Source organism: Phlebotomus papatasi, chromosome 1 (genome assembly GCF_024763615.1).
Source record: "Phlebotomus papatasi isolate M1 chromosome 1, Ppap_2.1, whole genome shotgun sequence".
Taxonomy (NCBI): Eukaryota; Metazoa; Arthropoda; class Insecta; order Diptera; family Psychodidae; genus Phlebotomus; species Phlebotomus papatasi.
The window spans coordinates 57,844,754-58,133,111 of NC_077222.1; the positions used below are offsets into that span (position 1 = coordinate 57,844,754).

The 288,358-nt window shown below is 33.0% G+C and overlaps 17 protein-coding genes across 28 annotated transcripts in view; 8 read left to right on the plus strand and 9 right to left on the minus strand.

The window, feature by feature from the left end:
* Nucleotides 1-4,480, minus strand: part of LOC129807949 (dentin sialophosphoprotein) — a 29,380-nt gene extending 24,900 nt beyond the window's left edge. The window contains exon 1 of the mRNA XM_055857572.1: nucleotides 3,978-4,480. The gene's annotated coding sequence lies outside the window, so the exon portion shown is untranslated. The remainder of the gene's footprint in view (nucleotides 1-3,977) is intronic.
* Nucleotides 4,481-9,083: 4,603 nt separating this feature from the next.
* LOC129807941 (elongator complex protein 1) lies at nucleotides 9,084-20,958 on the minus strand. The gene is made up of 5 exons (XM_055857561.1): nucleotides 19,902-20,958; nucleotides 19,608-19,837; nucleotides 14,211-16,713; nucleotides 9,430-9,514; nucleotides 9,084-9,253 (listed from the first exon to the last, which is right to left on the minus strand). The coding sequence occupies exons 1-5, from the start codon at nucleotides 20,730-20,732 to the stop codon at nucleotides 9,189-9,191; spliced, it is 3,714 nt and encodes a 1,237-aa protein (XP_055713536.1). The 5' UTR covers nucleotides 20,733-20,958; the 3' UTR covers nucleotides 9,084-9,188.
* Nucleotides 20,959-28,793: 7,835 nt separating this feature from the next.
* LOC129808088 (poly(A) polymerase type 3) lies at nucleotides 28,794-40,405 on the minus strand. 2 transcript variants are annotated; one of them, XR_008752345.1, is made up of 4 exons: nucleotides 38,851-40,405; nucleotides 30,235-30,480; nucleotides 29,623-29,894; nucleotides 28,794-29,523 (listed from the first exon to the last, which is right to left on the minus strand). XR_008752345.1 is itself a non-coding variant. In XM_055857794.1 (3 exons), the coding sequence occupies exons 1-3, from the start codon at nucleotides 40,261-40,263 to the stop codon at nucleotides 29,676-29,678; spliced, it is 1,878 nt and encodes a 625-aa protein (XP_055713769.1). In that variant the 5' UTR covers nucleotides 40,264-40,405; the 3' UTR covers nucleotides 28,794-29,675. The 2 variants fall into 2 exon arrangements, 1 of the variants encoding a protein (XP_055713769.1); XM_055857794.1 differs by having other exon boundaries at nucleotides 28,794-29,894.
* Nucleotides 40,406-44,240: 3,835 nt separating this feature from the next.
* On the plus strand, nucleotides 44,241-51,075 carry LOC129808829 (uncharacterized). 2 transcript variants are annotated; one of them, XM_055858747.1, is made up of 5 exons: nucleotides 44,241-44,650; nucleotides 44,722-44,792; nucleotides 44,858-46,297; nucleotides 50,605-50,770; nucleotides 50,839-51,075. In XM_055858747.1, exons 1-5 carry the CDS (start codon nucleotides 44,575-44,577, stop codon nucleotides 50,895-50,897), a joined length of 1,812 nt encoding a protein of 603 aa, XP_055714722.1. In that variant the 5' UTR covers nucleotides 44,241-44,574; the 3' UTR covers nucleotides 50,898-51,075. The 2 variants fall into 2 exon arrangements, with proteins under 2 accessions (XP_055714722.1, XP_055714719.1); XM_055858744.1 differs by having other exon boundaries at nucleotides 44,450-44,650; nucleotides 50,815-51,075.
* Nucleotides 51,076-61,773, minus strand: LOC129808842 (heterogeneous nuclear ribonucleoprotein M). Its single transcript, XM_055858754.1, has 5 exons — nucleotides 61,262-61,773; nucleotides 59,119-59,245; nucleotides 54,929-55,783; nucleotides 54,726-54,861; nucleotides 51,076-51,501 (listed from the first exon to the last, which is right to left on the minus strand). Exons 1-5 carry the CDS (start codon nucleotides 61,771-61,773, stop codon nucleotides 51,446-51,448), a joined length of 1,686 nt encoding a protein of 561 aa, XP_055714729.1. The 3' UTR covers nucleotides 51,076-51,445.
* Nucleotides 61,774-61,789: 16 nt separating this feature from the next.
* LOC129808898 (calcineurin B homologous protein 1-like) lies at nucleotides 61,790-63,242 on the plus strand. Its single transcript, XM_055858806.1, has 3 exons — nucleotides 61,790-62,314; nucleotides 62,466-62,543; nucleotides 62,649-63,242. Exons 1-3 carry the CDS (start codon nucleotides 62,248-62,250, stop codon nucleotides 63,068-63,070), a joined length of 567 nt encoding a protein of 188 aa, XP_055714781.1. The 5' UTR covers nucleotides 61,790-62,247; the 3' UTR covers nucleotides 63,071-63,242.
* Nucleotides 63,243-63,374: 132 nt separating this feature from the next.
* LOC129808862 (elongation of very long chain fatty acids protein AAEL008004-like) lies at nucleotides 63,375-70,096 on the plus strand. The gene is made up of 4 exons (XM_055858771.1): nucleotides 63,375-63,397; nucleotides 68,856-68,936; nucleotides 68,996-69,567; nucleotides 69,624-70,096. Exons 2-4 carry the CDS (start codon nucleotides 68,876-68,878, stop codon nucleotides 69,918-69,920), a joined length of 930 nt encoding a protein of 309 aa, XP_055714746.1. The 5' UTR covers nucleotides 63,375-63,397; nucleotides 68,856-68,875; the 3' UTR covers nucleotides 69,921-70,096.
* LOC129808881 (elongation of very long chain fatty acids protein 7-like) lies at nucleotides 70,080-71,291 on the plus strand. Of its 2 annotated transcripts, none has more exons than XM_055858795.1 (3): nucleotides 70,080-70,228; nucleotides 70,302-70,630; nucleotides 70,801-71,291. In XM_055858795.1, exons 1-3 carry the CDS (start codon nucleotides 70,168-70,170, stop codon nucleotides 71,269-71,271), a joined length of 861 nt encoding a protein of 286 aa, XP_055714770.1. In that variant the 5' UTR covers nucleotides 70,080-70,167; the 3' UTR covers nucleotides 71,272-71,291. The 2 variants fall into 2 exon arrangements, with proteins under 2 accessions (XP_055714770.1, XP_055714764.1); XM_055858789.1 differs by having other exon boundaries at nucleotides 70,105-70,228; nucleotides 70,278-70,630.
* Nucleotides 71,292-73,900: 2,609 nt separating this feature from the next.
* On the plus strand, nucleotides 73,901-77,352 carry LOC129808852 (elongation of very long chain fatty acids protein 7-like). Its single transcript, XM_055858762.1, has 5 exons — nucleotides 73,901-74,117; nucleotides 74,656-74,909; nucleotides 74,986-75,072; nucleotides 75,716-75,858; nucleotides 75,954-77,352. The coding sequence occupies exons 2-5, from the start codon at nucleotides 74,661-74,663 to the stop codon at nucleotides 76,402-76,404; spliced, it is 930 nt and encodes a 309-aa protein (XP_055714737.1). The 5' UTR covers nucleotides 73,901-74,117; nucleotides 74,656-74,660; the 3' UTR covers nucleotides 76,405-77,352.
* Nucleotides 76,334-89,966, minus strand: LOC129808873 (elongation of very long chain fatty acids protein 7). Its single transcript, XM_055858781.1, has 5 exons — nucleotides 89,447-89,966; nucleotides 79,761-79,948; nucleotides 79,118-79,586; nucleotides 78,934-79,036; nucleotides 76,334-77,621 (listed from the first exon to the last, which is right to left on the minus strand). Exons 2-5 carry the CDS (start codon nucleotides 79,819-79,821, stop codon nucleotides 77,328-77,330), a joined length of 927 nt encoding a protein of 308 aa, XP_055714756.1. The 5' UTR covers nucleotides 79,822-79,948; nucleotides 89,447-89,966; the 3' UTR covers nucleotides 76,334-77,327.
* Nucleotides 89,967-97,971: 8,005 nt separating this feature from the next.
* On the plus strand, nucleotides 97,972-119,053 carry LOC129808909 (elongation of very long chain fatty acids protein AAEL008004). 3 transcript variants are annotated; one of them, XM_055858825.1, is made up of 7 exons: nucleotides 97,972-99,438; nucleotides 108,660-109,109; nucleotides 109,485-109,675; nucleotides 111,929-112,009; nucleotides 112,865-113,027; nucleotides 113,108-113,244; nucleotides 118,624-119,053. In XM_055858825.1, the coding sequence occupies exons 2-7, from the start codon at nucleotides 108,998-109,000 to the stop codon at nucleotides 118,798-118,800; spliced, it is 861 nt and encodes a 286-aa protein (XP_055714800.1). In that variant the 5' UTR covers nucleotides 97,972-99,438; nucleotides 108,660-108,997; the 3' UTR covers nucleotides 118,801-119,053. The 3 variants fall into 3 exon arrangements, with proteins under 3 accessions (XP_055714800.1, XP_055714792.1, XP_055714806.1); XM_055858817.1 differs by lacking the exon at nucleotides 97,972-99,438 and having other exon boundaries at nucleotides 108,328-108,779; nucleotides 108,901-109,109; XM_055858831.1 differs by lacking the exon at nucleotides 97,972-99,438 and adding an exon at nucleotides 108,328-108,575.
* A 4,416-nt stretch (nucleotides 119,054-123,469) lies between these two features.
* Nucleotides 123,470-130,081, plus strand: LOC129808942 (serine/threonine-protein kinase STK11). Its single transcript, XM_055858852.1, has 4 exons — nucleotides 123,470-123,966; nucleotides 124,044-124,738; nucleotides 129,541-129,704; nucleotides 129,787-130,081. The coding sequence occupies exons 1-4, from the start codon at nucleotides 123,697-123,699 to the stop codon at nucleotides 129,936-129,938; spliced, it is 1,281 nt and encodes a 426-aa protein (XP_055714827.1). The 5' UTR covers nucleotides 123,470-123,696; the 3' UTR covers nucleotides 129,939-130,081.
* On the minus strand, nucleotides 130,025-144,241 carry LOC129808931 (integrator complex subunit 5). Its single transcript, XM_055858841.1, has 4 exons — nucleotides 143,818-144,241; nucleotides 143,552-143,759; nucleotides 135,474-137,484; nucleotides 130,025-130,357 (listed from the first exon to the last, which is right to left on the minus strand). Exons 1-4 carry the CDS (start codon nucleotides 144,209-144,211, stop codon nucleotides 130,088-130,090), a joined length of 2,883 nt encoding a protein of 960 aa, XP_055714816.1. The 5' UTR covers nucleotides 144,212-144,241; the 3' UTR covers nucleotides 130,025-130,087.
* A 12,532-nt stretch (nucleotides 144,242-156,773) lies between these two features.
* On the plus strand, nucleotides 156,774-183,087 carry LOC129808949 (elongation of very long chain fatty acids protein 7). 2 transcript variants are annotated; one of them, XM_055858857.1, is made up of 6 exons: nucleotides 156,774-157,463; nucleotides 174,375-174,515; nucleotides 178,496-178,847; nucleotides 181,993-182,129; nucleotides 182,202-182,357; nucleotides 182,422-183,087. In XM_055858857.1, exons 2-6 carry the CDS (start codon nucleotides 174,375-174,377, stop codon nucleotides 182,611-182,613), a joined length of 978 nt encoding a protein of 325 aa, XP_055714832.1. In that variant the 5' UTR covers nucleotides 156,774-157,463; the 3' UTR covers nucleotides 182,614-183,087. The 2 variants fall into 2 exon arrangements, with proteins under 2 accessions (XP_055714832.1, XP_055714839.1); XM_055858864.1 differs by having other exon boundaries at nucleotides 156,787-157,463; nucleotides 182,425-183,087.
* A 20,899-nt stretch (nucleotides 183,088-203,986) lies between these two features.
* LOC129808964 (serine/threonine-protein phosphatase 2A 56 kDa regulatory subunit epsilon isoform) lies at nucleotides 203,987-235,582 on the minus strand. Of its 6 annotated transcripts, none has more exons than XM_055858877.1 (9): nucleotides 235,363-235,582; nucleotides 224,268-224,425; nucleotides 223,107-223,331; nucleotides 222,795-222,994; nucleotides 216,820-217,014; nucleotides 212,308-212,498; nucleotides 211,868-212,201; nucleotides 205,911-206,140; nucleotides 203,987-205,695 (listed from the first exon to the last, which is right to left on the minus strand). In XM_055858877.1, the coding sequence occupies exons 3-9, from the start codon at nucleotides 223,243-223,245 to the stop codon at nucleotides 205,395-205,397; spliced, it is 1,590 nt and encodes a 529-aa protein (XP_055714852.1). In that variant the 5' UTR covers nucleotides 223,246-223,331; nucleotides 224,268-224,425; nucleotides 235,363-235,582; the 3' UTR covers nucleotides 203,987-205,394. The 6 variants fall into 6 exon arrangements, with proteins under 6 accessions (XP_055714852.1, XP_055714849.1, XP_055714848.1 ...); XM_055858874.1 differs by having other exon boundaries at nucleotides 223,107-223,616; XM_055858873.1 differs by having other exon boundaries at nucleotides 223,107-223,616; nucleotides 223,797-224,425.
* A 458-nt stretch (nucleotides 235,583-236,040) lies between these two features.
* On the minus strand, nucleotides 236,041-281,597 carry LOC129809027 (uncharacterized). The gene is made up of 10 exons (XM_055858887.1): nucleotides 278,675-281,597; nucleotides 253,703-253,848; nucleotides 244,283-245,053; nucleotides 240,447-240,671; nucleotides 240,302-240,384; nucleotides 239,795-240,233; nucleotides 238,543-239,733; nucleotides 238,001-238,351; nucleotides 237,194-237,718; nucleotides 236,041-237,114 (listed from the first exon to the last, which is right to left on the minus strand). The coding sequence occupies exons 2-10, from the start codon at nucleotides 253,800-253,802 to the stop codon at nucleotides 236,204-236,206; spliced, it is 4,596 nt and encodes a 1,531-aa protein (XP_055714862.1). The 5' UTR covers nucleotides 253,803-253,848; nucleotides 278,675-281,597; the 3' UTR covers nucleotides 236,041-236,203.
* A 4,062-nt stretch (nucleotides 281,598-285,659) lies between these two features.
* The window catches only part of LOC129809038 (attractin), a 25,350-nt gene continuing 22,651 nt past the window's right edge, over nucleotides 285,660-288,358 (minus strand). The window contains exon 7 of the mRNA XM_055858898.1: nucleotides 285,660-288,358. This exon is cut by the window's right edge and continues 1,979 nt beyond it. The gene's annotated coding sequence lies outside the window, so the exon portion shown is untranslated.

Consider the following 288,358-nt stretch of genomic DNA (forward strand, 5'->3'; position numbering starts at 1 on the left):
ACCGTGAAAAAAAAGCCCGTATAGACATAAAAGATATGAGTGACTCATTTCGTCGTTTCACAATGCTCTAACTTTTGGGTAAATTGTAAAAAAAAGTGTCGAAAAATCCATGAAGTTTCACCTCTCACAGAACATTCACACTTTCGCGACATTCACACTCTTTCTCCCAATGAGATCACAATATATAAAGTACGTGCTCTCGTTGATAAGACAACAAATTGATAACTTCAAGAGTTGAATAAATTATTCCTAATGTTTGCATTTTTTTCCAACTCACGTCACTTAGAACTTTCATCCATATGAATAAATATTGGGTCAAGTATTTAAGTCTTCAATCAAGTATTTAATTTTTAGTTTTTTTTGCTGCTCACCCTCATCAATTTTGGGTCACATGTTTCACCTCCCGCTGATCCACATATTGTATCAAAAATGTTATTCGGAATTTCTCTAACTGTTCTCTCAAGCACTATCGAGGCGAAAATATTATTAGCAGCAAGAAATATATCCCCAATTCGAGCCCACAAGACTGGTAAAACAGCTCTATAAGATTTTTCTCTGCCACTGCTCTAAACATCATTGAACATAACAGGTGCTATTAATAAGTCAAATCATACAAAATATGAAACATTGCCTGTTTTATTCTCTATTTTCAAGATAGCGCACTTTACTAAAAGATCGTTTATCACTTTTCAGCTTTCATTGCTTTCATGTTACAAACATTTTATCGAAGGTTCTTGTACACAGTAAAAAAGAGGGAAATTGGAATTGTAAAGTTTAGTTTAATTTTTTTTAATTAAAAAAAAGGGCTTTGTAAATTTTTCAATCGTTTAGTTTAACCCTTTATTCATAAGTTACACGATGGGTTGATGGTAGGGCGCTCACTATATTGCAAATGTTTCGCGTTCCAATCAACTTTCCACATTTTAAGATGTTCTAATTCTTATCGTTTTCAATTGAATTATACGGGCTTCAAACCTAAGGCTTAGCCATATGGCTTAACTGCTCTAATTCCTTATCTCAAAAAGCTATCAAATTGATCGCTATTTAGGAATTAGAGACCTTCGGGAACTGCGCTAAACCTGTAGTCTGAAGACCGCTTTACTAATTACACTGTTACTAATTCCAGAGGTACAGGACATCCTTCTATACTTAGCAAATATAGCAAAAATTTCGCTGTAACGGAGGGTGGGGCAGTTTCACACATGCATTACTTTCGAAAATACACATGCATTTTTTGGGTAATAAATGATTATCTATGAATTGCGCTATATAATTTTAGATAGCCAATATCCAAAAGAAACTAGCGCGGTTTACTTTATTTGAATATGGCTAATATTCGTTTAGCAAATTACTCTTGAAAAAAGTTTATTTGCATGAAACTGCCCCATCCTCCACTATTACGGGCTTTCGTATTAGAAATTAATATCCAATTGTGATTAAGATATTTTGAAAATATCTGAATAATTCAACTTTTTTCCATATTCCTTGTTTAAATCCCATAAAACTTTAAATATTTAACCCTTTAACGACGAGACACTTTTTACGAACTCAAAATCAACAATAAAAATTAAACTGAGAACATAGTCTATCATAAGTCTTATGCCCTAGACACACTTACGACTTAAGCCGAGAGACGACTTAGTAGAAAATGATGTAAATGTAGTTTAACCATTATTTCAAATATAATTACGCTAAGCCGTCTCTCGGCTAATCCTCATGTCTGTCAAGGCCCTTACATTTAACCTTGGAAAGTCCAACAGAGTCTGATTCGGTGTATTTTGTGCATCTATGAACGATAGGGACAAAAATAGCCCAAAAATTTAAGTAATTTTTTTGACAATACCAATGAATAATATTTTTCGCTTTAATGAAAAATATTACGTATGAGTATTGTAGTTTTTTATTGCCAAAAGGGTTTTGCTTATAAAGAAAACTGGAAGTATAAAAAATATATAAAATCAATTATGAATTTGAGAATTTAAAAATTCGCCATTTTTGAGCTTAAATATTTACTACATAGCAAATAGTTAGAGACTTGCAAAAAATATTCTAGATTCGTTCAACCTTCTACTTTACAATTATGTACAGGCATAGGAAAAAAATAATTTTAGGTGGTCAGGAAAAATTATTTTCTTTTTGGGACACCGGTGTTCCAATCGTCCTTAAAGGGTTAAGCGTGTTCATGAAGGCTGTGGTTAGAATTTGATGCTTCAGGCTCTCATATCTGGGAATATTAAATTTTAAAATTTCCGGCTTGTTACAGTGTTCCCCAAGCTCCCCTATGTACTAAAAAATCCTTAAAGATATTTTCAATTTCTGCCTGAATATCTAGGAAATTGAAAAAAACAAAAAAATATTAAATATTCCAAGTTAGAAGCATCAGAGAGAGAACACAAGACTTTTAACGTTTAATAAATGTCTAATCTAATTCATGCCTGTACTAAATTTACTTTAATATGGCAGTTGTTAAGTCCGATATGAAAATGACAGATAAAATGATGTGAATGCGGATTTTTTTTAAATTGACGAGTATTTGACAGCTGTTATTCTAATATCGGAGAAATTATTGCACCACGTTTGAAGTTCGAAATTAGGATCTGCATATTTAATCTCGGCATGTACTAAAATGATTCCAAAGAGAAACTCTAATTTTTTACAAAAACTAATCGAAATTGGAAAGCTAAAATTTATAAAAATTACGTTTTGTGAATACCAAAAACTTAAGAGTGATCTTTTAGAGATCCGTAAAAATTGTTTTTTTTTAGAACAAGTCAAATATTAAGCAAAATTAATTGATAGAATAAAACATTTATAATCCATTTGATTTTCTGATTGGTTAAAATTTTGAATTCTTTCAAGCTCTATGTAATTAGAAAACATTTTTTGGCAAATTTTAATAAACTCTTTAACACATCTTTAATTAATTGAAATTATAATGCTTTCTAATTAAATTAAACTAAGGCGATTTAATCATGGAGGTGATATATGATTACTGTGCTATAAGTTTATCGATAAAATAAAAAGTAGGAGTTTTATTTGGTCAATGAACTCTTATGGAGGCTAATCTTGTGAGATGCCGTCAGATATTCCTAAAAAAAATTATGACTAAATCGAAAATGATTGTGAAGATGACGAAAACTGATTTTAAATTCAACTTTGAGACACTTGTCCGGAAATTTTTCTAAAATTCACCAAATCGATACAAACTAATGTTCTTTTACAAGATCTGACCCCCTTTTCGACAACCTTTTTCTTCCAGTGTTTTCGCCTATCGAGTATAAAGTAACTTTATGACGACAATTAGTGTGAACTTCATAAATGTACTTTATCGGCTTTCTTGCGACTTTTTAAATGCAAATCAATCAAAACTTTATTGCAAGAAGTGATAAACTTGAAACAAGTTTTTGAAGGTCTTTCGGTTAACATGCTAATCATCGTTTTTTGGCTCTCCCTCGAATATTTTTGGACATGAGTCCTCGTTTTTTCCAGTGAATCCATTTGTAAGTGGCATTCTTTTGCCCAAAAAGCGTTAAATGGGATTGTGGTTTTTTTTTACATGCAATTGTCTTTGCTTTGTTTAGATTTAAAATATTTGTTGGGGCTATTGCTCAACAATTTAAGAGAGGGGAAATAGTGTGCAAAAATTTTGCAATATTGTTTGATGCTCTTATAGAGTAACATTTAATAAATAATTCTGATTTTGTGCGATTCAGGAAGTTTCAGTATACACCTCGAAGGTGCTTACATAAAATGTCTGATTCACATATACACAGATGGAGTATTTGTTGGTCAATTCATCTACCTTTTTCTATACCTTGGCGTGTGTGTTGAATTTGAGAAATACCTGTGCACACACAACCTCAAGAGCACGGAGATGTGTGGATGGATTGAACTGTTTTTTACGTAAAACACTTGGTGCGTTATGTACGGAAAAATCAGGCTATTTAGTTAGAGAGTCACTATGTCAGATAAACTACCTTCAATTGATGTTGGTGCTCCAACGGATGGTTGTTTCAAAATGCAGGATCGGCTGCAACTCCCGGATCCTAGAAATCTAGCTTCATCGTAATAATTGAGTTTGTGGCTAAAATGTTGAGTATCCAAAAGTGAACGTGATGACGTGCTGTGTTAATTTTCACAGAAAGATCCCCCCAATTAATATAAATTTTTAGCACAATACACTTTACTTCGTTATCACACTAATTCACTGTCCAATTCGGGGATCTGTTGGGGGCACAATTTATGGGGTAAATTGGAGTCTATTGTCACTTCGAGAGGGATTTATTCACGGAGAACACACAACCGAATACCTTGCCAGTTACTGTCCAATTGAGCCACTCACTGGAAAATGAACTGTTGAACACTATTGGGCTCTCTCTCTGTTCACCTTCTCCCCACACACTGGAGTCTCACTACAAATGGAGCTCATATGAGAGTACTATTCATTCAAACTCACTACCCAAGTTCCTATCTCTCACTCTCCCAGTATTCACCAGCTTCGATGGTTTCTCTCCCAAAAACTCCCACTCCGAAAACTTGAGGAGCAATCATGCTCCCCAGAGAATGCTTAAGAGCAAAAGAGATCGCTCTATTTGGCACTAGCTTTTTTATAGCAAAGAAAAAGGCAATTTCTCCAACTGAAATTTAAAAAAAAACTTGCAAAAAGCTGCAGCGGAAACAAGAAATCCTGGACACAATTGCAACTTCGCATCTTCCTAATTTCACGGCAAACTTCCTCCCAATTGCGACTCCCAAGGGGATGTAATAAAATTAAAATTGCTTCTTACCAGACCAAAACGAAAGAGAAAATATATTGAGCGGCAAATGCTGGAATATAAGGCAATTTTCTTGGAGCTTATAATAAAAATTGTGAGAAATACTATAAAAAGTCTGCGGTATCAATTAAAGGAGCAAAGCGTAACTATAAATGAGGAATAATTAGTGAAATTTAACGTATGACTCGATGAAAGAGGATGCTCAATTTGATGTCCGGTATAATGGTCTTGTGCTTTTGGTGTTTCTGGGTGACACCAAACAATCAACCACTATTAAATTGCAATGTCTCTTTTTGACTCTTGAATTTTCCTCTCCATTTCTTGGCAATTTAAGCACAAATTGCCACAGTTTTTCCAACAAAAGATCTTACCCATCTATCAATTTAATTAACGGTCCACCTTTGTGATTACCAACATCTAAGCCACGCTATGTCATAAATCATAAAGTGATGGTAGAGGAATGGTGTTGAGTCTTTTGTATACATTTTCCAAATTGTAATACTTTTCTGCAGTTAAATTGATGTCTTATCAATTGAAAATGCCATATGCCCACTCTGCAAAATCTCACTGGTAAAATCATGCCTCGATGGAATTTAGAGAGGCGTTTTTTGTGATAAAGAAGAGGTTTTGATAAGACAATAGAGTGACTAGTGCTGTGACTCACTGACCATTCAAATTTACACCAATTACTGACAATAATTTACAGAACAGATGGAAAATCAATATCAATTTCATGGAAAGTTTTAATTGGTTAGAAGTATATTCTTAAAATTTTCAATTTCATTAATGAATGTAACTTACAAAACCCTTAAATGCCTCGTAGAATAATTTTTTTGACATGGTAACTACAAGAAAATTCATTTTACAAGAAAATTAGGATTTTAAAAATTTAGGGTATATTAAGCTAATCCAAAACCTGCTCCAAATGGAAATTTTCCCCTACTCCAAATGGAAACGTCATTTTTTTCATGATAAATACAGTACTAAATTATTATATTTATATATTAGGTGAGATTCTTAACAATCTCACCTACTATAATCCTAACAAAATTTCATGTCGTCCGATCGCGCTCAAACTTGGCCAAAATGTGTTTCGCCACTTCCTGATCACGAATATATGGGGGGCTAAGTTACGTTCCCGGCCGGCCGGCCGGCCGCTCTTTGGAGCTTAATAGCTCCTAAACTAAAAAAGATATCGACTTGCGGTTTTCGGCAAAGGTTAAATATCGTATGAAAATTGCAACTTGGTGCATTGACCCCCCACCCCACACCCCTCCTTCCGCCATTTTGAAGACCACCCTTTTTTTGTTTTCTCAATAGCTCCGCCCCTATGGCATCGAGCGGGCTCAAATTTTAGTATGTTATAGCTGGGCCTTAGAGCTTTCCATCAGTACCAAACTTAAGGTCCCCCGACCCCCCTGACCCGAGCTATAAGGGTCCAAAAAAATTTTCTTAAAATGGCCATAACTCCGGTTCTAATTGTCAGAATTTAAAAAATGAGGGCTTTTTGGAAAGCTCTCGTGAAATGCCACTTCCCCTTCTAACATCGCAAGTTCATAAAACCACCGCTAGGGGCGCTTTTTTTAAAAAGAAAATTTTTAAATCTTAAAAGTTAAATAACTCAAAAATTCCTTATGCAATCGGGCTGAAATTTTAGTATGTTGTAGCCGTTGATTATACCTATCAAACAAAAAAAACCTTAAGTCGATCCATAACCCCTGACCCGAGCTATAAGGGGTCAAAGTTCGAGCATTGACCGGCCTCTATCTCCGGTTCTAATTAACATAGCGACCTAAATTTTACCTTTTTGGTTTCGTCTCGATGAGCACTTTCAGATGGAAGTTCAAAAAGTCACCACAGGTGGCGCTGTGATAGCATCAAAATTCATCGAAATTCAAAGTCACTTTTCTCAAAAACGGCATTGTGCAAGTTAATGAAATTTTAGTATGTTGTAGTCCAGTCTAGGACGTTTCCAAAATGGTGCGTATGCGCGCTGTGGTTTCAATAGAACCGGAGATATGAGGGGTCAAAGTTCACGAAATTCAAAAAATCATATCTCCGGTTCTATGTGACCGATTTTGATGAATGAGGGCTTAAACGAAAGATCTCACCAAATGCTACAACTTTCTAGAATATTTGAACTTCGTGGGACCAACATCAGGGGCGCCACAGTCGAAAAACCAATTTCAATATCACATAACCTCAATTATCTCGACTGTCGCTGAACCGATTTTGATGATTACTTCAACATAATTGTAGAGCACATTTGTCTCTACATTTCGTCCATACATCATTTTCCACTCAGACTACGCTATCACTCCGATTTTGCCGTTTAAGTGTGAAAAAATTGATTTTTCCAATAATAACGCTTTGAAATCACTCAGATGCCAATTTGACTGCCTCTACTCCACAAAGACACTTAAAATAGGGTTTTAAATGGAAAGTCCCGCAAAATACAACAATTCTTTGATATAGTTGAAGTTCAACAAATGACTACTTGGGGAACTCTGGATGAAAAAACGAGTTAAGAAACAAAAAACCTCGCTTATCTTGGCTTCTGAGTAATCGATGAGTTCAAGTTCTACGGCAAAATTATAGAGTACATTCTGGTCTACATTTCACCCATATAACACTTTTCTGCCAGTTCATCCAAATCCTTGATATTTTGGTTTAAATACAGAATTTGCATAATTTCACGAATTTGATTCAAGATAACTGAATGGCGTCTCCCAACTTCAGCTCCAAATCGAATTTGCATGCACTCCGAGTTAGCTCACGTTAAGAATCTCACCTACATAAGCCGGTTAGGATTATCTGTCCCTTTTCTAAATTATTTGGATTCTTTGAATACGAATCCGCTATCTATTTTAGAATTTGACAAAGGTTCTTTTCTCCAGAAATCCTTTTATTAAAAATGGCCACTTAAACTATTATAGTAGAGCAATTAAAGAAGACCACAATTATTATAAAAAAAAAGAATCAAGGATTGAAAAAAAGTTTTAATTACCTATTTTGAAGTTGAAATAAAATGAAACCTCTAATAATATAATTTCTCAATTAGGTAAAATTTTCATGAGATTTTTCGAATTCTTAATTGTTTATATGCAGAATATAGAGCAATCCCCCTCAATGTGGAAATTCTTGAAGAAGAAAAAATAAATATAAAGAGCAGAAATGCATGTTATGCACGTGAACTACCAGAACATAAAATTTGTATGTCTCAATTAAATGGAAATTACTTTGAGAAAATGAGTAGAAGAATTAAATCTGCAAGAGTGTAACAAATTGCTTTTCCAATTTAAATGATGTGCATTATTAAATTTATATAAAAAGGCGAAGGATATATCACTTTAATGTCTTCTTTGGCAATTTAAATTGAAGTTATTTTACTGAAAGTGTCTGAAGGAATGGGCGTGTAAAAGATAGAAATTTCACAGAACATGCCCTCAGATGCTATTTCAACAGTGATAAATACATGAAATGTGCAGTTTTGCATGGGTTAATCGAATTGAATAGAAATATATTTCTCTATAAATGTTACTCTCTTCGATAGACACCAATAGGCACGATTATTGATCAATATCATATTTTTTACGCCAAATTAAGTAACTTTTCGTTTATGAAAAGACTCCCATTTGCACGATTACATTTCACACGTCAAGACTTCCTCGATATTCATGCCATTCTGTGCACCTCGATATTGGATCAATATTGTACGAAATTTAATTGCATTTGCAGCTCCATTGAGGTACATGTTTCACGGTCTAATCACCACCTAAAATGCTTATTTTTTCGTAATCTATCTTTCGATTCTGTGGATCAGTAGGTATTAGAAAATTGAAATTCGAGGTATTTTATTGAAGAAGTACACAAGACTTGGTAAGATGATTTTTCCTTATATGCACACTTCACTAGCAACTTTCTTTCCAGCTTCCGAGTCTATACAGTGATCTTGGTGTGCATTGTGTGTTAAAGCAGAGTATAATTATGAATTGCGGAACAATCACTTAACAGATAGTACATAAAAAAACATTAACATGCGTGAAAAAATCAATTTGCATTTGTTTTATATGGGCTCCCTTTGGGAATGAAACTCAGAGCGATCATTGACGAGTTTGTGCGGAAAAATTAAATTCCTCATCACTTACAATTGATTGTTGCATTGAAGGTATCACTTACAATTGTGCCCCTCTTACCGTCAATTTAAACACCGTGGAAATGCACTTAAAAAATCTACAATATTATTTGCATTCTTTCTTTGCATAAAACCCCTCACCAACTTATTATATGGAATAATAATTCCTAGAATCCTTGAAATTTGCATATATTATTGTATTACAATTTCATCAAATAGAATATTTTACAATTCAACGTATCATTATAAAAAAACCAGAACTAAAAGTGCAATAAAACTCACTTAAAAATTTCATACTCCCAGTTCATTGAATTGAAATGTGGCTTAATTCTCTTGTGGGGTTCTGAAATGAGGAAAAATAAGAAAAGAAAGATATATATTATGCAATTGACTGTGGAGAAAAATAGAGCGGTAACTTTTTCAAATAATGTGCACACTTTCGATTTGCATCAATTGGCAGAACAAAAAAAAATGAGTTCAGAAGGCATTTTTAAGAGTGAAAATTATTCAATTACATACCCACTATTTCAAAACGTGTATCATTGGGAATCCAAATTTCGTCCAGTGATAGTTGAATGGTGTGCAGCAAGTTCTTGTAGCAGTGCTGCAACATAAAAAGGCAAAAAGTACTTGTTAACCCTTTCTTGCGTACTAGTTAGATCGCAATCAGTTGATGTATTTCACAAACAAAGCACGATTAATGTGTTTAATTGCGAATGATTTCTCAATTACACAAAAGCTTAAGACACTTGATAACCAATCTCGATGATAAATGGAAAACACAAAAGCAAATGCTTCTTTTCAGGGAATATTGTAACTTTATGGTAGTTTATAGGTTTTTAAGTATTTTGGGAAAATTAAAAATTGAGAACTATTTTTAAAATTATTATATAAAGAAAGCATTAATATTGGGGATAACTCGTCGATTGGATCAGTAATTGTCGTAACTTAACTCGTCACCTAAATCAAAAATTCTGCAATACTCTATATAATTTACATATTATTACAAGAATTAAAGATATACTTGATGAGGAGAAGGTACAACAAATGCCGATATACAACATTTAAAATTTTAAATTCTAATATTGAAGGTCAATGAGTAATGACGCTTCATACAATTTTATCTAAGAATTTTCATAATTTAAACGTTTTTTTAAATTCCTCACAATTAGCTTTATAATTTACAATCAAAAGTATCTTTTAGAGAAATGCGGCATTTTCATTGTAGATATGTTATAAAGATCTTTATCGAAGAATACAAATCAGTTTTTATAGGCTTATTTAAAAATATAAAGCTTGAAATTTATGATATAGTTGAGGGGTCTGTGAAAAACAATAAGAATTATAATTTATTATTAGCTTACATATTAAGTTGAATTATTTCATTTGCCTTTTAAATTTAATTACTCTTGAAAATTATTGAAATATTATATAATTAACCCTTCATTGCCTCTCATTTTTTCTTTAAACGTAAACTATACAGGGTGAGTCAATTGAACGGCAACTAAATTTAGATCGCTATAACTTTGAACTCGTTCGGGACCAGGAACTCAAATGTGATGGCGCCATTTGGTCTATATTTGTTCGGAAAGGTTAAAATTCAAATGGTTATCATTAGAACCTAGTTCCCGACGAGTGGCCTTCAAAGTTGAAGCCAATTTCCTACTTTCACATACAAATGCGTATGGGAATTTTTCCGCACTCGTGATCGTTATGCTAAATATTTAAAAAGTGATAAGTTTTTCCGTATTATAAGATACCTTTCCGTATGAAGGGGTAAATATACTAAATTTTTGTTGAAATACATTTTTTCCTTGGAGCACTGTGAGCTGAGTCCGAGATCAATTTAGGAATTGGCTTCAAATAGCTCCATATAAAAAGGCCAACTTGCCAGGCGCTTGATTAGAACCATTTAGGGCCCTTGAAAACCTGAATGTGATTAAATCTCTTGAGTTTTGAATTATAACTCAATTAAAGAAACTGCCAGCATTATAAAAATATGTTACAAAAAATTGCATCATCACCAACCATCGTCCTTATAGTGAAGAAGCGAATTGAACTAAATCTACGTCATAGACTGAAGACTAATGGTCTTTCAGACGCATATATCGCAAATAATCATGAAATAAAATCCGTAAAGGACCTCTATATGAAAACTAAAAAATCCCAAAAAGACAAGTTTTAATCGATGTTTAGTTATTTTCGATAGGGTAAGCTTCGCTTGGCTTTAGAAGCCAGTTGACGAATATTAGCTTTCTCTGATGGGAAAAATATTCAATCAGTGAACAGGTAAAATGCTTATGTCTGCCTGATGGAAATATCATATGATAATTTGGACCTTTGAATGACCACCGGAAGTCAAAGACCATAATTTTTATGGTATGGACTTCCATGATGACAAATTATCGTTTTCCTTTGCGATTTTTGGACTATGGGGTCAAAATATTGGTTATTGGGAAATTGTCCTGGAAGAAGCTCTAAAGCCGTTAGTACATAAAAAATCGGTTAGAAAGAGTGAATGATCCAACACGCATCAGAACCATCACAGAAATTGCTCATAAAACAAGATTGGCTAAAAAACAAAACGTTTCGTTATTGATTGCAAGTTTGCAAGCATTCCAAGCGCACGTTTTCTTCTACGGTATCAAATGCAAATTTTCTCGACTTCTCCAAAAGGCACATTTTGTCAGTCAATGTCATAGCAAGAAAATACCAGAGTGACGATCCTCTGAAGGCAGCCCTTCGTCTTGAATGAGCTGACATTCCGGAGACTCATCTTTGTGCAGTGTACAATGCATTCATTGATCAATAACAGGGCTATTATTTATTTCAAAGCTGATTTTATTGAACATTTTAAATAAGACTGTAAAATTTCGACTATTTTCTAACTTTTGCTCGTTTACGTAAATAAATTTCTTTTCAAATAAAAAATATGCAGCACTTACAAATATTGCAGTTCAATTGACTCACTCCGTAGGGTAAAATGAGGTAATTTGGAACCATTTACAATTTGGGACATTTGAGATTTTCTCACTGTTTTAGAGATTCAAAAGGGAAAAATATATTCCTTTTTTCTTAATCGTCTTGTTCTTCTAATTTTACGGTCTTTGTTTTCTTTTTGCTCAACTGAGACAATGAGAAAATCTCAAGTGTCCCAAATTGTAAATGGTTCCAAATTACCTCATTTTACCCTAATCCCCGTAAAATTCAAAGCTTTTAGTAAAACAATTAACTTATACCTATTTATGTCAAGTAGTAAATTAAGATAAAATTTAAAAATGTAGACACTTAAGAAACAGCTCATAGTCCGAAACCGACTTTCAGTATTGTCCGACTTTTGGCAAATTACACTAAATATCAAATTGGTGTATTAGGCCCTTCAGTATTCTTCAGTAATCGAACATGGAGCAAAAGTGGGCTATTTTAATAGAGAAATGCATATACGAAAAATATATTGTGCTTTATAAGTTGGACGAGTACACCTAGCATTGACTGTTGAGGAGTTACACTCATAAGAATCAGTAAGCTGTAATACCATTGTAGTACGCAATAGCTCCAAATCAGAAAAAAGATATTCCAATATTTTTTAAAACATTATAACTTTCTTTTAATTTTGCTCTAGTGTAGAGACCAGTAGTTTTAGATCGATAATTTTTTTGTAATAAAATTGAACTGTAGGAGTATTACACAGTATTTTCACAGGTTTTTGATAATTTATAATTACCTTGAAATCGGTAAATATTAAAAAAGAAAACATAGGGGAAGTGGATCACCTTTAAATTGGGGTACCTTTGAAATAGGGCTTTTTTCTTTTATTATTGAACGGAAGTGAGCCACAGTAAGGGGAAGGTGGGGCTATTTTGAACTGTGGGGCTACATTGATATATATTTTTTCGAATATTTCTAAATAAAGCTGGTCCTTACAATTATTTTATTTAATAATAATAATAATAATAATAATGCTGGCACAACATTCCATGAAAGAACAAGGCCTTCCCGCAAGGGGATTTCTAGACATGCATTATTACTTTTTCATTGAGTGCCCTATTTTATTTAGATCCACAATTATTTTGTCTATCCAAATTTTATCATGTTAAAATCCAGTTCCCCTTAGAAATATGCGAAAAAATCGCATGACAATTTAACCCCATACCTCAAAGTAGCCCCATCTCCCCCTAATTTAGTTTACTACTTTGTGAAGTTACTAAATTATATCTTGATAAGGTCTCGTTCCAATTCAAAGCAGAAGAAAAAAAAGAGAGAAAAACCATATTTCAAAGTGCCCGACTTCCCCCTATATGAGTACAAAATATTCAAATTCACTATTGCAATTCCTTTTGCAAGAGTTGGACTAATAAAATGTATCTCGCGCAAAGTTTTATTCACTTTTTCACATTTTTTAATCTTTTCTAGAAGGTTTAGTCGCGTCAATTAAACCTTATAGCATTTAACTCTTTCGTCTCTTTTGGGACTCTGAGTACCCAAAGCAGCATATGAATATTCAGTGAAAAACAGTGTTTTTTAATTATTTAGAACTGAGAAAAATTCAATTCTTTTGGATGATTACAAACTATAAGGATGTCCAAATGTAAAATATTTTTTGTAGGACCTCAATTAATTCCTGAGCTTAGATATTTTTGATTGAAAAATTGTGAAATTGGCTTGCAGCATATGCTGTGGTCCGGAAAGAGTTAAATGAAAATTATATGAAGCATATGCATCTCATCAGAAGAGGTTCAAACAGCAATTCAGGGTTAATTTCTTCGGAAATTATTTTAAAAAGCGAAAATATTACAAAATAAGCGATCTCTAAAAATCAACTGAATGTATTACATGAGGAATTTGAATTTCGACTGGAAAGTTTATTGTTTATTTATTTATATAAACATGTTTAAAAGCACTTCTCATGTTTCTTTTTTTAAACATCTTGGAAATGGCAAGTACAATGTCAAAGCGAAACCATTAAGTTCATTATGTTAACCATTTAGCAGCATTTAACGACATTAGAAGCCTTCAATTACAGAATATTTTTAAAAGTCTTAGTAGAAATGAATAAAAGCTGGCAAGTGTATTTTGAATCAATGAAATTTAAAAGGCATTATTTAACTCTCTCATGTTCTTTCCATAAAGATCACAGATAAGAATGTTTCTGAAGCATTTGCTAATATTTTTTTTAATATATTCAAATCTGTAATAGTTTAATGTAATTTTTTACAAGGAAAGTATAACCATAAACTTTTGTGCATTTATTGTAAAGTTAATAGTCTTGAACTTGAATGCTCTAAATCGAGTTTAATTACCTGCAAATCTTTTCCCATCACGTCAACATTCAACAGAATACTGGCTTTGCAGATCTCCTTCACATGTTGCTGCTGATTGAAGCACTTGCTGATCAAATTGTACAGAGCATCAATTAGAGCGACATCCTCAAAAGGATTCCCCTCCTTTAAACTAAACAGCTTCCTTTTGTGCTTTCGTTTACTTTTGCTGGACTTGAATGTCTTGGAGCTTCCCCTTGAGCTTCCGGTGATCCTCGAGCTATTTAAACTCGTTGTGTCTGAGTACAAATCACAATCGTCAAAATGACTAGGATCCACATCATCGGCGGATTGTTCCAAGCGCTTCTGACGAACAATTGCAAGACGCATTTTGTAACTTACAAATTGACTTTTATCGTTTTTCATGCAATCCATTAGCACCTCTGCATACTTTTGCCAATGATTTCGCATGCAATCCAACGTATAATCAGTCGATTTAGCCTCGTACCATTCGTAAACGGCTGCCATGTACAATTTCCCCTCGAGAAGCGTCTCAATGACTTGAGTCGAATTTTTCATGTACTGCTTTATGAGATCAGCAGCTTCTTTGAACATGCAATTCTCCTTCATGGAAGGTATCAGAGAATTAACCAATTTCACGAGATCTTCTTCCGTAGCTTGGGATTTCTTTTTGAGGGACAAGCACCTATTGAAATCTAGAATGTTTTTCGCTGTCTGAATAGCTTCTTCCAAATTTCCTGCACGCTCATACATTAAGCTAGCTTCCTCGAGGAGTCCTTTGGAACGCAAATTGTCAGCGTAAGCTTGGGAGATTTCTCTAAATTCTGCCGATTCCAGTGGGAAAAGTAACAAAGCTTTTGGATAGAGATGTTGCTCTTTGATCAATTTCATGCATTCTGTAAAATGTTCCTGACATTTTGAGATGTTCTCCAGAGCCTTGCTGTATCTCTTGAGATGCAAGTCAATCTTGTAGCGTTTGTAGAACTCCTCAAGTTGATTTAACTCATTCAAATAGGCAATGTATTCTTTTGGATCTTTCTGGGATTTCTCAGCAACAAACAGCACTAACTTAAAATCATACATTCCCAGAGCAATATCGTACAATTTGTTAACATCCACAAGATAGAGTAGATAATTCAGAGCGTCCTCAGATTCGGAAAAATCACTCGATTCTAAGCACTTTTCCTTATTTCTGATCTCCCAAATAACCCTTAATGCAGATTCTACGTCATTTCTCTTCACAAAGCTCGTGATTATCGGAAGAATGAAACGTTTTTCATCCCTGACCTCCATTTTCCTACACATTTCTTCACAAATCCTTTCAACTTTCTCCTCTATCGAGTAATTTTCAGGATATTCTCTGGTCTTCATCCTATAGGACCCCTCATAGATCGTTACAGTCACATCTTCTGGCTGAAGATCGGTTAGGAAAAGATTGAGCCAAGATGGATTTGTAATTTCATTGAGAAAAACCTCAATTTTCTCAAAGAACTCCTTTGGATTGTGATCTACAATCAGATTGAGATTAATACGCTGCTTTCGGAGAATTTCATAAGCCTTCCTGTACTCATTTTTATCCAATAATTCTCCAATTATCAGCAGGGTAAGGGCCCTGGGTTGAATGGTCTCTAAATTTCCTCGAGGCATTTGCAGAACCGTCCTATCATGCTTTGGCACAATTGAGACAATTTTAGCTCCTCTCTCTGTTTTCCGGACAGTATCTACATTCATATTGGTCAAATTGACAATCCTCAGTTCGTCTACTGTTGTGTAGACCAGAAATGGATGGGCAATAAAGAAAGAAGTCACATCTTGCTGATATTTATCACCATTTAAATAGAGCATTTGGCGACTTCTCAAGGAAAAAACTTTTTCATCATTCCCAATTTTTACTGCGACTGTTTTTTCGCAAAATTCCGGAAGTGATACGTATTCCTTGCATTCTACAAACTTCCCATCTGCAATCTTGACTTTTAGCACAGTTTGATCCAGCAAACAAATTACTAAAGAATTTTTATCACTTGAAGTAATGCTTACTGCGTGAGTTTTGATGTCAAGTTCATCTGAAGTAACCCCAACAAATCCATCATCAAACTTTATGAGGCTCAAAGAGGACCCAGACCTATCATTCTTATGAGGACTCTCAATGATTAAGGATCCTTCAGTTTGCCAGTGTACAATATTGTAACTTGAGCATAACTTCTTCAATTCTAACTGTCCAATTTTTTTGCATCCCACAATATGACGTACATATTTGTTCTCTGAGAAATCACATTCATAGAATGTCAGCAAATTCTGATTTGAGATTGTGAAGAATTTGTTACTTTCAATTGGATTCTCAGGATGTTGAATAAATCCCACAGAATTTATAAAAGTCTCTCCGGTGAGAGTAAAGGCGGACATTGGAGGAGGAACAACTACTCCCCGGAAGTTTGTCAGTAAAATTCGTTGACCATCTATAACAGCCACGACAGATTCATCTTGTTCTGTTTGTCCTGCAGAACAGTTTACATCGAAATCAAATCTAAAAAAAGAAATACCGGCGAAAAAAAACGTCAAAGAGTTTGCGGAATACTCGTAATCTGTATAGAGAGGATGGTTTTGAAGATTCACATAACGTAATTTCGTATCACTCGATTTTTTCCTATGTTTCCTAATGAATTTAACATAATGATAATAATAATAATGCTGACACAACATTCCATGGAGGAACTATTTCCTGCCAGAAAGAAAATAATACAGAAATACCCTGTATTATTTTTTATACGGGATGAGGTTGTCAGTCCCATGCCCGTGGAATCAAGTGCAGTGAAGCTCACTGGATGCAATTCGAACACCTTTAACGCCAGAAAAATTCCTGGTGACCTAAAGGGGATTCGAACCCGGGACACTTGCATCAGAGAGCGAGTGCTCTACCACTTGGCCCATTGAGTGCCGTAAGGCCTTGGAAAAAAATATTTTGTAAAGTGGTTCGTAAACGTTTGTGAATTCTTACTAAAGAGTTACGAAATTCTCCTAAACCTATGACCCACAAAAAAGTTCGTAAAAGTTTGTTCTTTTACAAACATTTGTTCATACATTGTTGATTGTCTGACAAAACTTTTCGAACAAATGACAAAATTTTGCCAACATTTTTTGTGTATTTACGAACAAATGTTTGTTAAAGAAAAACAAAAGAATTCGTTAAAAATCATGTTACGAACAATGTTTGTGAAAAGATTACAAACATTTATGAACTTTACTTATGAATCCCCAGTAGGAATTTACAAACATTTACGAACAATTTTACGAATTTTTTTTTCTGTGTTAGATAAATTGCATTTCAATCGGGTTTTCTCTATTTTTTTTTTTACTCTTCTACACAAAATATATATTATATTTTTGTATATAGGGGTAACAATAAAATTATCCACTCATTGGCTATTTAGAAACATTTTTACTGCTCTAAATCCACAGAGAGAGCAGTATATATGTGTATTACCTCGATTGACTCCCTAAAATTTACACTTTCCACCCCTCGGGACCATTTTTCTCAACATTTTTTCGCGTTTCACATAACAGAGTGCTGTTTGTCCGTCCCATCATTAACCAGCTTTAGGGCCCAAAAGGTTAGAAATAAAGCAGGACCCCCCATAAGTCAACCCTGGGATCAGGGGCATGACATTTCCTATGTTTCCTATAGGTTTCTAGCGAGCCGAAAAAACTTTTGAGTTTCTTAGCTATTTTCTGTCACTGCAGAAAGAATTAGCAAAAAATATAAATGCAAAATAAAAGCCAATTTAATATAGAATAGGCAACCGAAAACCCTAAATTGGCAATCTATGTAGTTTTGGAGATATCTCGTGAAATGTGTACGAAAACAGAGAAAAAATTACACTAAAACCGGTCGCATTTTTCAGAGCTAATGTCATCCCCCTACCTGGGATCATTAAAATGCCCCTCATTTTCCCCAACTCCTCCCTTTCCCAACAAAAACTATGTATTTCCAGGATTACTGGAAACCGCGTCGTGCGATTTTTTTTTATTTTGGGTTATGTCTTAGAGATTCTAGAGGGTAACATTTCGTCCTTTTACGAAAACACTTCGAATCATTCCCAATAACGGTTTTTCAAGGTCAAAGGTTAAAATCGCTCTAGAGAGCGTTTTTCTCAACCGAATCGTATCATGTTTGGGCTCGTTGGAAAGGTCTTGGAATTCCTGGTTCAAATTGGTTGAAAAGCGGTAAACGGTAAATGATGCGGAAGTACTTTTGACAGTTCATATTGGGAAAAGCATTCTAGTTCTGAAATTAGTCCTAACATTAAAGAAATACGACTACTATGCACCTAGAGGACCTAGAGTAATTTTAAAGGATTTGTTTAGCGAAAAACTTTTTAAAATTGTGAGCCTTTATAGAAAAATGGAGATAACAAATTAAAAATGACACTTAAATAAAACTCCTTCGGGAATGCTTGGAATGCAGCGGAATTAAACTAGTTCCTACAAAAAATATCCTAGATTTTGACTTCCTTATTATAATTTTTAAGCATCCACAAGAAGTGTGAAATATCGGTCCAAGATAATTCATAAAAAATTGTTTTTCCCAGAACATCCATATTTTTTTTGGCTAATCAGAGAGCCAAAAGATGTAAAAGAGTTTGGGACAAACTGAAATTTTTATACAAAAGAAATTGAGTTAATTTTATGACTAAAATATAAATTTTAATCTCCTGGCAAAAAAATAGAATATAGCCAGAAATGTGTATCCACCCTTCCAACCAGGGGGGTGACATTAGCTTTGAAAAATGCGAGCGTTTTTATTGTAATTTTTTCCCTGTTTTCGTACCAATTTCACGAGATATCTCCAAAACTACGTAGGTTGTCAATTTAGGGTTTTCGGCTACCTCTTCGTTATTAAATTGGCTTTTATTTTGTATTAGTATTTTTTGCTAATTCATTCTACAATGACAAAAAACAGCTAACAAACTCAAAAGCTTTTACGGCTCGCTAGAAACTTATGGGAAACATAGGAAATGTCATGCCCCTGCTTCCAACCGTAATTTTTGGAAATTTTTAATTTTGAAAAATATTATGTTGCAGAATTTGTCTAGTTTTGGCTCTGTCCGGCGTAGAAGGCAAATTATTAGAGTGATGCAATTCGGATATTCGACGAGCCCCCCTCCCCTATGAGCTTAAAAATGACTATTTTTTATATTAAATTTAGCTTTGATAAATATTTTGCTACAAGGCAACGAATATTTCCATAACTTTTTATTTGCCTTTTTTAAACATTTATCTTGTTATTTATCTAATTTAGAAGGTATTTCTTTTGAAATATTTTTTTTAGTTTTTTATATTTATCGGGATGTTATAAGTTTAAAATCTCTCTAACGAAAAACCAATAATACGTTATGGAATCGAAAAAATAATACAACTTACTTGTAGACGAAATAAGATCCATCAGCTAAAAGAACATGCAGGGATTTCCATTCGTAGAGTGATGGATCCCAGTCGAAATGCTGTACAATTTGTTGAAACTGCAAAGACTGCTTTAGGTACCAATGATAGTTCCCCAAAGTGTATAAATAAATAAAAGACTGATTCCCCTTGACGGTTTGAATAGCCAGAACCACGGAATCACTGCTCCATTTAAGTGACTTTACTATTTCCTGAAATATGATTTTTTTTTGTAATTAATTAATATTCTCGAGAAGCTTTGAAAATATTCCTTACATCATCTCTCTTGAAGGGAAGACACAGCTCCCGATGGCGGAGCCCATTCTTCTCGAAGAGACCTATTACATATTTATCCGAAACTTTTTGGGGTACAGCTATCCATAATCCAGATGGCTTCCATGCTATGGCACTCTCCAGTCCCACACATTTTTCCGACGTATACTGGAGTTTTCCTTCCCGATTGAACACCTTGAAGAGGCGCAGATTGTCCTTCAAAAAGTTCACTGCAAAGTATTCCCCATCTCCACGCCAAACAACATTGACTTTTGTATTTTCAATTTCGTCAGGAGCTAATAATTCAGTAATGTCAGTTACTTCCTTTCTCTGGGCTGCTTTTTTCCCAGCAGAACCATGAAATTGTGTCTCTTTCTTTCCCCAACCCAGAACAACAAATTCCTTATCTCCAAAAGTATTTTCCAGCAGATTGACTTCTTCAACTATGTCAAAGAGTGAATTTATCAAAATAATTTTGCTGGACTCTGTGGCAAAGACAACAAGTTCCTGATCAGGACTCCAAGACATTGAAGTTATGGTGTCTCCACAAAAGCCTACTTCATCGAATGAGTTTCTCTCAAAATTCCAAAGCAGGATTTCGCCGGATTTCTTGGCCACACAAAGCTCAGTGCTTAACATTAAGTATTCCACATCGAGGAGATCTGGGCAGGTAAAGAGAGACTCCATCTTCTGTTCTCGCCATCGTATCCGGAAAACTTCATCTTCACATGTGGCATAAGATACTCCACTATTCTGTGTATCCACCTTCACGGATTTCAGTTTATTGCATCCCGTATTGAAGTTTTCTTTGCACAATAATAAAAGATTTCTCATTTTTGCAATCACAATCTTTTTAAATACCTTATAAACACGATAAAAACAGTTTTTTTATGTGTACATAACCTAATCTCGCAGAAGTGCCAATTGAAGTTTTTTACTTTAATTCAAAATTGCCGTTATTACACAGGTACCAAGAATGAAAAAGAAAACTTAACGAAAGAAATAAAAACAAAACAAAGATCGAAAACATAATTTTCTTATAAAAATATAAATAAAATAGAAACAGTTAACTAGAGGAAAAACATAAAGTACATAAAATGTGCAATTTTTAAAGCAAAAAATAGATATAAAAATCTGCACATAACCTAACATTTTTTAGAAAGTTGACTAAAATGTACGAACACCGGAAGTATTAATAAAAAGACCAAGAAATTTGAAATATCTCTGTGATGCAGGTAAGAGTAGGTCCGAGGATCTTGAGTATTAACCATGAGAAGTTTTACAATAGCACTTGAATAAGCCCATTACACTTGGTCCTGCTGAGCTAAAATCTTTCAATCATCGAACACCAATAGATTAAGTACCGGAAGTGATCCAGGAACACTAACAGCTGTTCGGGACTATTGAAAATAATTCTTGGAGTTTTCTAAAATTGTATCCAGGTGCAAAATTTCCTTTGAGCCTTTAAAATACCGTCTTAGCAAAACCTTTCAATCATAAGCTAAGAATATTAAACGTGACACCAATATTAATGTCTTGATCAACCCTAGAGTCTTCCAGCTTCAGTTTTTATTGATCAACCTAAACATTCAATTCAATTTTATTCAATGATCAAAAAACATTCAATTCAATTTATTTAAAAATACTTACGTCAAACTGTCCTCTGAACAACAATTGGCCATATGCTGTCACAAGTTCAAGTCTAAAAGAACCAGAATGATAAACGTGGCTCACAATAAAAAAAAATCTATCACACTGAAGGATAAGAATGCAGGATGCAAACTACAAGCTAAACTCGAGAAAGTTTGGTCCTTTGAGTGATAAAAGGGATTATACGAAAATTTAGGTGGCTGTTCACGAGAAACTAAAGGTCAAAGTGCAACATCTCTCAGAATCTATAGATCACAAGGGTCTTACTTTGAATGGTATAGTTACATTCAACCCTTGGAATAGGGTTGATTAAGGTTTGGTTTGCACAATTAGATTGTACTCAATTCTGAGATGAATTTTAAGGTCCTTGAGTACTTGAGAAAAACTTAAAACAAAGCCCAATATACAAATAGGAATGTAATTTAATTAACATTTTGTTAACTCTTTCGTCTCTTTTGGGACTCTGAGTACCCAAAGCAGCATATGAATGTTCTGTGAAAAACAATGTTTTTTAATTATTCAGAACTGATAAAAATCCGATTCTTGTGGATGATTACATACTATAAGGATGTCCAAATATAAGACATTTTTTGTAGGACCTCAATTAATTCCTGAGCTTAGATATTTTTGATTAAAAAATGGTGAAATTGGCTTGCAGCATATGCTGCGGTCCGGAAAGAGTTAAATTATACAAGGGGCTAGGGAATCTTCCAGCTAGATGTTACAGCTCAAATATTTATGCACCTAAGATAAATATCATAAAAAAACAGATATTTTCACATCATAAACATTACAAAAAAAACTGCAGACATTTCAAGGTCCAGCAATATTTTCAGTTTTTTTTTTTAATATTTCATTATAAAAATATATAATTCATGCTTGTAGTCTTCATCTCTGTTAAGCTTTAAAAAATAACAGGAGAGGAACTGGAAATGAACGCATAAAAAGATTTTTTGTTTTGACTTTGTTTATCTAGTAAAACATTGAGAGAATTATTTTTAACTATAAAAAATAATTTTGCAACAGCGCGTTTCTCATCTTTTCCTCTTAATAGTTTTTTTTTACTAATATTCATTTAAGTGCAATTTATACCTTATATTCCTTGAGAGTGCGAGCAAATACAGTTTCTAGAAAAATAAATGAACTATCAAGCGATTCGTATCGATTATATCTGGAGATGATTTAATTAAAAATATTCCAAATCAATATATTGCATCAATCCTCATCAGAGAACTTCTCAGTCTACAGATTACTGCACTAGTGAAGATATTATCTTAATAACTAATCTAGTGGAAGTGTGAAATGAAGAGACATATTTGCATGTTCTATTTTGGATTTCTAATATTTCTTTTGAATTCTGAGACTCTAACGACATTTATAATTCAAAAGGGCTATGTAATTTTTGATGGGGATATGCTAATGACGCCTTCTAGAGCTAGTGAAATGTATTTCCGGAGTGGACGTGCAGAAAGCAAATTTCTTTGGCCTAATAAGACTGTGAATTATATTTTGGATAAGAGTCTCAATGCGTATCAGAAAGATGAAATTTTGGATGTAATGAAGAATATCGAGCAAAGAACATGTGTGAAATTCTACAGAGTTCCTAAGCCAAAAATTAATCAAACGAATCATATAAAGATTAAGGTGATGGGTCAGCTTAAAAAAGAACAATTTGAATGTATATTATCACCGTAGTACTTCTTTTGTATCTCCGCAGACAGGTGAGCGTGGTTGCTGGTCTTTCGTTGGCTATCAGAATATCCCTGAGCAAACAGCTAATTTTGGTTCTAAATGCTTTATAAAAAAAGGCGTAATTTATCACGAGATCTTCCACTCACTTGGACTATTTCATATGCAAAATAGCTACGACAGAGATAAGTTCATTAAAATTCTCTGGGATAACATCAAAGACGATATGAAGCAGAATTTTGGCAAGTACGACTCCTCAATGTCTTCAAACTTTGCTGTTCCATACGATTATGAAAGTGTAATGCATTATTCTAAGCGTGCTTTCAGTAAGAATAATCGAGACACCATTAAGCCACTTAAGAAAATTTCAGTTGAAATAGGTCAAAGAGTTCGTCCAACTCCACAGGATTATCAAAGGATTAATAACATGTACCTGTGCAAGGAACAACGTAAGGGACATGCCTAAACTTTTAAAATTTTTATTGTCTTTAGAAAGTAGTTTCATATTTTCATACCACGATTATTTTTTATATATCTTTTAGAGAAGATGCAAACTAAAAGTACTGATGTAGAAGATACATTGGAAATTGCTGAATTTAAAAGTTTAGATAATCCTAAAATAGTTACTCCGGGGAAAGAATCTGAAGAAAATAACTCGAAACTGACACTTCCAAGTAGCAGTCTTTCACCAAAGTTAACAGCAGAAACAACTAATGATGTTAATTTAGTTGTGGAAGACACTACAGCAGCTGCTACGAAAACAACAACTATAATACTAACCGAAAAAGGCAACGAAACCACTACAACAAAATCAGATCAAAAATCTACAGAAAATGAAACAGAACTTGTAATAGAAACTACAGAAAGGTTTGAAACTTTAGGTATAAAAAATACTACAAGAATAGAAACGACAACAACAATAGAACCAATTAAAAATATACAAAGCACTACAGCAATTGCTGTAGAAGAACCCAATCCTACAAATCGAATTTCGCAGCATTCTCTGCACACTACCAGTACCTCTCCAAAATCTCCACCAGAAAAGTCTGATTCTGAAAACTTGAACACAGAAGTTGCAACAATGACCACAACTGGAATATCAACTGGAACAAATTTGAAAAGTTCCACAACAATCGCTGAAGTAGGATCTACAGAAATACTGCTGACAACTGTCGAAACTAATGGCAACACTTCTCTTAAATCTTCAACAAAAAGCTCTGAATCTTATGCATCAAATTTAGCAATAGACACAACTACAACCGCAATACCAACAGTTGAAAGTTTACAAGATCATACAGCAGCTTCAGTAGAAAAACCTGGTCATACAGAACTTACTAGCATTATTTATTCAAGTTCAGCTCCAGAAAACACTAGTCCTTATAATTTATTTTTCATGGATACAACGGTAGGTATAACAACTACAACAAAATCATCAACCGTTGTGACAGAATCTATGGAAATTAATGAAGTAATTGAACCACCGCTAAAATCCTTACGGGGTGAAAGTACCTCTCCAAGTCTAATAACACAATTTCTAGAATCTAAGGGATCAAAGGACACAGAAACAGTTGCAACAACAGTACCATCAACAATTTATTTTACTAAAAAGCCTGAAGCTGTTGATGAGCAGATAGAAATGGTTTCGCAAACTTCTGAATTTAAAACATTTTCAACAGATATTGTTGAAACTTCGAATTTAAACAACATTTTTCTTACAACTGAGAGTTCCCAAAGCTTATCTGAAAATTCTCAGAACCATTACAACAATCATGAGAAAAATCAAAACACAAATAGTAGTAATAATGAAAGGGAAAAATATTCTTGCAAAGTTAGCATTATTCCAAGAACATGTCGTTTTGTTAAGAAAATTATTGGGGGTACGGCTAAAATATTTGGAATAATAGGGAATAGAAGATGGTCATAAAATTATGTTTGGGAGCAACACAAAATACCGTAGATGAGGGTGACTTTATCCCCATACTGTTCGTAATTTTTTTTTAAAATTCTAATGTGTAAGAATGGTCCTCACCGATGGTAGATTGGATCGGTAAAGACCATTCTTAAGTGCTAGAATTAAAGTAAAGCATACGGACAGGAGGAGGGCAAAATCACCCGCATCTACGGTAATTAAGTTTTATCAACACTAATTTTTTGTTAAGTAAAGAATTTTTAAATTAATTTTAGCATAAAATTTGCAGATTGAATCAGAATAAGAATAAGATAAGTGATCAGAAAAGAAAAATAATATCTTTTATAAAATTTTTACTATTAGCCAAGACACGCATCATAAAACTAATAATTTGTTCAGCGGTCAACTATCTTTTTTATAGTTTTTTTTAAGTTTTTCTTTTCTACAAAATGTTACAAAAAAAGTCCAATAAATATCTTATAAGAAAAAAGCTGAAAAGGGTTAGAAAGTAATACCAAGACTTAACTAAGCCATTGTCTTTGGACCAAAGACCAATGACTAAGCTTACCATGAGTTTGTATAGCCCACTGGTATATATCTCGGCTAACTATTTTATAGTTTTAATGGCCAATGTGTTTTATCCCTTGCCGTTTTCTAAAAATTTAGAAGGATTTAGACTAGACTTAAACTACCCAAATGTTGAAGAACTTATAAAACAACAATTAATGACGCCGTAGAATCTTTATTGAAAACTAAATCATCCATACATCGAATTTTACAAAGTGAAAAAGATTTCTTATTTCAACTGCACTTATTTTGACAGTCAATGGAAAGTTCAACATTACGTCAACTGCAAAGAAAACTCTACCAGATTTTCAAATAGATAAAGAAATATCTAATTTTATATTTCTCTAGAAAAACAAATCTTCAGTTCGATAATCTTATAACTGTTTGTTTTCTTCTCTGGCGCAACATCTTGTTGTATATTTACAATCGGGCGTACGATAAGAGTGTGATAAAATAAATAAATATTTCAATATAACCAATCAATTTCCCAGTAAATAATTCTTTTTCTTTCATTTTGCTGTGTATACTAATTCTAATTGCGACGCTTTCAAGTAATTTTGGATGGATCTGCTTTTAAAGAAATTAGTCCATTTACATCCCTTCAAACGCAAAAAAAAACTTACTTTAAGATTCTTTATTCGATTACTTCGATTTTATGATTGCCCTTTTTTATCTTTATATTCATTGTGTTATTTTGACATAGGTGGTCTATTTACAGAATAAAAATCTAAGAGTTAGGACACAATCACATTGAATGCGAAATCGTTATGGGCTTCGTAAAAATCTTATTGTTTTTTTTTCTCAAAATTTATTATAATTCTTTATTGTAATTCTTAAAGAAATTTACAATGATTAATTTTGATAATCACATATTCTCAGACATTCAGCTTAATTAGCTAATTTTACTAATAATTTAAAGTGTGTTTAGGTTAGAATCCGATATTTTTGAAATACATAGACTTTAAAAATAAAAATATTATTCACTTGTAATTAAATATTACATCCCACAAAATATATTAGTCCCAAAGCATTAATTGATTGGCCAGACCTTGAAAGCATTCAAAGCTTTAGCAGCCAATCAAAACTGAAATATTTTGTGGACTTAAATATTTCATTAAATCTGGACAATATTTAAACGAACTTAAATTAACCTGAATTTTATTTTAAAATTGTTCAATTTATCTCCCAAATAACAATTTTCTAAAAATTTGCTTATATTTGGATGATTTTTTTTTAATATTTGTTTTATTCAAAGTGTTTTTTAAATAGATTTTATAGGTTATGGTCAGCATAACCTTACTATTCCACATAACCTTTTAGCTGTAGATATGAGAATTTCGCTCAATATAAATATAGAAAAGTCGACAATGCTAAAAAGTATTATTGAAAAAAAACTGTGCTAAATAATAACCGAGATTACATTACTCAGACTAAATTATACAGTAAGGTAATTCAGTTAGGCTTAAAGGGCAATAGGGACACCGGTGTCTCAAAAAAAAAATTCCTACGGCCTTCTAAAGTTATGTTGTGCTCTAAGAAGTCAGAAAAAGTGATTTTTCTAACCTCTAATTATTGACCCTCTCGTCCTTAAAAGGTTAAAAGGAATATTGAGCAAACCCCTAGTCTAAAATATTTAATAAGCCCAATTCTCGCTTTCTCTCCGGAAATTTTAGTAAAGAAAAATGAAGAATCTCAGCTAATTTATTTCTTAACCAATTTTTTTCGGTTTACCGTGTAATTTAACTGAGATATAAATCTCGTAATTCGTTAATCTCACTTGCGTTTTATTTATTAAATATTTTTACGTATCATTTGCATTAAAAAAAACTCGTATGTGTAATGCCCAACGCACAATAACTTTTGTTTTGTAAACCTCTTTTCGAAAATACCTATGAGAGTGGGCGAGATGACTAGATCTCAATCTCACTCCCTCTCACTGGAAGCTCTGAAAACATGTTTACAAACAAAAGTTATTGTGCGTTGGGCATAATGCTCAATGCATAATAACTTTTGTTTGTAAACATGTTTTCAAAATTTCATATGAGAGTGAGCAAGATGACTAGATCTAGATCTCACTCAATCTCATTGAAATGTCAAAAACATGTTTACTAAACAAAAGTTATTGTGCGTTGGGCATAATGCTCAACGCACAATAACCTTTGTTTTGTAAATATGTTTTTGAAATTTCAATGAGAGTGAGTGAGATCTAGATCTAGTCATCTTGTTCACACTTATAGAAAAGTTTGTAAACATAGTTTTATAACTTCTTATGAGAGAGAGCGAGATGACTAGATCTACATTTCATTCACTCTCACTGAAATATCAAAAACATGTTCACAAAACAAAAGTTATTGTACGTCGGACATAATGCTCAGCGCACAATAATTTTTGTTTGTAAACATGTTTTCAAAATTTTCTATGAAAGTAAGCGAGATGACTAGATTTAGTTCTCTTTCACTCTCACTGAAATGTCAAAAACATATTTACAAAACAAAAGTTATTGTGCGTTGGGCATAATGGCCAACAACACACAATATCATTTGTTTTGTAAATATGTTTTTAACATTACAATAAGAGTGACTGAAATTCAATCTAGTCATCTCGCTCACTCTCACAGGAAATTTTGAAAACATATTTACAAACAAAAGTTATTGTGTATCCGACATAATAACTAGCATTAAATTTGTAAACATGTTTTTGAAATTCAGTGAGTATCAAAGAGATCTGAATTTAGTCATCTTGCTCACTGTTTTAAGCAGTTTCGAAAACATGTTTACAAAACAAAAGTTATTGTGCGTTGAGCATAATGCTCAAGCTTAATTATTTATAAATTTATTAGAGAATTTCGATAAAAATAAATAAATTTGAGAAAAAAAAACGGTACAGGGTTTTCACGGCTCCGATAACGATTTGACGGTCAATGTGACACTGTCCTTAAAGAAAATCTATTTAATAATTCTTTCATATATATATATATATATATTTCCCACTAGAGAACACGTTACACAAAGGATCATCCAACACTTTTCATCAAACGAAAAGTTATTTCCACTGAAGGATATTATATTATTCCTCTCAAATACGCTACAGTCTAGAAAATATTTATTTTAATGCTAATATTCTAAATTACTACATTTCTTTTTTCGTCTACTAATAAATTGTGAAAAATAACTCATAAAATTTTTCTTATAATATTTGATGTTTTAAAGGTCTTTCATCAGACTAACACCAATTTTTTTTATTTAATCTTCTTTAAAAAAAAGATGATAACGTATAGTTCTGTGTGAATGTTGTTTTTTAGTCTCGTGACTTTTGAGGATTGTTTTTTTCGCTCCTTTTTCCCTTTCTTTTATTTTGTCAATTATACCCCTTTTTCATCTACATAAGTGAAGTCCGGTGGTTGAAAACTTAAGAAACCCTAAAGTTTATCGTCTATTTTATGTATAGGTGAAGGTGGGGCAGTTTCACAAACGCTTGACTTTAGGAAAATGTTATTTTTAGGATAATTAATTTTTAGAAAACGTTTTATAATATTTCAAGTTATCCAATATCCAAAAGAACGAATAGGACATAAAGTTGAATTTTAGTTAAGCTGTGTGAAATATGAATCTGCCCCACCCTCCCCTCTAAACGGTATTCGTTTACTTTAACTTTAGTGTAATTCATTTTACACTGTAAAACCTTCCAATTGGTCAACTTTTTTTTTAAATTAAAAGTCAAATATTTATGCTGTCTGTCCTTGGACAATGATGGAGTTGTGGAGCAGTCGGATGAAATAAGCGCAGAATTTTCACTTTACAGGGGTGTCATCTAAAAACCGAATTCCCCACGAAGGAAAGTCCATTGAATGAGTTCAGAAAAAACAATCCCTACACATTAATCTTTTTTTTTCTGTCTATAGCAACTTACATGGAATCTCACGTGACCACAGTAACTCCGCCAGGATCAGCTTGATGCTCCAATCATCCCTGTAATGTGCTGATTACTTCAGTTTTTGTCTGTGTAGTCGCTGCATCACCCTTTTGCTGCTCCACAGCCTCCACTTCAACTTCCTTCTGGGATGTGTTCATATGCGTAACACTCGTATTGCACCCCTCCACCGATTCCTGCCCATCCCCCATGTCACCATCAACAATCACATTTACCGAAGTATTGGGTGTCGTCCGTGGACTGTCGTCAAACTACAACGTTTGGATGAAGTGTAGATTTGGTATGAAATTGCACAGAAAAGAAGAAGAGGGAACAAACCTTTGATCAATAAAATCTCATAAACAGCCAGGCTCTCTCTCTCTCTCTCTCTCTCTGGCTGTATTCATCAATCACAATTTTTAGCACATTCTGTCCAAAATTCACCCATTCACACAAGGAAAACTTCTGAATTCTTTGAATGGCAATTTTGCCATTGAACACAAGAAAAAAAATCATAGTCAAAAACTTTGCTGAAGAATGGCAAAAGTTTCAATGACCACAAATATTATATAAAAGAGAAGGAGAAAGATATTATTAGATATTAGGACTCACGGTTTCTGACAACCTCTTCTTCTTTTTACTCGCATCCTGCTGTGGAGTTCCTGGCTGAGAGGAGGTTGTTTCGTCGTTACTGTTGTTTGATCGCTTCCTCGATAGTGTTGGCGTTGAATTCTCCAGCATTTCTGTATGCTTACGCTCCCTACGCAGAAATTCCGGATCCAAATACTGATTCAATTGTTTCTTTCTCACATGCCGCGCTTCAATCTTCATTCCCTCCTTCAGCATCTTGATATTCATCTATGAGAAAGACAAAATATACATTATTCTTTATTATTATCCCAGAAGATCTGGGATTTCCTGGAGGAAGCTCCAGGAATCCTCTGACAACAAAAAGTATCTGAAGTGTTTTGGGCATAATATACAAGAGAATCCCAGAAGATCTGGGATTTCCTGGAGGAAGCTCCAGGAATCCTCTGACCACAGAAGGTATCTGAAGTGTTTTGGGCATAATATTCAAGAAAATCCCAGATGTTCTGAGATTTTCTAGAGGAAGTAGGTGATTAGTGCTGATCAAGTTGGGTTCTTGAGGAGATTGAACAAAATATATAACCAAATTCCAAGAATCTGGGATTTTCTGGAGGAAGCAGAAGAGATGTGTCTTGACTTGGATTTTGATCTTCGATGTGTTTTCATTCATGAACAAGGAAAATCCAGCAGTTCTGTGATGTTCTGAAGGACGAAGATTCCTAACCATTAAAAAATATTGAAGGAAATATGAAATCAATTTGATATTTAGAATTTCTTTGAAATTTTTTATTGACATAATTTGGCCTAGTTTGTAGCCATTCGAAATAATGAAATAAAATATTGAATAAAATGTTCCATATTGAAACAAATATTTCAATATTTGCCTACACACTGAACAAGTTTCTTCAATATTGAAACATTTATGTCAATAAATCTTTGCAATGTGGAGGGCAATCCTTGTCAATATTTCACATTGAAAAGAAATATTTCAATCAATTATGTCTAATCTAATGTATAGCCAGCTTAAGTTTATCAAACTGAAATTCAGCTCAAAGTCGACGTACTAAAACTTTTGACAAAAAAGGTGTGAATTTAGATTTAATAAAATTTTTCAAATACAAAAGTTGTGCTGGAGTCACTGCTGCACGATTTATACAGTGCCTTATTAGGTGAGATTCTTAACAATCTCACCTACTATAATCCTAACAAAATTTCATGTCCTCCGATCGCGCTCAAACTTGGCCAAAATGTGTTTCGCCACTTCCTGATCACGAATATATGGGGGGCTAAGTTACGTTCCCGGCCGGCCGGCCGGCCGTCCGGCCGTCCGGCCGCTCTTTGGAGCTTAATAGCTCCTAAACTAAAAAAGATATCGACTTGCGGTTTTCGGCAAAGGTTAAATATCGTATGAAAATTGCAACATGGTGCATTGACCCCCCACCCCCCACCCCTCCTTCCGCCATTTTGAAGACCCCCCTTTTTTTGTTTTCTCAATAGCTCCGGCCCTATGGCATCGAGCGGGCTCAAATTTTAGTATGTTATAGCTGGGCCTTAGAGCTTTCCATCAATACCAAACTTAAGGTCCCCCGACCCCCCTGACCCGATCTATAAGGGTCCAAAAAAATTTTCTTAAAATGGCCATAACTCCGGTTCTAATTGTCAGAATTTAAAAAAATGAGGGCTTTTTGGAAAGCTCTCGTGAAATGCCACTTCCTCTTCTAACATCACAAGTTCATAAAACCACCGCTAGGGGCGCTATTATTAAAAAGAAAATTTTTAAATCTTAAAAGTTAAATAACTCAAAAATTCCTTATGCGATCGGGCTGAAATTTTAGTATGTTGTAGCCGTTGATTATACCTATCAAACAAAAAAAACCTTAAGTCGATCCATAACCCCTGACCCGAGCTATAAGGGGTCAAAGTTCGAACATTGACCGGCCTCTATCTCCGGTTCTAATTAACATATCGACATAAATTTTACCTTTTTGGTTTCGTCTCGATGAGCACTTTCAGATGGAAGTTCAAAAAGTCACCACAGGTGGCGCTGTGATAGCGTCAAAATTCATCGAAATTCAAAGTCACTTTTCTCAAAAACGGCATTGTGCAAGTTAATGAAATTTTAGTATGTTGTAGTCCAGTCTAGGACGTTTCCAAAATGGTGCGTATGTGCGCTGTGGTTTCAATAGAACCGGAGATATGAGGGGTCAAAGTTCACAAAATTTAAAAAATCATATCTCCGGTTCTATGTGACCGATTTTGATGAATGAGGGCTTAAACGAAAGATCTCACCAAATACTACAACTTTCTAGAACATTTGAACTTCGTGGGACCAACACCAGGGGCGCCACAGTCAAAAAACGAATTTCAATATCACATAACCTCAATTATCTCGACTGTCGCTGAACCGATTTTGATGATTGCTTCGACATAATTGTAGAGGACATTTGTCTCTACATTTCGTCCATACATCATTTTCCGCTCAGACTACGCTATCACTCCGATTTTGCCGTTTAAGTGTGAAAAAATTGATTTTTCCCATAATAACGCTTTGAAATCACTCAGATGCCAATTTGACTGCCTCTACTCCACCAAGACACTTAAAATAGGGTTTTAAATGGAAAATCCCACAGAATACAACAATTCTTTGATATAGTTGAAGTTCAACAAATGACTACTTGGGGCACTCTGATGGATGAAAAAACGAGTTAAGAAACAAAAAACCTCGATTATCTTGGCTTCTGAGTAATCGATGAGATCATGTTCTATGGAAAAATTATAGAGAACATTCTGGTCTACATTTCACCCATATAACACTTTTCTGTCAGTTCATCCAAATCCTTGATATTTTGGTTTAAATACAAAATTTGTATAATTTCACGAATTTTATTCAAGATAACTGAATGGCGTCTCCCTACTTCAGTATCAAATCGAATTTGCATGCACTCCGAGTTAGCTCACGTTAAGAATCTCACCTACATAAGCCGGTTAGGATTATCTGTCCCTTTTATGAACATTCATGGTACTAGTTAGTTATCAGGTCCAAATTTTGGATTTACACGTTTTGAGACTCATAGTTAATGTAGTGAAGTAGGTAATGTCAGATCAACACCCCCCCCCCCTTCCGCCAGTTTGAAATACAGTAGACTCTCACTCAATTGGCTCTTTTTCAATCGGGCGTAAAATTTTGTTGACGATTTTCACGTTTGATTTTTAGCAAATTTGTTCAAATTTGCTGTATTTCCCTTGTTTTATCGTGATTCTTTAAATTTCAACACTTTTTGTGGAATTTATAATGATTTTGATAACTAAATCTCTCGATAATTTGGATGACATTTTGCCCCATATGCCCGATTGAGAGAGAGTGTACTGTACCCCAAAATTTTATTTTCTCAATAACTCAGCCCCTATGACATCGATCGATTTGAAATTTTAGTATGTTATACCTGGGCCTAAAAGCTTTCGACCAGTACCAAAGTTAAGGTCCTCCGACCCCCCTGACCCGAGCTAGAAGGTATCAAAAATTGAATTTTCAAATGGTCATATCTCCGGTTCTACTTATCAGAATTCGAAAAAATGGTGTTTTGGAACGTTCTCGTAGAGTACTACAACTTTACTGACACGGTAACTTCATCCGATTTAATCAATGGTCCGATTAATAAAAAAAACGATTTTCGATTAATCGATCTCGAATATTTCGAAAACTAGACGAAACTTTTTCTTTAAATTTTAGTATGTTGTAGCTGAGGTTGAGACCTTTCCAACGGTGGGTGGCACTCCTCCCTCGATATTTCCTGACCTGAGCTTTAATCGAAAATGCCTTGACCGGACCATATTTTCGGTGTTTATGAAGCGATTTTGATGAAATTTTAGTATATCGTCGATTGCGTCTACCTCTGTCGTATCTGTATTTGTTTTGTATCTGCATTCGGTGCAAGCTACAATAGGGGAATGTAGGCATGGTTCGCACATAATCAAACTTCAAACAATGCCCATTTTCTCTTGGTTTTCAAGGAGTTAATTCGTCACTTTTTGAACCATGAGATAGATAATCATGAACCTCATGAGCTGGGATGAGAAATGGCGAGTCAGATCTTTACAAATAAAGAGAAAATGGCCATCGCTTGAAGTTTCACTGCGTGCGAACCATGCCAACATTCCCCTACAGATGTCCCCTCTTGCGTGAAATGCTGACACAAAAGAAATGCAGATACGACAGAGGTAGACGCAACCGACGATATATCGACCACTCAGAATATAAGTCGAACAACTCGATTTTTTACAAAAATCTTTTATTCGTTATTGGATACTTCTTTATACCCTCTACCACCCTTGTGAATATTATACTTGAAAGATAATTATTTTCAAAGTTATAGAGATTTTAAATCTGAAAAATCCTAGAGGAAACGGGGACACCATCAAACACGGGGTAGCACCAAACACTAATTTTTATTTCTAAACTACTTGGACTATCTCGACCATTTCTTCAGTGGACATGCATCCCTCTATAGTGCTTATAAATTTCTATAAGTCTTGTCCTCTGAAGTTGAATATCTGATTAAAAAATTGCAGTGTTTGGTGCTACCCCGTGTTTGGTGGTGCCCCAGTCTCCCCTATACTCTGCATGTAAAATCTCAGCTTCAAATCGCTCTCCTGTAAAATTTGCCTACTGCGAGTTGTTCGTTTCTTATTCTGAGCGTTCTGAGTGGTCGATATTATATCTGAGATCGAGATCTTTCTAACGATGGGTCCCATCCGTCTCTACACCAATCCACATTTTACCCCAACCCTTACTATACTCAACCGATTTCAATGAACTTTTTTTTTATCTTTTGTTGGCCTTCTGCACTCAGACTAGGGGAGACTGGGGCAAAATTTGTCAAAACGAAAATTTCGATATTCACTATTTTCTAAAATAAAAGAGACTGAGGCTTGAAATTTTTATTATAGATAGCCTTCATGAACCTTCTTAAACTTACAAAGTTTCAAGGGATTCGAGGAAGGATTATGTAAAATAAAAAAAATAATAATAAAATTTTGAGCCCTATTTTTGGAATATTTGGCTTATAGAAAATGTCAATACTGATTAGCTCAATTTAAGCACATTTCTCGTTAAGATAGAGAAAAATTATCTTCGACAAAGTTGTAAAGGACCTATAAAAATATGTCTATTTGATATTTTTCACGTTTGCGAGAGTAAAACGAATTATCCGAAGACTGACAAAATTTGCCCCAGCAATTTTGAGAATCACCACAAAATCGACTTTTAGAAAATGATTCGAAAATCACATTTCTTTCGAGATAGAGGAAAATAGTCTTTTGCAATGTTTTAGAGCAGTGAATTTCCTATAAGAATATGCTCATTATAAAATGTTTAAGTTTTCTCAGAGCTCGTGAAAGAATTAAATATGCGTTTTGACAAGTTTTGCCCCAGTTTCCCCTATTTAAAATAGAAAATGGCCAGTGATAAGCCCAGATAAGCTTATGGTAGCTGAGATTCTTTACAGGCGACCTCGAAATGCGTGCAACTCGGAATATGTGAAAATTCGATTGTGAGTTGATTTTTGGGGGTAAAGAATCGCGTCGAGCCAATTTTATCCATTTCGACCGACAAGGACAGTTTACTCGACGCGATTCTTTACCCCAAAAATGCAACTCACAATCGAATTTTCACGCATTTCGAGTTGCAAGCACTGGGATTATCACTGATTTGGGGATGTACAGAAATATGGAAGTCTGGGAGGTTCAATTGTGATAACTAGAGCTGGCCAAAATATGCAAAAAAATCTTCGAAATATGCGACATAAAAATGCACGAAAAATCATAAAATATGCAAGAAAAATATGCATTTATTTAATTTATTTTTTTAGCCAAATAAGAGTGTTTTGTAGAACTTTGATATAAAAACCTTTATCTATTGGAAATTTACTTTTTATTAGGATCTGACTCCAGTAATCATTTCACATATTTAATTTTTTAGAAAGAATTTTCGAGTTGCTTAATAGTACCACCCTTTAAAAATGCACTATTTTATTGCTTAAAGCAATATTTTTGAAAAATATACAAAATGACAGCTGTAATAAACCGAACTCGCAGTATGGCAAGATAGCTTCAAGAAAGCTTCAAATGCGTTTATCTCACAACTTGCTTTCTAGATTAAGATTTTGGATTTACTTAAAATAAATTTAGTATGGTTTTATTTTGAACCAATAATAGATAAAGATAAAACCAGTTGACGGATTGAATCCGATTTAAAAAGAAATTAAACAATGTATGCCAATTTTGAAGTACTTGAATACAACATTTAATAACAACCAATCTTATTTCAGTATTTGAAATTTAAAAATATGCTTTTTTAATTTTTCACTTCCTTTGTGAAATGTGACAAATGATATTTTACATTTTATGACATTTTTATTATCTAAATCTTTCCCTGATATAAGGAAGTAATACTTAAAGCTATCTATAAAAGTGCTGCCTGAGTTCAAGTACATTTGGGATTGATTTTAGAAATTGTACGATTGTTTATAAAAATTTTACAGAATCAAATCAAGAAACCTTCTGGATTGATTTTAGAAGCTAGAGACTTAATTTTAGAAGGTTTACAGGATTAATTATATAAACTTTTTCGGTTAGTTTTAGACACAGAACCTTTAAGCTTATATTTTCACAGATCGATAACAGCATGAACGACCTTAGTTGTGTGTAAAATAACACACACAGACCAATCACAAAACGGTTTAGATTGCGCTTAAAAACACGAACAGCCTAAACATAAAACGGTTCAGATTACGCTTAAAATTACGCAAAGTTCAATCATTAAACGGTTAATTCGCTTAAAATCACGCACAGCTCAATGATAAAACGGTTAAAATTGCGCTTAAAATAACACAAGAGTGATTTTAAGCGAATTGATCGTTTTATGATTGATCTGTGCGTGATTTTAAGCGTATTAACCGTTTAATGATTGAACTGTGCGTGATTTTAAGCATATTAATATGAACCGTTTTAAGTGTGTGCTGTGCGTGGTTTTAAGCACAATCTGAACTGTTTAACGTATGTGCTGTACGTGTTTTTAAGCGTAATTTTGAGCGTTTTATGTTTAGGCTGTGCATGTTTTTATGCGCAATCTTAACCGTTTTACGTGTGTGTTGTGCGTGTTTTTAAGCACATTCTTAACCGTTTTATGATTGAGCTGTGCATATTTTCAAGGTCAATTTGAACCGTCTTATGTTTAATTCATTCCTTCTATCAATTTTTTCGACGTCAAATTTAAAAAATAAAACATCTATAATTATTATACAGATAATATGTTTAAAACTAATTGCAATTAAAAAATCTTTAGTAAAATTAGCGATGAGTTCTATCTAGTAAGATCAAATATTAAGCAACACTAGTACGCTTTTCTAACTCCTTTAGCAGGTTTTCAAATAATAGGAGGGGTTAATGATACTGTCCTCTCTGTGGGGTTCGAGCAGAAATAATTAAAACAGTAGGGGAAAGTGGTCTGCCTTTGAATGCTACAGCCTTTGAACATGTATTTTTCTCCCTTATTTCCCAAACCAAAAATTCTATTTTATTAATCGAAGTTAATAGAAAATAGTTAGTTGTATTTTGTATTGATTATAGTTTACAGTATAAGGTTCTTGTTTTGGAAAATAAGAGAAAAATTGAAATATTCAAAGACTGCCGCACTCAAAGACAGGCCACTTTCCCCTAAAGAAGTATACTTTTCAGTTGTTGAATATCAAAATTTTCTACAGATACAGAAATTACGCTTTAGAAATAATGTGCGTAAAACATTAGTTTTACATATGCATTTTGCAGATGAACTAATACATTCTTAAGAAATATTTAAAGGAAAAAAATAAGATTTTCGACCAAGAGTGTTGGCTTCGAATTTGTCAATGTGGGTGATGTTAGCATCAAGTAGTGTAAAGGAATATTTTTATATAACTGGATTCCAAACTTTAAATGTTTTTTTACAGCTATAGAAATTATATTGGTTTTCATTTTACAAGAAAAAACTTTTTTTTAAACAAAATTCGCAAATATGCAAAAAAATATGCAAAAATGCAAATATGCAAATAAACATGAAATATGTCAATATATGCATTTTTAAATAGGGTTTATTAGAACCACAAGAGCCTAATTCGTGAAGGTAAAGGGTCGAATAGGGCCTGAGAACGCTTAATAAAAACATGCAAATACATATTTTGGCCAGCTCTAGTGATAACTTTTAAGTCGATATTTTGTATTTACTTGCTATAAACCAACAAGTCAGTTTTATGGCTTCTTCAGTCCAACGGGGCTGAACGACAAGGTTTATTCTTACAGGATAATAATATTTAAATGTGCAGATAATTTAGGAATAGAGTTAAACGAAATTTAAAGGTCAAATAAAAGCTTTCCAATTATTAAGCCTATTATTAGTCACTGAGACGACCGAACGTACTTAGAAATACCTAAGTAGATAATAATTTCTTTTTGTAATCAAAAACTCATTGAATAAGTTTGAGAACGATAGGAGAACATTAAAATTTCAAGACTACAATGGGATTATTAAAAGTTTGCCATATAATGCAATTCTATGAAATATTAATAATCCCACTGATAGAAACAATGATAGAATTTTAAACTCACCGCGTGCTTGTGGATGTGATCTGTAAAAGTCTGTATGCTCTCGGTGAGATCAACATTGAGATTTTCCGTGCGCTGAAACTCCAGGCCGATGAACCACATTGAACAGAATGGGGACGTGGTCTTGGACGGTACCTGGTCGAAGCATTTGGGATTGACCTGGGCATGGGAGATGTACATATTGCGCTCGAGGTTCAGGATGAGTACTCTGACCTTCGATTCCACGAGACCACACCACTCCAGGTGATCCTCAGCACTCTGAGAACTCACGAGGAGCACAATAAAGTGGCGGTACTGAAAGAAGAAGCTTGGCGCTTCAAAAAGGGACTTCCATGTCAGTTTCCCCTGAACAATTTCATCCATTATCTTCATGCCACGTTCAAATTCATTGCAGATAATCTTCTTCGTTGATATTGAGACATTGTACGTAGAATTCTGCTGGGGATATGCTGGTGTTATGATGGGCATCAGGTGGTATCGATCTGAAGAGTTAACACGCGGATCCCAGACGAGGAAGCCCAAATTGACATTGTCCGGTTGCTTGAGGAGAATGGGATGTGGCCACTTCCATCGCGAAAATACCATGAAGAATTTGTGAACAAGTGTCGAGGCAATTGCATTGGGATACAGCTGACATGTTCTGGCTACCAGCATTGCCCATGAGACACCACCAAAGAATCCCAGGGAGTTTGAATAGATCCCATGACGCTTTGCCCAGAGTTTTATTGTTCGCAGTGCCAAACGGAAGTTCTCAATATTGGGTACAAGTCTCAGAATCTCATCTGTCACTCGGCATCCATTGAGGCTTCTCACACATTTTGGATTGAGATTCTTAAGCAGCATATCATCGCGCAAGTCAAAGTTGTCCGGAATCTCCTTGAGTGTGAGTCGGGCGAAGAGCAAGTCAATCTCAATCCCATCGAAATTCATCTTTATCACCGGTACATAGGCCTCCTCCACGGCCCGACACTCCGTCACTTCTGGCTGCTTCTTTAGCACCTCCAGGAACGATGTGAAGTAGTCATTGCGATCAATATTTCTCGGGGCAACGCAGAGAGCATCAATATCAGCCCCTTTGTGATGCACCCCTAATCGATAGGATCCAAATGTGTAAATCTTCCCACCCAGCTTCTCGGCCATCTGCTCGGGCATATTCTTGGCAATGGATACATCTCGTACCCATTGTTTTACGAGAGTATTGAGCTTGGCCAGGATTTCCATGCGATGATTGAGTTCAGCCTCGGACTCGAACACATTGAATGGCTGCAGCGTCTTCTCCAGTTCCTTAGTCAACTCAAAGTCTTCCGGCTTTGGCCCAGCCATACTTATTGCCGACGTCATCCCGAACGTCTTTACCGGTGGACTTCCACTCTCCTGACCCTTCTCTGACACGGACTTTGTCTGGGAGTTCCACATTTTGGCCACGCACTCCCAAATTAGCACTGTTTTCGCCACCAAGCCCAAATAATCACTCACTTTTCTGCGAATTGTTTATTCGTCAAGTTTTCCTATTTTTCTTATTGCATACTGAACGAAGGAACTGTCAAAATAAAAGAACGGTAAATCCTTTCGTGGTAAATTTCAGCTTGGTCATCGTTAATTTCCGGGCAAAACAATGTGTTTTTGACAAATGCTCCGAATACACACCCAGCTGGCAAGCTGTTGAGTGGTGAATTTGTTTAAAAATATGATTTACTTCTTACAGTACGGGAAAAATTGTTGAAAAATTTATTGCTTACAGAGCATATCTATTACATTTTAAATTATACGGGCTTCAGACCTAGGCTTAGTCATATGGCTTAACTCCTCTAATTCCTTATCAATCACAATTTTTTTAGAAAAATTTCACTTAGGATTGGAAAAGATAATTAACCTATTATGCTCTCAAAATTCATAAAAGCTACAGTGCCCACTCTCTAATCCGGATCGGCGTAATCCGGATGAGTTCTCGACGGTCACATTTAAAATTTTGAGGTTATGTTGCATGTCTGTTCACCAATGAAAATGAATTATCTTGTGAAGTTTTTTGTTTAATAAATGAAGTATAATAGCACAGAATTCTCTTATTATGCCTTTTTAATATTTTTTAAAACTTTTATACTAATTCTACAAAAAAATCTTGTATTATATTTTCAAGACGTTTAACAAATTCAAAGATCCATCCAGATTACGAAGCGGACATCTGTCATATTTTCTCCCAATCATGCGAATTACAGAGCGGGCACTGTATTTAAGAACTACGCTGAACCTCTGTTCTGAAGACCGCTTTACATTGATGAATAATTTAAAACTTCTTAGAAGTTTTGTAAACCCGAGCCAAAAATAATATAAAAAACCAAATTGTCTTAAAATTCCAAGTATAAATATCTTTATCGAAAACAGTTTTTTGTATTGTTTTCATTTCGCAATACTTCTACCACTGTTTTAGCTAAGACTCATAAATTATTTTTCCAATAAAGATTTTCACATTTTTTGCGGTTATTTAGAAACAAGTTTCAAGTGAACACAATAAATGTTAACAGTTTTTTGGTTTGTCGTGTCGCATTCGTATGTAAAAACCACTCAAATATTCATTTCTTATACCAAACTGTGTATAAAAAAGGTCGAATTTTACGCCGATTTGATATTTTCTATACCAATTTTTGAATTTGTTCTTATTTTGTCTAATTTATAGAAAAGTTATTAAATATTGTTAATTTGAACAAAAAATCTAATTCAGTTCACTACACCTACACGTTCGTGTTATTACTTTAGCATTAATATTTAATAGAACTCTTGCTATGAAGCTCTAAATTTAAAATTGGAGTAAAATTCGACTTTGTTTTTCAAAGTATTAAACGATTTTCAAATCACATTTTTCAACACTACACGGTATATGTAATGTACTGAATAAATCCATGAGATATTATGTATATATTTTAGATAAAGTTTTAATTTAATACATATTTTATATATTCTAGTTTCCGAAAATACTGAAAGATGTCACTAATGAGATTTTCCATGACCATTTTTATGACACTGCCACTACTTTCGTGATACTTATAAAAAATAATGCTTGGTAAAACCGACGATTTCAGTTGATTTAGAAAGAGGTTTTGGGTTCCGAGGACACGATAATAATAAAGAATCCCTTATTTTTCATTTCAACTGCCCCAGGGTCTCAATAAAAAATTTTCGTGGATGGGTGAAATAATTTAATGATTCATGAGGATTTCACTGAGAAGAGGAATAACATTGAAGAACACTGAAGTCGTAGAGACAAAAAGAATCAAATTTTATTTTGACTCATTGTTTTCATGGAACAACTCAGTAGAAATCGCGCTATTATTCCGAGCAAATTGAGCACTAACAAAAAATAGTACTTTGCTGTCCTTTTCTGTCTAATAGTAAGTCATGCGAATAATTGTCACTGGCTTCCATTCCAACTCAAGCATATAAAATCAGAAAATATGAAGTGATAACTCAGTAGTAGAACTATTTTCGTGATTGCCAGAAAAAAAGTCAGAGTTTTTGCCTTCTTACTTGTCCTTTCCACTACTGCATCACTCTTGTGAGGCTTGTGAGCTTCTATGCATAAACCGTAGCTAGATTCCGTGGAAAGACGCGACTGATTTATTTTCCACCAAATCAATTAATTTATATTACAATACTTCTTAAATCTAAAGTGGTGGGAGAAAGTACAATTTGTTACACGCCTACTGCAATTTGGGGGAAATGTGACAAAATATTTTCTTCTCTTACTTTGCAAATACACTGTACGTTCTTCCACAATTGCCCTATATTCTTCCAAATGAAAAACAATGAGAAGTTAGTATGATTTATCAACTTTTAGAAAGGAATAATAAAAAGCAAAGGATTAAATATATTATAAAAATTATTCATGTTCACAGTCGTGAACACATGGATAATCAGTTTGTAATTGTTAACGAATAATTTAAAAAAATAAATGTAATTATAAAACACCCGACTGACACAGGGTAAGGGGGACCCAGCCTTGAGCCATTAATTAACACCCAGCTTTAGGCACTATTTTAAACCCTCATCGGCAAGATCCGAGTGGTAGGCACAAATTAAGGACTGAATCTTGCCACGTATATCAATTGCGGTGGAATGAAACTGTCAATTTCACATCCTGATTTCACCTTCAAATTTTATATAAATTATAGAAGCTACAAAGATAGGGATATGTTTTATTTAACCAGGATGACCGATTTAACACTTTAGAAAAGCAAAAACTATTGTGAAAAAAATTGTCTCCTAAAAAATACCCCAGAAAGGAAATAAAAACACGTATTTCAACATTGGAAATTTGTTTATAGTTACCACGACACTTTTCTCTAGACGAAACGCACCCACTCACATTTATTATTACAGTAGACTCTTCGATATCCAGCACTTCGATATCCGGGTGACAGCTGCCAAACACTGGCGGTTGATGTATTCAAAATTATTTTCACTAAACATGAAGTTTGTCCAGAGTGAATTAAAGTACAGTAGACTCTCGCAAATTCGGCTCTTTTAAGATCGGGCTACTTTTTAATTCGGGCAGCGGTTACATTTGAATAAAGTTTGTTGTCATTTTTCAAGTTTGATTATGATTATCAAATGAATCAAATATGCTCAAATTTGACATGGTTTTGTTTTAGTTTTGATGTGGTTTTGCATTATTGAGGGATTTTCATGCAATTTACGTTATATATGAGTGTGTAAACTCAATATCTATATGCACATGAATAAAAAATCGTTGCATTTCAAAAACTTTGTCGCCCGAATTTCTGTGGAATTCGGCTGACATTTCGGTCCCATATGCCCGAATTTGAGAGAGTCTACTGTATTATTAACATTGTATCGAAGTTTTTAATACATAATTGTGATAAAAAAATGAAACATAAGCACACCATGAAGAAAATTCTCTTTTTCTTTGTCAGACAGAAAATAAATTCACACAGCACAAAATAGAAAAACCGTTGATCATTCAAAAAACCTAAATGTCATTTTGTCCCCCAGTCAGCCGGATATCGAAGAGTCTTGTATTAAAAAAAAATACACTAAAATCACTGAGAATCTTTGGGAGAATTTTAAAAACAAATAAAATGATTGGAAAATATTCCATCTTGTCACTGACACCTGAGCGACAAGGCCGGCAACATAATTTTCGTAGTTCCGCTGCTCACCACCATGAACGCAAAACAGTGTCCTTCACGTATATTTGGTGAGGGGTATTTTGTATGGGAGCTTCTTAAAAGTAAGGTATGAAAGATAGGGGTTAATTGAGGCTATAATCCACGCTCAAGGGGGTGACATTAGCTCTGCAAAATGCGACCAGTTTTAGTGTAAATTTTTCCCTGTTTTCGTACACCTTTCATGAGATATCTCCGAAACTACGGTGGTTGCCAATTTGGGGTTTTCGGTTGCCCATTCCATATTAAATTGGGTTTTATTTTGTATTTGTATTTTTGGATAATTCATTCTACAACGACAGAAAACACCGAATAAACTCCAAAGTTTTTTTTGGCACGCTAGAAACATATGGGAAACATAGGAAACGACAAACCCCTGTCCACGCTTACTTGGTCAGACGGGCATGTACGAGTATCAAATTATTTAAGAAGTCACTGGTTCAGTCGGGTCTACATCGGTGTCTTGTCAAAATTTTCCACCAATTTCTCTGCGAGAAAACGGAGGAACACGCGAAATTTTCTTTTTGTGCTCGTATAAAACAAAACCATGATAAAATCGGACTACAAGATGAGAAAACGCCTCCACAAGCCTAAGCCCCAAGTGGAGGAAATTAGCGAAGAAGGTAGGTTGGGAGTTAAATGAGGTGTTTCAATTAAAAAGGACGCCTATGCTGAAGGTCTCGTGCTTTTGCAGATATTGCCCAATTCAAAACTGAAGACGGCTTTCCGGTGCAGACTCTCTATGTGAGTGGATTTGGTAGTTCTGTGAGTATCAGAGAGTTATCGGAGAGGTTTGAGGGAGAATTTTGATAGGTTTTATTTTGTCGCAGTCCCCAAATGTTCAGACACTAATGTCATCCTTTGCCAATGATGGCCCTATTAAAAAAGTATCTATCAATGATACAGGCAAGATAGCGTATGCCTTCGTGACATTTTCTGATGTCAAGAGTGCTCTGAAGGCCCAAAAGACTCCACACTATTTCAACAGACGGAGGTTAATCCTCAGGCCAGCAGACAGTTGGCATCAGCCTCAAGACTGGCGAGAACCTTCGGACAATGATGAAGAGATTGACATGGAGCAGTCAATTCTAAAGCTCAACGATGATTGCTTATTCTGCATCTTTTCCTACCTGAATTTGCGGGATTTGGCTGTGATGGAGAAGGTATGTACGAGATTTCAGACTGTTGCCGAGAGTATCTACAAGTCTCAGCATGTTCTGGACTTTGATCAACTTGCCGAGAGCAACCTCATCACGTTGATGGAGGTGAAGAATATCTCAACAAAGCTGGGTTGCTATGTGCATACCCTCAAGGCCTCATCCACGTCATTCCGCACCATCAACATTCGCGTCCTCAATACCATCCTCAAGCACTGCACCAATCTGCAGACCATGTACCTCGAAGGCTTTCATATCAACACACCATTCTGCCTAACACTGCTGGCCAAGGCCTTTGGGAAGCTCAAGATAGCCGCCTTGGAGAATTGCAGTATCACAGATGAGCTGGCTGGATGTCTTCGGGATGCACGAGAGTTGGAAGTGCTCAATCTAACCCAAAACTCTGAGATTCGGGGTGAATGTCTTGTAGGTCTACGGAAAATCAAAGAGATCAACCTGAGTTACTGCCAAAATCTCCAGCCGTACTACTTTGTGCAGTTCTGCGAGCGAAATCCCGAACTGCGAGAACTCAATATTATTCGCTGTGATAAGATTAATCACCTCTGTCTCGAGGCCATGTCGAAGCATCTAAAAAATCTTGAGAGTCTAATGATATGCAACTCATACGCAACCGTTAGTCCAGGAGACTACGTCATCCTCGGCGATATGCCCAATCTAACCCATCTGCAGGTCAACTACAATAATTTCCTCAATGTTGACACCTTCCTGGCGCGTTTAGCTGACCGAGATCGTTTGGAGTACCTCGATATTTCATCCGGACATCTCACACGTAACACCCTGAGAGCTTTGGTGAACTTCAGCAAGCTCAAAGTGCTGAAGCTCAATTACAAGATTGAATGTGTGGATGACACTCTCATGCTGATTTCGTCGACTGAAACTCTTCAGGAGCTCCACATAATGGGCTGCACGAGTATCACGAATGAGGGTCTCGTAGCGTTCATCACTAAATGCAGAGCACTGAGGTACATCAACATGTCCGGATGCTATGGCATCACCAATGATCTCGTCATCAACATCCTGCCGCTTCTTGATGAGCGGACTCAACCACTGGAACTCATTGTAGGCGGCACGCAGATTTCTCCCGCTGTAGAAGTAAGTTTTCATTTTACCTTTTTTTTATTGAACTTTACTGTGTTATCACACTTGCACATTAAAATTTTAATATGATTCACATTAATTGTCGCTGGTGAGAGTCCAAATGTGTAATTTGTGTGTTTGAATCGTTTTATATTCAAAATTTAATCTATTTGTTGATAAAAAGGTAGACTTGACCCGCAAAATTTGATATAAATTGATTTATAGCATTAATGTGAAAAATTAATGTGATTTTCTCTTTAATTTTTTAATGTGAAAAATATTTATGCTTTAGGTAAATTTAAACTTATTTTTGCTGGCCAAGTCCACTTCTTTATCAATAAATAGAAAAACCCCAAATATTTTAAGTGACTCAAAGACACAAAATAACATATTTGGACGCTCACAAGCGACAATTAATGTAAATCACATTAAAATTTTAATGTGCAAGTGTGATAACGGCGTTAGAATGCTTTTGGACTCTGATTACACACAGAAATACCACCACTTTTATGGATATTTTGAATCGATAAAAATCCAATTCCTGTGGATGATTCCAATCCAAACTCTAAGGATGTCCAAAGCTGGATATTTTTTGTAGAAGCTTGATTAACTCTTTCGTCTCTTTTGGGACTGTAGTACCCAAAGAAGCATATGCATTTTCTATGAAAAACAATTTTTTTTAATTATTCAGAACTGATAAAAATCCTATTCTTGTGGATGATTACAAACTATAAGGATGTCCAAATGTAAGATATTTTTTGTAGGACCTCAATTAATTCTTGAGCTTAGATATTTTTGATTAAAAATTGTGAAAATAGCTTGCTGCATATGCTGCGGTCCCGAAAGAGGTAAAGCCGGTAAAGCGAATGAGATAAAAATTGCAATCTTTTATTTTTTGGAAAGAAAGCGAAAGCATAAAATAAAATTTTTGCTTAGAAAGAACCTTTGCTTCATCATGAAGCATATGCTTCATGTAAATGTAAGGCATGATATTTTTAAATAACTCTTTCCGGACCGCAGCATATGCTGCAAGCCAATTTCACAATTTTTAATCAAAAATATCTAAGCTCAAGAATTAATTGAGGTCCTACAAAAAATATCTTACATTTGGACATCCTTATAGTTTGTAATCATCCACAAGAATCGGATTTTTATTAGTTCAGAATAATTAAAAAAAACACTGTTTTTCACTGAATATTCATATGCTGCTTTGGGTACTCAGAGTCCCAAAAGAGACGAAAGAGTTAAATTTGTATCTAATGGACTCGCAGTCGGTTACGAGGTTTTAGGGGACTTTGAACAATCTTTTATGCCTTCAGGTCGGAGCTTCAGGTGGAAGCTTATCCTTAATCCTCAGCTCCTTGAGGAATGGTAAAGTTCCTCAGACAACTTTTACAAGTAATTCCTTTGACCACTCGGAAGAACTAGATCTCAGTATCTTGAATTTGCAATCTTATTCCTTCATTCCTTCGGGCATTACCCAAGTGTCATATAACCATAATAGAGTAGGATAATAATGAATCCATCCTTGAAAACCGTTAAAGATTTTCGAATTAAAGAAAGGAATTTAAAGATTTCAGAAGAGTCTTAAGATATTTAAACACAATGAGGTAACTTGGAATTTTATTTTAACTGCTCGAACTCCAAGAGAGAGCAGTTTTAACAAAATCGTGTTTTTTTTCGATTTCTCTCCATCCTGGCTGCCAAACGGTAAGAGATATTGACTTCCTGTCTTCGGTGACCCCCCCCCCACAAGTTAACATTCTCTATCGAACTAACTTAAATTACCCCCCACCCCTTTCATCCCTTCAAAAACATATTTTTTTGACTTTGCAAAAAATTTGCCCTGGCGATTTCATTCATTTTTGGATATGTTTTGGAGGCAATCCAGCTGAACATTTCGTCCTTCGACACCTCACCGGAAAAATCGCCATCTTGAATTATTCAAGGTCAAAGTTCAACCACCCTGGAGGGCCTAATTTTCAACGGATTTGATTAAATTTGGACTTTTTGAAAGGTCTTTTAATTCTGAATCCGACTGCATCGGTCACAATCGGCTATGGATCGGGAAAGTAACGGTAATAGCTCTATTTTAAAAATACTGTTTTTCGCACTTTTTCAGTCTTTTGACCCATACAAAATTTAAACGGTAAGAGATATCAACTTCCGGTCTTCGATGACCCCTCGAAGGGTTTTCTAATTTTGCAAAAAATTGTCCCTGACGATTTCGTTCATTTTTGGAAATGTTTTGGAGGTAGTCCAGATGAATATTTCGTCCTTTGACACCTATCATCGGAAAAATCGCCATCTTGATTTATTCAAGTTCAAAAGCATAATTTCCACCCCATTTGGTCAATTTATTAATGAAAAGGTTAATGACTTTTTGAAACCCTCTTCTTGCACACTTTTTAACTTCAAGCTGGCTTTGAGGTGATTTATAGATAAATTTAATTCGAAAATAATTTTATATGCACCAGAAAAATTTGCGAAAAGGAATATAGCAGCTCGCAAAGCCTCGGACGCTTTGCCACCCCTTTTAATTTGGAATATTGATATTTCAGAGATTTCTCTATTGTTTTAAATTGGCAGAGAGGAAAAGATGACCACGTAAAAGTACGAGCCCTATACACTTTCCTCCCTTAGGCCGTTAAGAACGAATAGGACACCGGGGTGTTCTAAAAATAAAAAGAAACCTACTTTTTGGACTATTTAAGAGGACAAAATAAGTTTCTATCCTTTCTGTGGTAAAAAAAAAATGTTTTTGCTATTGGGACACCGGTGTCCCACTCGTTCTTAAAGAGTTAACTCTTTCGTCTCTTTTGGGACTGTAGTACCCAAAGAAGCATATGCATCTTCTATCAAAAACAATGTTTTTTAATTATTCAGAACTGATAAAAATCCGATTCTTGTGGATGATTACAAGCTATAAGGATGTCCAAATGTAAGATATTTTTTGTAGGACTTCAATTAATTCCTGAGCTTAGATATTTTTGATTAAAAATTGTGAAATTGACTTGCAGCATATGCTGCGGTCCGGAAAGAGTTAAGGGCGTTAAAGGGGAAGCCTGAATTGGGAGGCCAAAGTATAACTGTTTTTCGCGATTCGCCTTGAAGGAGAAGGAAAAGACCAAGCTTCATAAAATTTTCGGTAGGGTAAATGTCCTAATTCAAAACTATTTCCAGACGCTTTAAGTTTGACAGAAGATTCATCACATTAAGTTCATATTTTTTCTGAAGAGAATTACATAAATTTGCTCCTTTACTCTTCTAGAATGTTACTGTTTATTGAAAATTCTTTAGATATAATTTGAAAACTTCTTAAATAAAAGAAAAATACGCGAGCATAAAATGCTTCTATTGGAAACAAATTAATCCAAATGGAGACAAGAGAAAGTTTCTAATTGGAGACAAACAGTGTATAAGTGAAACCGCGATGAAAGGTTTCCAAAACTTTGTTGAGTTGCTCTTGAGTGCAGGATTTGTTCCTATTCCTGGTCTTTTCTCCTTTCCCATCTAAAACAATAAGAAAATCTCTCCAAAAAATAATATTTCAGTAAATATTCAATAACTTCAGAAAAACCCTTTTTGTTCACGAAATAGGCAATTATTTCATTTGAAAACTTCACGTACCGTTAACAATAACGTACCCTTAACAATACCAGGCCTAGAGCCTAAGCGGTTAGAGATAGAGGCTTTGGGACTTTCGGGCGACCCACCCCCATAAGTCGACAATGGGAACATTAACATGCCCCTAATTTTCCAGTGTTTTTTAGGATTGCTCGAAAACACGTCGTGGATTTTTTCTTCGTTTTTTTGTATATGATTTAGACTTTTAGAGATTACCCAGGCGAACATTTCGTCCATATGAAAAAAAAATATCGTTGAATTATTCACAATAACGGGTTTTTAAGGTCAAAGGTCATAAAGGTTCTAAAGAGCATATTTCGCAACCGAATGGGTCATGTTTGGGCTCGTTGGAAAGGTCTTGGAATTTCTGATAAGTTTGACCGGTTCTAATCGTTTATAAACCGGTTTCTAACTGATAACAAATTTTTATTCGAAAATCAATTTCGCTACTTTTGAAGTATATTGGGCGATCTTTTGAGGATTCAATTGGTTCAATAATTCGGTTGTGAACCGATTAACTGTAAATAATGCTAAAGAACTTTTGAGGTATAGCGTCTAAGGGCCTTGACAGACATGAGGATTAGCCGAGAGACGGCTATTTTGTAGAAAACAAATTTTTACGATACATTAATTCATTGTTTTTTTTTTGTTCAGTGGCAAAGCTTAGATTGAATTATAAATGTTCTTTTTTTCAGGAACAAATAAGTTTGGCTGAAAACATCAAAATCAAATTGAATTACTCGAACACGGCAAATTCATTCTGTTCAATTGATGAATGGGAAGATATGTTATATGGTGATGATGATCCCGATTTGGATGATATCGATGACCTAGATGATGACGATATCCACCCATTTGCATGTGAGTATAGCGTAAGAATTGAAATTTGTTACTTTCCTTTACAGTTCCTTTCCTTTTTCATCTTTCAGTCTTTGACAATGGCTACGATGACTCTGATTTTGATGATGAATTGCTGTTCGAGATCTAGAAACAAATGTATTTTTGGCTAGAAAACCCATACACTTGAAAATTCTTAATTCCCTTCCTTTTCTTTTTCTTTGATTTGTCAATTTCCATACCCTCCCATGAAGTTTACATGGAGAATCTCCTAATGTAAAATTAATTTAGTAAAAAGTGAAAATTCGAATAAATTAAATTCTGTGAAATTATGTTGTCATATTTATTGATTTATTATATTTCATACATTAAAAATAGCAAGATGCTATTTTACACTTATTTCAATTAATCCTTTTCTCTATTCTGTAATCGCGTCACATCTTCCCCTAATCCAATCTAAAATGGAGCATCAAAATCCAATAATTTATGTTGACAGGAAATAGTTCAACGAGAGCTAATTAGGAATCGACAGACGAGATTACAACCATCGGAAATTACGATGAAAAACTTAAGAACGAATGCAGAGACACAAATTCTCTCTCCTCAAAAACAAAAATCTCTCTAAAAAAAAAAGTAATGGACAAATCTCTGAAATCGCTAAATCCTAAATTTGTGTGAAATATACACACACGAAAAAATCTAAAAGAACGACACATAGACCAATTGATTGTCGAAACGTGCCCCATCCATCAATTCTGCAAAGAAAGAAATAAAGAAATTATTATATAAAAAAAAACTTTCTAGTCAAAATTTATGAAAAGGTCATGATGACAACTACGTCTTATTTTGCACATTTAGAGGACACCTCCATTGATTTTGCTGTTTTTATTTAATCGCTATTTTCTTTATTGAATATTGTCATGCAACTAGAATTTGTAGCTTCTTCGTGTTAAGAAAACCACAATTATTTTTATTTGATTGTCCAAGAATATTTTGCGGTACGGGAGACTGAGTAATAAATTTATTTTTTACTCAAAGGTATCGCTCTACTTTGTAAAAAATTTAGAAAACTGAAAAAAAAAATTAAAATGTGATTTTTTCGCATTTTGCGCCTAAAATAAAAGAGATAATGAAGAATGAATGGGATTTTTGAATTTATTGGACCATAATTAGTCAAAACAAAATTATATCACTACTTTTTGCATATTTGAGATACTCAGAGCAGAAGTGGTCTCCTTTGTATGCATTTCCTTATTAAAAGAGTGCACTTCTGCTCTGAGCGTCTCATTTAAAAAAGTTGGACATTAGAGGTTTAATGAACTTTCTTTTTATTTCCTGGCCGTCTGTACTCTTAAAATAGAAAATGACCAGTGATAAGCCCAGATAAGTTTATGGTAACTAAGATTCTTTACAGGCGACCTCGAAATGCGTGTAACTTTCTATTCGGAATGCATGAAAACTCAATTTTGCGTTGAATTTTAGGGGTAAAAAATTGCGTGGAGCAAAAACTGTAATAAAATGCCCCGCCTCTGCCTAATAAACTTCAAGGCACATTATAATATCAAATAAAGTGTCTCGATAGGATTAATAATCGTTTAAAATTTATAACTGACATTTAAGATATATCTGGTGTTGGCTTGATCAACTTCATATATATTTTAAAAAATTGCCATCCATTCATGTCTTTAACTTCTCCGTCATGGAGAATTAAACCGGTTTATTAGGAGTAGAACTATGGTTATCTAGGTACAAAAAAAACTGAAAATGGTTTTGTCCATATAGATAACGGATGCGAAGTAAATTGATAAGTATTTTTTATAAGTCATTAGATCTAAGAACTCGAAAACAAAATCATTGTAGTATGAACCATTCATTCTCTACTTTCTTGCTATGAGACCGGGGAGGTTTGGGACAGGGGTACTGTGGGACATGGCGATTTTTTCATTATTTTTTTTTAAATATATGGGATTTGACCACTACTCAATCGTAGGCAATATTAAGATGTATCTTGACTAAAATAATGGATAGCCTCAGTTTTATTGTTTTAATTCTATAAACACTTTCTTAAAAATTGATAAAAATTGTATTTTTTAATTTCTCAGTTTTACTCTTTGTATTTTAAATCAGTGATATATAATAAAAACTTTTTTATCTCATTAGGTAGCAGTATAATCTGGAATAATAATCTCTGAAAACTTTTTATAAAAGTTTCAGAGATTATACCCTCTTGTTTTTTACTTAAAGGTTTTAAATAGCAAAACTACCCGCGGGGATATTTGGGACACCTGAAAGGGGATGAATGGGACGTTGATTTTCGACAAGATTGTCAATGGTGTGCAATTGTTTATTGTCAAAATGAAGTGTAATGCCCAGTTTCTACTGAAAATCTCGCTCTTGTTCAAAGTTTACCAGTTGAGCAGTTGTCTCCAACTACAGAGACAATTAAACCATCAATGTCTTGGGAACTAATAAATTCTTCTCCTGAGGATATTCGCCTTTGCCCAATTCTGTTAAAAATTATTTTCTGGAAAATTTCTCGAGCAATATCCTCTACAAATCTCACAAGTTTTCTACAAAAGGCAAGGTGAGAGCTTATTCAGAGAAATAAGGAAAAATAACTACCACGCTGTTGTCGTAAAATCAAACAGGAATCTGTCAATGAGTTCAAAACTAAGAGTGTCCTAGAGAATCTACTCGCCTGAGGAATTTGAATGATGATAATTCTAATATTAAGAATAAAAAAAGTAAAGAAAGCTAGGATGGTCAATAACTGATTGATAAAAAATGACTCTACTGTACAAATAAGATTGATATTGATTTTTAAGTATGAAATAAAAGATTAAATATAAATATTTCTGTTAGAAATATTTTTAATATAGCATTTAAAATTAATTAATATGCTCCAATAATGCAAATTATTCGAGAAAAAATGCGTCCCAAACATCCCCTTTTGTGTCCCATACTGCCCCAAATCGGGGAGGTTTGGGACAAAGTGTCAAGTTAAATGTTTTATCTTGTCCAAGAAAATTCAGTTGATTTCCAAGTTCTATTGCATACTTTTTATATAGTCAATACCCATAAGTATCCTATAGACCGCATAAAATTGTAATATAAGGTAAGAGAAGTACATATCGGCCATGTACCTTGTATCGGCCAGCTTGCAGAAGATATCGGCCACCAAGATAAAAATGAATATTTAAAAATTACTAACTACATTTTACCAATTATCTAATACAAAATATATTACGTTTGTTCATATATGATCTTCTGAATTAAGTTTTTCGTCGACTTTTTAACAAAATATAATTATTCATCTAATTAATTGAATCACTGTGTCAGAGTCTTAATCAAAAAGTAGCCATTTCTCAAATTCTTATAATTTTATACTAGAATTTCAGTGACATAAAATAAGGAATTATACCTTATTTAAATTATTTACGAAAATGTCTGAATAAAAAAAATACTACTCAATTATTCTACTTTTAGAAAAATATTCAAATTTATGATATTTTTTTTGGGTTTTATTTTCCGGCCGATGCCTGCTACACTCCTGGCCGATATCTTCCTCATCTGCTTTTATATGGCCGATGCAATATGCGCAGTGCATGATTGCAATTTTACCATTTTTTTTAACTAATTTCTCTAAATAGTAAGAAATCAAATGTTGATATATAGATAAATGTAATACTGGAGTTCCAATTGGCATATTTTAGAATGTCAAAAACTGGTTTAGATCATTTATTTTAAGCGAATTATGGAGTATTTTTCTTAACTGGCCGATACATACTTCCCTTACCTTAAATATTATCGTGATTTTTTGGAATACTGCCTTAAAGTCAAAACATGAAAAAGTGTCCCAACCTCCCCGGTCTCCCCTAATAAATATTTACATAATGTTTAGTAATTAATTATAAGTTCATGATCTTTCCAATTATTTATCAACAATAGCTGCAATTAAAAAAAAAATAATACTACTTACTGATGGCTAATTCTGCATCACGTTCCTTGGAGAAACGCACAACTCCGGTATCCTGCCCACGAATTTCGGCAAATTTCACCTCTCCAATATCACGGAATTTATCCCGAAGAGTTTGCCATGTGCACGATGGTGGAAGCTGTAAAAGTGAAAAAAAAACATTTGGATAATTTTCTTTATTAGCAAAATAATCTCATATCACTTACATTCTTGATAACGATTGTATCAGATTTCCTCACATTGCTGGAACTCAAGCTGTTTTGTGCGCTGAAACTGTTAGACAGCGACAATGATCCGCGATTGGGAAAGTCATCCTGTGGTGCTGAGCTGTAACTGCGTACAGCACCGGATCCGGACAAATCAAAGTCACGACCACTAGGGTTTGAGCCAGAGCCGGCGTTGCCAGAGTTACCGAATGAATTGGAATTGGCAAAGGTGTTGGTATTGAATGTGGACTGATTATTGAAAGCACTATTTGCATTGTCAGCAGAGGACAACAGACTACCAAGGCCGACACTCTGCAAATTGGCCGCAGCCGAAGTTAGAAGTGGATTCGATAGGGCCCCCGACAAATTACTCAAATTGACAACATTGCTGAGTGCCGCCAAATTCGAACTCAATCCACTGAGGGCATTATTATTGGGCACCGGACCCAGCAGACTCGATGAACTGAGATTATTTGGCGGTGCCACAGGCACCGGAGTATTATTTTGCTGTGTTGGATTCTGCTGCTGCTGCGAATTGGGCAAATTGCGTGCAACATCACGCAATGGCTCACCATTGGGACCCAAACCAATTCCAATCCCCTTAAGACCTTCTGGCAACTTTACGCCCTCATTCTTATCCGGCACACGATCCAAACGAACCGTCATCCTACGCTCAAACAACATCTGGCGATCCAACATTGAAATAGCCTGAACCGCCTCAACCGGATGATCATACTCGACAACAGCAAAACCACGACTATTGCCATCTTTATCTGTTGATAAATCAACACTCACAACGCGACCAGCTAGCTTGAATACTTGCTTCAATTTCTTCGCGTCAACCTTGTAGTCCAACTGCAAATGCAAAAGAGAAGGAAAGAAGAACAAAAAAATCCCAAATGATTAAGAAAGAAAATTTCTTTATAAAAGCTTCTGATCAATGAATAATTTACTTCTGTACCAAATTTTCTTTTTCTTTTTTCTTTGACTAAAAGAAGTTGTTTTGCAAAAAAACAGAAATGCGATCACATTAATTGGAACACAGAAAAAAATATGAATGAATGCCAAAATTACAACAAAAAAAGACACTATCCAATTCCGACACCCAAACCAATTTCTGATTGCTGCTATTTTGAGAAAGCCAACTCACACCAAGAATCAAATAGCTAAAACTAATATTGCTCCAAAATATTCACATATTTTAAATGTTTCCAACTATTTTGTAGAGTCATTTACGTAAGTAGAGATTATTTGGTTGATATTTCAATATGTTGTCAGAGAGACAAAACACTTTTCGTCGAGGTAGAGAGTTGAAAGACCTCAAGACTGACGTTTTAGTAAAACAAAACTACACGAAACCAAAATTCTATTTCAACGAAAACTTTCTAAAGAGAAATACTTTTGGTTCGCAGGATTATAAACAAATGGTTTTGCTCTTATATCTAATTCAGAAGCAATTAAATTTCGTTTTTCCAAGTGCAATAGAAAAGCCACTTTAAATATTTGCATTTAATATTTGAATTAATATCGGTTGTTTCGCTACAAGCATTAGGAGAAAGGCTCATAATTTTGTCCAGTTTCTTATTTTGGACACTTTGAAGATAAAATTGGACACTATAAATAAATTGATTAAAATGATGGATTTTTATTCCAATATTTGATGAATAATGAATTCTATCTAAATATTTGTGCTTTTTGGAAAATTTTAACACTAAATCCGTTAAATTTTGAATATGATTAGAGTTGAAATTGCTTTATTGAAAATTTAGTGTGAGCAATTGCTTACGAGAAATATGACAGAATTTCATGTTTACTTCAGTCTTATTTAGCTGTGGTGAAGTACTAATAATGTTTCTTCGCTTTTTTGAGTGATATTATTGAATATTCATTGGATACTGTGTTGATTCACGTTAGTAGTGATTTGTATATTTGACTTGAAGTGGGATTTGCCTTGTGAATTAGATTTTTTGTGTGAAAAATGGGAAATTTTTTAAGACGTTTATCAGTGAGGTGATGGTTCTTATTTTGGACAGGTATTTTTCTCACGAAATTTCGTGAAGTTTTAGCTTTTGTGATGACTAGGTTGGACAAATGCCTGGAGAAACAAAGGAGCATCATCTCCACGAAAGAGATGTAGCGAGAAATGCCTTGAAAGGCTCCCGGAAAGGCCAGGGAATGAGCGAATCCGCACGTACTTGGAGTACCGAAGTCAACTCACTTTAATGAATGATATGGAGAGTTTCTGAGCTTCTTGTGACATATACGTTTCCCTTACATGAACAGGAAAAGGACTTAGTATGATTGGTTCATGAAATGAAGAACAATGATCATCCTGTTGAGGCGGATTAGCTGTCCATATTTACAGCCAAGTTGTCCAAATTAATAACCAAGTTGTCCAAAATAAGAGTCAATTTCACCTCTACATATCAATTCATTTTTAAACGTATTAAAACTAATTTTAGTAAAAATAAGACGATAAATAGCTTGCCAAGTTTCTAAACAACCCTTCTGAAAAGAGAGTAACAAAAAAAGTCAATTAGTATTGAAAATATCGCACTCCAATCTTGGAACATCGATGCTTATAAGCAGACTGGACAAAATTATGAGCCTTTACCCTATATGAGATCGATTTAACACTATCTACTTCAAAGAACTCAACTTATAGAGCAACTAACTGTGGCAGATTTCGGCCAGCTTGCAATATCGGACAATTCTTGTTTTCAATGTTTCTTTTTTTTTAAAGAAACAGAAGAGTGCCATCTCTACGAACAATACGCTGTAGAAAAATCCTTCGAAAAATGTTGGAAAGACAAGAGTCTTAGCACACAAAGAAATTTATTTATTTTTAATAAATTTTAAATGTATTACGAATAATTTTAAAGAAAATAAATACGAAATAATGTTTTTTTTTAAGATTTCAAATAATACTTGCGAAAAAAAGTTACAAAATAATCAAGTTGTTTTTAAAAATATTTGTGATAACTGCCGCCCATGTTTCATACGATCCCAAGCTTCGTAATTACTAAATTTTTCCTATCTTATTAAATAAATGTGACTCAAATATTATTGCGGAGTCGCATTTATTCAGAAGCATACGAAAATTCAGTCATTACGAAGCTTAGAACTGTATGAATCATGGGCACTTTCTGTTACAGTTTAAACTTAGAACTTTGAGACTTGAAGGCAACATGTCAAAAATTTGACAGCCCCTATAGAAAGTTTCCGGTTCAATTTAGGAAATCTCCTTATGTAATTTTGAAGCTATAAAAGTTTTATTCTAAAATATGATTATGATTTTTGATAAAATGTGTGATTTTAAAGAATAAAATACCTTAAAAATCATTTATGTTTAAATGGTTTAAATTCAATAAAGTTTCCTCCTTTTATTTTCATACTAAAAAATAATGTGATACACTTGATGTATTGTTAAGTCCAATTAAGCATAAATCCTTTAACTCAAAATCGAATTCATCAATTTTGAACTCTAAATTAAAATTCTGACTCTAGCTTTATGAAGCATCCATTATTTTGGAATTGCTAGTCTTGAAATTTCTCTACAAAACCAAATTCAAGTATAATACCCTCAAATTATTTTCAATGCAAGCCCACAACTTCGTCATAAAAATTAGGTTTATTGTAAATGAGTGATAATGGGTCTTTTAATCATCATTATTATTCTGTTAGAATTAATCCTAAATCTTTCTAAGTTTTAAGGAAAACAACGTCTGGAAAGGAGTTTTCAAAGTTGACTCAATGGAAATCCTACAGCTTCAATTCTGACTGAATGAGTCACAAAAGGGAGAGTAGACCTCTTATAGTGAAGACCGGATAAACTAAAGGAACTTAAGCGAATAATAGCATAGGGTCTCAAAAATATCTAAAGCCCAAATTTGATTACTGATAAAACTTCTTTGGTATAAGGATTAGGCCCCTAAAAGTACATTATCGTAAAGGAATTACAAAAGACATCGCAGGTAGTAAAATATTTTGGAATTGAGAATAGCAGCAAGAGTATAGGAATTATAGGCAATCGTCCTTTTTTTTTACGTAGACAGACGAAAACAATTCCAGCGGACAAGACATTGCAAATCCACCAAAATATTGCAATCAATTTTTGCTCCAACTAATTAATGTACTTCTTTTTTTTTACACAGAAAGAGAGGAGAGATTTGAGGAATAGAAATACTCACATTAGCAACAAACACTTTAGTATGAAGTGGTCCGAATATACCCAAACCCTCCAAGAACGACGTACTCAAACCATAGGTGTTGTAGGGTCCGTCATAATCGTTGGCGTGACTGCTACTGTGACGTGGCCTAGATCAGGAACAAGAACCATTCAACGTTGAGAAATTGTCAGTATTATGATGAATGTGATTCTTTAATTTTTTTTTTACGTGAATGGATTGATTTGTGCCTCAAGAGAGATTCATAAGATTGGACATATTCCTCTGTTTAATTAGAAAAGACAAAAAATTCTTCCGGGCCAGATCTTACGGATTGTCAAATATTAGATGTAACTCAAGGGATACCTTTAGATGAATTTAAAGAACCATCTGAATTTCCCAAAGGTCCCTCATTAATTCAGTAAAATATGCATCAGGAATAATAAAGAACTTCAAAAGTATTAAGCAGAAGCCAAAAAACCTAAAACTGATAGTTACAATCGGCAATGGGGTAATTATCTTCAGAGACCTATTCTTAACTTCATTTGATTTATTGAAAATGTATAGAGCAATTTTAATAGGAACATGCTAATACACTCAGATCTGAGAATTGTTTTAACCCAAAATTGGATAAATCGCAATCAAAAGACCATTGCATAAAGACATCGTTCGGTTTATGATCTCAGGTCCATAAAGAGTGCCTATAAGATTATTAAATCGATCCCTCAGAATATAAACCGAACAACTCGCGAATGGCCAACTTTTCAGGAGAGCATGCTTTACATGCTGATCATAGGATTTTTAAGATTTGGAACCCATAGAACTTTTGGAATAATTAACTTTTCGGTATAATATTCACGGGGAAGGTAAAGGGTGTCAAGGAGTACCCGAAAAGCGAAAAAAAAAACGAATTTTGCAAAAAATCGAGTTGTTCGGATTATATTCTGAGGGATCGAAATTATCTACGAAATTTTTTTGTAAGTGATTTGGACTAAAGATTGTTGCACTATGGAATTTATAAAAACTAATTTTTTAATACAAATTCCAAAATTCTCAAAGGTCTTATAGGTCTTGGAAACAAAAAAAAAATGTAATTTTAATTTAGAATTGCTCACCAAATACTTAACGATCTGTTTTTTTGTGACATCTTCAATCCACAAATTCTGGTAACCTCTATCTTCGGCTTTTATGGTAATCCTTTGGTCTACCACTTTCCTGAACAATTGAACTTTGCAGAACCCAAAGTAGTGGCGCCAATTTGTGAGAATACACATGAAGAATATCACTTACTCCAAATTAAAGGGGCACAAGTCTAGTTACAGTTCACTATGAGTGAAAGTTTGGTTTTTATTTTAGAGAATTAAATACTCAAAGTTAACATTAGTGACCAGAATTATGCTCTTGTCAGAATTGTATCTTAAACTGACGTTGCAAATTCCAAGATGAACGCAGGACACCAGTGTCCTTTCCGGAAGCGTCAATGAGAAGGTATCAATTCAGAGTCAAACTCCTCAATTTTCCAAAGCTTTCGGCGTACTGGACGCTTTCATCATTGGCTACAGAGATAAGTAATTTAGTTCTTTGTCTTCCATACATTTACTGACAGAATATAATTTTTATCTCTGAAAATCGTCAAATTGAAAAAACGCACAAACTTAATTGGGAAGGCGGAGATCTAACACACTACAAAAGAATTTAAGAAAAGGTGAACAATAATTTAAAAAGATGATGTAGGCGTGCAGTACGCCGAAAGCTTTGGAAAATCAGGAGTTTGACTCTAAATTGATACCTTCTCACTGACGCTTCCCGAGAGGACATTGGTGTCCTGCGTTCATTTTGTGCTCTTGTCCCTGTAACTGAGAATGAGTAATATATTTTTTTATTTTTATGGGTCACGAGACTTAAGAAAATTGTGGCCGATTTTATTGCATAGGTGGAAAATAGAGGATATAGTCAGGGGTTATTCTGGCTCAAAACATTGAAGTAGGGGATTGTCCAGCAAATGGGTAACCAAGAATTGTTCAAAAGACTAAAATATGAGCTCCCAAAACACCAGATAAATCATCTTCGAGACAACTTCAATGCTAGGCAATGCAAAATCTGTGATCACTGATTGAGGAATCACAGCTAAAACTAGCAAAATGTGTCTAAAATCACATGAAACCACCTGTCATCGTCACGATCCCTCCTGTAGTCTCCTCCTCCGCCCCGGTTTGGTCCAGCTGGATCCCGGTTAGCGCCTCCTCCACCACCACCTCCGCGGATTACACGACCATATTCATCACGTTCATCACCGTAGTCCTCCTTTACTACCAAGTGCCTACCATTGATCTCGTATCGATTGAGTTTTTCCATGGCTTTGCCCACGCAATCATTGGTCTTGAATTCGACAATGCCACATCCACGTGGCTTGTTATGCTCATCATTGAAGAGCTCCACGAAATTCACATCCCCAACGATGTCACGACACAAATCCTTGAGATCCTGCCATCGATACTCGTATGGAATGTTAGACACATAAATGCGATTTCCGGGACCTCGGCGCTCACGGCTCCGGTCGCGTCCATTTGAATCATTGCCACTGCCTCCGGCATCAGAAAACCTAGTGGGACGTCGACTCCGATCGCGCTCCCTTTCGCGATCACGAGGAGACATCTGGGAATCCTTTCGGTCACTCATATTGCCACACTATTTGTTAGAAATTCTTTGCAAAAAAACACCAGAGAGAAAATCGATACACCGCAAAAAACAATATGGCCGAAGGGGAATAATGCACAAGAGAATAAAAACCTTTTTGAGCAGAAAATACCAAACCCCCAATTGTTTTCTCAAGCAGAAACCACGCTAGGGACACTAGAGAATGTCGTGAGATAAATTTTCTAAATTAAAACACACTTTTTCTCACTGTTTTTGCACAAAAGCTGCGGCGTCACTTGTCGACTAAATTTTTTTTGCAAAACTCTACGACTTTGACAGTTGATGACACGGAGTCGTCCAAAAATCGTTAAAGAATCGATGATGATAGAGGCAATCGATTCATCGATATTTCGATGTGTGACTTTCAAAAAAAGCGGGATTTTCACTTCATTCTCCATGTGAAAGTGCCATTGAAAAGACGCGGTTTTTGCAGGTGATTCGTGCTTTTCCACTGCAATGGGCAATAAATCATCTTTAATTCTTCGTCCAGAGGATATTCAACAGATTCAGGAAGAAACAGGATGTGAGTAAAAATTAAATTTAATAAAAGTACATTTACCAGTATTTTTTTTTGGCAAGTGAGACATAAAATAAATACACCTTATCAATTTTGTGATATTCTCAATGGAGGAATAATTTATTATTTGCTCTACTTTATAATCTCACCTTCGCAGTTACACCTAATCAAATAGAACGGCTGTTTTCGCGATTCACCTCACTTGATCGAGGAGACTGTGGCACACTCTCAAAAGGTATTATATTCAAGCTTAAAAAATTATAGAGAATAATTGAAAAATTAATAAAAACCTGTGGTTATAATAATGTCTGAAATTTAATTGTTTTTCTCCCACTTCTAGATGACTTCTTGAGGATTCCGGAACTGGCTATAAATCCCCTCTGTGATCGTATTGTACACGCTTTCTTTATCGACAGCAATGATGATCGAGTCAACTTTAGGCAATTTATGAACGTTTTAGCCCGCTTCAGGCCTCCGAAGCCCAATAAAATCAAGCTCAACAGTCGAGAAGATAAACTAAAATTTGCTTTCAAGATGTACGACCTGGATAACGATGATCTAATTTCGCGGGAGGAGCTCCTCAATATCTTGCAAATGATGGTGGGGGAAAATATTGACCAGGAACACCTGATATCGATAGTGGAAAGGACAATTGTAGAAGCAGATCGCTCAGGTACTGGGAAGATTACCTTTGATGACTTCTGCAATGCTTTATCACGCACAGATGTTGAGAGGAAACTATCCATAATATTCCTCAGTTAAATGGACAAAGTCTTTTGCGGACTTGTACTCCACAATCACCAAAATTGGTCTCATTTACCTCCTCAATCATATCTTATCACATCAACAACAGATTTTAAAGTCATAAAGATTTGAGGTGTTTTCAAGCTTAAAGTTGTTGTGCAATAAATACAGCTATTTGATAATCTTGAAAGTTATAAGAGTGTGTTTCTGGTGTTTCTCTAATACAAAGTCATACAAGCGAGGAAAGTGATTTTTTCACCTGTACGTCTTCAATCTTCAAGCACCTGATGGCGGTTTCTCTTTGGCGTTGGAGTTGAATTGGAACGCCAGAGAAATCGCCTAAAGGTAGGCAAAAAGTGTAAATATGAAAAAAACTGCAACGATTTTATTTAAAAGCCTGTGTATTTCGAAAGAAGAAAAAAGCAATAAAATAGGACTTTATCTCTAGATCGAGAAACAGAGAATAATTTTTTTCAGGCAGTTTCCAAATTAAATATTCATTCACTGAGGAAAAAAATAGATTTTATTGACACAGATTAAGTATAGTGTGAAAAATAGAGCAATGAAATTCAGTATTTGTGAAATACGGAGAAGAAAAATGTGATGTTTGTCAGAGAAAAGAATTAAAATATAATTTCTTATTGGCATTTTAATTCAAGATCGCGATCAACTTTGCAAATCTATTTAATGATATGTGAAATAAAAAAAAATTAAATGCTTGTTTTTAATATTTCTTTAAAAGGACACGTAGTATGTGGTTCATGATATGATGATTTTTTTTCTTACAAATTCTTTATAACACTTTTTTTGTACTACACACACAAAGATAATATTGGATGGATGGATACGTAAAAAACATATTCTCCTAATTCTTCGCCAACATTAAACATTACCATACGTCATATTCAAAGTCTATAAAAATCTAATAATAATAATGATATAAAATAGAATATTTTGGTGGGAAACTTACATAAAGTGTCCAAAGAACACCAAAAACTAAAAGAACTCCATTATTTTAGCTAAATACAAGCAAAATTTTGGTAATTTTTAAAATTTTGGTGCTCGCTGGATTTTTTTTTTTCATTTCTTGGAGCGTTAACCCCATTCGGAACAATATATAATATTACAAACACAATTCTTCTTAATTTTTCTCTACACTTGTAAAAATTTATACTTTTCTACTATGTAAATACTAAGAATTGAACAAATTTATGAAAAATTAATAAGAGAAGATTATTTAAAAATTTTGCAACGCTAAAATTCAAAAATTGTTACATTTTTTATGGTTTTAGAACAAATAAAGATTGCATACCATATTTTAAGAATTTTACAATATATTAATCTAGTCATTGCGGTTTTTGGTGCTATCCAGAAGTTATCAAGCTAAATTATGAATAAAGGGGTGGCAAAGCGTTCCAGGCTTTACGAAATGCTCGAACTCGTGACTTAGATGCTATACCGCAAAAGTACTTTCGCATCATTTACCGCTGACCGGTTCTCAACCGATTTAAACCGATTCATAAGTCTCTCAAAAGATCCCCAAAATAGTTTTAAAAGTAATAGGATTGATTTTCAGATAAAAATTTTTGATCCGGTTATGAACCGATTCAAAACCGATTGGAACCGGTTTAGTTTTGTCGGAAATTCTAAGACCTTTCCAATGACCCTAAACATAACCCCATTCGCTTGATAAATGCGCTCTATAGGGACTTTTTAACCTTTGACCTTGAAAAACCGTTATTAGGAATGATTCAACGGTATTTTCGTATATGGACGAAATGTTCGCCTGGATAATCTATATAAAGTCTAAAACATCCAAAAATGAAAAAAATCGCACAACGCGTTTTCGAGAAATCCTAAAAAAAACATAGTTTTGGAGGGGAAGGGGAAGGGTGCGGGAAACAAGCGGCATGTTAACGATCCTTGGGTCGACTTATGGGGGGGGTCCCCCGAAGGTCCAAAGTCTCTATCTCTAACCGTTTGGCTTTTAGAGCTGATGACAGCCGGACGGACAGACGGACAGACAGCGTGACGACATTTCTCAGAAATCGTCTGAAACGTGAAGATTTGTTAAGAAAAGTGGTCTCCGGGGGGTGGAAGGTGGAAATTTGGGGGGGGGGGGGAGGGGGTGAAAAAATCGAGGGATTATATATACTGCTCTCTCCGTAGAGTTCGAGCAGTAAAAATATACTGAACTGTTGTATTCAACTGAACAATAGTTTAGTAAAAATATAAGTAATATTCTATGTACCTAAAGCAAATTATTTTCTCAAAGCAAAATCAAAAATTTTGCCTATTAACTCACAAAATGTTATCATTTTTTTGTTGAATATATAACAATTTAAGTACTGCCCTCTGTGATCTCGGACAATTCTTTAAAAAAAATAGCAGTAAAAATTAGCAGTTTGATGAAAAATATATTTGTAGGTACAAAAGAAATCCAACTGATGAAAAATTAATTGAAATGATTAAGAAGTAACTTCAAACCGAGCATATGCCAAGATGATTAATAACTTCTCAATTTTCTTTATTTTTATTAACTAAAAAAATGATTTTGTTTTAATTAAACACTTATCAATTCACTATTTTTTTTACTGATTAATTTTATTAACATGCAGATTGCAGATTAATTGCTGCTAAGTCCGAAAATTAAACCAGAAGAAATTCACCTTTTTGACCATATGAAGAATGCATGTTTAAAATGTCCGCTAGGATAGTTTGTAAAAAAAGCATCAATGGTTAAGTTCTTCAGATATTCCCAAAAGAATGGTTTCTGGAGGGAAGGAAATTGTAGTGTAATTTGGATTCCTGATATCAATCTGGGTACTCAGAACACTTCAAGTTGATATCGTCATCCGTTTGTTCAGAAAATAAGTTTTTTTTTGGCAAAAATTTGCTAGATTTCGTGTTTTTGGAAAATGTCAAAAATCAAAAAATAAAGCATTTAGCGGAATCGGAACAGAATGTCTTCTATGAACAAAAATGTTGTCCTAACTGGTATCTATTGAGTACTGAAAAAAGTACATTAATATTTAGTTTTGTTTAGTTTTTATGATTTTTCAGAAGTTACTCCTCTGTAAGGTCATTTTTGAAAATTTTTCGTTACATTTTGTATTTGTGCCCCCAAGGATTTTTTTTTACAAATATCACACCATTGTCAAGTTGAAGCACAACTACTTACCTTTCCAACGGATGCCCATTTATTACGCTCTGTACACTAGAACCGGAGGAATAATTGATAAAATGAAACAAAACAGCAAAAACAAAAAATAATCATTAAAAATAATTGTGACATATAGGAGCAAAGCCAAGAACAGGGGTGGAATGATAACTTTTCGATACTATCGAATCGATAGTATCGATAAATCTATATCTGTTAGATTAAGTGAATGTAAACTTTTTACGCATTATTGGGCCATCCATTGTGACATTATTAAAAGAATGTGACTGTTGATAAATATCTATATTAGATACAAGAAGTGCAGCTACCATTTGAAGTTTTCAAAATCGACAGTCGATAGTATTGAAAATAAGTTATCATGTCACCTCAGATTCTTGATCAGGAGTCTCTACTCTACCAAACGTACCATGTGAGATCCGTGTGTCAAAAATCGTGTTGCATAGTGTAATAGACAATGAAAACATTATTAAGAGTGAAAAGAATGTGTACAAATTTTTATTTTTTTTTATTTTTTAGGGCTCATTCACATTATGGAAAAATCATAAACATTTTGCATAGAAATTTTCTTATGAAGAATTGCATATGCAAATGCATGTAGGGGGAGATGGGGCGACTTTAAGCTATGGGACTACATTGATATACGATTTTTCGCATATTTCTAAAAAAAGTTGAATCTTACTATAATTTAAGTCAGATCCACAATTGTTTTGTCTATCTGAATTACATTATATTGAATTTAGTTTTCCTACATATTTTCAATAGTTCATTCTTTAAAGAGACAATTTTACTCAAATTGATCGTAGTTCAGATTTAAAAATAGGCAATATCAATATTTAACGCTAATATACAAATATTAGAAAAATACTTTAAGATTTTCACAATGGAAAACAAAAACAATTGTTTTTCAAATCTTAATCAATTTTTATAAGAAAATTTCTATGCAATAAATTTACGAATATTTAGGGGAAACTGGGGCACCACCAAACACGGGATAGCACCAAACACTGAGATTTTTTAACAGGATATTCGACTTCAGAGGACAAGACTTATAGAAATTTTTAGGTATTATAGGAATGCTTGTCCACTGAAGAAATGGTCGAGATAGTCCAAATAGTTTAGAAATAAAAATTAGTATTTGGTACTACCCCGTGTTTAGTGGTGACCCAGTTTCCCCTGCTATAAAATAAGATAATATGCACTCTCTTTAAGATATATTGGTATTTTAACAAATGTGGATACTTGTCGAGACTTAGTTCTGCGTGGATTAAAGCAGAAAAGCCATGTCAAGTACATTTCTTTCACTTCTGAATAAGACACAAAGTGACTAATCAAAATTGCTAAAAGAACATACTTTACCTTATTAAATGCCATCTTCAGTAATGAATAATAACTTCTTATATTTACATAAAGTCTGCATCATCTCTACACAAGATCATCAAGTGCGAATCGTGCGAATGATAAATTTGCAATTCAATATTTATTTTTTCGTAAATATGAGTTATTGAGTGTTTGTCGAGAGACTTTTCCATACAATTTTGTATATTTATCCAAATATATGTGTGATACATCATAAAGAATTTTTCCGTCCTATGATTGATTGATTAATTAAATTCCCATGCATATGTTTCTTTGGTGTAAAGAACTGATGACACTAATTCAGATGCGAAATTTATATGCACGTCATGTACGAGGATCATTAAATTTAAGAGATGCTTATATATGTGCGGAGGGCATGGTGTTGAAGGAAGAAAAAAAACTGTGACTTCAGCAGCCCCAAGAAATTCAGAAAGTGAAAATCGCAATTCAGCGAAAAATGCAAGAAGAAATAATACAAATTTTCACTAAATTATACACTCTGATTGGTGATGACCCAAAAATTATCCAATACCAATTGGTGGTCCACGAGATCAACGATTGGACATCATGAATTCCATCTCAGAATTTACTGTTCAATTCCGCCAAATATTTCACCCATAACGATCTTTTATGTTTGATTTATGTTTAAATTCATGATTACTTCTTTCGCACCAGGAAACGCGACATTCAATGTAAGACCAATTTCAAGTGTTAAGCAAGGTTCCAGTATATAATTTACCAATTCAAATAAATAGACAATTATTTGCATTTATTTGGGAACTATTTTATAGAAACTATTTGAATTTTAGATAATGCTGAATTAGTCTTTTTTCGGAGCTCAAACTGAACACTTCTAAAGGAAGTGGAGGATCGTACGTTTTCTTGTGGATACCAGTGGTAAAGATAGAAAAAATTCAAATTAAAAGAAAAATCTCTTTAGAGCAATTTAATTTAATTAATTTCTGTTGTGCCTGGTAAGAAAAGAGTAAAAAATTATCCTGATGTGGTTCTATGCATTTTTAAAGCATGTTTCAACTAAGATTTTATTGAGATTGGGAAAGAAGTTTATTTTCAATATTCTTTGGAATCGAATGAGTGATCTTACATTTTTTGCTAAACTATTTGGTTAATTGTAATTCTCAAAGATTTACTTTTTGTTGAGTGAGTGAAAATAGTTTTTCTGTTAGACATAAAATGTGATTTATGATATGAACTTTGATTTCTCATACTTTTTTTTTACTTTTACTATCTTACAATATCTTCTAGAAGTGTTCAAATTCAAAATCATGGCTCTTGTTATTGGGAAGATGGCTGGATTGTATCACTATTTAAATGATGAGTTAGGCGGTATGTGATTTATGGAATAAGTGAAAAAGACGGATGTTACAGTGATCATGCATTTTCAGATCCTCGAGTTGTGGATTACCCGATGATGAAAAATCCACTAATGCTATTGATATTGGTTGCAGTGTACTTGTATTTTGTGCTTAAGTGGGGCCCAAAATTTATGGAGAAGCGAAAGCCCTTTAATCTTGAGCGAATACTTATTGTATTCAACGTGATACAAATTGTGGTTTGCTCTTACATTTTCATCTCAGGCTTTTGTGCTGTTAATTCAATTGAGCACAATTGGCTTTGTCAACCAGTGGATTACACCAGATCACCATCTGCATTGCGTATATTGATTCTTACTTACTACTATTTCCTGACAAAGATTCTTGATCTTTTGGACACGGTGTTCTTCGTTCTACGCAAAAAGGATTCACAAGTGACTTTCCTGCATGTCTATCATCATGCAGGGATGCTTGTTTGTGCCTGGGTGGCTGTGAAATATGTCGGAGGAGGACACAATGTTACACTTGGATTGGTCAATACGTTTGTTCATATCGCCATGTACTCATATTACTTGCTGGCTGCTCTCAACTCCAAGTACAAGAACAATATTTGGTGGAAGAAGCACATCACTCAATTGCAATTGGTATGAAAGGAATTTGATAATTGCTTTATTTTGACTGATTTCTCTTTCTTTAACAGATCCAGTTTTTCATTCTCTTCGTGCATTACTTACTACTCTTCCTTATTGACTGTGGATTTCCAAAGTTCATTGGGTACTTTATTACACCTCAGAATGCTTTTATGTTGGCCATGTTTGGTGACTTCTACTACAAGGCATATATCAGCCCACTAAAATCGACCTCAAAGGTCATGATCACGCCAAAAAGGAAACAACCAGTCAATGGGCATTTGGATACGTATCTCGATAACATGACTGCGACTTTTGGCGCCGAAGATACCAGTGAAATCGCAGAAGATCGTAGAAAGAATCAATGAAATATCATCATGTGAAAGTACAATAAATTGGGAAATATTTGACCTCCCAATTCGGCACTCTCTATTCCATTAATACACATTATATTGCGATCAATTACCAATTCTAATTATCCCCTTGTGTACAACTCTTTAACTATGCGAGTCAGTATGGAATAAATAAGTGGTGAACAAAGTATAGGTACACTCTATCGATCACGCTTGTTAGCCCAGTCAATTGTGGTCCCTTAGTGAAAATTGTTCAGTGATAATGGCTTACGTGTTGAGAAAAATTGTTGAGCTCTACATATATTTCAATGAAGAAGTCAGCGGTGAGTTTAAATCAAATTGTGCTATGTGGGCTATGTGCAATATATTTAGTGACATGTGAATTTGCAATTTTAGATCCAAGGGTCTATCCCTGGCCCATGATGAAGAATCCCTTCACCACGATCGGTGTTCTTCTACTGTACCTTCAGTTGGTGCTGAAGTGGGGACCACGCTTCATGGAGAAGCGACAACCATTCAATCTTAGATACATTATGATAGCATATAATGCTGCCCAAATAGTGCTATGCTTTAACTTACTCCTGGATAGTCTCCGGCTGTGTTACTTCCAGGGATATAGTTTGCTCTGTGAGCCAGTAGATTACTCAACATCTGATAGAGCTATTGCTATTGCTAAGGGATTTTACACATACTATCTACTCAAGAATTTGGATCTCTTCGACACTGTAAGTTTATTATCCATTTTCTAATTTTAAACAAAAATTTTGGATTAAATTCACTCAAGTTTTCAACAAAAAACATCAACTTTACCAAAATTATTTCAAAAAATTAAATAACCAATCCCATTTGATAAAATTCTTGCGATTTTAAAACTTTATTTTTTTCAACAAAACAGATCTTCTTTGTGCTGCGTAAGAAGCAAAATCAAGTGACCTTCTTGCATGTCTATCACCACACGGGAATGCAACTATTGGCCTGGCACTCAGTCAAGTATCTTCCGGGTGGACATGGTGCTTTCATGGGCAGTATCAATTGCCTTGTTCACATCATTATGTATTTCTACTACCTACTCACAGCGATCAGTCCACGATATAAAGGCAGTGTATGGTGGAAGAAGTATTTGACCCAGCTCCAAATCATCCAATTCTTTGCCATCCTCGTTCACTGGCTCGTACTCATTCCCAGCGACTGTGGCTACCCACGATTTCCCATAATCATCATGGTGCCACAGAATCTCTTCATGTTCTGCCTCTTTGCTGACTTCTACTACCGCGAGTACATTCGAAAGAAGCCCTCACCACCAGCGAAGCAGAAGCCCCTGAGGATTGCAAAACAGTCTGACCTAATGAAAGAAAAGGAAATATAAAACATTAGAATTTATTCCAATTTGCATCTTTCCTAATTGATCGTGTACTCGTACTGCCTAGGAGTGTTGCGACAGAAGTAATTCGTCTTCACTAATACATCAGCATTTTGCATTCAATGCACTTCCGCTGATTTAATATAAATACCTCTTGTTCGATGCGTGGATGACCCTAAAAAAAAGCGCGAAATCAGGCCCAAACGCGATAGCATCGCTATGAGAAGCCATAAAAAGTGAAAAATTGCAATTTCGCCAATATATATCATCTGGCTGCTGGTGAAGATTCGCTGGGATGCAACAAATTCTCTCAAGATCAAGAGTTTGCGCGCCCTTCATTGGTCTCCATCATCATATATTTTTCGTCTGGTGCAGAAAAATCGCATTTTAATTGTAGTGAAAGTTGACTGCCTCTGATCACGCCAAAGTATCCAGTCTGACATATTTATTCAGGTGTCTCCAAGAGGATTCTCTCTTGACTTTATTTTCTCCCTCAATCGTGTAGGACATTGGAAATTGAGCTCGATGACAAAGTACCTCATTGCCAACACGCAAATTTACACCATCAGATTTGTTTCTTCCTGGACCACCGCACTAAAACATATCAATAAGGTGTGCCATACATTTGGTGAAAAGAGAGTAATGAAATATGCTCATAATTTTTTTTTTATGAATTATTCCCTCGTAATTTTCACTCAATTTCCTCCGGAGCTAAAGCAACAATTTAAGCCAAAAATCGTGTTGAAACAGTTTTGAATAAATGCTCATGTTCCTTTTGATATTGTTTTACGAACAGGTTCCTCAAACCTATAATTCATATCGTTAATATTTATTTTCATTTGGTATTATTAAATGGAAATCGTTTATTTAAATTGAGCATTGTTGAAAAATTACTTCAAGTATATAATGCTCTTAGTCTGATAGAGGGGTGTTGAGCTCTTTGAGACGCGTATTAATTTTGTAAAATTATTTTCTATAAAAGCATTAGCGTATATACAGATGCTTATTGATTTTATAAAAAAAAAATATTTTAAAAGATATTTAAAATTATGTAATAATTTGGAGTATAAAGAGGAGTTATTGTATCAACTTTTAAGACATTTATTTGGTTGAAACGATTTTTCTTTGACTTTTAAATAGATTTGATTAATTTTCTTAATGAGAATTTAGCAATTATTATTATTAATCGTATCGAAATATTTTGTATTACAAGGTAACCATTTTACAATGTCATATGTCATATCCCGTGTTGGAAGAAAAGAAAGAAATTTAGTAATGAAAATGCAGAGAAAACTGAGGTATTTTAAAAAAAATCTTGTAGCTAGCATGAAATGCAAAGATTTAAAAGAAATACCTTTTCTCTAGTAATCTCAAGAGTTATTTTTAGAAGAAGAGTAATTTAGAAGAATTTGTCGTATAAATAATCAGAATTAATCAGTAATTATGCACTGACGTCAGTTGAATAATAAGTTTTAAGACTTTCTTTCTTAGTCGTTTTTAGACTTTTTAGGAGTGTTTGTAGTGAGAAGAATGCTTATTTCACACACAAAACGCTGAAAAAAAAATTATAAATAAATATAATTCACAGATTTGCATATAGTAATACAAAATTCCAAGCTGTAGATTTTTATTTAGGGATATTCAATTTGGTTAGTACTTTATCAATTTGGTCACTAAAAAATGAATTGAACAGTATAATAATTTATTTTCGATAGTAAATAATGCAAAATGGATCACATACTATTTTAAAAAATACATGATTCAAGATGGTTCAAACCTTTTAATTTTTAGTTTTACTAAACATACTTCACTGTTTATACCTATGCATTAAGGATTTATGATTTCCTTTTCAATTATCTGCTTACATTTGATTGTATAAAATGATAATATTTTGCTAAAATACTGTCCAAATTGTTGCAGACTTCGGAATCCAAAAAATAATAAATTCCCCAACAAAAGCAAAGTTACAATAAGAGATACTGCACGTGCATGAGAAATAAAGAACTTTTGATTTCATGAAGCCCTGCCGCTGATCGTAAAATACCTAATATGACATGGAAGGAAAGTTGGAGGCCTCATAAATGGAGGGAATTTTATAAAAATTCATGTAAATGACACGTAAAACTGATTAATGAGAAGTGACGCTGATAATCACCTCAATGGCGAAAAATTCAAGAAATGTGAACATTATTGGAGTGTGTGAAAACCACTACAGGTATCAAAGAGGTGCTTACCTGGCTGCGTGAAATAGAAACGTAACGGAACTATTAATTTGAAACTTACCTATGACAAATGATGTAGAGTCTCAAAGTGTTGATGGTGTTGATGGACTTCATATTCATTTATATACCACTCATTATGTGAATCCCAATATAGAAATATTGTGCACTGCTGCGCCCCATTGAAGGGGAATTATGCGCTACAAGTGAGTTCTTTATTCATGGTGCGATCGAAATGATCGTGTCAACACTTTCTCAAGCAACTAGTTGCATGCGACTAGGACAGATCTCCCACCCTTATGCACACCTCCAAGACACCAGGAGGACAAAAAATCACACTTGACACACGAAGAAAGTGCATTTCTGCAAGAAGGGAGCAAAGTATGTCAATTGCTCTTCGAACCAACACTCCATTAATTTTGCATTACATGAGAAAACCAAAAACGGAGTCTCTTGTGGGTACTTCAGACCACAGACAATTCTTATCAGTTACTGCTGGATCGTTGACGAATCAACATCATCGCAAGAAGGATATTGGAAGTGATCGTGACCGTGAGTGATCGCGTTTCTTCCCCTTAAGATTTATAGACTAAAAAAAAATTAAAAGTATAGTGGAATCTTCACCGATCGAAGGTAAAATTCTTGTGAAAATTGAGTGTACAACTAAAAGAATTAAAAACTCCCCTTGCCAGGGGAAGTAGTGGGGAAACTAATTATATCTCCGCTACCATAATATTGAAAGATCTCTTTTGTTCTGTTCGACTTTCACCTTTCAGGCATAAAATTAGACAAATATGCACCTCATAATAGAGAGAAAGATATATGAAAAAAGTCCTAACAATAAATTGCGAGTATATTTGTCTCTGATCATTATTGTTCTCAATATGTACACAGAGTGGAGAAATTTCGCATTGGACAGAAAAGGAACAAAATAAGGGCGAAATTCAAAGAAATTTGCCATCATTCATCGGTTGCGCTTGAATGTTTATTTAGCAAGTGATTGGTGTGATTTATTTACCATATTTCTCTTTGGATTTAGCAGTTTTTACGACAAGAGGTGCATGTGAAAAGTCTTGAGGTCAAAATTAGTTTATTTTGTTTGGTATACTTATGCTAAGATTTGAAATCTACAGACATGAATGTAATCTATGCTGAAAAACCCCCTTCCCAGGCACCATGACGACAATAATTGGAGATATCAAATCTAAATACGATGAGATGATTGTTGGCATAGATCCTGAAATTGATAATTGGCTCTTCATGAAATCACCTCTGCCCGTATTGGGAATTATCCTGATCTACCTATACTTCGTCCTAAAGCTCGGGCCGCAGATTATGGCATCGAGGAAGGCTTTTCACATGAAAAAACTTCTAGTCTTTTACAACTTCTATCAAGTGATCTTTTCTACATGGCTCTGCTTTCAGGTTTAACTCATCATTATAATCGAATTACATTGCACTTTTTTACTATATCAAGTGATCTTTTCTCGCAACATTGCAGGCAGTTCAAGTGGATAACACAGCCATGGAGATCTTCAAATTTGTCGTGGGAATTGCTATTCCTAATGATCGTGGCCTTGTTCATGCGGTAAGTAAAGATCGGCTTCAATAACAATTGTAAAAAGCTAATATTATTTTTTAATATTTCTTTTTGCAATAATTCTATAAGTAAAAGTTCAAGTTTGCAGAGGATGAGAAAAAATTCTCAAGAAAATCAAAATTGTGCTTTTATATGTTTTTATTAATCAGAAAACGAGAAGTGCATAATGTGCGATAGAAATAGATAAAAAATGTTCCAAGACAATTCACAATTACAGTGATATTATATTTTTGTAAATGTATATAATTTATTTTCAAAAGCATTTCTCGATCGCTTGAAAGTGCAAAAAGGTGTATAAAGCTAGTGCAATGTCATCTTGTGGAATGAAGACATCATAGTTTCAAGTGAATCTTTGAGTAATTTTCTTTAGTGTTTACTTACTTAGTAGCAGAAGGATAAACAGTCAACCACATCAAGTGTTTATTGAATTCCGAAATTTCTCTCAGTGTAGTTAATTGTTATTTTTTTTTAATTTTTGGGCACACTATAAAAGTTTTAATCGTTAACACGATCATTGCCATTTTTTCTGGCTTTTGTATTATATCTCACGATTTTTATTTGATTGTTCATTCATATATAATATTGGAGAAAGCATAGAATTTATTAAATGACGAAGACATGTGTCTTTCAGGCCTGGCGCGCATCTTGGTGGTACTTCTTTTCGAAGCTCGTTGAACTTTTGGACACAGTGTTTTTCGTGTTGCGCAAGAAGCAGAATCAAATCTCCTTTCTTCACGTTTATCATCATTCATTGACGGCATTAGGGTCTTGGTGGTACGATCAATTGGTGTACTTTTGATTTTGATTGATATCTTTCTAGTATAGTTTTTGTGCTCATGCTTCATTTTCTAAACTTTCACCCATGACAGGCACCTCAAATATCTGCCTGGGCCTCAATTTCTCGTCATTGGCTTCCTGAACTCATTTGTCCACATTGTGATGTACTTCTACTACATGATAGCTGCAATGGGACCCAAGTACCAGAGGTTCCTGTGGTGGAAAAAATACCTTACAACTCTTCAGTTAGCCCAATTCTGTGTAATGCTGTGTTATCTTACGATGATTGCACTGATGGATAGCAAGTTACCACGTTCTCACACATTTTTCTTCATTACAAATGTCATCATTTTTCTATATCTCTTTGGGGATTTCTATAGGAAGGAGTATAATAAGAAGCATCACAAAAAATTGGTAGATAAAGATACAAATGCCAATTCAATAGCACAACTAACAGAACTCAAAGATATGATTGATCGTAATGAAAAGAAAGTTTATTTTCAAAACAAAACTGATAAGAATGATAACCAAAAAATGTTTTAAATTAATTGTTACTTATATTAATCATTTAGGTTATTATTATTCTGTAAAAGTGATGTGTAATTAGAGTTCTTCTCCAGTGAAATAAATTATTATTCTCGTTTTGGTTTTTCATTCTCCCTGCCTGCATATTGCAATATCAGTTTTTTGTTATAACTGTTGAAGAATTTATTTAAACTCTGCCTAAGATTAATTGACATTATATCACACTAGAAACACAACCTGATTATAAATATTCTATTATCCATCATCGTCTTATCTCCTTTTTTCACATCTCCCAAAATAATGTATCCCCACAACATTTTGTCAATCCCAAAATTATTATTTGTAACAATAAATCTGAGAATTGAATCTCAATTGAGATATATGGTAAATTTATGATAAATGTAAATCCTTAGAGTGGTATAGATGGTAGGAAATAAAAAAGGGCCCACTTTGGGGCAATCAAGGTGAGTGAGTTTGAATTTCTTTGACCTCACCGAAAATTTTCACATTGCAAACATATCATTGAACTCTAATGTTTTGTAGCTATTTTGGTTGAAAGAGAAAGGTCTCGAGGGTAAAACAAAAACATCTCAAATTGGTTAGGAAGTTTTAGGCGTGTATAAATGAAAGGCCACTCTTTAAGTTCACGTACAAAAAAAAAAACTTATAACATTAATTATACATAAATCATTTGCTTAATAACTATGCATTAAAAATAATATAAAAATCTGCATAAAATTGACCAAGTGGGTGTCAATTTTAAAACAACTATAAAATTGTAGATTTTTTATGATTGTACAATTTATCATAATTATATAAAATTAAGGTTTAAAAATTCCTGAATACCCTACGACTTGTTGTATTCAATGAATTTATCTCTGGCGACGAATAAGGATAAAAAGAAATGGTCATTTATTTGTATATAAGGAGTGTCAATAAAATTAGTTTTTCTTCTCTTTATCTTCAGCACCGCTACAGTCATTTGTCTCGCAACTACCATTGCGTTGAACACACTTCAATGTATCACCATTAGCACAGAGACTACCATTGGCATTTCCGTTCTGATCACGTGTTAGGCCATCTCGTGGTTTCTTGTATGTCTTTTGGGCGAAATCGTTGAACAGCATGTAGAAGAAAATTGCATTTGGAAGCGTGAAGCAGACTGACCACCGTGGATAGCCACAGTCTGTGTACAGAAGTTGGGCAGAGTGGAGGAAGGCCATACAGAACTGAATCTGGGAGAGAAACATAAAAAAGTTTAATTGCTTAACATAGAGAGATTCTGGAGGCTGCTCACTGTAGCATTTCATATTGAGATATTAAAGTTAACAAAGTATTTACAACATTGACAACTGCTTTGAATAGCTACAGTAGTGAGTAATTGAAGATCATATTAATTTTTATCAACGTGTTATTTTTTTATAATTTTGTCTAACAATTCTCTTTTTTACTAACTGAATTCAGTGTAAATTTATTTATTATTATTATTTATTATAATGCTTTTGAGCTTGCGCTTTTGGAAGCATATAAAAAAAGTAAGAAAACCGTTAACAAAGCAAAACGTAACGTCAGGAAATATTTAATATTTCTGCAATTGCAAATTGTAATGTGTATAGCCGTATAATGAAAAAATAAATAAACTTAGAAGTATGTTAGATCACTTAAGACGATTAGACAAAATTAATTATTCATTATATAGTTTGGATTAAGTGCGAATTATCAAGGTAATCATTTAATGATTAAAATATTTTTTTTCACCAAATGGTACAATTTGAACCCTACCCATCCGTCATGGATCGAATTGGTGTATGGGATGCTATTATTTATTTATAATAAATCATCGTTAACTAAAGACAGACAAAAAACGAAAAGAGAGACGAAAGATAAAAAATTTCTTGCCGGATGCTCATTCAGATTCTTGATTTCGATTATAAAGCCTAAAACTTGATCTGAGCACTTTGCTTAAGTGATTAGGAACACAGAAAAATTCGCATAGTAGAGATCATCGTAGGGGGAGGTGGGGCTATTTTGAGCTGTGGCGGTATACATAGTTATACGATTTTTTGCATATTTCTAAAGGAAACTGGGATTTAATATAACGTAATACGTATATTTAGACAAAACAATTGTGGATCTAAATAAGATAATAGGATTGACCATCTTCTTTTAGAAATAGGCGAAAGAATCATTGTAGCCCCACAGTTCAAAGTACCCCACCTTCCCCTACTTATAATTTTGAGCAGTTTAGATATGTTGAGGAAATATTAATACACGAATTCACTGTTTACAGTTTAAGTGCTTAACTATTTAAATGACAAATAATATTGACACTCTTAATTTCTATTCCTCACCGTTTGGCTTCTAAATGAAATAACAAAGATACACAAATAAATGCTAAACATATTGCTCTTTCTCTTTAAATTTGAAAAATAATAAATACATCTCTATAAGACATACAAATTGGTAAAATCTCTTTTACAGTGGACTCATAAATTGTTGTAGAATATGCCACAAACATAATTAAGGGGTTAATTAGTTGATACTTACCATCTGTAGTTTAGTGATGTACTTCTTCCACCAAAGGTATTTCTGGAATTGAGGTCCCATGGCAGCGAATAAATAGTACGAATACATGACTATGTGCACGAATCTTTTGGGAGAAGAAGCAAAAAATAAGATGAAAGTCAGTAAAAGTATACCATTATAGATTGAAAATAGAAAATTAACTCACGAGTTTATCACACCAATGAAAGTTCCATGACCACCGGGATAGTATTTGGTGGCACCCCAGGAAATCATTGGCATCACAGTATGATGGTACATGTGAAGGAAGGATATTTGGCGTTCCTTCTTTCTCAGCACAAAGAACACGGTATCGAGGAGTTCAGATATCTTGGCCAGGAAGTATACGTAGCAGCCCCGGGCCACCCTCATGGCTTCATCGGTCTCCGAGAAATCAACTGGTTCACATCGCCAGTTGTACTTCCTCAACCAAGCTCCATCGAGTCCTTCTACAAACAAATATGTACTAACTATGACTTGGAGGAAATTGTAGACTACGAGGGTTCGTTCAAGCTTGAAGGGTTTTCTATTGGCCATGTATTTGGGACCCCATGATCCCACAAAGTAGAGGTACAACCCTATAATTGTAAGTCCAGGCACAGGTGATGATATGAGTGGCCAGTGATTTGTTCGATGATCTGTTGAAGGTAATGTTAACCCAAAATTAAGAACATATTTACACAAATAAGTATAATTTGATGTGATTTGGCTAAATACACAAATTTTCTCAAAATCAGTTAAAGCACTTATTTGAACATAATTTCTTCAATATGGAAAGTGTGCTCATAAATTACGTAACGCTTTAAACTTACCGGCCAATTCAGTGAAGAGAAAATCCCAGTATTTGGTAAATCTGTTGTCGTATAGAGACATTTTTCTATTGTGACTTCTTTTGATTTACGCACCAATTTATATATATATCTAAATTTAAAATTTTGATTGTACACAGTGCTGTGCGGAAGAAACGTTTGAATTGACTTTAGATGTTCATTCAGCAAACCTGGAATGAGATACAAAAAAACCAGCTAAATTATATATCTATACTCCATCTACTAATATACTTTATGATAATTATTTCATATTAGAATGGTGTTTACGCTAAGATCAACATTTAGAAATATATGTATGTAAGCGTGTTTCGTGTGTCAATAGCTTATGACGAGATGTCATGAACCATGGCAAAATTTTAGAGTTTGAACCCGGATATCAAACAATCAGCTATATGGCACTTCTGTATCATCAATTAGAATATTTCTCAAAATCAGATAATAAAATCTTACCATAATTACTATTTAGCAATTTTAAATATATAGTGTCTGCTATATTGTCTATGAACTTAGAATACGGAAGCTTTTCATATGAAATTTGTCAATGAGCCTCATCAAGTGTTTTTTGAGTTGATGTGAGTATACAGTAAAAAAAAACAATCATCTTTTCACTTTTTCCCTAGTAAAATTTATGATCACACGAATTGTAATAAAACTTTCAATTTAAAATTATACAATGTTTTGTCAAGACATATAAGTTTGATGTTTTAAGAAATTAATGGAGGGGACATATTTTGTATTCGATTTGATATCTCATTTTATTTATGGATAAGATTATTTTGTTAAAATTGTGAATGACTCTAAAAAAATTAGTTGTTAAGTTTGCAAAGTACGTCAGCTAACTTCCATATTTATGTTTGCTTATTCTAAATGAGGGGAATTCCTAATTATTTAGCTTGTTATTTTTAAAACAGAAGAAGTGGTTGAAGTCATTAAATTATTCTTAGATTATCATATGATTATATGTGTTATGGAGCCAAATTTAAAATTATATCGCGTCTTCAAAATGTGTGACTACATTTTTCACGCAATGAGCCTTTGAAAGATGTTAAAAAAGTACTTGTAATTTGACGTATATATATGGTGAGGCCACCCACTGTGGCCAATATCCAATTTAACGCCACTTTCACAACATAATTACTGCGTCGAATACTTTTTAAATCAGTAAGCAATAGTTCTTATTATACTAAAATAAAGTAAAAGTGTTAAAATCGTAAGCTTGTTTAGCAATTGTCCTTACGATTTTGTTTTTTTTTTTCAATTGTAGTACATAATTTGAAACCTTAAAAATCGCTTTAGTTTTAAAAATGATAATTTAGAAATAATTGTAAGTACTTTTTCTCATATTGAGTTAATGTTTGAACTTAACTTTAAAATATATTAATAAATTTATAAGGAATATAGAACATTAAAATAATAAAATTATAAGCTAAATTAAATTATTTTTAGAAAAAGATTTTGCTCGCATATATTATATCATAAAATGTAAATAGCGCGTAATCTATGACTTCTGCTAGTTAAATACATAGAAGAAACATTAAGTTAAGTGACAAATTTTTAATATTTTTTTATACACTTGTATCGTTTATGACAATTATAAAGGTTATTTGATAAAACTGACAACATTTCGCCCAAAAATTACACGATAATTCATTCGATTTAGTAGGGGAAAGCGCACTACCTTCGGACGATTTATGCTTCGCACAAATCATTATTTTCAATGTGTTATAAATGAACTGGTCCCATTATAATATTATATTTCAATAGCTAGTCCAATGCCTCATATTTTCAGAAAAGAGCTATGGTTAAAATCCATAAGGAACATATAGAAAAAATGAGTTTTCCGAAGTTTGAGTCGTTCGTATTTAGCATATAAGGAGAATATTTATTGTTAAATGCGCGTAAAAATGTCTTTGGTTCCAAAACATTATCTTTTATAAGCAATAATATTTTGTGAAATTTACAAACTGGCCATAAGGGGATCCTCTACTTAGTGGGAAATTTATGTTTTTGAGACATGTAGAGACATTTGTGAGAAATTGTCGTGTAATTACAAAGAAGGATATAAATTATTTCTACATCAATAATCTATTAAGTTGTTCTGTAATATTGATTTGTAATGTTCAATTAACATTTTACCCGGTGAACGCGTGCCTCATACACGCCAATACCGTTGCACTTGAATTGTAAAATATTGATTGCATCATTTGGACACAAAAACGATGTTTAAAATTCTCGCAATTGCAAGAATTGTGTATACTTCTGCAAATTGAAGCATTGTTTTATGTTATGGATAAACTCCATCAATTTCAAGAATTGATTTCAATGTGAATTACTTATTTAACGCATAAGAAGGTTATTGTTATAATTTTGCTAACTAATTAGCTCATGTCTGCACATATCCTAAAGTAATAAAGTTGTGTCTGCAACTTCTGGTCTTGTTGTTTACTGATATTTCATTGTTCCCTCAGACACTCTGGGGAATCGTGACCGTGTTGTGTGATTCCATTGAGGCGAGTAATTGAACTAAAATTACCACTAATTTTCTTTTGTCACAAGAAAACTTCTTTCGCTAAATTGGATATAAATAATGAAACATATTGGACCCATAACAGCATTGTTTTCATTTCTTTCTGCCCACAATATGTGGTTATTATTTAATTTTAAGTAATATAGGAGTTGCTGAAATGTTTGAGATTGATAACTTGTTCTTCAAATTTTGAGATCAATGTCCAATTCAATCTACTGGGACATCATCCTATTAATTACCTTATGAAAGGTGTTTAAGAGGTGAGCATATATACTATTATCTTGTGTTTTTTAGCATATTAACATACATTTATAACACCTGTCTAAACTTTTGCAATATATGCACCAGTAAGTGCTAATTATCTTGGATGAGAAACGTATTAAGAGATTCATCATGAATAAGATGAGATGGCTTAATAGCCAGTGGCAGTGTTTTATGAAATTTTCTGCTAATATTTGCAAATTTACGGATCTATGGGTGATTTTGTACATAAATACAAACAACCACGATTGAAAAACTTGCATAATCTGACAATCAAAGTACTTCATCTGCTGGATTACCACATTCTATATATATACAGTTTTCCATGTGCAAGAAGTAGTCAATTTTCTGTGTGCTCATCGTATTTTATTGTATTAACTATTAAGTCAAGGTTACATCTAATGAAGCAACATTAGCTCTAAGTTGAACTTCAATAATATGGTAAATGATTTTTTGTGGTTAAATAAATTGGACAGAAAAGTTTATATACTTTCAAGCACGGGTATTTAAATAATTTCAAAACCTCTCAAACGCCCAAAGAGTCTTGGGTTCTCTGGGGAAAAAAAGTTTTTATTTTAAATACGTGAAAGAGGATTTATCCAAAATTTGCTATAATGCAATTATCAAATGGAAATTTCTTGAATTGCGTAATTTTAGCATTTAGTTACAAAAACAAACAAGGTAAAAAAGAACAAGAAATTATTTATTAGATACCTTTCTGAACAATAGACAGAAAAACCTTCCTCGAAATCTATACGATAAGTTTGGTTCACGGTTCTTACTTCCATACTTCATTGTCGAAAAAATCATTTAATTCATATTTAAAGTTTGTCTTGTGATTCATAACAGGATCATTGCGAAAGATACAACTATTATAATTTTAAATTGTATTAATAAGCTTCTTGTGAAAACGACTGATTAGAAATATATATATACATATTATGCAGAAGGTTAGTGGTATTAATATTTCAATTTCACTTTTGTGTCATTGTAAATGTTATCATTAATCTGCATATTTAAGTTTCTTAGGTTCAAACTCTTCCAATACATTTTAAACTCTTGTAAATTTACATTAGAATACTCACAAAATTCTAAATAAGTGTTTGAATTATTAATAATAATGTGTTTTCCTCTTCTTGGTTCGCTAATTGACAAAATTGTTTTACAACCCGGCAATTTTTTTTTTCAATTATAGAAATAAACTCAGCAATGACAGTCAATTTATTCAATATGAATTTAAATTACAATTGGTTTGTACACATAATTATAATGAAAATTCTTATTACCATTGCTAAAGAATATTTGGCACTTGTACAGCTGATTTGCTTTTTTGCATGATTGAGCACGTTTCAATAAGGAATAAAATATAATCCAAAAGAGATTTATACTTTTTCACTGTGGTGACAAAACAAAATTAGCATTAAATAAATTGCAAATTTTTGTATAACTATTGATATATTTTAATAAATTAAATATGTCAATATATTTTTTTCAATTTTTTTCTACGTATTGTTTGCAACGAATTTTTTTCCATTCAATTTTCCAATGTTTATTTATCAATTTTTTCATGAAGCTCACCAAGATCAAACAGTTCATTATAAATTTTATACTTGAGTTGAATTTTCCACACAAAAAACAAACAAGTTGATGACATTGAAAATTGTTTATGCAATTAATTTAAATTTAAAAATGCTGTATAAGCTTAAATTTTAAAAGACTTCGTGTCATTTACTTTGCCAGAAATGTAAATTTCTGCATTTATTACCAAGAGTCTTGACATTGCGTCATTTACAAAATTGTACCGAAAAATTGTGCCTGTTGCCAAGATGTTATTAAATAAGAAACTCTTATACTAAATTATTTTAATTATCTAAGTGAAACTTCTCATTCACACTTTGTTTAGATGTATTAAAATGAAAATACACAATATTTATTATTATTATGGTTGAAGGATTAATCCACATAACAACTTCTTTTTTTCTCTCTTCAGCTATTACAACATAACATTTACAATGGTCACATTGCGAAAGAAAATTTATTCATTCAGTATAAAATATTTATGGAATCACTGCAAAAGTCTGAGGTTAAAAGAAGAGGAAAACCCCAAGCTACTGGTGACAGCAAATTAATAATTCCAAATGCTCTTTTGGATAAAATAATTTGACGGAAAAAAGCTCTTTCATTGAATCTTCACCAATGTCGCGACATTGGACGTCGAATTTGTGTGAGATACCGGAAAATTTGTGGAATGAAATATGGACAAGATTATGTGATCCTCCGTATTTTTTTTGCGTGGGTTTCGATGGCAAAGATCAACAGCATTTTTATATCCCAATTTTCATTAATTTTAAAAACAACAAGATTCCATCAATGTGTTTCAGACGAAAACAGTTTAATTTTTTGCCAAGAATAAGAAAACTTATTGGTTACTATTTTGAAAGGAATTCCCTACATAAATATTGCAATATTGAATCATTTTCTATAAATTCAGATATAAGAATTTCCTGATATTTATGTAAAAAGAAGTTTAAGTTTTTTATTGTATAGGGGAAAGGCTCATAAGTTTGTCCAGTTTCTTATTTTGGACACTTTGAGGATAAAATTGGACACTAAAAATAAATTGATTAAAATGATGGATTTTTATTCCCATATTTCATGAATAATGAATTCTATCTAAATATTTGTTCTTTTTGGAAGATTTCAACACTAAATATGTTAAATTTTGAATATGATTTGAGTTGAAATTGCTTTGTTGAAAATTCCGTGTGAGCAATTGCTTACGAGAAATATGACAGAACTTCATGTTTACTTCAGTCTTATTTAGATGTGGTGAAGTACTAACAATGTTTCTTCGGTTTTTTTGAGTGATATTATTGAATATTCATTGAATACTGTGTTGATTCAAGTTAGTGGTGATTTGTACATTTGACCTGAAGTGAGATTTGCCTTGTGAATTAGATTTTTCGTGTGAAAAAAGGGAAATTTTTTAAGACATTTACCAGTGAGGTGATGGTTCTTATTTTGGACAGGTGTTTTTCTCACGAAATTTCGTGAAGTTTTAGCTTTTGTGATGACTAGGTTGGACAAATGCCTGGAGAAACAAAGGAGCATCATCTCTACGAAAGAGATGTAACGAGAAATGTCTTGAAAGGCTCCCGGAAAGGTCAAGGAATGAGCGAATCCGCACGTACTTGGAGTACCGAAATCAACTCACTTTAATGAATGATATGGAAAGTTTCCGGGCTTCTTGTGACATTCTACGTTTCCCTTACATGAACAGGAAGAGGACTTAGTAAGATTGGTTCATGAAATGAAGAACAATGGGCATCCTGTTGAGTCGGATTAGCTGTCCAAATTTACAGCCAAGTTGTCCAAATTAATAACCAAGTTGTCCAAAATAAGAGTCAAATTCACCTCTACATATCAATTCATTTTTAAACGTATTAAAACTAATTTTAGTGAAGATAAGACGATAAATAGCTAGCCAAGTTTCTAAACAACCCTTCTGAAAAGAGAGCAACAAAAAAAGTCAATTAGTATCGAATATATCGCAGTTCAAACTTGGAACACAGATGCTTATAAGCAGACTGTCCCAAATTATGAGCCTTTACCTTAAATCTATATATAAATTAGCTGAAGTCAAAGTATGAAAGTCGGTCTAATTCTTCAATTTGACTTTATTTCGCCAACATTTCGATCCTGGATGGGATCTCTTCAGCGCCTATTACATACAAATTCAATTTTACTAAAATAGTTTTTACAATTTTTAAAGTCCCAAAAAATTGTTAAAATTTATTAAAGAGTATTTAGTTAAATTGAATTTGTATGTTATGGGCCCTGAAGAAGATCCCATCCAAGATTGAAACGTGGACAAAATAAATTCAAATTAAAGAACAAAAGATTAGGCCGAATTTCCCACTTTGACTTCAGCTAATATTACATATACGGTTGAAATACAGCACTGAATTAATCTATAGATAATCTAACTAAGAATATAAATACCATAAAAATATCAGAAGCCAAATTCGAACTATTTTCGAAGATATAGGGACGAAAGCCAAGAGAAAGCATTGAGCACATTTCCAAGCGTTTGGGCGAACATCCAAAACTTTGAAGCGCGTTTTCCCCACTTCACATTTTATATAATTTCTTCGAATTTCGGGAAAGATTAAGAAAAAAACTTATGAACCGAATGAAATAAATAAAGTCTTGTAAGGGACAAACCAACAATCCGTTCTACTATCTATAATAATTGGGAATGACCTGCTTATGCATCGACTGATGTGGGCTCCAGACTGTTGCGAGCTTCTGCACTACGTCCTAACACTTTCACGACTCAATAAGCACTGACATCCGTACTCACTGAGATCGTACGATCGACTATCTAACACAGTCGTCTTCTCCACCACCAGAGGCGCTGTCCTAGAAAGGAGACATTGCGTCTCGAATATTCGGGTTGCTTCAGCAGAACATTTATTGCTATAAAGGCGTCTACACATTGGGAGCAATTTTCGTCAAAAATTGCGTTTTTGACAGAAATTTGACATTTCCCTCTACAACCCTGCAGGGAATTTCCTTCAAAAAAGCAATTTTTGACAAAAATTGCTCCCAATGTGTAGAGGCCATAAGGCGGGAAATTTGACTACTACAGTCTTATTCTCTTCAGCACAAAATTCTCTTCTAGCTTAACTAAAAGAATTGATGAAACCCTATTTTTCTATTTATACAGCATATTAAAATCAAATTTTGTCCTAAGGGCAGAATCACATTGACAGTAAAATGCTCGCCGTAACCTCACCGTATTTCGTTAATTTACGCATTTTCATTGCAATTCTTACGCAAATTTTCCATTACTGTATTATCTTATCTCATACTCGGTGGCACTAGGTGAAAATAATATAAGAAAATTGAAGAAATAAAACGATAATTCGATAAACAGTGAGCAAAAAATAAACTATGAGAAATTGATCATACAGTTTTTTACTCACCGTTTATAGCATTTTCATTTTATTTCTTCAATTTTTTTATATTATTTTTACCTAGTGCTACTGAGTATGAGATAAGGTAATTTAGTAATCGAGAATTTCCGTAAGAATTGCAATGAAAATTCGTAAATTAACGAAATATGGTGAGCATTTTACTGTCATTGTGATTCTGCCCTAAAACTGCATCATTTTTCGAAAACCTTGAAAAAAAATTTCATAATTTACATCGTAGTTTACACTGATAAAAATTAATTTATTTTAACATTTTTTTTCTTAGGCAAGAATTACGACCTGTAGATTTTCCGCAAATCAGGGATTTCTGCAACGACGATGTCCACAGGACTACTTATTAGTTCTTCATTTTGTAAGATTTTTCCTTGATGAAAATTATTTAAGTACTTTAATTATATATAAACAAATACCGAAAATTTCAAAAAACTTTTTCGTGTCCTTCTTCTCTAAAAAAAAACCTAAGTTTTGGTCTTCTAATTGACACTCCCCCTAAAGAAAGGCGTAAATTGGAATAAGAATTTTTAGTATAATGAGGATACACAGTTCAATAAAACATTATATAAAAATCAAGTTTCTCAACATGCGTTCATGTTGGCTTTTGTAGATATTCGATACTATATGCGCAAATTTTTTTTTCGCCTCGGAAGACCAAATACTCAAGATCATTCTTTGGCAAAAAAAAGAGTTATAATTCTTACCAGTTGAAATAGTCTTATTTGAAAATACACTTGTTTGTGTCTTAAAACTTTAGCAAAACACTTTGTGTAATATTCCAAAATGGTCTTCATGCCAAACAGGTTCACAGTAAATCTTTATGATGGATCGACTCGGAGACGAGTTGATACGTATTTATTTTATTATTGGAGTTTATAGATATGTTTAACATTTTGAGACTGAGACAGATCTTGTAGATTTGATTTATGGTTCTCAGAATTCTTAATGAAAATTCATTAACTTAAGAAGATAACTTTTATATTCTTTTGGGGATAATGAGGAAATATGTTAACAAAAATAAAAAAAAGGAACCGAGGTTAAACTACAGAGGCTGAAATAGGCAAGAGGGATAAAATGAAGAATTTGCTATTAGAACATATATTGAGAAATCAATCCCCTTAATAAAAGTAGTAAGAAAACATTATAATATTCCCTATTTTCTAATCCATTTGCTTCACAAATTTTATGGAAAGAAGAAGTTCACTTTTTTTCTCAATTTAGCTCCGGTCCCCCTACCTTTATAAGCTTAATTAACTATTAAATTAATTTTACACGTTAATTCTCAAATGCCTATGGAAATTATTACTGTATTAAAAATATAAGTGCTACATTTAGAGAAACAAAATTCTTGTGAAAGAGCTTAATAAAACATCAATCAGATATTTACTAGGCATTAAGATTTTATGGCTAGATTTCCTGTTCTTTTTTTCTTTAGATTTTACTATTGATAAATTGATATATCATTCCAAAAAAAAATATTGTTAAAGGTCATGCTGACATTTTTTGGCTAGAATTCAATTCCTAGTAAACATTTTTTCACCGATTTTGCGTGTCATTCAGTGCATGATACTAATTGGTAAATTTTGTTGCAATCATTGTAAATCAATAAATAGTAAATGGATCATAAAAAACGATTTTCATTCTTGATACCATATTTGTAATTTTATTTCATAATTAAATTACACAATTACAAAAAAATTAATTGTAAGTATTTAATTCAATGGTAAAGTTCGAGTATCGTGGGAAATGTTAGAATGAGACATGACCGCATGAGCATAAATCAATAGATGTGAGAATTTTCTCTCCCAATCACATGCAATTCTGCACTTAATGATTGATGACTATCTCGAGATTGTATGTACTAACTGAATGAAAGGGTTGCAACTTACTGAATGACTCTCTGATGATTTTTATTCCAATTTCTTCGAGTGAAATACTCTCTTCTTGTTTTTTTTTTTGAAACTTATCACAATTACATAAGCAAAAAAAAAGGTGAAATTGTTCTTCACTTTCCACACTAATTTGCGAGCTTACTTCCACTGTGGTGTGTCGAAAAACTACACAGATTCATTTATATCCGAAATTGATGGAATAGCCTGTTTCAAAAATTGATTTCTATAGATGAAGTGCTGTGATATAAGGCCTTTTCTTTTTTTTACCCCCCGAAATCCAACACATCAATCAGCCAGCTCTTTTGCTCTAACCGAGTGCTTTTGCTCGAGTGTAGTCAAATGGTAACAGATCCATAAAGGTATGTGAAGAAAAAAGATTGTGGTATGGAGAGGCTATCTAATAGAAATCACGTCTGAATTTTCCCGAATCTCGCGAGGAACTGAGCGAGCTAGTGCGTCTGGCCGGCGTGTATATCGCAAAATGTATAAGCTGGGAGGTATTAGATTGGGAGAATGTGCAGTGGATGAGACGAAAAGCTCGAAGCTCCGACCGAAGAGCTTTCGAGACAACCAACTGGTGGGGTGGCGACGTCGCACATTGTCTCACCTCTTGCCTGAAATCGATAAAATTTTCATATATATGTGGTGAATGGGTTTTGCATTTTCAGTTTCGAGGGTTGTCTCACATTTTCGACACTCTCTCTCTGCCTTGTCAATGGTAGGAAAATTTTGTCCATTGCAAATGCTAATTTCAAGAGCAAAACATTTTATTGCAAGATTGATGCGTTTGCAAAATCACATGAGAATTTCGGTGCCATTGGCAATTTATTGCAAATTTTTCATGAATATGTGTAGCACCATGAAAATTTCACCCTAGACCCCCAAAAAAATAATCAACCAGCTGCAGTTTTGGAACACCCACAAAAAGGACTTTGCGCAATTTCATCAATGAATTTTCAATGCCAAGTTGCAAGTTAAACTTTCGCCATCCAACAATCATACACAAGAGTACCCAAAAAGATCAATAGATATTGTGAAAATATGCTGAAAAAAAAGCCATCGTCGTCGATCAACATTATAATACAACACCAAACGGCAAAGTGAAAGAGGTTAATGTTCACATTACGTAAAAGTACACAGCGTCATGATGAACTTAACACCATTTTTTGGATGATTTAACTTGTATGAGACACTGTGTGTACTCAATATGACCTTAAGCTATTGGCAGAAGACTTTGTCCATCTGGGCGTGATTGCAAGAGCTTTATTCAAAAGATTTGATCCAATTCATATATTGCACAATTCTATAATTGTTTACTCCATTAATCCACACATGCGAATATAAGTAATAAATATCCAATCAACATGTTCTTCAATTACTAATATAGATGTTAAAAGCAATTTGCATACTCATTAGTAAGTTGTGACCTATTACTTTTGCAGTGACAATTCAAAATTTTGATTAATTTGCACCGTAGCTTTGCTGGACAAAAAAAAATCCAAGAATTTTCAATCAATCTCAATCCAAGAGCTCTACTTCAATTCCCATTAAGATACCCTATTCTTTGTGATGATCGCAAATTGCGTATGTTATGTGGTATTTATTTGGCTTAAAGAAAAAAAAGCCGATTGCTAGAGGTTTTGGCTTTCCCAGTGAGAGAAGCAATCACGGTGTGATGTGATAAAATCATATTTTTTTTTATTTGTTCTGGCATCTTGTAAAACAATATTAAATGATGGTTTTTGGACCTCTTGTGGAGTGAATTTCCAAAAAATCTGCCCGTCTGTGTTTTTTTTAGCATTTTCTGGGAGCCAAAGTTCTCTTGATGGCAGCCAAATAAGATTGTTGAGCTAGAAAATACTCATACTTACTAACGTCATTTAAAAGCTTACGTTAAAAGAACGAGTGAAAAAAATGAGAAGCATATAAGATATCTTGAAAGCTATGTGAATTCGCAGTATTCTTGCTATTGGAGTCAATGACATCTTCTATGCTGGCGATAAAGCTCTTTCTGTAAAACGATATGTAGACTGGTACTGGAACCTGTTTCTGAATATCCTTCTTTTATAAGACTACTACATTTTTGAAGCATAAATGGTTGATTTTCGTTCTACCATTTTTATACAGAATTACTTTATGATGTCTAACGCACAATAGGATGGCGGCTTTTTTTTTGTGCTGACTCTATTTACTTATGGCTCCTCGTAAAAAACTTTACAATATTACAAAATGATTTCGAAAAACCTCAAAATTAAAAATATTTGATGTGCTTTAATAGCACATCACATTTTTTATTGGAAATAACACCATAATCCTTGTTTTGTGGCTATTTTTTTACATTTCAGTGAGAATGAATGAGATTTAGATATAGTAATCTCTCTCACTCTCATAGGAAATTTTGATAACGTGTTTACGCTTGTAATCATGTTTTCAAAATTTCTATTAGACTGAGCGAGATGACTAGATCTAGATTTCATTCACTCGTACTGAGAAGCCAAAAAATATTTACAAAATAAAAGTTATTGTGCGTTTGGCATAATGCCCTACGCACACTAACTTTTGCTTTGTAAACATGTTTTTGAAACTGCCTATGAGAGTGAGCGAAATGACTAGATCTACCTGTCAATCTAAACATTTTTACAAAACTAAGTAAATTAATCTGTTTTTTTTTTAGCATTTCTGTGATGTTAATATTTTCCCACACCGTAGGTTTCTGGTCATAAATGCCTTACTCAATGCAAACGGGGTGAAAGGGGGGAAAAGACTAATATAAACCCATTCCTAGTTGAAATTTCTGCATGGCTATTGTGAAAGTATAAAATTTAAGCCAATTTGCAAAATTTGAAAAATAACATTTTGTAAATTTTTTTCTCTTGTCTGGCAACTTAAAAAAAAAAAACAAAAAATACCATATGTAGGAGTTAGAATCTAAAATTTTGTATTGGACTGCTTGTTCCGAGAATTTACTACTATAGTAAGGTGGAGTAACTGGATCGTTTTCCATAGACCAAAAAATAATATATTATCAATGTAGCCCCAGTTCAATATAACCCCTCTTTCCCCTAAATTGATTTAAATTATACAGCAGAGTTCCTCAAGTTTGCACATTTGGAGAGTATAGAACACATTTCTCACTCCTCAAATATCAACAATCTTTTCAAAACCGTAACGGAATTCATATAAAATTCACTTTCCCTAGATTGGGGAAAATAACTTTAGAAAATTTATCAATATAATTTGTTGTTAAATAGATGGAATTTGTTGTAGAAATTAATATAATACGACAATATTGAGGAAACACCAGAGAAAAATAGTTCTAATTCAGACTCCACGCAAAATTTTTTTTTTACATAACCTCGTATTTCATATTTTGTATTCAACCGTCGTTGAAATTCGAGGAACCTTACTGTAAATTAAATTTACAAAAAAAATCATTTTTAATAAAATAGGTTTTTCCTAAAACAGACAAGAGCTGGTCCTAACAAAATGTTACGCATTATTGTAAATTATAATCTCATCTTACTTTTAGATTGGAAATTCTCCAACAATTTTCCATTAGACTATATAGGTAGGTATACAATTAGCCTTATAGTGCTTCCCCGCCCAACACATGTCAGTGGAGATATAAAACAATAAAAGACAACAAAGTTTCAGGAGGTAATTGTTTTGAAATGATGAATGATGAGTTCAGAGAGCTTAATTTGAAGTAGAAAAACCAACAGACAGGTTGAATATCGCGAAATAAAGGTATGATATCGATGAGATTTATTTTAGTTTTGTCACCTTGAGATGTACAATTATTAAAATTTTAATAGTTCACACCTCGTTATGTTAAGCATGTTTTCTTCAAAAAATAATAATGAACCCTGTGCAATTAACTTCGTATTATTATTGCGTGATACAGTGACACAAAATAAGGAAATTTTTCCCGCTAACAATATATGTTTGAATTGCTGTGTAGTAAAAATTTACTCATGCTCCGGGTGTTATAACCAAATGTTCGGACTGCATTCTTCAGATGAGTGCGACTGTTTTTTTTATAAGATTAAATTAACACCTTCATAAAGATGATTCATTTGGACAATTAGCATGTTTTGTAAAAAAAAAAGGTAAGCATACAAAATGCCATAGAGAATTGAACTTTTTCGGTGGCAAATTATTCACTTATGATACTCTCTAATCGACAATATTAGACAGAGAGAAAAATTAGCAATTTTACAGGTAATTGCCTGTGCCTGTCGTGTGAAATAGAAGTTAGTTTATTCATAAAATGAATCGGAAATATTAAATGATTGGAGCATTATAATTGAGTATTTTACTATGTTGCATTCACATAATGCTATCTGAATTACTCGATGCTTAGTAACTTTATATACTAACTTAAAGTACACTACAAAAGCTACTTGCAACATACGCCATCAGCAATGCGTAGTGAAGGTCGTGTCCCATAAATATGTGGTGTATTGTGCCATCACTGTTTGACACTCGAAGATGTGAAAAGAGTCGCCTAGTGGATGAACTTAATAGATTTTTCAATATCCATGCTCTAAAATTCATCACACCGAATGGTGTTGAAAAAGTTAAGATTTTTTCTGTTTCTTTTTTGACCGTTGTTAATTGAACTTTCTTCATAGCCAGCGAACCGACAATTATTAATTGAATCTTGAAACTGAAAATCGCCGGAACGTATGCAAAACAGAAGGGATATTAAAAATGTAGTCCAGATGAAATGGATTGTTTTTCAATTAAAGCACAAGAGATTGATTTCATCACAACATTAATTTTATGCTCAATATACGCATGATAATACATGTAATAATCCCTTCTTAACCTTTATGAAAAATAGAATATGAAGGACGATGCTATCGGCTTTTTCTAATTTCTTATTCTACCACCTAGAGTTTCCGTTTCTCAATGTCGATGCGTAAAAATTTAATTCAATTAATTCTTGGAGGCCTCCGCTATTTGTCCGCTTCTTACAAAATATGCGAATTGAAAAATTATTGGAAATTAATTCATGAATTTACAACTCAAGTGCATGTACAACACGCTGTAAGTTCTTCAAAAGTTCACTTTGTGCAACCTGTCAATTAAACTGAGCTTAAGTGAAGCAAATCGTAAGTTTTCTTCTACATTGTGCGTAAAAACACATATTATTTATTGGAAAACTTGTGTTTTCTATAAAAAAGAATATAGTAATACCTATAGAAATCGAATAAACGGCTGTAACTCGATATTGTAATATAGTTTGACAGAAGCGACAATTTGAATAGATACTTAAAACAGTACTTTAAAAATTTAATATCTAAAAAAATAATTTTTCATGATATACCATTTTGTGGTATTAATATTCACTTCCTTAAATTATTTAAACAAAAGTACAAAGCTTAATGTATTGGAAAATCGTCATTTGTGACGTTATACATTGCTTAAGAAAATAAGTTTAGAGGCTTTCAAAAATAATAAATGACTCAGACAAAACAAAGTCCAATCAAAATTTCAACTGAACTTGAATAATGCCCATTCATCAGGTTTGAGAATTAGGTTTCTATATATCCATGAAATTTAATAATTCAATTTTGAAACTTAAAAGTAACCATACGAGCAACACAATTAATTTTGATATTTCCAAAAATTTCATTATAACTCAATAAGATCAGTAGAATATTATTTATTTTGATTTGCAGAACTCTTTTTGCTGTTCTTTAGGGTGAAAGTAACACCTATTGATGAAATTGTAACAACTGATATTGTAACATAAAACATACAACCAGTGAAGGGATTTTCCATCGTTTTATCCCAGAGGTTGGAATCAACGCTAAGACGGCGATGGCCGCATGGGAAGGGGGCAAAAAGATGAAAATGAGATGAATAAATTGAATTGAATTGAAAAAATATATTGACACTTTACGAACTCGTGTAATGAAAACTATAGTACCTAAAGTTTTTAACAATGTCAAAAGTAATTATGCTTTGATCATATGTCCTAAAGTCCGTTTCATTTTAATAAAAATTTTAATATTTTACTTCCAGCACTGAAGATTTGCAACTGTACATCAATAATTACATTAAAGGCGGTCATTGAAACCTACAATTAAATTTTCAACAAGTCAAAATTTCTCAAAATTATCTTGCTTTGTAGACATTGAGTGGAAAAACAGGCAGTCAAAAATGCTCTCAATTGTTCTTGATGTAGTTTCAATAATAAAGATTTCTTTAATTCCCAAAAAATATATAATAAATTAGAAATCCAATATATTTCACATCAGTAAAATTTATGTTTTGCTAATGTTTATATTTTGCTTTGGGGTAGGAAGAAATCCGATTGAAAAAATGAGTTCTGCAACTGTTGATCCCCGTCATCCTGACAAAGTAAACCGGTACAAACCACCATCGGGTAATGGTCAGCAAGACAATGAGGACTTAATGTCTGATTACATAGATATTCTGGGGATGGCCTTTTCCATGTGCGGAGTGATTATGGGCAGCTCTTCCCATATTTCTCCTCATTCATCTCATTTGCCATATAATCGAGTATTGGATGATTTAAAACAGATCCTATCATCATTGATGCTAAATGTGAGTGCTGTGGTGATGTCCTCTCTGCAGAATCCAACACTTCTGACACCTTCATGTGCAGATCTATTGAGATTTCCAACCCATCAAAATTCCAAGGGGTTCATAAACCCCAAAATATTTATCGGAAACTGAGAAATTCAATTTCTTCTTCTTTATAATTTTTTACAGTTAATAAATGCTTAATAAATGAAGAAATAGAAAAGTAATTTTTATTAAATAGTATGAATGGTATGAATACAGTCCTTTAAAAAGCGTACTCATATGACGGATAAATTTATTTGCTGAAGACTAGGCTGAAAAGTTATGTAGTAAGTTGATACAGGAGAGAGCTAGACCATCTTCATAGGTGGAGAATCTCCGAGAAATTTTCAGCAAACATGACATCCATTCAACCCAACAACCTCAGGAGATAAATAGACTAATGCTGTTCCTTGAGAATAGTTGGCCTGTAAACCCTTAACTCTTTCGCGTCTTTAGGGTCATATATGACCCGGGGAAAAAAGTTTCTTTTTGGCTATTCACATTAATTGAAATCTAACTGGAGTCTTGAGAAAATGAGCCAAGAATCTTACATCCTTCTATTATGATGTCGTGCACGAACAGATAGATTTCAATTAATGTAAATACCCAAAAAAAAAACTTTTTCCCCGAGTCATGACATTACCCTAAAGACGCGAAAGAGTTAAAGGACGATTGAAACATCGCTGTCCTATACAGAAAACAATTTTTTCTGGCTTATCTAAAGATATTTTTTCCTAATATTTTTATGTAATTGTAAAGTAGAAGGCTGTATCAATCTTGTATATTTTTTTGCAAATCTTTACAGCAAATTTTCAAGCTTAAAAGTAACGAATTTTCAATTTAGCGCATTGATGAATAATTTTTATTATTTTTTTTTATTTAAATTTTTTTTAGGCAAAAAGCTTGTGGTATTAGAAAGTACAATAACTATACATAATATTTTTTATTAGAGTAAAAATTATCATTCATTGGTATTGTTAGAAAAATTTCTTACAAAAGATATAACGCAAAAGATATACCGAATCAGACTTTGCGGATTTTATAATGTTAGATGTAAGTTACTGATTTTGTTTATCGCTTATATTGTTGATTTACGGTTTGTGAAAAGTGTTTCATCCTTAAAGAGCTAAATTTTGCAGACGGCTAGGTAAAGGAAATTTATAAAAAGAGCGTCTAACAGATGATCCTAAAACCTTAAATTGGGATAAATCTTTAAGGGTCTTATATAGCTCTAACGCCAGACAAAGATGTTCAGCTTTACATGTAAGCTGTTAAGAGACACAAAACTGAAACCCGATAAACCATTGATTTAGCCACTTTCTTGGGCGTGAATCTCACACCGTGACATTAGCAAAATTGTTCAGGATCTGGCCCACGTACAGGCACACTAAAACACGTTTAATCAATGAAAATAATAAAAATAAAATTTGTGTATGAAAAGTTTCATTTATTTTGACAATTAACATCGCAAAACAAACAAATGTTAACGGAATATTTAAACCTGATACAAAAATATGCTCTTAAAAATTGAGAAATTCAAATGTTGAAACTTTTGTCTTCTCATGCAAATAGATCATTAAATTCAATATTGATCTCAGTGATCATTTATGTTTTAGCTCTTTTACCAGATGAACGCAAATTAATAGCCCAATTGCAAAATTTCATACTTTTCAATAAGCATTGACGATCAAAACCCAAAAAGGTGTTTTTAATTGAATTACTCAATACGTTATATGTATGTGTATGCGTAATGAGATTCTTGTGCGATTTTTACAATAATTTATTGTACATTGACTTTAGTAGAAAAAAAGACGAATAGTGCGGTAATACGATTTTTTCATGCAACCTTGTCTTATAGAAACATTTTGATAATTGCAGATTTTTTTTGGTATATTCAACTTTTGTATACTTCTCATTTTTTTTCTAAATCAATCGTTTTGTGTATGCTCAATACTCACCTTATGTTGAACTACAAGAAATTTCAATTTCAATATTGACTCTTTAATGATTCCCATTATTTAATGATATGTTATTGAGAATTCCCAAATGTAGTCACGAGATATCCTCAAAAATTGAGAGATAGTATTTTACAAGGAAAAAGTATTACTATTTTTGCGGGGTTAATGACACAAGACGATGAACCATGAAGTGTCCAGTAGAAATATATCCACTGTCCACAACAATTAAGGCAAAATGATTCGATCTAGTGGTTATATGTAGGTGATATGTATATAATTTTGCATATAACATGACAATAAATCAATGCCACTTGGTAAAAAAAGAAGTATGATTAATTTGAAATAGTTGTAAATCTGAAAATAAATAATCAACATGAGATGGTCATCGGCTTTTGATTGGAATTTTCAAGTTTCACATGATGCAATTTCTTACTAAAATTCAGTGTCATAGCAAATGACTGGAAATTTGAATAATTTTTGGAATATTATTGAGAAATTTTGACTCGATATCTGCCCGTGGAGACACTATCAAGGTAATCTCTCTGAGACTGGGAAACCTTCGAAGGTGGTAATTTGAATAAATTAATTTATTATTTTAATTATTAGTTCACAACAAATTTAACGATGTCCATTTTACAGCCAATTTTATCTAATCTCTATCCGACTGACACCACTCACGAAAATGGAACAGATTTTCAGTTTCTTTCATTGCACGCCACACGAATTTGGCAATGAAAATACAAAAAATTTCCATAAAACACTAAATATATAACGAAATGGACACAGCACACATTTCACCCAAAAACTGAACTTGAGGTATGAAGTTCAACAGCATTTTGGGAGAATTATGCAATCACCCTGATGCGACATATTCGATTGCATTTGGCTCAATTGACCACCACAGTTATCCTTCAGAAAAAATGAGAATGTGAGAAATTATTTCGGGTGAAAAACTCTGATAATCCCACTTCCAAGGGGCATTTTTCGGCCAAGCATTCACTTACTTTCTCAAAACCCCTAAAATCCAAATAAAACTGCAAAATGTTAAAATGATAATGTGGCGTTCAGTATTACGATATTGGGGATTTTGGACGAAGAGTTGGTTTTTCTAATACTTGTCATGGTAAAAGTGTGCAAATATTTAGAAATGCTGCATACTTTCAATACACCACAAGTACTCAGTGGAATGCTATGTAAAATTACTTTTATTGCATAGCAAGGACGACGAGTTTCCATGCCGTAATCTTCTACAATCGCTAAAACATTGTGTATTACTACAGGTCCGAAAATCTCCACTACTCTAAAGTTTACTTGATGGAGCCCATTGAGGAGCCATTCTCAATTCCAGAGATTCAGTTTTTGACTGTGTCGCATGGTGCTAGCATCAAGTGTTGTGCAAAAATCAGCAAATATCGCAACATTTTGGCCCAAGTATGAAAATGTAGCTTTTCATATTTATACACCTTTTTTTCTTACTAAATCTTTAAAACGGAAAAAGTTTGAGGAAAGTGAAATTTCTTTCGGGTGGTGTAGATTTGAAATGCTTTTGACGATCGTTCATTTTGAAATTACCACCTATTCATGAACTATTTCTTCGGAAATTGTGTGTCATTTTGCTGGACATAAGTAACAGGGAGGGAGATTATGTGGATGTCTGAAAAAAGACCACTCTTTCGTGCAAGTTTCCACGCAGGAAAATTGTGCAATAGCATCACGCGGTGGCGTCTTATGGCTTCATTGCCCCATTCACATACTTCCACTCTGAATCAACGTACGAATGCTTTTATTGAGTGTCTCAGCCAAAAGACGATGATGCTGTGACAAGTTGCAATAATCCAAAAGTTGAGATAGGTCCGAAACGTAAACAGTAAAAGATGTTTCTCCGCGCCAATCACTGAGAGAAATTTTTCACTAAAACTAACATATTTTATAGGTACATTTAAAAAAAAATAGTACTATTTGAAATATATATCGAAATTTTGAAATACAAATATATATCGTCATTACATCCCTTATACGACCTCCTTTTGTTCTGAGGCTTTGAAAACTTTGGCCTTTCATTGTTCCTTTATTAATCTATAAAGTGCTGTACGGTATATCTGGTATACCAATCTAAGAAAAACTAAAATTGAAGTTATAGATAGATGGATAGAATTGAAATTGAAATAGATTAAGGTAGATCGAATTGAAATTGAAATTTAAATATTTTAAAAAGATTACGGTCATGTAAAAAATTCCCAAAATTTTTTACTGGACAAAAATCTTAATTTTTAAGTTGTTGATTACTGTTCTTTAGGATCAAAAGTTGCTAAATTTTCTATGATATTATATACACGATAGCTGAAAAAATACAACAATTTTCAGAGGGCATATTTCAAACAAACCAACCGCTGGTGATAGCGGGTTATTGCATATTGATGGCTCATTCTATTGATTAAAAGCTCACAAAAGCGTTTTCGAAAATATTTTGTGAAATATTTTTTAATCTACAATGGAATTCAAACGTGCCAATTTGATCTCACTTTTTTGCTGGCAAAATGGAAGCACCTATCGTTAGAGCTCTTTAAAACCTAAATGTAATTAAACTTTTGGTTTTTTAAAACATATCAGTACAGGGATACTTATAGCATTTTAAAATGCTTATGAAGTCTGAAGTCTTCATCGCTAGTCATAAAAAAATATTTTTGTATTATTTTGTGAGCAACGCTTATGCCCAGCACACAATAACTTTTGTTTGTAAATATGTTTTCAAAATTTCTTATAAGAGTGAGTGAGATCACTAGATCTAGGTTTCATTCACTCTCACTGAAATATTAAAAACATGTTTACAAAACAAAAGTTATTGTGCGCTAGGCATTATGCGTTATATTTTGAAAACATGTTTTTGATATTTCACTTCTAAAGGAAATTACGAAACATTTAATTTTTATACAAATTAAAAAAAATACAAAAAATATTTAAATCTATATTAAAGATTTAAGAGATACGACATCATTTTAAATCTTGAAGAAACCCAAACTTCTTACAAAAATTGAATGTAAACAAACCGTTTTTTAAATAAATTGTTATAAGTTTTAATCATTCAATTTTTATTTCGATTTAGGAATTTGTTTTCATTTTTTTCTGTAATTTTTGTTGTTACTACCTTTTCAATTTTTTTTAAATTTCAAATTCAATAAAATTTGTAACTCAGTTCTTGATTTAAAATATTTTAAAATTTTATTTTTCCTGTAACTAAAGGATTCATAAGTGAACAAGTAAAAAACAGAATTTATCTTGAATTTATATCTTTTTCAAAACATAATAAATTTTAAAGTTTGATAAAAGATATATAGAATTTTTTATAGACCTTTATTTAATATCATATTCAATTTCAATTTAGATTTGATGAAAAGACACGAATAAACTTACGCAAAAGAGCAAGCAAACTTTAAGAGCATTATAAGTTTGGAAATGTCTGTTTTTTTAAGGTTTTTAAGAATTATATCAGTTTTGTAGCAATATTTAATTCCACCGGTTTTTTTAATAGAATTACCAGATGTTAATGAGAAATTAAATATTGTGCTACCGGATACTAGTATAACAATAGTATTAAAATTAGTCGAAAGAGCGTGTTTTGTAAAAAAAAAGTTGGGGATGGGCCTTCTTTTAAAATGATCGTATACATATATCTGAATGTTGATATATTTATATTGCTTTTTTTGTTAATCTCAGGCATCTCAGGTAACAATAGACTATTACGTTTTTTTTTATCAAAAAAAATCAAAATTGCATGCTCGTGTAGATATTTTATTCACGTTAGAAGACCACAGAAAAGTCATGCTGTTCGCATTGATTTCAGATTTTTTTCAGTGCCAGTGTAAAAATAAATAAAGTATAATATCGATCCAGAAGACTTTCAAAAATATTTTTGCCTCAGTGAATGTGTATATACAAGTATTTTTTTAATGTTGTGAAATACGATGCAGTTTTCAGATCAAGAGCAACCAAAATGACCATGAATTTGGGCAATTCTGTAATTAAAATATCGATTAAAGTGTAATTGACTTTGCAAATATATGGTCATTAGCAATAATATTTTTGGATCCGGAATAACAAAATGCCTCATTCAACTTAGCAGTGACGTTCACAACGGTGATTATTCAGTTTAATAAATGAGATAAAAAAATAAGCGTGTATAGAATCAAAATAAAGTGGCAAACAAATAATTTGAGTAGAAATTACACATTAATTAATAATTGATGTGTACATTAAAAAGACGACGAGATACAAAGTCAGATATATGGGTATTTTGTAATTTCCTCCTTCGCGTCGTCATCACATCTCCCATGTCAGAATATTACGTGTGGTTCGTCATTTTTGTTTACGTGTCTTATGATAAAGATCGCGATCTTCGCAATATTTGAAACATCACAATCGAAGAATTTCAGTGGACAAAAGTCATGATGCATTTTGTGTATCTCATGTTCATCATATAATGGCTATATGCTATCAAAAACAAAGTAAGAAAAACGCATCATGCACAATAATGAAAACATTGCACAGCATTGCGTCCTTCGGTGGAATTTCTCCAGTAATCTTTGTGGTATCTCCCAATTGCCACGTCTTATCATCAGTCTTAGTACACGTGGTAGTTCAAGTGACTTTAAACGACAAAACTATAAATCTGTATCAATCAATTGTCATAGATATATAAAAAAAGTTCCATAAAATCGGAAAAAAGAGACAAAAGTCTGATTTATTGCCAATCTCACGTTATGATCGGTAGCAATTCCAATATATCAGCCCTGACCCACTTTCCTCATCATCATCAACATCATCGTACCACCGAGACAATTATGATACACGATACTCCAAGTGAATGAATATGGTGCAGAAAGTGATCTTGTTCACTTACACACCTTTTACGACTCTGCCGTAATGATAAGCACTGTGTAATTTCCTCTTCTCAGCCAAGAATGTCTCAAACTCAACACTGTAATCCATTGAGTAATACCCTAATGATCTAGCGCAGCTTAATGAACTTACTGCAGAAAAAAGCTTCAATAGATGAACATCTTCACTTAATTTTGCGCGCTTCTTCTCTTCATGGTCAAAACAACACGCCTTCGTGGCAAATATCCTTGTACATGGAACGCCTCTCGAATCATATAAATAATCCGGCAAAGTTCTTATAAACTACCCATTACCCATTGAACTCAAAAACTGAAAGCAAGAGTTGTCACCACAGCTAGAGAGAGAATGTGAGGCAAAGCTTTAGTGTTTGCTTTTTAGTCCGACAAGCAGGTCATTTACTCTATTTATGCTATTTACTGTTTTGTCATTCAACGAATTTCGTGCATTATACGAAAGATTTCAATGCTTACAAAGAAAGGAAACCTTGTGAGGTATTTAAGTGAGGAAATATGTTCACTAATTCGCGGAAATTTGTAAGATCAAAATAATCTTATGATCACATTTGAAGTTGAATATTGATATAACATATAATTAATACATTTTATATGGTGGAGTCACTTATGAACGTTATATATGTATTTAAAAAATCTTAATTTTTTACGTAAAACACACTGCATACTTAATTTATGATGTTTTTAAAAATTTGTGGTTTCTGAGAAATATGTTTTAGATAAGAATTTAAGTTTTTTGCAAGCTGTATTTTTAAGTTAATGTAAAAATTTCTAAATAATTCTAACCTTTAGTATTGTATTTGATAAGAGTAATAAAACTTATTACTTTTATCACTTTTTTACCTTCTTATGTTTTTTCTGCATTTACTTAAAGTTTATTTTTTCTCAAATATTTATATCTCTGCACAGTTTATAAATCCAATTTTAACTATCTCAAACTTTAAACTTTACAACTCTTCTGAATTTGTTAAGGACCTGCAATAAAATAAAATTAAAGATTAAATAATAAAATAAAAGTAAGGATTTTTTTAAAAGATTTTTTGAAAAAGTGAATCCTATTTGCAGTATTCATTGTTTTTCCGTGTCTTATAAATCTCGTATCCTCTATATTTAAGCAATAGAATTAAAATTACGTGACTTTAAACTTTAATTAATAAACACTAAACCTACCGAGCGTTTTTGGTGGTTTTCCTAGCTCGCTCGGTCAAATGACATACCATGGTAATTGTGTAGGATACTCATCAATATATTTTGGAAAAGAATAAAAATTATAATTGAAAAGTGGAAGTTAAAATATTTTTTTTAATTTTAAAAAGTTTATTATTCTGTCAATTTGATCAGTCTTGGTAGGTTTAATGTTAATAATATAAAAAAAATACTATATTTTCTTTAGATTTTTGATTATATCAATAAACCATTAAAATGCTAGTTTTGCTAAAGTTCTTCTTGATATTGTTAAGTTTATTCAATTTTTTTTATATATCTGGTTAAACCTTCATTGTTAGAGCTTTCACACAGACATATTTTTTGGATTATATTGTAAAATTTAATGATTTGTAATGAATAAATTTTTCTATCTTTCTATCTAAACAATTTTCAACAAACACTACCTTTAACATTATTTCTTTATCCGTTTTCAGTAAAAACAAGATGTAATTTAAAGAAATAAAACTTAAACATTTAAAGTTAATATAGGTGATTTATTAACCCATACGAAAAATGGAGCGATTTTAATTAACGGAAAATGTTATTATCGAGTATTACTTCTAGCAGGCACAGTTTGCCATATAATACGATTTCAAATTAGGAGAAAAGACGAAAAAAAGATCATTAAAAACAACAAAGGAAGAAAAGTAAATTAAAAAAAAACCAAAATGAAAAATAAAACAGAATGCAAAATATCAATGAATAAGAAAGAAAATGAAAATAAAAGTTATATAAAAATGAGTAAAATCATATTTTATGCTGAGATATTCATGTGGCGATTGTATAGGATTTTCATAAGAATAATATTTAGAAAACTTTAATTCTGTGAATCACCATAGACAATTCGAACCCAAGGTAGGGATTTTTCAGTTTTTCGGAAATATTGAAAAAAAAATCTTCTATTTTTGTAGAATTCTTCCCTTAGATTTCCCTTAGAAATCTGGACAACTTCCTTTCTCTAGACAACGATAACTGTAAGGTTTCATGAGGATTTTTTTTGGAAATATAACCCAGTTTTTCAAAGTTTCTCTTTGGATTTCTTATAGATATATCAATAAAAAAAAATCTGACAGAGTCGAGAAAATTTCCTGGGAGGTACCGTGACGCTTTATAATAATTTTATATAAATTAAATTAAATTCTATGTGAGGAAGCTCAAAAAATTGCATGGGATTTCCTCATGGAACAGCGAGGATTTTTTAAAATGTATGTTTGGTTTAAGAATCAAAATTTACAAATTATTTTTTCTTCTTACACTGTACGAAAAGCCATGCAATTTCGATCGAAAGCAAATAACACTTTTAAAATTTTTTTGGTTGTAAAATAAAAATGTTTAGCTTTTTCAACCTTTGGGAAATTACATTAACTCTTAGAAGTAGTATTTAGTATAAAAATTAGCATCATGTGTTTTACGCTGATATATTGTTCACTGTTTTCAGACTTAATTAATTATAACATTTTTTACCGTTGAGAATTAGTTTATCCCTGATATGTTAATCTTTACACTTGCTTTAGAAAAAAAATAAAATAAAATAATTAAAGTGTTAGTGTCTTTAAGAAACTAGCAGTACGATTATAGTATTTTTATATAATTTAACGTGTCGCAAAAGCTTGCTTTAGAATATTTCGATAAGAAAATCTTGCTTTTTTTTAAAGCTGACATTTTAGTTTTGAATAACATCTGTCCCCTCGGTGTTTGCTTATGACATTTTAACTTAGTTTTCTGAATTAAAATGTTCTCACCCTGGGTTATTACAGAAAGTCAGGTTATTTAAGATTTGGGCTACATGGCAAACCCCTCAGGCAGTAACTAAATCTCGGTGGAATTTGGTCTTTTGTTGATAGATTGGTGTTTGGCCGACAATTGTTGCAACAGTCAATGGTCAAACTTTTTGAGAAGTAGCGATTATAGTTGGAAATTCCGACAGGAAAGGAAAATTACATTAGAGTAGAATATAATATATATGGTGAAGCTTATTGTTCTATTTCACTGCAGTATCGCGTGATGGCTTTAAATGTTCAGTAATGTAAGGAAAATACAGCAATTAATCGATCAATTTTGATTAGAAATTATTGATTAAAGTAATGCGATTTTTTTTCTAAACTTTGTGGTAATTTATGTTAAATGTCTAGACATGAATTGGTCAACACACCAAGACAATATTTCATTTGTGCAAATACAGGGCATTTTGTACTTACCACTATGTACACAAAAAGAAATTCAAGGTAATAGAAAATCGGCAAAACCGTTTGCATACACGGTGGAGTGAGATTGGCAATTGGCAATGATAGAGTCGTATAGTGAGTTGGGGAATTAGTTTTAAAAGTAGTAATAATTGTGTGTTAAAGTGTTAGAGATGGCAAATCTGTTTGCAAAAATTGTTACAAATACTAAATAATAACAATAATAATATTGTGTGCTCATTCACTTCACCTTGCTATAATTAAACTCTATGTCATATTTTAGTACCTTCAATTTCTTTTATTTACTATTTTTATATACATCTTATTTATGTTTAAGATGTCGAAATTCATCATACGTGATATATAGTGTATTTATTGTCTACGAATCCTCACCAACTGTGGATCTTAATTTACGTGAACTTTACATTAAAAGATGTTATTGTGCAATTTATAAACTTGCCACTCTTTTCAACACGTCAACTTCTACCAAAATTTTTTCTCCTCTTACCTAACAATAGATTTGGAGGCAAAAGTGTTGATATTTAAGATGAATTGTTAAGAATTCACTTATTCGTGTGTTATTTACACAATTCTTTAGCTTTCTGGATGAAGATTTGCACGATTTTATTGTATACTGTGCATAATTTTCCATTAACCATAATTGGAGTGTGCATTCACAAAAGAATTGTTATTTTTCCCTGCTATTTCATCAACATTATTTATTATGATTTTGCGAAAAAGAAATCTCTATATCGCACGCTCAACAGGTGCCAATCTAGGAAGTTTAATTCAAACCTCATGATCTTTTGCATAAATTATTCAATGTCAGATGTATTGGATAATCGTGAGATGAGATTGACCATCATAGAAATTGTCTTTAAGAAAGAAAGGTCAAATGAGATTTTCATACAATCTCATTGAAATTCTTCCTTGAGTCACATGTCTGAATTATGGACAGTTGATTTTTTTTAAGATGAAAAAGACCAGTAATTGAATCATTAAAATGTGCCTCTAAATTAATTAAAATTAACTTGCAGTGATTTGCTCAACTTTTTAAGAGCTTTTAAGTTTTTACCGAATTCTTTCACCATGCAATAAAAAATTAGCGACCTCCAATAAAATCTAGAGTAGGATGTTTTTGATGCTCTACTATTTCTTGTACAATACAGTAAAACTGAAAGGTTGTTGTTTGGATTTCTTTGCTCAAGAGGTTCACTTTCAAAATTGAAGTAAAATTTCAAGATTAGAATTAGAATTGCTCAAGCCCTACTCCAAGTTAAATTACCATATGTTTGAGCTGTTGAACTTTCAACTCTATCTTTTCATATATATCTTGCGGTTAAACCGATACTTTGGCAACTGCTATCTTTTAAATCTCTCACAAAATCTCTTGACCCAATTTTAATATATATATATTAGTGCTATCCTAAGAATAAGCATTGCCTCATATTCCGCTACTATCGACAATTAAATGCTTAATCAAAGATCGGCTATATCATAAAATCAACTATGTTGCGACAATTTCCATCTTATTTTATTGTAGTAACATTGAACAGGGAGGTTTATGGCCTGTAAATTTTTTTCTATAGTAATTGGGGGTAAAAAGTGGTTAATATGTTGAGAAAAGTATGAATAAAAATTTGAGTGGAAGGAATAAAGTCTATGGGTGAAAATTACACAAATTGGATGTAAAAGTTCGCCAAGGACGTCGATTAAGCACTTGGACAACGTGTGCACATTTTCTTTTTCGATACATAATGCTGTACAGTGTTATTCGTATGGCAAATCCAATATGAGGCAATCAAACAAGTCATGTTGGGAGACAAGAAGTGATTTTCATTTAGTAGTTGTACAGTCGCCATCGACGGAAACGGTTTACCTCTCTGAGGAGATTTTTCAGATTAGAAGAGAAAAACTAGCAAAGTTTGCACACCACTGATCGCGCAGCTTTTCAAATTGTGGTTTTACTTATGGGAGCTTTTGCCTCTCTTTTCATATTGATATATACTTAGCTTTTCCATCGTGTGTGTATTGCGAATGATAAAGCTTCGTGAAGTGAACGTTTAGGCAAGACAGTGGGAGTTTGCTGGCTCTATTTTTCACATAAAGTTTCCGATCTGTGGGGAGATTCACTTTAGGAGAGACTCAACACTACACCTCCCTAGGCAACTTGCATCAGTTTCGTTTTAGATCTCCCGGTGACAATATCACTTGTTATTTACAGTGCTTGGGCTTTTTGGGATTCTTTACATATTTCCCACTATATATATTTGTTGGTCTACATTCCTTCAACAAGACTAGATTCAATTAAATTTGCATAAAATACAACAATATTTTCATTTCCATTTTTCTTCAGCATTCCACTTAGAATAAATCTGCATCTTCAGCCAGGATAAGCAGCATGTATTCGTGACAGAGTGATATTTTTTTTAACACAATTCTACGCATATTTTACCTAAAGTGATCATTGAAAAAGGTGAGCCTAGTGGAGTGATTTTTTCGAGTGAAAATTTGGGAGCTTTTGCTGTTCAAAAATTGCCCAGTGAATTTTTCATATTATATATAATTGTGATTTTTGTGGATGGACAAAATTTCAGGAGGAAATTCAACGTTCCTCGCTAGCAAATTTAATTGTGATTGTGACTTGTGTGTATCGAAAAAGCCGCCAAAATTGATAACCTCACGGAATACGCCATGGCGTCTGGCTTTGTCAAGATCGCCATGGATGAATTTAATTCCCATACGACGAACAATTGGACTGGACTCCTGATGCGCTATTGGACGATAGTTGAGGAGGAATTTGCAGGTAGATTCTACGATTTTTTTTCTTAATTAATTTTCAATTAATTGCACATTCTTTTACTCAAATCTAATAGCTTAATTAGCACATTAGTGGTAAATTCGTGTCAGTATTTTGATGCTATTTTGAAGAAATTAAGAAGTCATGAATATTTATGAGAATTTATACGTAGTTTTGATTAAAAAAAAACTATAAAAAATTGTTAATGAACTTGACTGCAATTTGTGCAGAAAGAGATTCATTTATGAGAAGACTGTATATGGAATATTTTTCTGCTTACAAAACACATCAATTGCATAACGATGCAGCGAAGAAGATATGAGAATTATGTTACTCACAGCAGAGTACAATATTTTTTTTGCCTTTCCATTTCTGTGGTAGATGATAGAGCCAAGGTGTATCCGCTGATGGACAATCCACTGCCAACCCTTGTTCTTGTTGGTGCCTACCTAGCCTATGTTCTCGTCATTGGACCCCTCCACATGCGAGATAGGAAACCATTTCAGCTTAAAAACACACTCATTTACTATAATGCCTGCCAAGTTCTTCTCAGTGGATATATGTTCTATGAGGTAATGTACACCCAAATATTTTTGCAATTAACCATTCGTGTTGATTAATTTCGCACTATTATTTATCAATAACATGGAATTTCCTGAAAGAAAAAAAAAGAAGCATAACACTGCCGAGAGTAAGAAAATCGCGTGTCTTGAACTAATCTGTAAATGGCTTTTTTGTGCAAGAGGAATCAAAAGTTTCATGAAATTACGAATTTAAGAAATAGTTTCAAACGTCACATATCATCTCTTCTTAAAACAAAAAAAAAAAGATTGTAAAGAATCTTAGCTAACTAGAAAATTAAGGAAATCAATGAAATTGTTTGTTTTTCAACTACCCTTTCTTTTTGCTGGTCTTCTCATTAAAGTTGAACTACGTTTAATTAATTAGCATTGAGGTAATCAACTCTTTTGCGACCTATTCAAGCTTAAATTGATTGTTTACTCGAAAAGCTTTTTTTTATGAGTTTATATGAATGTATAAATTAGTTAAGGTTTTGTAAAAAAAAATCTTCAAAATATACGTCAAAGATACTTTTTCTTTAAGGTTTCTTTGAAGTATCATTAAATTAGAATATGTCTTAATTATCATTAGTACACTTAATTATAAATATTTCACGGTATTTATTTATATTAACTTGATAAATTTTTCGACTCAAACAGAAACAGTTTTACTTAAGCTTCAGAAGAATAATGCAGCTATAGCAATAAACTAGTTTCAATGGCAAATGTTAATAAAACTTCTACTAGTGTAATTTTATTTTTGCATTATGCAAAAATAAATTACCAGGAACAAGAATCTCTTGACTTGAAATTATACTTGTTTTGAAGATGCTAGAAAATATAAGCAAAATGCGCGTTTTTTTGAACAGTCAAAAATTCGGGAAATGCTCAAAATCAAAAGAATTTGATCACTTTGCTAACGGTCGTTCATTTCTATTGATTTAAGGTGTGTATACCAATCTTTATGAAATAACAAATCACAAAGAAAGTTCCTATGAATTTATACCCAATTATAAATGTTCCATGTATGACCTTAAAATCAATCCAAAATATCACATTTACAATTGATCTTTCAATTGAAACAGCAATTAACAATTCGGTGGCAATTTAGTTGTCGGATCCAGTTTAGAATTATTGGTATAATTTGGTTTACAATAGTGCAAGACCTTTCAAATTAATCGAATTTTAACCAAAATTGATCGTAAAATGCACATTATATAGAACATTTTGACCTTAGATTTTTAATAACTGGTAGAAATTTTGAGTACGGACAAGATATCTTCCTGAACTTCCTGTACTCATTAAAAGCTAATAAACAATGAAAAAAGTTCCATCGTAATTTTGAGGAAGAACACAAACTTATTTTGAGAAGGGAGTGAGAGGAGTGAGAGAGTTGATAGGAAAAACCAGAATTTCCAGTGCGAAGTTCAACATTTTGAAGATCACGGAAATTCGGAAGTTTTGTTATCTCTAATCTTTTGGCCTCTAAGCCGGTTACTCTTAGATGGATAAGCGATAAAACAGAAAAAAAACGTTCAAAGACAAGGACGTCATCTTGCTCCAATCTTTATATTTGCAAAATTGTGGGATTAGTTTCTTCCATCACCTCAGGGTAAAACATTTTGCCGTGCTTCTCAAGAGTAAATGTTTTCATTCATAGTTCTTTTTGCTCAAATTTACAAAAAAAAAAACATTTTATTTACAAATTCTTAAATCATAAAAGAAAACGACAATCAAGTTTTGTTACGATATTAAATTTGTAATTTTTTTCTACAGTGCATACAATGAAACAGTTTAGGTTGGGATTTTTTTTTGAAGTGGTGTAACAAATTTTTCCAAATTTAATAACAATAATTTTATTTAAAAAAAAAATGATAATATATTTTGATGTTTTTATTTTATTTTTAGTAATAATTTTATTAAATTTGTTATATAGTTGAAATAATTTTAAATATTCTCGTAAGAACTTTAGATTTTTTAGTGGAAATATATAAGCATAAAAATTATATTATTAAATAAAATTAATAATATTTAACTAAAAAAATTAAATTAGACTTATTAATATTCATTAAAAAAAATTAATTTCATAATATTATAATAACATATAAAATTACGCATTTGTACCAAATCATTTAAATTGTCTAAAAGTTTCAGCGAAAGTTTCAAACATATCAACCCTGTTTTTCTTTTGGTTTGTTTGTTCAAGAGTAACTAATTCTTTTATTAAAATTGCGATAGATTGATCTTTTTCGTATTCTTTTACAGCATCTAATGTCGGGGTGGCTCTTTGACTACAATCTACGATGCCAGCCTGTTGATTATTCGGATGGTTACCAGTCGAGACGGGTAATTATATACCAAAATCTTATACCCTACCAACATGATTTAATTCTCAGTAATGGTGATTCTTTTCAAATCTCCTGTGTTGACACTTCACCCCAGAGGAATATTGATTGCAAAATGTAATGAAATATGCAATTAACACCAACATTAAGATGATTTTATAGAATAACAAACCCATTTATAATCGCCTTAAATTACAATAATAGTTAGTTAGAGAGGGTATTAAAAATCGCTAAATCGTCTTCAAATAAATGATGTTCATTGTATTTTATGAGCTTTTTTTTGCGTACATGTATACTCAATAAATTTTCATATGCACTTGTATGCTAAAACTCCTCACTTAGTACCACCGCGTAGTGGAAGTCATGAAACGGTTGGCTTCGTATTGAGTTCACGGCAAAGTCAAATTTGTCGAGGAATAGTCGAAGTATTATATTTTGACGATTGTGCAATAGATCTTCACCTACCAAAATAGTCTACTAATATGAAATATCACCAAAAGTCACTAGCAAATTTGGAGTATAAAATGTTGACATTGATCCTATTGAAAAGCGATCATTCGGTGTCTTTTACAATTCGGTTATTAAACACTTGTAAAGCTTTGAAGGGTAACACTGGTGAATATTTTGCAATGTTATTTTCACAATTAATAGACACGGAGGTGCAATAGATCCGTTGGTTAAACTCATGGGTAAAACATTTTGAAATTTTATATACGACAGCACATCACTCATAAATTTGTACATTAAACTGATTTTAACTATTGATATAATTTCATTGGGTTTTGTCACTATATAGCTTAATCCGTTTTCTTTTTATTTTTTCTTTGGATTTCTTAAACACCAACTCACCTTGCAGATGCTCAATCTGTGCTACATCTACTACCTGTCGAAATTATCCGAATTTGCAGACACGATCTTTTTCGTGTTACGAAAGAAGAAGTCCCAAGTATCCTGGCTACATCTCTACCATCATTCCCTAACGCCAATTGAAGCGTTTATCTTAGTCAAATTCCTAGCAGGTATGTCTATCTCGGTCAGAGCACGTGATATGTCGCAAATATAGTACAACATGAAATGCGTAATTCCTTTTTTTTTGCAGGTGGAAATGCCACATTCCCCAACATTCTCAACAATTTTGTTCATGTCTGTATGTACTTTTACTACATGGTAGCCGCCATGGGGCCACAATACCAAAAATATCTGTGGTGGAAAAAATATATGACAGAATTACAGATTGTAAGTATTTATAGTTATTTCCTAATAATGCAAAGAAAGTCTAGTCCATATAAGAATGTTTTTGTTTAGATTTTCTGTGCAAGATTGATATAATTAATTTTATTCACTTGAAGTATTTTAAATCGTATTGGTCATATAATTGTTTTTCCCCCTTGTATTTTCCTCTTCATTGAACATTTAGAAGCATTACCACATTACTTCAAAATCACTTTATCCTATGACATGCAAAATACCTAATTGGTGTTTTATGGAGTAATTTTTATCACCGTATAATATCCCATTAGCAACCACCATCTAGTCAACAAACAACACATTCCAAAACAGAATTATTAGAATAAAAGCTCAATCTTATTGCCTTGCCAAAGTTCATGTGGAAGTCATTTGTTCTCTGGGCCAATGCGTAAGATACTGTCTGGCCATCTAAACTAAATACTTAGTCGCAAATTAGAAAAGGAATATTATGAACAAATGTACCACAGACGCGATTGTGCAAAGTGTAAAAACTTGATTTTTCAACCCAAACGATGTTCATCCAACCAGTTTCCCCTCTTCGTCAAATGTTCCATACTGCAAATATGTACAAAAGTTAGTGTTTGCGAAATAAGATATCATACACTAGTGTTTTGTATATCAAACATTTGTAGAATTGTGTCTGATACATTGAGTATAGTTTTAGAAGGAAGTCACAACCACCAAGAAGCTTTTGTATTACCTGTTGAGACGCCAGTCTTGCTTATAAGATTTACTCTCCGGCAACTGACCCCATTTTTGCTTCCATGCAGCTAGATTTCGTTTTCATCGCTATATAGAGAGCTTAATGAATATCTTATGCAGGTATTCCGTAAATAAGATGTTTTTTTCCTCAAAATTTTTTTATTGCTTGGAGTTCCCAGAATTGGGAATAAGCTTAAGAATTTTATAGTTTAGTTTTTAGTGTCAGGAATATTCGGTTACAAAAAAATGGTTGTTTTTTGAAACATCTCCTATTCATATTTTGACTGTAAAACTTGATGAGCAAAAATTCTTCCGAAATCATATAGTGCCAATTTAGACTGAAATTATTTTTCAAGGCAATAAATCTTACTCAAAATATAGAACCTGTTTGAACTGGTATTTATGATAGGAACCCTTTACGATGAATTTATTGAATCGGACTTATACATGATAAGGTCAAAAAACTTAAAAAGATTTCAATGTCGGTCGCACTGGTTTTCAATAGCATTTTTATAAATAATTTATAATAATTGAGGTTTATGTAACAGATATAAATATTGAGGTAAAATATCACTCACGTAAAATTCTTCAAAAAGATAATAAATTTTAGGACTTAACGCGATAGAACTGATACAAAAACTCAATTCTAGGAATTTATACTGATTTTTCCCCTTTGATTATTTAATTTTGATTCTTATGTTGTTTAAAGGCACCCTAAAGCATTATTATTCACATATAATTAGATATTTAATCCTTATAAAATATTTCAGTTTTGCCATGTTCTCTAATTGGCCCAGAACTCTAATTCTCTGTTGCTCTGTTCCCTCTGTTACTCTGTTCTCTAATTGGCCCAGAATGGAAAGCTTTGGTCAATCAAGAAATGCAATATGAGTGAAAAATATTTAAGTCAATGTTTAATCTCATCAATTTTTTTTCCTTTCCGTTACTCTGATTGGGTAAGATTTTGAATGCTTTAAGCTTGGCTTTGAGTGCTTTTAAGCCAACCCAAAAATAGAGTAGGGCTAAAAATGTTATTGTGAAGAAGTCATAAAATTTTTCCCAAGAAAAATATTTCAAAAACAACTACAGAATATCTAAAATAAGCAAAATAATTTTTGAAACTTTACTTGTAGATTACTTAGATACTGTTTATATTCAAGTTTTTAATCAGCAAAATTTCACAATTTTTTATTGATTCCTCTCATCAAGGCTTTATCAAGATCATCACCTCGGTCTTTGATCTTCATTTTTTTTAAGTCTTCAATATTCTGGATAGGTTTGGCCTTCTTCTTTGTGTCCTTTTTGATAATAGTCCAATATCTCTCAATAGAACGAATATTATGGGTATTTTGGGTATTCATCTCCTTAATTACGTAACGGATATCATTTGCTTTAGTAATGATCTGGACAAAAAATCAGGGGTATGTCAAGGCTTTTGCACAGAGGCAATAGGCGCATTTTGGAGGCAATCCGTGATGGCCTGCATGCCTTACCTAGCTTTGACGACCACATGTGCAGATCGTTATCCAACTACGATTTTTTTTAAACTCGTCATAGTTTTTGAATCTGTACTTTTTGTCACATATAGTCAGAGACTTTGTGGTGTAATATTTATTGCTATCCTGGTAATTTTCTTTGAAGAATTTTAAGAAAAAGTGGAATACATTGTTTAGATCTCGCGGTGATGTGTGAAAGCTTTGATAGGATGAATCAGGAAGAAGCAGTGAAATTTTGCGAATCATTTGAATAAAAAATAGTGTATTTAAGTAATTTGCAATGAAGTAAACTTTCAAAAAATATTTTTCTTTTTTTTACACTCAACTCTTCGTTATCCAGCACTTCGATATCCGGGTGACAGCTGCCAAACACTGGCGGTTGATATATTCAAAATTATTTTCACTAAACATGAAGTTCGTCCAGAGTGAATTAAAGTATTATTAACATTGTATCGAAGTTTTTAATACATAATTGTGATAAAAAATGAAACATAAGCACACCATGAAGAAAATTCTCTTTTTCTTGTCAGACAGAAAATAAATTCACACTGCACAAAATAGAAAAACCGTTTATCATTCATAAAACCTAAATGTCATTTTGTCCCCCAGTCAGCCGGATATCGAAGAGTCTACTGTATTGTAATTTTTGTTTTAGAAACATTTTTGTTGGGAACAATTTTATCGTGGACATGCCTTACTGCCTATTACTTAGAATTATCAATTTGAATCGAATGACTTTATAGGTATTCTCATAAGTGCACATATTGCACTCTTTTTAATTCAAATATAACTGTAAGCACTCATGATTTCCAGTTCAAAAGTAATTCTTCTTACATATTTTCAATAGTAAATAGTTTATTTTATAAGAATGACATAGAGTTTTGTCAACCTTTTATCATTTTCATATAATATTAATCTGTTAAACAAACTTAAGAAAAAATAATTTTTTGTTTACTATTTGGGTACTTCCCTATTTTTGCCAGTTGAACAGTCACTCCCACAGATTAAACCCAATAATAATGGTGGCAAAACGTTCCATAGAGGAACTTAGGCCTTGCCGTAAGGAGAGTTCGGAACATCCATTATTATTTTTCCTATACAGGGATGGGGTTGTTAGTCCCATGCCCATTGGATTCAAGTGCAGTGTAGCTCACTGGATGCAATCATAGAGCTTGCATCATAGAGCGAGTGCTTTACCATTTTGACCCATTGAATGCGCTTTTGATTTTTTTGGAAGAAGATAATCCAATTCATTAATTTATGCTAAAATATCTAGCGAATCAAAATAAAACATTAAATAAACCTAGCCCAAAGAGAAAACTAAATAGAAGAATGCACAAAGTAATTTTTTTTCATATTTCAATCAATATATTGAGCATTATATTTCAAATATTCATTGAAAAAACAGTCTATCTAATTATTTGTATTCTATTTATACTCATACGATCTCTAGTGTTGATTACAGACTTGCCCAGTTCTAGAAAGTTATTGGCTGCTTAAAGATCATTCATTTCCTCTTTAAATCGGTTTAATAAAATCAAAGCTATGATCACTTAAGTAATAAAAACTGAGGATGGTGCAAAAATCACAAACACAAAAGTGAATTATGTGCTAATTGGTGAACATATTCGCATATGATTGGATCTATCCAACAATAAAGCTTTAAAATAAAACATATTGCAATAAACAGTGCAATTTATATTGCATACCAGCCCACGGTCGAAAAAAATATTTAAAAAAACAACTCGGTTTGGAAAATTTTTATCTAACCATTGACAAATAAATCAGTAACTTTTCAAAAATTTAGGAAATGATTGCTTTTACATATTAGTTCAGATACAAACTCAGATACTGACTTCTTGCATGAAGTGTACGGTATGCAAGCTTTTTGCGTTCACCTTTCGTCTACTAGCTTATCGGCAGTATTTTAATTTGATTGGAAACCGGTTTCCGGAAAATTCTTTGTGTCACTAGAAGATCCAAGTCTTGCATTTGGATTGCACATTTCCACTGCACCCATCGAATAAGGCATGCGGAGTTGAATATCTGCCTGATGGAGGAAAAGGTCACAAGAAGATTCTCCCGCGCTTTTATTGCATCATTCGCACCAGCTAAAATTATTCGATTTATTGAAGTTCTCTTATTTTTGGTGAAAGGTGGCAATGAACTGATAAATCATCAACTCTTTACCCATTGCATAAGCCCAACACTGTAGGATTTTATTCAAAGTCAAGAGACAACGGGAAGTTCAGGAATTATATAATCCACGGTGCATTGAATGAAATAATCATATAACGAGAAAATAAGCGTATATGTTGTGTACAAGAACACTTTTACCGCATGTGTCTCGTGGACTAGACATTCAAGCCAAGAGTTGCAAAGCATCTGATTATATCATCGAAAGTTCACGTCTCTGATGTTTATGTTTGCACTTGTATTAGAAAGTGCATGGTGGTGAAGAGCTGCAAACTTGGGAATTGCTGAAGTAAACACTATATTTTTTTATCTTTGGATTGCTATTTGCTATTGGTGTTCATACAGACGATAAATGGGGCACTGGCGAAATTGATCGCACCATTCTAATATCTTACCTATATAATTTGGAGGGGCTGGCTGGTTATAAATGGCAAAGGTGCGAAGGAACGGGCGGTGTACGTTTCGCAAAAAAAAGTGCGAAATTGTCTTCCACATAGCGATGTACAATTTAGCTAAATTTTCTTAAAGTATGATTGAGAGGGAAAAAAATGAATGAAGTTTTGCATTTGAAATCAATTAAATTATTGCCTATTTTCTGCACTATACATCGACATGAGGTAGTTACGAAATTTGCACAAGAAAACCGTACAAGAGGCACACCAAATGCGATATTTCTCACATCTCAAAACAGGCATTTACCTTTTGCAATTATCTTATACTTTTCGCGGTAAAAACACTTTGACTTTCATTTGAAACCAGTCAGGTTCTCTCGCTCTTTGGGTTCAATTGCATGTCGCCGTAGTTGGTTTACGGATAGGAAAAGTGTGCATAGCACAGAATTGTGACCTACATCATTTACATATATGAAATTCTACAACTTGTGCCGTACCCTAGCGAAAGTGGGAGAAATAATAATTATTTCCGTATTTTTTTTCTCATAGTAATATAATTCTTTTTTTTTTCTTTCTTTCAGGCTCAATTTATACTCTGCATAGCTCATACAATTCGTGCCTTGGTGTCTGACTGCCAATTCCCGCCCGTAATCTCAGCCCTGCTCCTTCTCAATGCATCCATTTTCTTTGTCCTCTTCATGAATTTCTACATCCAGAACTACAACAGACAGAAAGCTCTTGCCAAGAAGTTAGAATAATTCAAAGACTTTACCATTTTAAGAGAATTTTGTAAATAAAATAGTTTGTAGTGTAAAGTATCTAATTTTATCATATATTTTTTTTAATAAATATCATCACATCACTCTATCATTGTTGCGTATGTGAGTATGTTACGAACGAGAAATTAATTTTTAGAAAAGAATTTTTGCAAGACTTTGAGGTCCATGCCTAGTCTAAAATCATTTTATTATCTCCAGGTGCAATTTTTGACGAAATAAATATTTTATTGTATCTTATGGAATTTTTCTTAAGGCAAATTTTATCATTTTAGCCTTCTTAAACGAAAAAGTATTTAAAATTAATTAAGTAATGTTTGAACCAAGATTTTGGACAAACAAGGATTTTTTTAAAATCAAATTGTACCTTCAAACAATCATACAGTGCTATATACATTTCCATCCGTCAGACAATGTCGTAACCATATTTGGCAATTATTTTATATTTATTTTATTGTTTATTGCATTTCTATTTTTTCAATCCATCAAGGTCTTCAAATGATTCGTTTATTAGCAAAATTTGGAAATTTATCCAAAAAGCCAAAAAACATTCCATCAATTCTTAAAATTATTACTTTACTATAAATTAAATAATTTAGCATGATATCTATTAAAATTTCTTTTTATTGAATATTGAAAGTAAAAGTTTCACAATTTCAATAAATTTTTGAGGACGTAAAAACAGAATAGAAAAGTAATTTGACGGGTTAATTTACTAAAAAGAAATGGCAATTTTCCTTTTATTCGTTATCGAAAGCGATTACAATAGATTTAAAGATTAGTTTCACACTATATTATTTTATATTTAACTGCAGGATATTTCCTTTATTTTTATTTTTAGGAAACTCTCTATTCAACATTTTCCTTTTCTCTTTAAAGTGTTTTTAATATTTAACTTTTCAAACCTATCTTTTAAACAGAGAATAATTAGAAATTTCCCGTTCTTTGCTAAAATGGATAAAATATTTGCGACAAAGTATTCAAAGCTTTCAAACTGACCGCCAGATATGGAATTATCCAAAATTAGTTGAATAATTGTTTCATGAGTTGTCCATATTCTTATTATAAATGTGTAGATAAGAATACTTAAGGGGTAGTCTGTATTAGGAGGCCAAACTTAAGCTACTTTTCGCAATTTAACTTTGAAGGAGAAGAAAAAACCAAGTTTTATTAAATTTTCGATATATGTTTGTACATTTAAGTGCTTTAATTAATTTAATTAATTTAAGCGCCTCGTCGGAACACTCCCTAATTGGCGGGAAGTCTGCAACTTGTAAGTCTTGTGTGAATTTTTTTTTTAATTTTCAAATGCGTATTTCATGGTTAAACAAAAACAAATGGAAAAAATTTGAAAATTGTGAAACAGGACTTTTTAAAGCTTTTAGAAATACTGAGAATTTCATTCTGTAGACAATTAGCTTTTATTAATTTCATTTGGTCAATAATTTTCTTTTCTTTCCCGCCATTTTGAAGAAATTGTTAAAATAAGGAATAGAGATATCGCGCTTCAAATTTTTGAATATACTCCTGACTGCTTGAAAATCATGCTTTTGTCTCTGTATCTTCGGAAATATTTCGAATTGGATTCTGAAATCTTATGGTAGGGGAAGGTGAGGCAGTTTCACCCCTAAATTGCAAATATGATTTTGAGGTCATTTAAAAAAAATGGTAAGCCGGAGTAAAATTTAGTTTAATTGCAGTTAGAATTAGAGTTAATAAAAATATAAACAATTAGTCTTTTGGTAATAATAATTACTCTCTTTGGTAATACAATACAATACAATACAATTTTCTTGATCTGTTGTGGGTACAGTGATTTTACTTGTTTGGCAGGATGTGTGAAAGTCTCCCAAAGCGCACCATTTTACTCCAAAATGGATCAGTAAGAACTAAAAATTTGCATTTATTTAAAACTTAATTAGAATGGATTTAAATTAGTATATTATAACTTCTAAGGCTTTAAAAACACAAAAATATATTAGAAAAAGGAATTTCATTCATTTCATTACAGGATTTTATTAATATTTTTTTTTATAAATATGAAAACTTAAGATTGTTCATTATTATGTTTTCAATTTTGATCATGTAATCTGTAAATACAAGGTCTTAGGCAGTTCTATTTGTGAACATTAGAAGATCGCTATAACGCTTTAGAACTTCTCTTCTTTAGTATATAAAGCAATCTTTAGACTAGAGCTTCAGCTCAGTTCCCGAAGGTCTCAAAATCCTAAACAGCGAGCAGTTTGATATTTGTTTTTCAGAGTCTAATATGTATGCAATTTAATAATCCAATTCAAAGTTAATTCTTTCCCAAAATCGTGATTGATAAGAAATTAGAGGAGTTGTGCTATATGGCTAAGCCTTAGGTCTGAAGACCGTATAACAGTCTTTTTAATAATGTTTTATAATCATGAATCCTTATAATACTACTAAAAATACACAATATTTATCAGGAAATATTCTAAAAATTATTATTATGTCCAGCGCACAATAACTTTTGTTTTGTAAACATGTTTTCATAATTTCTATGAGAGTGAGCGAGATGACTAGACCTAGATCTCACTCACTCTCCTTGAAACATCAAAAACATGTTTACTAAACAATAGTTATTGTGCGTTGGGCATTATAATGAAATTTACAATTTAAAAACATTTATAAAATAATAAAAGACTGCTTTTGTTTCTTTTTTTTTTAATTTTGTATTAAATAATGCAATTTAGGGAAAAAATATTTTTGAAATTACAAACTAGATAAAGTGGTTTGTAAAACATTTACATTGAACATTTGAAGTTGTTTTTAATTAAAATAGTTAATTATTGGCTACAGAAAAGTTTTCCATAAGCCTGTATGAAACTGCCCCTATCGTATCTTCAGAACTTATAGTAAAATTGTCAGAACCATCTAAGAATTTTCCCAATGGTAAATATCTCTTACTCATAAAACTACTAGTAAATTATTAGAATTATATTAATTCGATAGATAACTACAATAGTTCAGAAATTGATGAAAATAAGAAATCCTAAAAAGATATATTTTAATTCACTTTTACAAAATCAACTGTAGAACTCAAACAAGAAGCGTTGCGAAATTAATAATTTTTGTGAATAGCCTAGCCTAGCCATTGACTGCTTCAGAAACATAAAGAAACATAAACCATTCTTTTAATAGGATAAGAAAAATATGCAAAAATTGAGACTGCCTCTTCGTTAAATTCCCCTACTCCCTATATTCTTACGGCGTTATCACACTTGCACATTAAAATTTTAATGTGATTCACATTAATTGTCGCTTGTGAGCCTCCAAATATGTTATTTGTGTCTTTGAGTCACTTAATATTTAGGGTTTTTCTATTTATTGATAGAGAAGTGGACTTGGCCTGCAAAAATAAGTCTAAATTTACCTAAATCATAAATATTTTTCACATTAAAAAAATTAAAGAGAAAATCGCATTAATTTTTCGCATTAATGCTATAAATCAAATTATATCAAATTTTGCGGGCCAAGTCTACCTTTTTATAAACAAATAGATCAAATTTTGAATATAAAATTATTCAAACACATAAATTACACATTTGGACTCTCACCAGCGACAGTTAATGTGAATCATACTAAAATTTTAATGTGCAAGTGTGATAACACAGTTAGACAGGATATCTATTTATTTAAGCTTATTTAAATTATGCAATAAAAATATAGACATCTTTTGACCATGGTAATTCAGAATACCCCTTTAAGTGCGTATATGTGCATATAAGAAAACAGCTAAAAAGTTTTCTTATGGCTCTTGTGAAGCTTTTTGTATTGAAAAGGTTAAGTATTCTCAACATGAGCCACTTTATCGTTACCTCTACTATCTTTATAATCGGGGCATGATATTACGAAAATTTTATATAGAGCATTTTTAAAGTTGCACGTAATTTACTAAAATAATAATTTTATTTAAACCTTGCAACTTGTGCTTTGGGTTAATATGCTAAAATATTTCTACCAAATACGTTCACGGATTTTAATGGAAAAATAAGCGTAAGAATTTCTTGGACGTTGGATGATTAATTTATTGAATTGCATGATAAAATGGAAAACATCTAATACGGAAATTCTTGTTATCTTTATTTTCCTTTACAAATTAAAGGAATATTAATTCATTCATTTTCAACCGCTTATCTCTATTGGGGTCGCGGGCCCATGACATCCAAATTAGCAGCCCACGCTTGTCGATCCTCCGCCACCTCAGAAAGATGTTCGGGTTCGATCCTAAGGCGTTCCAATATTATACAGGAATATTAATGTATTTTTTAATCCTTTGTCGCATATACTCAGTAGTTATTATGTATATATTTGGCACTTTGTGCATAAAGTTTTTTTTTCCTAAAATGTTGTCAAAAAGGTTACGACACATAACTGAATGAGGAGAATAAATTTTAAAATGTTTCAAGAATGTAGTAGATATACGTATGGACATATAAATGTAACATTAAACATAATAATTTTTACTTTTAATAAAATTTAAATAAACATTTTTATTTAAGAACAAATAAGAGATTATGTTATTTAGTTTTCCCGCCAAAACTTAAGTTTAGCATTTTGCCGATTTTGCCTATTTCTAGGCGTTAACGAAAAGCATGTATTGCAAACTTCATGCGAAGGAACCTAGAGAAACTCGAAACAGAAGAAGAAGAAGAACAAAGTGTAAAATTCAGTGACAAGTGCGTTTAAAGCTGGGAAATCTCATTTCCTGGCCAAATCCGGTAACTTGGTGTCTCTGAAGGTGCACAATACAGTGGTGGTGAACGTTTTAGGGCCTCCTTCCGCCAGGCCCACAGTGGAGAAAAGGAAGAAAATTCGACTTTTCCTGCTCCGCGGGCTTTGTGCAAAACAATGGTGGATTGTGGCGAGAAATCGCAGGAAGTTATACCAGTCACCTGGCTGGATGACGATGATATCGATAAATTGGACCTGTCCCTCAACATTGATGCCGCCAACATGTTCTTCAATCGGGTGGACAGTGCTGAGATTATTTACCAGGCCAGGAAGAAGACCTGTAAGATGGTGGGAAAATATGTGATGGGAGATGTCTTAGGTGAGGGATCATACGGGAAGGTGAAGGAAGTGCTGGATTCCGAGACACTCAGCCGCCGAGCTGTAAAGGTACGATTTTGTTTAATTGTGTCCTTCCTGAGAGTTATTTCGATCCTGGATTTGGGGCCTTTGTTTCATTTTTGCAGATCCTGACAAAGCGAAAACTGAGACGAATCCCCAATGGGGAACAAAATGTGAGGCGAGAGATTCAGTTGTTGCGCAATCTCAAACACAAGAATGTGATCGAACTCCTGGATGTACTGTACAATGAGGAGAAGCAGAAAATGTACCTCATCATGGAGTACTGCGTGGGGGGACTGCAGGAAATGCTGGATTCGGCGCCGGAAAAACGCTTGCCGCTGTTTCAGGCGCACAGGTACTTTGTGCAACTCCTAAATGGGCTGGAATACCTGCATGGCTGTGGAGTCATTCACAAGGACATCAAGCCAGGGAATCTTCTGCTAACACTAGATCACACTCTCAAGATCTCGGACTTTGGTGTGGCAGAGGCTCTGGAGCCCTTTGCTCTGGATGACACGTGTACAACGGGTCAGGGATCACCGGCATTTCAGCCACCAGAAATTGCCAATGGGCAGGAGTCCTTTGCCGGCTTCAAAGTAGACATCTGGAGCAGTGGTGTGACTCTCTATAATATCACCACTGGCCAGTATCCATTTGAGGGAGACAATATCTATAGGTTGCTGGAGAACATCGGCAAGTCTCAGTGGGAGCCGCCAGAGTCACTGTATAAACTCGATAGGCACCTCACAACACTGATCCTGGGGATGCTCCAGGCTGATCCCGACCATCGATTCACATTGCCACAAATTCGTAACCATCCGTAAGTATCAATTAATTTTAAAAACTTAAAAATTTATCTAAGAAAAAAAAGACAACTTAAAATTTAAATTTAAACCGTAATTTAGAAAAAAAAATAATATGCTTAGCAACTTCCTGAATATATTCGTCAAGCCATCAGTTAACGAGATCAAAAAATTGCCTTCATTTACTAATTTTATTGATAAATTCATAAATTTAAATAATCGTGTATCATGCATATGCTGCTCCATGGTAAAAAGCTGAGTTGATAAATTGAAAGTCAATAGAAATTTTGGGTTTTAGGGTAAGTGTGCCAAATTTCGACATAGTTGCATGCAAGCGTCAAAGTCTCAAGTTTGAAATGTAATATTTTAAATACAAATTGACTTTTTTTTATTTTTTCTTCTGAAAGAGTGTTGCATGGAACCTTGTAAAAAGTTTGCCGTCTTTATTTACTCTAAAATCATTCTTAATACATTTTAAAATGAATAAAAATATAGACATAGCTTTCGTACCCTATTTCGGCCACCTTCATTCTCATAGTTCCTTGCCCTTCGGGAATTCTTCCAATATCTTTTTCACGTCATCTCGTTTGTCTTAGCTACTTTTTTTGTTATTTTTTGCATTGTATAATCTCTAGAGTACGTAAAATCTAGAAGTTCATGGAAATTCGAGGAACAAAAGAGGTGGCCGAAATTGCAAGCTGGCCGGAATTAGGCACACTTACCCTAAGTAGAAAATGCCATTAAATAGTTTCTGGCTGTTACTACCGATAAAAGAATTTTATATTAAACAGATTTGATGATTAAGAAAGAATTAGGACGAAATAATTGAGTACAATATTCAGATGCTATTCGATCGCTGTCACGGTAAAAACTTTTGGACACTGACCAAAATATTGAAACAAGTTTTCCTTGGAACAAATTTTTTTGGAATCGATTTGCACCTAGAAAAGATATTTTTTTTGTTCCAAAAAGTTTTCTTTATAGTTTTGTTATGAAATGCAGTTACAATTTTGTTAGGGTTTTCTTTTGGAACCGTTTTGATACAGTGGAATGTCTACAAATTTAAGTTGATTTCGTTTTATACAAATTTGTTCCTGAAAATTGGAATAGAATTTGTTGCACTCGGCTGTTTTGTTCCCACTATCAGGAGCAAATTGGTACATATTTTTTATAACAATATTATTCCTACATCTGTAACATATTTGTTCCAAAAATTTTCGGTGTCCGTGGAGGAGGTAATTTTTGGAACGAAATTGTTACTCATATGGGGAATCTTTTTGTTCTCATTGTCGGGAACAAATCCGTGTAAGTGATTTCGTCTAACAGTTAAGGCCAAGGCCTATACTTCAGTCAAGATGGATTTCGGTGGCGAAAGTTCATAAGGAACATCAAATAAAAATCAACTTAAGAGTGTATTATACAGACGCGTGCATGACGAAATCATATGCGAGTACTGGCAGCAAGAGGGGAAGGGAATCTCGAATTAAAAAAGTGAAACGAAAATTGCTACAGATTTGGTGTCCTCTTCGCTTCGGTGACGGGTGACTGAGTGTGAGAGGAGGGGGGATACGGTGATACTAGATACGGTGGGATACGATTTTATACTAGACGAGCTATTTATTGGAACAAATTTGTTACTAATATTGGGTATCTTTTTGTTTCTCCTAGAAGGTACAAATTTGTTCCAAACATTTTCGGTCTCCGTGGACGAGCTACATTTTGGAACAAATTCATTACTAATATTGGGTATCTTTTTGAGTCTCGTAAAATGAACAAGATTATGCCAAAAATTATGGTGTCCGTGGACGAGCTAATTTTTGGAACAAATATGTGCCGAAATTTTTTACCGTGAGGGTAAATATTCTAATTCAAAACCATTTCCAGACGCTTTAACTTTGACAGAAGATTCAACACATTAAGTTCATATTTTTTCTGAAGAGAATTACATAAATTTGCTCCTTTACTCTTCTAGAATCTTACTGTTTAGTGAAAATTCTTTAGATATAATTTGAAAACATCTTAAATAAAAGAAAAATACGCGAGCGTAAAATGCTTCTATTGGAAACATATTAATCCAAATGGAAACAAGGGAAAGTTTCTAATTAGAGACAAACAGTGTATAAGTGAAACCGCGACGAAAGGCTTCCATAACTTTGTTGAATTGCTCCTGAGTGCAGGATTTCTTCTTATTCCTGGTCTTTTCTCCTTTCCCATCTAAAACAATAAGAAAATCTCTCCAAAAAAAATCATATTTCCAGGGTTTCCTATTGAAGCATTTGCAGACACTTCAGAAAAACCCTTACTGTTCACGAAATAAGTAATTATTTCATTTGAAAACTTCACGTACCGTTAACAATATATATTAGCATTTAATTTAACTAAAATTAGCCAGAAATGTGATATTAAATGTTAAACAAAACGAATAAACAACAGTCACCTCATTATGTTTTTCATTGAAAAACATGGTCGATCGATGAAAAATTCGATGGTGAAAAGGTACACTTTTAATTTTTCTGAGAAATTAGCAAATTAAAATTTGTGAATATGAATGGATTTTCACGTTATTTGGAGCAAAATTTACTAAATAATGAAACTGTGGTATAGAAAATATATAAATATAATAATTTAGTACTGTATTTATCGTGAAAACAATGACGTTTCCATTTGGAGTAGCGAAGAGTTTCCATTTGGAGCAGGTTTTGAATTAGCTTAATTTACCTTATGTTCGAGCAATCCCAAAAAACATGGTTTTGGACGGGAATGTGAGGGATGGTAGGAAAATAAAGGGCATGTTAATGATTCCAAGGTATTTTACCAGTTCATAATTGATCAAAACGTTTTAATCTACTCAGAAATTCCGAGACATTTCCAATGATTCCAAACTTACTCCATTTGATGGAGAAATACGGTATATAGAGCTTTTTTTTTAACTTTCGATCTTAAAAACCATTATTACCCAGCGAGCACAGTTAGCTAAAAACATACCCCAGAGCGAAGTGTTTTTTTTTATATGGAGCTATTTGAAGTCAACTCACAAATTGATCAGAAACTCAGCTAACATTTCTCAGAACAGGAACGCATTAGGCAGAAATACTGTTTATATATCCCTCTTTACAAGGACCAGAGTCTTGTACACAAGGAACACCTCAAATTTTACATATCGTGTAATTTGGAAGGCAACTCGCCGGGAACTAAGCTAAAAAAGGCACCGTTTTCAATATATTTTTGCTGAAAACGCTGTCTATTTTAGCTACCTGTACTCGCTGGGTAGGAATAATTCAACGGTATTTCCGTATATGGACAAAATGTTCGGATGTGATCTGGATACACTTATGACTTAAGCCGAGAGACGGCTTAAAGTCTGTGGCAGCCAAAATCCCGAAAGCCAAAATCCCGAATGCGAAAAGCCCGAATGTTCGAAATCCTGAAAGGGATGAAATTATATGGAGGAAAATGTTTAGAATAATTTCCCAATACACAGAAGATTTTCCTTTGCCTCCAGCAAGCGCGGGCACAATCGTGGGAGCAGCTATGACACTTTTAAGAATTCGGGATTTTGGCTTTCGGGATTTTGGCTTTCGGAATTTTGGCCCTTTCGGGATTTTGGCTTTCGGGATTTTAACCGGGACCCCTTAACCCTTTAAGGACGAGAGGGTTAAAAATTGAGGGTCAGAAAAAATCACTTTTTCTTACTTTTTAGAGCAAAACATACCTTTAGAAGGCCGTAGTAAAAATTTCATTTTTGGGTCACCGGTGACCCAATCGTCCTTAAAGGGTTACAGTAATTATAATCAGAATAATCATCAGATTACATTTCCATTAGTTCCTGACTAATCTGTCTCTCGGCTTAAGCCGCTTAGGCTGAGAAACGATTTAGATAGTGGGCAACTGATGGGAATTTAGTCAAATCATTATTTTGAATATAATTAAGACGGCTCTCGCTCGGCTTAAGTCATAAGTGTGTCTAGGGAATTACGGTGGGATTTTTGGAGGAAAGCTGCGTTCGGACGCGGCAATACAATTTGCTGAACTTTTAACTCAATAAATGAGTAGATCTTGAGTAAGATCAAATTGTTATACTGTTAAAAAATTTTATATTGTAATCATTGTAATGATTTCTGAATAAACATGAAAAAATTGATAATCATGTTAAAAATGATTAAAAACATTCAAATGATTTCTAATCAATTCCAAAATTTCAAATCGGTTATGAGCCAGTACTAAACCGATTGACTGATTCAGTCTATTCTATAACCCTTTAAGGATAAGATGGTTAAAAAATTGGTGTTTAGGAAAATCACTTATTCTGCTTTTTAATAGCCAAAACATTGTCTGAAACAATCCCAAAGACAGTGAGCTAAACATAACTTTAGAATTCCGTGGGAAAAATTCACTTTTGGGTCACCGGTGACCCAATCGTCCTTAAAGGGATAAATCGGTTGACAATAAAACCGCTAAACGACAAATGATGCGAAAGTACTTTTAAGGTATAGCATCTAATCTAATGGGCTCTACACACTAGAGAAACTTATGTCCATATTGAAGCATATTCCCTATGCTTGAGTAGACTCCATAAGTCACGACTTCGAATACTTCCCAAAGCCTACCATACATTCAGTTCCTTGCATCGGGCAGTACTCGAATTCATAACTGTGTGAGTTGAGTCAGGGATATTGACTGCTAAAGAACTGGCTAGTGCTCTTACCCACTGCTCCACGAGATCTCATTTTTTTATTAACTTAAAAAAGGAGTGGCTTGATCTGTTTTGTGTCTTAAAATGATAATTATAATAAAGACGTTGCAAAAAATTAATTTTCAGATGGTTCATCGGAGCACCGGAGAAGACTGGGCCCCCAATCCCATTCCCACCACTCAAAGGGGATGAATTACGACGTTCCACAGTACTGCCTTATCTAGAAGCTTATCATTATGCCACCGATCGTGACAATGAAGATGTCTACTTCACCGAGCACGATTTAAACCGTAAGTTAAATCAGAGAATCACCATTTTTTTTTCCTCAATTATATTGCCTATAATAAAACCTGACTAAATACATTCTCCCAGAGCAACTTGCAAAACAAGCTGCAGCCCATAGAAGTGCAGCAAAGTCAAAGCACGGAAGTGTTAGCGGTGGCAGTAGCAACACAAAGAAACGACAACGTAAGCCCGTTTCTTGTATTTCCGTACGAAAATTGACCAGCTGTCGTCCATCGTGAGAATTAATCCTTAGCAATTTTGTGACCTTTTGCTCCTTTTGTTTATATCCGTATTATTTTCGTCATTGTAAAATATTCTCGTGAGATGATTTTAGTGAATTATAATGGATAAAAAAATTATACAAATACAATTAAATGAAAAAGATGAATTAAATTAAATTGGAAGAATCTGCCTCGCGATTTGTCTCACTGCCATTGTTGACCAGTTCGGGAAGGACAAACATCTGGTGATACAAACTGCCCAACAGTGGGAGGCGTTTCAGCATGATAAATCGTAGAGGATCAATAAATTGAGCTGGTGGTTTAGCCGTTTCTGGATTTCGCCAATGAAATCCAGTGCTATCAAATTTGAAGAGGCATGGCGATGGAACGTGATCTTTCATGTAATTCCAAACGCAATCTTTCAGCAGCAATACAACCTACAGCATAAAAAGACAATAACAGATATTAAGAATAATATCAAGTACCACTCGACAATAATAGAATGAGGAAAAAAAACAACAATAACACTTGGCTACGACTTGAGGTCGAGTATAATGAATGTGCATTACACTGGTGGTTTTTTCCACAATTTCACCTTTTTTCAGCTCAATGTTCTGCCAAATTTTTTGAGCAAACACTAAGAAAAAGGCGATAATTGGACTTACTTGGGAAATATGATAAATTTACATCTTTCAGAAAATATATTCTAAGGTTAAATAGGCTAGTCTCGATGAATTGAAATTTAGGGCAGTTTCAGAAATTATTTTCAGAAAAAGATTTTCTCACATTTTATCACTATTATTTTAGCTTGATTTGAAATCAGCAACTTAGATAATGCTAAAGACGAAGTAGTATTGTCTAATTAGGTTCTTATTAGACAACTTCTAATTACAACTCCATTGCTAATAAAAATAAGAATAGCAAATCAACATTTGTTGTATTGTTTTTGAGCTAATTCATTTATCTTTGTTTTTTTTTCAACTTACTTCGTAAAAAAATAAATTATTTTTCAGGTGTAAGTGCAAAGCTATTGACTGTGTTACAACATGGAATAAAATAAAGTCATTGGGGTCATTGACCTCTACAAAATCCGTCGAAGGCAGAAAGGAATAACATCAGCTCGACGATTTTCTTTACCCCCAAAATTCAATTCACAATCGAATTGTCACGCATTTCGAGTTAGAAAAACCCCGAGTTGAACGCACTCCAAAGTAGCCTGTAAAGAATCTCAGGTACACCATAAGCATATTTGGCCTTCTCACTGGTCATTTTCTATTCTAAATATTTTTAATAGAGTTCAGTAAAATCGCGTAAGACGTTTTAGAGATAGAGTCCGGTCAATTACGGTATAGTAAGGGTCGGGTCGGGATACAATGGGGTGTAGTGGGGAATCCATCGTTAGAAAGATCTCGATCTCAGATACAATATTGTAGAAGCAATAGATCCCGCCATAAGCAACAAAGGCTCTCCTTTGGCAAAATTCCCGCTCTTTCGAGACTATAGTCTCCTTTAGCTCCTCTCGGACAGTCTGGGACTTACCCCAGTTTTTTGTTCATAAGCCGGTCCATTCCTCATTTAAATAAATTGTTAATTCGCAATGCCTCCATACAATACACAGTGGGACCTCGATAGAGTCAACCCCCGATAGAGTCAATCTCCAATAGAGTCAACAGCTATTTTTTTACTCTACGGACTCCGATAGAGTCAACTTGGACCCAAATTGGCTCCGATAGAGTCAACTTATCCATTGTTATTAAACTAATAATATTGTATGACTTTTTCGAAATTCAAATCAGTGTTTTGGTGTATCAATGTAACGTTTTTAACACAAGAAAAGCAATATTATGATAAAATTCGTATATTAACCGTGTAATCAATTTTCGACAAAATAATTTTCTTTTCGTGATTTTAAGCCTTTTGTCCGATTGAAAATTCTCTTGTCTTTTCTCACTGGTCTTAAGATTGTTTGATTAAGCGCTATGATCCCATATGACGTGTTTTCCTGTTATCACAAAAAAAAACGATTCTGGCCTTCTGAACACTCCAAGTAGATATCTCTAACTATTTAGCGCTCATTTTTCAGAACAAAAAAATGAGAAAAATTGGTTTTATTGCTCTTTTTGTTAAGTTTAGAGCCATAGTTATGTCATAACGAAAAGACCAACTATCAATCTCTTCTTTCATACAACAAAAGTTTAAAATAAATTCTAATTAACTACGTTAATTGCATCAGAATTTTCAACGATTAAATATCTACCGCATCTACCGCAGCTCTTCTAAAAAAAGTGAAAAAAGAAATCTTTAAGACACCATTCCCTTATCTTAACAACGTGGATGGACCTCAATATTATCACATGGATAGTAATTTTCACTTAAGATTGTACTTACTAATAATAAAAACATTCTGTAAAATCATTCCTTAACTCTTTCCGGACCGCAGCATGTGCTGCAAGTCAATTTCACAATTTTTAATCAAAAATATCTAAGCTCAGGAATTAATTGAGATCCTATAAAAAATATCTCACATTTGGACATCCTTATAGTTTGTAATCATCCACAAAAATCGGATTTATATCAGTTCTGAATAATTAAAAAAACATTGTTTTTCATAGAATATTCATATGCTTCTTTGGGTACTAGAGTCCCAAAAGAGACGAAAGAGTTAATCTCCAATTTTTGCACAAACATACGACATTTTTGGACCAGAAGGTGTAGAATTTATGGGTTAATTAAATAAAATATTCTACTATCGTGTTAAATTTATCAATTATTACAAACATGAGATAATACCCCTTTATATCAAAATTTCACATTTTAATTGATTTTTTCGGATTCCGATAGAGTCACCGAATCCAATGGAGTCAACAGGCCTGGAAATAATTAGTTGACTCTATCGAGGTCCGACTGTACTAAAATTTTACCGAAATCTCTTTTCATAGACGTTGAAAATATGGTCCGGTCAAGACATTTTTAATTACACTATGCAACAAATTGACAACTTTTTTTGGCACATGTATAACACATGGTACGTTTGGTAGAGTCGAGTCCCCTGATTAAGAATCTGTTCTTGGTTTTTCTCCTATACGTCACAATTTCCTTAAATAATTTTTTTTGTTTTTGCTGTTTTGTCACATATTATCAATTATTCCTCCGGTTCTAGTGTACAGAACTTAATAAATGGGCATCCGTTGGAAAGGTAAGTAGTTGTGCTTCAATTTGAAAATTATGTGATATTTTTTCAAAAAATCCTTGGGGGCGGAAAAACAAAATCAAACTAAAATTTCTCAAAAATGACCTAAGAAAGCAACTTCTGAAAAATCATATAAACTAAACTAAACTAAATATTAATGTACTCTCTTCAGCACACAACAGACTCCACTTAGGACTACTTTTTTGCCATAGAAGACATCCTCCTCCGATACTATACGTGGAGTCTATTCTGTTCTGAAGAGAGTACATTAATATTTAGTTTAGTTTAGCTTATATGATTTTTCAAAAGTTGCTTTCTTAGGTCATTTTTGAGAAATTTTAGTTTGATTTTGTTTTTCCGCCCCCAAGGATTTTTTGAAAAAATATAACATAATTTTCAAGTTGAAGCACAACTACTTACTTTTCCAACGGATGCCCATTTGTTAAGTTCTGTACACTAGAACCGGATGAATAATTGATAATATGAGACAAAACAGCAAAAACAAAAAAAATTAATTAAAGAAAATTGTGACGTATAGGAGAAAAACCAAGAACAGATTCTTGATCAGGGGACTCGACTCTACCAAACGTACCATGTGAGATCCATGTGCCAAAAATCGTGTTGCATAGTATTATGCCCAACGCACAATAACTTTTGTTTTGTAAACATGTATTTGACATTTCAATGAGAGTGAATGAAACAAAGATCTAGTCATCTCCTTCTCTCTTACAGGGAATTTTGAAAACATGTTTACAAACAAAAGTTATTGTGCGCTGGTCATTATACAGTGCTGTCTCGCTATATGCACAGTTTGGGTACTTTTTTGACAGTTCTCTCTCTGAATATGCACAACTTTTTTTGAAATTCCCAACGGTTTTTTTCTTTCTTTTAATAAATTATTATTTTTTTATTGTTCTAGAATTTCCCGTGTTATTTTAAATATAATATGAAACAGAAAAAATAAAATTAAGAAAATTAAAAACAAGAAAAATTAGTTACGAAGAAAATAATTTTCTTTATTACTTTGTCAAAATGTAAACAAATTGATTTTGAATCCAACCGACACAAAAGCTGTGCATATAGAGAGTGTGCATATAGAGAGACAGCACTGTAGCTCAGATCAGGGAACATCGAGGGAGGAGTGTGAGTGTGGCCCACCGTTGGAAAGGTATCGACCTCAGCTGCAACATACTAAATTTTAAAGAAAAATCATCGTCTAGTTCTCGAAATATTCGACATCGAATTTTCGAAAATGGACCAGTTAATTAATAGGACCTTCAATTACATCGGATTGAGTTGGGGTATCAGAAAAGCTGCAGCATTTAACGAGAGCTTTCCAAATCAGTAAAGATTTTTAAATTATGACAATTAAAACCGTATGGCCATTCAAAAATTACATTTTTGTCCCCTTCTATAACTCGGAAGGACTTATTTTTTTTAATCGAAAGCGGTTGGGCTGAGCTATAACATATTTAAATTTGAGATTGATCCATACCGCATAGGGGCTGAGTTATTGAGAAAACAGAATTTTGGTGGTGTTCCAAAGCGGAATGGGGGCGTTGGGGGCATGGATATGCCATCATCGACTTCAACTTTAAATTTGATTTTATATTTTGAAAAAAAAAATTGAACTGCTAAAAAGGGGCGTGGATTTAAGACACCAAGTTTAGCCTTCCACCTCTCTCTATACTTTGTCACGTTAGGAATATTTTTGGTATCGATTCCAAAGAATTTTTAAAAATTTCTTTAATTTGAAGAAAAACATTTACACGTTAACCCATTAACTCTTTCGTCTCTTTTGGGACTCTGAGTACCCAAAGCAGCATATGAATGTTCTGTGAAAAACAATGTTTTTTAATTATTCAAAACTGAGAAAAATTCAAGTCTTTTGGATGATTACAAACTTTAAGGATGTCCAAATGTAAGATATTTTTTGTAGTCAATATCATCATTTTTTAATCAAAAATATCTAAGCTCAGGAATTAATTGCAGTCCTACAAAAAATATCTTACATTTGGACATCCTTATAGTTTTTTAATCATCCACAAGAATCGGATTTTTATCAGTTCTGAATAATTAAAAAACATTGTTTTTGATAGAAGATGCATATGCTGCTTTGGGTACTACAGTTCCAAAAGAGACGAAAGAGTTAAGGACGAGTGGATCACCAGTGAACTAGAGAAAATTCTTTTTCTGACCACTTAAAAATTTTTCCCCGTTATAAAAACTTTTTTGAGTCACCGATGACCCGCTTGTCCTCAAAGAATTATTCTTTGGTCTTTTGGGGGATCTATACCTAATTATACAGATTAATCTTCTCCACTCCGTCATCCACTTGATTGAAAAGTTTACAATTCACTCACCTCAAACGGTTCGAAGTACTCAATTACAACGTGCAAATAACTGAGTGGTGGCGGCAGAAGTTGTCCAAGAGCCATCACCTCAAGTAGCTTGAGAGTGACAAAAATCAATTCTGGATTGTTGACTGACTGGAATGGCTTCTCCACTGATTTCGCACGCCATTGATTCAGCACTGTGGCACATAGAGCTCTCAGGAGCACAGAAGCGTAGCAGAGAGCTGGTCTGTACGTGCCAACAAGTCCCAGGATAGACCATAGAATTGGTGAATTATTGAAAATTCGCCTAATTTGCAAGTCACGCTCCATCGTAACTTTGGTGAATTCCTCATCTGGCCACGGAAAGCCATTGTACATGATATCCGGGGAGATCATCTCCACGAGCAGGAGAGATACTGTGGAGAAGCCATCGATGACATTGGTGTGTTCAGGATCCTGACAACAAGCCATAATGGCATCCAGAAGAAGTTTCTGGATTTGCGACTGAGGTTGATCCGGAGATTTCACTTCAGCTTTTAAGCCATTGCCAATGATTCCGGCATGAAGGGAAATCCTGCTGGTGATCGCACTAAATGTCTGCTTCTGATTCAGTATCATCAGACATTCATCTCTGGCAGTTTCATTTGGTTGGGGATAGGTATAAGCACCGAAGAGATTCCGATAGCTGAAGAGAGCTCCATCCAATAAATCTCTGAGAGCTGCTGTTCGAGCAGCTTTCCGGCAAGAGCACTGCCTGGTCAAAAGATTAAAACAGCGATTCATGGCTTTAAGGCGTACCGCAGAATCTTGCTCAGTGATATTCCAGAAGAAGTATTTCACTGTCATTTGAGCCATTTTCAGGATCTCCACCATTCCCAGCAATGAATCCTTCCCTCCGATACCCAATTCATCTAAAAGGGTAACTATCAGATGGATTTGTTCTTTAATCGCTCCCAAAGCCTTTGATTTCACCTTGTTCAGGAATTCCTTGTCACTCCTAGGCTTCTTCTCTTCAGGATCCTCAGCCTCAGAGGCCAATTTAAAGGGAATTCCCTCTTCTATGTCAGGAATGATGTGATTGAGAAGGTTGAAGAGTATTGAGAGAAGTTTTGGGGCATTCCTCTGGATAGCATTGCTCATGGGGCTGTTTTTCAAGTGAACACTCTCTCCGCTCTTCTCAAAAGTAACCAGATGATGGAGGTTCTTGAGAATAATTACATTCTGATTGAAATCATCCAGAGTCCGGCGTTTGTTTGCAATAGATATGGCTTCCAAGGAAATCTCCAAGCCACCATCAACCGATGGGTATTCCTGAGTACCCAGAGATCCACCTAAAATCCTTGCCAGAGCTCCTAGTCCATTGGGATTGTCTTCGCTGGATGTGGTTAGAAGTTCAGCAATAGTATAGTGATAAATGTAAGGTGTTCGAGAAGACAGAAGTAGAATCAATCTCACTACAGTTTGCTGTTCAATGAGATTGTGACTCTTACAGGAGCTCCAGAGAATTTTCTGTGATGGTTCAGTCATCAGATTTATCAAGAGGGGACATTTTCTATCATCGAGAATTGTCATCTCCAGCTTCTGAAGGATGTGCTCAAGGAGCTCATGGCACCACGTATAGGTTTCAGCCATGCGGGCTAGTGTCAAGAGAATAATCGTGCCATTATGGCCAACTTGAGTTACAAGTTCTGTCAGCAGTATAAAAATCTCTCGGACATTGAAATTAGGTGGAAAATGCATACTCTGATAAACCAGATTAGGAATCAAGGATTCCCGGAAAATGTCCAGGAAAACATTGGTTATTGGCTGCAGTAGAATGTCTGACATCCTCGACAGGTGAATAAGATAGGGAATTGTGTGAAGATTTGGTGGCAAGGAACCCTGAGTTGGAGGGTACAGAACTGCCTGAAACATCTCTCTGAGAGCAATATTTAAATCCCTCTCATGTGCCATCGAGAGATACCTCAAAATGCCCACTTCTGAATCCAAGGTGTTGTTGAAATTTCCCGAGAAGGCTTTGAGCCCACATTGAAGGATTCTGGAAAGACAAAACCAGTTTATTTAACCCATTCCTTACCATGGTATTATACATCATACGCAAATTGAGTGATTTTTGATGATTCATTTCTGGGCACTTTTATCCGAATTGCTGTCGGGAATGGATTTTTAGTAAAGTTAGTTATTCAATTACTTTAGAAAAATAGTCCGCCATAGATGAAAATACATTTTGTTATTGTTTTCTTGCTTCGCGGAAGGTCATGCAAATCTTTTGCTTAAAATGGCGGACGGAAAATACGACATCTCGTCGAATTTGTTAAAATTGGCCTCTTTCCTCTTTCCTGATTTGAATTCTAGTTCCCATTTGGTGTTCTTGGATAGTCACTCTATCTAAAACAATAGAGTTTGTAATGAATTAATGCACAGAATTTAAATTCAGTGACCGTTAAGACGTGTGTTTGACAGAGGCTCCCCGCACCCCCATATGAGATAAAATTTTTTTCTTTTCAAAAAATTCATCTACTAATCTGTAGGAAACTAATCCCAAAATATGAACATTCTATCTCAAGTATTTCTGGTACATTGACTGAATGGGTTAATGCCTTAATTTAATATTTGATTCGCTAAATATTTTAACATAAATTAATAGGTTGGTTGGAGTATGATCCCGGGTTCGAATCCCCTTTAGGTCACCAGGAATTTTTCTGGCGTTAAAGGTGTTCGGATTGCATCCAGTGAGCTTTTCACGGCACTTGATTCCACGGGCATGGGAATGACAACCTCATCCCGTACAAGAAAAAATAATAATGCATGTCTAGAAATCTCCTTGTGGGAAGGCCTAGTTCCTTCATGGAATGTTGTGCCAGCATTATTATTATTATTATTACGTAAGTTTTTCACAAAACCCATCCTTAAGTGGCCGACATTGGGCACTTTACCTTATCTCAAAATTGGCCTCGGCGGTTTCGTTCATTTTTTGGATATGTTTTCGTTTTGGATGGATAGACTAGGCAGCTGCAGATTTTTCATCTGTTATTATTATTCTCGAATTCGTGCAGCGAATAACTGGCAAAGTAATGCCAATGTAGTAACAATGAATCGCCTAAAAGAGAGGTTGGTATAGGAAATATTTTTCGACATGCAGAGTTCAGTCGAATACAAATACCCCAAATAGGGTAAACTAAGCTAATTTAAAACCTGCTCCAAATGGAAATTTTTCGCTACTCCAAATGGAAACGTCATTGTTTTCTTGATAAATACAGTACTAAATTATTATATTTATATATTTTCTATACCAAAGTTTCATTATTTAGTTAATTTTGCTCCAAATAAAGCGAAAATCCATTCATATTCACAAATTTTAATTTGTTAATTTCTCAGAAAAATTAAAAGTGTACCTTTTCACCATCGAATTTTTCATCGATATGCCATGTTTTCCAATGAAAAACACAAGAAGGTGACTGTTATTTATTCGTTTTGTTTAACATTTATGTCATATTTCTGGATAATTTTTGTTAAATTAAATGGTAATCTTTATTTTTAACAGTACGTGAAGTTTTCAAATGAAATAATTACCTATTTCGTGAACAAAAAGGGTTTTTCTGAAGTGTCTGCAAATGCTTCAATAGGAAACCCCGGAAATATGATTTTTTTGGAGAGATTTTCTTATTGTTTTAGATGGGACAGGAGAAAAGACCAGGAATAAGAAGAAATCCTGTACTCAAGAGCAACTCAACAAGGTTTTGGAAGCCTTTTGTCGCGGTTTCATTTACACTGTTTGTCTCCAATTAGAAACATTCCCTTGCCTCCATTTGGATCAATAGGTTTCCAATAAAAAAAACATTTTACGCCCGCGTATTTTTCTTGTATTTAAGAAGTTTTCAAATTATATCTAAAGAATTTTCACTAAACAGTAACATTCTAGAAGAGTCAAGAAGCAAATTTATGTAATGCTCTTCAGAAAAAAAATGAACTAATGCGTGTTAAATCTTCTGTCAAAGTTAAAGCGTGTGGAAATGGTTTTGAATTAGGACATTTACCCTACCTATTCACTGCCCAATCGTTAACATGCCTCTCATTCTCATGTTACCCCAACCATATTTTTTAGGATTGCTCAAAAGCGCGTCGTGCGATATCTTTCATTTTTGAATGTTGTTAGAGATTACCCAGGTGGACATTTCGTCCTTAGACGAAAATACTATTGAATCATTCCAAATAACGGGTTTTCAAGGTCAAATGGTAAAAAAACGTATTTCTCAACCGAATGGTATCATGTTTGGGCTCGTGAGAAAGATCTTGGAATTTCCGATAAAACTGAACCAATTCTGAACCGGTAATGGCCCAGTTCATCAACGATAACTACTTTTTATTCGAAATTCAATTATATTAATTTGGAGGTGTATTTTGCGCAATGCTTTGGGTGATTTATAAATTAGTTCAAATCGGTTGTAAACCGATACTGAACCGGCTATGCACCAATAAGCAATTTTTGTCTGAGAATCAATTTTATTACTGTTATGAATTTTATTGTTCCGAACTTTCTTCAAGAAAAAACAGGCTCTTCCTTAAAAAATGGAATTGATAAGCTTATACATCTTTGGAAGACAAGAGTGTTAAGATCAATGGAGACTATATCTTTGAATATATAGTAAAGAGAGGTAATCCGGATACTTTTCATAGAGTGCGACTTTAATGCTTGTTTTTGGACTGATGAAATATTTTTTTCGCCATTCCAAATCAATAGAATTATTCTTTGTTTAATTTAGAATCATAATAGAAATAGAATTTTAGCAATAATATTGATGAAAATTAATAAAATTACGATAATATTAATATATGCGCAAGAATGTTACTGCGACGCTTTTATGTAACTCCGTTGAATTCGATCAAACTCGGATGCTCATTTTAAGGAAAAGTTTAATGCATAAAAATGAGAAGATATTATTTCAAAAACATTTTTTTAGAGTTTTATTCCATCAATTCATTTCATTAATTTATTATTTAATTATATATATTTTTATTTATTTTAAGATTGCACTCAATTCTTTGATTTTTCCTCGGTTTTCTTGGCTGACTTCCTTCCACGTTTTTTCTTTTCAGCTTCAATTGGCATTTGAGCCTTTTCCTTTACCATGTGTTTCTCCTTTAGTTTTATCTCCTTTTCTTCTGCCCTTATTTTTTTGTTCCTCTCTCTGGTCAACTTCCGTTCAGCAATTTCTTTCTTTTTTTGTAAATCCTGCCTCAATTTTTCCTCCTGTTCCGCGATAATTTCCTCGGAAGATACAATATACTGGTGTTTCACATTGCTGGCTTTGACCCTCTTCTTCTGACGACGTTTTGGAATTTCTCCTGGCCAGAAATAGCATTGTTTTAGTGTGTCGAAGATCGGTTGAGTTTCAGGAGGATCGAGAGTCTCAGAAGTTGCAGAGAGTTGGTTCCCAGGGATGACTGGATCATTTGAAGGATTATTGTCGGTGGCCTGATCGTGCTGGTTATTGATAATGGACTCGTCTGAATGTTGGAAAACAATTTTCGGGAAATAAAGACCAGCATAGAAAAGTGGCCCATCCATCCAGCCACTCTGTGGTGACGTTCCCATTTTCCATCCTTCTGCGTTGTGAATGGCAATTTTTGGAGTAATGTCAGTTTTATGAACAGCCATTGGAGGAGCAAGTTCGCCAGTAGCTGACACCATGAAGAGTACTGTGATACATTGCTTCGGTCCTGAATTTTTAAGAGATGGAACTACACGTGAACCTCTCCTGGACAGGACATTTCCATCTTCCGGTGTCAAAAAGAAGGCACTTTCGTCGCAATTAAAAACACGGTCTGGTGAAATTCTCAGAAGGTTGTGTTCTGTGAAATATCCAAGACAATTCTGAAACCATTCCGTGAGGTCTTCAGCAGTAACAGTAGCTCTTTCCAATGAGAAGGATTTTGGCTTGCGCATGCTGAGCTCTGGATGACGCTTAAGAAAATTCCTGAACTAAACGTCTCCGGGTCTTCCAGCTGTAAAATAGTTTGGAATTTTGTAGACCTCACAGATGAGTTTAACGCTGTCCAGAACTTGTTCCTTCCCGATGGGATGCCAGCCATCCGCACATCCCAGGATCCATTTGACAAGCTCTTCTTCTTGTTCTTTTGTAAGCGTCCGTCGTTTGGCCTGCCATTGGGGCACTCTTCCGGGTATCTGCCAGTCAATTTGTTGTGCAGTGTTGTTCTTGGGACATTAAATGTTTTGGATGCATATGCTATGGTAGAACCATCTCGTACACACTGCAAGGCATTCCTAAGACCTTCCTTAGAGTAGGGCTTGTCCTTATAGGTCTTTTCTTTTGTTCCCTTTGGCATCTGAAACAGAAAAAGAGTCTTGAACAATGCAAATTCTGAACCAAAACATTGACTTTCACCGCATCCGACATGCATCGAAATGTAAACATTCACAAAAATCACTTATTTCTGTATGAATTATTAATATATTATCAATAAACTCTTACTCACCTTGTAGATCAATAACTACACTAACTTTTATTGATAATTTTGATTGCAAATAATGTTTTATTATATAGGAAAAACACTAAACTTTTTCCAGCGACGAGCTGTCAACAGCAAAATTTTCTCAGAAATTAAATTTTTAGTACACAACCCAGCTGACCCGAGCTTAAAAAAATATTTCTTTTACCCACTTATTAAACCGATAAAAATATAATTTTTGGTTTTTCTTAAAGTAGAATAGTTATATTATGATACTTCAGTAATTAATTACAGAAATAAAAATATAAATTATATTTTAAGTGGATGTATCCGAGTTAAATCGGTCGCGGCATCCGAGTTTTGCAATCGTCGGAGTTACATGGCCTTACTATACACATAATATTTCTAAAAGAAAATATCTATTGAAATTTCCTTTTGGAAGTCCTACGAACTTATGCAATCATGCAATATTTTGAGGGATACTTCGGTTAATCTGTTTAAATAAATCGGTCGAGAACCGGTAAACGATAAATGAAGCTAAAGTATACTTTTCAGGTATAGCATCCAAGTCACAAGTTGGGGAACTTTGCAAAGTCTGGGACGCATTGCCAGCCCTTTTCATATGCAAAATATTTTGGGAATAGAAATTACAATACTCACATATAATATTTTTCAACGAATCCGAATATCTATTTTAGAATTTTACGAAGGTTCTTTTCTCCAGAAATCGTTTTATTAAAAATGACCACTTGGGGTACAAAGTAACAAAAGCTATGGAGCAAAAAGTAGCAAAAACCGAAACAATTTCTTATGTCCCACGGTGAAAAGAAACGTCAATGCTATGTGTCGCCGCTTGTTGTTTGCATTGGTCAAACGATTTGCAGTCTTTTGTGTGTTTTTTTTTGTAAAATAACTTTAAATGCGCTTTTCTCGCTCAAATAGAGAAAACGGTGTTTTACAAAAGTGTAGAAGAAAAAATTTCCTATGAAAATATGTAATCTAGATATTTTACTTAAATTTATGGAATCCCGTAATAATGCGAAACAAAATGTGATAGTATCTCATACCTGATACTATTTGCCCCAGCATTTTTGAGAATGATCACAAAATTACCGTTTACAAAACGGCTCGATAAATATATTTCCTTACAAAATAGAAGAAAAGGATTTTCACAGAGTTGTAGAGCGATAAATTTCCTATAAAACTGTGCTAATTAGAAATTTTAGAGGTGTTCGGGTAACTTGTAAAACAAATAAAATATCCGTTTTGTGACTTTTTGCCCGAGTCTCCCCTAGAGTGAAATTATTTAATTGATATTGTCAGAAAAATTATTACATTTTTTGCTATTATTGCCCTGTTGTCCAGAGAGCAAAAAATATACCGAATCAGACTGTTGGCTTTTCCAAGATTAGATGTAAGACTTTTCGATTTTGATTATCGGTTTTATTTTTATTATTTATTTTTGGTGAGTAAAAAAGCGTCACGTCCTTAAAGAGATATATCAACTTATTTATTAGAATTTATGTTGTGGATGTTTCTAAAAATAATTTGGAGCACTTAGAACCGTTTAACATGAATTCGATGTCCGTTAAGAATTATCTGAAGAATTTTAGGCAATTTTTTTCAGTACTTACTTTGAGATGACTTTGAGGGGGAAACATCCCCCAAGACGTGCTACCACCCAATCGAAGTGAGGCTTGTGGGAAACATAGGTGGCCAGGAGAATACCAATACAAGACTCTGACTCATCATTATTGAGCTTAGCAAAGCAACTTGCCGACAATCCCAATAAGCACTTCATTGCACTGGAATTCATCCAAAAGTTGCAGTTGGCAGTGATGTCTGAAAGTGAAATTTTGAATGAGTATTTTACACTGAATTTGTTTTTAGGAAAACTCACTCATCCCATCGCGTCCACGATTTGTAGAATGACCGTGTTTCTCAGACAGTTGTCCCAGCAATTTGAGACTCCATGTTGACAGAAGAGGTGCCCAAGCCGGTGTTCCACTGGTCACAAGCTTTTCCAGTGCTTCCTGGATGTCCATTACAGCCGGTTCAACGGGAGGACTTCCTGAGTTATCCTTCTCAATAAAGGCGATGTAATTCGCAATGGATTTGTCGAAGACAAGGGCAAAATACTCAAGAACTGCATCACGAGCAGCTGGAAGATCTTGAAATATGGTGAGACTACATTTTACTAGCTGATCAGAGATTTCTGGTCCTATGCCTCGATGTATCCCTGCCACAGCATTCACGAAATACTGAAGTTCTATTAAAATCGGTTGTTTTATCATTTTTATTTGCGAAAAAATTGTGTCCTTCTTCTTCTTCTTCTGTTTTATGTAAGGCTGTCGGACTCACTCGGGTCCATATAGCCACTTTTGTTCACTTAGTTCAAATTTAGGTTTTCCGTTATCCCATGTACTTCACTAATTTCACTATTTTATTTGTATTTTTAATTTATTTGTCTCTTGTTTATTATCACTCTTTTTTTTATATCACTTATTATTATTATATCACTTATTGTTGTTATACGATCACAGTTTTTGAATTATTATATGCTCACTTTTATTTCTTTGATATATTTGTAGATCTCTTTATATGTTTTTTCATTTGCTATTTTAAGAATATTTTTTATGCTCACTTTTTCATTATTAATGCACTTATAGTTTTCTCTTATCTTATTAAATTTTCTGCATTGGATCACTATGTGATTTATATCTTCCACGGTTTCGCACTTATCGCATAATTCTGTGTCCTCTTTTTTTATTAGTTTTAGGAACTTTTTGTCACAGCAATGTCCACTTCTAATCCTTTGGATTATTTTTATTTGATCACTTCTTAAATTAATATTTTTGAACCATAGTTTTTTTTCTAATATTCCCTGTCTGATGTCATGGTTGAATTTTCCTTTAGTTTCACAATTTTTTTTCCACAAATTTGTCCATTTTTTCCACATAAATTCTTTTCTTGTTCTGTCCACCTCTTTTCTACTTAAGCTACATTCGATGCATATCCCATCCTTCGTTGCTTCCTTAGCTGCTTTGTCAGCTCTCTCGTTTCCTTTAATATTTATATGCCCAGGGATCCATTGTATGGTAACTTTTGTATTTTTATTAGCGCTCACAATTTCTTTAATTTTGTTTTCGTATATTTTTTTACTCTCTTTTAAAAGTGATAAACATGCGCTCTTGGAGTCTGTTAATATGACTATCTCTTCCGCCTTTTTTGCAACACTGAGTTTGATTGCAATAAATATTGCGATGAGTTCTGTTTCTTTGATCGATATTTTTTGTTTTATTTTGCACTTTAACACTTCTTCCGTTTTTTCGAAAAATATTCCAATTCCTGTGTCTTCGTCAATGATGGATCCATCCGTGAATATTCGCTCTTGATCCTTATATTGGTTTATAGTTTCATATGCGTAAGCTCTCAATTCTTCTATGCTAGTATCCTTTTTATTGCTCACTTTATTAACTAACTCTTCTTTGATTGTTAGGTTGTCTGGCATTCTTTCACTCTTTCTGTCCCTTGCGATGTCTTGTATGTATTCATGCGATCTCATAATTTCTAATGTTGTTCTTGTCTCGGGGATTCGAAGGTCCATCATTTTCTTTTTAGCTATATATCTAGCTGTAGTATTTTCAAGTTCCATTGCTATAGGTAATTCTGCGCTCTCTGCTAGTATCGTGTTTACTGGCGTCGACTTGACAAAACCAAGGATTGTTCTTAGTGCCTGGTTCGCGATTATCTGCAGTTGGTTGCCTAACTTTTCTTCTGGTACTGCATATTGTATTACTGGTGCTCCATAGATTATTCTCGATTTAACCAGTGCATTGTATACTTCCAACATTCTTTTAGGATGCGCTCCCCCAAAATTGTGTCCTGCAGCGCGTGTTTACAACTTTTTGACAACACACAACACCTGAGTGAAACCTTTTAAATGTTATTTTCAACACCATCCAACAGCAATAGAAATCGAGATTTAAAATATTCACCGTTAAGATCTTATTACACTGCAAAAAATATTGCTAAGCTTTGATATTTTAATACGATTAAAAAAAATTAAAATTGTCTTATTGATTAATTAGAAGAAAGCAAATGCCATTAACTCTTTAAGGACGATTGGGGCACCGATGTACCATAAAGAAAACAATTTTTCCTGACTACCAAAATTTCGTTTTTGACTTACGTTTGTACGGTTTGTACGTAATTGCATAGTAGAAGGTTGAAGGAATCTAGGATATTTTTTGCAAGTTTCCAGTAATTTGCTATATAGTAAATTATTTTTAGGCTCAAAATTGACGAACTTTTAAATTTAAAGAAATTGATATAATTCAAAATAACATTTTGTAAAATATAATATTAAAAAAGGAGAAAGAAAATATTTTAGGTGTTTTATGGATGAAAAAAAGCTAGGACATAATGTGGCAAAACAGATTGTCCTCACGAGTTCCCAGAAAACTAGAAAGAAACATCGGATATTCTTACAGAAAATTTACTGCTCTATACTAGGCTCTATAACTTTGACCGACTGTATTATTACAAAGTTTATGTTATCACACTTGCATATAAAGATTTTAATACGATTCACACTAATTTGACATTAAGCTTTCTAATTTGCAATTTACGATTTTGAATTTGATGCATTAAATCCATTAAATGTTTAAAATTTATTCTAATTGATGAAAAGGTAAACTTTGATCAAGGAAAAAAGATTTGAATTAGACTTAGGGTAAAGTGATATAATTTGAATTTGTGTTACAAGTTGGACAATTCGCCGGTACAAGTTGGACATGGCTTTTTTCTTAATAAATACAGTACAAAATTTGTTTTTAAGCACAAGGAACCAAATTATAAAACTAAAGCATTAAAAATTTACAAATAAAAATGAAATACTAAATTTATCATACAAAAAGCCCTGTCCAAATTGTACAATTGTCCAACTTGTACCACTTTACCCCATAGCATTGACGAAAAAATTAAAGCAAATCACATTATTTCTTTTAATGCAATTAATGCTTTAAGTCGTAATGTAAACCATTTCTTTTCTTTGTTTTAAATATTTAAGTAAAATATACCTATTTAATGCAATATCAAAGATTTCCTATTCCGAGTTATTGGATATGCCTGATCTATTTCAATTTTAACTCAAAATTTTCTGTATTTAAAGGTTTTAAAGGTCCTCCAGTGTCGGGACCAACTTTAAAAATGAAGACGTTTTTTATGAACTTGATATTTTCATTTCAGCTTCGTTTAGTCGGTTTAGTCCTTTGAAGACGAGAGGGGCGAAAGGATAAAAAAATTGTGGATTAGGAAAAAGAATTTTATTTTAACTGTATTTAGAAGAAAACAAAACTTTGTATTTAGATGGTGGTAGGAAACTTGTTTTTCGATTAACGACCGAAATCGTCCTCAAACGGTTTAAGGATAATCGGTTCACCTGACCCAAAAATTAAATTTTTCCTTCGGCTATCTAAAGAAATTTTTTTCTCTAAAAAGTCGATAAAAGTGACCCCAATTTTTGACCCTGTCGGCCTTAGGGCCTTGACGGACTTGAGGATTAGCCGAAAGACGACTTAGCGTAATTGTATTTGAAATAATAGTTAAACAGCATTTCTATCATTTTCCACTAAGCCGTCTCGACTTAAGTCGTAAGTGTGTCTAGGGCATTAAAGTGTTAATTTATTGAATTTAAATTTAATCAAAATTTATAAAGAAAAAATATGATACAACACTTTGATATATATGTGGCTACAAAAAAATGTGAAGAAAAAAAGTTAAGGAAAAAGGCTTAATAGGATTAGGGAATTAAAGAAATTTAACACATTAAAATTATTGTTCATTATTAGAAAATATGAATCATTCCATAAAGACCTATTTAAAGTTTTAACATTTAATGATTTTTATAAGAATTTCATTTAATTTCATTTTAATATGTGGTTTTTGTCATTGCTGGCGATTTCCCTATTTATATCATTTAGGGATAAATTTCAATAAAAATAAGAAAAATGAGAATTTGAACAATATTATATTTTATAAACATAAGAGGAAAAAGAGGATACATGGTGCCGAAGATCAGCAGGAGACAAACATGTCATCTGTTATTGATTTAAAAAGGAGTGGCAAAGAATACCGTGCTTTGTGAAATGCTCGGACTCGTGACATAGATGCTATACATCAAAGTAATACTCTCAGATCATTCACCATTTACGGTTCCATAACCGATTTAAACCTATTCACAAATCACTAAAAAGACCCCAGAAATAGTTTAGGTGTAATACAATTGATTTTCGGATAAATTTTGTGAGGAATTCTAAGACCTTTCCAAGGAGCCCAAACAAGATACTTTTTTTTTCAAACCTTTGAGCTTCAAAAATCGTTATTAGAAATAATTCATAGGTAGGGTAAATTGATATAATTTGGAATTAGTGTCACAAGTTGGACAATTCGCCGGTACAAGTTGGACATGGCTTTTTTCTTGATAAATACAGTACAAAATTTGTTTTTAAGCACAAGGAACCAAATTATAAAACTAAAGCATTAAAAATTTAAAAATAAAAATGAAATACTAAATTTATCAAGACAAAAATGATCTCTCTTACTGATTTGGACAATCCCTAAAAAGCCCTGTCCAAATTCTACCACTGTCCACCTTGTACCACTTTATCCTATTTTCGTATGGGCGAAATTTGCGTCTAGAAAAATCGTCTGTAAAGTGAAGATATGATCAGAAAACTGGCTCCCGAGGAGTAGAAGTTGAACATTTTAAGAGGTGAAAAAATCGAAGGATCATATTTTTTTCTCTGTGTAGTTCATGCAGTTATTGCAAACTGAAATCTTTTTTGTTTTTTGTTCATTATTTGCGCTAAGCTCCAAATTGTCCCATAGAAACTCATTCCTAAATATAGAATTTTATCATGTTGCTCAGAAAAAAAACCTCTAAAATTTTTCTAATAATGAGTGATTTAATTTATTAAGTGACTTGTTAATTTTCTTGGAAATAAATACAAATTAACAAAATCTTTAAATAAGCAATTAAATATCTAGAAATTAATTTTCTTCTTTGAGTATTTAAGAATTATTGAATAGTTCCGTCCAAATATTCTCGAAAGGTTCAAAAGCGTATAGTACCTATAGTGTTAGAGTAAACACGAAAGCCATTTAAATTAACACATTAGTACATTTATAATTTTCATAATCATCATAAGGTGCAAAGTGTCACTCAGTCTCTTTTCACAAAAATGGGGAAACACATATATTTGGTAGAATAGAAAAACATATTGATTATTGACTAAGTATTCACGTGAATAGCCAATTTATTTTCCATATTCAACGGAATTCACATAAATCGGTGCTTTGGTGTTGATGAAAATTGGCCAAGTACAAAAACGTGCTAATTATATCCGAGAGAGACGAAAATTTTATTCATGAAAAATGATTAAAGGAAAAATGTCGTAATATGCAAATATTTTTCTTTTATTGATTGGTAGACTTGTTTTACGATAGTGCGAAATTAAAAGGTTAAACAAGGAGACAAATGGATACTCTTGACTTTTGTTATATACATATATCGTTTCAATGGCGAATTTGCAATCTCTTTTTTTTCTCACAATACCTACAGTGAAAACTTACAGAATCAGTTAGCAGACTTTTTATATCTTCCTTTTGGAATTTGCAATGAAAACAGTGGATAAAAGAAAAGCAAAAAATCTACAGATGATTCTAGAAGTGTGATCCTCTAAGCTTCTGGCGGTGGTGTCTCGAGTAGATTTTCATGCTGACGAAGCTTTTTTTCTGCCACATTTCATTACCAATAATTCACCAAAGATAAATCTTTATGTATGATAAATAGTTTCGATGAATGAATAATGTGAAATTTTGCTTCTCAAGAGACACAGATTTTTTTTGTATATTTAAAAATTCTTTTGCACGTTCATTAAAGATAATAAATTTCATGAAAAATATCTTGTTAGGAATTTTTGAACAAAATTCTACGGTTTAAGAGAAAATTCTATATGATTGTGAGTAATTTTGTCTGACCTACAATGTAAAAGTGGTTTGGTAAAGTTTGAATATAATTAGAGGTGTCGATTTTGAACCATTTACACACGCCTCTTCGTTATCCGGCTGACTGGGGGACAAAATGACATTTAGGTTTTTTGAATTATCAACGGTTTTTATATTTTGTGCTGTGTGAATTTATTTTCTGTCTGACAAAGAACAGGAGAATTTTCTTCATGATGTGGTTATGTTTCATTTTTTATCACAATTATGTATTAAAAACTTCGATACAATGATAATAATACTTTAATTCACACTAGAGAAACTTCATGTTTAGTAAAAATAATTTTGAATACATCAACCGCCAGTGTTTGGCAGCTGTTACCCGGATAACGAAGAGCCGTGTGTACAATTATTTGAACAATATTAATTAAAAGTAAATAAGTTTTGCTTTTCTATCAAGTTGTCTAAAAAAATAGAAAAGAAAAATCTTTAAAAGGGTTGGAACATCACTTGGGAAAGTATATGACTGATTGTTAGGTTAATTAGAGGGCTGGATTGGCAACTGTAGAATATGTCGCACGTTGTTAAATAATTTGAGATATTTACATGAAAATGTATGTCAAATCAATTACTGAGAACTTCATAGAGCTGCTTGCAATGACCTTTCGGAGCTTAATGATCTTTAACAATCTCTTGCTTTCGAATTTATAACGAAAACTTGTCATATGACATTATCATATTGTTACAGAATTACCCTTTAGATTCGAACTTACGATCTCTCGTTATCTGGACGAGTGGTCTAATCACTATAAAAGCTATATAAGCCACAAATTCTGTTTGAATTGAATTGCCATAAGGCCTTAATCATTTGCATTGTGCACTTCAGTCGATCATTCTCGGAGATGCTCCAAATGACGATTTTCTGTATATTATTAAATACAATTAATATTAAACTAGATCGCAAATTATGACAAAAAATCTATTACTTCTTTCAATATTACAGGTTCCAAACCAGGTTTTCTCATTTAACTCTTGTGCTTCTTCTTAATCGCTTTCATCTGTCAATTATACGGAACGGTGTAATGGGTGTAATATAACTTTCATTAAATTTCTAAGTAAAAAAGCTTGGGTCAATTTGGATTTTGAACTTGGATCACCGGAAGTTGAGATCTCTTACCGTTTAACTTTCAGAACTCTGTCAAGTTGAACAGAAAACAGAATTTATATTACTGCTCTCTATTAGAGTTCAAGCAGTATGATCACATACAGGATTTTGTTTAATTTAAAAATAGAGTTTTAGGCTGAAAAGCAAGATATTGCTTGATTTGCTGCAATATTGTAACTGAAAGTAAATAAACATATTATTCTCTTCTACATCTGTAATTCGTATATGACACAAATATTTACTGATTTTTTTTATATTGCTGATTTCATGTTTTACAATTAAGTCAAAATTACATCATTTAACTTAATCTTCCACACATTTTGTACAGTGAAGCAGACCATATGAAAAATCTCAAGCACCAATTTATTATTCGTATAGTCACCTTAATTTGACATACGCTTCATTTATTTCGTGAAACATTCCACATAATCTAACCATAACTTTTTTGCAGTCAAAGTGTTGAAGATTTTGACCGTTGGTCTTGAATGAAAAGCATTTTTTTTTGCAAATCTATGACAAGAAATATTTCACAATGAGATGTTCTTGCTCTTCGTACTAACAATTATTAATCATCAATGGGATTCTTTTGCTATACAAAAATTACACTATGGACCTGAAAATACGTGTTAAGAAGAGAATCCATGGATTTACGTCACCCTCGAAGAATAATTACACGCGATATATAGCAATGTCCACAAAATAAATCTTTGGGAATGAAAAAGCAAAAATGACATTTTTTTCTTAAAACGTAAATCTTCAATATCTTATTGCGTAAATTTACATTTTTTCCCTATAGTATTGGTCCATAATTGGAAGTTAGAGGTTCAAATGATTAGAGGGATGAAAAATATTTAGCACATTGATTTGGGTTGCACTAAATGTGTGAGGAAATTTCACAAGCGACACCATTTCCTAAGGACATTCAACTAAATTTCTGTAGCGGATATATTTGCGTTTACATTCTCTCTATTTTTTTTTGTAAAGTTTGTGAGCATTACGCATTATGTTGAGGAAATAGTTCTCTTGACAGAGAAAAGCCCACACACATTCAAAAAGTTAAGAGTGAAGATCAAGCTTCTTCATTGTGTAGAAGCATAAAGCATCACAAAGTTGCTTTTAACACATATCGTTTCGTGAAAAAAATAACAATATAGCATATTTGTTAATAAATTCCAGGGACATTGATTTTCGTGATCAATTTTAATTAATTACTATTATAGTGCAAATGAGAAGAATGATTTTTGCTTGTTCTTCAGCATTTATTAAAAAAAACTCATTTCTAATTCGAAATAATAAAATCTTGAAATATCTTTGCTTATTAAGAAGCTACCTGCATTTTTCAGTGTGTTAAGGACATTTGTAGCTTTTAACGCTTCTTCAAACTAAATTATTACTCTAATTTGGTGGCCACGCATTTTGGAATAATGTGGTTATTTTTGCATTTTAAATTGAAAATTGAATTCATTATGAACTTTCGAAAATACCCCCTAAATCTCACTTGACCATCATTTTGTTTGTAAATGTTGTTGATTTGATGAGTCATGTGCAAAGGCACAATTACATTACAATCTAGGAATTCTGTATACAAAAGTTCACTGTCCGTTCTTGGTGTATTGCCCCTCAAGAAAAGCCACCATAAAAGAATGTCCAGTTTGTAGGTATATCTAAAAGCAGGAAAAATCAATTAACACCCACATTTTAGACACACTGACCATGATCACTGTAATGACTATAATAGAAATATGGGCAAAATTGACCAAAAATCACCCTGATATTTAAATGATGACCCCAATCACTCTTTCCGCGAAAATAAAATTCTTTATTGGGACATAATGGGCCAAACGTGTAATGAGTAAATGGTAAATCTTCAAAATTTTCAATACAAATGAACCCGAAATTTATTCAACCGACCTCAGTGGTCAATACCCTAAAAGACAACAACCTCTGGGTTAATTCGATTCCAATTGCCAAAACGTAAAGAATTCACTTAAAGTTTATTGTCATTAAGTATTTTAAATTTAATTGATTAGTAGAATAGTTTAACGGGAATATTTAATTATATAGGTTATCTAATATATAATTTATCCACGATCGCTTAATGAAAAATTCCAAGAACTTGTTTGATTATTTCTCAAAGGTTTTATACTCATCATTCTGAAATATTAAATTCCTGATGGAATGTTGATTCATGAGTTTTTCCATTGTGCAGGTATGTTAATTCTTGTGATTAATCAAATGCGAAAAGCAAAAATACGAAATTTCCATAAATATCTTCTACAGAAAAATTATGTTATGAAACTCCAAAATCGATAAATTGCATAAATTCTCAGTACTTTTGAATGATTTATTTTTAAAATTCTGCAGGGAATATTTTCTTCAAAAACAAGGAAATTTTTAGCATATTTCCGGATTTTTTTAAAAACAAGTTTAATTTCCTATCAGCAATTTTAAAAACAGAAATTAATCTGTTAAACTCACGTTCAAGCCATTAAATGCTTTTTACAATGTTTTATTATACTGGCAAATTATATCTTAATAGTGTTTTTATTACAAAAAATTGAAAACAATAAAATCATCATTATCTTAACGACTGGGTTATAAATAATTTGACTAGATTCAAGACTGAATTTTGGTCATTTTGATCTGAGATTGTTATACTTTTGTATACATACGTATAATTTATATAAATGCATGCTGAACTGAAACAGGGTGCTTAAAAATACTGGACGGATTTAGATTTTTTGGATTCTTAAAACCGCATGCTTAATACATATATAATTTGCCCAAGGATTTTAACTCCTTAAATTATTAATAAGTTGAGATTTCGAGGGGATGTTTTAACTTAGAATTTTTAACGAGTAATCAATAATACAATAGATTTTGATTTAGACATTCAAGATATTCGGGAAGTGCTATAAAAGCCTGAAGTTATTTGAGAGAACAAAATTAGAAAGTTCTGTTAAGACATTTTATTTCTCCTGTTTTGTATTATAGATTGTATCTAATAAGGGGAAAAGGGGTTATTTTGAGCTGTGGGACTACATTATTATACGTTGAATATTTCTAATGTTAACTGGGTTTTAACAAGATGTAAATTGGATAGACAAAATAATTGTGAATCTAAATAAAATAGTTGCAAGGACAAGCTTCTTTTAGAAATAGGCGAAAAAGTCGTATAACAATCTAGCCCCGTATTCGTAAAAATATTATATATTCGTAAAAAATATTCTATATTCTTACAACCCTCTACTCTACGATTATGTACAAGCATTACAAAAAAATGAGATAGACAGGAAAAATTCTTTTTTAACCTTCCAATGCAATTTTAGGACTCTCGCCAAGCATAAATCATCTTCAAAGTTTTGACTATTCGATATTCACCAAATATATTTATCCATTAGTATAAGATCTGATGAATCCTAGATCAAAAGTATAAATCTATTAAATTTTTACTGAAAATTCATTGCTGTTTGTTTTTCTTTCTGAAGCTATATTAAATAAATTAATATTAAAACTTGTTGTTTAATGTTGTCCTTCTCTTTGAAGCACAGCTTTTTATAATCTTTTCAAACACTCCTTAACACTAAACCTAACAAGACCGTCCAAATTGAACGGTTTAAAAGCTTTTTATAATTGACGTATATTTATACCAAGCTGTCTATTTACATATACCAGATATCCTGGCAGATATAACTATTTCTGGCATGATATTTATAAGATCTTATGAACTTCTGAATTGATTCTTATTATAGGTGTAAATTATATAAGAATCACACATAATAATTAAGTAATTTTAACTTACGATTCTAAATAGCTTGGCTATGATTTTCTCCAGAACATCGCAAAAAAGTACGTAGGAGGAAGCGGTGTACCTTTGAAAGTGGGGCATCACCTTTGAAATTGGGATTTTTCTTCTATGTTTAAGTGGAACTGAGTCACATCATAATGAAATTTAGTTTCTCAATCTGTTTGTGCAGTTAAATTATATCACGATAAGACGTAATTTTATTTAAAAATAGGTGAAAAATCCTAATTTCAAAGGTGCCCTACTTTCAAAGGTGCCCCGCATCTACCTATACATCCAAATTTTTCCGAATTTCCGTAATAATTTTTCAATATTTATCTTTTTTGAATTTAAACATTATTTAATAATACATAAATAATGATTAGAGTCATCTTATAGTTCTCAGAATAAGCTAAATGCTAAATTCCTATAATAAAACAGGCTGTATTTAAAGAGATATACATCTAACAAAGAAAACACTGTTAATGAAATCTTAACATAAAGCAGTTTGAATAATAAACTTATTTGTGATGCATTCATTGGAGCTTTTCTGAAAAGCTTAGCACCAGCTTAAAAAAAAGGAAAAAAAAACTTGTCTGCCTGTGAAGAATTTTACAGAACGTAATGTGTTTGGCTAGAGTGCATTGAGATGAACATCAGAATAACATGTCAATTGTAATGCACTATTAAAAAAACCAAAGCAATCAGGACAAGATTGTAGATTTAATGAACCTGTTGGGAATTGCATGCAAGAATTGAAGAGGTTTGGTTCTGGAATGGTTTAACGATTTGCACGTCATTGTAAGATTCTCAGAATATCAAATAGTCTTTTTTTTTCACACACAATTGTGAAATTTTAAGCCTTAATTGATACCCTACATGACTGGTCCCCAGGAATGGTGATATTGAGGAAAAAATGCGTTACACAATGCAACCCAATACCTCAAAGAATTGTCAGCAGGAAATAATAATTCTCTCCTTGAAGGGTAAATAATATCACCTACCGCAACTCTTCATGTTTCTCTTGACCTTTCGTACCGAAAACTTTAGATGATATCTTTTCTTCAATTTCACTAATATATTTGCCCATAATTAATTACACATTATTCAAAGACAATTGCATATATAGCAAATTTTGGTTGAGACATAATTTCATGAACAATTTCAATGCATATTCATAATAATTTATTATTCTTAGTGTGTCTTTCATCATTTGATAAGCGGATACAGTAAATAACAAAATTCAATGGGATTTTGCAAAACTTCCCCTCGATTAATAAAGTAAATGCTGTACAAAAATTCTGGGAGGATTTATATTCAATTTAATAATTGCATACGTCTGCAACAGATTACCTTGAGGTACTTGACGGTTGAAGTAAAAAAAAAAAAGAAGAAATTTAAACGTATATTCATACTGTTTTGGACTGCAAACACCTTTCACTGCGTTGAGACGTTTTCAGGTGTACACTGTGCAGTCCGGTGATTAATTTTTTGGAACTAAAATACTTTGGCATTGCATTTTGTACTCCAATTTTCTTATTTTTTGTCCCATACTCACCACTTCCACTGGGCTCATACTTAAGCTCAAAAGAGTGTGATAAATGTACAAATGGATAGGCATTGAAAGAAAAAGAATTAACGCTAATTTTGGATAGGAGTCCCACCATATTCACACATTGTATATAGCATAAAATTAATATTTAAACACATATGGGATGTATGGTGGGAAAAAGTAAACAATCATCATTGACCAAAGGTTTCGCAAAATCATTTTTTTTTCGAAGATGTGTGAATCAAGTGGAAGATCGATCGGTATTGATCGAGAGCCGTCTATGTGTGTACATAGTGCACACGGTGATCGCGATCGCGTCGCGTCATAAGCACCTTAAAGTTTATTCGCGGGCTTAAAAGTTGTTCATTACGGTACCGACCGCGACACAGTGCGGACGCAGTTTTTACTTTTCTCCCCCGCAACCCAGCCATTGAAAAAAAAATAACAGAGATCTTCTGAAAGAAAAGTGATAGTTGTTTTGTCTCAACACAAAGTGATCTTATTCACTTGGAAGTCTTTTGAGAAGTGCAAAAAGTGCAAGTTATTCTTTTAGGAGCTTATTCCTTTAAGACATTACGTGTTGTGTTAAAGAAAATATCCCTTGGAAAATATGATAGTTGCCATTGGACAATAATATTGAATATTGAACTTTTTGAGCAGATATATAGATACGTGGAAGCGTTATGACGACACATCCACTGAGGGACTGATTGTGAATGGGAAATATTCCTGTGATTATACGTTAATTCATGTTCTCAAGTCATTAGCAAATTGATCGTATTTGAGGACAATACACACTTTACAGTAAAGTCACTCTGGGGCGCAAGAAATAACGATAAAGTGCGAGGAGGAAAAACTAATTTCTATATAACCATTGATTGTATAAATATTTAATCAAGTTCAAGAAGAGACACTTTGCCACAGATTTTACTTTCTTGGCTCTGGATTTCAAAATCGTGGGACCCCGAAACGGTTTTCACCAGCAGTAGTGCCACCTTATTGACCAGTCGATACCAAAATTTTATAAATTAAATAAAGGTAAGTCTCCAAAGTGGTCCATTAAAGCTCTTTCAAAAAAAAAAGAGCGTTAAGTGATCAAGTGATCTCAATTGCACACATGATGGATGATTTTAACTGCGGGAGATGAAAAAATTATTTTGAAATATTTTATCAATTGCCCAAATGTCCATTAAGCGAGGAATAGTAGTTCAACATTACTTCTCCCCTTGTATGCTGGAAAATATGTAGATCTTACAACTTTTCATCGCTATTTTCAAGGCGACAAAAGCAACGAGGCTATTTTACGTAAATTAACGATCTCACACAAAGTCTAATGTGCAACGGAAGAATGATCAATCCAACTATCCAATCTCACTGTATCTTATAAGTATATATTTTTGCGCTGCACTGATATAATCAGGGTTATATAAATTGCAATATATATTTTTTTACACCGTGTTGACGAAAATGAAATTGAAGTGCAATCTCGAGATTTTTTTTTAATAATTTTGAGGTGGACATTCTTGATGATGTTCATTGTTTATTAAAGTCAGACAAGTGAAATACCAAGTTTGCCTTAGAGCAACAAAGAAACTTGTTTCCTTACGCTAAACAGTCGTGCAAATATAATTATTTGGTATACGGATATATTAGCAAAAGCGATCCATTTTTTTTAAAGATATTTTATTGATTAAGTAATATATATTTTTCACATGCCTGAGTGCATATAATCCTCTTAAGCACAATTTTGTGTTTTTTCTATTCTTATCAAATTTATTTGACATATAAATAAATGCTTGTGATATGTTGTCACCTTCATCAGATCAGCTACTATCGTATAAGTATTTGTGAGATTTTTGTATTCTACGTATTTAAAATAAGCTTTATACTCTTCTTTTCCATATTATAAAAAGTAATTGAAAATTTTTACTATGAATAGGTTTTTACGGATCTAAAAAAATGTTCTTTTGAAAGTTCTCATTATTTTTTTTTAATATTAAATACTAAAAATTATTTGAATGGGACTTTAAATTAAATTGAATTATATTAAAAATTTAGATATATTATAATAGATTTGCCTTTAAGGAAAAATTACTAGTGCAGTGTAAATCTATTTGTTATAATTTATAATCTCTATACATTGTGTTGTTGAATCGTATCTAGAAAGCTGAAACAAATTTTTCATAAAATTTCTTGACTCTTTCCGTAGCGAAGTTCGATCTTTTACCTATTTTTTAAATTTATTATTTATTTAAAAAATACTTTAAATTTTATTGTCAGTAATATTATCAAAACTCTTACAAATATTTTAATACTCGTAAATTTAAAATTAGACGGAATTCCAGTTTAACCTCTCTCTAATATATTAAAAATTACTTATATTCTGCATAGAGGGAAGCAGGGTATTTTTGAATTGGGGCAGTTTTAAAATTCGACTTTTTTCTCCTATTTCAAATGAAACTGGACTTTATATAATTTTACTCCACAAACCAATTGCGAATATGATAAGCTTCAAATTCTATTGAAAATAAAAGAAAAAGTTCAATTTCAAAGGTGCTCCACTACCCCTATTCCCCCTATTCCTAAATGAAATGAATTCGTTTTTACAATCAATAGAGATCAATATTTAAATTTTAAAGTAACAAGTGAAAGTATTCAGTGCTTAATCAATGGAGAAAGCTTATTATTCCCTAGCTCTATCTTAGGGGGAATTGGGACACCTTTGAAAGTGGGGCACATTTGAAAATGGGGCACCTTTGAAATTGGGCTTTTCTCCTATGTTTAAGTGGAACTGAGCCATATCAAAATGTGATTTAGATTCTCAATCTGTTTGTTCAGCTAAATTATATCACGATAAGGTTCAATTTTATTTAAAAATAGGTGAAAATTCCCATTTCAAAGGTGTCCCACTTCCCCCTAACTATTTTTTTTTTCAAAATATTTGCTACACTTTATAATGAATGCGACGATAGGGGGAAGTTTGAAATTGGGGTTTTTCACCTATTTTCAAATAAAATTGAGCCTTAACGTGATATAATTTAGCTGCACAAACAGATTGATAAACTAAATTACATTTTGATTTGGCTCAGTTCCACTTAAACATAGGTGAAAAATCCCAATTTCAAAGGTGCCCCCTTTCAAAGGTGCCCCACTTCCCCCTACTAGGACAATTCAGTGTAATAGTACTGAAATTGAAAAAATACTCACTGTTCAATATAGAAGGATAAAGTTTAAAAAAGAATAATAAACACTTCCGATCTTAGTACCAAAAATCAACAATTTTGAGTGTTTTCTCTCTCTGTTAAAAGAATTAAAAATGGGAAATGACGTAATTCAGCTAGAATACAAAGATTTTTGACGCAAAACTTGTACATAATAATATGTTGTCCATTCATGTGGTTTATAAAATTTGAACGAGTTAGCTGTATGTAATGTAACCAAGAACGTCACATCTATAGTTGACTCTACTCTAAATGCAGATAGATGAAGGAGACAAAAAAAGATTCTGAATGTGTCATTAAACATAATCCAATATATAAGTGTTTGTTCTAATCATCAAACTCAAATGCCCACTCACAATCTCTACAATGGTCCTCGTGTGATATTGAGCACCTTCCTATTTTACGTCTCTTCCATAAGGCGCGAAATTTCACTATAACCTCCAGACTTCCTAACAACACAACTTTTAGACGAGGTCATAAATTTGTTAAAATGTATTCTTAAGACTGACTATGGGAACAGTATTTGGACCAAAATATGGAAAATAAGCTTTTTTCAGAGAACCAAAGAATAGAATGCAAAAATACTTGGGGAAAATTGAGACTCATTTGAATTAGCATTAAAAGCAATTACATCTTCAAAGACCGAGGCGAGAATGCGTTATTGTCTTCTTATTTACAATATGTTGGGAATATTCCTTGATCATTAAAAGTAATAAAAGTAATTTTTTTTCCACGCGACTTGGGTTACTGGACGTGATAAAAGATGAGCTAATTCAAGTCCAATTAATTTCGTTTTTTATTTCAATCGTATTCTGAACGAATCGTTTTCAATTTCGGATTATTTTTTTTACAAATTTGGAAACTGCACCCAAACAAATGTATTGTGCTAAAGAAAGAATACAAGATTTAGCATTTAACCTTTTAAGAACGACAAGGAGACGGGCTTAATTTATAAAAATCACATTTTATTGTAGTTGATTAAAATTAAAATATGCTTACAGAATATTTATTTTTGTGCTAATCTGAGAAAAACTGCAATTTCTGAAAAATATCCGCTTAACAAAATTTCATATGATGAAATCACCTAAAGTTAACCCTTCGAAGTCAGTTTTAAGTAGCTATAAATTAAGTTTAAGAGGTATAAGAAAATTTTTCCAGAAATAAAGACGGGCTTTAAATTGGAGGTTTAGCCCAGATCCCGAATGTTTCTAAATAACTAAGTAAAAAGTAATTTTAGCAGATTTTTAATATCGAATGAACCGTTTACCTTTAGTATTGAATCTTGGATCAAAATTTTTACAAAAATTTTGTCTGATAATAAATTAGAGAATTTAAGTCATATGGATAAACATTAGGTCTGAAGCTCGTACTGTAACTTCCGGTTCAGATTGTGAATTAACCGGATTTTTCCTCGAATTGTAAATTATTCTATGGAAAATTAAATTCTAATATAAGTATAAAAAATCTATTATATGCCACTGATGTAGTTATTGTCCTTGAAACGTTAAACAAGGACAACAAGGACTTCTTTATTATTATCCCGAAAATTCTCTATAAAAATATATAAGAGTTTATTTGTATTTGGGAGTGTAAGAATGCGAAAAAAAAAACTGAATAGTGGTGTAAAATGAAACTGGCAATAAAATGCCAATGTTTTGAAATTCCCATAAATATTCATGCTTTTATTGGGGAAAAAGACAACAGTCAAAACCGGACTCCCTCCCGGAGCCTAATCTGGCGAATTCCGTGTGGACGGGATGGAATAATAACCAAAGAACTTGCAGTGGCCAGAGGCCAGGAGTTCGATGTGCCATTCGTCTTTCTGCAGACTTTTACGACGTCATTGAGATAAATCTGGGATTCCCATGGAAAGAGGCTAAACTTGTTCTACCTCACTCTCGATAGCACTCCAATGATCAGCCGCTCTTCTGCATAATCAGCTCATTTTGCTGCTTGAAGGATGCAATAGAGATAGAGCATTGAATTTTTTTTTTTATAAATCATCCATCAGCAAATCACTTAAGAGTCATTAACACAAAAAATTTGTATTAAACACCACTATTACACAACGATGAAGCGCGTGGGCTAGTCTATCACTCGCTGCTCAAAAATCTGCTAAATTTTCTACCATACCGGAATTTTTATTTGTATTTTTTAGCTACGCTACAATTCCACCAAATGATATATATAATACTATTTCACACAAATACTAAATTGATATGGTTTTGGGTGGCTCAAAGAGGAACATTCATGCAGAGTCTGGGTGAACTCTTACAAAAGTGCATTATACAAAAGGTACACCATACAATAATTGTAAGGAAGGTTGTTGCTGCACATTTTATATTGTTGTTCAGAAGTAAAAAAAAAATCTTTTTCAAATGATAATTATGTTGCAACGGAATGCTTCATATTTTTGCTATTTGTTTTTGGTATGAATGAACAAAATTTCCCAATTCATGTCACTTTTTATTGCTTGAATTTGCCCATGGAACTAGTGGGTACTCATACCAATCTTCCAGAGTATTTATTTGTAATCTCACACTTTTGACATTCAAAGAATCTTCTCTGGTGCAATATGTGCAGAAAAAGTTCGAAGATCATGATCGGTCAGTATAGATAAATTTTATAAAATATTGCATTTTATATGATGGTTGGAATTCTTGCAAAAGCCACTTTTGATGATCTTTCCTCCGGTTCTTTCAATTGCAACTATGTTCTTTCAATAATTGAGTGGGTGCTCTTCAATTTTGAAAACAACCGCACGATCATCAGAAAATGACTTGCTACAAGGAAAAGTTGTGAGCAATGGTCAACGAAAAAAAAACTTTTTAGTATAAAATGCTTTACAAGCATAAATTTTGCTTACTATTGCGACAAACTAATTTTTTATTTAATGTGTTTTGAGGGCACGATCGCGACTCACTTCTGAAATTCACACAATCACACCACGATCGTGTACTTTCTTGCAAATTCACCTGTAATATCACTACACATGCATTTTTCCCACATGTCTGTATAATATTTTCCATTTAATTCATACGTAATAGCAATTGTGGTATGTAATTAACAGCTTATTATTTTGAACTTGATATTTTATGCCATTTCGAGTGTTGTCTAACAATACATGGCGAGTCATTTGAAATTAGGTTGAAATTTTTTTTTGTTACTTTTAATTGTTGCCAATAAATCACCATTGAACTTCATATATCAATAAAATTAAACAGAAAGGGTAAATCCGCTTTTCATGCGAATTGTCAAGGGAAACGATTAATGTAATATGGGCAAATGTTCTTCCGGTTAATATTAAATAAATAATTCAATAGCTTTCCAGGTTCTTAGGGCAATTCTGTATAGTCAATTATACGCATATTTCAATAATTACATTTTCTACGTAAAAAAGCAATTATTGTAAATAAATTAAATCGAATAATAAACAATGTATAAATTAATCAGTAATACTCGGTAATGTATTTAACAAACACCAATCCAAAAGTTGTAAAACAGAGTATGTGCTTCCTTCAGAAATAGCTTTCCAAAAAAAAGCGTCTTTCTTTCATCTTTGCCTTATTTTCCATACCTAATATAGCACACTTTCACGATGCATTCTCAAATTAATGGTCAAATTTAATTATTCTTTTGCAATTTACTATAAAGTGATGTTGGAAGAGTGAACAGAAAATTGCATATTTTATGTGTTTTACCTCTAAGTACACTTCTGACATTAATTTCATCCTCAAGTAAATTATGATTACCAGCATATATATATATTGTTAGTGTGGCTCAAAGGGAGCGGAATTGAAACTTTCGTAAATGATCATAAATTTCATAGATTCAATAAATGAGACAGAAGGCTGTACTTCAACTTGACGATTTTACTCTAGCCATAGGATCACAATAATGTCTCAACCAATAATTTCCGCTGAAGGATCGTAAATTTATACAGTTGACAGATTAATTAAGTGCTTTTTTTTATTGATAGCTATACGAAAATTTTTTAACAGTGAATGAATTATTTTCCAAATACTACTATAAGAGACTCAAGATCGATATGTCTTTTTTTGTTGCTCAAATTTATAATTTGAATGTGAGGTCAAGATCATGTTTGCATTATGATGAGGTTTGAAGTTTTTCGATGAAAAAATATTCAATAATGTTGCGATTGAAGAATAGTTGCTGGCACAGTATGAGTTTGTTTTCTTCATGATAAAAACCACAAAAACGACTTTTCCCCACCAAAATGTGCCCTCTCTCTTGTCCCGCAGCAATAAATTTATTAAAATGTAAAAATAGTTGGTGGAAAAACGACTTTAACCAAACTATATTTTAAATCAACTGGTTTAGGTTGGGTCTCTTTTAAAATATACAAAAAATTAATTCACACATCTTTCTTCCAATACGTCCTTCCCCAAATATCATCCATGAGACGAATATAATCTTTGATGTTCAATATCGTGTGCCTCTTCGTTATAAGTTTATAGTGCGAAATTGAATGTAGCATCTTTTCATCGCTTTTTGTTACCATATAGTATCAATTCTTGCGGCTTCTGAAAAGCTTAAAAATAGTGTAAATGAACAGTTAAACCTAGATCAGTTTATTATAGGTGAGATTCTCAACGTGAACAAACTCGGATTAATCAGTAATTTTGAATCATTTTTTTTAAATAATTTTTTTTTAATAATAAAAGGACAATCTGATCTGATCTGATCTGAAGATGGCATAATCTAAGCAAAAAATGATGTTTTGACGAAATATATTTCGATATGAATGTCCTCTAAATTATGCGTAAGAAATCATCAAGATCGGTTAAACGGAAGACAAAATAATTCAGTTTATGTATTATGAAAATTGGTTTTTGGACTGTAGTGATCCTAGTGTGGGCCCTACGAAATTTACTTTTTAGAAAGTTGTAGCGCTTTGCGAGAGCTTTCATTTGCACCCTCACTCGTCAAATTCGGTCAAATAGAACCGGAGATATGGCGTTATGAATTTCGTGAAGTTTGACCCCTCAGATCTCCGGTTCTATTGTAACCACAACGAACCCATGCCACTTTTGGAAACTTCATATAGCCTAGACTACAATACTCTAAAATTCAGTAAAAAGTAATAATAAATACTAATAATAATAATTACTAATAGTAATATTGTAAATACAAAGACGGTTTATACTTTTTCGTTTATCTTTTACCAAATATATTACATTATTTTATTCATTTTCGATTTCTGTTTTATTTATAAATATACTGATCAAATTTCATTTCACTAACCATTTTTTCCAAGATACTGCCTGATCTGCAGTTTTTTAATACTTAAATTCTATCAACAAATAATTAATAGCTAAATAATTAAAAGGCAATGCTCTATTTTTTCTAATTTCAATTTGAAAATCTCTTTTGTGCATAAACATATCGCTTATGGAGCTTCACATTGTGTAGATATTATAGATAAAAAATAATTGTAAACTATTTTTGCAGTGAGTGAATTATATTATTACCCGACCAAATAAAATACCGAACAATTTATTTTTATGAAAGGAGATAAATTTACTATATTATAAAATTTGAAAATGAAGAAATAGAGTTAATATTGCATGATAAAAACCACAATACATTTGTGCCAAATAATTACCATTAAAACAATATTTAAATTTTAATAAATCTGTAAAATTAATATAATTTCTTATCTTTTTTGTCAATATTATTGTCAATTGCGCAATTTGCATGCAATGGATGTGCTTAAACCAAGGTCGTTGGCAAGTTGTCTTTTATTTCGTATCGAGTCTTGAGCGGCTTCCAGACTGCCGATCCAAATTCTTGTTGGATCGTTATGCAAACTTGAGTAAGATATGCGAAAACATATATAGTGCTATATTGTATGTGTATCACTTCAGAAAGCTCAATTTTACTCAGCTAGCAATTTTAATTCATATATTTCACCGTGGTTTCTGCCCGTGAGTGCTTAAATTGAAATCGAAGACTTGGTGTCCAACCGGAGAGTGTTATTTAACTATGACACAACTGTAAGACCATATCGTCTTTGGATGCGTTATGCACAGATTGAAAGAGAAAAGACATCTCTGTGTTACTATTGGTGATCATGAGTCGGCTTTTCATGTGTAAAACAAGAAAAAAAGCATGTAGGTGTGAAACATTAATTCTCTAATAAACCTATCAATGTGCTTTTGCACTTCTTCGAAAAGCTCCCTAAGTCCTCCACCTGCTTGGTTGAGAGATTACCGCTCGTGGCGATTATACGATGTTCAGTTCAAGGTAGAAATCCAAATGAGTTTCTTCTACATATATGCAAGAAAACTTGCCACTGCCATCAATACCAAAAAGACAACTCTCGATGGTAATGGCAATTAGATTCGACCGCATGCGACCATAATCCATTGAAAAGCTCCTCAAGTGCAATATTGCACAACGGACTGGATGGATTTCTATGCAATTGGGTTAAAGTGATGAAATGTGGAATAAGGGACACAACCACTTCTTTATAAAACCTATGCAATTATCTATCATTAGATCGGGTCAATGTTCTGCAATGTGATTATACCAACAATCTCAACATTGATCGTCCCAACGGGAGACACTTTACGTCTAAATGAACAATAGAATGATCTTCTGAAAGCTCTTCCATACACCATCATTACATTTCGAAAAATTGTACTCAGCCTTGATTTCCTCAGTGTCGATGGTAATTTTCATGCTTAAGACGCAATCGTCAACCTCTTGGGAAGTTTTCATTGTAACCCAAAGAATTCCCTATAACTGAGCAATTTTATTCTTATAATGGAAATTTTTCAAGTAAACTCTAAAGCACATTGAGGGTGATTGATTTTTAAATCAGCTCTTGGATAATTAATATTCGCATTCTTTCGCAATTTACCATTTATGAACTCAATTATAAATCAAACCTGATTGTCATCAGGAGAACACCGGAAAGTATCACAAACGAATTGCAAAAGTCTCTATAATTGGTTTACAACAAGACAGTATTATAGTTTGCGATCATAAATGGACTGAGTCAATAAGACATTTGGTAGGGTGGAGAAAAAAAAAACAAATCAGTTTTAGTTTTGCAGCCATTTCCTTTTAGATTACTAAACCAATGCAATATGTTAACCATAACTTTGGTATATGACTGAGTTCATGATTAGAATCAAACATCTGACTTTATAAAAAGAATTTTCACAAGTGCAACATCAAAATACAAAATGTTAATTATATTTTCAATAATAATAATCTCTAAGCACTTAAGAACTAGTAAAAAAGTTATATTCGAGACCTTGATCCCTGATGTTTACGTGTTGAAACAAGCAGACATTAATGAAACTATTAGATCAAATAATGAAGATTAAAAAATAATTTGATATTTTGTATTCAATTTTCTCTCCGTCAATATCATTAGTTTGCTTTCTTTGTGTTTTATTTGGTATTGCGCTAAAAATAACTTGTCGGATATTTTTACTACAAACAAAGAATTAGTTAAAATTTAAGATCACGTGACTAACTCAATATTAAAACTCTACGGTTCTTTAAAAATTCTAAACTTTTAAACGATTTCTATTTTAATTCTATGCATTTCTCATGATACTTTTACAATTTGAGGTTTTTTTTAGTTTAAACATGTGACAAATATTTCTTATTTTTATAATGGCTATAAATTTGATCTACTGCAATGAAGTATAGTGCGCTTTTAAGAAAATTAAAACACAAAAAAAGGCAGTGATAAGCCTAGATCAGCTTATAGAGGTGAGGTTCCTTCATTGCAAATTTGGATTGTGGTAAACTCAAACGATATTTATACATAAATAATGTAAATTTTGAACTTGTTTTCGTAAAGCTTTGTACAAATAGATAGCAATTGTTTGCGAACAATGCCAATATGGTGAGCGCCGATTGAAAAAAAAAAGAAATATTTTTAATTAGAAAATTATAATAATAATTATTTTATACATAAAAGATTCTAAAACATATCTTATAAATCTTTTTATAAATAGAAAATAGTAGGTGAGATTGTTAAGAATCTCACCTAATAATATGCATTTTAACTGCTCGAACTCCACGAGACAGCAGTTTTTTGAACTTTTTACCATCCTGGCTTTCAAACGGTAACAGATATTGACTTCCGGTTTTCGGAGACCCTCTCACAAGTCAACATTTTCTAGCGAACATAGTTACACAAATCATCCCCCCGCCCACCTTCTATCCCCTCCAAAAATTTGTTTTCTGACATATCTCAAAATTGGCCCTGGCGGTTTCGTTTATTTTTGTATGTTTTAACTTTACTTTCCTGGAGAATTAATTTTTACCTTTTTGTCATGTACTAGAATCATTATATAAACTAGCTTTATTTAAGTACAGTCCGATGATTTGTGATTTAAATAAGTTTAAATATTGTTCTTCCAAAAAATAAGTAATGTGCCTATTCAAGAAAGTATGTATCAACTTTGTACGAATAGAATTCTGCGCAGATATAAATCAAATATAACCGGGAATTGACGTAAACTACTAAATTATTTAGATAGACAAAGTTGTGTACTTAAGGGACGGGATATCTTGCATTGTTGAGCAAGATAAACAAAAGTATCATCACAGCAAATTAGAATATTCTTTGATCAAAAATCATATTACGTGTGTGGTTTAATCACCTTGGGCAGAAGTATCCAAAATGTAAACATTGGTATGTGCCCAGAATATTTTAATATAACATTATCTCCGTGATTGGAAAACAAGTTTAGCAACTCAAAAAAAAATATGATGACTTAAAAATAGTTCAAAAATGCGAAAGACTTTTGACACAAACCAGAGATTTGTTTCTATTTGCTGAAAAGTTTTTTTGTGGAAATTCTGTGAAAATTTACATACTTCCACAATGTCTATTTTATAATTTTCTCCCACGGCAAATTATTATCATTTAAGTGGCACAATTAGAAGTGTTACATACGTTGACGCTCAAAATAGCCACAGCAAGGGAGTATATATGGCAAATGGTAGCCAATAAATATTATGCAAATAATCGTTATTTATTGTGTTGTTCCTCATCATGGGACACACGCTTGATGAATGAGTCTCAATTAATTACGGAAGGGTTGTACGTGTAATTGAGTATTTGCTAAAGGTAAAATGGTAGACAATTGTACACCAAGAATGGATTGGGGAGGTGAAGGAGATGCCGTTATCAATATTTTTGGCATTTAAAATGCAACACGCTATGCAATGTTGGGTGGTTGGATTGATATTTATGCCGATTGCATGCAATTCTGAGTGATTTGTTAGGTTTCTTTCGGCATTTCAATAGCAAATAAATGTAGGAAATATGGCTTTTATGTGGTGTTAATTTAACCATCTGTAGTCCAAAGAGGACAATACTAGTATTAACTCTTTTCGCACGCGCATTATCGATCAATTTGTATGCCTTGACCAATAGATAGACAACATATAGAGTTCAATTTGAACAGAAGCATATATCGCAACATTGGTTGTGCTATCTATAGCAATGGGGGTGCCTGGTGATACAGCAACACCTCCAAAGTTATTGTCTATTATCAAATATTTTTGTTTTCTTCCATACCATTTTGGCTGACCAGCCGAATTACGAAATTCAAGTACAACTCTATTTGTACATATGAGGATGAATACATATTGATTTAGCAATGAGAAGCATTTTTTTTTCATCAAACACCTGAGCGCATTTTTCTTCCAACAATTGCAAATGGACTCCAACAGAAAATTCACATTTTATATTTAATTTTATATACTAAAAAATGTGTAAATTACTTGTGAATACATATGTATATGAGCATATTAAAAAATTTACACCTCTACATATCTGAATTGAATATTTTAGGCATCGGAAAGACCGCTAGAAGTCGATGGTAAACCGGTGAATGATACTGCGAGTAAAGTGCGAGTTTTTCTCAAACACAATAAACATTAGAATTATTGTTTAAGTTTGTTGTGATTAGCTTGATATAGGAAACATATATGAAAAATTCTATAGAACATTTAATATCTTGTTTCTGGTGCTTAACATATTGCACTTTTCCTTCATAATAACAGGAAGCTTTGTGTGACGCGTGAAGAAAATTGAATCATGTTGATGAGAATCTATCTTTGATCCGCAAAAAACGATCAATTCTTATTTAATTAAATTATTCATACGTCAAGTAGAACATTCCAGGAGCAAGTTTTTGATCATTTATGGCTAAATTCTAATTTATAACAAGTTATGATAATAAATGTACAATTGCGTTAAGTCATTTGTTACCATGGATTTCTTACCTAGTTTAACAATTCAATTGAGCTCATCAAAATGAAAATTTCATTGGTCTGTCATAAGGAAGAGATTTATACAGAAGGTATATTATGGGCCTCAACAAATGTAGTTAATTTTTATTCAAAATTCAATTTCACTTAGAAACTAGAGAAATAAACTTCAGCATATAAATCCATAATTAGGAAAAATACTTCAGCAAGGATTTTATATAAAAATTACTATATTTGTATATATGAAGGTGTCAAAACCTAAGTTATTGTTATTAAATATCTACATTCTCTAACTAACATTTTAACTAATTCTAGTTACGCGTTAAGTGGTTATCATTTTTATAATCTAAGAGGAGGTCTAATTCTTGTCCGCTACTTTAGAATTTCATTTAAAATTTCAAATGTTTTTTTTTTTTTCATTTTACCATTTTTATTATTTCAATATACAGTGTTATGATTAAATTACCTTCAGATAAGTTCAAAATATTAATCGAGTTCTCCAGTTCAGAGGATTCGATGAACTAAATAAAAAAAAACTATTTTTATAGAGTAGAGAAATTATTTGATTCTTCTCAGTTCACTACTTGTCCTTCTTCAAGATATTTAACAATCTTCATTCAGTTGAACTGGTTGAACTCTTCAAAACTTGTCCTTCTCTCTTCTGTTCAGAGCGAACTCTTCTTTTTTGTATTTATTTTATTTTTAAACTACTAAATCAAAGTTTTTTTATTATAAAAAATATCATTAAATTGTATCATATTGTAAGTTAAAATGGGGGGTCACTTATTATAAAAAGGGAAATTGGGGAAATGAACGTGTCACTCATTTTTCAACTTCCTCGGAGTGAAATGTCCACTCACTGAAGTACTAGTGGTAATTGCCATGAGCAACAGGAACATAATATAATCTCTTTCTTTTGACATGCGCAATTATTGTAACGCGTACCCTGCGCACTTAATGTGTTGCTCCTGGCTTACACAACCTGTGAAAGAGCTTTTCCACCGTTTTGCTCTGGAGGTTGGTCACCAACGCTAAGACGGCGGTGGACGCTTGTTGTTACTCTCTTTTTCTTATACTACCACACTTTGCTTTCAAGAGATTTGTGTCTCAAAAGTCCAGTGTATAAATAAATAAATAAATAAATAAATAAAAATAAATAATATAACAACCTGCGGCAGCCTCCCAGGGATAATGTATCGGTCGGGTGTGTCATAAGAATGAAGGATTAGGGTTGGTGGGTTGGGTCGTCCACTGGGTTAACAACTGTCGAATCAGCCTACGCTCTACAATATCAAAATTCTATAAACCAGATCTTTGGTCTTAAATCACTTTAAAACATTTTTATTGAAATTTTTTGTGAAATTGCAAGAACTCGAAAACATTTCTTAATTATATTATTAATTTTTATTTATGTTTTAAGAAAGCTTCTTGCATTTTGCTTATAATTTAGATCACTAAGCATTAACATTAACCCTTTTAAGACGAAAGGTTCAAAAATTGGGAGTAAAAAAAATCATTTTTCTGACTGTTTAGTAGAGCAAAACATTATATGGCCATAAGAAAAATTTCATTTTTAGGTCATTGGGGACCCAGTCGTCCTTAAAGGGTTAAGTATCATTATCATTAAGCAGAAAATTAATATTAAATTAATTTTATGAGTAAAGAATAAATAAAATTATGAAATTGAAACATACTTCTCAAAGTTTATAAATATTCGCACTATAGAAATGAATAGTAAAGAGTTAAATTTTAGGTCAAATTAAAAAAAAACAGTAAAATTACCATACAAGACTTAGAAAAGGGAAAATAAAAAAAATCAACAATACTTTCCGGAGCTTTCAGATAGGTCTTCAAGGCTTCTTCAATGACACTTTGCTCCAACTCAGTTGCTCGGTTTATTAGAGACCGAATCGAAAACTCTGGAAACAGTTATTTTTCTAAGACTGATTACATTTCCCTGACTAAATTCGGTTTCCGTCATTAAAAATTTCCTAATATCTATTTTTTTCAAAAAAAAATAAAATAAAATAAATACTTTATCCGTTTTCTTGCAACTATATTACTGTTATAACTATATCGTGGTTATGAATATAATTCAGAATCGTCTTGGGCGTAAGATCCTGACCCTCCCTGGATGATGCTAGGATTTGTCTACATACATCCAATGAAGGGCATTCACGATTCTGAATTACATTCATAAATCTAATTGGTTTTGAATAAATAAGATGCACGGGAGATACAAAGGGGCTCAACAAGCCTAGGTATCATTATCCCGTTTTACCAAAATCAAATCTAAAAATATCGTGGTTGGATCAGAAACTATACTAACTGCTTTTCCTTTGTGTTAGTCTTCGGTGTAAGCAATACATCGCTGCGTGACATTTGCAACGAATGCAGGCACAAAGCAAATGCAGTTAGCACAGTTGATGATCCAACCGACGATATATTACTGCAAATTGTATAAATTAGTTAAAATTTAGAAATTTTAACTCCCTGGGGGAAGCTGGGGCACCACCGAACATAGGGCAGCACGGGTAGCACGGACCACTGATTTTTATGTGTACACTACCTGGACTTATGTCTACCATTTCTTCAATTTACAAGCATCCCTACACTGAGAAAAAAAGAGGTTGCGATTAACTTTTTTTCGTCGTAACTTTAACACTTTTCGGGTGTAAAAATATATCAACATTTTGTAATGTTAATTTTACACCTTTTAAGGGTAAAATCAACATGAAAGAAGGGTAACTTTAACCCATAATACACCTAAAAAGGGTAATATTTACACCGTTTTCGGATCAATACTGCAGGGTAAAATTAACATTTCCGGAATGTTATTTTAACTTTTTCGGATTTCTCTCAGTGTAGTATCTATAAATTCATACAGGTTTCGTACTCTGAAGTCCAATATTTAATTAAAAACTCGTAGTGATCGGAGCTACTCCGTATTCGGTGGTGCCTCAGTTTCCCCTAATAATTTAATTCTATTTTTTAAATAGAAAAATGTTAAAACCTCGTCGTGGAATTTTTCTACCTTCCCCTATTGAAAAAACCAAATGATTTAAATTTTAATATTTCAAAAAATCATTTTGCTATATAGCATTGATGCTTTACGTTGTGTAGGTATTAAAAACAAACGTTATTGAAAATATGTACAATTTCATTTAATTGAAGTAAAAACAGTCGTGTTACTCTATTACCTCTCAATGAAGTAATTAAGATGAGTTGATGTTGCACATAATACTGTAGTTTCGCAGTGAAAAGGATTAATGTGGGATTTATTGCATAGAGCAAAGTCTAGAGTAGAGTGTTGGAAAATAGTCAAATGGCACTAAACTTGCAGGAGAAAAATGTTACTGGTGTTATCATAAGGCCACGGATGGGTGTGTAAGAGTTACGATGAAATTTCTCGATACCTTGATTAATAATTCCTTTGTTAGTAGCGTCCAGCAATATGGAAAAGTTCAAGGCCTGACATGCTAATAAAATAGCAGATGATGTATCCAATCATCTCTGGTGAGGCTTCTTCGGCAACCTCTAGCCACAGGCTGGGGCCTCCCAATCATAATGCTAAATCTCAACGTATTTCCAAATAACTAAGATTTTTTCTTCCTCACTGGTATTTAACTAAAATCTCTGCCACTCGCACTTTTTTGCATGTGAAAAATTGGAGACAATGTAGATAAAAGTTTGAGGAGGAGATATAGGTGTCAATGCGATGAGCATTTCAAATTTTTCACTGACAAATTGTACAAGAAAAAACGACAACTTCGTGCAATGTTGGAATAGTGTATTGAATAAGCAACATAGAAAATACTGTATTACGCTCTTTCAATCTTGTCAGTTTATATGTGCACCTTTTCCAGCAAAAGGTCATCAACTTAACACTTAATGATAAATTTTCTTTGTAACTGATGCATGATTAAAAGTGTACATGTTTGTGGAAAACTTCAGGAAACTTCCATTTATGCTATTTTTTTTTCTTTTCAAATTCCGTGTCAAAAAGAAAATTGACACAGCAATAACGGACTAATTTGCAATTTAAATGATTGCAACAGTAAACAATCATAGTGATTATGACAAATTTACCAAGCTTTCCTAGACAACAATAAATTGAACTACTAAATTAATTAAATTGCGATCATGTCTAAACCCAGACCAACTGAGACTACTGGACTGTAGAAGCCCATGGAGGGGCTGAATGTCATCTTTGACCCCTTTTTGACTAATGACTATCCGTCAAAGGAAAATCTATCAATTTATATTCAAAATAGTGCAATCCCCTGAAGAAATTACACAACACCATAATACTGAGGTCCGTTTAGGTGCGTCTTTTCGAAGGTCATAACAATTTTTCTCTGTAATATGTAGTCTTTAAGAAAGTGTCCATCAGAAGCTACCATATGGGAAAATGTTGAGCCATTTAACTCACGTGCGCCTTTTTTCTGTTCACTTTCAGATGTCATTTCTACAATCAATCTACGATGGATACAGAGATCTCATGGACAATAAATCCGATCCACGCACCAAAGACTGGCCCCTGATGAGTTCTCCATTTCCCACAATTGCAATCAGCCTCGCATATGCATATTTTGTAAAGGTAAAACGTGTGTCCAGTTCACTGGACAGCATGCACAGGTCGAGGGCAAAAATTAAAGCAACGACCCAGAATGCCTTATTTTCACTGTATTATCAATGTCCTTGTGAGGAATGTCGATATAATTATTTGGCATCAGTCGTAGCCCTTCTGTTCCATCATTGACATATCTGCATCAATGTGCTTTTTTGTCAGCTTAATGCACAATTTTGAAACTCCACTCACTTTCGCCATTGCCGCCAAGTTCATCCAGAATCCTTTCACTCAATCTTGCACCTTGGACCCATATGCATATGTACCATCAAAATCCATATAATTTTTGCATCATTGCATTCTCGCACACTCTGCATCAACCAATTACAGTCACTTGCCGAAGAGATTCATGCAATCCACATATCTAAATTATATCCACCATCGAAAATGTGGTTTTATTATAGTCACTAAATCACTATCGAAAATGCATTGGGGAAAAAAACGTGTTCAGGTTGGCACAATTCTTGCGGCAACTAATCCTACTCTTGGCATTTTTTATGTATATCAACATTTTTTCAAGCAATACCTAGTAATTATGATTTAGTGAAGAAATAGTTTCACTGGGAGGAGATTCTATTAGTTGAGATTTAGACTCAAAGTATATGGGTTGTGTTAGTGACCTCTGTCAGCCACTGAAATAAGATCAGACAATATTTATTTAAAAGCCCGGCAATATGACATGATCTGCATCAACATTTTGTTTATTAGGAAATTCCAATTGGGAAGAATTAATGTTCGGGTTTTGTTTTTGGCGAAGTGTAAAATTTTTTTGTTTTTAAGTTATTTATTCTGTTCTTCTGTGTAAGCATGTTCATGAATTAATATAATCAATCATTTAATTATGATAATGATGTGTTAAAAATAGTAATCATTAGCAACATAGATACTTTACTCATACATATTCAAATGATACACAAATTATATAGAATGGATCAGAATAATAATAATGAATTTCTATTTCCTATTTCCTCTTTTAGAGGATATCTTTCAATTCTGAGATAAAGTGAACAAATCGACCGCTCAGAATAAGAAACGAATAACTCGCAGTAGGCAAATTTTACAGGAGAGCGATTTCAAACTGAGATTTTACATGCAGAGTATAGGATTTTTGAAGATTTAAAATCTCTCTAACTTTGAAAATAATTAGTTTTCAAGTATAATATTCAAAGGGAAGGTAGAGGGTATAAAGAAGTATCCAAAAAGCGAATAAATTGATTTTTGTAAAAAATCGGATTGTTCGTCGAAATATACGTCGTTATGTAGTCGAAATATATTTTACATAAATATTTTTTTTTCTAAAAAAAGATGCTTTAACTTTCACAAACATTAAGGATAACTTAAGATGTTTTCGCGGTAATAAGTGTAAAATTTCTTGTGTTTTACATTAAAGACTTAAAGAAAGCTGATGCTTTAAAATTTAATATCTTCATCGCGAAAAGCAAATCTACTTTTAAATGCCGATTTAAAGTTCAAAAACTTTATAACACTTTACTTTATAACACTACAATTACAACATCCTCCGAGGAGGACATGGACACTTTAAAATCGGAGGGGGGGGGGGGGGTAACTTTGTAATTGAATTTTTTTTCTCCTATTCTTAAAAGGAATTTATGATTATTATAGTGTAATTTAGCTTCACAATGGACATGAGGAGCTAATAGTATCACGGTGAGGTCCAGTTCCATTGGATGGATAACAATTTCCATGTTTAATTTTTTTTTGTAAACAAGATGTTTTATCTTCACTGAGAGACATCCGAAAAAGTCAAAATAACATTCCGGAAATGTTAATTTTACCCTGCAGTATTGATCCGAAATCGGTGTAAATATTACCCTTTTTAGGTGTATTATGGGTTAAAGTTACTCTTTTTTCATGTTGATTTTACCCTCAAAAGGTGTATAATTAACATTAAAAAATGTTTATATATTTTAACACCCGAAAAAGTGTTAAAGTTATGGCGAAAAAAGTTAATCGTAGCCTCATTTTTTTCTCAGTGTTACTTAAACTTACTTTTAGTATTTATTTATTTTAAATCGAAATTTACAAAGTAGGCATAAAATGTGTTTCGCCATAGATTTTCTTGGGCAGTCAATGGGTCAAGTGCTAGAGCACTTGCTCTATGATGCAAGTGTCCCGGGTTCGAATCCCGTTTAGATCACCAGGTGTTTTTCTAGCGTTAACGGTGCTCGAATTGTATCCAGTGAGCTTCACTGCATTTAATTCTACGGGGCATGGAACTGACAACCCCATCCCTGTATAAGAAAAAATAATAATGGATGTTCCGAACTCCCATTGTGGGAAGGCCTAGTTCATCTATAGAACGTTGTGCCACCATTATTATTATTATTATTATTATTATGGATTTCCTTGAGCCTTATCATAATGTAATTTAGCTTCGCAATTGGTTCAGTTTCATTTAAAAATAGGATAAAAATTACCAATTTTAAAGCTGCCCTAATTCAAAGGTGCCCCACTTTCCTTTACTTATTTATCACTATTAACGTTTCATATTTGAATCAATTTTTTGTTGTCAATAAAACATTTTTAAAATATTAAAAATTACATTAAAAAAAACTGTATCTTTTATATAAGTCGTAATATTTTTTTTCTTATAAAGGTGGATTTTATATGTAGTAAACATCCGACAAATAACTTTAATTTTCCATGTACTTTATTTTCAGAAAATATGAATGTGTGTTAGCGAGACGACCAAATTTACATTTCACACATTCTTATTTATACAAAAAATTATTCTTTGCGTTTTTAATAACTGGTTTTTTCATGTTTTATATTATTCTTTATTATTTTGTAATCCATTTTCTCTCCTGGCGATCTTTTATCATATTGTATGAAAAGAGTTTAAAATAAATAGAAAAACAAGAGTATTAAAACAATATCTCGAATGCTATAAAATATTCTTGCTTCAATGATTTTCCTAAATTAATATTAATAAATCCTTAAATAAATCGTACTTCCGATGATTTTAATTAAACTGCAGAATTATCTTTAAGTATATTTATTTGATCCAAATAAAATACATGACGCACAACACTGAATAATAATATATTGGATACTATTTAATAAATTGCTTATGTTATGTCTTTCAAAGCTGCGCCTATTTAAACTTTAAACTTTTTAAGAGAAAACCATTGAACATAAAAATCCAATGATTTTTCTGTAAATATCACTTCCTCTTTTTTTTGCAAATATTTGTATCCATAAACATATGTTTTGGGAAGATGATATCTCATATACTCACGTGTTGTGGATATTTTATGTAAATTTATTGATCTTCAAATGTATATAATTAAGATTAGCAAATATTTCAAATGTTTTCACTGAAAATCTTTTTTTCTGTGACCCATTTTCAGAATTGTGCTGAGAATACTGATAAAATAAAACTAGTTAGAAGTTTATATTTAGTTTCAGAAAGATGACTTAATTTGCAAAACATTAAAACGATAACAAACTAACTTGAAAGGGAATGAGAGTTTTTAATGTAAATAATCCGTTATTTAAAATTCACTTAGAGATTGCGAAAATATGTGGGTGAAATATTTTGACTAGTGTCTGCATTTACACGCAAGTCTTCGACTTCATTCAGAAAGCTCGTTCATTATTTTTATATTTGGCCAATTATATACAAGTTTGGGTGAATTATATAAAAAATCAATGTGCATAGAGACTTTATTCATCAGCTGACCGAAAATATGGGGCTAAGTTTTGGGCGAAAATTATTATCAATTCCATTTCATATGCATTTGTATGTATTTCCCACTCTATATAAAATATAATATATACAGAAAAGAAGAGAATTATACACAATGCCTTTCACCGAAAAGAAAAACAGAAATTTCTCTGCATCATTCACCAAAAAAAAAAAACTTGTATAATATGGCTCATAAAAGATGTCGTAATTTCCTCTATCATCGCGATATTGATTGTTGCAGGTTCTGGGACCACGGTTGATGGAGAATAGGAAACCTTTTCAATTGCGCAGTGTTCTTATTGTCTACAATGCCATTCAGGTAATCTTTAGCACGTGGCTGTTCTATGAAGCCTGCGTAGCTGGCTGGCTCACAGGATACAGCTACCGATGCCAACCCGTAGACTACTCTAGAACGCCTCTAGCTATGAGGATGGCCAATGGATGCTGGTGGTATTACTTCTCAAAGTTCACTGAATTCTTTGACACATTCTTCTTTGTTATGCGCAAACGATATGATCAAGTGTCTACACTCCATGTGATTCATCATGGAATTATGCCAGTGTCCGTTTGGTGGGGTGTTAAATTCACTCCAGGTAAGGATGAGATTTATTTCCCACCAACCATAAAAAAATATGCTCTTCAACAGAGACTTTAAAAGTTCATGAAAATTCATGAGACTGAAATATTTCATGAAATTTTGGAAATAATCCAAAATAATCAATAAATTGATGGACAGTAGGTCTGTAGAGGGCTTTCAAAAAATATTAAACTTTGAACTTGCTTGTGATAATTTGCCCTAGTGTCCTTTTCACGAATTTGATTTTCAAATTTTGATTTATATTAGTCTTGAAATAAAAAAAAATGTATAGAAGAATAGCTTATATTCCAGGAATTTTGATAATCACGTTGCAGCGTTCAATATAACTGTAAAAAATTGCAAATTTCCTCCTAGATATACTTTTTCAAAGCAAAATTAATTCGAATATTAATTTATTTAAAAAATATTAATATTTAATAAGTGTCTGGGAATATTTAATTCTGACGCAAAGGAAATAATAAATTATACCAACGATTCAGACTTGTTGTTCAGAAATAAGTTTTTTTTACTAAAATATACTTAAATATTGATTATTAAAATTCACAAAGTGATAGGAAATTTAAATTTTTTTAATTCAATAATCTACAAAACTTTGTTAGAAATATTTTTCATAAAAATCACAAGAGACGGTAAATCTATAGTAGTTCCTTAATGTAAAACATTTAGAATAAATGTTTTACATTAGTTTCTCACGTTACATTAGTTACTCAAATTTAGAATAAATAAATGTACAAGTAGCGGTCCATTTTTTAGTTCTATCAATAATGCCCAACGCACAATAACTATTGTTTAGTAAACATGTTTTCAAAATTTCCCATCAGAATGAGCGAGATGACTAGATCTAGATCTCACTCATTCTCATTCAAATGTCAGAAACATGTTTACTAAACAAAAGTTATTGTGCGTTGGGCATAATTCTTAATATTTTTAAGCAATAAAATTAATATATCGACTCAAATAGTGGCTCTGTCTTGAAGATTATTATCTAAACCTAAAGTAATAGAGTGGAATGAAAAAAAAAATTGAGTCATCGTAATATCTGAATAGTTAGAATTTACAAAAATGAAGTATTATTATTAATTGTGTCGAGGCTATAAAAAATTAAATATGTTTTGCCCAAAAATGTGCCACCGTCAATGGCAAGTGGACTTGCCATCATTAAATCTCCTATCATTTGCCATCATCACACCATGAGGCTAAAATTGAGCGTCGAAAAGAACCCACGAAAAATAAAATTAATACGATAAATAATAAAATAATAATAGAGTATAATTATTAGGTAAAAATTTGAGACATTTAAATTTCAGTGACTTCAATTTTTCAAATTTTTAGGATATTTTTTTTAATAATATATAGGGTAAAATAGAGTAATTTTGATCAGAATTTAAATTTTAACTTTGAGATTTTTCACTGTTTGATGTGGACAAAAGGATAGGGGAGAGCCGGCATGTTTGAGATGTTTTTTATGTTTTGAATTTAGAGCATCATTTCCAAAACTCAGAAAATTATCTTGAAATTTTGAAGAACGATTAGTATACTCACCGGTGTAGAGTCTATGGTCCATTCGACAATTGTTAACCTAGTCGACGGCCAAACCCACAGATTACAATCCTTCATTTTTATGACACACCCAACTTATCATCCCTTGGCGGGTGATGAAGATAGGTGGTGCTTTTGTTCGAGTCAGCTGTCCCTGTACTTCAGTCAGTGAGCATCAGTCGCCGTGGACAGTTCACTCCGAGAAAGTTGAAAGATGGGTGGCACCTTGAGTTCCCAATTTTCCCTTTTTAATTTTGTAGTTTTATTTAGGTGCGACTCATCAGGGCTTACAGTAATATAGACTCTATTAAAAAAACTCGATAATTGTTTTTATCACATTTATTTATATAATCAAAGAATAATCCATTGCATCCGAAACTACCCGCGTCTCAAACATGCAGGCTCTCTCCTACATGAGACCACAAGAAAGTGCAATCCCTACTATAAAGAGTAGGGGAAAGCGCTGATGCTTTAGATCCTTTAGACGGTCCTAACACTGAGAGAAATCCGAAAAAGTTAAAATAATATTCCGGAAATGTTAATTTTACCCTGCAGTATTGATCCAAAATCGGTGTAAATATTACCCTTTTTAGGTATATTAGGGGTTACAGTAACCCTTTTTCAAGTGAATTTTACCCTTAAAGAGGTGTAAAATTAACATTAAAAAATGATGATATATTTTTACACCTAAAAAGTGTTAAAGTTCTGAGGAAAAAAGTTAATCGCATCCTCTTTTTCTCATTTAAACTTCATAACGACTAAATTTTTCCTATGTTCCTTAAACTTGTGACTTCGCGATATATTTTAAAAACAAGACAATTTCCCCCAGTTTTTAAATATGGGTGCAATTAGTCACATTAATTAAAAAACATAGGAAAAATTTAGTTATCATAAAGCTTGGGACCGTGTAAAGTATGGGCACTTTCCCCTACTTCTACGTGGTCTTTTTCTTTTGCATAGATGAAACGGATGATGTAGTGAAAAATCTCAAAGTTTTAATTTAGATTCTGTTCAAAATAATCCATTGTACCCTAATATCATATTTTTTCCTCTGATCTTAAAGCAAATGCATGCCTCTACTACCCTTGATATTAGTACTTCTGCATGATCCTAAAAATTAGGGGAAACTGGGGCACCACCAAACACGGGGTACCACCAAACACTGCGATTTTTTAATCGGATATTCGACTTCAGAGGATAAGACCTATAGGAATTTATAAGCAGTATAGGGATGCTTGTCCACTGAAGGAATTGTCGAGATAGTCCAAGTAGTTTAGAAATAAAAATTAGTGTTTGGTGCTACCCCGTGTTTGGTGGTACCCCAGTTTCCCCTATATAAGTATTCTTCGTTCTAATTTTAGACTTTTAAATTTCTTGTTGTCCTGAAAAGGATGAATAGATATTTGCATTATTAGAATATTTGTAATTTGTTTCACGCTTAATCCGTATTGAAAAAAAAATGCTGAAAAATAAAAATATAAATCTTTCTTTTTTTCGTGATCTTTGGAAATCTTAAATTAAAGAGATACTTTGAATAAATTACACAATGCCACATAAAATAGCTATAATTCAGCATTTATTTAAACCGAATGTATTTCCAGGTGGCCACAGCTCCTTTTTCGGCTTCCTCAACACTTTTGTGCACATCGTCATGTACACGTACTACATGCTGGCTGCGATGGGACCAAAAGTGCAGAAATATCTGTGGTGGAAGAAATATTTGACTGTCCTCCAGATGGTCTGTAGATGCTTATCGGGTTTGAATTTGCATTTTGTGGTAATTAATTCGTAAATTTACTTGTTCTTTCAGGTTCAATTCATCTTGGTGATGGTTCATGCCTTCCAATTGCTCTTCAAGAATGACTGCAACTATCCGATTGCCTTCGCTTACTTCATTGGTGCACATGCTGTTATGTTCTACTTCCTCTTCTCTGGATTCTACAAACAGGCCTACACCAAGAAACAGGTATACTAATAAGCAAGGCAATATTTTAATAGAAGTTGTACTGAATTTCTTGTGTGATTTCCAGAAGGACGCTGAACAGAAGCGATTGATTGCACAGAAAAAGGAAATCAACGAAAATGGCACTCACAAGCAGATGAATGGGAAGACACAAATGTACGAAAATCCCGGAGCTGTGGAGGATAGCTATTCAACAACGAGGCAAAGAGTCTTTGTGGGATCCAACAACTGGATTTGCCAGCCGGTTAACATCAATTGAACCGGAGGAAGAGAGAGAAACCACCAATATCGAGAAGTCAGAGACTAAAAGATTTGAAAAGAAAATGTTTTGTATACTTCTTTGTGGGACTTCATGCATAATTTCCGTGTCTTATTGATAAGGGATATATATCAAAGATAAGAACAAACTTGTATACATCAGGCATTAATCTTTCTTCACTTTCCACCTTTCCTCTATCTTCCTAAAGTCTATAAAAGATGATATTTTACGTAGATTTTTTTACATTGTAGAATTTTTTTATGTTTTCATCTTTAGATGATAAAGAATCTCTTTATATCTTCTTCTCCTTCCTTCCCTGTGTAGGTAGTTTTCCATGCAAGAAGAAAACATTAACGGTAATATATACAAAATTCCATTAAAAGTATATATTGTTAACTATTTTGTGTGTGTGCATGTACAAAAAATATTGTGGGTTTAAAATAAATTTTATACGAATTTTTTTTTCTAAAGACACCATATGTTTGCAGTGGAGGCGCCTGGTGTGAGCTTTTACTCACATCTCGCGCAAACGAAATTGAATGAGTACGATAAAGTACATGATGCAGGCGGATGTGAGGGTAAAGAGGAATGTGAGACGGAGTGAGAAGAAATTCTTAGCTGTTACATCCAGATCTTGCAAATGAAGAACTTGAAGGGCGAAATTGTGCGCCAAATCATGGAATTCCGCTCTTTTGAAAGGTCTATCGAGCTTTTCCAGCATCTTGGAGGTCAAGTGTGCCTACAAATGGATTAAATACAACACTGTTAATCTCAAAATCTTGCTTCCAACTGTGAGAACACATGGGGATTTTTTGCATATGCTCTCAACAAAAAAAAAATAATGTGCTCTATGGAGCAGGTGCTTAAGTTCATAAATCAAACAATATGAGAGAATACAAGTACCGGATAAATCTCTCCTACTTAAAACTCGCGGGTTTACATTGAATCATTTGCATTTATTAGCCAAATCTGGCCATTAATATATCTCTTATATTTGGCAAATTTAAGAGAAACTGAATGACGTTGGACTGGAAACAGCAGCACACAAATTCTATTTTAGGAGGGTTTTGTTGAACTTTCATGAGAGACTTGGAGACGATAGACCATAATTTTATATGTTAATCGCTTCTGTATCGAACTCCTATTGTAAATTAGCTATGCTGGATATATTGATTTAAGAAATTCAACATAAATCATAATTTCCGGTTCTCCTATTTGGACATAGCGACATGGCTTAATTTCATCAAAATAATTTATCAATTATAAAATTCTCTTCGAAACTCCCCTGAATTTAATTAATTGAATTCTATTATATTTTCATTTTCCATAGAGCTATAATATTCCACACTTTTTGCGAACATTTAAAAAATATCACAAATTTGATTTTTCTAGCATTGTAAAAAAATGAATTTTAATAGGTAAAGTTATATCGAGTGACAAGCCCTAATAAGCTTGACATTGATTTTTTTTACATCGGAACTCAATAGAGAGTTTAATTGTATTACAACTTATTATAACAATACTCAATATGGTATTTTATTATGTATGCACTGTGCAAGAATGTTTTTCTAAAAGATTTCTTTTTCAGAATAGCGAAATTTGCCTATTAAGAGAGATTTCCTTGAATTTTCCTGAATAATAAAAATTTGTGTGATGCTATTTTCTGCGAAATTTAAAATTCAAAAATATTGCCAAAGTATTTTCGTATAGGGTCTATGAATTCGATAAGTTATAGTGCGACTCCAGCAGCATCAATTTGGACGCCAATTGACTCCAATATTATGAACTTTTCTTTTATTTTATTTTATTAAAAATATTAAATGATTCCATTATGATTTTTTTGAAGTTAAAGTGGAACTTTTGATGTATACTAATATAGTATTTTTAACATTAAAAAAAAGTTTATATGTAAAAATATTACTTTCCGGTAGACAAGATTTTTCAGAATAAATTCATCTGAAGCCATAGAACTAAATATTTCCTGTTAGTAGTTGGGTTAAACTAATCCTTAAATGAAGGTTTTTGTGTTTCCTTGAAAACAACGCATTTTACAAGACGAAACGTGGAGTAAGATACGTCGAATATGGTAATTTTTCTTTTGCATAAAATTCTTCCAGTGTAAATTTCAACTTATTTTGGGAAAAAACCTTCGTTCAAGGACTAGTTTCACACATCTTCTAATAGGAAATAATTCGTTTCTGGATTTCAAATGAATCTGCTAGTCTACTGAAAACGTAAGGAGGAATTTTTAAATTTTGTATATATATACAAGGTCTTGAATTAAAGAAATCTTTTATTACCTAAAAAAATAGAAAAAAAAAGTTTTGTTTTTTTTTGGACTCTTTGACCTACTTAATGTAACCTCTTAAGCCAGAGGTGTGCAAGAAACCGTTGAAACCGAATTAACGTCAAATGAAACATGTACGTCAATGGTCAAAACGCTACTATAACAAACTTATCTTGACGTTAATTCGGTTTCAACGGTTTCTTGCACACCTCTGTCTTAAGCTATTTATCCAATAAAAAGTTCTTTTCTCTATTTGCATATATAAGAAACATTAATAAATTAATTAACATACTAAAAAAATTATAGAGAATTTAGGGTAAGTGTGCCAAATTTCGGCAAAGTTTCATGCAAGCACCAAAGTCTTTAAGTTTCAAATGTAATATTTTTAATGCAAATCTTATATTTTAATTACTTCTTCTTAAGAAGTATTTCTTGGAACCTTGTAGTCAGTTTATCGTCTTTAATTATTCTTATATCATTCTTATTTTAAAATGAATGAAACTGTAGGAGAAAGTACCCATGCTTGATACCATTGCAAGCTTCGTAATGACTAAATTTTCTATGTTTCATGTGACTCATCACAACCATATTTTAAAAACTATGGGAAAGTGGCCAGTTTTTAAAATATATTGCGGAGTCACGTTTATTGAGGAACATAGAAAAAATTTAGTCATTACGAAGCTTCCCATGGTATCAAGCATGGGCACTTTCCCCTAGACATAGCTTTGATGGCCTATTTCGGCCACCTTCATTTTCACATCATCTCGTTTATCGAAGCTACATTTTTTGTTATTTTCTGCATTGTATAATCTCTACTAGAGTATACAAAAACTAAAAATTCATGGAAATTCGAGGAACAAAAAAGGTGGCCGGAATTGCAAGCTGGCCGGAATTTGGCACACTTACCCTATGCAAGCTTTTTCGGAGACAAAATGAAAAATTACGAGTAAAACTTGAATTTATATAAAATCTAGGTTTCTTTAAGTAATTGGAAAAGTTTTTTTTAAGTATGAAAGTAGAAAAAAATCTCTTTTCTAGTGTGAAATCTTCTATAAGAACAAAAAAATCCGTAAATCATTGAAATATTCTGATTGGTAACAGCAGAAATATCGTTCTCAATTTTATTTTGGTTCGTAAATAACTTTTCATTAAAAAATAGTTAATTTTAATAAACTTTAAATATTTTGTAATAGCACAAGTTTATTAAGACTTTGAATTTGAAAGTGAATAATAAAGTGAATAATATCACGATGTACACAAAAAAAGAAAGTAGGAATTTTAGATTTTTTGATTATCCCAGAGAATAAAGGAGAATGGTCAAATCCGGTTCATTAGTATAGGTAACAACTTTTGTTCTGGGATCAATGTTCCAAACCATGGAGGAACAGTTCTAGAGCATAAAAACTATTTTTTACAATGATGAAGAATGATCAAAAGTATATGGGCGCTGTTTCATCTTCATACAAAGATTAGAGTAGACGCATTTTGAAGATATTGATATAAGGTTGAGAAAAATGCCGGGACAAAAATCGTTGTTTTGCCTACGAATTATACAAGAACTGCTTAACTGATCTTGATGAAATTCGGTATAGGGTCACTGTATGTTTTAAACTTTTTATTTATGCATACCATCCCCTCCCTCCACCCTCCGTTCTGGTAGCCCTCATACAAAATGGGGGCACTTTACCTTATAACTCCTTTCTAAGACGATGTAGAAAGCTGATATTCAACAAGGGAGCAAAACTTATGGCAGACTTTTCAACCATGCATGTTAACCCGCTCCTCCACCACCCCTTCTAGTAATCCTATACAAAATAAGAGCATTTTGACCTCCTTTCTGAGAAGAAGTAGTTAGTTTGTAAAAGAACGAAAAGAAATGAATAACTAATAACGTTAACAATAATTTTCTAGATTTTATATGCATTTATAGACATCTAGTCGAATTACAACTTTCTGCCTCCTCTTAGAAAGGAGTTATAAGGTAAAATAGTATTATTTTGTATGGGGGCTACCAGAAGGCGTGATGGACGAAGAGTTTGGTCCTTATGGTTAAAGAGTCTTCTTTAAGCCTTGTTCCCATGCTGTATTTCAACTTTTTATCTTTTCTCAGAAAGGAGTTACAAGGTAAAATGCTCTCATTTTGTATGAGGGCTACCAGAAAGGGGAACAGAGGAGGGAGATATTATATATGGTTTAAAAGTATTCCCTAAGCTTTGTTCCCTTGTCGAATTTCAGCTTTCTACCTACTCTTAGAAAGGAGTTATAAGGTAAAACGCCCCCATTTTGTATGGCGGCTATCAGAATGGAGGGTGGGGGGAGGGGGTGATATGCATGAATAAAAACTTTAAGTCATACAGTGACCCTATACCGAATTTCATCAAGATCGCTTTAGCCGTTCTTGCGTAATTCGTTGTCAAAACAGCGATTTTTCGAAAGGATAAAGGCATTTTTACAAGGACTCCCAGCGTTTATCGTCCTGGGTTCCGGCAATTTTTCAATCTTATATTAGTACCTACAAAATGCGCCTACTCTCGTTTGTGGCGATTCCGGGACCAGCGCCTATATAGTTTTGACCATTCTCCTTTCCTTAATTTATTGAACACCAGAACTTAGTATTTAAAAAAAAATATTAAAGAGCAGTCTGTCAAATAACTATTCTAAATAAAATTTTGTAAAGCTTTTATATTTCATTTAAAAGGTTAGAATCTCTCATAAAAATAAATAACAATAAATTAGTAAAAAAAAAAAAATTAATCAGCAAAAAATTATTTTGGCCTGTAGAAAACCTAAATTGTACCTTATGAAGAGTTAATTTAATTTCAATAACATTTTATAAGGTTATAGGTTACAGTCAAAAAGAAAATATCCGATTGCTTTTAAAGTTCTAAATTTAGTACCGGATAAATTTAATTTTTCATTGCTTATTTGTAAAAAAGAACTCAATATTATTAGATTAATAAATGTATTGGTTTAGACAAAGGAAAGTCCAAAAAAAAAACAGATTTATACTGATCTCTAAAAGAATTTATGTGTTACTTGAATAGATTTTGTTACTGTTTGAAATTACTAATAATCTTCTAAAACAAACATAAAACAATGCGTACTACTTTCAAAATTGCCCATTTTAATTGATTTTTTACGGACTCTACTCAAGATAATCCAGTAGTGTCAATGAGGCTGGAAATAATTAGTTGACACAACTTCAGGTGTACTGTATGTCTTGCTCTTTCTGTAAACTTTACTAAGAAAATGTGTTGATAGCAGAAAATGGATTCTTTATCAGGAAAGAATTTGCATAAAATATCATAAATCGTAAAAACTAAAAAAAAGCAAACAACTTTTATGCATCATTTTATTCAGCTTTAAAGATAAGGCGTTGTTACTTTTTTCAAACAGGATCCAATTTAAAGCTTTTAGCTTAAAGTTACTAATTGTAGAGATAGAGGAATTATACTAGCTGAGATACAAGTTATGGGACAAAAACACTCATCGTCACCTTATTTCGCTAACGAGGTCATTAAGGCAAATCGTCGATTTAATATTTTGCAGAAAAATAATTTAAATTGTGGAAAATACCATAAAATGTTTGGTTAATAAAGTGAGAATTCACAATATATATTTAATATGTATTGTATTACTCACTGTTCTAACTAATTTCTCGCCACTATACATGACCAAGAAAACTTTCACACATCTCGGCATCAAAATTACTCCCATGCTAAATAGAAAGAATATGAATTCTTCGCCGGCGGCTGACCAAAAGCTGAAAAATAGTTGCGAGGTCATAAAGATGAAGTCAGCGAGTACATTGAACAGCTCCCGAAGGCCAAAGTTCTCAGTTATCAGGTCGAAACAGTCGCAGAGTTCACTGTGGATGGAATAGAAGGTCTCGAGGCGATACGGAAGTTCATCCTGTTCCAACTGGGCATCCTTGAAAATTTTTTGGAGGCACACAAAATGTTTAGTCACGATTTGGCAAACCATTATAAAATCATTGGCAGATAGCGCATTGGATAAATAGATGCACGTAAAAGTGATAGCCATATGATAAGTACTTGGAGATGTCCATATGAAGTGTATGGTAAATATTAACTGTGTAATATGATAAGCTGCCATTAGCAGAATTATAATCAAATTTGTTCTGAAATATATTTAATTCCATTACTAAAATGTTTTAGGTAAAATTAAATCAATATTATACCTATAATTATTGTTAAAATCTAATTTTCCCCCGACTTTCTGCATTTTCTTGCCAATTTTTATTAATTTTGTGTAAAATTTGACAAAATTGTGACGATTCCAGAGGGACAAAAAGAATGTAAATAAATAGGCTAGCATTTGGCAAACTCCTCCAAGTATCATAGTCAACATTAAAACAGATCCAGCACTAATTTCTGAATCAAAAGTAGCTTTACCAACTTGCTCTTGGATATTTAATTGTGATCCTATAATTCCGGAAACAATAATGAAGATAAAACAAAAGATCCCAGGAAGTGTAGATACTTTCTTTGCCACAATTCCATCTTTATTGCTAACGGAATAAGGTGATACTCCAATAATATTCTGTAGCCAAACACTGACACGAATCGCAGAGAGTAAATCCATTCTTATTAACTGGTGTAACACTTCTGAGGGATAAAGGATACTCCATACAACGTTCTCACAAATGTACAATGAATAAATCAAGAGTTCAGATATCAGGACAGAGAATCTTAATTAAATTGATTGAGCAATTGAATATTTGGATTTGGGAATTCACTCCAACTGGGTTTCAATTCACATTTGTTTCCAAATTGTGGACACAGAAATAGAATTAGGGTAAGTGTGCCAAATTTCGGCATAGTTGCATGTAAGCACCGAAGTCCTAAGTTTGAAATGCAATATTTTTAATTCATATTGATATTTTTTGTTACTTCCTTTTCGGGAGGGTTGTGTGGAACCTTCAAGACTAGTTTATCATTTTTGTTTTCTTTAAATCACTTCCTAAAATATTGAAAAATTAATAAAAATATGGACATTGCTTTGGGTAGTATTTCGGCCACTTTGTGTGAAATTTCGGCCACCTTTCTTCTGACCACATTTTGTGACGCAACGGATAGAAAATTTCAAAACGTCAAACGGAACAAGTTTAATATTTAATTTAATACGTTTATATGACCCACAAGCCCAGAGATCTTCCGTGTAATTTGTCCTAAACACCTGAAGAGTAGCATTTCAAATTTACGCGCAGATTCCCGTAGCAATTTGCACTTCCTGAACTCTTCCAATGACTTTTTCACATCATCTTTTTCATAGAAGTGATGGTTTTTTTCTCTGGACATTGTAGAATTCAGAAATTGAAAAGAAAACATAAAATGAATAAGAAATTTAGGAAAGCAAAAGGTGTGGCCGAAATAGGCAACACTACCTCACCGGAGAGACGCTCACAAAGTATATACTTTTTACGCGAAATACAGGATCCAGCTGGGAAATTTTACCCGAAATTTTAAGATTGATTCACTATTAACATAAACAGAAACAATCTTTAATGAAAGCTAATCAATTTTCATGAAAAACACCGAAGGAAAAACTTCTGCACTTCACCACAAATCACAACACTGCTAGAGACACAATCGATCTGTCACATTTTTTGTAAGACTCTTTCCACACTGAGTTTTTACAACGCAATTTAAATTCAAATTATACCTAAAATTTAACGATCTTTGTGTTAATACATCCTAAAATGAATAAATATTTGAAAGCAAAATGAATTCATTAACTATTCGAAGATTACATACATAATTTTAATTAATTTATTTGCATGGCCGAAATTACACTCAAAGTGGTCGAAATTAGAAGCTGGCCGAAATTTGGCACACTTACCCTAAATGGAAAAACTCGTGAAAATCTTACACTTGAATTGTTTTCTCTAAACGTTTTAAACTTTAGGGCTTTAAGGGCTTTAAGCTTTAGATGAAGATTCGAGAGCGATTGAAATTAAATCTTCTATGAGTTTAGGTATATTTATTGTCGCTTTACCATATACTAAACAATAGCATTAGGTTTTTACGCAAAACTTTGCTTTCTAAGATTTAAAAGTCATTGTTTATGATACCTGACCTGGGCTTCCAAAATTAATGTATATATGAACTTTTTTAAATTTTCGATAAAATGTTATTGGATAAGAAACAGCGTCTTTGGATCTTCGGGGACCCCCTATAACCGTATTACGTATTACGGTTTTTTATTATCAGAAAGGCCATAGGGTCGAAGGAACACCTATCGGCATTTTAAGAATTCATATCGTGACCTCTTGACATAGCACCATATTTTATACCATTTTAAAATGAACCTGGAAATTATCTAGAATTGATCCTAGACTTCTTAAATCAATCCAAAAATTATAAAAATCATTTCCAAATGAATTAGAATTCAGCGAGTTCTTTTACAAAATTTCAGGAAATGCTTTTTTGAATTAAACAGTGTTATTTTTGTAAAGGTTTTATCAACTTATAATCTATAAGGTGACTCAATTGACCGGAAATATCTCAAAATAGTTTTTTTCTTTAAAATAGTAATTTTATTAATGTAAACGACAAAAAATCTGCAAATAATCAATATTTGAGACTATTTAAATTTTTTGATATGATCAGACTTTGAAACAGACAATAGTCCTGAATCATCTGATAAAAGTATCGACCGCTGTCCGAAAGAGAGCTTTCGGATTGATGTCCTATCACGTTGAAACGTCGTTTTTAGTTGTTGAACGATCTCATGATATCTGTTCTAAAAGGGGTGACAAAGCGTCCCAAGCTTTGCAAAATGCTTAAACTCTTGACTTAGATGCTATATCTCAAAAAATTACTTATCGGTAAATAACCGATTTATTACCGGTTGACAACCGATTTGAACCGATTTATAAATCACTCAAAATATTTCCCAAAGGACACCTCAGGAGTAATTTAATTGAATTTCGTATAAAAATTATATATCGGTTATGAACCGGTTCATTACCGATTCAAAATCGATTGGAACCGATTCAGTTTTATAGGAAATTCCAAGATCTTTCCAACGAGCCCAACCATGACCCCTTCAGCGGCGATAGGGAAAATAGTGCCGATCTGGAGATAAAAATCTGCAAATCTAGCGTAAACTTTGGAAAGTGGGACACTTTAGAAAAAAATCAATTTCAAATTGATTTTTAAACCTAAGCTGAATATTTATTTTTTTTCCTTCTCTGCGCATCATGAAATTCCTTGTGAAATATTTTGATAGAATTTTAATAGTTTTTATTAGAAATTTTAACCAATTAGGAGAAAGTACTCTCTCTTCGAACGTTCATGCCTTCGAATAATGTGAATTTTCTTGTATTTTCCTAAGCAACTCACACATAATTATCACATAATTAGCAGTAATTGATAATAAACTAATATTTTATAGAAACCCGTAAGTCTCTTAGGAATAATATAAGAAAATTCTCATTATTCGAAAGAATTAACGTTCGAAGGGAGAGTACTTTCCCCTAAATTGGAATATTCAATCAAATTAGAAAACAACTCATTTTGAAAAGATGGACAAAATTTTGAAAAGTGGATTAATAGCGTTATGCCCTAGACACACTTACGACTAAAATCCAGAGAAGACTAAGCTAGTTCATAGCCAAGTCAGTTCCTGACACACTACAAATGACGCTTAGTATTCACTGGTATCCACAAAACATAACTTTTCTGAGTTTTTATGTAGATATTTCTACTGAAATGCACTAATACTCCTCTGAAAATGAAACTGTTTGTAATATCATGTCTCAGTACATCTCCAATAATTATTGTTAATTACAATTATGTGTGAGGTGGAAGCTAACTCGCGACTTAAGCCAATTTTGGAGATTCTAGTGAATAATTCTTGTTGTTATACGTGAATTGTGAAGTAAATTTAAAAGTAGTTTCATTTTCAAAGGATTACTAGTGCATTTCAGTAGAAATATCTGCATAAAACCCACGAAAGTTATGTTTTGTGAGTGCCAGAAAATGTTAAGCCTCGTTTGTAGTATGTCAGGAACTGACTTGGCTATGAACGAGCTTAGTCGCCTCTGAACTTTAGTCGTAAGTGTGTCCAGAACATTAGAAAGATGGAAATAGTGATTTAAAAAGCATTAATGAAGCAGTTCAGTCTACCCCGGATAAAAAAAGTCACTAGGGGAGACCGGGGTACAATTAGCCAGGGATAGAAGTAGACAGTGAATTTTTCTCGTTTCCCTTAAAATGTACATTGAACAAAGTATTCTTTAATGAAAGTAGGAACACATCCCCATATTCCCAGAAATACTTATAAGTCTTATCCTTGTTATCCTACAATTTAGAAGCATTTTTATAAAATGGGTATAAAATTGGAGTTTTGATGTTACAGTTTTGGGCCCAGCATTTGGTTTTCTGAGTTTCTAGTCAAGATTTCATAGTTTTACCTCGTTTTTGGTTTAATAAAGTTAAATAAAAGATATTTTTCACTTGGATAATGATTATCTCTTTTTTTATATAAGATGATAAACACTGAAACAGCCCTCGGGGTAGATGTAGCCACTCTTGCGTGGCGGGCTGAAACTATCAATGATTTTTTACTAATACCTGGATAATTGTTAGATGAAAAAGTACTATTGATATTCCAAGCAATATTGTAATTTGGATGAGCAATTTGTGAAATAGATTTTTTCAGGATGTTTGTATCAATTTTGCCGTAATTACAAGAATGTCATAAAAAAAGTCGGCTAAAGCCTTTTTCTTTAGGTTTAAGTGACATTTTAAGCATCAGTGGGCTTCAGTGTATCAAGCGAAACAGTATTTGGTATTTTCAGTTTAAAATTTCGGCTGGAAAACTGGTGGCAATTAGCACCCCAAAAGTGGCTATATCTACCCAGACCGAGGCACGTGTAGCCAATGTGTCATATTTTTTTTCATTTTCCTCTCTAGAAAAAGTCAAGGATTTTAGAGCTTTGAGCTACACTGTTTCATACAGCCATACGTTATCCTAATGCTTCTTATGAAACATAAAAAAATATTAGACAAACCTTATCTTATATATTTTTTATTTACCTTATATATTTTTTCACAACTTTTGCCCTAAAAAAAGCTTCATTTGCTGGCTAAAAGTACCCCGGTCTCTCCTAATTCTTTTGTGAGCTTATGGGCTCTTGTAGCCAAAATAAAATATAATATCATTGGGCAGAATACGAGAACTCTGCCAATAGAAAGTTGTAAATTGTAGCGATCTGAATTTAGTAGCAGTTCAGTTGCCACACTCTGTAGGGGAGACCGGGGAGGTTTGGGACAGGGGTAGTGTGGGACAAGGCGACTTTTTCAATTAATTTTTGAAATAAATAGGATTTAACCATTACTGCATCGTAGGCAATATTAAGATGTATCTTGACTAAAAGAATGGATATCCTCAGTTTTATAGTTTTAATTCTATGAACATTTTTTTAAAAATTGATAAAAATCGTATATTTTGACGTCTCAGTTTTGCTCTTTGTATTTTATATCAGCGATATATAATCAAAACTTTTTTATCTCATTAGGTAGCAGTGTAATCTTGTAACATATTTTTATAAAAGTTTCAGAGATTATACGCTCTTGTTTTTTACATAAAGGTTTTAAATAGCAAAACTACACGTGGGGATGTTTGGAACACCTGAAAGGGGATGAATGGGACGTTGATTTTCGACAAGATTGTAGTTGGTATGCAATTGTTTATTGTCAAAATGAAGAGTATTGCCCAGTTTCTACTGGAAATCTCCCTCTTGTGCAAAGTTTATCAGTGCAGCAGATTTCTCTACACACAGAAAAATTTTGACTCTAAATTTAAGAATATATAAGATCCTGGGAACTTAAATTGGACGTGAATCCCCGAGGCGTTTAAGTTTAGAAGCTCTGAGAGAGAGAAATGAGCTAGAATCCCTAGCTCTTTCAAGTTAAGAGATCGGGATTCGGGAACTTAAGTTCTGCATTAGCTGGAAAATGAAAAATGTCTACGGATTTGCAAATTGCAACTAAAACTAAATGATCAAGGATTTAGAAATAGGGCATGGGCATTCATTGGATGGGATTTGAAATTAAATTCCTGGGTGTTTCTGTTTAAGAATTTTCCATTTTTCTGTGTGTAACTACAGGGACAATTAAACAATCATTGTCTTGGGAATCAATAATTCCTTCTCAGAGGATATTCGATCTTTGCCCAATCTAGTTAAAAACTATTTTTTTCGAAAATTTCTCGAACAAGTTCTCCAGAAAAGGCAAGGCGAGAGCTAATTCAGAGAAATAATGAGAAAACAGATACAATGCAGTTGTCGTAAAATCAAACAGGAATCCATCAATGAGTTCAAAACTAAGAGTTGCAAGAAAATCTACTCGCCTGAGGAATTTGATAATCATGATTGCAATATTTAGAATAAAAAAAAAGAAAAGGTAGATGGAAAATAAGAAGAAAATACTTTAAATAATTGATTGACAATAAATGACTCTACTGTACAAATAAAATTTATATTAATTTCTAAGTGTAAATAAAAGATGAAACATTTAGGTGTGATTCCTTCTAATCACACCTATTTTATTTCTATCAGAAATATTTTTAATCTGGTATTTAAAATTAATTAACGTGTTCCAATAATGCAAATTATGCGAGAAAAAACGCGTCCCAAATATCCCCTTTTGCGTCCCATACTGCCCCACATCGGGGAGGTTTGGGACAAAGCGTCAAGTAAAATGTTTTATCTTCTCCAAGAAAACTCAGTTGTTTTCCAAGTTCTATCGAGTACTTTTTATAAAGTCAATACCCATAATTATCCTATAGACCGCATAAAATTGTAATACACTATCGTGGCTTTTTGGAATAGTGTCTCAAAGTCAAAACATGAGAAAGTGTCCCAAACCTCCCCGGTCTCCCCTATATTAATTTAACAATTTCGGCTTTTGCTTGGTTGTTATTTCAGATGAAATTTAGATTATTTACTAATCGAAACGTAATTTTTACTGACTCAACTATTCATTTAACCAAAAATTTTTTTCTGTCATTGAAGCGAAAGATCTCAATATCTTCTGCATTTGTTGTATTCTTCTCAACTTTCCAGAATTGTCTTATCGGAGGTCGGTTGACTGAATAGCACTGGATGACTACAGATTTGCATCATTCTGAAAGTTTTTTTTTATCTTTTCAATTCCTCATGAACTGCTTTTAGCAGCCTTTAGTCGTCGTTCTCTATTTATTCTTCCAACAAGAACTTTGCATCTCCTTTAAAATCCCAAATGCTCTTGTAGTTCTGCAAATTTATCAAGTCTCCAGCCCACGACAAAAATTAAGCTGCAAACATAAATTTCTTTTAAATATTTTATTCTTTATATATAGATATATTTATATACTTTTTCCTTATGTATCATCATTCAACACACAATTTCTTATTCTTTTCATATTTTTGTCCCATCTTTATTTTTTCATCATCATGTTTTCATCAGAAAAAAATAGTAAAAGTTGGTGCCGTTAAAAATGATCTTCTATTCCACGTCAAGTATGCAGTTTTTTTTTAATCTTTCTTTTTTTTATCATTAATTTCACGGTTAAAATTAAAATCATTGTTACAACATATGCTCATGTTTACTCATTTTTTCAACTTGTATCTCACTTTATTGTTAATTTTTTTTTCTTATGCTACTTCTCATGCTCACGAATCTTCTTAAAATCTGATCTCTGCACATTTTTTATCATCATATTTCTCTTTTTTCTTCTTTAATTTAGGTGTTATGTGGAGGTACTTAATTATATAGAAAATATATATATGTATGTAGCAATAGATTAATATTAATTCATTATTTATTAACAAAGGTATCCTCTTAATCATTTGTTATGCGTTTGTCTCTTACACATTTTTTTTCTTCACCTTCCCTCACTCATCAGCTTTGAAAAAAAGAAATCAGAGAAAACAATTTTGTTACATTTCACTTTTTTTCTTGTATTAATTTGAAGTTAACAAGTTTTAAAAATTCTTAGAAATTTACAAAACATTCTTTTATATTTATATTTCCACTTATCCATTTTTTCTCATTTTTCACGTTTTTTTTATCCACTTTTTTTTTCTTTAAATATATAATTAGTTGCTTGCATATCTTCAGCAATACATATTAAATATAGATACATTATCATTTTTTTTCCTTTTTCTCATAATAGGTTATAGTTATTTTCCTTATTTTTCTTTTTCTCTTTCATTCATTGCTGTACAAATATTTAGAGTCTAACTGCTTTTTCTTCAGGAGTGATCTCATTTTACAGAATTACAAATTTTCTTCTTGGTGAACAAACACGGAAATAAAACTCATGAAAGAAACAAAAAAAATGCAGAAAAATATGTTTTCTTTCAGTAAAATTTTACATTTCTAAATGTATGTTTTCTTTTTTAATTATTTTTTTTTATTTTTTTCTTATTATTTAATTTGTATTATACAAGTCACATGTTCTATACAAAACACAAGTAGCTCTTCCATCAGACTAAACTTTCCCAAACTACTTGCATTAATCTTTCCATCGCAAACATAATTTCTATTTTTTCATAATCTTTTTTTTTCCTTTTATATTTATCAATATGTAAATTATTGAGTGTGTGCCACTTTAATGTTTTCTTTTTTTTTCCTTTATCATTAGTTTTCTCTTGTTTTAAAATATCCTTACCATTAACGCAGCTATTTATTTCATATTTTTTTCGATATTACATATAAAATAAATAAAATGAAAAATAAAAATGGATTCTTCCTCTAGAAAAAAATTAACAGTCAGTTTAAAATTCTCCTTTTTTGCCATTTATGATTATTATTTTTTTTTTCATCGTTAGTGTCCTAAGTGTTGTGTGTTTCTATTTTGACTTACTATCAATTCCACCTTTCGCGTCCAAATGCGAAAAGTGAAATATTATTAATATATTTTTTTTTAATTTGTTCTTTTTTTACTTCTAAATTTCAGTCCCAACTTAGATGTTAAAAAAGAAGAATCTCTCGATATTCTATCAAAATACTAGTTTACAATTTTTCTTCCTTGGCATTCACTTGATCTACCAAATGTTTTACATTATGATGAAAGAAGATTTGCTTGCAAAACTCAAAAATTTTATTTCTATACTTTTTTTTTGGATTTCATCTAATTTTACTTTAATTCCTCTTTAAACAAAACAACAATCCCTTAACGCTAATTTCTTTTTTTTTTTTTGTTTTAATTATTTAGTCATTTAAATATATCCTAATGTCTATCCCCATTTATCAGCAATTTTTTTTTAGGATATCTGAAGAATTCACTGACGTTTAATGTTTCCATACAAAAAAGTCAAGTGTTAGATTCTTTTTTCTTTCTTTCTTCCCGGAAACATCTCAAAGGATTTTTATTTAGAAGGCAATAAAAAACACAAAGTAGTAAATTTTGATGACGCTCACATCAGAAGATATTGAAGATTTATTGAGAAAGTAAAAAGAAGTCCTAAATTTTATATGTTCCCCTCTCTTTAACGCGTGCCACAACCATACTTTTCAATTTACACACAATTTTAAATGCAAATTTGACCAGTAATGTGGTCCTTAACACATTTAGCACATTTATCTCCTCTTTGATCATTTCATTTTGCATCTTAACTCGTAACACCATAATCATGTTTAAACACCGAATTAAAGGGGACTATTTAACTTAGCGATCTTTTTCATAGACATTACCATGAAGAACAAGTTAGTGGAAGCAATTTAATCTGTTAAAATTGCCTGTCAGATTATTTGAGTTTAAGACATTTGAGGATCTTTTTCTCCTATTTTTTAATGGAATAGATCCTTATCATAAAGTAATTTAACTTCACAATTGGTTTGTTGAGTTAAATTATAGCATGATAAGGTCCAGTTTCATTTAAAAATAGGAAAAAAACGATTTCAAAGGTACCCAATTTCAAAGGTACCGTATTTCCCCCTAAGGGAGGCCCCTTAGGGCTAAATATGAAATTTAGCCATGGCCAAAACCAAGTATCTCATACAACACTCCATTTTATATATATCCGAGACGCTTTCTCTTCTTTTAAGCAATGAGGCAAAATTATCGTAATAAAATATATTAACCAGTAACCAGTCAAAACCTTATCTTTAAGGAAAAACTTGCCAATAGATTTACTGTCTATGTAAAAATGTATAGAAAAATTAATCCAGGATATCCCCTTGAACTGATCCAGGATTAATTACTTTTATTTAAAAATCTTAAGTCAAAATTAATTTTGAACCAACGCCTGATACATAATTATTTAAGTTAGATCATGTTGATAAACCTCAAAGTTGATTACAGCGTTATCCGTGCTTCAGACTTAAGGTTTAGTCTTAAGCCTTCAGGCCTTAAGGTTTAGCCTTCTCTAATTTCTTAGCAGTTATGAATTTAGGAAGAAATGATTTATGATTAAATATTAAGAGCAAATTATTCATGGTTTGATTTTGAAAAACCATGAATATGAAGAAGTGGGGCACCTTTGAATTGGGACAGTTTTAAAATACAACTTTTTTCCCTATTTTTAAATGAAACTCGACTTAAAGCGGTTTTCAGACTAAGGGTTTAGCCCAGTTCCCGAAGGTCTCAAAATTCTAAATGGCGACCAATTTCATTACTTTTTGAGAGCCTAGGTTAAAGTGGTACAAGTTGAACAGTGCTTCTTGACAAATTTAGTACTTCATTTTCATTTGTATATTTTTAATGCTTTAGTTTTACAATTTGATTCCTTGTGCTTAAACACAAATTTTGTACTGTATTTATCAAGAAAAAAGCCATGTCCAACTTGTACCGGCGAATTGTCCAACTTGTAACACTATGTCCAACTTACATCACTTTACTCTAATAGGTCAATTATCTTTAATAATCCAATCCTAAGGGCCATGACAGACCTGAGGATTAGCCGAGAGACGCCTTAGCGTAATTATATTAGAAATAATGGTTAACCTGCATTTCCATAACTTTCCACTAAGTCGTCTCTCGGCTTAAGTCGTTAGTGTGTCTAGGGCATAAGTTAAATTTTTCCAAAAAATCGTGATTGATAATAAATTAGAGCAGTTAAGTCATTTGGCTAAGCCTTAGGTCTGAAGCCCGTATTACCGTGATATAATTTAACTCCACAAACGAATTATGAAGTTCGGTAAGATGGGTAACAGTAGAGTCTTCTAAATTCGAACGCTCGGGGGGTATTTTTGACATTTCTCACTTCCCAAATTCGAACGATTTTTTTTCCAAAATTAACGAAATTTATGTGAAATTAAATTGTACTTTGAATCAAATTCCCGAATTTTCTCACAAATCTTAGTGGTAACACACTTCCTTTTCATTTTATACGATGCTAATGTATGTAATCATTCAGGAAGAAGCACATAAATATGATTTTAATTCATCCAAAATACGAATTTTTTAACATAACCCCACAATTGACCTTTTGAATGCAAACGTCTTTCGAATTTGAGATTCAGATTTGGAGAGACTATACTGTAATTTGGAATCATGTCTATTTTGGAATTTTTCAGATTTTCTTATTGTTTTAGATGAGCAAAGAGAAAAGAAAACCACGAAGAATTACAAGATTTTACAATCAAGAGTAATTCTTCGTTGTTTTTTTTACTTTTGTCATCTAAGACTGTTAGTAAATCTCACAGTTTCAAATTACCCTATCTTACCCTATATTACATTATGATAAGGCTGAATTCTATTTAAAAATTTGAGAAAAAACCCAATTTCAAAGGTGCTCCACTTGTTTGATATTAGGAAAATGGGCTAAACCTTCAGTCTGAAACTCGTATTACATACGGTCTTCAGATTTAAGGTTTAGCCATATGGCTTAACTTCGCTAACCCTTTATCGGGCAACATTATATTTTGAAAAAAAAAATTGACTTAGGATTGCATATTGAAGACATGATGCATTAGATTTTGAAAACCAATATAATTGCTTCTTTAGAATTTTGAGATCTCATGAACTGACCTAGCTAAAGTTTTAGCCTGAAATCTGTGATAGGCATACATTTTATGTTTTCCTATTTCATAGAGGTTTTTTTAAAGAAATTTTTATTAAAGCCCCAAATAGACTCAGACAGATCATTGTAAATGTGTAGCCCGTAAAATTTGACGGTATAGGATTATCCCAAACTACCATACACTGAAAGTTTAGAATTAAGGATTAAAGTGATGAATTTCCTTAACGTGATCCTTTATCGCGAAATTTTACAAACTAAGTATTCTCAGGGATCAGTCTTTAAAATATTTAGGTCTTAAATATAATAGAATTAGAATACTTAAATCTTTAAACACTTTAACCGCTTAATAAATTATGGCATTTCATATTGCTTAGAAATTAAGGAACTTCAGAAACCACATCAGTTCAACCTTAAGTCTGAAATCTGCGTGATATTTTACCGTACACAGAAAAAAATATTTTGTAAAATTGTTCGTAAATGTTTGTGAAATCCTATGGCAGACTTACGAAATGCTCGTGAATCGTATAACCCGCAAACAAGTTCGTAAAATTATGTTATTTTTTCACATTGTTCGTAAAATTATCATTTGACGAACATTTTTTGTGCTTTTACAAACATTTGTTCGTAAATGTTCGTAAACACATTAAAAAATGTTCGTAAAATCTTGTCATTTGTTACGAACAAATTACGTTTTCATTTGTTAAGAAATTTACGAACAAATGACAAAATTTTACTAACATTTTTTTGTGTGTTTACGAACATTTACGAAGAAATGTTTGTAAAAGTACAAAAAATGTTTGTCAAATGATCATTTTACGAACAATGTTTGTGAAAAAATTACAAAATTTTACGAACTTGTTTGCGGGTTATATACGATTCACGAACATTTCCTAAGTCTGCCATAGGATTTCACAAACATTCACAAACAATTTTACAAAATATTTTTTTCTGTGTATATATCTAAACTAGAGGTTTACCTACATGGCTTAATTTCAAGAATTTTGACTTAAGTAAAATTTTTGGAAAAATGTTTTAATTTAGGATTGTGAAAGATTTTTCGCCAAACCATTTCCACCAGTTTCTGACTAATCTGTCTCTCGACTTAAGTCGAGAAACGGCTTAGTTAGTTTGAAATTGATGGGAATATAGTCAACTCATTATCGATTATTTTGATTATTATCGAATCGATAAATCTATATCTGTTAGATTAAGTGAATGTCGACTTTTTACGCATTGCTGAGCCATTCATTGTGACATTCTTAAAAAGATGTGACTGTCTATAAATATCTGTGTTAGTTACATGTATTATTAGAAGTCCTGCTATCGTTAAAATTTTTCAGAATCGACAGTCGATAGTATCGAAAATAAGTTATCATGTCACTCCTGGCTTCCAAAGATTTTCAAATTCCAATTAGCAGAACCATTATTTTTTAAACTCAATTTAAACATAAAAGTGTATCTGTAGAACGGCTGCTTACTATTATATAAATTTCTGCTGATCCACAGGTGGAACGATAACTTTACGATACTATCAAATCGATAGTATCGATACATCTGTATCTGTCAATTTGGATGAATGACATATTTTTAAACATTACTGACACACTTAGTGTACCATTCTTTAAAGAATGTGACTGTTGATAAAAAGTGACCATTATTTTAAATTTTCAAAATCGATAGTCGATATTACCGAAAAGATGTTATCATGTCACCTCAAGATTTTCCGATTTGACTTAGGGGAGACCGGGGTAGAATTAGCCACCAATTGAAATTTTTGATTGCGTATAGGGGGAACTGGGGCAGTAGTAATCTGGGGTAGTTGTAAACACTGTGATTTTTTTCATTAATTTTAAGACTCCAGAGGATAAAACCCATAAGCATTCATAGATACCATGGGGATGTATATCCACAGATAAATTGGTCAATAAAATCCTAATATACTTTAAAAATAAAAATCATTTTCCTGAAAATGTTGATATTTCGATTATTTTGATCATTTGGATTTCCACCTGGAAATTAAAAATTGTGTAAAATAATCGAAATGTAGCAATACCAGTTCTTTCCTACATCTTTTAGGATTATATTAATGCATTTACTAGACAAATTGAGATACTCATTACTTTAAAATAATTAATAATTGGTCAGAAAACAGCATTTGGGGTAGATGTAACCAGGCAATTTCAATTTCACAAAATGAGTAGGTAAAAGAGCGGGAAATTGACCTTCATGCGAAATATCTATAATTCATAGATTACGAAAAAAATTGGTGGCGCTGTGTTCAATAAAAAGTCACATGATGTCAAAATATGGGGAAAATCTATTGAAAAATGTCTTTGATATGCATGCTTTTAGTTTTTTGCTATTTTAATTATTCTTTGTAAAAAGTGTCGTGATTTTTTGAAAAATATACAGTCTTTATATATCTCTTAAGTAATTAAAATAATTGAAGGTGGTGCAAAGTTAATTTCAAGGGTGGGAAAAAAGGTGTTTACATCCTCCCCAGAAAGTGGTTACTTCTACCCCAGGTATTTTGTCAAAAGAGAAAAAAGCACAGTGACACAAATTTTATTTTTATGGAAAACTCAATTGTTTTCCAGCGTCCGCTTTACCCTCGATGAATTGCCTATACCCAAGGGTAAAACATGAGCTAAGAAATATTTTCCAAAAAATCACGGTGTCCTTGGAAAATCACCTCAAATTCGCATGTATCGAAAATGGTTACATGTGCCCCAGTCTCCCCTAATTAGTACAAAAAATATTTGTAAGATGCTGATAAATATTTCAATGAATAGTAAGGGAAGTATATATTTAAAATAAAGAGTGGTTTCCTCAATATTCCTCCGAAGGCAAACTATAAGATACCACTATCTAATACTATACGTGGCTAATCTGCCCCGATCTCCCCTATATATTTCAGCTATTATAAAATCAATAAAACAATAACGTTTGAATCCGGAACGCAATTAGGAAATAAAGATTGTGAAGTGAATATTAAGATTTTCACTTAGAAAATGTAGATTTCAGTCAGATTAATTTGCTTAATTCTGAGGTCAAATTGAGACATTCGAAATGAGTTTCTTGAAGTCAAAAAACTTTAATTTTTTGCATTTTGTTAATACAAAAACTGCAAAAATTCAATAATTGCAATTCTGAAACGAATTTTTCAAGCGACCATGACCTTCATGACTTTAATGAACAGGTATATTCAAGAAGATCGTTTAGTTAAATAGCCCCTAAAATTAACAAAAAAAGATACCGCTAGAGATTTATTGGAATAATCAATGAAAATCTCTGCCCTTCCACTTAAAGAATTCTAAATGAAATCTTCAAAATCTTCTTATATTTTAAACCCTCTTTCCGTGATTAGTAATGCCATGTAAAAAGAATAATGTGTGAAGCTAAAAGAAGTATTTCACGTAGAACTGCATTTTTTCACCTATAGTCGAGCATCCCTTACCCCCTTCATCTATGACTAGTCGTATAAAATTTATTTTTCATCTTTAAAAAACCTTTTTTTTAATATTTGAGTCACCATACTACTACTGAAAGCAGGGGCCTTCTTCCCAAGTATTGCTGACCTATAGTTTACTGTTTATTTTTTCAAAGAAAAAAACCGGATACAATAAAAATGTTTGTGTGAAATTTTCTGCTAACTTTTTTTTTGTTTTGATATTGTATCCATCTAAAAGTATTTAGAAATAAATCAATTTCACGGCAAAAACAATTAAGTAAAATAAGATGAAATTATTTCTTCTTGTCATCTTTTTTTTTGGATTTTTTTCATTTTTTTTTTTCTTTCTAAATTACTTGTTATCCTAACATTTACATTATGTTCCATTATTTTTTTTTCCTTCTGTCACGACAATATATACTCTAAAACTTGTTTTTTTCTCATTTTTTATGTATTAATGTTGTTATTTATGAATTATTTTTAATTTTTTTATGTCGATAATATTGGGCTAATTATTGAATGAGACGACAGCAGCAGGTAATATTTTTTTCACTTCCATTTATTTTTTTTTCATCCACTTATTGTTACTTTTCTTTCTTGCTAATATTTTTTTTTAATTATACTTTTTTTGTATTAATGTTTTATCATGTAGCACTAGATATTATATAACTCTATTTCGGCATTTCACAAGCGAAATTCTATAGTCACCTGTTGTAATGTTTCATTCCTCATTTTACATTACTGGTTATTCTTTTCCGTTCTTCCATAATTTTTTTTGTTTGTTTCCTATACCATAATTCTTCACTAAGGGGATGGAGGATTATTCCATGATAATGCTGTCGACCTTATCATTTCTTAGCAATTTCACTGTCAATTGTTTAAATGTTTTTTTTTCTATCATTTTTTTGTTATGTGTGAGAGTTTTGTTTGGAGATAGGCTAGAGAATTTGTTATATGATTCTATGCAGAAATGATTTTGTCTTCTTCCTATTACTGGGAGCATTAGCAGTAACATCATGTGAACTAGAAGTGTGTGATTTATTATATTAAGGTCAATCAGAGCATCACTTGCTCGCTGCCGATGTCAATGAATTGGTGGCCGATGAGACATTTGAACCACCTGAGGTGGCTGACACCTTGTCACCTACACCGGTACCTACTGATGATGGCGCATTGCCCGATAATGATGACATTAGTGTTGAATTTGTGGCATTACTTAAATTTCCCGTCATATTGTTTGTTTGCTGTGTGAGCAATTCACTATTTGCCTCACTCTTCAAAGATGTTTTACTACTCGAACGATTATTCTCCAATTCATGCAATTTCTTCCACAGCTCCTCGCGCTCTCGTTCCCGTTTCTTCTCTCTGTGAAGAAATTATTTAGTAGATAAAATACATAAAAGAAATGAAACATTTTGTTTTCTTTCTTGTGCATCTAATTGTAACCACCTTCCCCAATTGGGTAAACATTGAGCTATATGTTTCTCTCTCAATTTTTTTTTTCAAACTATCTTTTCTTTTTTCATTAATTGAATATTATTACAGAATCATTTATTTAGTTTATATTTTTTTTTCCTTACTTCTGTCGTTCAGCTTTGTAGCTCGCCGTTAGCTCGTCAAACAACTTTGAATTCATCTCCATGAAAGTCTTTAGTACATTATAGACTAGAGCCACAATTGTCTGATTCCAGTGCTCTTTGCTGATCCGGTACAGTGCCGGAAACATTATTGGCATTATGACAGCATTATTTTCCTCAATTAGCGACATTGCATACTCATTGTTCCAGAAATACAACGCTCTCTCTGCAACCTGCCAAAGACAAATAGACCATTTAGTCTGAACACATTCATAACCCCATTTGCCTAATTTTCTCATTAAAGTAACACCCTGGCTTTCAATTGCATTTCTTTTTTTTTTATTTATTTAAACTTTCAAACTTTTTATTTTTATCCAACATTACCCTAGTTTTCAGCAAACATATTTTTTTAATTATTATAATATTGTTCATTATTTAATTTTTCATATACAACGATAAGACTAAGGATAAGGTTGTAAGGTAAAGTACCCTCTAGTCGGCCGGTTTCTCAACTCGGCCAGTTGAATTATTTAATCAATTTTTTAACGTTTTATAGTCAATTTCTATGAGATTTTCACTGATTTACGTTAATAATATAATACACCTTATAATGTTAAATCGGTAAGACCATATTATAACAAATCTAAGTAAATTGAATAAATAGTCGCACTGGCCGAGTTGAGAAACCGGCCGACTGACAGGGTACTTTACCTTATAACGTTTAACGCCGGAACAATTACGATGGCCTAAATTATTATTATTATTAACCCATTCCTTACCATGGTATTACACATCATACGCAAATTGAGTGATTTTAGATGATTTATTCCAGGGCAATTGATATTCGAATTTCTGTCGGGAATGGATTTTTAGTTACTTTAGTCCCTCAATAACTTGGAAAAAATAGCCCGACAGAGATGGAAATACATTTTATTATTCTTTTCTCGCTTCGCGTGAAGTTGGCCTCTTTCCTGGATTTGAATTGTGGTTCCCAATATGTTTTCTTGGATAGTTACTCTATCTAAAGCAATAGAGTTTGTAATGAATTAATGTAGAGAATTTAAATTCAGTGACCGTTAAGACGCGTGATTGAGGGCGACTCCCCGCGCTCCCATAATGGATAATTTTTTTTTCTTTTCAAAAAATTCATCTATTAATCTGTAGGAAACTAGTCCCAAAATGTGAATATTATATCTTAAGTATTTCTGGTACATTGACTGAATGGGTTAATCGTGTCGAAGCCCTAAATTAAGTTTGTCTTGCCCAAAAACGAGCCACGTCAATGGCAAGCGGACTTGCCGACATCAAATCCCCTGTTCCGCGTAAGGCAATGGGGACAACGGACAAACATACAAGTGGGGGGAGGTTTGGATCAACCCATAGTCACATAGGATATCACATTCGGAGAATCCCCAAACGATTGAGAGATTTCCATGTCTTCCAATCTTGGTTACCACCAGGAGGAAGGCTTTCCCTTAATTCGACAAAATCTGGTGGAAAGACTTCCTTCAACAGATTGAGTTTAGCCTCCTCGGGAGATTGGTCAAGTGATTTGACAGAGTGGCAAGAGCTCCTGCAAGACTTCAGCCTTGCTCTTGGTTTTTTCTGACTATGGAGAAGATGTTTCAGTTCAGAAAGAACCCTTGACATCTCTCTACTAGAGATAATTTGTCTCCTCACCCCGGGGTCACCCTAGGGTTACCTAAAGGAAGTTCGAACGATCATCTTTCCTACTTGAAAATATTTCTGATATCTCAAATAAATGTGAACTTAGGATCCGTCATTAACAACGACAAACGGTCTACCGCTGAAACTACAGGTACCATGAAAAGTTTGTTATTATTAACGTTATTAACCGTATCTAACCGTATTTTACAATGTCATATCCCGTAGTGGAAGAACCTGCTAAATCCATTATTGAACGCCCAGGAATGCCTTCCTGTAGTATGGATGCTTCTTTCATGTTCCCGGAAGTGTTTGGGCGAAGGCGGTGTATTGTATTACGTTATTATTACATGTGCAAATTGTTAAGTCAGACATTCAGATTTTTGCACCGGGCGGGATTCAAGTCAGAGATCTCACAGCCCAAGAGCCAACGGTCTTGCCTATTGTACCACTGAAATCCCCAAGTGAATAGTTCGTGATCAAGAATATTGACGGTTCCATTTCATAAATTAATATAGTATCTTAGAATAATAATAATAATAATAATAATAATAATAATAATAATAATAATAATAATAATAATAATAATAATAATAATAATAATAATAATAATAATAATATATTTCTGATTCATGTCCCTGTACATATATTAGTACAATAGTGGGGTTGTACATAACAACTGTAAATGACAACTTATAATCGATATAATTCTTCACATGATTCCGTATTAAATTTCACTTTCATCTGACAATTCTTACTTATCGTATAAGCCACATAAAGTTCACTTGGCTATGCTTTTTTCAAACTAGAATAAAATAGATAGATTCCTCAGAAAAGCAAGACAAGCCATTAATTAAATTGAGGATGTTGCCTTGGAACATTTTGAGATCGTTCATAAGGGATATGCGATTGAAAATGATTAAATGAATGAATATGAACGGAACACCTATTGATACTTTAAGAACTTGTGTCAGGACCAGGGCGGAGCATTCTCATACATTTTCCGTACAAAAGTATGGTATATTTTTTTTAAGTGATTTTTTAGTTTTGATATAAAACCAAATGCAATCATTTTAAAATTTTACCAAATGAAAGAGTATCTAATGTTATGTTATTGGCATAAAATTTATAATGATTGCACGAGGATAACAGTTCCTAAAACCCATATGAAAAAGATGTAACATTCGCAATTTTTTGAATTTTTCTGAAATAAAATTTTAAATTTAATAAAAATATATTCTCTGTATATGTGGATACCATTTCGTGTCATATTTATTTTTGTGGAATCTAAAGCTTAAGAATTATAAAGAATTTAAGAAAAATATACCATTTATGAATTAAAATGCTCCATCCGTTAGTCTACCATCCTAGGTCAGGACCTATTGACACCCTACTCTGTACCATTTGGTATATGAAATTTGAACATCTCTCTCTATAGAAAAAGATATATAAGAGAAAGCCAGTGATAAGCCTAAATGGGCTTATGGTAGGTGTGATTCTTTCAATGCAAATTAGGATTGGAGGCAAATTCGAAGTTCAGATAAGCTTATGGTATCTGAGATTCTTCACATGCAACCTCGAAATGTGTGTAACTCGGGGTACTTGCAAATTGGCGGAAAATTGTATGAGAAATGTACAAAAATATCTGAAAAACTTTACACCCTAATATATTGGAGATAGAAGTCTCAAACTGTACATCCATTTAAAACCTACTTTAGGCTTGATGCATGCCAAAATTCATTTGAAAATGAAGTAAATTCACGAATAAATTATCGTTCAGCAAGTATCTGCGAAAAATTCCGCGATTCGTAAAAATCCGCGAGAAATTCCGCAGTCTGGGAAAATTCACGAAAAATCCGAGATCCGCGAAAATCCGAAGTCCCCGAAATTCGAGAAAAATACCACGATCTGCGAAAACTCGCGATAAATTCCGCGATCCGCGAAAAATGCCTCCAGGTGCGCCACTGTGTTTTGTTAAGATATCTCAGAAACCGTTGATTTCTGAAAATTCGGCAACTTATTTCCGACATCAGAGATACTCGAAATACCCACTAAATATCAAGTCGATCGGAGATGATCCCCCAACTTGGGGAATACAGCATGTCTGATTATGAAAAAATCACAACTAAAAACGTCATATTAGGAGAGACTGGGGCAAAACTTGTCAAAACGCATATTTATTTCTTTCACGAGCTCTGAGAAAACTTAAAGGTTTTATAATGAGCAGGAAATTTACTGCTCTACAACATTGCAGAAGACAATTTTCCTCTATCTCGTTAGAAATGTGATTTTCGAATCATTTTCTAAAAGTCGATTTTGTGGAGATTCTCAAAATAGCTGGGGCAAATTTTGTCAGTCTTCGGATAATTTGTGACGTTTTACTCTCGCAAACGTTAAATATATCAAATAGACATATTTTTATAGGAAATTTATTCCTCTACAACTTTGTCGAAGATAATTTTTCTCTATCTTAACGAGAAATATGCTTAAATTGAGCTAATCAGTATTGATATTTTCTGTAAGCCAAATATTTAAAAATATGAGCTCAAAATTTATCTCAAAAAGGCTATCTATAATAAAAATTTCAAGCCTCAGTCTCTTTTATTTTAGAAAATAGTGAATATTGAAATTTTCGTTTTAACAAATTTTGCCCCAGTCTCCCCTACTTGCATTTTATTACATAATATTCAATAAATTTCAACATTTTGACAAAAATATAAATAGGGGATCTCCGTCGAAGAGGTGTTCCTTCGAACCTAATTTGGACTCCATGCCGTGAGAAAGGCTATTGTTAAATGGATTAAATGCTGTAGAAATTCATTCTTAGATCATAAATACATTGGGGCATCATGTGCTTAAAAATCAAATATAGGGGAGACCGGGGAGGTTTGGGACAGGGGTAGTGTGGGACAAGGCGATTTTTTCATTATGTTTTTTAATAAATCGGGTTTAACCACTACTCAATTGTAGGCAATACTGAGATGTATCTTGACTAAAAGAATGGATATCCTCAGTTTTATTGTTTTATTTCTATGAACACTTTTTTAAAAATTGATAAAAATTGTATTTTTTGATTTCTCAGTTTTCCTCTTTGTATTTTATATCAGCGATATATAATCAAAACTTTTTTATCTCATTAGGTAGCAGTGTAATCTGGGAACATATTTTTATAAAAGTTTCAGAGATTATATGCTCTTGTTTTTTACATAAAAGTTTTAAATACCAAAACTACCCGCGGGGATGTTTGGGACACCTGAAAGGGGATGAATGGGACGTTGATTTTCCACAAGATTGTAGGTTGTGTGCAATTGTTTATTGTTAAAATGAAGAATATTGCCCAGTTTCTACTGAAAATCTCCCTCTTGTGCAAACTTTACCAGTCGAGCAGATTTTTCTTACTACAGGGACAATTAAACCATCAATGTCTTGGAAATCAATAATTTATTCTCAGAGGGGCTTCGATCTTAGCCCAATCTCGTTAAAAACTATTTTCTCGAAAATTTCTCGAACAATATCCTCTACAATTCTCAAAAGTTCTCCAGAAAAGGCAAGGCGAGAGCTTATTCAGAGAAATAAGGGAAAAACATGTACCATGCAGTTGTCGTAAAATCAAACAGGAATCCGCCAATGAGTTCAAAACTAAAAGTGTTAAAATAATCTACTCGCCTGAGGAAGTTGATGATCATGATTGCAATATTTAGAATAAAAAGAGCAAGGAAAGGTAAATGGAAAATAAGAAGAAAATACTTTAAATAATCGATTGACAATAAATGACTCTACTGTACAAATAAAACTGATATTAATTTCTAAATATGAAATTAAAGATGAAACATTTTTATTTCTATCAGAAATATTTTTAATCTAGTATTTAAAATTAATTAACGTGCTCCAATAATGCAAATTATGCAAGAAAAAATGCGTCCCAAACATCCTCTTTTGCGTCCCATACTGCCCCAAATCAGGGAGGTTTGGGACAAAGCGTCAAGTTAAATGTTTTATCTTCTCCAGGAAAACTCAGCCGTTTTCCAAGTTCTATCGAGTATTTTTTATAAAGTCAATACCCATAAGTATCCTATATACCGCATAAAATTATGATACACTATCGTGGTTTTTTGTAATAGTGTCTCAAAGTCAAAACATGAAAAAGTGTCCCAAACCTCCCCGGTCTCCCCTATTGCTTTTAATAATATGAAGCCCACATTGAGAGCAAAAAACATTCGATTCCAAAAATGCAATTTCATGTTGAACCCCCCTAATCTTAATACACAATATGTAAAACAATGTAATTGTCATACCTGAAAATGAGGACTGGAAACACATTTTGCGATCTGTCGAAACAATGGTTCTTGAATCTTAACAAATTGCGGTGGTTCAATGACATCTAGAATCTCCTCGATTTCACCGAGAAACATCACTTCCTTCTGCGAGCAGGTCTTTGGCCAAAATTTCAACAATCCCCTAACCACCGGTTCCGTCAGTGAGGCATCCTTTTCCAGAAACTGCACAACACAGTACGCTAGCTGTGCATGATACAGCGATAAGCATTTCACCTTGTGTAGTGGCAACAGTACTTTCACTAAAAATTGTTTATGTTCAGCTTTCAACGGCAAAGCGAATCCATTGATAATGCTGAAAATGGAAACAATGATTGGCACATTTATTTTAAATAAAATCATTATATTTACTGCAATATGATTTTTCAATTTCACAAAAATCCAAAAGTTCTACAACTCACCTTCCCAGTATTTCCAGTAATTCTCCAACACCATTGAAATGTTCTGTTTCATAAATAAAGCGCAAAAATATATTATTTATTTGTTTCCTGATGAATGCGCGCAGTCCTAGAAATTTCCCGTAAATTCGATGAAGAACCGTCTTTAAGAAATCACGCTCACGAGGATCTTCTGAATCAAACAACTCCAACAACTGCAAAAAATAATAAAATACCATTTATAGATTAATATCTAAAACAAATCTAGTAATAGGTTTGTTAATTTATCACTAGTCACCCTATAAGAGCGGTGACTTATCATTATAAATTCAAATTATGGGACAACACAAATAGACTAGCAGACAAATCATGAAAATTACTCGAATATTTGAACTTAATTCACTCCGTAAATTAATATTATTAATTATTATTAATGTGAAGAATCTCAGATATTAAAAAAAAACAAAAACGATGTTTAAAACATCCAAAATACTAAAACATCTCTAATCAATTCTTAACTATATGGTCTATTGTGTACTATTCCCAGTTATCCAACATTTTCAAGCAAAATCTCTTGAAAAATCATTTGATATGGTTTCGAGTTATTTTAAATTTTAAAATTTTGCAATAAATCGTACCAGCCATAAAGCATTTTCTGTTCATCTTTGACATAAGAGTTCAGTAAAAATAAAATAATGGTGCCACTGGGGAATTACCTCCTCCACAGATTTTTTTTTAATATTTTCAAATCAATAAGTAAAATATTATATATGTAAATATAAACAGCAGCGTAAACAATATTTTTAAAGTTTGGCACTGGGTTTAGAAAGGTCTTAATAAAGCTTAAAATATGCAAAACAAAAAACAATAAGCCCAGATAAGCTTATAGTAGCTTCTTTTGGTAGATTACTGACGGCAGCAATAGCCAACTCTGAGAAGTTGGCCTCAGATCAATGTCCAAGAAGGAGCAACCGCGACGAATTCCCAATTTTCCCTGTAAGTCCTCAATTGGAGTAGTGAATAGACAGGGTGGACGAAATTTCAGAGAAAAGTCACAGATTTGACCACTGAGGAAGGCGCATTAAAGCGTCGAAAGCTTTGGCAAAGAATTTTGTGTTGCCCTGTCCTGAAAGGATTGCTCCGATTGCACCCCCTGACACATCCGGAGGGAGTCCACTTCCTTGACTTTCTTATGCTTATAGCTCAGATTCTTTAGAGGTGATAACAAAGCGCTTGCACATCGGAATTTGTGCGCATTGAATTGTGAGATAAATTTTGGAGTTAAGGTATATACTGTCAAGCAAGCTTACCCCAACATGATTCTTTACTACCAAAAAGAACTGACAAACGAATTTGGATGGATTCTGAGTTTCAAGACTCTCAGCTACACAAGCTTATCTGGGGTTATCACTGGTAATTTTCTATTTTAAAGAGTTTGGATACAGAAGGGCAAAAAACAGAAAAAGTTTAAGGAATTCTCTTAAAAAAAAAGTATGGCAAAGGGTCCTAGGCTTCGCATCATTTACGGGTTCTCAATCGGTTTAAACCGATTTATATATCACTCAAAAAATCCCAAAAGATAGTTTCAAAGAGACATTAAATTGATTTTTGGACAAAAATTACTTATCGATGCATAACCGGTTTACAACCGATGTGAACCGATTTATAAATCACTTAAAACACTGCCCAAAATACATTAGGAGTAATATAATCGAATTTAGGATAAAGCATAGTTATCGGTTATACCGATTGAGAATCGATTGAGATTTATTTAGGCTTGTCAAGACTTTCAAGACCTTTCCAACGAGCCGGAACCTGATATTCGGTTGAGAAATACGCTCTCTAGAGCCTTTTTAGCCTTTATCCTTGAAAAACTGTTATTAGGAATAATTCAATGGTATTCTCGTCACTATTCCTAAAATCGGGCACTCAATGGGTCAAATGGTAAAGCATTAGCTCTATGATGCAAGTGTCCCGGGTCCCGGGTTCGAATCCCCTTTAGGTCACCAGGGATTTTTCTTGCGTTCAAGGTGTTCGGATTGCACATAGTGAGCTTCACTGCACTTGGTTCGACGGGCATGGAACGGACAACCTCATCCCGTACAAGAAAAAATAATAATGCATGTCTAGAAATCCCCTTGTGGAAAGGCCTTGTTACTTCATGGAATGTTGTGCCAGCATTATTATTATTAATATTATTATTATTTTCGTATATAGACGAAACGTCTGCTCAGGTAGCCTCTAGGTAACCTTGGGTTCAGGGGTTCCCCCGAAAGTCCTATGTCCCTATCTCTAATCGTTTTGCTCTAGGCGTGGTATCGGACGGTTAGACGAACATACGGACAAACAGCGTGACATCATTTCTCAGGAGTCGTCTGAAACCCAAAGATATGTTGAGAAAAGTGATCTCCGCGGAGTGGAATGTGGAAATTTTGAGTGATGGAAAAATCAAGGGATTATAAATACTATTCTCTTTGTGGAGTTCGAGCAGTAAAATTATAGAGATAGACTCTGGTCAAGTTATTTTCGATTATAGCTCAGAGCAGTGTGCATCTATGGGGAAGTACGACTCATAGAAAATGCGGATTATGGGATATCGATTTTTCGATTAAATCTCTCATAGAAGTGGTTGAATTAAATTTCGATTTCCTGAAGAGTTGAAACATTTAGCTAGACTTTTCATTATCACCCTCGGACATTGACAATTAAAAGAGGAATTATGACCACTTTAGCATTTTTTTTTTGACACCTTCTATCTCGGGTCAGGAGGGTCGAAGGAGGTCACGTTTTTTTCATGGAAAGGTCTCAGGCCCAGTCTAGTCATACATAAAACTTGGGTTATTGGGAAAATAAACTTTAGAAGTATTTCAAAATAGCGAGGTGGATAAACCTGGCTTGAAGATAATATAAAGGTTGCACACAAGTAAAAAGGACTTTGTTCATTACTTATATATGTTCAATGTAAACTTATACAAATTAATTTACGTCAAAAGTTATGGAAAATTGTTAAGGGTTTTCTTTTGAGTTAAAATTGACATTTATTGGTTCTTCGAGAAGGAACACTTGTATTCTGCTCTTATATCATACGTCCTCCACGCGATAATTATACTTTTCCAAAGACCTTTTTCTAAAAATTTCAATATCTCGTTCCGTTCTCGCTTTAGAAGTGTTTACAATATGAAGGAACTATACAAAAAAATTCAATTTCTAGCATAATATTCGTAATTTGTAATTCGTATTTATAAAAAGTTTGAGCCTGATCTGCAAAAGTCGAATTGTCCATCGTACCACACAAACTAATATTATAAAGAACCTCATCTTAAAATATATTTATAATCTGTAGAATCCATTTTTTTTAAATTAAACACTCAATATGACTTTTTGTACTTTCTTTATTCACGTCCTCACTCTACCACGTCCCGTCTCAATCTGTCTGTCGTGTACTGTGCATTTTACTCGTCCGTGTTCGTCCGTATGGGATTCCATCTCGCGGAATATTTAGTAAATACGTCCGTTATGTCCGTTGACCACAAATCCAGTGATAGGGATTACGCAGAAAAAGTAACGATTTATTTTTTGTGTTTTCAAAGTTCAAAATATTCAGAAAATAATTTAATGTGCGAGCTAATTAATTTAAAAAAATGTCGATATCGATCGGATAAATTGCTATTGGTGGTTAGTTATTTTCGGAATCAGGAATGATTAGAACATATACCCTATAGATATGAGCTTGATCAGAGATTGTTAACTGAAACTCAGCATTACAGTAAATGCGATTGTGAATAACTGATTGGTACACTAAGAAAAAACCTAAAAATTTAAAACAACTCTATGGCAGAGTTGAATTAACTCTACGAATATCGATGTAATTGTTACTCTTTTTCGTTGTTAATTTTAGTAAATAGAGTTGAAAGAACTATTCGTCCGAGTTGAATTAACTCGTCGGATATCGATGTAAATATTATTCTTTTTCGATGTAAAATTTTACTTCGACTGAAGTATATGCTTAAGTGTTTTTGTTTTAAGAATATACATCAGCCAAGAAGATTTTCGTGTGAATAAGTTCACATGGAACATCAATTAGAAGTATGCCTAACAGTGTTTCATGAAGACATGTGATTGCATCATACGTGATATTTCGCTCGGAACATAGGGAACTTGAGATCAAGAAAATATTAATAAAGAAAACCATAAAATTAAAAAAAAAGAACATAAAATTGCAAAATCTGTCCATTTTGGTATTTGCAAGTTATTTTAACTACAAAAAACATTTTTTTAACTCTTGATACGAGTTGTTTTAACTCTTGAAAAGAGTTATTTTCATCATTAAAAAGAGTTATTTACACTCATTTGTCATGTAAATTCTAGGAAAAAAAGTTAAAACAACTCTTCCGAATATTACACATAAATAGAAGTAAAATCAACTCTAAAATATAGTTAATCGAAAATTACAACGAAGAAGAGTCAATTCAACATCGATTCGAGTAAGTTTTACTCGATTATTTTTCTGAGTGTAGCATAAATTTTCTTACTTACTTGAAGGACAAACTTTTGATCAATCACTTTTTTCCCGATAGTTGCTTGGAAATCTTGTGACTCGAGAAATCGCAAGAAGACCTCATAGACCAGCTGAAGATGTGGCCAAGATGCTTCCAGTGTTGGATCATCCTCTTCGGGATCAAAGTCTGGATTCTCACTTGGTGGCAGTGTACGAAACAAATTACACGAAATCTAGAAAGAGATCCCAGAAGCAAAGTGAAAAAAAAATTACTTCATTATTCTACCAAACAGCAACTCCCCCCATGTTCTTGCACCAAAACTCATTGAGAGTTCATCACTAATAATTTCCTCTTGTATTACAACTAAGTAGAGTGAATATTTTTCCCGCACGATTTATATTTAATACATTTAAAGACCATAAATCATACTCACATTAAATTTAAAAAAAAAGTACCAAAACTCACACTTCATGACCCTCCCTAAAACTTCTCTCATTGAAAATTCAAAAGAGCAAAACCATTCGTTCTTTATCTTTATTAGCAACACATCTCATTCTTTTTTTTTCTTTCTTTGTTCTTCAATTTACAAACAGTGGATATCAAAAAGTTAGAGTTGCAATATTCTCCGCGTTATGGCAATGCTATCATAAGATAGCACGACTCAGTCTCAATGATTTTTACTATAAATAATAGATAAGAAAAATATCTTAAGGTGCGTTGATGCAAATTCTAAAGATTCCTTCAGTGCTCTTGAGAATATCATTAATTGCATGTGAAAAATTGCATTTGAAAACAACTCGAGAAAAAAATTGTCCTCCGCCAAATCGTCGAAATAGGAATTTACTGAGCCTCATCATAAAAGTACCACATTTTTTCTTGATCTTGATCAGGTGCACAAAAACAAGTAAAATAATAAGAAATTTGAGATGTGTCAATAACAAAGACGAGGAATTAGCTATTGCTCTCTATGAATACTTTGTCTCGCCTCAATACACCTCTACATAGACTTCATTAAGATATTTTAGAGATTTGACGTCTAGCAAACTCCCACAGAAAATTACTTGTTTAAAAAAAAATTAAATAATTTTAATATGTGTCATACAATGTGGGCTTAAACCTTAACCTTGTAGATAAGATTCATGACATGCGTGTCTCCGTCTTTTGTGCACTTTTGAGTCTCTATAATCAATCGCTCTCAGTATTTACTACTTGCTATAAAATTTTAAGGCTTATGACTGCTTCTTAAACGATAAGGATAATCAATTGTAATTTCTCTTTTCTTTGTTTTCTTTAACCCTTAAATGTTACCAAATTTATACATTATCCTTAATATGAGGAATGGATAAAAAACTGCTATACGTAAACCCTAATTTTATTACTTTAACACAATTAATTTAGATGTAGCAAATTGAACAGTATTTTAGTTATTATACGGCCAGTAAAAACTAAATCTCTATTCCAAAGTACATAATTAAAAATCAAAAACTCTTAATGTCTAAAAATAAAATATTTTTAGCAAAAGGAAGGTTAAGAGAGTAAAAAAGCACCATATTGGAAACTTAAGTATTAATAAAAAGTTTTTTTTTGGGATACTTTTTACTGATCACCATAAAATATTAAGAAATTTTGTCAAATTAACGGGATACAAAATTAATTTAGCACAACAAATTTCGGATTAACTCTTGAATTCCAGATTTGTTACTGCCTAATCTATTTGTTATAGATCCAGTGTATCATTTCCAAAATATTTTTAGAGGATGTTCTTTTTTATGAAAAATATGAAAAAAATTATAACTTTCAGTTTTCGAGTTTGACCTGAAGATATTCAGTGCCAAGAACTTGACTGAGGTTTATTTAATTGTCATAATGGAATTGTAAATAATTTCAGTTATAAAATCAATACTTTTTTGAAAGAGATGGGAATATTATTTATTATTTATTTATTTCGATGTATATCTGGTTTTTATTGCCATTTTGTATATTATTCAGATTACAAATCTATTATTCAGATTACAATGTTTTGTGAAAAATGTCCATTCTGACGCTTGAATCATTTGTACCGGGCGGGCCTCGAATTCACAACTGTGGTGAGCTGAACGCTCTTACCAATTTCACCACGGACCTCCTAAGATATTGCAATATCTATCAATGCCTCAAGGAAAAACAACTTTTTTTTTTGACTATTTAGAATCAATAAAACTTTGATTCTTATGGATGATTACAAACTATAAGGATGTCCATATCTAGAATATTTCTTGCACAAGCCCAATTATATATTTCTGAACTTAAGATATTTTTCATCAAATAGTCGTGGAATTGGCTCACTGGATATGTTACGGTCCGGAAAAACTTAGAAAAAATTGGAGCATTTGTAAACATGGGGTAGTTGTAAACTCTGATTTTGTAGACCATTTCTTCAGTGAGCAAGAATTCCTATAGTATTTATGAATTCACATATGTCTCATCTTCTGAAGTCTAATATCTCATTAAAAAATCGCAGTGTATACATCTCCCCCGTGTTTACTACTACACCAGTTCCCACTAAAGAAGTATCTAAAAACTTATACCCGGTTTAAGCGGTTAAAAAAGAAAGAGAAACATAAAAATGAGCAATTTTGCGCAAGATAATACATACCAACAGGTGTTAATGAACTAAATAACTGACTTTATCACAACAAAAAAAGATCTAAATGAACTTAAAAACGTCTGTACCATGTAAGCTAAGACTGTCTATAGACTAGAGGCTTAGCCTAGTTTCCGAAGAACTCAAAGTGCTAAATAGCAACCAATTTAATTTGTGTTTTTGATTCAAATAGATGCATTCCCCTTAATAATCCATTTCTAAGTCAAAATTTTCCAAAATGATATCTAGAGAAGCTAAGCCTTCAAAGATTCAAAGGAATACCTCTTATGTTAAAAGTACTTCTAGATGTAACTACTTAAAGGGTAACATGGGTTAAAAAAGACTGGAAAGCACCATATTTTCTCTAACGTTTTTTTTAATGCCATAATAAATTTTCATAGTAATTTAAGTTGCATATAAAAGTATTCAACATTAAAACTATATTTTCCAAAAATTTCATATAATAATCTTAAAAATTCAGCCGTTGGGACCTGATTTTCGGAAACTTAAAAAAATACAATTTTCGACGTATTTTACGCCAAGTTTTGTCTTGTAAAATAAGTTATGAACAATGGTAAAAAAAATCTACCTTTCAAGTACAATTTTAACTCACCAGCTAACAAATATTTATTTTCAGATAAATTATGTTCTGAGTGTGTTTTTTCCAAAACCCGTCTCCAAAAATCAGATCCCTACGTTAGAATTTTCAAAATTTTGAAATGAAAATTTCAGAAAATATAGTTAAAATGTTGTACCATTGTATGCTTAAGAGGTCGAATTAAATATTTTTTTTATTATATTAAAATAGGATGTAATGTGTGTGCCCCTGCCAAAAAAAACACCGGGAGCATGGAAGAAGCATTCACAACGGGGAAGGCGTTCCTTAGCGATCTACGATCAAAAGAGTTTTTCAACACTGGACACATTGTAGGGGAGACTGGGGCAAAAAGTCATAAATCGCAAAATTCAATATCTTCCAAGGTAAAAAAGATAGCGGCTCAATTTTTTTTCTATAGATAGCCTTCATAGACCTTCTTCGCCTTCTTCAATGTCGTAAGTTTCTTAGAATTCGAACAAGGAATTTAGAAAATAAAAAATATCGAAATTTTTAGCCCTATTTTTCAAATATTTTCCTTGCAGAAGATAACAATTATTACCTACTTATTTTCCAAAATTGATGCACTGGTGAATATTTTCTAAATAATTTGGATTCTTTGAATACGAATTCGCTATCTATTTTAGAATTTCACAAAAGTTCTTTTCTCCAGAAATCCTTTTATTAAAAATGGCCTCTTGGGGTAAAAAGTAACAAAAGGTATAGAGAAAAAAGTAACAAAAAGCGAAGCAATTTCTGATGTCTCACGGCGAAAAGAAACGTCATTTCCATGTCTCGCCACTTTTTGTTTGCATTGGTCAAACGATTTGCAGTCTTTTGTGTGTTTTTTTCTAAAATAGCTTGAAAAGCGCTTTTCTCGTTCTCTCACTTTTCTCGCAGAAAAAAACGGTGTTTTACAAAGGTGTAGATGAATAAATTTTCTATGAAAATATATCCTCTCCGTATTTTTTCAAATTTACGGAAGCATGTAATAAAGCGAATCAAAATATGATAATACCCAATGTCTGGTACTATTTGCCCCAGCATTTTTGAGAATAGTCACAAAATTACCTTTTATAAATCGGCTCGATAAACGTATTTCCTTACAAAATAGAGGAATATTACTTTCACAAGGTTGTAGAGCGGTAAATTTCCTATAAAACTGCGCTAAATAGAAATTTTTGAAGCGATCGATTAGCTTGTAAAAAAATAAAATATCCGTTTTGTGACTTTTTGCCCAGTCTCCCCTATACATTGTAATACTAAATAAAGTGTCTCGATACGATTAATAATAATACTGTCAAAATATAGTCCCGGAGACCGCTTTTACAAAAAAAACTATCCACTCGTAATAGTCAGATTTTCGTTGTAAATTTCAGAAACGCGAATTTAAGAAAAATATTGCCACACAGATTTTCCACTGAGAAAAAAAATTATAACCGAACTTGTTATTCAACGGTTATAGCTAACAATATGTTCTGTTCAAAAGTTGTACGTTAAATTTCCAAACAATCCATTTAATTTTATCAATTTAATTTACGCATTTTTCCACTTAATTTTGAAGTTGAAATTCAAATGCTCTCTTAATTACTGTAACAAGATCAAGAGCATTTTTACATTTTTACCTTAAAAAAAATCAAGAACTTTTTAAGCATTTAAGGAGTGTTGCTTGGAACCTTCACTGAGAAATCCGAAAAAGTTAAAATAACATTCCGGAAATGTTAATTTTACCCTGCAGTATTGATCCAAAATCGGTGTAAAAAAATAAAAATATTACCATTTTTAGGTGTATTTTGGATTAAAGTTACTCTTTTTCGTGTTAATTTTACCCTTAAAAATGTGTAAAATTAACATTAAAAAATGTTGATATATTTTTACATCTAAAAAGTGTTAAAGTATGAGGAAAAAAGTTAATCGCACCCTCTTTTTTTCTCAGTGTTATATAGATGGTTTATCGTTTTTGCTTTTCCTAAAATCATTCGTAATGCATTTTAAAATGACTAAATATATAGACATAGCTTTGGGGGCTTTGGGTAATATTTCGGCAATCTTACTTCTCATAGTTCCTTGCCTATCAATCAAACAAAAGAAGTTTCCGAAATTGCAAAATAGCTGATATTTGTAGGTACTGTAAAACCATTAAATTTTGTTTTATTTTTAGTATAAAAATTCTCGGTAAAAGATGTCATTAAAATAATCTAGTATTATCCTTTATAAGTAATTCGTTTGCATATTTACTTCTCAAACTTATAAAATAAATCTAAAGAATTTTTCTAATCTTCAGATTAAAAGAGAAAAATCACAAAGTTGAAATTGTAAGAGGTCTAAGGAAGTTATTTTCAATTTAGTATTACGATTTACCAAAATTATTGTAAATCATCCTTGTAGAAATACCATGAAACTTCATCAGTTTAAGAAGCATTATAGTTGGAACCGCATTCTCCAAAGCATAATATTTGAGGTGAGTCAAAGTGACGCATTTTGCGGTTTTAGTGTGTTATCTTAAGATATTTCCGATGAAACAGCAGACAAAACGTAAAGTTATTAGAAAGGAATGATAATGCGAAATGGCTGTATTATTGTCTAAAGTTTGATATGGATAAGTTTCTGTAAGTTATGTATTCCAATTTGAGAAATTTATCTATCGTACATGAGGTAACTTCAAGTATTAGAAAGTTCTATTTCCAGTCAATGCAAATGTGAAGTTGATTCGTTTTAGAAAAATATTAGAAGATTGCTAAACTATTTTTTTTAGTTCTTTTGAATAACATGCATAAAAAAGCATCATATTTACCATTCGTATAATTTCTGGATACACAGGTTCCGTCAGGACACCTCTGCCATGGATAATGTAAGTGGACAGATCATTGAGGGCGGCTCTTTTGATTTCCTTCCCCTTCAAATCTGCCACAGGATCCATAAAATCAAAGGACACACAACATTGCCGCAACTTTCGTATAAAAAGTTCCTCCTGCTCCATACTCGAGCAATCCACTGTGTAGAGACAAGATAGTAGAAAAGAGATACAATACACAATGACAATCAATTAATCATTGAATTCATTCAAGTCTTATCAACAATTTTTTTTTGGGATAAGGTGATTTACCTTTCAATTGTGGAAGTTGCTGTAGCTCTACATCCTGAGAGTTCCGATATCTCGACGATCCCTGAGACTTTTTACTTTTCTTCTTGAGCGATCGTTTTGCAAATGGATCAATGCGATCAACAAATGTTCCCGACGACATTTTTTGTCAGATAGCGTGCGATTGATATTAATGATATTTTTGTTCGCAATAACGTTATTGTTAGATTTTCTTTTCTTTTAAATCTTCTTTTATCAACACACACAAAAAAATATATATAGCAACAATTAGGAGGATTTTCTTTTTAAGAGACACTTAGAAAAACTTTAATTACAGTGACACTTATTTGGACGACTATTTGTGATTTTTTGTGGTGATTTTTTTCTTGCAATTACAATTTTTTTTCTTTTTTTTTGGTTAATTGGAAGGAAAAAAGAAAGATTTGATGGAAACAGAGAGAAAACGACACAATATTTTTTTGTTGTTGTTGGGTTACTTCTTCAAAACAAATAAAAACGTGCTTCAATGATTTTCTATTGAATGAAAAAAAATATCAAGAATCAAATATATATCGGTCAAAATGTGCACTATATATTGGGGATGGCAAATGTCTTCTCGTTTTTCAACAATTTATCAATTGCTGCCCCACATATAAAAGAACATTCACACGATATTCAATTTATGCAACTGCTTTTACTATTTTTTTTCTTTACTTTTTTTCACAGATAAAACTGTACAGATTAGACAGATTTCCTTGTCAGTGCACCATTCGTCGTCTTTATTTTCTCTTCTATCTTATGCTATCTTGATTACTCCTTGAATATAACAAATGTGTGTTCTTTTTTTCTTTCTTCCTAACTTTATATATTGCACAACTGACACGAGTCGTCGGCGTTCTTTCTGTCGCCGCTGGTGCTTTTTCCTTAGCTAATCGTCACTCCCCACGGGAGGACAATATCGCTCAAAACGGGGGGAGGATGTTATTATCAAAAAGAGAAAAAGATCTCACACAACAACTTTTGAGGGTGTCCACGGAACTCAACTATTTGTTGATGACGAAGAGATCTGCCACACTATATTATTATTGCGATGCATTTATGTGAAGTGTGCTCAGCAAAAATGATGGCTACAATTGCGATATTTACTTGTGCACTTTTTCTTTTTTTTTGTTCTTTTTCTCTTACACTATCGTCGTCCCTGCACTCTTTTGTCCTCCTTAGTTTTTTTTCTCCTAATTGTGACGCTCAAATTTTCTTCCCACAAAATAATAATCCAACTTATTAATCTCCTTCAGGCGTTGTCCAACTTTGATAAATCATACGTAGCTCAATCAAGATTTGTCCTATACAAAAAAAAAATAGAGAGACAAGAATGATAGAAGAAATGGAGACAAATCATGAGTATATCTTGAAGTAAAAGTATCCCTATTAACTAATGTGTACATGAACAAAATAAAGCGATTAAGAAGGTAAATAAAAGATATAAGTTAGTGCAGTATCACATTGATTGTCACAATCAAAGTTTCACGATCTTTGTAACCGAATTAACCATTTTTTGTAATTTTTAGATAAATTTGAAATTATAGAGCCTACTCAATATGGATTCTGAGGTATTAAATGAACATAAACATAAAATTTAAAAAAAAGATAGTTGTGATAAATAGGCAGAACTAAATACTTTTAAACAGCCAAAAAGAAAGATATCAGTCAAATATCATTTATTTATTGTATTTTTGTTTTTAAAATCGGACGTGGAAAAGTATTTAGAGTTTTAGTTGCTCAAACAATCCTGTTCCCTCCTATACCGTGTATAACAATTTTGTCTTATTATTTTATATCTTTTTCATCTATTATCGTAGAAAACATAATGAAACGGGGTAAATAATTACAAGTTTGTTTAATGACCAGCGCACGATAACTTTTGTTTATAAACATGTTTTCAAAATTTCCCATGAGAATGAGCGAGATGACTAGATCTAGATCTCACTCACTCTCATTGAAATGTCAAAAACATGTTTACTAAACAAAAGTTATTGGGCATTGAGCATAAGAATCACAACAATAAAAAATGACCAAGTGTCCCAGCTTCGCCAAACGCTCAAACTTATGCATTTGATCCCACATCTCAAAGTTTCGCATCAGAGTTTCAAAGTTTCGGAAAGTTACGGAACCAGAAACTATACTAACTGCATTTGCTTTGTTTCTGCATACGTTGAAAACGGCACGCAGTGATGCGTTGTTTACAATAAATACCGATACACGGGATTCCGAGATTAAGCACATTTTTGGCACCGTATAAAACCTTGCGAAATGACATTATACTTCCACAAAATTTACATTATACCCTCAGGAGATTTCTTTCGAACAAGTCGATCGTAGAACGAATTCTACGCAGAGTAATAGTAGTCAGAACAAAGAGGTTTGTTAAAAAATGAATTAATAAATAGTACTACATTTTGTTCTAAGTACCTCAATAAATTGTTGAAATATGCAAAATTTTATCGTTATGCCCAGCGCACAATAACTTTTGTTTGTAAACATGTTTTTAATATTTCCTATGAGAATGAGCGAGATGACTGGATCTAGATCTCACTCACTCTCATTGAAATGTCAAAAACATGTTTACAAAACAAAAGTTATTGTGCATTGGGCATTATGCCCAACGCACAATAACTTTTGTTGGTAAATATGTTTTCAAAATTTCCTATAAGAGTGAGTGAGATCACTAGATCTCAGGTTTCATTCACTCTCACTGAAATATTAAAAACATGTTTACAAAACAAAAGTTATTGTGCGCTAGACATTAGTTTTTTCTATAAAAAAAACATAAATTGTTTTCAAATCTCCCGCATCACAAAAAGGGGTAGTTTCAAAAATAATTTCATTAATTGACTCCCAATGATAGGTAAACAAACATTAAAAATTGTATATGCATAATTCCGTCAGGTGCATAATCTCAAGACCTGGTGTAGAAAGCGAATATAGTTAGGGAGGAGGGGTAAAGATATTAAGGACGAAATTTTTTTTTTTTTTTAGAAATTGTCCTGTATATTTCAAGATAGTCAATACTCAAGAGACACTAATGGAAGATAGTTTGAATATGGTTCATATACGTTTAGCAAATGAGTTCTGAAAAAAGTTCAGCTACGTGAAACTGCCCCACCTTTCCCCAACACGGTTGCTGATCCAACCGACGATATATAGACTAGACTATTTAAAAAAATGTATACTTGTCCACGTTGTCCATGTCTAACTAAAGAAATTAAAAACCGTGATTATAAAATTATGTTATCCCTAAAGTCCTATTTCATTCCGAAATGTTTCAAGTTTACCCAAAAATCGATTAGAAGTAATACAGTTGAATTTTGAATCATGATCGATATTGAAACCGATTCTTATCCGGAATCCCAAGATCTTACAAATGAATATATTTTTGCTCGAACTGGCTGATAATATGCAATTCAGAGTTGATTAATCTGACTTTAAAAAACAGGAATAATAAGTGCCATTGTTCAATGAGAACGAAATATACCCCTCAAAACAATCTCAAAAACATATCCAAAACTGTAAAAATCGTAACACAAAAGATTTTTAAGGTGTATAGAAAAAAATGAAAAACATGTTATAGATCCTTTAGTTAGATTTATGGAATGTTTACTAAGAAAATCGCAAGTTACTATCCCTAATACGTGTTTCAGACCTAAGATTTAGCCAAATATCTTAACTGCTCGAATTTCTATCAATCACTATTTTTTGAAAAAAATTTAACTTAGGATTGGAATATTAAAGATAAATGAACTATTAGGCTCTCAAAAAGCAATGAAATTGCTTGCTATTTTGGATTTTGAGACCTTCGGGAACTGGGCTAAACCTCTAGTCTGAAGACCGCTTAACCGTCTGGCTGTTAGCTCTGGTGGTGAATAGATGAATAGTCGGATAAAGAGTGAGGGTATTTTTTTATTAAATTGTTTGATTCATGAATATGTCAAAAATCTGTCTCGCATAGGGTAGAATAGCTTAATTCAGCACCTACTTCTAGTGGGAATATTTCACAACCCCAAATCGAAATACAGAATTTTTCTTTAATAAACAACTCTAAATTTTGAGTCCCGGTTAAAATTACAAAATCCAAATCTCGAAAACTAGAGGCAAAGGGAATTTTTCTGTGTTTTGGAAAATCATTTCACATTTTACCCTTCGTGTTATACCTTTCAGAATTTTTTACATTCGGAAATTTTACTTTCGGGACTATGGTCTTTTCGGGATTTTAGCTGCCACCGCTAAATTTTTATTTGTATATTCGCTGTCAAAATTTTATTATTTGATTTTAGCGCTCCATATAAATCAAAAATCGTTGATAAATTTCAATAAAAATTCACGCCTGGATTAAGTTCCAAATTAAGCTACTCTACCCTAATGGAACGTATAGAAATTTTCAGAAGTCAAAAAGGTGAGGGGTTGTTATATAAATTGCTCTATATGTGTGGAGTTCGAGCAATAAAATTCACGAGTTTGAGAAAAACGGAGAACTGTGACGGTGACGGTAAACATTTTACGGTCAATGTGATTCTGCCCTTATATTCAATAGATTCACTTGTTTATGTGTATGCAAAAAAAATTACACACAATTTGCACTCATGATATGATTACCAATTTCTACAATCGATTATCGTTCGGGAGTATCTCTCATGTCTTTCCATTTTCACTATCATTCACCTCCTTCATTTCCAAACCTTCATTTTCTCCCATTCCCTCAACACATTTATCTACCATAAACACCCCCCAAAAAAATTCTCTACCCAACATGTAGATTGTAAAATGGGTAAATGGTCTTGGACATAAGCATAGTAGAAGAAAAATACGAGATAGAGTTGGATGAAGAAAAAACAACGAGATATTCAAACTACACACAAACTGCCAAGCAATCCACTTAAATATTTAACCAGAGTTGATTGAAATATATAAAGACGTGTTGTTATAAAATTAATCGCCCCCGATTTAGTTACACCACTTCTTTCACACTCTCTCACAAAACTTTTGTACAATAACTTTCAATAGTGCAAAATTCAATTTATACAAAATAATACTATAACCCACATTGTATATATCCACCTTAAATATTGCCTTTTTGTACTTTTAGAACACACTAACGGCTTCTTTATTCATTCAATAAATATAATTCTTTCGCTCTTTCACTCTTTTGACTTTTAGGTCACATACATCTCACCAAATTTCCCATATACACTCTTCTCACCCCTTAAACTTTCTTTAGTCCAATTTCTCATCATTTCCACCGTCTATTAGTTAAAAAGCTTCTGGGATGAAAATTATAACAGATATTGCAATCATTTGAAAAAAAAAACAGACTTTCGTCATAGAAGTGAAAAATTATTGGGAGAGAGTAAATTGGAGTTTCTCGTTATGAAATCAAAGTGTTTTGAAGGTCATTCTTGGATTGAAGTGACAGATTGACCTAAAAAAATCTTAAGTTCTATTCATTGTCTATCGTTATCATACAATGACCAGCCATTGTCCATGAGATGAAATTCTTTGTGGAGTGGAGACATTAGCTCTTTTACTTGAAATGAATTTCTTGACAAAAGAATAGCTTTTGCCGTAAATGAAGCGACACGATAGATATTGATAAATATTAATAACAACGTAGACTAGCATTACAAAACATGAAATAATAATGCATGAATAATTTTACGCAAAAATAACAATTTTTTGACTTGCAAATTAACATCTACGATTACATTTTACATATTTTTAAATATGAATAAGGGCTTTAAGACAATGTACTGCGATACGAGAGTGATTGATACGATCACAGAATTCATTTAAGAATATCTAAGAAAGAAATCAAATTTGGTAAACAGATATATTGAACGGAAATCATAAATTCTTGGTGCATTAAAACAGTTATGTTTTCTTGGCAAAGGAAAAAAAAATAGGAAGTAATGAACCGTATTGGCAACTTGAGTTTGAAATAAATTATTTTTGATTAATTTTACGTATTTTACTCAAAAAATGAAATATTTATCTGTTTGTTTCAAATATTAACTTATTAGACATTGTTCTAGGCATCCAAACTTTATTTATGAAAACAATATAAAGCGTGGAATCGTTTGAATTTCATCGACACTTGATATGATTTTGAGAGTTTCAACTATTGTTTACTTTTTGTTTGTTAGTTGTCATTTTTAGTGCATTTCATTAGTTTTATTTTCATACCACTCTCGTTAAAAATATTGATTTTTGGTTGAGATATCTCAAGAAGATGGAGAGAATCCGACAACAGATAGTTTTTACCTACAAAATCCAAATGCGACTTATGCGGAAATAGGAAAACTCACCGGAAAGTCGCGCTCAACAGTCCGAAAGGTAGTATTGCGATTCAAGGATACAAAGACGATTATCCGAAAGCAAACTGGTGGTAGGACACCTGGAATTCAAAACCGCGACATGGAGAAAAGGGTGCTGTGGTACTTAAAGACGAACCCTTCTCTATCCCTCCGATATGTGTTAAAAAGACGGGTATTTCACACTACCTAGCTTATAAAATTAAGAAGAATGATTTAGTGACTTATAAAGCCCAACCTGCACCTCATCGTACAGATAAGCAACGACAGTCCGCCAAAACAAGGTCCAGAAAGCCGAATGATCACCTTCTTAAAGGTTTTGAAAGATGTGTTTTAATGGACGACGGAACGATCGTGAAAGCCGACTTCCACCAATTTCCTGGACAACAATACTATACGGCAAAAACTCGCACAAGTGCGTACACAGCAAGTATCAATACAAGAACTACACTAAGTTCCCGAAAAAATACTTGGTTTGGATGGCAATTTGCTCGTGTGGTCTTCGAAGTCAAGAATTTTTCATGATCGGGATCATGAACAACGAGATTTACATCGAAGAGTGTCTCAAGAAACGTCTTCTGCCGCTCTATCGAAGCCATGATGTTCCACCATTGTTTTGGCGAGATCTTGCATCAAGCGACTACGCTAAGGATACGATTGCGTGGTTCAACGACAATAGAATCATTTAAGTGCAGAAAGAGTTTTATCCGCCCAACACACCGGAATTGCGTCCTATTGAAAACTATTGGGGAATTTAAAGGAGGATATCAGGAAAAGGCTAAACCAGCCAAAAGTTTGCCTGATTTCAAGCAAAAATGGAAAAACATCATCAGAGCCCGTGGAGAAGAGCTTGTTAAGAACCTGATGAGGGGAATTAAGAAGAAGGTGCGGGAGTTTGCTAACCAGCCATTGGAATAAAGGAAAGAAATGGTTTAAATGAATCGCAATAAAATGACCTTTCCAAATCTGCATTAGGCTTTTATTATCTTTTTATTATTATCTTATTATCTTTTATTATTATATTATTTTATTATTATAAATTGCCTATAGAACCTGTTTTAAAATTTATATTAGAAAATTCAGAATGAATTCAAATGATTTGTTTTGATATGTTTAATTTTAAAGATAGGTAGATATCTTTTAAACATATTTCGTCTAAAATATTTGTTGGGAACGTTCTCCTTGAACCAATCTCAACCAATGTCAACGATGAAGTACTTTCTATATAGAACAAAGCGGCAAAATCTCGTAATTTTAAATAGAGGAGATCAGTACAGAAATTTATAGCAAGTGGAATCGTTCTTTGTTCATAATTAGAATAAAAAAGCTTATATCCAATTTATAAATATTTCAGCGAATGAGGGAGTTTTACTTTGTTTAGTTATTATTAGCTTTAATTTTCCTTCAAACACCAAAATAAAGATCCCACTGTTTAATTTACCTTTATTTAATTAAGCCCCTTATTCCCTAAATATTAACAAAATGAGAAATCCCCCGAAACAATGTCCTAAACATATTTATGGCTTAAGCCGTTAGGCGGCTTAGTAAGAAACTATTGGGAATGTAGACTAATCATTATTTTGATTATAATTACGTTAAAAGCCGTAGGTGTGTCCAGCATATAAGACTAGAAAAACTAGAATAGTCTTATAAACATCTCTTGAAAATTTGAACTCATATTGACTCTTCGTTTTGTTGCTATTCTCAGTTTTGTGTGACAGGTCAGAGAAAAAGCGGCAAAAAATATTTGTGCAAAGAAACTCATTTCTAATTTCCATAAAAATACCGATTTAAAGTTAACTGGCTAAAATAAATTTATTTTTTACTGAAAGATATGTCATTCTGCTTTGTATATTTAAAAATTTTGAAAAAATTAAAAATGTGAATTTTAGAAGCAAAAAGAGTTTCAAAAATTTTTTATATTTTCTCACCTAGCGCCTAAACTAAAAGCTAAACTAAAAACTAAAAGAGACAATGAAGAATGGATGGTTTTTCGACTTTATTGGATCAAAATTATCCTAGAAAACATTATTTTAGAACTTTTTTTTCGCATATTAAAGAAAACACCGTTAGAGGGTTAAGGCATTAAAAAACAATCTTTTAAAAATTATCCATAAATTAGACATATTTTGAATTAGAAAAATGAAATTTATCATAGATCTATCTAGTTTATTTATACATATTTTTAATTTTCTGAACGCGTTTAAGACTTTACTCTTAAGAAGATATATAAGGTTTCATACTTAAGTTTCAGTCAAGTATCTAAATATCTCGAAATCTTAATTAAAAGCAAATCAGTGGTTTTTCAAAATCTAATGGATCTTTTAATAACTTTATTATGCAATATTCAGTCAACGTTTTCCAAAGCTTTTGACTGAGAAGAAAATAAAGAAACTAAGTCATATAGCTAAACCTCTGGTCTGAACTCGGTATAAGGGTTTAGATTTAAGCTCCAAATAGACACAGGCTGATCCTGAAGATTTTATATTTGGGCCTTAAAATTTTGCGGTAAAGCATCATCATAAAACTGTCACACACACACTGAGAAAAAAAAGAGGCTACGATTAACTTTTTTTCGTCATAACTTTAACACTTTTCGGGTGTAAAAATATATCTACATTTTTTAATGTTAATTTTACACCTTTTGAGGGTAAAATCAACATGAAAAAAGAGTAACTTTAACCCATAATACACCTAAAAAGGGTAATATTTACACCGATTTCGGATCAATACTGCAGGGTAAAATTAACATTCCCGGAATGTTATTTTGACTTTTTCGGATTTTTCTCAGTGCAGAAGTTTTAGAAACAGGGATATTGAGTTATCAATTCTACAGGATAAATATTTTCGAAAATTCGTTCGTGATGCAATTGGTAATAGCATTCGGCTCTTGGGCGGTGTAAATATGTGATCCCCGACTCAACTGTCATAGTTGTGAGTTCGAGTTTCACCCGGTGGAACTGATTGAAGCTTCTGAATGAAAATTTTTCACGAAACATTGTATAGCTCAAATATAAATAATAATGTTCTCGATGATCAACCTGAACTTATTTGGTCATTTAGTGCATTTTTGCTGACAAAAAAGGAGATATTTTCTATTTTATTTTATTTATTTTATTTAAATAAAATGCCTTTGAAACTGTGCGTCTCTTAGAGTCAAAATATAACAGGCCAGAGGATAATGCGTCCACCGCCGTCTTAGCGTTGGTGACCAACTTACTCCGGAGCCAATTTCAATCATATATAAATAAAAACATGTTAGGGGAAAGTTCCTATGCTTCACACGATCCCAATCTTCTTAATGACTAAATTTTTCCTGTTTCTCAATAAATATGACCACGGATGCAAGGGTACGACGTCTTTATTCGTACTTTTATTCACTTTGTTTGCACTACTGTGGGACACAAAAATGTCTACCTACTATCCAGGAATATAGTAATCCGTGATGAGACTCATCGCATCCATGTTTTGAAAACTAAGGGAAAGTGCCCAGCTTTTAAAATATATTGCGGAGTCACATTTATTCAGAAACATAGGAAAAATTTAGTCATTACAAAACTTGGGATCGTACGAAGCATAGGCTCTTTCTCCAATCGTTAATATATTTTTACCATTACCATTGTTTTGATTCAACCAACATGCTAAATTTAATAAGTGAACAAATCCATCAGAAAATTGAAAAAATGACTCACAATTTAAAAATAAATAATAAAATTGTATTGAGAAGATGATATGACGTCTTCATTACTTCTCCTAAATCAGATATTTTTTTCACGGAAGTAAGAAGGTCTCAAATGTTCTAAAAATCTAAACAGTCTACGAAAGTTTACGTTTGATCCTAAATTAGCACATGTAATCCCTACTTAGTAAGTATTGATTATACTTTAAGAAGCTCATCATATTACTAGTTTCGCGAAGCCTTACAATATTCTCATAGTTGTAGAGGTAATTGGCGAATTTTTTAAATGGCCAGTTGTAGTTTACCTCTATTGCGCTAACATAAAAATCCCAGCCTACTTGAGTGGGGAAAGCCTACTGAGTCTTAGAAATAAACTATTGCTCAAAAATCCTAAATATTTCACCTGCCTGACGTTTGTGTGTGAAATTTTCACTCTCGTTTATCGTATTTTCGTTCATAAATTCAGTCAAAGAGGTGGACATGGGCGCCCAGATGAGTCCTCCTCTCTCTTTCTCTTTGAAGGCAAGATGTTACAGCGTAAACATCATCGCGAAAAATAATTCACACTATCAATTATGCATTTCAACGTCTCAATTCTCTCATCTCTAGCTCATGTGATAATTGAAGGATGAAAAATTGTGCAAATGGAGGTCGGTCCGATTGATTGAATATTTCGGCTCAGTGATTTTTCTGGGAACTTTTTCCTATCCTAATGGACAGAAGTGTATTTTTGTGCTCTCCACAGCAGAGACAGAGTTTTTCTTCCGGGAAAAAAAGACCTATTGCTGGATGGCGACCACGAAAAGACAAAATAAAGAGGAAGTAAGAGAGGACAAGGGAATATGTATATAAAATACCAAGACACTAATGCAATTTTCCACAATATTTTCTCACGTAACTTATTTCTCTCTGGTTTTTCTCTTATGAATTATGGGGTAGAATCGATTTTTCTTCCACTCTCTGCGATATTTAGTTTTCTCCCACAGAACTGATAAAATTAATTTTTGCATCTATTTAAAGGTATTAAGCCCCAAGACGATCAAATAGCGGAAATTGATGAGAAAACAGGTGTCTACCTCTCATCCCCATGGTCACCTTCATTCATACATTCAGCCAACAACCCAAGAATGGGGTCCCCAAGGAAATTTAGCACTGGGGGAAGTGACAGAGAGTGTCCCTTGTAGTATCCATAACCTCAAAGAGAGGTGTCTCATGACGAAAGTGGGCAGAGACACAAATCCCACAAATAGAGACACTTTCTGCACAAATACTCATCCACAGATGATTACACAACAGTCCCATTGATGATAATTACCCAAGAAAGAGCGGCAAATTCACTTGAATTGAATTTTCTTGTCGGAAATATGTAAATAAATTCACCAAAATGGCGACTCCATTTGTGATGGGGGCCACTGTCATTTGCATATTCCCTCCGGAAAATTGCTATCTCCAGCCCCAAGGGTGATCAGATGTACACTTGGATGGTGTGTCAGGGATGTCCCCTTCGCACTTCATGCATTTTTCACACCATTAGCCCCACCGGAGGCACACAAATCCCTCACTTTTTTTCCGCCGCGGAATCGCTTCAATCTCTATCTCGGTACCGTTTTCCACTCAAAGTCGAACACTTGGCGCACAAATGGGTCTCCACCGCCAAAAAATCCGCCCTCTAGAAGCCCAATTTACGCAAGAAAATGGGAAAATCTGACACAAATTTGACGGGCAAGAAAAATTATGTGAAAACTCCCGAAACTCCGTCACAACCATACACAATTGCCATCTCTCTCACACCAATACAAAACATCAACAGCTGACAGTTCATTCTGTCTCACTCTCTCAGAGCATTACGAACTATTTCGGGCTACTTCGTGGGCACTTTTGAAAAAGAAAAAAGCAGCAATTTCTTCAAATTGCCGGCAGTTTTCTCAAAAAACAGTGATCAAAGGGATGTTCTTGACTCACTTGGATTCTGTTGAATGGATTTCAAAAGTTATATCCTGGCGCATAATGCCAAAATGGGGAGAATGCTGAGGAAATGTCGCCGTTTCGGCTCCCAAAAAAAAAGAAGTGGCGACAGCGCCCGAAGAATGTCGCCTTTTTACAAATTTTGGGCAAATTTACACACAAAAATCGCAAGGAAAACTTTCACAGATCCTCCCAAAACACAAACACACTGATCTCCTATTGAAGAAACCGGGAAATCTTGAGGGAATTGCGTTTTTCTCGAAGAAAAACTCACCACTATTTTCACCACACTACGCCACTTTTTCAGTTACCTTCCACTGAAACTCCACTCAAATTTACAATTTGAACACACAATGCACAAAATTGAGCAATTTTTTGCGATTTTTCTAATGATTTTCCGTACAAAATCACGTTTTTTGGGCAAAATCGATTTTGCTTCTCACCACACGCATAAACGCCACCCGCGATACGGCACAGCTGAGCACAATCATTCAATTCGATTGAATTTTATTCCTACAGAGGGCTCCATCGGCGAGTGGGTGAAATTTTTTTCGCTTTTTAGTCTTTTTAGGCATTATTTTTAAATTCAAAATGGTTCCCCGTAGTAACCGTCGTCATTCATTTTCCAGATTGCAGAAATTCTGAATTGAAAATATAATTTTAGAAAAATATTTTCTCGATCATGAAACTTGATTTAAGCTTTTAGTCGTCAAACCAATTATATTTCACACAGAAGAAGTTCAAGATGGCAGAGAAACATTATTAAATCGATCATGATTCTTCGTTACAAATAGAATAATTTATTTCAAAGCCAAAGAAAAAATGGGTTTGGGATTTTGCTGTAGGTATACTTTCTGTAGACAGGAAAAGCCATAAGCAGAGTATGGCGAGGGAAACCGCCACCAAATTTACATAATCCTCCCACTCAGTGGAATAAAAGATTGGTATCACATTTAATTTTAAACTTAATCTGTATCAACATTAAACCTCGATTGTCTTACATAGGGATTTCACAAATATATACAAAATTCACAATTTGATGATTTTTCTTCAAAGTCCTTTTTTCACACACATTGAGCTGTTTTTTTTTTGCTGAGAAGATGAACTTGCTGGTTTTATTTGGATGAACCATCTTTAGCAGCTAATACGAATATTGGCGATCCGTAGTCTAAATATTTGTCGCCCATTGTGTACTTCTCTCCCGGAAACTGTTTGTTCTTACTTCGGCCGCGCTTCAGCATCACAAAGATCACAAAGACACTGACCAGGAAGGCCGATGCAGTGGCCATAATAAAAACGATGGTTTGAAAGGTGGTCTCGGGAATTCCCGAGGCTGGCTGAGGCACAGGAATTTGTGAATTTCGGTGCAGGAACCGCGAAAGAGTTATATCTGGACGAAGTTCACCGCCAACAAGCTGTAAATTGCTCTGCTTCACCATCTCCTCAATTGCAAATGCCTCATCGATCTTCCTCGGGCCCGTAAGATCGAACTTAACCATTATGCTTCCGTCTGTATTCTCATGTACCCGCAGATTGTCAGGGGTATCGCCCAAAAGATGGGTCAGTTCATCCCGAAGAATCTCATAGACATTGCGATACATTCGTCTCTCAGGATTGTTGAGATGCAGCTCAATTGCCACGAGATCGATTGGAGTGAAGACACACTGTTTGGCACCAGATTTAAAAGTGCTGGACAGAGGTAATTGATTTCCAGCAGCATCAACACACCAGCAAATATCTAAATTACATTGTGTGGGAGCAAATCCACCTTCTTCATCGCAAGAGACGGGAAATGGAGCATTTAGCTTGAGAGCTTCGCATCTCGTGGAAGATGCTACTAATTGTCTGGTGCTGGAGAGACGTTCCTGTCGTGGATTCGATGTGCTGGATTTGTGCAGAACTTTGTCATTGAGCGCCAAAGTGGTTGAAATGTGCTTCAGCAGACTCTCTGTCGTAATATCTACCTCGTCTTCCACGAGATTATCCTCCACCATGATTGTCATCTGTCTGATGAGTTCTTCCATGACTGCAGGACAACGATATTACCAATTAATCTCACAACTTACATTAATTTCATATTAGAACTCAGTGTGAAAGAAATTTACCTGGATCTTGCATTTCATCGTCATTCATTCGTCTCCTGGCTTGTCGATGATTGCAAACAGGTTCAATATTTCTGGTTAGTGATCCTCTGAGAGGTGCACCCTTTTTATCTGCACACCAACATACCCCAATGCCCTGATCATCCTGATTGGGAACGTCAACCCTGAAGGCACGTCCTTTCGGCTCTTCAGCTGACACTGGCTTCCCCAGGCACTGTACAGGGCTCCAACTGCCAGTATCGGGATCACAGCGTGGCTGGAACCAAGAAAGTGTCTGACCTCCAGTTCTTCTCGCTGCTAGAGAATTTTTCAAGCGGAGGCGTTCACACTGTGTCAGGGCTGGGCAGACAGCTTTACAAGCATTCTCATTGTGGAAGAGATTCTTGCTCTGACAAGGCGTTGTGGATTTAATGGAGACGCATTTATTGAGGCGCGTATTGAAAGTCCATCGATGGACTGCACTAGAATTATTTGAATCTTTCTCGGTATCTAAACATCCCGGTTCCAGGCTCTCAAAACAGACGTCCCCTAATTAAATAGATAAAAATACTTTTTTTTAGGAGAACTCTGCGGATGAAGAATGTGGAGGAGACAGTTAGAAGGAAAGATAGTTTACTTTGTGCACTTCCGACACCTTTTATTTTTTTCTTTGATTATCATGATATCCTAAAGACTAAGTAATTTGGTCAGTCTTGTTAGAGAAAGAATAAGGAGCATAGTATTTTATATTTTACAGAGTGAAAGGAGAGAAGTAAGGAAAAATTGTGCCCAGAAAACTTCTGTAAGAATCGAGAATTGAGATGAGCTTACGCTGTTTTCCGCAGCAAACCCCCTTATTGTTCAGTGGATTGATCTGACAAACATGAGTCGATGGACAGGATTCTCCAGAAGACTGAGGTCCACATGTGATCTCCTGACCATTCTGCTTCAGAGGTTCTCCTTCAACGCAAACACTATCCATAAGTGGAACGCAGATTGGCATCATTGGACAGGGAGTGTCTACACATTCAACCTGAACCAATTTGCACTGCTCGAAATTTGGACAATGAATCTCTGAACAAGGATCCCGACAATCACACGTGCGACATCCCTTATTGTCCAGCAGGAATCCATGCTCACACTGCTTTACACATTTGTACAAAGGACATTCGGTCATTGGTTCTGAAAATAAAAGACACACAGGTTCTTACGATATTCCTTATCATTTTTGGACACTCTCTTGTAAAGCGCGAGTGTTTCTCTTTAGCGCAATCGTGTGAAATCGATTTTATCGTTGACTCGCTTGCGACAATAGGGCTGTCTTGAGACTCCGACCATAAAACAAAATCAAACAAATGTGGAAAGTGACTCACCACCATCACAATTGGGCTGTGAATTATTTGTTCTGGTTCCACTTCGTTCATTGCCCAAATTATCCACGCACCAGCACACACCATCAGGTCCACATTGAACCGCCTTCCAGCTACCATTGCGCTCATCGCACTGAGCAATGTACTTTTGGCGCGCAGGAATACCAAGCTCAATGGACTGATGCAGTTGGATGGACTGGAGATGCTGGCAGGCAGTCTTTAGCTGAGGCTCCACACATTGCGTACCGCATCCGTTGGAACAGCAACGTTTTGTTCCCTCGCAATGAGAGTCAGATCTGCACTCATATTCACAGGCATCGTCATTTCCAGGAGGCACGAGGAACGGACACTGTCCAGGCTTCCGTGGTAGGCATGCGGGTACTGGTGGACAGTATTCCCCATCGCAAGAGACATCAACAGTTCGACATTCCTGATGTTCAGGACATTGGATATTGTCACAAGGATCTCTGCACTGACAAGATGGACAACGAGAATCTGTGTCCAACACAAATCCGTACTCACATCCCATACGACAAGTCAAATCCAGGCACTCAAGTGTCTCTCGGAGTTTCTCACACTCTTCCAAACTAGTATTGTAAGCCCTGGTACGAGGAATCTCTGTGCCAAATCCATCAACACACCAGCACTCCTCCATCTGCATTTCAACCAGTTGATTGTCAGCTGGAGGAGTGGATTTGCGCTTGGGCTTGTCGAAGCTGAACAAATTTTTCTCATCTGACACCGATTGGGATTTTGGCTGTGAGAAATCAATCACTTTGGCAGTACGCCCTTCGAGACCCATATCTTGATTATTTAGGATCATCTCGGCAAAATAGAGCTCTTCGGGATGTGTGGTAGGATTGAGGATTTTCTGTCGCAAGAAATCCACGAGATTTCTAATATTGAGATCCTGAAGAGCACGCAGAGATTCTGTGGCTTGATCCATATTGACAAGTTTTACCTCTTCTGTGGAAGAATGCCTTCTTGGGCGAGACAGGAGCATCTTCATTTGACGCACATTATGCTCCTCAAGGAGTCGTTTCTGCTCCGACAGAGACACTTTCACCGTCTTGGTGATACACTGGCGAGGGATGTACATTCCCTCCTTGTCACATGCAGGACTCGAGAGAGCCATCACCATGCCCTCCTCCGTGCCTTCCATCCGTTCGGAGAAATCACGAAGATACTCACACACTGAAATTTAAGATAGGACTTAACTTATGTTATTTCTATGATCTGTGAGAATTAAACTTACTCGTTTGCTGTCTATCAATTTGGATCTCTTCTTTCGTGGCTGACACCTGGAGTGTCTGAGGACAGCACACATTGTTGGCTTCCTTATGCAATTTTGTGCATTGATAGTCCTTCGGGCAGGCAATGTAGTTAGTCATCGCTCGACCATAGCTCTCTTCTGGTGCAGCATCGAAGAAAGATTGGGTTTGGAATTCATCTGTGTTGATGGAGTCCAGGCGACAAAAGAATACCTCCCCTGTGACATTGTCAGCTAGAGGAGTACCCTCCTCGCAAGGATTAGAATATGCTAGATCGGGTTTGCAGATAGGCTCAGAGGCACATAATGAAGATCCCGAGATACATTCAGGATCCTTAGCTACTTCGCAGTGTGATCCCATGGGGCAACGATACCCCTCACACGGTTCTGAACATTCGCACGTTGGACAGCCGTTATGATCATTCTATATTTGAATTGAGATAGATTTTTTAGGATTTTCTTTTACAATAATTAAAATATTGTGGTTCTCACTTTAAATCCATATTCACAGACAGCGGCACAAATATTGTGATCGCAGCCCTGAGGAGCATCAACGCTCCGTCCTGAAGATCGTGCTTCAATGATAAGAAAGAGGTCAGATAAATTGTTAAAAAAAAGTAAATTTCTAAGAACATACCAATGAGGTTTTCGACACCGTCGCAATCAACGAGACTTGCAGCTCCCATTGTGCCTTTAATCTTGTGTCCAGTCTTGGAATCTACGCACCAGCAGACCAATCCATTGCGAGAGCACTGCTTGGTGGAGAAAAGGCCACCGGGTCCATCACACTGGGGTATGTAACCTTTCCCCTCGCGTTCATTCACAGACAGCAACTCCGATAGCATTCTCGCTTGATGGCACGCTGTAATAAATTTCGAGCAATTCTCACATCAGCTTTAAGTGATCCTCTCCACATTTCACTGATTTCGCCTGCAATCGAACTTTCTCCATGTGCATGAGGCTAAATTAACTTGGAGGGAATTACTATCAATTGTAGAGAAATTTTCTTATATAGATCTCTATACTCAAATTCACATTGATCATCACCCTGATGCACATGATCCTCCGCTTAACCAATATTTTTTTTTCTTTAGTTCTTGCTATCACAATTATAGTTTGCAAAGGTTGCAATTAAGCTTAAGTTTAACAAAATGCACATTAATTTATTAGATTGGACAATTTTATAGGTGTTACCCCTATCAAATAGAAATTCAAATGTATAAATTACTTTTTAAACACCTATATCCAGAAATATTTTAACGCACGGTGACTTCGTGCAAGTATTTTAACACACGGAATAGGAAATGTAATTGAAATCTACAGTAAAATTGTACAATTGGAAATATATAATTATCGACAATTTTGATCAATGCTTCTTTCACGCCATCGAAAACGCACATATTGAGTTCAAAGAGAAACACACCGATTTTGTGTTATTTCTTTCATTTGGCTCAGAGCTAGAAATGCAATTTTTTTTTGGTCATGAAAAACAGAACGATCGAGTGCAAAATTGGAAAAAAAAATTGCAGTGGTGCCTAAGGGAAAAACTCGGTTGAAATTCCCTCTCTTTCAATTAACTTTTCACTCACTGCGTGTAAAATTTCACAATTGTTTTCTTTTTAAAAATTAAATTTGATCTAATTTGAATTTCAGAAATATCAATCGATCAATTAAGTCTAATCAACATAACAAACACTTTATGATATACTCTAAGGCCGTAACATGCACACAGCACAAATTATTAAGTCAAGTTTTTGCAATGATTTAACTTTAACTTCTCAATCAGAAAATTAGAATATTTTATTATTCCTCTGGTAAATCTTTTAGATACACTGAGAGAAATCCGAAAAAGTTAAAATAACATTCCCGAAATGTTAATTTTACCCTGCAGTTTTAATCCAAAATCGGTGTAAATATTACCCTTTTTAGGTGTATTAGGGGTTAAAGGTACCCTTTTTCATGTTAATTTTACCCTTAAAAGGTGTAAAATTAACATTAAAAAATGTTGATATATTTTTACACCTAAAAAGTGTTAAATTTCTGAGGAAAAAAGTTAATCGCACCCTCTTTTTTCTCAGTGTATTTAGATCATGATATTTCATGAAATCAAAATTCACCTATCATTCTCAAACTTTTTTCATATGTCTATTCAACACTCAAATTGTATTATTGAACAAAATTGAATAGGTTGTGATGCTCAAAAAATGAGGGGTTCCAAAGAGTGGGATAGACGTTCAAAAAGTTTAAGAAAGAGATTTGAATTTTGATTTCGTGAAATTTTCCTGATGTAAAGTGTGCCGGAGCCATAAATAATAAAAATGTTTGATACAGAAAGTGGAGAATATGGCTTTCCAATTATAAATTCAAGGGTTTACGCCCATTAAGCTAATTTTGTTTTATTACATGATCTTTGTATCATAAAAATGCAATTTAATATTTATTTATTAGAAACTCTTAAATCTTTCCGGACCGTAACATATGCAGCAAGCAAATTTCATCATTTTTCGATCAAAAATATCTTAGCTCAAGAATTAATTGGGCTCTTGTAAAAAATCACGCCCCTGGCAAGTTGCCTGAAATTTGAAGCCACTTTCTCATACTTCGATTTAAAGGACATTGGGCAAAAATGTATGGGAGTTGGCCTATGTGGCGACCACAGATGTGGCTAGGCGCATTTTATAGGTAATGTTGTAGGATTAAAAACTACCGAGACCCAGGACGATCCTTTCGAAAAAATACTATTTTGACATTGAATTACTCAACATCTGCTAAATGGATCTTCATGAAATTCGGTATGGAATCAATGTATGACTTCAGCTTCTATGGATCCTACGCCCTCCCCCCACCCCTCCTTCCAATAGCCACTACACAATATGTGGACTTTTTTCATTATAACTTTTCTCTGAGAACAAGTAGAAAGCTGAAACTTGGTATGGGATCAAAGTTTATGAAAGGTTCCTTAACCATGTATATAGGCGACTCCCCCCTACACCCTTTCTTGTAGCCACCATACAAAATAATGACGTTTTCTACTATAACTCCTCTGTGAAAAGAAGTAGAAATCAGTAACTTGGCATAGGATTAAGGGTAATCGAAAGTTCTTTAAGTGTGTATATATACGTTTCCCTCTGCCACTCCTTCCAGCAGTCCCCATACAAAATGAGGACTTTTTCCACTGAGAAAAGGTAGACAGCTGCAACTTGGCATGGGAGGTTTATGAAAGGCTATTCAGGCATATAAAATGTGATTATGGTTTCAAAAGAAAATAAATAAATAAATCACAGGTAGAAAAATAAATTAAAATACGTAATGATTCTACTGAAATCGATGAATACAATGGGGCCATATCTCTCTCAATAACACATTAAGAGTATCCGACATAGGTATTGTAAAATAATTAAAATCGGTTGCATTGTTTCGAAACTTAACACTTTTATTATTATTTGAAAACTTTGATGACCTGGAGTGCCCCTTGCGGTCGACTTGTGATCTTATCTATAATGTTCCTTTGTAGGATTTTTCGACACCTTTCGATTGAGTATTCATTGATTAAATTCGGTTGATAAATCTCTGAGATATAAGGTTAAAAGTTTTGACTTTGAGCCCTTATGTTTCAATGTCCTCCTACGCATGTTATGCATTGTAAAGACTTATGCTTTTATGTCCATGTCGAGGATAAGCAGTCATTTGACATATTTTGTGTTACAAATTATTCTTTCCCTTAATAAAATGCAGTATAAATGCGCACATTTCATATAAGAGATTATTTTTCTTGTATGAAAATAGTTTTTTTTTGCTCTAGAACCTTTCCCCCATGGTTTAGAATTTTGGTCCCGAAATAAAAGTTGTTACCTATACCAAGGCCTATTCAATGATATAGGTCTCATTGGTGGTCGCACCATATACCACTTTTGCCCATTGTCCTTTATATGGGAATTTTTTTTGCACTCGCGACCGTTACATTAAATAACAAAAAGGTGAGAAGTTTTTCCGTATTATAAGATTCCTTTCCGTATGGAGGGAAAAATATACTAAATTTTTGTTTAAATAATTTTTTTCCTCGGAGCACTGTGAGCTGAGTCCGAGATCAATTTAGGAATTGGCTTCAAATAGCTCCATATAAAAAAAAACTTGCCACATGCTTGCAAAAAATATTCTGAAGTTCATAATCCTTATATTTTGTAAGAACATTTTTTTTCGTTTCTAAATAATCCAAAAAAAAATGTTTTTCCCAGAATATCCATATTTTCCCTTGAGTACTAAGTAGTTTACAAAGTGCAAATACATTATTTTAAATCCCTTATTAAGAAGAACTTTTTTTGGTAAGTGCGCATATTTAAATAAATGAATTCTAATGAAATACAGATAACGTGTAATATTGTCGACATTAAAATTATATTAAATAAATTTCTGAATATCAGAAATTGAATGTCCTCTTTGTCTTAAACAAAAAATCTTAAAAGGAGAGCTCACCAGTTACATTAAATGGTTGCTGGCAGTTAGTCCCACATCCATTTGTTTGGCAGCACTTCTGCAGCTGAGGACATTCAAGATCATGCCCACAGGGTATTCCACAAACCAGTCCAGCTGCCGGGGAAATTTCCTGGTGATTGACACCAGGACACTGGCCGGGTTTCTCATACTTGAGAGATGCAGGACAACATACCCCGTAGTCGTTGCCCAACTGCACTAGACACTTATACAGTGGCGGACACGAAGGCTTGCCTGGGTCTGTACCACAGAGGAAGGGCCTAATAGTTCCGGCAATACTCAGTGGCTGACCCACAGGGCACATTTCCGCGAGACTTCGCGCCTTCTTGCACGTGGGCACCGGCGGGCATGGTTCATTGCTGCACTGTACTTCCTGTGGGTGACACGAAAGGGAACCAGGGCAAGTTATGCCCTCGCATGGGTCGCGACACTGACACACTGGACACCCACTGCGAGCATCACGCGCAAATCCAGCTGGACAGTACATTCGACATGAAGAAGCTGAACACTGCCGACTCACAGCTTGACAATCAACTTCTTTCTCACTATCTCTCCTTGTACCCACAATCTCAACTCCATACTCATCCACACACCAGCATTCTGTACCAGTGATATCATTGGAACACTGAACAGGTTCAAATGCTCCAGCTTCTGTGCATCTTGGAACTCGAACGGGTTTACCCCCTTGTTCACTAAGGGCCCGGGATCGACGTGATTCAGCCCGTCGTAAATGCTGACATGCGGTCAAGAGATCTACAAGATATGGAGAAATTTGTTATAGACTTTAAAATATTAGATTGTAAAAGTGTAAAGATCTCTATACATGATTATGGGTTCAGTAGGAAAATACTTTATAAATCCATCATAACAATTTGTAATAAACTAAATCGATGTAATCTGACTTTCCACAAAGCTCACAATGCGTGAACATTTTTGGTAATCTAATTACACAATATAATTACAATTTTCTAAAACATTTTATATTATTTTAGGAATTTACTGAGCTGCAAAAATTATTTTTTTATAAATCCATAATCCCTTCCCCTATAATATGATTTCTGTATTCATTTCTATTTTTTTCTATTTATGCAAAACTACGAGTAATGAAAGGAAAAAATGAAAAACTCAAGGAAAATAGTCAGCTAATTCTTAATCATCTCTAGAAACTAAAAAAAAAATTTAAAAGTCTGAAAACCGTGAAATTATTTCGAGGGTAAATTTTGGCAAATGTGGGGATACCCTTAAATTCAATTTCCAATTTTATTTCTAAAATTCTTGCATGTAAAATTAGGATATTAAAGAAAAAAATTGCTGAAGTGTAAAAATGAAAATATTTTTATTTTCTAGAGAAAAATATTTCAAATTTTATTAAATTGACCGAAAATAATTAGGCGACAAAAATAAATAAATTTAGTTAAAAAGAAAATCGAATTTTTGCGGAAAAATATTACATTTTAGTCAGTATAATACCCTAGGCACATTTACAACTTAAGCCGAGAGACGACTCAGTGGAAAAAAAATGAAAATGTAGTTTAACCATTATTTGTAATATAATTACGCTAAGCCATGTCTCGACTAATCGTCAGGTCTGTCAAGGCCCTAAGAAACCTAAATCTTCACATAAGTAGATCTAATTTATAAATTATTAATTAGTATCTAAGATGATCGAATAGAATCTTTATGAATAAATCTTTATTGTCTGCTTGCCTTCCGTGATGATTTATCCCTAATTTTAATATTCCACATTAGTTAGTTATTACTCAAATTTGAGTTTTTGTTGACCAAATTTTCTTTTGTGAATAATAAATTAATTCAAAAATACAAATGTACTAATAAATTTACGCGTATCTTTAAAAAAATATTTTTTGGTTGTCCTAAACCTTTTAGTCACAAATATACTCAAGCTAATCCTCGAACATTTGTATTTAGACCGGAAAGGGACAATGGACAATGGGCAAAACAGTCCAACCTTTCGTCACAAATGAGACCTATTTGCCCTATCGACAACTTTTGTTCCGGGACCACCCCAAAAGTATATAGCAGAGGCACTAGAGCAAAAAACGTATGCTTAAGAAATGGGTTAATTATTCTTATAAAACTCTTACAAAACGATAATTTTTAAATCATATACTAACACCTATAAAATGGGCCTAGTTTGCCTAGTGCTATCTTTGGCAAAAGGTTGGTCCAGCTAACATGCTTCCATATATTTCTGCCCATTGTCTTTTGGTGGTAAAGTATCAAAAAGGTAATTTATGTAAAGAACCTATATTCCATGAACTTAAACTTTCAGTGTAGGAACATTAGCCTAGCATTAGCCTATGTCTATTTGAAGCTTAAAACTTGGACTGAATATTGCATATAAGGGGCAAAAGATCTATCAGATTTTGAAAAACCACCAGAGGTTAGCAAGAACCGTTTGAAACCGAATAAACGTCAAATGAAAATTGTACGTCAATATAGTCAAAACGCTACCTGGGCAAATTTATTTTGACGTTAATTCGGTGTCAAACGGTTCTTGCTCACCCCTGAACCACATAAATTGTTTTTTATTAGGATTTCGAGACAGGTACTGGGCCATTCACATTTTCTAATAAAGATACTTATTGCAAAAAAATTCTGCTTTTTCTACTTATTTAAAATTCATTTATAACTTATTAATTTTTTCCTTCAATAATTTTACCACAAATTTCTAACGAATAATGTTTGTAAAATAAATGCAAATAATATCTTCTCCCACGAGCTGAATAATATCTTTTTCCATAGTCATATCTATCGTGGAAGGCTTCAAGTTTTTTTCTTTCCAAATCCATCAATAAGACAATCTTTACAATTTCTTCTTAAAGAAAAATAAAAAAAAGATACAGCGGATCTATGACCCAATTTTAATCGTTTAAGTTTAAGCAAAACCGTCTGAAAAATTATCTTCATTATACCATACTAAACATTTCTGAATTTAGAACACCACAAACATTTATGATAAATCCGTTAATCTTTGTTGTAATGGTCAATGATCTCTGACAAAGCCATGCATTCTTATCGCGGTAATTTCAGTAAAATAAGTCTGGAAAATTTGAAAAACATAAATTAACGTTTCCCATTCAGTATTCCGATGAAATGTTTAGAAAACAATACGTGTCATTAAAGAATTATTAACTCATTTTATGTTCTTTTGGTATAATAGCTTAAAATTTATGTTTTATAAGTAGAAATATGTAATGTTATTTAGTTGAGCATGTAACCCCAATAGTCGACCTTCAATATATTTTGCAAGAATAATTGATATGTTTGTTTTAGTTAAGAACAATGCTTAGAGAAAACGAAAATATTGAAGTCACTTGAAAAAGAATAGTGCACAGATGGTTGTGGGAAAAAAATCTACTAGATAATGTGGGAAGGTATTTCCCACCTTCATTTATCTATAGTCTATTTTTCAAATAACTAATATTCAACCTCTTTTTAGCATATATCTTTTTTTTAGTTAAATATTTTAAATATTTAGGACTAGCTTCGTGGGAGCATATGATCGATTTTGTAGATCAATTTAAAAACACATTATTGGCATGGATGCATTGCTAAACAACCTCGAAGGCAATCACTGGTACCAGAGATCGCGAGTAATGTATATGGAGAAGAAACAGGTATAAGAATAGAACTGATGGTATCTCCATACATGCAGAAATCCTCCCATTCTCTATATCTGCATTTCTTATTCTTCCATCATTCACGTCTTCTCATTAGTTTCTCGTGCAAAAGTATAGCAGTAGTTTTCTTTATCGTCGTCAATTTGAACGCTAAAATGGTATATTTTATTTATTATACACTCTACCAGCAACTAACTGACCGACTGACACACAACCTGGAATAACGGATTATACATCTTTTATTATTTTGTATCTTGGTGCGAGAAAAGCGCGAGCAAGACTGCGGCAAAATCATCAAGCCATCGCGGAATCTTGTGGTTTGGTTTCAATACAAAATGCTTCAACATTAAAATTAAATTGTTAATCCAATTGTAAATTAATTGCATTTTATGTATATAAGAATGTGCACCATCAGCAAACAGTCGCGCTCTTTTCCCCAACTCAATTTTTGTATTACCAAGTTCTTGAGCTACCATTTTCTGTTTTATTGAACAACAACAGGCGGAACTAACGACGTTCCTCTACATTTTGCAACTCATCAAAGAAAAGAATTAATGGTATGAATAAAATAGTTAAAATTGTCTTTCTGGCACTTGGTAGTATAGCGTTAAATAAGAACAAGAAGTCTTGTGAAATAGCTAACAAATTGTTGCATTCTGCACAACATTTGCATGAGAATTATTTGCATACATCAGCAATAAGTGAATAAGGTAAGTCCCAAGTCTCTAAAGTGATTCACAGAGATGTTTCTAAAAAATGAGCAATTTGAAATGTGTCTAGGAAAGGAGGACAGGAAATACTTTATTCGGACATAAATCTCTTCTGCTTTAAGATTCAAACGTTTCAGCATCACGGAAGCTTTTACCAAAAGCAAAACTCTTAAAATATTTGAAAATAAATAGAGACTTTTATTTGCTAAATACGCAATGGATTTGAAAATCAATATTTGTACACGTTTTTTTTTTTGCAAATTTCTGTTTTAAAGATTTCCAGTAAAAATAAATTTATTTCCCATCTTCACTTCTTTTATTTATACTTTAAATTTCATTAAAATTTTGATACAGAACAACAGAATCATAGAACCATTGTTATAATCATTAAAAAAAGTGAATTATTCCTCTAATGTATTTTTATGAATGTAAAATAAATTTTGCTCTTTTAATTATGAAACAAATCTAGCTTTAATCTTTAACCCTTTAAGGACGAGGGGGTAAAAAATCATTTTTTTTTCTGACTTTGTAGAGTAAAACTTTACGTTAGATGACCGTAGGAAAAATTTAGTTTTTGGGTCACTCACTGCGGTGATCTTCGGTGACCCCCCCACAAGTCAACATTCTCTATCTAACTAACTTGCCCAAATTAACCCCCACCCCTTCTATCCCCTCCAAAAACATGTTTTTTTGACTTTGCAAAAAATTGGCCCTGGCGATTTCGTCCATTTTTGGATATGTTTTGGAGGTAGTCTAGCCGAACATTTTTAGGTTCGAATAAGGTGAGAAAAATAATAAAAAGACTATTATAAAAATAGATTATGTAAGTCTGCAGAAAATATTTTGGTATATATCCTAGAACCTAAGCAATACAATTTTCTCTACGAATTACTCGTTTTTTTACATTCGGTTTTCGTAGTTTTGTTACATTCGGTTTTCGTAGTTTTCTACGTCCGTGTATTTAAAAGAGCTAATAAAATTAATGTAAAAAAAGTTGACCAAATAGCCGTCTTTAGATCTTACTAACCTTTGACGTTAAAAAATGGTTATTAACAATTATTTACGAAGTCTTTGTAAAAACGAACATTCGGCATTGACATATCTGAAAAATTAAAAAATAATAATAATGAAACGATCCATTTGCGAGATATCTCAAAAATAACCGGTAATTCTAAGTTATTAGGAATTTTGAAAAAAGAACGAATTTTTAAATTTAATATGATAATTTTATGATTTACGTTTATGTCAAAGTCACAATGAACGAACTCACAAAAAACCCTTTTTTAATATTTTGGAACATAAAACGAATTAACATGAAATCTTCGAAAACAATTTAAGTTGGAAATTCAGTTTAAGTGTTTACTACATTTGCTATTGCTTATAGTTGTATATTTATATTTTGTTATTAATTACCCCGGTATATGTATGCAAAAAGTGTAGTAGTGAAGCAGTCGTTCAGCAATTGTTCTGGGTTCGAATCTTATTTAGGTTCCAATAAATTCTTCTAACATTAAAGGTGTTTGAATTGCAGTGAGATTTAATGTAATAATGATATGCTTTTGTTGATCTTCTATGCTATTTCTAACATTTTTTAATTCTATTTTCACATCTTTTATTTACTGTTAAAAAGATAAAAAGTATTAAATAAAAAAATTGGCAGGATCCTAGACAATATAGGTTACTCCTATCAGCATTTCATGTTTTCAATATATTATAATTGAGTTGTATAATGAATACCGTATGACGAATACAACTTTCCAATTGCGCGTGCATTAAAGAAAATATTTGCAAAAAACTATAACATCCATCTCATTTTCAAAATATTTGTGTAATAGTTCAATTGAAAAATTATTACAGCAAGGTTGATAAAAGATTACTTGTTGCTCATATATTTATTTTGCTCTTCTGACTATATATACATTTATAATGCACAAGAAGAAACGCAGAATTACTCAGAATACCCATTCACTATTGCCATGCTAATTTTCATTATTCAGGTGTCCATTGCAAAAGTGCTTCTGGATTGTGATCGCGTAGTGTTAAAGATCTTTATTATGAAACTCAAGTGCGAGCAAACAAAATTAGAAACTGGAAATACAAGAGTTTCATTTTGCATTGCATACATTTACTGCATGAAAATTTAAATGAAACATCCCACTTGGTGAATATGCTGCGAGAGGAAAAAAAGCCAATTTCTTTTGTATATCTCCTGATGGCTTTTACTTTCTTTTTGCCTATTTCGATAATATGGATATTCAATTTGGCCAGTATCGGCAGCATCACGCTCAATATATTTATATACTATCAAATATCGCACAAAATGTTCCTCTTGTTCAACACGAGTGCGTACCAGAGGAATGATGAATTGACGATGCGATAAGGTGTGTTGAATGGAAGAGATATTTTCTGAAATGTTGCGATATGGATGCGTGCTTTGAAAAATTCACACACTGTACCAATGAAAAGAGAGTTTTCAAGCACTGTGGCCGACCATATAGGCCGCTCTTGTTTTTCACTCATCAGAATGGTCATTTGAAGAAAGTGAAAATATTCCGCACTTTGTTAAAAAATAGTGAAAAATTGCAAAGAAAAAGTGATGAAGAACAATGAAGTCACCAAGGGAGGTCAACACTTTCCACAAAAATTACAGTTATATCTGGGGAAAAGTATCAAATTAAAAATTTATAAGTTACAAAAAAATCACTCGAGTAAGAAAAAATACAAAACAATTTTGCTCTGATCCCACTTGAAAATAATGGCATTTTTAATCAAGAAAATGTTTCTAACGACTGTGTTGATCATAAATGGAAAGACTGGTGATTTAAAATAATATTGCCAGCGTCTTTTCCAGGTTCATCCTATGCCACTAAATTGATGCGATGATGTGAAAAGTCTTGACTCATTGCCTATTCGGAATGTGAAGGCTATATTGCCTGGGTTTTCTTGCTGAATAAATAATTTTTAAGTCTCTTTATGGCATGAGATATTTCGTGCTTGACATTTTTGCCACTTGTGAGAAATTATCAAATCATTTCCACATTTCTGTATTGTTACAAAAGTCTTCTTACGCGAGCTATATTGAATATTCTGTGCACATCGAGGTAATTCCCAATTGATTACACGATTACACTTTTTCATAATCCTTCAAATATTGACACGTCTCTAACTCAGAGTCCACATTAGAGTTATTTTTAAATATCATTTTATTTAAGTACAAATATTATAATTGGAAATGTTCTAAAGAATTTTTAAAGCGGGATAATAAAAATCTCATATAAAACTTATGATACATGAAACATAAAACCTCCCTGATTGTTAAACACGATTTTGGTTGGCTAAATTTTAAATTTTACTGTTAAACATTTGCGAGCAAAATCTAATTCTTTTTCTGTTTTAGAAAAAAACTCATTTGCTGAGGGTAATTAAGCCTAACAAAAAATACTGACTGGAAAGCCCTATTAGGGCTCATCTAAATAAAATAACACAATCTAAGAAGAATTGGAGAACTGAAGGTGCCAATTGCCATGGGCAAAAAGATCACCATATAACAACCTTCAGCAATCAGAACCCATAAGGATAGTAGGGGTTGGGCGTATTAAAAGAATAAAGGATTAGGATTGATGGGATAAGACCGTCGACTGGGTTGACATGTGTCGTACAGGCCGTACGCTCTCCCTGATAAAATATCTCCGTAATTTAAAAATGAAATAAATTACGTAAGGTTTAAGTAATATTCTTTTTCGCTTTAAAATCTGTGAGAAAACTATAACTGTTACATAAACGGAAATACCCTTTAGAAATGTAACGATTAACTTTGAGAAAAGAAATGTTTATCCGACAGAAAATTTTCACGGTTTTCAGACTTTGTGCAGTTACAGTTTCAATTTTGATAAAATATTCGCAAATATAAAAGACTAGTTTATTAATCAATTTAAATAAATAAATTTAAATCAATTCAATAACCTGTTAATGTTTTTCAGCTTTACATAAAAAAAACTTTTCTATTTTAAATTTTTCTTGATATTTCTACAATTTAAGTAATGCCAATAACTTTTATAATAATAAGTAACACAATAACTTTTGTTTGTAAACATGTATTCAAAATTTTCTATGAGAGAGAGCTAGATGACTAGATCTACCTTTCATTCACTCTCATTGGAAATTTTGAAAACATGTTTATAAACAAAAGTTATTGTGTGCTGGGCATAATACTTAAGATTAAATCTATCAAATGAGAAAGCTTTAATATTCTAGTTCTAGTTAATACTTTACTTACATTTAGTTTATGATTTCCACTACTAGTTACTCAATTCACTAATAATTCAAAGACAAGTCCTACCCATGCTTCCCTCAACAACTCTCCACTTTTTGATTTATATTAAAATTATTTCCTATATAATAATCAATAAATCATCATGACAAAAGAAACTCAAAATTATTGCCATATCCATTTATCACAAGAGAGAAATTTCCTCATCAAAGTCTTGTATTTTGAAAAGTCATGTAACAAGCTATTTGCAGTTTGAATAAACTCGCTATTGATGGATTTTGCAAAGTAAAAGACTTTAATTGAGTATCCATCCAAAGTATGTGTGAATAAACTCATAAGCTTAAAGACTTTAATGTGGAGAAATTGAAATACCTTCGATGCAATAACGTTATGCATCTGTCTTTTTTCCCATTTTCTAATTATACAAAGTATTTTTTTAATCAATTTCTATCACGTCAATATGGAGGAAAACATCGCACTATGTTCATCATTTCGAAAGATATACACATCCGTGACAACGAAGTTTTTATGAGAATTTAATTTTCGATAATTTGTTTGTAATCAGCATACATAATTTTTTAAATTTTAACGAAGAAAAAACAACTAAAAGAAATGCGAATTTTTTTATGGGTGAGAGTTTCGTATAAAGCACAAAATTTAAGATATCGAAAGTCAGCAAATTTGTAGTATACCTTTTAAAATTTATGCGCAGCGCATGATTAAGTATTAACCAGTATAACACTATATATATACGCAATTTATACATCATTTCACTTACCTTTACTGGCTGCAACTTCATTAACTGCTAATTCCGTGAAAATGACGAGAACAATAAGAAGCAATGCACCTATTTTCCAATTGGTATCATAACGGGCCATCTTTTTTCCTCACAATAATTCCATAAGTATGTGCAGAGTTGTTTAACTGGAACGACATAAGATAAGAGTACACTCAGTCCCGGCATTAAGTCCTTCGGGATTATGCACCTGACGGAATTATGCACACACAATTATGCACATTTGCCTACCATCGGGGGGAGTCAATTTATGAAATCATTTTTGAAATACGCCTGAATGCATACTATGGTGCGACGCGGGAAATTTGAAAACATTTTGCTACTTTTTCAGAACAAAATTTTAATTTCCTTTTTTTAAGGTATTTTTTTTTATTATTCTAACCATTTATTGAAGAACTCTGGCCATGTACTGTTTGTTAATGCATTTATATTGTTGAATTAGTTGAAACATTTGAATCTTTTTGTTTGAACTACTTTTACCGACTTTTACTCTGCGCGAAATTCGTTCAACGGTCAATTTATTCAAAAGAAAGCCCCTGTAGATATGCAAATTTTCTCGATGCATAATGCCATTTCGCGCGTTTTTTTCGGTCCCGAAAATGTGCATAATGCCGGGATCTAGTGTAATGCCCTTTTTGTCTACTCAACGAAATAAACACTTTAAATGTACCACAAAAATTGGGAAATTAGTGATTCCGTTTTGAGATGAATGGAAAAAGAAAAAAAAATATGCTAAGAAGACGACTAAAGTTCCACTTTGTATTTCGACCGTGAGAATTTCATTATGCAAGGTTTAATTTTTGTGTTCGACATCGACAGATTAGCTACGGACGGATGATCTGCTTCTAAAGCGCGACATTCAGAGTTTAATAATCACCTTTCAAATAGGTAATCTCGAAAACTAAGTTATGCCATTTATTTATTAACCCAGCTTACTTTAAATTTCAATATATTAAATATTTATATCTAACTTTGTAAAGTTAATGAGTGTTTAACAACTGATCGATTAATTCTATTAGTTAATACCTATACATTTTAAACATTCAGTATTTATCTGAAATCTTCGCCTAATGCTTTAAAAATTATTCTCGTGTTGTTAATCTAAATTAGTAAAATTGTTCTGCGAAATTAACTCACGATGCACAGCATAAGTCGTAACGTAAGTCGTAAGATTTACGCCTTCGAGCATGGTATAAATATTTCCACTGTTTTCAATGTGCCGGTTTTGAGGAAGTTTAAGACATTTGTAAAAGCAGTGCGTAGATAAAAAAGTAATAATAGTAATTTTTAATAGAGCATATTATTACTACCTAAGATATTTTATAACAGGCTAAAATCAGTTTAAAGTTATAAAAGCTCAGGAAGATCTATCAAACAATATATATTTTGACCAGTTTGTCCAAATCAAAAGATAAATTTATTTGATTTTCAGAGACGTGTAACATTCCGGTTTTAGGGGTGAATAAGGATACATTTAGAAGATATATGAAGGAAATATCCTAATATTTCAATCATAAGATTGAATCGAATTTGAAAAAAACTAATGGCTTCCACCTTTTAGATCGGGGAAATTTCATAAAGTCCAAATTTACACACTTTCTTTCCTAAAGGTTCTGCATATGTTTATCTTACTCTTTTACATTCCTTTTCTTCTTTTGAATAACTCACCAAATTAAATTTAATTCAGCCCAATTTTGAATTCGAAAGAATACAAAACACTTATGCAAATCTTTTGAGAAAGAAAAGGACGCAAATTTTGATTTCATGAAATTCGTCTGATCTAAAAGGTGTGCCAGATGCATAAGGAATCAATTTCAAGATATTCCCCGAAAAATGAGATTTTGATTAGTCAAGTATAATGGTGGAGTCTGAACGGGAATATTATAAGGTCTCCAAGTCCATATTTATAGCAATGAAAACTAATAACTTAATGTAGATTTAAAAATACGTGTGCGTAATAGAGCATTCTCACAATATTTTCAAGTATATGTAAACACATTTTATCAGGAAAAGTAAATTTGATCAGCAGAATTCCAGATTTTGATCAGTAAAAAGTGTGATTCATTAGAAAAATTAAGTTTGATTAAATATTAAATAAATGTAAATAAATTTAATGTTTTAATATTATTTAATTTTCGGATTTAAATAAAATAAAAAAAAACAAATAAGACGGTGACATAGAAACTAAAAAGACTCTTTTACTTTTTTATAATTCTATCTACAATGTAAGTTTAAGAATTCCAAAATTTTACGCATACGATTCTTTGAGGGATATAGGGTAAGTGTGTCAAATTTTGGTATAGTTGCATGCAAGCGTCAAAGTTTCAAGTTTGAAATGTAATATTTTAAATTCAAATTGATTTTTTTTATTCTTTCTTCTTAAAAAGTGTTGTTTGGAACCTTGTAAAGAGTTTACCGTCTTTATTTACTGTATAATCATTCTTAATACATTTTAAAATGAATAAAAATATAGACATAGCTTTGGTGCCCTATTTCGGCCACCTTCATTCTGATAGTTCCTTGCCCTTCGGGAATTCTTCCAATATCTTTTTCACGTCATCTCGTTTGTCGAAGGTACGTTTTTTGTTATTCTTTTGTATTGTATAATCTCTAGAGAACGTAAAATCTAAAAGTTCATAGAAATTCGAGTAAAAAAGGTGGCCGAAATTGCAAGCTGGCCGGAATTTGGCACACTTACCCTACGAACTATATAATATAATGTATCTATCTAAAAACTAATATTTCTCTCTGTTCTCTCATAAGAATGTATACGATAATTTATAGATTTTTTTTAACCTTTTAGCTTCAGTTTTTCATATTTTATGAAAGTATTATATTACGAAAATATGTATTTACTGTAATATCATTTGTTGTTACTGTAATATCAATTGTTTATATCTACTTTTAACATTTTCTAGAAAGATTTTCTTAAGAATTATTTATGTATCAGTTCCATTATACTCTGGGCTTGTATTTAAAGTTTCACAAAAATCCATAGGAATTCTTTTGTGCCACTTAATTTGAAAATGTGCGATATGTGAAAATTTTGAATAAATCTTGTGAATACCCATAGTTCTAAAACCTTTTGTCTGCTTAGCAAAACCTTCTCAGCTGTTTCATTCAAATTTATCGAACAATTGACAATTGAACGGAATTATTTGCAGATGCTGATGAGAACTTTTTCAATTTCAATTCTTTCACAGAAAATTTACTGTTTTTCTCCACATTAATTGACAAAGATTTATTGCAATTCTTGAATTGAAAAGCGTCTTGAGTAAATCTCACTCGGGAATTTCCCGCAGAGTTGACTTTAAACTTCAACAAAAGAAAACATTTCATGTGAATTATTGTCTTGAGAAGGGCGTCAAGGGTCGACAATGCAGTGATAAAATGTAAGAATAAATTAAAAAAAAAATAAATAAAAGTCTGAAACATAGCAGAGGTCACCTGTGGTGTTGCAATGTGTTGCGGATCTTTGAGAAAATATAAAAAATACGTCTTTAATGGCAAATTTCAACAAAGACCTACCCAATTTCAGTGTCTCTTCAACCATAAATCCGGAAATTAATTTGTTTTTGTTCAGTCGAGAAACGTAATGCGAGTTTATATAAAAATTTTCTCCTAATAACATTTGAAGCAATCGACATCTATAATTTATCTCTTTTTTTTTTACTCGTAAAGTGAGTAATATAAAATATTAGTTCACTTTTTTGACTTCTTGCCATTATGAAACTTTTCGATTTTCCTGCATGAGTGATTTCACAAAAGGCACGAAAAATGTCTCGTAAGTTATTGGTATTGTAATTAAAAAAAAAAGATAAATACAGATTGTTTTTGTTCTCTTGTGAAATTATGATTAAATATATGCATACCTTGAGTTGTAGGTATACTATTTATTTGTCACTCATTCCAAGCCCCAATGAGATTGTTTTCATACCTAAACCCGTGTAAAAACTTCTACAAGTGAAATAAATATTTGTTTAGGAACCAAATTTCCGAAGTGCTTTATCACAATGAAAACACCATTCATAGTGTATGTGAATTTTTTTATACAACTTATGCTGAAAGGTGACCATTGTTGAGATTAGTTTAGTTTGTATTCAATGTCAAGCTGAAGTTTTATGCTTTAAAATTCCGCCACTGATAATTTTTCTACTGATGAATGAATTATATAAGTGAATTGTCTCTCTCATTGGCTTTTTTCCCTTAGAAGCCCGGTGAGAGAAGAAAAAAACTGACTCAGCAATTATCTAGAATTAAGTTGAAGGTTGATTTGTTTTCAGTGTTTTTTTTTCTTGTTATCAATATAAATTTCCAGTAATTTTTTATTGATGTTTCTGGGTTAATTTCAAAACATTTATTAAAAAAAAGAGACAAGTGTCTGTATAATTGATCCAAATACATTCAGGGGAATTTTGAAATTTCCAATATTAAAAAAATTGATATAACACAAAATTCTCAACAAACTGCTTTGATAGCATCTTAAAAACTACTCTTGAATCGTTCCAAGTTTACCAAACGAATGTTCTGAAATACGTCTTAGAATTTTTTGAAGGTGCTTTTAAGTTCAAAGATATAACTAAAAAAAATGATTTATTTGAAATTTTCATGCTTATTATTTGTTGTTTTTTTTCTTATGGCGTTAAACAAATAAAACTTGGTGATGTTTCTTCTTAATTTATTCTTAAAATATTAAGCACTGACACAGTTTTGAGTGCTTAAATTATTCAGCGAAAACACCCACATTTAAAATTATAAACACAATATTTAACACTTTTTTGAAAACGTTTTGCAAAGAAAGTTGTTTTACTGAGGAAAAGTTCTCAAAAAGATGTCTTGCCTCAATCAACATTTACTTTTGGAACAATTAACTTTCAAAACATTGTTAAAATTATAGTTTTAAGAGTGATGCATATTTAGCACATGAATAACATTAAATCTTTTAATTAATTTATTTATTTCACATTGACAAAAAATATTTGGCCTGCATGCAAAGAAACTGAAAAAAAAACATTGTATGCATGTTTCTTTTCCCTTTTGAGTAATAGTTTGTTAATAGATAAGATCAGGTTGTTGTACTAAATGATAAGTAATCTTGGGTTCTCACTTATGGTGTCTACACACTAGAAGAAATTTTAAAAAAAGGCGTTTTTTAAAGAAATTTCTACTAGTGTGTAGTGGCCATTGGAGAAAAAAAATATTAGATTTGAATTAAAGAATTTTAATTTTATCATAAAAAGTTTATTTAAGACAAACTAATTGGATTTAAAGAAGATAACTTTATTTTTTAACATGCCACCCCTGTTTCTATGCGACAGTAATTGTTATTTTTAGAAGCATTCGATTTTGAATCAGTCTTTTCCACTTTTTTTAACTGGTTCGAACTCCAAGAGAGAGCAGTTTTAGCAATCGTGTTTATTTCAATTTCTCTCCATCCTGGCTGCCAAACGGTAAAAGATATTGACTTCCGGTCTTCGATGACCCCCCCCCCCAACAAGTCAACATTCTCTATCGAACTAACTTACTTAAATTACCACCCACCCCTTTAACCCCATCCAATTTTATTTTAGATAAATTTAATGTTTTTTTAGTATATTATAGTCCTTTACAACTCTATACCGTAACTGTCATTTAAATTTAAAAGGGACAGATAATCCTAACCGGCTTATGTAGGTGAGATTCTTAACGTGAGCTAACTCGGAGTGCATGCAAATTCGATTTAGAGCTGAAGTTGGGAGACGCCATTCAGTTATCTTGAATAAAATTCGTGAAATTATACAAATTTTGTATTTAAACCAAAATATCAAGGATTTGGATGAACTGACAGAAAAGTGTTATATGGGTGAATGTTCTCTATAATTTTTCCATAGAACATGATCTCATCGATTACTCAGAAGCCAAGATAATCGAGGTTTTTTGTTTCTGAACTCGTTTTTTCATCCAGAGTTCCCCAAGTAGTCATTTGTTGAACTTCAACTATATCAAAGAATTGTTGTATTTTGCGGGACTTTCCATTTAAACCCCTATTTTAAGTGTCTTGGTGGAGTAGAGGCAGTCAAATTGGCATCTGAGTGATTTCAAAGCGTTATTATGGGAAAAATCAATTTTTTCACACTTAAACGGCAAAATCGGAGTGATAGCGTAGTCTGAGTGGAAAATGATGTATGGACGAAATGTAGAGACAAATGTGCTCTACAATTATGTTGAAGTAATCATCAAAATCGGTTCAGCGACAGTCGAGATAATTGAGGTTATGTGATATTGAAATTGGTTTTTCGACTGTGGCGCCCCTGGTGTTGGTCCCACGAAGTTCAAATATTCTAGAAAGTTGTAGCATTTAGTGAGATCTTTCGTTTAAGCCCTCATTCATCAAAATCGGTCACATAGAACCGGAGATATGATTTTTTGAATTTCGTGAACTTTGACCCCTCATATCTCCGGTTCTATTGAAACCACAGCGCGCATACGCACCATTTTGGAAACGTCCTAGACTGGACTACAACATACTAAAATTTCATTAACTTGCACAATGCCGTTTTTGAGAAAAGTGACTTTGAATTTCGATGAATTTTGATGCTATCCCAGCGCCACCTGTGGTGACTTTTTGAACTTCCATCTGAAAGTGCTCATCGAGACGAAACCAAAAAGGTAAAATTTATGTCGATATGTTAATTAGAACCGGAGATAGAGGCCGGTCAATGTTCGAACTTTGACCCCTTATAGCTCGGGTCAGGGGTTATGGATCGACTTAAGGTTTTTTTTGTTTGATAGGTATAATCAACGGCTACAACATACTAAATTTTCAGCCCAATGCACAATGGAATTTTTGAGTTATTTAACTTTTAAGATTTAAAAATTTTCTTTTTAAAAAAAGCGCCCCTAGCGGTGGTTTTATGAACTTGCGATGTTATAAGGAGAAGTGGCATTTCACGAGAGCTTTCCAAAAAGCCCTCACTTTTTAAATTCTGACAATTAGAACCGGAGTTATGGCCATTTTAAGAAATTTTTTTTGGACCCTTATAGCTCGGGTCAAGGGCCTCGAGTGGGTCAGTGGATAGAGTAGTAGCTCTATGACTGCGAGGTCTGGGGTTCAAAGCTGAGCAGCAGCAGAAAAAGATTTCTCATGCCATATCGGCTTTGAATTCGTCCAGTGAATGAATGAATAGTAATGTCAATGGTGCATATTGACAAAAAAGTGAACCGCCTAAACAATAGAGGCTGGTACGAGAACGAGTTTCGATGTGAAAGTGGTACTTCAATCGATACAAATATTCGCTGTCACTGATCCCAAACACACACCGAGAAGGGATGCTGTGACATAGTAACGGCACTGACTGCTCACAGAGCTGTGATATAGAGCGGCTACCCGTATCGGGGGATAAGATAGAATAGGAGTGGGGAAGCATAAGGGACCCAATTGGTGGCCTGGATGCATCGGAATATCCGAAATGGAGAACTGACCCCTGGCAAAATCTTATCTCTTATCTTATAGCTCGGGTCAGGGGGGTCGGGGGACTTTAAGTTTGGTATTGATGGAAAGCTCTAAGGCCCAGCTATAACATACTAAAATTTGAGTCCGCTGAATGCCATAGGGGCGGAGCTATTGAGAAAACAAAAAAAGGGGGGTCTTCAAAATGGCGGAAGGAGGGGTGGGGGGTGGGGGGTCTATGCACCAAGTTGCAATTTTCACCCGATATATAACCTTTGCCGAAAACCGCAAGTCAATATCTTTTTTAGTTTAGGAGCTATTAAGCTCCAAAGAGCGGCCGGCCGGCCGGGAACGTAAATTAGCCACATATATATTCGTGATCAGGAAGTGCTGAAACACATTTTGGCCAAATTTGAGGTCGATCGGACGACATGAAATTTTGTTAGGATTATAGTAGGTGAGATTGTTAAGAATCTCACCTAATAATAAATTTCATCTTACTGATGTTAAATTTTTTTTGGAAATTGTTAATAATTTTAATCTTATTAGATTTTAGAATCATAATACATGAGGAAAATATATTTTTAAATTATTTACTTCAGAAGAGACATGTTGTAATATTGCTATTGATCAAATGATTGTTTAAATTCAGCTGAGCAAACCTGAGTTTGTAGGTAAATATTTCAAATTAAACCCTTAATATGTTTAATAAAAAAGATAATAAAATGAGAGGTTGTTGGACTTTTGCTTTTAATTCACTTTTTGGGGTTTACATTGGTGACAACTTTGAACAGTTGTTCATAAAAATTTCTATTTATTTTATTAATTTTCTAGCGATTAAGGATGGACAAAAAATATTTATTTCTTTTCTAAACTCTAAAAAGAATTATTATAAACATCAAAACGTTTTTACTCTTCAATTTTCTTTGAGCAGATATAGGCGACTGTAATTCCAAATATAAGGCATTATGCTTTTGGGATGATAAAGAAACAACTCGCATATGTTATACTTACTTTATATAAATAATAAATAAGGTATCATTTTATGCCCTTTTGCTTCAAAGTAATTGAGCAAGTAAGTGAAAAAGAGTTAAATTTTGAAAAATATTTATAATTTGCCTGGACTATCTAAAAATTAAATTAATAATCTTATACAACGAAATTTCGAAATCGCAAAAGTTTACACGGGGTCCCGGGATTATGAACTTCGTGATTATGCACCCAAATTATTATGCATTTTGTCTATACCATTAGAAACTACTTTGCGAAATCATTTTTGAAAAATTAATTAATGAATACTATTTTATGATGCGGGAATTTTGAAAACACTTTATGTTTATTATTTATCATAAAAACATTAATTTCTTTTATTACGGTAAATTTTTTGAATATATTAACAATTTATTGAAGAACTCAGACCACATCTGAAACTTTTTGTTCTGGCTAAGTTTACTCCGCGCGATATTCGTTCAACAATTAACTTATACGGGCTTCATACCTAAGGCTTAGCCATAAGGCTTAACTTTTCTAGATCCTTTCTGTGGAAATTTTTTGGAAAATTTTGACCTAGAAATAAACCATTATGGGGAATTAATCTATTTGAATCAGAAAAACAAATTAAATTGGTTGTGCGACTGAATTATCGGTTTTCTAAGTCGTGTTCATTCCTATTCTCACTTATGGTCATGATATTTTGGTAATGACCGAAAAAGTAAGATCGCGTGTACAAGCTGCAGAGATAAAGTATATCCGGGCAATTTAGGGAATCCCTCGCCGAGATCGAGTGACGAATGTATCCGTTCGTAAGGAGCTAAGAGTCGAGGAGTTGCATCTTCGAGTTGAGAGTTTACAACTTCGATGGTATCGTCATGTCCACCAACGCATGAATGAAGAAAGATTCTCCAGAAAAGCTATTCAAGCCATTGTAAGGATGCGTAAACCTCGGGGCAGACCTAGGACAACATGACTGAATCAAAATTCAGAATTTTGTCTTGGAGCACCTTGGGGTCGAACCCGAACATCTTCTTGAAGTGGCGGAAGATCGACAGGCGTGAGCTGTTAACCTTGATGTCATGGGCCCGCGACCCCAATAGGGATAAGCGGTTGAAAATGACGATAATGATGGTTCATTGTTCGAAAGAAATCTCACGAGAATATGCATATTTTCTGGATGTTATAATGCCATTTAGCACGGTATTCCATCCCAAAATTGTGGATAATCCCAGAACCCCCTGTATAGTCTTGCCACTGATAATTTAAATGAAAGTTTTGTAACTTTTTATATGGGAATTATAAAACTTTAATAGTTTTTCTGCAATTTGTTGTACGATTAAAAGTCTGTGCGCAAAACTTGTATGAGTTTTAAAGTGTGCAACTTAGTATAATAATAAAATAAATGGAATGTAATAGATGAATTAGTTTTTTCTAGAATTTCTCAACAGGATTTCAAAAAAAATCTTTATGTGAACCTGCGATTAGATCTTTCTTGAATAATAATTTTAATTGGCTAGATGGGTTAGACTCTGAAAAGTCGTTCAACAGCAAATTCCGTTCGTGTTGGGAATCTTAATTGTAGAATTTGATCAGGGATATATTCCTCAAGAGATTCCATCCTTGGTATAACGAAAAATCGTCTCTGATTCTTTCGTGAGATGAATAACCATTTAATTTAATATCTGTGCGTTTCATAGAAAAATCGTGGTCGATGTACCATCGCTCAGTGACGAAGTTTCAAATACAGAAAAGAGTTGCTTACAAACTTAAAGAGCTGGTGCTACGCTGAAGAAAGAAAGTAGGCCTTCGACGGCTTTAAGCCCACTTTACATATCCATCAGCCATGTGTTTGTTTTTCTTCACGCACTCTGGGCAAAAGACAGCGCCACGAAATACATTGAATACTGGGGATACATTGGAAGTATCTCAGACTCAAAGAGATAAACCATCAAATACCGGAGTATAATCACTTATTTGGGCCATATTTATTTCTGTACAATTTTTGCATAGAGTGTCACTCCATTGCGATCAAGTGTGATATTTGGTGTGGAGGTATTTATGCAATTGTGACACAAACTTCCTTCTCAAATTGTCGACGCGAAGTGCCAAGACCCGGATAAAGATACTCTCGCATACATGAAAATTGGGAGGAGAGAAAGAAGAGTATCCGGGAGGTCAATGGCAACGTACTCTTGGCTGCAAATGAAAGTTGTGACAATACTATACATTTTTCTTTTACATGATCTATTGTTTGAATTGCGTGGAACTTCCCGGCATCGATGATGTCTTTTCTCTGAATCAAGACCTTTTTTGTGGGTTATAGAGTCACAAGAACAACAGAGCAATTATTTCAGGAGATCTTCATCTTTTCTTTATTCTACAACATACCCTACCCACACAAAAAGTATGTAAGTTTTTATTTTGTGAAAAATATTGTGTTTAAGAAAAATAAGAAATGTGGCAACTTAAAGTTCAATTGTACAAAAATTCTCAAATATGATAAATATATAAATAATCTGAGATACAATAAGTTATCATAATAACATTATTATAGGGGGAACTGGGAAATTAGAAAATAAGTGCACTAAGAAACACTATATTTTTCGTTAGTTAAAAGACTTCAAATGGCGAGATATGTCTCTGTATATAAGCTAAGGATACTTGTCCACTGAAAAAATGGTCAACATAGACTAAGTAGTTTAGAAATAAGAATCATATTTTCCTAAAATTAAAAGATTTCGTATATCGATCGCTCAGAGTAAGAAACGAATAACTCGCAGTAGGCAAATTTTACAGGAGAACGATTTGAAGCTCAGATTTTACATGCAAGCATTTTTTTAGATTTAAAATCTCTATAACTTTGAAAATAATTAACTTTCAAGTATAATATTCACAGGGAAGATAGAGGGTATAAAGAGGTATCCAAAAAGCGAATAAAACGATTTTGTAAAAAATAGAGACTTATATTCTGAGTTGTCGTATGTGAATGTGATCGAATATGATTATTTAGAATTTTCATATGACAATGAAAAAAGATAAAAAATAAATAAAATGTCACTAAATATTCCCATTTGACGTGTCTTATGCCGGTTTCAGACTGGAGGTTGAGCCCAGTTCCCGAAAGTCTGAAAAATCTAAATAACAAGCAATTTTATTGATTTTTCAAAATCTAATGGATCATTTGCCTTTAATATCCAATTCTAAACAACAATTTCCTAAAAAATTATGCCTGATAAGGAATTAGAGGAGTTAAGCCAGATGGCTAAGCCTTAGGTCTGAAGCCCGTATTAGGTCTTTTGGAGGAATAATAATATGTTTCCTATAGAAATTGAGATTAATATTGTTTTTAAAGGCTGTGTTATAATCTGCCCCAGGAAAATGCGCAGTGATATAATTTTAATTTACTTGGAAATCTGATTTATTTTTCAGCATCCTCATTACCCTCGATGTGAACTACATAAAACTTTTAAAAATTCACTGAGTCCTTGAAACATTACTTTAAATTCGCACCTATCAAAAATATTTACAACTTCCCCAGTTCTCCCTATAATAGAAATTTATATTGTTATACTCAGTCAATTGAGAATATGAGAGAATTAAAGAAATTAAACAATGAATAATTATTCACAATATCAAAAAAAATCACTTAGGGTGGAATCACCAGTTCTCGCCAGTGCCCCACTTCTCGCCACCTTCATTGAAATCGCTATTTTGCGCAATTTATGAAATAAATGAGTCGCAATTTTTTTGTATTGTTTCTGCTTCTACGCATAGAATCGAAAAATAATAATTATTCGTTTTGGATTCACGATTTTGATCACATTTTAGAGCAAGATTTTAAGCAAGTGCATCGAATCCAACATCTCTTACCAAATGTACTAAGTGTCGTCAAATTTTCATCAGGCCAAAAATACCTATTTGGGTAAATAATTTGTCTATTTGAAGTCGGGCTTTTGCCCTGAAAGATTCCTTAGGGAGACCAAGGCTTATCGCGGCCAATTGCCCGGCAGCGACCCAGCTCTGTGCCCCCATCCGAACACTTCCAGGCCATGTTACCGACTGACTGACAGTGTTGCCTGTCAGCCAATCCCCCCCACACGGCGGGCAACAGAACTATACCACCAGGAAAAGGCCTTGCTTGGAGCGAGAGGCGGGAAATATGAATTTCCCGCGAACAAGGAAGGGAATCCACCAGCCGGGCTCTATTTCGCTATCGGGTGGAAAATCTCGACTACAATTCGGCCATCCGACGACTCACCGTCCTCGGTGTAGTCAGTGCCAAAGGGGAAGGGTAGTACTATTGTCAAGCACTATTTCCAAATCCAATTACCCTTAAGGCGACTGCCACTGGCCTTAGAAACTCCATTCTAGAAACAATTTCAGAAACCGGTAGAGTCGCTTCTCCATAATGCGACAACCAATATGCTTTTTCTGTATCAGTGTGATTGACCCCAATAACTTTTATCATATTAACCGGAATGATTTCCATGCATAAGAAAACCTCCATTTGTCTTATGCGACTACCAGACCAGCATTATGTCAAGGTCTTCTACATTATTATCCGCTACTACCTTTCGTGTCTCTATCACTTACGCTTTCTTAAATTTTACAGAACAGTGCTCTGCCTGAAATTACCATTTATCAGACCCACATAATTCTGATGGGGAGAACTTCTCCATGTCCCTCTACCCATAACTGCATTGCGTAATTCAACAGAACTGTATACCTTCCCAGACCTTCACTAGACCAACAGAACTGTACACCAGAACATGCGGAGACATGCTCTTTTTTTTATCCGTAACTGCTTACACGGATTTCACAGAACTGTGCACTTGTCCGGAATGCCCGCCGGACCGACAGAACTGTCTGGGGAACTTCTATGGCATAAGAAGCCATTGCGACCGTCCGCACCCCGCTTCTTCTGACTGCGTATTCAGACTCTAACAGATCTGTACACCTGTCTGGAATGCCCACCAGACCGACAGAACTGTCTGGGGAACTTCTATGGCATAAGCCATTGCGACCACCCGCGCCCCTTTGTCCGTAACTGCTTACCCGGACTTCAGCAGAACTGTACACCTGTCCGAAACGTATACCAGACCGACAGTACTATTTTATCCGTAACTGCTTACCCGGACTTCAGCAGAACTGTACACCTGTCCGGAACGTCTATCAGACCAACAGAACTGTTTTGAGTTTGGAAGATTTTACGGCATAAGCCGTTGTAACCGTCCGCACCCCTGTATCCGTAACGGCTTACACGGATTCCATTTGAACTGTGGACCTGTCCAGTATTCCTACCAGACCCACAGATCTCTCTATTGGGACTTCTACAGCAGCGACCGTTTTGTTCGTCCATGTACTTTTATTAGTCCGCTAGTACAGGGTAGAAATGTCTCTACGGTATTGCCTATTACCCTCGCTGGAATCCTCATTTAGTTCTAATTTGAATATCTTTCCAGATCCAAAGCTCCTTCATTATGCATCTCCAATTCCAATATTCTGGCCACAGAGATTCCAGTACTTTCAGAACCACTTCCAGCACTTCCAGAATATTTACCTTTAATGTCTCAACAAAATATAAAATACTCAATTAGATATGTATTAAGAAGTCATCGCAATTGGAAAAATACACAGTTACCCATATATAACTCCAAATCTCTCAAAACTATATTTGATACTGTTCATAATCCCAATTTAAAAGCAAAATACTGCATCTCGCAACACATTACTTGATTTAAGGCATTCTCGATTGACTTCAACAATTAACCAATCCACCCATCTTTGGATTGGTACCCTCTGAGTCAAACATTAAAACCTGAATATTGAACTTGTGAAATTAATTCAATCAACATTTCTTAAATTATTTTAGGGCCCTATAACTTCCAAATAGTGTTGCTAACCCTCTCCATTTATAAACTTTATCACCCTATTTTCTTTTTTTTTTAAACCAATTCACCGTCTTCTGAGGTACTATTTTTTTGTCGTGTATTATGGCAAAAGTATTCACTAAAATCTGGATTTTAAATTCAACACCATCACTATCACCATATTTCCAATTGCTTATCCTTATTGGGGTTGCGGCTTGGGACATCCAGGTTAGCAGCACCACGCTACCAGATTCTCCGTCACTTTAGGAAGGTGTTCACCGTCAAGGCGCTCCAAGGCAAGATCCTGAATTTGATTCAGTCACCTTGTCCTAGATCTGCTCCGAGATCGTCGCCTCTCCACAACGGCTTGCAAAGCTTTTCTTTGAAATCTTTCTCTATTTATGCATTGAACATACACATCCCATCGAAGTTGCGATCTCTCAAGTCAAAGAAGCAACTTCTAGACTCCTAGCTCCTCAAGAACGGCTACGTTCCTGACTCGATCTCAACGAGAAATTTCCTTAACCAACTGGAGGTATCTCATCTCGTCAGCTTATATTCGCGATCTTGCCTTTCGATCATTACCCTAATCCCATGACTATAGGTGAGAATAGGAATGAACACAGCTTTGAAACTTATAATTCAGCCGAACAACTAAGTCCGGCCTTTGTTATCACACTTCTGCTAAGCTCCCTCATTACTGCAGAAGCTTGATCGATTCACGACGATAGTTCATTGTCTATCCTACCATCTCTCGTGAATACACCCCGAGATACTTGAATTTCTCCACCATTTCCATTGGGTCTTCAACAACATTTAGAATGCATTGTACAGACTGTTAGAAAATCACCAATACCTCAGACTTAACCACTTTCACCTTCATATCTGTTTCGCCACAACACTTACAAATCGGTCAAGTGAGCTCTGAAGCTTTATTCGAGATAACCAAAAAGAACCAATTCATCTGCAAAGAGAAGATAGCTTCCAACTGCGTTCCATAATCTAGTCTATGTATATATAACGTGAACGATAATGGTGAAAGAACACATCCATGACACAGTCAAACAACAACCCGAAAATCTTCCGACTTAAACTCTTTGACTCTTGCTACTGCAGTCCCTGTACAATAACAGGATATCTCCCACTAACTCCTCATTCACTCCATACTTGTGCTATAAACCCAAAGTTCCTCTCGACACTATCTCATATGTCCTTCCCAAAGCCATGAACAAGCACAAAATGGAACAGCATACTTTCAAGTCCACTAGACAATCATCCTCAGGGTGAAAAAACAGCTCCGAGTTACTTCCCCCCGGCCCGAACCCGCACTCTTCCTCACCCATTCCGGGTTCTCGACAATGTCTAGGAATTGTCTCTCAAGGACTTTGGCATACTATTTGACGGGCAATTCCCTTTTGATAAATCTCCACTCAAAGAAATCCCTAAGTTTCTCATTTCATCCTTTCCCTCTCGGGACACCCTCTGTTCTGGCTGCTACAACAATGGAAATGGAAACAGTTGAACTTCCTAATGTCCTACAATTCATCAATCACTCTGTCCAATTCTGGGTCCTAGAAATATAACGTTTTTTGATCTTTGCACCATGACTTGAACATCAATTATCAACACAAATTCTAAATCTCCAGGGAATTTCAATCCAATTCCACCAATTGTAACAAGTATTACTGTATTTACAATTAAATTGATTTCCCCTAGCTCAAAGCAGCTCTTACAAGCCTTAAGAGCTCCTCAATTTGACACGATTTGACACTATAATCTCCAAAATACTGAGACTCTACGCCAGCTCTCTTAAAGAATTGAGATCATATAATTCAATTCCACGAATATTAATTCGATCATTCGAATCTCGGAACGGAAATCCGGGACAGGTTATACCGTTCCGAGAAATGTGCTCTTTTGTCTGCATCGGAATCGAAACACAGCAAACTCTTGTTGATATACCCGGCTTTTCAGAAGTATAATTCCTCACCTAGAAATCTTTGGAATCTAAAATTTCTTCTCAATTCTTGTAACGAGACTTTGATATTTCTTTTAAAAAAATATTCCTGCTGCCAGCCCAAATTTCACTTCTGTCTTTCATCTTTTCCTACCTCTTGGCTTTAAAGAATATTTCTGAAGGTTCTACTGCCTTAAAGGGGATCTCAGTGGAGCAACAGGTAAGATTGCCGAGTTCCGGGCGGACGAGATATCTGGCTCAACTATCATAGCCGCTAGTTCGAGTCACGCCCGGTGGAAGCAACCGAATGTTTAGAAAAAGACACCTTCACATAGAATAAAACGCAATAAATACACCGCCCTTGCCTAAAAACTCCAGAAGCATGAAGGAAGCATCCACACCACTGGAAGGCGTCCCCAAATGGTCTACAACAGACCCCGCAGATTCCCCCAATACGGGATCTACAACAATACAACATAAGTTGACCACATTGTAACAAGCATCCCGACACGAATAACAACAACTGCCTTAAAACGGAATTTTCCTCCTCGAATTCCACCAGAAGCTTTGGTAAAATGACATATTTCCCAATCCTTCGCTGTTTTTTTTCCAGATCTCCTGAGAAAATCCCTAAATTGCACTTCCTTATCACAGCAATCGACCCAAAACTTCAGAATTCGCAAAATTACAGATGCACACAGGTGTAATGAGATCTTGAAGCTATTCCTTTCATAGAAAACACGATCCTCCAGACTTTTGCTTTTTTTTTTTTTTTTTTTTTTTTTAACCTCACTTCATTGAGGTAAATATCACTCCACAAAATGTTCCTCTAATTTTCCACACAAGATCCGCAATTATGCCCAATCACACCCTGTGCATTCTCCAGTTCATTCAACCACTTTAATAGAAATCGGAATACTTAATGATGTAAATAATCTTTCCCGAATTCTCCCATAATTTTACTTTTCTTTTCTTTTTTTTTTTTACACTCGGGTATCATTCTATCATCCCCAACTGTGCCTGAGAATGCCTCCACTTTTAACCCAGAATATTCCAAACTATAGACTCAACTCTTATCGTGCCTTATTCAATCACCTCAGTCCCCTCAGTCCAAAACAGCAACCCAAGGCATCACAGTTTTTTAACAGAACATCTCCGAATCGGGCCCCCATGGTGCTCTATAAGAAATCTATCCAATCTAAACTTCCATCGCTGTCATATAAACCGTTTCCTCTTAACCATACCATGTGCTTACTTCTAAAGAAAGAACTTTCATGACCGAATCCGCTCTATTTACCTGCGGAGTGATCAAGCTGATCATCGAGCTCATCATTTTGTCTGGTCAGATGGTTCAATTCTTCTCCTGGAACTCTCCCAGCCTTCTCCTAACATGGTCATTTCCTGAGACGCACTGCATAAAAATTCCCTTTACCATGGCTTGTCTACAACAAAACACGTTCCCAGCACATTTCCATACAGGTTTTAATCCTTCTTTAATGCAGTCTTTCATTGATTGACCATAAAATCTGGGAAAAACAATTGTAAACAACAATTCCGCCTAATTTCAGAAATGTCAAAACGCAAAACCCTTTCACCACATCACCGACAGCGCCATCTAATTTTCAACACATTCAAACTGTTCTAAAATGCTGTGAGTCTTGAATGTGCTAAAAATATTACTTCCCCTACATATCCCCAATTCTTGGGACTTGAGCACATGTCACTCTCTAGAAAACCATGAGCCCCCAAATTAAGCCCCCAATATCTAGAGATTCCTCGACCCCTTGCTCAAATCCCCTTAAAGCATTTATTCTACTCATTTTAAATAATATATAAAGCGTATTCTTGTACTCATCTTTGCTTTGCTGCCGCCATCATCGCCATCCGCTGCTGTCACCCTGACCGAAAATTCTCAAAACTTGATAACTACACCCACTTCACTTGTGGGAGGATATTCATCCCACTTCTGACTTGAAGTCGGGCTTTTGCCCTGAAAGATTCCTTAGGGAGACCAAGGCTTATCGCGGCCAATTGCCCGGCAGCGACCCAGCTCTGTGCCCCCATCCGAACACTTCCAGGCCATGTTACCGACTGACTGACAGTGTTGCCTGTCAGCCAATCCCCCCCACACGGCGGGCAACAGAACTATACCACCAGGAAAAGGCCTTGCTTGGAGCGAGAGGCGGGAAATATGAATTTCCCGCGAACAAGGAAGGGAATCCACCAGCCGGGCTCTATTTCGCTATCGGGTGGAAAATCTCGACTACATATTGAATATTTAATTGCACTTGTGGAATACATAAAATTTGTATTTAGTCAATTAATATTTCATTTTATATTATTTTTGTATAAAAATTAGGCATGGCGAGAAGTGGTAATATTCTGGAATTGATTTTACCACCTGTCGCCATATCTTTTCAATAGGCGACGCTAACTTCACTTCGTGGATTCTCAGTTGTCAAATCTGCATTGTTTACTTTCTGCAAAAGCCCCATAATTTGATTTCTCAAATAAAAGTGAAGAAAAATCATTTAAAGAGAGTAATAATAAAGTGATCACAAGGAAAGAGAAATGGTGAATGTATTCTTTTCATAGCATTGCCTAAAATAATCGAGTGTGGTTCTTTTCAAGTGGGTGGCGAGAAGTGGTTACAAATTTTACAAAATTGGCGAAAAGTGGCGACGAAATGGTTATTTTTGCATTATTAATAAAAATCAGTTTTTTAAGTAGTCCAGCGTTATGTTCTAGGATTATTGTTTTCACGTATCTAGAGCCAATACATCTAAGTAACTTTGTGTCAAATTTGACTTATCTTGTAACAATGATTCAAAAGTTATGATTAAATGAATTTAATTTTTTCCTAAACATGGCGATAGCCGGTTATTCCACCCTATATAATATAAAAAAATATTTTTGTAAGCTTAAAAATATTGTAAAAATTTTAATATAAGAAATCAGAAGAAGATACGACTTTTTAATTCTTTTTATTTTGTAGAAATTTTACTTTTTCAATATAGTCAAATGCATAGTTTTTTTTTTTAATTTGGACAGTAATTAAAGTTTCAAATGTTTAAAAAAAGACTTAAAATAAAGAATTATGCTGCAAAACTTTAACACCTTTGTATTTAAAAAAGCACTAATGTAGCAAATACTAATTTAAAAAAAATAAATTTCTGCTAGAATTACCTAAAGTTAAATTTATACACAGTTTAAACTTTTATATATAAAAACTCAATTAATATATTTAAAAAAAATGTTTTCTTGCAAATGGGCAAATGTGGCAATACAACTGTGCATTCATTAGTAAAATCAACAACTTTTTAAAACATGTCACTTTCAACATCGTAATAATTCTATTTTGACAGATAAAGATAAATTTTTTATTATTACAAACAAATGTATAAGAATTATTGCAACAAATTTAATGCTTCAAAGGTAATGTAATAGTTTAAAAATTATGAAACAAGCACTTTAGCAATCTATATGTGCAGTTCAGAGATTAAAGCTTATTTTTGTGTGATTTTAGGTAATTTCCTAGCATTCGAATTTTATAAAAGTAATATTTAGTTATCGAACGATTATTTGATTTCAAACATAACTTTTTATAATTATTAATTTTTAAAACTTATTTAATTTTATACCGAAAAGTCTATCGAACTCGGCTTAAAAATATTATACAAATTAGCTATATTGCATAAATTCTAAAAGTGAACAAACTTTTTTGTTCTATACTTTACGATCAATTTTTGAATATCTACATCCATATCCATACTTTAATAAATTTACTATAAACACCCTTCCGGCGTTATTGAAAAACCAAATAAAAAGAACAACAACAAAAAATGTGAACAAGTGTTAATAATTTAAGCAATAGTTTACTAACAAGAAAAAATATATCCTAAATAAACTAAAATTATCCTCTTTAATAACCACAGATTGTTCAATCCGTTGCGAGATATTTTTAATAAACGAATATAATTGATGAAGATAAACAAGATATTTCATTTTCTTACTCATTTTTTCGATACTCAAGAGACTATAATTCTTTCTTAACTGAATAAAATATTATGAAAATTTTTCAATATTTAGGAGAAGCTACAGGAGATTTGTTTGCCAATATAACTTTTCGAAAATTGAAAAATACAATACCGATGATCCCGATGATAAATGTATGTATAGTAAATTAGGAATTCTTGAAGACAAGCTGAAATTTATGAAATTTAACCAGCACCACAACTCCATGAGATTTAATTTGAAAATGCGCTGAAATTGTGAAATGCCAAAGAGGTGAACTAAGAGCATGAGATCAACCTTCCTTTTAAGGATCTCACGGATATTTTATTGGAGATTTTGTCCATCACGTAACTGTAAAAGTTTTCTGTCTCTCTACAGCCCAACAGGTAGTCAATGGACTCGCCAAGTGATAAAGTATTGATGACAGAATTTGCTGTGGCTCGGAGAGAAGAAGAGTCAGGTGCTAAAGGTTCAACCTTTTCTGTGTCTTTTTCAACTTGACCATTTTAAATTCTGCACACACATCTCCATAAATTCAATTTGTTGATTTATTTTAATTGGCAACGCGTTTGCAACTAAATAAATCACGTATTTCATTAAAATATTTCTTTTCAGCTGGCAAGAACACGGATATATTTTCTGCATTTTCGTTTCACCCTTACTTTTACACTCAATTCAACAACCATAAATAATAATAGCTATACCAAGACTGATTATAGCTTTTTAACTTGAAATTTGATCGGGTATATCGTTTAAATAATCATCCACGTTGGAACATTTTCCCTGATTACCTCATTTGGTGTATTTTGCACGAAAATATTCTACCGTCCTTCTATTACTGGTTCCTTCAGCGCCATGCAAGAAGCACCAAAAATTAACGAGAAGGGGAAAGAGACCACAATCACGAAATGCAAGCTCTTTTCGGTGAATAAACAATAAAAATTAATAAGGAAAAAAAATAATAACTTCTTGCTAAAATAAAATTCACCGCCTCCAGTATCTTAAAATTGTGGATTTTTTCTTCGTTGTTTCTTGGATAAAGAAAAGCCAAAAATATCAGACAAGCTGCATGTTTTATGAATTTTCTGAAAGTTTGCAATTTTTCGAAATCGCAAAGAAAAATTTTAAGTTGAAAGCCATTTAAGTGAATGTTAAATTAATTTGCATTACAATTGCAAGTTTTAGAAATCACTAATATTTTTTAACAACTTTTGAATTGTACATTACCAATTATAAATGCAATTTCTAGTAAAGTTTTCCAATAATTTTCATCAAACAATACGAGGAGAAAATGTTAAATTATGTTGATTGGTGTTTTTAAAGAAAATCAACGAGGGACAATATTTCATAATTTATAAATTACAATGGTAATTATTTACGGTGAAATTATAGTCGTGTTCAAAATAGTTTCTTATAAATTTTATTATTCATATCCAAGTCACTACTTTTGCCTTGCGAAAGACCAATAGTTTGGAATTAAATTAATTTTTATCTCAGAATTTGAGCATTTATGAGGATAAATCATCAATGTCAAAGAAATAAATATTTTTTGTCAATAAAATTTATTTAAAGTTACTGTTCCTTTAAAAAAGTGACATTACTTTCTGAAAGATCTAAAATAGGAAGAAGATTTAAAATAGGTATTATATCAAGATTCAAAATTCCAAAAATACGTTGTAATATGAATCATACTGAGTGAATTAAAGAAGGAATGATAGTTTAAACATTTTTGTTAGTAAATCAGCACTGATAAATGTAAAATCAAAAAAAAATGTAGAACTTTAATATAATAAAAACACCGAAGGACACAAAAGAAACTGTTTGTTTGTTAATCTCCTAATTTTATATTTCTTTCTTTCTCATATTAATTTAAACATAATTTTATTTAAGAAAGTTTTATGGAAAATCGTTGAAAATTGATAAGTTTATCTTTTACCAAATTCAGTTTTAAGCATTTACTTTTATTTCAAAGAATGTTATTTTCTTAAATTTATTTTCAGTGCCCAAAAATATTTTATACATCAACTACATCTTTTTTTTTTAATTCCAACTAGAAAAAGTCAAATTTAATTTATTGGGTATCAGAGTAGATTTCCTATCGCTTTGAAGGAATTAATTTAGGTTAATAATTTTGATTTTAGTCAAAAATGTAATAGAAGAAACTGGAACACTACCAGACACGGGGTAACACCAAACTCTAATTTTTACTTCTAAACTACTTTAACTATTTCGACCATTTCTTCAGTGGACAAGCATCCCATGCCCATAAAGGAGAATGGTCAAATCCGGTCCCGGAATCGCCACGAACGGGACCTATGTCATTGGATAGACATTAGTATAGGTAACAACTTTTGTTCTGGGACCAATGTTCTAAAGCATGGAGGAACAGTTCTAGAGCATAAAAACTATTTTTTACAATGATGAAGAATGATCAAAAGTATATGGGCGCTGGTTCATCTTCATACAAAGATTAGAGTAGACGCATTTTGAAGATATTGATATAAGGTTGAGAAAAATGCCGGGACCCAGGACGATAAACGTTGGAAGTCCTTGTAAAAGAGGCCCTTATCCTTCCGAAAAATCATTGTTTTGACAACGAATTATACAAGAACTGCTAAAGCGATCTTGATGAAATTCGGTATAGGGTCAGTGTATGTTTTAAGCTTTTTATTTATGCATACCACCCCCTCCCTCCACCCTCCGTTCTGGTAGCCATCATACAAAATGGGGACACTTTACCTTATAACTCCTTTCTAAGAGGATGTATAAAGCTGATATTCAACAAGGGAACAAAGCTTATGGAAGACACTTCAACCATGCATGTTAATCCCCTCCTCCACCATCCCTTCTAGTAATCCTATACAAAATGGGAGCATTTTGATCTCCTTTCTGAGAAGAAGTAGTTGGTTTGTAAAAGAATGAAAAAAAAATGAATAACTAATAACGTTAACAATAATTTTCTAGATTTTATTTGCATTTATAGACATCTAGTCGAATTACAGCTTTCTGCCTCCTCTTAGAAAGGAGTTATAAGGTAAAATAGTCTTATTTTGTATGGGGGCTACCAGAAGGGGTGATGGACGAAGGGTTTGGTCTGTATGGTTAAAAAGTCTTCTATAAGCCTTGTTCCCATGCTGTATTTCAACTTTCTATCTTTTCTCAGAAAGGAGTTACAAGGTAAAATGCTCTCATTTTGTATGAGGGCAACCAGAAAGGAGGACACAGGAGGGAGATATTATATATGGTTTAAAAGTATTCCCTAAGCTTTGTTCCCTTGTCGAATTTCAGCTTTCTACCTCCTCTTAGAAAGGAGTTATAAGGTAAAGTGCCCCCATTTTGTATGGGGGCTATCAGAATGAAGGGTGGGGGGAGGGGATGGTATGCATGGATAAAAACTTTAAGTCATACAGTGCCCCTATACCGAATTTCATCAAGATCACTTTAGCCGTTCTTGCGTAATTCGTTGTCAAAACAGCGATTTATCGAAAGGATAAAGGCATTTTTACAAGGACTCCCAGCGTTTATGGTCCTGGGTGCCGGCAATTTTTCAATCTTATATCAGTACCTACAAAATGCGCCTACTCTCGTTTGTGGCGATTCCGGGACCAGCGCCCATATAGTTTTGACCATTCTCCTTTCTATAAGCCTTGTCCTCTGAAGTCGACTATCTGATTAAAAAATCGCAGTGTTTGGTGGTACCCCGTGTTTGGTAGTGCCCCAGTTTCCCCTAAGACTTGGAGAAAAACCTTTCTAGATTTAATTTACAAAAAAAATTGTCCAAGAGACCTTTAACATTTCTGCTAAATGCAAGTACTTTCGAATTGAAGCAAATACCGGCTTATCTTTATGAAATGCACACATCACAATCTCGAGACATCTTACTCATTTTCTTAAAAATCTTCGAAGCTGTGCCATGTTAATAAAATAAATTAACAGATTCCTTTCTTTTCTTGCAATATTTCCAAACTCTTCCAAACAAAGTTCCAAAAAAAAACTCCACTGAATATTTAAATTACAGCTTCATAAGCAAATACCAAAACAGAAAATATATATGTGCGAATCGAGCTTTGCAAGTTGGAGTTCGTGTGTTGAATTTGCGATGAATATGTCTTTTATTTTCTTCAAATTCTCGCTTCTTTTTAGCTATTGGTGGGAGGGAAATCCACGAAATCAGAGAAAATTCCATCAGAGAATCACCGACAATTGCCAGTTCGTTTTTTTTTGTGCGCAATCAAAGAATAATCATGATGCTCTTGAGCCCTATCATTATGTGCTATTATATGTGTTGTAGAATTCTGGGTGTTTGCGAGGAGAGAATAAATTATGATTTCATACAATGGTGTCATCGGCGGGATTAATTCTAACGATGACTTTCATCAGTGCTCATTGTATGGTAATGATCAAATTGAAGTGACTTTGGGCCTGCTTTCGAGTCCAATGAAAATCCACGTCGAGACGTTTCTCCTGCATTGGTCATACAACAAAGTGAAACTCGTCTGTACGCCTTTTTTTTAGGCATGTACGTGATTTAACACCTTTGGATGCGATATTGAATCGAAATCTTGAGTGCTTGGAATTCAGGGTAATTAGGCACTTGAATATTTTTGGAGAACATTTTTTTGCAGTTTCATCGTAAAGTCTTTTTAGGCACTAAAGTTTTTCTTTTTACTTTTAATTTACAGACAACTTACCGAAAACGGAAAAACTGCCCCGATTTCCACTTAATCCAAATTATTATATCCAAATGTGATCTGTCTGATTTTGCTGTTAATATCCTCGGGGTATGGCCAAAAAGTAAATGGGTGTGATAATCCAAAAGAGTCACTTTTTGCTGTGTGGGCTTTTGCAGAGAAATTTCTCTCTATTCGGTTAACTATCACTTGAGATATTCCTCCTATAACAGACTCTATATATCACTGTGAAAGCACATAAGGGATTGGTGTATCACTTATCACAAAACTTAAGGGATAATCCAGCAAATAAGTTAAAAGAAGTAGGATTTTTTCGATCGCACGCACACAAAACACTGAGAAGAATGTCTTGTAGAGTTGCTGGAGTAGCTCTCAATTGAGGTGTGGAGCGAATGCTGAGTGAATGGAAAATCTCGCGGCACTCATGAGCATGTTTCACTGTGAAGCAGCGAAATTCAACTAACTGCGAAGTTGGAATTGCGCGTATTTCACACATTCATTTCTGGGCAGGCAGTCGCTTCGGGTTTCTCCTCGTCACCATCGCTCCAGCCCTGGTGAGTCTCCACCAAGACCAAGAGTGATGAAGTTGGACTTCCATGAGTGACGTCGTCAGTGGCTCATGGTGGGGTCCATCGGATTGCCTCTCGGCCACGATCTGTTTTTTTTTCTCTTAATTCTTTTTCTTATTTTTCGTGGAGAGACTTGTGAAATGTGGAGTGGCGCGAAGATGATAAATGCCGGCGTTTCCGAACCCGCAGAGTTCCTCCTATATGGTCTCTTTGTGAGATTCTCGAAATACCTGCACATTTCACGATAACGTCATCCGAGCGAGAGTCCGCCCCGAAAACTGTTGCTCAATCTGTGCTAAACGGAAGTCCGTCTTCTCTCAAGCACAACACCGTGCAACATTCGTCACTGCTTTCATTCCATTCATCTGAAGAAGAATGTTTCATCGTGCTGAACGGAGAAAATAAGAGCTGTAGTCATTGTAGAGTAGATAAATACGGATACTATCGATTGTTTCTGGTGACAAAATTTAAAAATAAACTAGCCTAAACTACTTAATTTGGTAAAAAGTTTTGTAGCATAATCCTGTAAATTAAAAACAAACTTAAAGTTAATAATTAAATCATCAGTTACAATAATCTAGACATAATTGTCTTGCCACCGGAGGATTACTAAAGATATTATTACTGGAATATATATATAATTTCTTAATAAGGTTAATCCATAACTTACAAATTCTACAGAATCCTGGCAAATATTGAAACATTATTGCTAATTATTGTCAAAAAATAAAAAGTTCTTTTTTGCCATTTTAAACTGATCAACTTTAATTCTTTACTTACCAAACTTGCTAATTCACTAAGCCAAAATGTTTTTCCAGAAAAAATTTATAAAAAATAAAAGCAAGAGTCATTAGGACAGAATCATACCTAATCAAGCATTTTGTGATATAAAGTCATAAAGGACCTGTCATAAAGGACAGGTCTGAAGAAGCCGATATTCTGAATCTGAATGTTTCAAATATATTATTTTTATTTTAAGTTAAATTTTTAAGAGACGCACTTTTAGATTTTAATTGAGATCATCGATATTCGCTGCACCATGATCAGTAAATTAAAAATAGGGGTTTTAACTTGTATTTTTAAGCCAGGATCGCCACGCTAAGGATCCTTATTAAAGGATCCGACCGATCCGAATGTGTGGCATCTCACTTTTCTAATATTTGTACATTATATTGAATTTTACAATTCTATATTTATTTTTACATATTTTGAAATTATCTATCAATTAATTTTTATTCGTCAAAGAGAAAACTAACGAGAAACCTAGATGCTAGATCAGCTTTTTGTATGTGAGATTCTTATCGTGAGGGATTACATGTAAATTCGATTTGGTGCTGAAGTTGAGATATGCAGGAATTTTGAATCAAATTTCCGAAATAAATTAAAATTTTCAATATCTCACTTTCTCTTTGGAACAATACGAGACCATAAAGGAATGTAATCATTTTTTTTTTAAATCTGATATCCTGTATTATAAGAATTTGATAAGTCCTACGTAGACTGCCTAGGAACTCCCCTCTGCAGTACGATTCATTTTTTGCATTGCATATTGCATAACATGTAAGTATCTCCCCCTTCAAACAGGCAGTTCTTTACACTAGGTGGAATATGAATAGAACTGTGAGAGTCGAGCTAGGGATCTCACCACCAAAGATCAGACAGACGCACCTACCAACTGCTCCACGAGATCTCCGGAAAAAAACTAGGGCTAGGGAAAAGCACGCTAACTTCGGACGACTCATTTTTTTAATATGTTTTTTTACGAATTTTACTAATATTATAAAATTATTTTCAGATTTTAAATAGTTAGTCCAATGCTTCAAACTACCTGAACAGAACCATGAGTCATAGAAAAAAAATGATTGTCCGAAGTTTGAATCGTACGAAGGTAGCACGCCTTCCCTTATAATATTTTTTTTAGTTCTTTGAATTATGTAATGCTAAAACTAAGTCCAAATTGGGCAGCTTTGAGAAACTTAAGCCAATACTCTACATAGTAAGTCTGTAATCTCTGAAGGTAACAGGCCTGTTGTTACAGGATCTCCCGTGGAAATGCATAGATTCCGAAATCTTATTAACAATTGTCGATTAGAGGATCATAATAATTGGAATTCTTCCTGGTCCCTTTAAGTTGGTCAATGAGAATCAAAGGAAAACTAAGTTCCTAAAGGATGTATACCTAAAGAGACATTTCCTGCTCCTGTTCATCTCGAAGAATTCTCTGAGTCAGATATAAAAGAAGTTACGTTGTATATAATTAAAAGCATTTAATGGTCTGTATTGTAAAACTCTTAATGCTATCGCAAGATAATATCTAAAATTTTGCAATGAAAGAAATTATTTTAAATGGTAAAAAAGTTAAAAAGTTAAAGAAATAAAAAATAAATAAGTAAAATTAGCAACATAATAAAATTAGGTTTATAGTCTAAAAAACTATAATATTTTTAAGCTTATTTATTTAATATTTTTATTTTAAATTGCACTGCAACTTTGTGTCAATTTGGTTTGGGTGCTATAAACCCCAAAGAGGAAGCTAAAATTCCGTAGATACTTCTTAATACATATATTAGGTATATTTTTAAAATTTGATTTATTATTATAACATGTTTTGTCACTTGATACATTTTTTTATAAAATTATTGTTCAGAAATACGAAAAAAAATATATTTATTGTAATTGAGACACAAAAAAATAACTTCTAAAGACTTAATAATCTATTACTGAGAACTATCTTCATCTATAAGAATTACTCATCGGTTTTATATCTATTATAATATGTATCACTGTGTCCTCCATGAGCTCCATTCTTTCGCAGTGAATGAGAATGGAATCCAAGGTTATAGAATAGGATATTTCAGCGGGTGAGATAAAAACTGTATAAAAAAAAATTGGGGGACATTCGATACTTGCCCGTATTGAGAAGCAATTTGTGGCTTAGTTTAAACCAGTGTGGCCCCAAAAATTCTCACGAACATCGGAGTTGTGCATCGGCGACCGACTTTCTCATTCAGCAGCTCAACCACAGTGGGAATTACGGTTGTTTTCGTCAAAAGCAAAGTAAATCCGGTAGCGAAAAAGTATGTAATATAAATGGATAAAAACTTCTTAATCGTTATCACATGTCTAGCAAATTGAAACATTTTTTTTTGTTAAACGCAAGAGACCGGAAACTAGTTAGTGATCAGTTTTTGCCAAATGCTAATCATTGCACCACCTGTGGAGTTTTCAAGATCAAAACGATTACTCTTTTTGATTTTATTGGTTCATTTTTGATAAGAACTGCGGTGTTAATATAAATTTAGAATGATTTTTTACCATTTGTAGGGTTTTTTTTTAAATAACTGAAATCTTCTTTTGATTAAGTTGTTAACATATATATTATAAGATTTATTTGCCTCATCCGGATATTGAAATAGAGACTTAAATTGTTGATTCTCTTTGTGAAGCACCAATGACGATAAATTCGCAATGGGGAATTACAGATGTCCTATTTTCTTTCCCGATTGCAAATGGTAATTTTTGAAGTGTAAAATGTTTGAATTTCTCCGACTTCCAGCAGAAAATTAATTCAATTGCCCTACTTTCTGGATATAGGCGAAATAAAAAAATGGATTTTCCACAGATAAGTAATCACTTTCCAACGCACAATTGGTAGTATACCCTCTTTCATTATTATCCAATGTTCAGCGTGATAAAAGTAAACTCAATTGCACGTTGTTATTGATGTTGTATAATTTGGTCCCTCATGAGAGCACACATGGTAAATATTAGCAATTACAATTAATGTACTTTACACGCTTGTTGGAATCTGTAACAGGATATTTGAACGTGGGTAATTTTTTTGGCGGGAAAAACCACAATATTCTGCCATTTGTGCGTGCCTCAATGAGCACACGTCGTTTCCTTGATCACGGTGATCATTCACTTGGAATTGCGATCAAATGGAGTGACAATGTTTCTCTCCCGGCCTTTTCCCAATAAATTTCATGAACGATGTATCATCCATAGTTTCAACCTTCGTGAAGATTATTGCAAAATAAATTTATTTTATTGTCCACAAATAGCCAATTAGGTGGAGGTGTAGAAAATAAAAGTTAAGACGATGTTAGACGCCAATGTATAGAACAATTCTTCATTTTGTTGTGCACTTCTTCATTTTTGTCGTCACCTCACCAAAACAACACGTACAAGTCACGCTTTCATAATTTTTGCCACACACACTTTTTTTCATGGATTGTTGCATAATTATTGTTCATTAGGAGCAATAAAAGGCACAGCGTACGCCTAAGAGATGAATAGATGGTTATAGTGTTTTCTATTTTGTTATTTTTTTTTAATTGTGGATATGCTACCAAAATCTTCTTCCATTTATACTAAAACTTTAATGTAAATAAACGAAAAGTTGAAACCCCTCAAGGGCGACACGATATTCAAAAACCAAAAAAGAAACATAAAACTAAAAATTATTCAAAAGATCAATCTCATCTTAAGGGCATTTTCACCAAGCCAAGCGCATTTACTGGCTTTTAAATAAAAGGTGTTTTGATGAATCTTGAGCCTACTAAAAACCTCAGAATCATTCAATTTGGATGAAAATTGATTCACGGTGATTTTATAAAGCATTGCTTAAAATATAATTTTTAAAATCTTAAAATGTGTTTTTTTTTGAGAACTTTGAGCTCTCACGTTTTTTTGAATAGTAAAATGAATTTTCCATTCAATTTTTAATGAATTCCCCAGACTTTTTCTTCAATGAGGTCTTCTCGGTGTCTTTAGCATCTTTCAATTTACGAAATTCGACAGAATCATCAAAATTGGGTTTGAATTATTTTTTAACACAAACAAAAAAGAAATTTCTTTACAGTCTTTACAAATAATTTGATATAATAAAAATCGATGTAGAAGGTGAATTTTAAATAGAAATCTTGTAGAAATCTTCCAAAAAAAAATTTTAAATTAAAACTGAAATAGTTGGTCCCTTTTCTCAAAATAAGAAAGCTTATATTTACTCTTTAAAAACCAATCAAAAGGTTGTTAGCAATCGGATTAAAACAGGATTTATGCTGATTTTTCAAAGTCCATTTGGTTGAAGTGCATTTTTTAAAATATTACTCTCAAGCTAGAAACGCAACTTCCTCCAATGAAAAACTAGTTAGATCCATAAAAAAGCTTTTGTACCTTTATCTTAAGCAGTCAAAATAATTAAAAATTAATACAGAACTGGACAAAAGAACGCAGTTTCCTTGATCTTGATTTACTAAAGGTCCTACAGTGAAGAATTTTATTGATATTTCAATAAGGCCAAATTCTTAAAATTTGGATTCAAATTGAATTTTTTAGATCAATCTCTTTTTGAGATGGAGGTTCTGAGGAGGAATAGATGACATTTAAATGTTTTGGATCAACTTATAGGGGTTGAAGATTACACCAAGAAATTATATTAAAATTTACTCTTCTTGAACTAAATAATTTTATTTTCTGGCAGATCAATGCAATTAAGAAAGTGATAAGGTAGTCGAATATGTCGCTTGGCCAGCAAGTATTCTTTCGATCCTCTTATACACTTTCAAATCAAAATGATGGTTTATATAAACTAATTTACATTTAATTTGAAGATGCAAATAGTTTGGAATAAAAATAAATTTAGAAACTGAGTTAAATGAAAAATGAATTTTACGCGGTTTTCACAATGGAGGCTTAGCCCAGTTTAAGAAGTTCTTTATAAATCCTACATAAGATCATCAAAAAGCATCATTTTCCCTTCATATTCAATCTTAAGTCAAAAACTTCCCAAAATTCTTATCTCAAAAGAAATTAGAGAAGTTAAGACTTATTGTTAAACTTTAGGTCTGAAGCTCGTATTATTATAGCAATAGCCAGAGGGATTGTTAAGAAGATCCAAAATTACTATTTTTATTGGTTTAACCAGAGAACGGGTTAGAAGACCTCTTAGTATTTTTTTTTCAGAAATAACAACACAAATCACGGCTAACAGAATTTATACGGATTTTAGACCAAAGGTTTAGCCCTTTTGAAAGTATATCTAATATTTAAAATTAGAAGCAATTTTAGTGATTCTTCAAAATTCGTTAGACTCTTAGACTTATTATATACTTGATATGCAATCCTAAAGTGCAAGTTTTTCCAAAAGTTTCATATTTTAAGAAGATATAAAAGCAATTAAGCCATATGGATAAACCTTAAATCTAAAGCCTGCATCAGGCAGTTATGACTCTTTCCAAATTTCGTTGAGTAATTTTCTAAATACCTAATGGCCTTTACACACTAAGCAAATTTATGTCTATATTGAAGCAAATTCCCTATGTATAGGAAAAACTCTTCAATATGGACATAATTTTCTCTAATGTGTAGAGGCCATAAGACAGCTAAAGGGCTTACTTAATAATAAAATACACAATATTTCATAAAGAATCATGCTTTTATTATCATTTCCAACTGATTCCTCTCTTTATTGTAATGTCTATGTACAATTCTTTTCTCAATAATATATAATTAATGTTTTTGTCCAATAATGAATTCAGTAAACGTAAAAAATATCTTTTAATTCAATTTCTAGAAAATATAGTATTTACAAAAATCAGTAGTTACAAACAAAATAAAATGAGAAAACATCATATAAAAATAATAATATTGTTTCAAAGGGTTCTCTATTCTTCTTTAAAGAAAGATTTGGAAACTGTTTTTGTTTTTTAATATAGAATACTACTATTCACTCATACTTCACACATTTAATAAAATATAAAAAACCTAATACTCAAAAAAAGTTATGTAAATTAATATTAAAAAAAACACAATGAAATGATAAGTTTAACAAAAATGCATTAGTTCAAATTATTTGTATAAAGATATTTGCATGAACACTTTGTTACTTATTAACTGAATTCTGTTGATGATACACTTTCCAATTTGATGGAAATAAAACCCTTTTCGACAGAATGACCAACAATTTGATATGCAAAAAGGTCATAATGAAGTGATCAAATCTAAAAGAAAAGAAGCACTATGACAATGGCAAACAATTGATATCTTTCTTTTTAAATTATTGTACAACTATTCTTCTCTGATCCAATATCCACCACACAGATTTCAATTATATATTTTTAATGACTCTATTCTTCATGTTCTTATTTCACTGTGAAATTTCTATTCACAGACTTTTTTCTCAGTTGATTCATTGAGCAAAAGAACGCAGAAACAAAATACTTTGACGAAGCATTTTCTTTTTTTTTTTTGTAGTTCTATACGAGGGACAACTACTTATTTTTATATCATCTGTATATAAATCTTTTCCTCACGTACAATTGTGAAAATTCTTACTTATTCAGCCTTTATCTGTATTTTTTATTATACAATTAATTTTGTTTTCTCACACTTTACTATCATATTTATTTCATCTTTCACTTCTAAGTACCCTTTTTCCATATGATTATTTACTTCTTTCTTTTTTTTTGCGCAGCATTATTATCAGTAATCTCCAATACAGATACAATTTAATTTTTTTCTCTAAATACCCTTGATTCAATCATAAAGAAATGTTCTCAGTTTTTTTTATCTATTGTAAAACGATTTTGTTTCTCAATGAGTAACATAAAATTAGCAAAGGAAGTAAAATAAATTGTGCTTGTACACACATGAACAGATACTAAAAATAAGAGATGTAGAGTATAGAAAAAAAGCATATTTTCACGATTTCCTTTCAAAAAATCCTAAACATTGTTTAGTTTACCAACTGAAGAAGCTAGAGTGAATTTTCAAGAAATATAACTCCAATTTTTGTGTAGAAATTTTCATCTGAGTAGACATTATAAAAATCATGCTCTGGGTTACTTATTAGTAATAATTATAATCATACTAAAAATAATTCGAATATTTCTTTGAGAAAAATAAGTAAATAATAACGAATAAATAATGACCCTACCAGTTCGAACTTACAAAGTCGTGAAGGTTTGGATAAGCAGTTATTTCAATAAATCAACCTTTTAAACTAGGCAGATTTTTGTGATACTTTAAATTTCGATGTTTTAAACATTATTTATAATTTTGAGAATGATAAACTGAAAAAAAAAATAGTTATCCCAGATTCATTTCACTATATATTTCGGGCTCATAAAGAAATCATGTAAGTAAAGCATGTATGTTGGATTGTCACCCCAAAATAAGGTTATTTTTTGAAAATTATTTGCTGCTTTTTACTAATTGTTTTTTTTTTTTGCAAAATGTTTTCTATTAGTTACTAGTGGAACTCATATTGCAAAAGACAATTCGTTAAAAGCGACGAATAATTATGAAAAAATAATTTTTTAATGGCAATCCAACCTTTTATTTGATTTTTTTTCCAAATTTATTAAGGGTGATCACTGCTTTGATCTCTCGCAACTTTTAATAAAAGTTTTTGAAAATCGTGTATAAAACGGGTCCCTTATTAATTTCCTGTGCTAATATCGAAAACACTATTTTGTTTAATTTTTTTTTCTTTTTTTTAAATATGGTCTATTCTAGACCTTCTTGAGACCTATCAATAATGTTACTAAACTTTAAAATATTCAGACAGCTTTTGAAAGACAATAATGTTTCAATACTTTTAACTCTTTTTTTTACTGCGGTAGTACCCACGGAAGCAATTGAAAATTTGTCAGAAAAAAACGTTTACGAACCAACTTGCATGCTTACTGAGCATGCTTAACCGTGCTATCATACTAGGATTTTTTTAATTTGTAAATTCAATTAAATTTTCAGATGAATTGTTCCTATGCGTTATTTTGTATTAAAAATCATTTTAATTGATAGATTTTCGCTTATTTATTGATATAAAGTACTTAGCGCACCAAAATATGTTTAAATATGCTAAAATAATATAAATATGGTTGCTCAATTAAATTTGAATTCAGCAAAATAAAATGTTAAAATTGCTCATTAATTTCAATTTTATTGCAAGTAAACAAGTATCCTTTTGAACCAAATTGTTCTTATTAAATTTATTCACTCGTAATTAATTATTATTTGTGGCCAAAAAAAATAAAATAAGTATAGTGATTAGTGATAAACTTGTACGCGAGTAAAGCTTCAGTTTTGGGAGTAATTTGTTGAGTTCCTC

Excerpts from the sequence above, each read along its gene's own strand:
- LOC129807941 (XM_055857561.1), bottom strand. The coding sequence starts at position 20,732 with ATGAGAAATCTTTTATTATTGTGCAAAGAAAACTTCAATACGGGATGC. Across the intron at positions 16,714-19,607 it reads GGATCTTATTTCGTCTACAA|ATTTGATTTCGATGTAAACT; the intron begins GTAAGTTGTATT and ends TTCTTTTTTTAG. Across the intron at positions 9,254-9,429 it reads TACACGTTTTGAAATAGTGG|AACCCCACAAGAGAATTAAG; the intron begins GTATGTAATTGA and ends TCCTCATTTCAG.
- LOC129808088 (XM_055857794.1), bottom strand. The coding sequence starts at position 40,263 with ATGTGGAACTCCCAGACAAAGTCCGTGTCAGAGAAGGGTCAGGAGAGT. Across the intron at positions 30,481-38,850 it reads ATCACATCCACAAGCACGCG|ATGAATATCAAGATGCTGAA; the intron begins GTGAGTTTAAAA and ends TCTTTCTCATAG. Across the intron at positions 29,895-30,234 it reads AGAAGAGGTTGTCAGAAACC|TTTGACGACAGTCCACGGAC; the intron begins GTGAGTCCTAAT and ends CAAACGTTGTAG.
- LOC129808829 (XM_055858744.1), top strand. The coding sequence starts at position 44,575 with ATGATAAAATCGGACTACAAGATGAGAAAACGCCTCCACAAGCCTAAG. Across the intron at positions 44,793-44,857 it reads TGAGTGGATTTGGTAGTTCT|TCCCCAAATGTTCAGACACT; the intron begins GTGAGTATCAGA and ends ATTTTGTCGCAG. Across the intron at positions 46,298-50,604 it reads AGATTTCTCCCGCTGTAGAA|GAACAAATAAGTTTGGCTGA; the intron begins GTAAGTTTTCAT and ends TCTTTTTTTCAG.
- LOC129808842 (XM_055858754.1), bottom strand. The coding sequence starts at position 61,773 with ATGAGTGACCGAAAGGATTCCCAGATGTCTCCTCGTGATCGCGAAAGG. Across the intron at positions 59,246-61,261 it reads AGGGATCGTGACGATGACAG|GCCACGTCACAGTAGCAGTC; the intron begins GTGGTTTCATGT and ends TTCCTGATCTAG. Across the intron at positions 54,862-54,928 it reads ATACAATCGTTATCAAGAAT|CTTCCACCATCGTGCACATG; the intron begins GTAAGTGATATG and ends TCACTTTTACAG.
- LOC129808898 (XM_055858806.1), top strand. The coding sequence starts at position 62,248 with ATGGGCAATAAATCATCTTTAATTCTTCGTCCAGAGGATATTCAACAG. Across the intron at positions 62,315-62,465 it reads GATTCAGGAAGAAACAGGAT|TTACACCTAATCAAATAGAA; the intron begins GTGAGTAAAAAT and ends TCACCTTCGCAG. Across the intron at positions 62,544-62,648 it reads CTGTGGCACACTCTCAAAAG|ATGACTTCTTGAGGATTCCG; the intron begins GTATTATATTCA and ends TCCCACTTCTAG.
- LOC129808862 (XM_055858771.1), top strand. The coding sequence starts at position 68,876 with ATGGCTCTTGTTATTGGGAAGATGGCTGGATTGTATCACTATTTAAAT. Across the intron at positions 68,937-68,995 it reads TTTAAATGATGAGTTAGGCG|ATCCTCGAGTTGTGGATTAC; the intron begins GTATGTGATTTA and ends ATGCATTTTCAG. Across the intron at positions 69,568-69,623 it reads ACATCACTCAATTGCAATTG|ATCCAGTTTTTCATTCTCTT; the intron begins GTATGAAAGGAA and ends TTTCTTTAACAG.
- LOC129808881 (XM_055858789.1), top strand. The coding sequence starts at position 70,168 with ATGGCTTACGTGTTGAGAAAAATTGTTGAGCTCTACATATATTTCAAT. Across the intron at positions 70,229-70,277 it reads TTTCAATGAAGAAGTCAGCG|TGACATGTGAATTTGCAATT; the intron begins GTGAGTTTAAAT and ends CAATATATTTAG. Across the intron at positions 70,631-70,800 it reads ATTTGGATCTCTTCGACACT|ATCTTCTTTGTGCTGCGTAA; the intron begins GTAAGTTTATTA and ends TCAACAAAACAG.
- LOC129808852 (XM_055858762.1), top strand. The coding sequence starts at position 74,661 with ATGACGACAATAATTGGAGATATCAAATCTAAATACGATGAGATGATT. Across the intron at positions 74,910-74,985 it reads CTACATGGCTCTGCTTTCAG|GCAGTTCAAGTGGATAACAC; the intron begins GTTTAACTCATC and ends GCAACATTGCAG. Across the intron at positions 75,859-75,953 it reads ACGGCATTAGGGTCTTGGTG|GCACCTCAAATATCTGCCTG; the intron begins GTACGATCAATT and ends CACCCATGACAG.
- LOC129808873 (XM_055858781.1), bottom strand. The coding sequence starts at position 79,821 with ATGTCTCTATACGACAACAGATTTACCAAATACTGGGATTTTCTCTTC. Across the intron at positions 79,587-79,760 it reads TCTCTTCACTGAATTGGCCG|ATCATCGAACAAATCACTGG; the intron begins GTAAGTTTAAAG and ends TACCTTCAACAG. Across the intron at positions 77,622-78,933 it reads ACATCACTAAACTACAGATG|ATTCAGTTCTGTATGGCCTT; the intron begins GTAAGTATCAAC and ends TTTCTCTCCCAG.
- LOC129808909 (XM_055858825.1), top strand. The coding sequence starts at position 108,998 with ATGGCGTCTGGCTTTGTCAAGATCGCCATGGATGAATTTAATTCCCAT. Across the intron at positions 112,010-112,864 it reads ATGGTTACCAGTCGAGACGG|ATGCTCAATCTGTGCTACAT; the intron begins GTAATTATATAC and ends CTCACCTTGCAG. Across the intron at positions 113,245-118,623 it reads ATATGACAGAATTACAGATT|GCTCAATTTATACTCTGCAT; the intron begins GTAAGTATTTAT and ends TCTTTCTTTCAG.
- LOC129808942 (XM_055858852.1), top strand. The coding sequence starts at position 123,697 with ATGGTGGATTGTGGCGAGAAATCGCAGGAAGTTATACCAGTCACCTGG. Across the intron at positions 123,967-124,043 it reads TCAGCCGCCGAGCTGTAAAG|ATCCTGACAAAGCGAAAACT; the intron begins GTACGATTTTGT and ends TCATTTTTGCAG. Across the intron at positions 124,739-129,540 it reads CCACAAATTCGTAACCATCC|ATGGTTCATCGGAGCACCGG; the intron begins GTAAGTATCAAT and ends ATTAATTTTCAG.
- LOC129808931 (XM_055858841.1), bottom strand. The coding sequence starts at position 144,211 with ATGATAAAACAACCGATTTTAATAGAACTTCAGTATTTCGTGAATGCT. Across the intron at positions 137,485-143,551 it reads CCCCTCAAAGTCATCTCAAA|AATCCTTCAATGTGGGCTCA; the intron begins GTAAGTACTGAA and ends TTGTCTTTCCAG. Across the intron at positions 130,358-135,473 it reads AGTACTTCGAACCGTTTGAG|GTTGTATTGCTGCTGAAAGA; the intron begins GTGAGTGAATTG and ends TTTATGCTGTAG.
- LOC129808949 (XM_055858857.1), top strand. The coding sequence starts at position 174,375 with ATGTCATTTCTACAATCAATCTACGATGGATACAGAGATCTCATGGAC. Across the intron at positions 178,848-181,992 it reads GGGTGTTAAATTCACTCCAG|GTGGCCACAGCTCCTTTTTC; the intron begins GTAAGGATGAGA and ends ATGTATTTCCAG. Across the intron at positions 182,130-182,201 it reads ATTTGACTGTCCTCCAGATG|GTTCAATTCATCTTGGTGAT; the intron begins GTCTGTAGATGC and ends TTGTTCTTTCAG.
- LOC129808964 (XM_055858875.1), bottom strand. The coding sequence starts at position 223,245 with ATGTCGTCGGGAACATTTGTTGATCGCATTGATCCATTTGCAAAACGA. Across the intron at positions 212,202-212,307 it reads TTACTGGAAATACTGGGAAG|CATTATCAATGGATTCGCTT; the intron begins GTGAGTTGTAGA and ends TTCCATTTTCAG. Across the intron at positions 206,141-211,867 it reads TTTCCAGTCCTCATTTTCAG|GTTGCAGAGAGAGCGTTGTA; the intron begins GTATGACAATTA and ends TGTCTTTGGCAG.
- LOC129809027 (XM_055858887.1), bottom strand. The coding sequence starts at position 253,802 with ATGGCCCGTTATGATACCAATTGGAAAATAGGTGCATTGCTTCTTATT. Across the intron at positions 240,385-240,446 it reads CGGTGTCGAAAACCTCATTG|CACGATCTTCAGGACGGAGC; the intron begins GTATGTTCTTAG and ends TTATCATTGAAG. Across the intron at positions 237,719-238,000 it reads GGTTTGCTGCGGAAAACAGC|GGGACGTCTGTTTTGAGAGC; the intron begins GTAAGCTCATCT and ends CTATTTAATTAG.